Raw genomic sequence first — 288,358 nt, forward strand, 5'->3', positions numbered from 1 at the left:
AACCAATATTTCAGTGGGGGGTCTGCCTACAGGAATGAGGTGGAATGGCTAACAACCTGGTGTGAAACAACAACTTGCACCTGAGCTGGTAGAAAAGGCCCAGCAGAGACATTTCTTTTTTTTTTTTTTTTAAATCAGTGGAGCGTTGATTGGCCTACTTGTGTGGTATAGCAACTGTACTGTGCTGCAGAAGGTCATCACAACTGAGCAGAAGGTCATCACAACTGAACAGAAGATTGGCTGCTCTTTCATCAACTTGGAAGATTAATACTGTTCCTCGAGCTAGCCAATACAATTGCAAAGGACAATTTACACCCAAGCCATCAACTGTTACCTATCGACTACCATTGGGTGGACTGTACAAAACAAAAAAATCAAGAACCAGTAGTTTATATCCTACTACAAAAAACACAATGAATTCTGCTATAATGAACTCAGTGCTGTAATTAACCACTGATCATGCAATTTTTAGAAGTATAAATTTATGCTGAATACAGTGGAACCTTGGATTACAAGCATAATTTGTTCTGGAGGTGGGCTTGTATTTCAAAACACTCATAAACCAAAGTGAATTTTCCCATATGAAATAATGGAAACTCAAACTATTCATTCCACAGCCCCTAAAAATAAAACTAACCTGCAGTTTAACTTAAGAGGTAAAAATAAATCCCAACAGAAGTGTTTTGGTTTATGCATGCAGGTGCTGTGCCTTTGTGTGTGAAGCTAAAGTAAGAGGAGAGGAGAAATCAGCCCCTTCTCATCTTACACAGTAAACCTTTCTTCAGTTTCATGCACACATTAATAAAAGACTGTTTTATCGGAAAAATGAGCAAGGAACATCGCTAATGACACCTGCGTGAGGGCACACTAACGGAATTACTGCTGTAAAGTAAAACAAGTAAACCTGCACTTTACCTTTGAAAAGTATGGCTACAGAGCAGTATTTCTGTGTAGAGCAGAAAGGAGGAGGGGGTGGGGGGTGTAAAGGGGCACAGTATTGAATTAAGCGCGTGCACACATGACAGGCTGATACAGAGAGGGAGAAAATTGATCTTTAACTTCTCTAATGAGTCTTTCTTTTGCTTTACTGAACACGTGCGCACACGTGTGTTATAAGAAACAGCACACACGTGCTGTACATACAGGCTTGCAAACACAAAAAATGTTTTACGTGCACACACGTGGTCACAGTGTTATAGTAAACAGTACACATGTGCACTGACGTTGATTATACCAGTGAGAGATGCGCACTTAGACCAATCAGGGGAGACGATTACTCACAATTCTGCAGCGCAAGAGATTGAAAAAACATTGTCTCAGTTGTGATCACATGACGCTCGGCATCAAAACAAGAAGTGCATGCGTGATATATGATACTTAGTACTTGTAAACCAAGACTTGCTCGTTTTTCAAGTCAACATTTATTAAAAATCTTTGCTTGTCTTGCGGAACGCTCGCTAACCGTGTTACCACTGTACATGTTTTTATTAAAGGTTGACATTTATTTTGTGCTAAGGGATGGCACTTTAATTTAGTCGTACTTGTTAATGATGAAGACTATTCTATTCTGGAGACAGAGTCCCAAGTGATTGGAAGGCTTCTTAGTTGCACTTTAAGCACCAATACACTTAATGTTCAGTGGTTTTTGCATGCTGGAGATGCTTTACTGCTTATGTTTATAGAGAGTCCTTATGTAGTACCTCATAAAACCCTGAGTGTTTTAGCCATGTTTAGATTTTATTGTATAGGACTGTGCAGTATAAAGGGACATAGTTTTCAGCACAACCTAGGCAATATGATCAATTCAATTCAATTTTATGTGTATATCGCTTTTAACAATTGACATTGTCACAAAGCAGTTTTACACAATCAAAAAATTATTTAAGTTTGTATGAAATGTGTATGAATTAAAATTATATCATTGATTATATCAATGATTGGTAGTTTAATGACTAACCCTAACCCTGATGGCACCATTTCACTATTTATTGACAAATCTTCCTACTTATTCCCAGCAGGGTGTGGTAACTGGGATTAATTCCAAGCAACAAACAAACTTATTTTTTTTTACGAATTGCAACTCCTGTTTGTCTGGTCGAATTGCAACCACAGTGGGCTGGTTCCTTTAATCCACAGCAAAGTGGTCAAGTTGATTTTGTAGGCTACTTTTGGATGGGTTCTCAAAGGAGGTTTAATGTACATTAATCTTGAAAAGATGTCTCCTCCCACCCAAGTTTACTCAGGATTGCTCATGGTGATTTGGCTGACTTGCATACCAGAGCTTCTGGAGTCGCTGCTTGTGTTCAGCACAAAACATTTGTTACTGAGGGTACATTTAATTTTCTGTCTGTATCAAACTACATATGATATTCCTGATGGACCAGTGAGCCTTACTCCCTCTTCTTTATTGATCTGACATCCAGGTACCTTTAGTCCATTAATCACATGAAGACCATTAACTGCTGCTGAGCATGGAGCTATGGTTGTGTTACCCAAAGTGACGTTTCCTTTTGAGTTTGGTTTGTCATGTTGTCAAATTTGTTGCGTTATGAACACAATGAGTCCCTGTTATGGTAGGAGAAATGGATGTGATTTTTGATTATAAACTTCAAGTTTAGCTGCAAGTTCACATTGGCGTCTTCTGGCCATCGATGCATGCAGAGTTACTTTTATTGGAGCATAATTCCACATTGTAGCCTATGAATTGACCGTATTGACTTGTATGCATCTCGAGAACCCCTAAGGGGAATTATTTTGGCTCTCTCAGTAAGGGTTTCAACACTGGTTTATTTAATCCACACATTTTGAGTTTGGCACTGGTTTTACAGTGGATGCCCTTCCTAACACAACTCTCAGTAAAGTCCAGTGGCTAAGCAGGGATGTTGGCAGAAAAGATGTCTACCATTGAACTATTAATGCCCTTGCTTATACATGGTAGGGGATTTCTTGATCACAAGGACACAGAGACTGGACATTTAAAGACTGGGAAAATATCAGGCAGTTTTGCCATAATCTTCAGTGCCCTAAAATGCATAGCAAAACCTCAGGTGAAAAAAAAAAATCCTTACACTAAATCCTAATATTTCACTTACATTTTCAGGTGCTTTTAAAACTAATCTACTGACTCAATACCTTTCCAATTACACTTTAAAATTAAATGTGAATTGAATCTATTAATTTAAAATAGGCAATATTTTTCAACTTCCATTATTACCAAATTCAGATGAGACAGAGATATTACTTATTGGCCCAAAAACCAGCACACAACAGCTTTCACCATTCAGCCTGCATTTAGAAGGATGTACTGTTACTACTGGCTCGACAGTAAAAGACCTGGGTGTAATATTAGACAGTAATTTGTCCTTTGAAAACCATATTTCCAATATCACAAAAACAGCCTGTTTCCCATCTTAAAAATATTGGCAAGCTTAGTTGCATCTTACCAGCATCTGATGCAGAAAAGTTAGTTCATGCATTCATGACCTCCAGACTGGACTATTGTAATGCATTACTAGGTGGTTGTCCTGCATCCTCAATAAACAAGCTTCAGTTAGTCCAAAATGCAGTAGCCAGGGTTCTCACTACATCCAGAAAATATGATCATATAACCCCAGTATTATCATTCCTGCATTGGCTACCTGTTCAGTTTAGAATTAATTACAAAATAGTATTACTTACATACAAGGCTTTAAATGGTTTAGCTCCCACATACCTAACCAGTCTTCTGAAACGCTACAATCCACCACACTCCTTACGATCACAAAACTCTGGACTTCTTGTAATTCCCTGAATTTTAAAATCTACAAAAGGGGGTACAGCTTTTTCATATTTAGCGCCAAAGCTTTGGCATAGCCTTTCAGACAGTGTTCGGGGCTCAGACACAGTTTCCCAGTTTAAAAGTTCCTAAGGCATCCAGGGAAGGACCAGCTCCAGTTGGATTCAGCTTTATGATGGTTGGAGCTACACTTGCTGCTCCTGTGCTTCCGTTGATCCAGACCCCATCTGCCCTTTGCAGCTACTGACTCGTCCCTGTGCTGAACTGGACTTCATGTTAATTTAAAGAACTTTTGTTATATTGAACGTTCACCTGCATAACACACATGATGTTATATCATTTCTATCTGTTATCACCCAAATGAGGATGGGTTCCCTGTTGAGTCTGGTTCCTCTCAAGGTTTCTTCCTATTACCATCTCAGGGTAAAGTCCATATTTCCAATGCAAATTTATTGACATAAATTGTACATGCACTTTATTACATAGGAAAACAAAAGCAATTCTTTAAATTTCAACATAGGCATTGGTGGTGTCAACAAGTTTTTTCAAACGGCCGGGATGGAAAGCACAGTCTTTTAAAGGAAGTCATATGGCATATTGCAGAGAACCCCCTGAATCCGTGCCTCCAAGTCTTCCACTGTGCGAGGCTTTGTCCTATACACCTCCTCCTTTGCGTAGTCCCACAGGAAAAAAATTACATGGAGTGAGATCTGGAATTCTTGGAGGCCATTCATGAGGTCCGCGTTGTCCCAACCAACATCCTGGAGAATCCCAGTCTAACCACACATCCTGTGATGCCACATGGTTCATTGCCCTTAAAATATTGATAAGGTAATTTTCACCCACCCTGTAAATGAGGATAAGTTCCCTTTTGAGTCTAGTTCCTCTTAAGTTTACTTCCTTGTCACACTTGTCATGCTCATTAGCGATGGATATTATATATATCTATTAAATTAGATAGATAGATATGCATATATACAGTACATATATACAGAGGGACCCAAAAACGTTGTATACACACTTTATCAGTTATCTATCCATTTTTTTTAACTTGAATTGAATTATGGCAGCAATGTGTAATTTGTTGCCTCTAAAGATGTCACTAGTGGCACCATCATGTGACCTTCAGGGGAGAGACATACATTTATTTCGCCCATCTGGTTGCTTTGTGATAATATGCATTGTTAAGTGCCATGCAAATAAAAATCAAAGAGCATGAACCAAGTGTTCTATATTCTTCAAAACAAGCACAGTTTCTGTCTTATTTCTAACCCATGGGCCTACAACAATTGCTACACTTTAATTAAGCTGCAGGTACGTTTATTTTGTAGCTTGTAATAAACATTCTGTGTCAACCCAAAACATTGTGTTTTCTTACAATTGTACAAAGTGTACAATCAATGACTTTAATTATTCTTTTGTGTTACATTTGTTAACTTGCTTAACTAGGTCTTGTGACCTAGACAATTAAGACAATTAAGCTGTTTTCATGCAGGGTCCAATCAAATGCAAGGGCAAGCCTAATTAGTGACTCAACAGGCGTGGAAGATCATCAAACTATTTTAAAAGGTTTGAAGATGTGTTTTAGTCACTGCATAAATAGCAGGTGGTGTGCTAGGTCTGGTATGCTTGCCTGTTGACTACAATGGGGTTCAACTACGTGGGAGTTAGTGTGGTGCTGCTAGTTGGAGTTGGATTATCAACAGCACAAGTGCTGACACTGGGGCATTTTCAAGTTCCTGGAGGATTTCAACCTAATGCACCAGGGCAGGCTTCACCTCAAGTGAGTGTTGGTTTACCTTCTCAATTAATGCAGAGTGTTTCCCAAATTGGAAGCCCTGTAGGAGCCCCACTTGGACTGCAGCTTCAAACTCCTCTGGGCTCTCAACAACAGCAAGTCTTGCAGCATCTAGTGAAGAACCTGACTTGGCGTTATCCAACACCCCCAAAGATCCCCACTCCACCAACCTATGTGAACCCTCCAGGACAGGGTGATTCTATTCCTACCCAGGGTGTAACGGCAAGATGCAATGAGACTGCAGTGCATGTAGAAGTGAGCACAAGTGTGTTTGGAAGCAGTACAACCCTCAATGTTGCTGCGCTCACACTGGGAGGCTGTGCTGCCACAGGGATGGATGCTTCTTCTCGGTTCCTTATCTATGAAGCACCGTTGTATGGCTGCAACAGTGCTTTGACTGTAAGCCTCCCACTGCCGCATACCTTTATTTTTCCTTTTAAGCTTGTTAGACACTTGGATTTAACTTGTATTTTTCCCTTTCAGGTGACTGCAGATGAGCTGGTCTATATCTTCACTCTTGGTGTTGCTTCAGCCCCAATAAGTGGTACTCCCATTCTGAGGAATGCTGGAATTGGTGTCTTCATTGAGTGTCACTATCCAAGGTATTTCACCATACTGATAATTGTTTGGTAGGGGGTGCATGAGGATGTATTCCTTTTTGATGGGCTTGTCTTTGAATGCTTTCCAGATTCCACAATGTGAGTAGCAATGCTCTCCTGCCTGCTTGGATCCCATTTGCTTCTGCCCAAGCTGCTGAGGAGCTTCTTGTTTTCTCCTTGAGGCTCATGATGGGTTTGTATTATGGTTGAGCTGTAGCTTGATTGTGTGAAGCTTTTGTTTACATGTTTTGTTTCCCTTGTAGATGACTGGATCACTGAAAGGACATCCAACCAGTACTACCTGGGTCAGCTTATAAACATTAAGGCATCAGTTATGCAGTTCAACCACGTGCCCCTGCGTGTCCTTATAGATGGCTGCGTGGCAACTGCAGTCCCTGACCTCAGTGCAGTCCCCCGATATTCCTTCATTGAAAACCATGGGTAAGTGGGGTTCTTCTTAACCCTTTGTGTTTAAGCTGACCTGACTGTAGCTCTCCCCAGGTGCCTGATTGATACGAAGATTACACACTCTGGTTCCCGGTTCATGCCTCAAACTCAAGCAAATGAGCTAGGGTTTCAGCTGGAAGCCTTCACATTTCAACAATCGAACAGTAGCTTGGTAAGGAGTGATTGTACAGGGGGTGAGGTGGCAAGTTTTTAAGCCAGAATGTAAATTGGTAGGCCCAATGACATGACTGGTGCCATTGCTCTGATACTGCTGTTTTTATGGTGCTTGTCATAAATGGAGTGAGTGCCCTCCTGTTCAAAGGTGATGGCACAGGTGCTTCAGCCTGCGCATTGTTGCTTGCAAATATTTCTCCTTGTATGCAGGTCTACATTGCATGTGTTTTGAGGGCAACAGCTGCATCTGCCCCTGCTGATGCTGAGCACAAGGCTTGTTCTTTCTTTAACAATGGGTATGTTGCTATTATTTTGATGGCCTAATGCTGATGGGCTGCGACTCCTAACGACTACTCTTCTTCCTAGATGGACTGCTGCATATGGTCCTAACCAGGTATGCAGTTGTTGTGACAGCAGCTGTGGCATGAGAAAGGGACGTGACCTGTCCTCAGAGCAAGGTATCTGAGCACTTTTGGGTTTTTTTTTTTTTTTTTTTTTTTTTGGAAATGTGGCTTTGTATTCTGACCTTGCTCCCCACCCCCGTTGCATTTGCAGGCTTCCAGGTGGAGAAGGAAGTTCACCTTGGTCCAGTTATGATTCTGAAGTAATTGGTAGTCTAATGACTTGTTTGCTTAAATAAAATTTTAGAACTCCTCTCTTGTGCTGGCTTATTGTTCCCTTTTGGACAAAATGCAAACACCTGGTGTCTAGAACCAAGTTGTTTGCTTTGGTGGGTTTTCGACCCAATAGGCATTTGCTCTGGGTAGGGAACATCAACTGGTTGGCTAACCAAAAGATAATGGACAATATTGCTGTTACAAACCTGACTATGAACCATTTCCAAACAACCAATTACTAATACTTCTTACCTAGGAATCCTACACATTTGTCCTTAGTTATGATCGTGTTTTTAAAACTTGACAACCAATATTTCAGTGGGGGGGTCTGCCTACAGGAATGGCAAACAACCTGGTGTGAAACAACAACTTGCACCTAAGCTGGTAGAAAGGTCTCTCCTGGGCTTTTTTTTTTTTTTAAGTCAGTGGAGCATTGATTGGCATACTGCATGTGTGGTACAGCAACTGTACTGTACCCCAGAGAATGGCGCTGCAGAGGGTCATCACAACTGCACAGAAGATTGGCTGCTCTCTCATAAACTTGGAAGATTAATACTGTTCCTCCTGCTTCGAACTAGCCAATACAATTGCAAAGGACAATTTACACCCAAGCCATCAACTGTTTAATCTACCATTTGGTGGACTGTACAAAAATCAAGAACCGGTAGTTTACATCCTGCTACAAAAAACTCAATGAATCCTGCTATATAGAACTCAATGTGCCATAGTTGACCACTGATCATGCAATTTTTTAGAAGGATCAATTTATGCTGAATACAGTGGAACCTTGGATTACAAGCATAATTTGTTCTGGAAGTGGGCTTGTATTTCAAAACGCTCAAAAACCAAAGGGAATTTTCCCATATGAAATAATGGAAACTCAAACTATTCATTCCACAGCCCAAAAAAATAAATACAAAATATAAAGTAAATATAAATTAACCTGCACTTTACCTTTGAAAAGTATTGTGATGAAGCAGTATTTCTGTGTAAAGTAGAAAGATGATACATAGAGGGAGAAAATGGATCTTTAACCTCTCCAATGACTTTCTTTTGCTTTACATGTGTGTGATAAGAAACAGTACACGCATGCTGTACATACTTAAATGTTTTACGTGCACACAAGTGGTCAGTGTGTTAGTAAACGGTACACATGTGCAAGGTTGACATTTATTTTGTGCTAGGGGATGTCACTTTAATTTAGGCGCACGTGTTAACGATGACTATTCTATTTTGGAGACAGAGTCCCAAGTGATTGGAAGGATTCTTAGTTGCACTTCAAGCACCAACACACTTCAGGTTTTTGCATGCTGGAGATGCTTTACTGCTTATGTTTATAAAGAGTCCTTATGTAGTACCCCATAAAACCCTGAGTGTTTTAGCCATGTTTTGATTTTTTAATGTATAGGACTGTGCATTATAAAGTGACATAGTTTTCAGCACAACCTAGGCAATATGATCAATTCAATTCAACAATTGACATTGTCACAAAGCAATTTTACACAATCAAAAAAATTTTTGAAATGTGTATGAATCAAAATATTATATTAATAATTATATAATTATAATTAAAGTTATATAATAATTAAAATTATTATAATCATTAAATATATTAATGATTTTTAGTTTAATGATTAATCCGAACGTTGATGGCACCATTTTACTATTTATTGACAAATCTTCCTACTTATTCCCAGCAGGGTGTGGTAACTGGGATTAACTCTAAGCAATATACAAACTTATTTTACGAAGTGCAACTCCTGTTTGTCTGGTCGAAATGCAACCACAGTGGGCTGGTTCCTTTAATCCACAGCAAAGTGGTCAAGTTGATTTTGTAGGCTACTTTTGGATGGGTTCGCACAGGAGGTTTCATGTACATTAATCTTGGAAAGATGTCTCCTTCCACCCAAGTTTACTCAGGATTGCTTATGGTGATTTGACTGACTTGCATACCAGAGCTTCTGGAGTCCCTGCTTGTGTTCAGCACAAAACATTTGTTACTGAGGGTACATTTAATTTTCTGTCTGTATCAAACTACATATGATATTCCTGATGGACCAGTGAGCCTTACTCCCTCAACTTTATTGATCTGACGGATCCATCCTGGTACCTTTAGTCCATTAATCACATGAAGACCATTAACTGCTGCTCAGCATGGAGCTATGGTTGTATTACCCAAAGTGACGTTTTCATTGGGTTTGGTTTGTCATGTTGTCTTGGAAATTTGTTGCTCTATGAATACAACGAGTCCTGTTATGTTAGGAGAAATGGATGTGATTTTTGATCATAAACTCCAAGTTTAGCTGCAAGTTTACATTGGTGTCCCTTTTATAGCAGCATCATTCCATATTGTAGCCCCTGGATTGACTTATTTTGGCTCTCTCAGTAAGGATTTCAACAGTGGTTTATTTAATCCACACATTTTAAGTTTGGCACTGGTTTTACAGTGGATGCCCTTCCTGATACAACTCTCAGTGAGGTTTCCCTGCAAGTCCAGTGGCTAAGCAGGGATGTTGGGTAGTCTGCCTAGCAGAAAAGATGTCTACCATTGAGCTATTAATGCCCTTGCTTATACATGGTGGGGGCTTTCATGATCACAAGGACTCAGAAACTGGACATTTAAAGACTGGGAAAATATCAGGCAGTTTTGCCATAATCTTCAGTGCCCACAGCAAAACCTCAGCTGAAAAAAAAAATCCCCACATTAAACGCTAATATTCCACTTACATTTTCAGGTGCTTTTAAAACTAATCTACTTACTCAATACAATTTCAATTCCACTTTAAAATTAAATGTGAATTGAATCTATCAATTTGAAAGGTCCAAAAATTCTTTGATGAGTTTCCACAATAGGCAATATTTTTCAGGTTTCCATTAGGTGCTACATATGACCTTGGCGAACTCAATGACTGAGCAATGTGAAGCGCCATCTTGTTTCCTTTTATGCTTCCTGTTTTTGCGACCGTATTACTTCCGGGTCCTAGTGCCGGTCACGGAGCGAGTGTGTGTGGCAGTAGCCCCCTGTCCAGGACCAACTCCTGACGGTCCTGGGGTGGAGGATACCCGACGAGGATAGTCCCTGATAAGCTTGGGGTCTAGGATGAACCGGGCCGGAATCCAACATCGGAATCAAGGATCTGACGTACGGTGTAAGCAGGGCCACCGTCAATGATTCGGGGAAGAGGAGCTACCATAGGAGAGGTGGGAGGGGTTTCAGCTGCGAGGTGTGGGAAACCAGATGTATTCGGAGCGCCACAGGCAGCTGGAGCCGGTAGGTGACAGAATTAATTCGAAAGGTGATGCGATATGGTCCAATGTATCTGGGGCAAAGTTTTCGAGATTCAGTATGAAAATAGATTTTTTGTTGACAGCCACACCTTGTCACCTACATTGTACAATCGTGCCGGTGGGTGTCGACAGCGATGTTGGGTGATGTAGCAGCGGTTGGCTCATCTGATGGCAGCGTTGGCTCTGTTCCACAACCGTTAACACCTGCGAACCAACTGTTGGGCTGATGGTACGTCAACCTCCGTTTCTTGATGTTCGAACATTGGAGGTTGGAAACCATGGCACACCTCAAATTGGCTTAAGTTGGTGGCTGAGGTGTGGAGGTTATGCGAAAGTTCAGCCCAGATGAGGTAGCGAGCCCAGGAGCTTTGACGATCGGCGATGAAACATCATAAATAACGCTCCAGTTGTTGATTGGTTTGCTCCGTCTGACCGTTAGTCTTGGGATGGTATCCTGAAGAGAGACTACAGGTTGAATTGATCAGACGGCAGAGGGCCTTTCAGAACCGGGCAGTGAACTGTGGCCCCCTGTCCGAGACGATGTCTTTTAGGAACCCATGCAAGTGGACTACATGTTCTAGTATCAGCTCGGCTGTCATTCTAGCTGACGGGAGTCCGGCGAGAGCTACCAGGTGCACGACTCTACGATGGTGAGGATGGTGTCTTTTCCTTCTGAGACTGGCAGGCCCGTAATAAGATCTAAGGCAATGTGTGTCCAGGGCCTGCGGGGAATAGGAAGTGGTTGAAGGTCCCCAGGAGTTGGATGGTTGGTGTCTTTGGCCCTGGCACACACTGGGTACGCCTGAACGAACTCTTCAACGTCTCTTGTCATGGACGGCCACCAAAAGGCATGGCGGATGAACTGTTGGGTGCATTGATTCCCGGGATGTCCTGATAGGAGAGAGGAGTACTTCCGTTCTCATGGCGTGAGGAATGTAGAGCCGTCCGGGGCGGTTTCCTCGGCCTGTGCCTGGCGGACTCTTGTCTTCAGGTCCCAGTGGAGTGGTGCAATGATTTTTGAAAGTGGTAGGACAGGTCGTCTAGGGGGCGTCCAGGGGGCATCTTCTTCGTGTTGTCTGGAGAGAGCGTCCGCCTTGGTGTTCTTCGACCCCGGACGGTAGGAGAGATGGAAATCATTCTGTTAAAAAAACAGTGCCCACCGCGTCTGTCTGGAATTCAACTGTTTTAGATTGCGGATGGTGATCAGGTTCTGGTGGTCGGTCCAGACGATGGAGCCAGTGACACCATTCCTCCAAGGACCACTTTATGGCCAGCAGTTCGCGGCCCCCTACCCCGTATTGCGGCAAACTTCTTGGAGAAAAAATGACATGGATGTAGTTTTTGGTCTGGACCTCGTTGGGAGAGAACAGCCCACATCCGAGGCGTCCACCTCCACAACGAACGGCTTCTTGGCATTAGGGTGAAGAAGGATCGGAGCAGTGGTGAAGCGGCGACATAGCTCCTGGAAAGCAGAAATAGCAGAGGGGTTGAGTTGAAAAGTGTTGGAAGATGGTCCTGTCAGAGCGGTTAGTGGGGCTGCAACTGTACTGTAGCCCTGGATCCGGATCCAGCGACGGTAAAAGTTTGCAAAGCAGAGAAACCGTTGAAGTTGCTTGAGAGTCTTGGGTAGGGGCCAATGATGCACAACTTCCAGTTTCTGCGGGTCCATGGCCACACCCTGGGACGGGATGACAAAGCCCAGGAAATTGGTGGAGCGCAAGTGAAAAATGCACTTTTCGAACTTACAGTACAGCTGATGGGCAAGCAATCTCTTGAGAACTGCTCTGAAGTGGAGAATATGTTCTTCAGTGGTACGAGAGTAGATGAGTATGTCATCTAAGTAGGCAAATACCCAACGCCCGAACATGTCTCTTAGGCTGTCATTAATGAAGTGTTGGAAAGCAGCAGGGGCGTTGCAGAGTCCGAAAGGGATGACCAAACTTTCATAGTATATATGTATATCTTTCATTATAAGGTTAAGGTCTGTGTAAGGAGGTTAGGGTGTTGAGGTGCAGTCTGAGACATGGGTGGTATGACGGATGGCAGGGTTCGTGGGACTGGCTTGGGACGAGACAACAGGCGTTGGTCGATCCGGAGGGCTAGTTGAATGAGGCCCTCCAGTGTAGCGGGAAGTTCTCGTCCTGCTAGCTCATCCTTGATGCGGCTGGCTAATCCCTCGTAGTAAGTCATCCGTCTCCCCAAGTGGTTTGGATGGCCAAAGTTCTAAATTCGGCCATGTAGCAACTCACGGACAAACCTCCCTGCCGCAGGTGGTACAGTTTAGTGTCGGTTTCCACCTCACCAGCAGGATGTTCGAATGTAAGCTTAAGCTGGCGGGTGAATTCATTGTAGAAATGAGCCGTATCTGAATCTGAACGGAGGACTGCCGTGGCCCACTCTGCTGCCTGCCCTGATAGTCACGAGACAAGGAGAGCAATGCGCACCTGATCGGTGGAGTATTTGGTGGCATTAACCTCAAACACCAGATCTAATGCTGTTAGGAAAAAACTACATCTCCCGTTCATGCCATTCTATTTATCCGGTAAAGAAGGAAAAACATCGGGAGTTGGAGGGGGAGGGGACGGAGCCACGACCGCCGCAACGGGAGGCCGGTTAGCCGCGCTAGCAACAGCCTCGCGAAGATCCGCGTTCTCCCGCTGAAGCTACGCCACCTCCGGCGAAGAGAAGCGAGCTCTCCGTTTAGCTGGTTAATTAGCTTGGCGTGCCGATCTACCACTTCGCATAGGTGCGCGTAATCCGCTGGGATTTTGCACACTTAGCGGTTAACCCTTTGTAGCGTGGATGGTAAACCCAAACGCGGAAGCAAGCAAGTAGGCAGAAAACCATGTGATTTAGTCTAAGGACTCTCACAGAAGGGGAGCAAGGGAAAAACACAAATTTAACCCGCGTCCTATAAACACACACTCGAATCAGAAAGTAGACCCAAGAAAGTGAGTACTCACAAAATGGCAGATGGATGATCTGAACCGACATGGGCGAACTCAATGACTGAGCGATGTGAAGCGCCATCTTATTTCCTTTTATGCTTCCTGTTTTTGCGACCGTACTACTTCCGGGTCCTAGTGCCGGTCGCAGAGCAAGTGTGTGTGACAACATGATGGGTGAAAAGTAACTAAAGACATAAAAAAAAGGTAAAGTCCATATATCCAATGCAAATTTATTGACACAAATTGCACATGTACTTTATTACATAGGAAAAAAGAAAGCAATTCTTTAAATTTTAACATAGGCATTGGTGGTGTCAACCAGTTTCTTCAAACGGCCGGGATGGAATGCACAGTCTTCTAAAGGAAGTCATATGGCATATTGCAGAGAATTCGTGCCTCCAAGTCTTCCACTGTGCGAGGCTTTGTCTTATACACCTCCTCCTTTGCGTAGTCCCACAGGAAAAAAATGACATGGAGTGAGATCTGGACTTCTTGGAGGCCATTCATGAGGTCCGCGTTATCCCAGCCAACATCCTGGAGAATCCCAGTCTAACCACACACAGAAAGTGAGAGCTAAATGAGGTGGTGCTCCTGTGATACCACATGTTTCATAGCCCTTAAAGATTGCTTAGTTAATTTTCACCCACCCTTTAGATGAGGATGAGTTCCCTTTTGAATGTAGTTCCTCTTAAGGTTACTTCCTTGTCACCCTTGTCATGCTCATTAGCGATGAACTTTTATATATATATATATATATATATATATATATATATATATATATATATATATACAGTATATTAAATTAGATAGATAGATAGATATGCATATATACAGTACATAAATACAGAGGGACACAAAAATGTTGTATACACACTTCAACAGTTATCTATCTGTTTTTTTTAAACAAATTGAATTATGGCAGCAATGTGTAATTTGTTGCCTCTAAAGATGTCACTAGTGGCACCATCATGTGACCTTCAGGGGAGAGACATACATTTATTTGGCCCACCTGTTTATATATATATATATATATATATATATATATATATATATATATATATATATATACTGTGTATATATACTGTGTGTGAGAGACATACATTTATTTGGCCCACCTGTTTTTATATATATACTTAACAATGCACATTATCAGAAAGCAACATATAATATATATATATATATATATATATATATATATATATATATACGTTGCTTTCTGATAATGTGCATTGTTAAGTGCCATGCAAATAAAATCAAATAGCACGAACCAAGTGTTCTATATTCTTCAAAACAAGCACAGTTTGTGTCTTATTTCTAACCCATGGGCCTACAACAATTGCTACACTTTAATTAAGCTGCAGAGCTGCAGGTACGTTTATTTTGTAGCTTGTAATGAACATTCTGTGTCAACCCAAAACATTGTGTTTTCTTACAATTGTACAAAGTGTACAATCAATAACTTTAATTATTCTTTTGTGCTACATTTGTTAACTTGCTTAACTAGGTCTTGTGACCTAGACAATTAAGCTGTTTTCATGCAGGGTCCAATCAAATGCAAGGGCAAGCCCAATTAGTGACTCAACAGGCGAGGAAGATCATCAAACTATTTTAAAAGGTTTGAAGATGTGTTTTAGTCACTGCATAAATAGCAGGTGGTGTGCTAGGTCTGGTATGCTTGCCTGTTGACTACAATGGGGTTCAACTACGTGGGAGTTAGTGTGGTGCTGCTAGTTGCAGTTGGATTATCAACAGCACAAGTGCTGACACTGGGGCATTTTCAAGTTCCTGGAGGATTTCAACCTAATGCACCAGGGCAGGCTTCACCTCAAGTGAGTGTTGGTTTACCTTCTCAATTAATGCAGAGTGTTTCCCAAATTGGAAGCCCTGTAGGAGCCCCACTTGGACTGCAGCTTCAAACTCCTCTGGGCTCTCAACAACAGCAAGTCTTGCAGCATATAGTGAAGAACCTGACTTGGCGTTATCCAACACCCCCAAAGATCCCCACTCCACCAACCTATGTGAACCCTCCAGGACAGGGCGATTCTATTCCTACCCAGGGTGTAACGGCAAGATGCAATGAGACTGCAGTGCATGTAGAAGTAAGCACAAGTGTGTTTGGAAGCAGTACAACCCTCAATGTTGCTGCGCTCACACTGGGAGGCTGTGCTGCCACAGGGATGGATGCTTCTTCTCGGTTCCTTATCTATGAAGCACCGTTGTATGGCTGCAACAGTGCTTTGACTGTAAGCCTCCCACTGCCGCATACCTTTATTTTTCCTTTTAAGCTTGTTAGACACTTGGATTTAACTTGTATTTTTCCCTTTCAGGTGACTGCAGATGAGCTGGTCTATATCTTCACTCTTGGTGTTGCTTCAGCCCCAATAAGTGGTACTCCCATTCTGAGGAATGCTGGAATTGGTGTCTTCATTGAGTGTCACTATCCAAGGTATTTCACCATACCGATAATTGTTTGGTAGGGGGTGCATGAGGATGTATTCCTTTTTGATGGGCTTGTCTTTGAATGCTTTCCAGATTCCACAATGTGAGTAGCAATGCTCTCCTGCCTGCTTGGATCCCATTTGCTTCTGCCCAAGCTGCTGAGGAGCTTCTTGTTTTCTCCTTGAGGCTCATGATGGGTTTGTATTATGGTTGAGCTGTAGCTTGATTGTGTGAAGCTTTTGTTTACATGTTTTGTTTCCCTTGTAGATGACTGGATCACTGAAAGGACATCCAACCAGTACTACCTGGGTCAGCTTATAAACATTAAGGCATCAGTTATGCAGTTCAACCACGTGCCCCTGCGTGTCCTTATAGATGGCTGCGTGGCAACTGCAGTCCCTGACCTCAGTGCAGTCCCCCGATATTCCTTCATTGAAAACCATGGGTAAGTGGGGTTCTTCTTAACCCTTTGTGTTTAAGCTGACCTGACTGTAGCTCTCCCCAGGTGCCTGATTGATACGAAGATTACACACTCTGGTTCCCGGTTCATGCCTCAAACTCAAGCAAATGAGCTAGGGTTTCAGCTGGAAGCCTTCACATTTCAACAATCGAACAGTAGCTTGGTAAGGAGTGATTGTACAAGGGGTGAGGTGGCAAGTTTTTAAGCCAGAATGTAAATTGGTAGGCCCAATGACATGACTGGTGCCATTGCTCTGATACTGCTGTTTTTATGGTGCTTGTCATAAATGGAGTGAGGGCCCTCCTGTTCAAAGGTGATGGCACAGGTGCTTCAGCCTGCGCATTGTTGCTTGCAAATATTTCTCCTTGTATGCAGGTCTACATTGCATGTGTCTTGAGGGCAACAGCTGCATCTGCCCCTGCTGATGCTGAGCACAAGGCTTGTTCTTTCTTTAACAATGGGTATGTTGCTATTATTTTGATGGCCTAATGCTGATGGGCTGCGACTCCTAACGACTACTCTTCTTCCTAGATGGACTGCTGCATATGGTCCTAACCAGGTATGCAGTTGTTGTGACAGCAGCTGTGGCATGAGAAAGGGACGTGACCTGTCCTCAGAGCAAGGTATCTGAGCACTTTTGGGTTTTTTTTTTTTTTTTTTTTTTTTTTTTTGGGAAATGTGGCTTTGTATTCTGACCTTGCTCCCCACCCCCGTTGCATTTGCAGGCCTCCAGGTGGAGAAGGAAGTTCACCTTGGTCCAGTTATGATTCTGAAGTAATTGTTAGTCTAATGACTTGTTTGCTTAAATAAAATTTTAGAACTCCTCTCTTGTGCTGGCTTATTGTTCCCTTTTGGACAAAATGCAAACACCAGGGGCCTGATGTATATACGTTGCGTACGCCCAAAATGGGCATAGAAATGTGTACGCGTTTTTCCACACGCATATCTGAATTTATAAAAAAATAAACTTGACATAAATAAGTGCGCACCGTGAGGCTGCTCTTGACCGTGTGTATGCACTATTGGAGTATGTGGTTTGGCAACACCAAGTGGCAATAACTATTTTAAATGGAAAACTTCTAAATTATCCTATTACATCACCCAATAAATCAAATTGCATCAATCTGAATTCTCATTATCAGCATTCTTAACCAGGTGCAAATACTTTGAATTTATTTTATTATTATTTTTTTTTTAATGAATGGGCTATAAATAGGTATGTGAACATATAACATATCATAATGGATGCTCTAACGCTGTGAGAAGACCTTTCTAATGTAGCTCTACGGAGGGAGCGTGTTTTCAGAGACCATGAAGATTTCCTTGCTCATGATTGGCTCATGAGCCGATTTCAATTCTCAAGAGCCATCCTCTTGGAATTGTGTTCTGAATTACGGCCAGTATTGTAAAGACCCTCGCGGAGAAACCACGCACTGTGTGTACAAGTATTAAACACATTAGGACACCGGTACTTTCCAGCCAGAGTTGGCAGACCGATCATATATGTCGCAGTCATCCCTGAGCCGTGTCATGCCATATGTATGCGATACATCTGTTTTCCTTACAAGCAAGCTGAACAAGCCAACATCAAAATGCAATTTGCAGCAGTCGCCGGTTTTCCCAATATAATTGGTGCTATTGATTGCACTCGTGTTGCAAAAAAGGCACCATCTGAGAATGAATTTGCTTTTGTTAACCGAAAACATTTTCATTCTTTGAACGTGCAGATCATATGTGATGCGCATATGTCTCTGACAAATGTAGTTGCGAGATGGCCTGGGTCAACTCATGATTCCTACATTTTGTCCAACAGCAGTGTAGGGAACAGACTGCAAACAGGAGCTGTGCGTGATGGATGGCTTCTTGGTAAGTCGGCAGGAATGCGCATGTAATTGTAATTGAGTAATGATGCAAATGTGTTTAAAGCATACCTTTTAAAATATTTTTTTCTTTTAGGTATAATTATAATCTCCAATGATAAACAAACCCACACTTAAATATTTTTAATGCAAAATTTCACATCGATGCAAATTTTCAGAAAACAAAACATGTTTTATAGCATTTAAAAATTAAGTGAAATGTTATATCGAATCAATATTGCCCTGGAAAAAACAAAAAGCTATCTGGAGGCTATTTTACAAGCATGTACTTCCTTTAAAGTATTTTTATAATATTGTTTATAATTGTTACCTCTGCCTAGCACTTGAAATGTTATATTAATTGTCCCATTGTATTTACCATCATTGTTTTGTTATATTTTCTTTAAAAAAAAATTAAGTGTTTTACCTCTCAGGAGACAGTGGTTATCCCTTTGGATACGTGGCTGCTAACTCCACTAACTAGACCCCAAACCAAACAAGAACGGCGTTATAACGAGAAGCATTGCCGGACGCGTTCAGTGGTTGAACGCACTATTGGTCTGCTAAAAGGACGCTGGAGGTGCTTGGATACGTCTGGTGGCACAGTATTGTACAGCCCCACAAAGGTTTGCCGCATTGTGGTGGCTTGCGCAGTGTTGCACAACATTGCTCAAAAGAAAGGTATACCTGTTCCATCGAACGCCCATCCTGAAGATAATGAACCCGACCCTGGCCCTCCTAATGCAGTGCGTAATGCTATGGCAATACAGCGGCGTATAAATGTAATAAATGGAATGTAAAAAGGCAAGTGAATTCAAACTTTTTATTTTTAAGTTCTTTAAGTGAACCACTTATTTCTGACAAAATAGTTTTTATTTCTTTCAGTTCGGAACACACCGCATTAACAGCATGAACCATGTGACATTGGGTCTGCATGGCTTCTTCCGTCAGTACACGCCTTGAGTTACCAGCGCTCGGTGGTGGCACAAAGGATGATGATGATGATGATGATGATGATAATGCACTGGATTGCGCACAGGATGGGGTTGCTTGGGCGTTTGATGATGGCGACACACTGGTCGTTGGTGGAGGCACACAAGATGCCAGTGGTGGCACACAGGATGGTGGTGGAGGCACACAGGATGGCGGCGCGGGGGCACGTGGGATCTAAGCCTACATCCCTTGTCTAACCCACTTGGACCACTCACCGGGCTTGAAGGCATGCCAGGATTAACTTTTCCTTTAATCATTAAAAAACGTTTAATTAAAGGTTGTATTGCATACCTGTAAATGTGTGAAATAAAATGTGCACTTGATGACTTGCTTTTGTCTTTTTAAGTTACATTTTTTGCATATGAATAAACAGGAAAATCGACTATTTTAATATACGTATATCTTAAGGACAGCTGCATCTATTGCTAGATTTGTCACTTGGATATTTTAGGACTTTCCACTTCCGCGGAATTTAAATTGGTTGATTTAAATTATCCACAATAAAAAAAGCAGAATTTTTAACAGACAAAAACTTATATAATGTGTAGATAAATTACTTACCATCGTCACCGCAAATCACATCCGTATCACCTTGGAATTCTGAAAGAACTCTACTTAATCCTGTATCCCCTATAATCGCACCCACCCTTGTATCAAAGGCTGAGAGGTCAGTGATTCCTTGACTACCACCAGTTGTTACGACACTGCGCCTGTGTGCCCATATTCTTTTTTTAATGACCACTTTTAAGTCTGACCATTTTTTTTTGTCTCTTGGACTGTGCGAGGCACTGAGGTAACAGCATTGACTGCTTCTGTTACTTGCTCCCATTCTACCATCTTTTATTTGAAATGCCCGCAGAGAGCCCACCAAATAAAACTTTTTTTTTCGGCCCTCCACCTCAGACAGCAGTACCTCCATCTCACAGTCGGTGAAGTTTCTTTTTTTTTGCTTTTCGTTTCTGTTCTTCCATTTTTAGCCAAACAGATCAATGACAATTATCGGTTGTATTAATATGCAGGGAGATCATACATATTCAAAATAGGTGGTCTTAACCTCCAAATATGGTTATTTCGGGAGGAGACTGGGGTAAGCTATAAGCACGTGCACCTGCGCACAATATTCAGATAATTGTGATTTATAAAGCAAACTTTGCGCAGGTTCTGGCGTACGTATGGTTTTACAAATCTGAAAACCTTTGTGCGTATGCAAATTCTGCCTTATGTGCGTACGCACACTTTAAGGATAAAATCTACGCAAAGTTTTATACATGAGGCCCCTGGTGTCTAGAACCAAGTTGTTTGCTTTGCTGGGTTTCCGACCCAATAGGCGTTTGCTCTGGGTAGGGAACATCAACTGGTTGGTCAACCAAAAGATAATGGACATTATTGCTCTGTTACAAACCTGACTATGAACCATTTCCAAACAACCACTTACTAATACTCCTTACCTATGAATCCTACACATTTTTCTTTAGTTATGATGAACGCGTTTTTTTAAAACTTGACAATCAATATTTCAGTGGGGGGTCTGCCTACAGGAATGAGGTGGAATGGCTAACAACCTGGTGTGAAAAAAAAAAAAACTTGCACCTGAGCTGGTAGAAAAGGCCCAGCAGAATTTTTTTTTTTTAAATCAGTGGAGCATTGACTGGCATACTGCATGTGTGGTACAGCAACTGTACTGAGAATGGCACTGCAGAGGGTCATCACAACTGCACAGAAGATTGGCTGCTCTCTCATCAACTTGAAAGATTAATACTGTTCCTCCTGCCTCGAACTAGCCAATGTTGCCAGCATGTATGTAAATGGGTCAAATTAAGCGCGTGCACACATGACAGGCTGATACAGAGAGGGAGAAAATGGATCTTTAACCTCTCCAATGACTTTTTTTTGCTTTACATGTGCGCACATCATTACTCAAGAAACAGTACACGCATGCTGTACATACTTACAAAATGTTTTACGTGCACACAAGTGGTCAGTGTTATAGTAAACAGTACACATGTGCAAGGTTGACATTTATTGCGAAAGTTAAGCCCAGAAAGAAATAAACTATTTTGTCAGAAATAAGTGGTTCACTTAAAGAAAAGTTTTTTAAAGTTTAAAGTTTGAATTCACTTGTCTTTTTACATTCCATTTATTACATTTATACGCCGCTGGAGCCAGTGACACCATTCCTCCATAGACCACTTAGCTCGCGGCCTCCTACCCCGTATTGCTGCAAACTTCTTGGAGAAAAAACTACATGGATGTAGTTTTTGGTCTGGACCTCGTTGGGAGAGAACAGCCCCGGCGCCCACATCCGAGGCGTCCACCTCCACAACAAACGGCTTCTTGGCATCAGGGTGAAGAAGGATCGGAGCAGTGGTGAAGCGGCGACATAGCTCCTGGAAAGCAGAAATAGCAGAGGGGTTGAGTTGAAAAGGGTTGGAAGATGGTCCTGTCAGAGCGGTTAGTGGGGCTGCAACTGTACTGTAGCCCCGGATCCAGCAACGGTAGAAGTTCGCAAAGCCGAGAAACCGTTGAAGTTGCTTGAGAGTCTTTGGTAGGGGCCAATGACGCACAACTTCCAGTTTCCACGGGCCCATGGCCACACCCTGGGATGAGATGACAAAGCCCAGGAAATTGGAGGAGCGCTCGTGAAAAGTGCACTTTTCGAACTTACAGTACAGCTGATGGGCAAGCAATCTCTTGAGAACTGCTCTGAAGTGGAGAATATGTTCTTCGGTGGTACGAGAGTAGATGAGTATGTCGTCTAAGTAGGCAAATACCCAACGGCCTAACATGTCTCTTAGGCTGTCATTAATTAAGTGTTAGAAAGCAGCAGGGGCGTTGCAGAGTCCGAAAGGGATAACCAAAATTTCATAGTGTACTGTGGGGGTGATGAAGGCCGTCTTCCACTCATCGCCCTCTCTGATGCGCACCAAGTTGTAGGCGCTCCGAAGGTCCAACTTTGTAAAGATGGTGGCGCCAAAGTGGGCGTGCAGGGCAGAGATGGTGAGCGGCAATGGATGTCTATTTTTTATGGTGATGTTATTAAGCCCCCGATAGTCGACACATGGGCGAAGGTTGCCCCCTTTTTTCTTGATGAAAAAGAAACCCGCGAGGAGGAGGGTCTGATGGTACCCTGTCAAAGAGCGTTAGCGACGTACTCCTCCATAGCCTGGGTCTCGGCAGCTGACAAAGAGTAGAGATGGTGGGGCGGAACCCGGCTAAAGGTCTATCACCAGGTCGTAGGGGCGATGGGTTCCCTGGCTCTGGTGTTAACCACGGCGGAAGGTAGAGAACCGACATGTCCAGGGATGGAAGTGGTGATGGAGGGTCGTGCTTCAGAAACTGGGGTCTGTGTAAGGAGGTTAGGGTGTTGAGGTGCAGCCTGAGACATGGGTGGTATGACGGATGGCAGTGTTCGTGGGACTGGCTTGGGACGAGACAACAGGCGTTGGTCGATCCGGAGGGTTAGTTGGATGAGGCCCTCCAGTGTAGCGGGAAGTTCTCATCCTGCTAGCTCATCCTTGATTCGGCCGGCTAATTCCTCGTAGTAAGTCGTCCGTCTCCCCAAGTGGTTTGGACGGCCAAAGTTCTAAGTTCGGCCATGTAGCAACTCACGGACAAACCTCCCTGCCGCAGGTGGTACAGTTTAGTGTCGGTTTCCACCTCACCAGCAGGATGTTCGAATGTAAGCTTAAGCTGGCGGGTGAATTCATTGTAGAAATGAGCCGTATCTGAATCTGAACGGAGGACTGCCGTGGCCCACTCTGCTGCCTGCCCTGATAGCAACGAGACAAGGAGAGCAATGCGCACCTGATCGGTGGAGTATTTGGTGGCATTAACCTCAAACACCAGATTTAATGCTGTTAGGAAAACACTACATCTCCCGTTCGTGCCATTCTATTTATTCGGTAAAGAAGGAAAAACATCGGGAGTTGGAGGGGGAGGGCACTTTGCGCTAGCAACAGCCTTGCGAAGATCCATGTTCTCCCGCTGAAGCTACGCCACCTCACGGCGCAACGCCGCGACGTCTTGGACACTCCGGCGAAGAGTAGCGAGCTCTCCGTTTAGCTGGTTAATTAGCTCGGCGTGCTGGTCTACCACGTCGCATAGGTGCGCGTAATCCGCTGGGTTTACCGCTTGTGGCTCAGTCATTCTGTCACGAAATTAACGGGGATGATCAGAAGATTTTGCACACTTAGCGGTTAGCCCTTTGTAGGGTGGATGGTAAACCCAAATGCGGAAGCAAGCGAGTAGGCAGAAAACCATGTGATTTAGTCTAAGGACTCTCACAGAAGGGAAGCAGGGGAAAAACACAAATTTAACCCGCGTCCTATAAACACACACTCGAATCAGAAAGTAGACCCAAGAAATTGAGTACTCACGAAATGGCAGATGGATGATCTGAACCGACATGGGCGAAGTCAATGACTGAGCGATGTAAAGCGCTATCTTATTTCCTTTTATGCTTCCTGTTTTTGCGACCGTACTACTTCCGGGTCCTAGTGCCGGTTGCAGAGCAAGTGTGTGTGACAACATGATGGGTGAAAAGTAACTAAAGACATAAAAAAAGGTAAAGTCCATATATCCACAGGGCTTAAAGTATTCCGGCACCGTGCCGGATCTCCGGCGTGCGGCTGTGAGGGAAAAAAAGTATAATATTTTAGAGCCTGCGCATGCGGTTTAATATCTTCAAGCCAATTTATTTCACCTACCAATCATATGAGAGAAATGCAGCTTTAACTAACGTTATAAGCCTATCAGAAGCAGAGAAGGGCGGGGCCCTGAAACACGGTATGATTGACACCCATATGTCAATGTCACGTTAGCGTTGTCGAAAAAAAAAAAAAAGGAGCGCAAGTTTATAAAGCCTGGGGATGATGTCCTAGAAATAGATAAAGGACTCAAAAAAAAATCACGCTGGGCGTGGATTAAAGAAAGTAGAGATGGCGAGCCTTTTGGCAGTTGGTGCAAGAAACTGAGAGAGCCCGGGGCTTGTTTCTGCATGATTTGCTCGGGGAAGCTACTGTATGCCAGCAGCGGTAAGAAAGTGCTTGCTTGTCATGATTTAGACTCCGGTCATAGAGCCGCTGCCCGTGCACTCAAACTTACCACGCGTTGCCGGGAGCAACTGTTACAGCTGACACACCGTTGTCCAAGACTGACCGTGTCTGCGATTTAAAAATACTTTTGTGCACATTTATAGCAGAACATAATTTGTCATTCAGAATTTCGCATTCACTGGTCACCCTGTGTAAAAAACTGGCAGAAGACAAATAAGCGTTAACTAGCCTGTCGGTTTCAAATCAACATGCGAGTTACATGAACACTCATGCATTACAGTTCAAAAAATGTTTGTCTGAGAAACTGAGAAATAAAAAAATGCATGTTCTCACTTAATGTTGATGAAGCAACAACCTTGAATATGGATAAAATACTCAATGTGCTTGTTTGCTTTTTTGATAAAGAAAGCAACAGAGTAATAACACAACATCTGGCAAGCAGAAAAGTCAACATTGCAAATGCCCCAAACCTCATGCTGGAACTTAAAGATGTCATGCAGACTTATGGTCTTGAGTGGAGACAAGTTACCAGCATCCTCCTTGACAACTGTGCCCCACCCCCTAAAAAGTTCAGGCTCAGGATTTTTTTTTGCTTTAACCCCTGTATCCAAAGCAAATTTATTAACACAAATTGTACATGTACTTTATTACATAGGAAAAAAGAAAGCAAATCTTTAAATTTCAACATTGGCATTGGTGGTGTCAACCAGTTTCTTCAAACAGCCGGGATGGAATGCACAGTCTTCTAAAGGACGTCATATGGCATATTGCAGAGAACCCCCTGAATTCGTGCCTCCAAGTCTCCACTGTGCGAGGCTTTGTCTTATACACCTCCTCCTTTGCGTAGTCCCACAGGAAAAAAATGACATGGAGTGAGATCTGGACTTCTTGGAGGCCATTCATGAGGTCTGCGTTGTTCCAACCAACATCCTGGAGAATCCCAGTCTAACCACACACACAAAGTAACAGCCAAATGAGGTGGTGCTCCTGTGATACCACATGTTTCATAGCCCTTAAATATGGCTTAGGTAATTTTCTCCCACCCTTTAGATGAGGATGAGTTCCCTTTTGAATTTAGTTTCTCTTAAGGTTACTTCCTTGTCACCCTTGTCTTGCTCATTAGCGATGAACTTATATATATATATATATATATATATATATATATATATATATACAGTATATTAAATTAGATAGATAGATAGATATGAATATATACAGTACATAAATACAGAGGGACACAAAAACACACTTCAACAGTTATCTATCTGTTTTTTTTGTGACCTTCAGGGGAGAGACATACATTTATTTGGCCCACCTGTTTTTATATATATACTTATCAATGCACATTATCAGAAAGCAACGCATATATATATATATATATATATATATATATATATATATATATATATATATACGTTGCTTTCTGATAATGTACATTGTTAAGTACCATGCAAATAAAAATCAAATAGCACGAACCAAGTGTTCTATATTCTTCAAAACAAGCACAGTTTGTGTCTTATTTCTAACCCATGGGCCTACAACAATTGCTACACTTTAATTAAGCTGCAGGTACGTTTATTTTGTAGCTTGTAATAAACATTCTGTGTCAACCCAAAACACTGTGTTTTCTTACAATTGTACAAAGTGTACAATCAATGACTTTTATTATTCTTTTGTGCTACATTTGTTAACTTGCTTAACTAGGTCTTGTGACCTAGACAATTAAGACAATTAAGCTGTTTTCATGCAGGGTCCAATCAAATGCAAGGGCAAGCTCAATTAGTGACTCAACAGGCGTGGAAGACCATCAAACTATTGTAAAAGGTTTGAAGATGTGCTTTAGTCACTGCATAAATAGCAGGTGGTGTGCTAGGTCTGGTATGCTTGCCTGTTGACTACAATGGGGTTCAACTACGTGGGAGTTAGTGTGGTGCTGCTAGTTGCAGTTGGATTATCAACAGCACAAGTGCTGACACTGGGGCATTTTCAAGTTCCTGGAGGATTTCAACCTAATGCACCAGGGCAGGCTTCACCTCAAGTGAGTGTTGGTTTACCTTCTCAATTAATGCAGAGTGTTTCCCAAATTGGAAGCCCTGTAGGAGCCCCACTTGGACTGCAGCTTCAAACTCCTCTGGGCTCTCAACAACAGCAAGTCTTGCAGCATATAGTGAAGAACCTGACTTGGCGTTATCCAACACCCCCAAAGATCCCCACTCCACCAACCTATGTGAACCCTCCAGGACAGGGTGATTCTATTCCTACCCAGGGTGTAACGGCAAGATGCAATGAGACTGCAGTGCATGTAGAAGTGAGCACAAGTGTGTTTGGAAGCAGTACAACCCTCAATGTTGCTGCGCTCACACTGGGAGGCTGTGCTGCCACAGGGATGGATGCTTCTTCTCGGTTCCTTATCTATGAAGCACCGTTGTATGGCTGCAACAGTGCTTTGACTGTAAGCCTCCCACTGCCACATACCTTTATTTTTCCTTTTAAGCTTGTTAGACACTTGGATTTAACTTGTATTTTTCCCTTTCAGGTGACTGCAGATGAGCTGGTCTATATCTTCACTCTTGGTGTTGCTTCAGCCCCAATAAGTGGTACTCCCATTCTGAGGAATGCTGGAATTGGTGTCTTCATTGAGTGTCACTATCCAAGGTATTTCACCATACCGATAATTGTTTGGTGGGGGGTGCATGAGGATGTATTCCTTTTTGATGGGCTTGTCTTTGAATGCTTTCCAGATTCCACAATGTGAGTAGCAATGCTCTCCTGCCTGCTTGGATCCCATTTGCGTCTGCCCAAGCTGCTGAGGAGCTTCTTGTTTTCTCCTTGAGGCTCATGATGGGTTTGTATTATGGTTGAGCTGTAGCTTGATTGTGTGAAGCTTTTGTTTACATGTTTTGTTTCCCTTGTAGATGACTGGATCACTGAAAGGACATCCAACCAGTACTACCTGGGTCAGCTTATAAACATTAAGGCATCAGTTATGCAGTTCAACCACGTGCCCCTGCGTGTCCTTATAGATGGCTGTGTGGCAACTGCAGTCCCTGACCTCGCTGCAGTCCCCAGATATTCCTTCATTGAAAACCATGGGTAAGTGGGGTTCTTCTTAACCCTTTGTGTTTAAGCTGACCTGACTGTAGCTCTCCCCAGGTGCCTGATTGATACGAAGATTACACACTCTGGTTCCCGGTTCATGCCTCAAACTCAAGCAAATGAGCTAGGGTTTCAGCTGGAAGCCTTCACATTTCAACAATCGAACAGTAGCTTGGTAAGGAGTGATTGTACAGGGGGTGAGGTGGCAAGTTTTTAAGCCAGAATGTAAATTGGTAGGCCCAATGACATGACTGGTGCCATTGCTCTGATACTGCTGTTTTTATGGTGCTTGTCATAAATGGAGTGAGTGCCCTCCTGTTCAAAGGTGATGGCACAGGTGCTTCAGCCTGCGCATTGTTGCTTGCAAATATTTCTCCTTGTATGCAGGTCTACATTGCATGTGTTTTGAGGGCAACAGCTGCATCTGCCCCTGCTGATGCTGAGCACAAGGCTTGTTCTTTCTTTAACAATGGGTATGTTGCTATTATTTTGATGGCCTAATGCTGATGGGCTGCGACTCCTAACGACTACTCTTCTTCCTAGATGGACTGCTGCATATGGTCCTAACCAGGTATGCAGTTGTTGTGACAGCAGCTGTGGCATGAGAAAGGGACGTGACCTGTCCTCAGAGCAAGGTATCTGAGCACTTTTGGTCTTTTTGTATTTTTTTTTTTTTTTTGGAAATGTGGCTTTGTATTCTGACCTTGCTCCCCCGTTGCATTTGCAGGCTTCCAGGTGGAGAAGGAAGTTCACCTTGGTCCAGTTATGATTCTGAAGTAATTGGTAGTCTAATGACTTGTTTGCTTAAATAAAATTTTAGAACTCATCTCTTGTGCTGGCTTATTGTTCCCTTTTGGACAAAATGCAAACACCTGGTGTCTAGAACCAAGTTGTTTGCTTTGGTGCGTTTCCGACCCAATAGGTGTTTGCTCTGGGTAGGGAACATCAACTGGTTGGCTAACCAAAAGATAATTGTAGGTGCATGTTATTCACAAGTTCTGACGCGTGTCTTTAGTTACAGTGTCACTGACGACATCAGACGTTTCGTTGATTTCTTTGTCTCTTGTTTATTTCCAACATCAAAAACAACGGTTGTTACAGTTTCTTGCATAAATCCACTGTAGTCACGACAAGTCGCTTGCTGTGTTCTGTAGCTTCGATAGATTACAGTTACAACAACTTATTTTACTGTATTCCTTTTAGCTTACTGTCTCACGTTATCACGGTCAAAAGCTTGTGTGCTCCACACCTTTCTGTATCCTTCCGTGTCTTAACAACAACTACAACTAACGTGCGTGATAGACATGGAACTGCATAACTGTGGGATGATGTCACAGAACAACCCATGAAGTGATGTCACAATACAAATTATATTTATGATACTTAATGCTTAATGCTTAACTAATAAACTGAAATAAGATAAACATAACAACAAATCACAAGAATGAAATATGGCCCTTACATTTCCAGCCCCTAATTGACAGGCAGGAAGACTGACAATTACACACATTTTTTGTTTTGTTGTTTTTTTTTTTTTTACGATTGGATTAAAATTTGAATTAACTTTCTTAACACTTTAGAATTAACTTTCTTAACACTTTAAACATTTTTTAACGGTTTAACTTAAGATATTCATATTGCTGCGTACCAAATGAAAGGAACATGACTACTTTATAAGGTAATTAACAGTCCATTTCACATATCAGGCACAGCTTATCAATGGGTCTTTCCAGGGTACTGGTTTTAGTTTTGACCAGTACACGTCTCACAAGTCCTTTTTTATCAGGGAACACTTTCGTGATCCGTCCGATGACCCATGAATTTCTTGGAGAAGACTCATCAATTATTAGAACTACGTCTCCAATCGAGAGGTTTTTTCTCACCTGAGACCATTTTTGGCGCTCCTGAAGCAAGGGCAAGTATTCACGCACCCATCGCTTCCAGAATAGGTCGGCAAGGTACTGAATTTGCTTCCACTTGCGACGTGCGTAAGTGTCCTCTTTTTTGAAAAGACCAGGAGGCAAGTTTGGCTGTTTTTTCATCAGCAGCAGGTGGTTAGGTGTCAGGGGCTCCAGGTCTGTGGGATCGTTTGTAGCGGTGGTAAGGGGACGGTCATTTATTATAGCTTCCACTTCACACAGGAATGTGTGCAAGCTCTCATCGTTTAGTGTTTGTTCTTTTAGTACAGACCTCAAGATTTTTTTTACTGACCTTATCTGCCTTTCCCATATTCCACCGAAGTGAGACCCAGCAGGAGGATTAAATATCCATTGTATCCCCTTTTGCATGAGGACGCCTTCAATTTTTGACTGATTCCACTGTTGGATAGCTTTACGCAATTCAGTCTCAGCGCCTATGAAGTTTGTTTCATTATCACTTCTCATGACTGACACCTGGCCTCTTCTGCACATGAAGCGTCGAATAGCGTTTAAGCAGGAGTCTGTATCTAATGACTGCGCGACTTCAATATGCACGGCTCTTGTTGTCAGACAAGTAAACAATACGCCATATCTTTTAACATTACTTCTACCCCGTTTGACCTCGAAGGGTCCAAAATAGTCTACCCCTACGTTAGTGAACGGTGGGTGATCTGGTGTTATTCTATCGCGTGGCAGTTCTGACATTTTTTGTTCACTATTCTTCGCTCTGATCTTTCTACATGTCACACAACTGGACAGAAACTTTCTCACAAGGGAATTTGCTGTCGGAATCCAGTATTTCTGCCGCAATTTTGAAAGCATATAATTCCTTCCACAATGTCCGACCTGTTCGTGAGTGTTTCTTAAGATTAGGGTTGTAATGTGTGAGTCTTTGGGTATAATGACAGGGTGTTTTGCATGCTCAGGCATTGCAGACCTACCAAGACGTCCTCCTACTCTTAGCACTCCATCCTGCAGTACTGGATCTAGTTTGGAGAGACAACTGTTTCCTTTTACGGATGCATTACCCTTTTGTAACATGGAAATTTCGTCCTTGAATTTTTGGTTTTGAACAAACTTAATGACTTCGTTTTCTGCCCTTGTTAAGTCCTTAATTGTTAGAGACTTATGGTTTTCTGTTATTGAGTTGTTTGCCTGTCCCTTGATCCTTTTTGTTCTCTGTTTAAGCATATCTTTAACGCAAAGAATCCAGGCAACGGATCTTTTTAATTTATACCAGTCAGAGTGATAGTTAATCAGTTTACTCACGGCATCTGTGCTCTCTGTAGTTTTTACGAGATTCGCTAAGGCTGAGTGTTTAATCTCAATGTCTTCCTCTTTCGTCGACAGATCGTGAATGTTTTCAGGCCATTTACTCTCTGGTGTTTTAAGAAAGGGGGGACCATGGATCCAATTGTTGTTTTTCATGAATTTTTCACAGGAAACTCCTCTGGAAGCAGCGTCAGCTGGGTTTTTCGAAGTGTTGACGTACCTCCACTGCTGTGGCTTGGTTGACTCTCGTATGATGGAGATTCTGTTAGCGACAAAGGTTTTGAAGCGAAGTTTTTCATTAACAATGTATCTCAAAACAGTTGTGCTGTCGGTCCAAAACACAGAGTCCAGCAGTTCTATTTCCAGTTGACCTTTCAACATTTTGTCGTTGTTTACGGCGACCACTGCCGCTGTCAATTCCATTCGGGGAATAGTAGTTTGTTTCAAGGGCGCTACGCGAGAATTCCCCATCATGAATGCACAGTGTGTAAATCCATCAGCATTTACCAACCTAATATATGAGACAACTCCATATCCCATTTCACTTGCATCTGAGAAGTGGTGAAGTTGTGCTGTATTTGTGACTCCAAAGTCAACTGGTTTTACGCATCTTGCTACACTAAACTCAGACAATTGATGCAACTCGTGTAGCCAGGCCCTCCATCGTTTTATAAATTGTTCGGGAATGTCATCGTCCCAAGCGAGTCTCTCTTTACATAACTGCTGCATTAAAATCTTAGCTGGCAGTATGACTGGTGCAAGGAAGCCTAAGGGGTCATAAATTGAACTAGTGACTGACAAGATTCCTCTTCTAGTCACAGGCCGCTCTTTTAAACTAATCTTGAACTTGAGCGTGTCTGAATTAATACACCACAGCACCCCTAGAGCCCTCTCAACAGGGAGTACGTCTTTACTCAAATCTAAGTCCCTCATGTCTTTAATTCTCTCACCCTCAGGGATGGAAGCTAGCAATGTACGACTATTACTTGCCCACTTGGTGAGGTGAAACCCTCCACTTGCGCACAGTTTGGTGAGATTACTATATAGCGCAACTGCTTGACTATGACTAGAGACAGACTTCAAGCAGTCGTCTACATAAAAGTTTTTAAGTACTGTGTTGACTGCCTCGGCAGATGCATTGCTGCGGTTTTCTTCTGCTGTTTTCCTAAGGGCGAAGTTAGCTACACTTGGAGATGATTTTGCACCAAACAAATGAACAACCATTTTATACTCAACCAAGTCCTGACTCACGTCTCCGTTCGGCCACCACAGGAAACGCAACAAGTCTGTGTCCTTTTCCGGAACTCTGACCTGATAGTACATGGCTTCCACATCTGCCATCATGGCAACTTCTTCTTGTCTAAAGCGTGCGAGCACCCCAATGAGTGAGTTTGTCAGGTCGGGTCCCTGCAGGAGCTCGCTATTTAATGATATTCCCTGATAGCTGGCAGCACAGTCAAAGACTACCCTTAGCTTTTTCTTTTGAGGATGGTACACACCATGGTGAGGTATGTACCACACTTGCCCGTCTTGTCGACTAGGGTGGGGCGTGGGGACCTTGACTGCATGACCCTTTTCAAACATGTCGTTCATGAAGTTTAGATACTCTTTGTGAAAGGAGAGGTTATGCTTAAACTTCCGTTTGAGGTTCAGTGCGCGCTGCATGGCTGCGCTTCGGTTATTGGGCATTTTAATAGCTGCTTTCTTAAATGGGAGACCGATGTAGAAGTGATTATCGGTAAATTGCAGGGAGTTAGTTACAGAGTCTAAAAACTGATAGTCCTCTTGTGACAGCTCAGCTTTGTCATCACAGTTCCGTTCAGGAAAATCATGGTTGTACTGTTGTATCAGCATTTGTTCCACACTTTCGATGGAGACTCTGTTGACTGCAACGCTCACTTGCTCATTGTCACATGTGCCTTCCTCGACCGACTCTCGAAGAGGTCCATTTATGGTCCATCCAAGAGCAGTCTTTACTGCATATGGCCCATTGTGCCTGCTGTTAATTACTCGCCATGGTTCTAGGAGCCTGTGCTCTTTGTTACCTATGAGAATTTCAACTCCAGCATTAATGTAAGGCAGTTTTACTTCGCTGAGGTATGGCCACTTATCAATGTCGTGCTGTTGTGGAATATTTTCCACTGAGACTGGGATACTCTTTTGTGTGAACACTTTGGGGAGTTCAACAAAGGTGTTTTCTTCCAGACTGCTAACCTCTAGATCAGTAAGCACATAGCTTTTTACTTGTTTCTTCGCGTTCAGGGTGCTTAACATGATGTCAATTTTTTTACCTTGTACGTTTAATCGCCTTGCTAGTGACTCTGTACAAAATGTAGCAGAGCTACCTGGGTCCATAAAGGCGTATACTTTTACTGTCTTGTTGCCCTTTTTGGACTTTATTTTAACAGGTACTATGGAGAGAATACAGTCATCTCCAGCCCCGATACACGCACTCGTTTCGTGACTCGCTGTAACAGGCAATGTTTGAACTGGTTCGGTTTCGTCAGCCTTTGCGATCGCTTGAGCTGTGTCTTTTGCTGCAATGTGTAGCATGCGAGGATGTTTCTTTGAGCACAACTGACAGGTAATTTTCTTCGTGCAGTCTTTGCTTAAATGTCCTTTTACTAAACAGCCAAAGCAGAATCCATTCTTTTTTAGAAAGTCCAATTTGACCTTATATGTCTCATTGTTAAACTTGTGGCATTCGTCTAGGGTATGATCTTGCTCACAGGATGCACAAGGTTTAGTGAAGGCACTAATAACTAATGCACCACTACTCTTTACTGTGATTGAGTCTCTATGAACTTTACCAACCTGTTTTACGCCGGTCGCAAAGCTGCTGCCCCTCTTTTCTTCAGTTTTTTGCTTGAATCCTGGAGAGGATTTGCTGCTGTGTTTTTTACCACTAGTCGTTGTACCACTAGTCGAAACGTTCAGGTCTCCAAAGAGTGGGTTGGACATTACCTTTGCTTCTCGTTCTACGAATTTCATCAGCTGCACGAACTTAGCTCTTTCCTGATTGCGCTCCTCGTACTTATATACGTGGCTTCTCCATTTTTCACGCAATTTGTAGGGCAGTTTTGAGGCAACACCTCTCAAGTTGGTAGCATTGTCTAGCTCATCCATGTAATCGATGCTTGACATGGTATTGTAACATTCTACTAGGAACAGGGAGAAAGTTTTTAGCGACTTTCCGTCCTCTGACTTTATTTCCGGCCAGTTGAGTGCCTTTTGCATCAGCGTTGTAGCGATTATTTGTCTATTTCCGAAATTGTCATGTAACAGTTTCATAGCCTCTGCGTAGCCACAATGTTCTGGCATGAGCAGGCAGCTTCTCACTAGGTCCTTAGGCTGTCCTTCAGTATACTGCTCGAGATAGAACAGCCTATCATGATTGCTATCAGTGTTGGTTTCGATGGCATGTTTAAAAGCTCTTACGAAGGACGTGAACTTAAGAGGGTCACCATAGAATGGAGGAACGTTGCGCGGAGGTAAGGAATGTTGCCTCTGACTCTTTGCAAACGTTTCTGTAAGGTCTGCCTGAAGTGGCATCCTACCCTGAGGCTCCACTATGTCAGTGTTGTAAAGTGAGTGTTCGTTACCTTGGGTGGGCCGTTCCATTAGGGTGCTTGACATTATGGGTTGGGCACTCACTGGCATGCTTAAGTGGGTTGCTCGGAGGCGTGATGGCAGCTCGAGGTATTCCGTTGCCGAACTGTGGTTGCAGTGGTCGTTTTGCTCTGGTTCCGGGGGGCGTGCACCACTCGTTTCGACGACCACGCTCCGTCTGGCAGGATGTTGTTTTTTGCGGTTCTGGTAAGAATTTAGTTCAGCATCGGCCATTGCAAGCGCCGTTTCCATTTCCAGCCTTTCCTTTTGTGCCTTTAATTGTGCTTGTCTAGCCTTTAGTCGTGCTTTCAATTGCTCTTCCTCAATCTTTAATTGTGCTTCCTCCAGCTCCAGCGCCTGCCGATCTCTCAAAGTTGCTGCTTTAGCCAGCAAGGCTGCTCTGTTGGCTTCTGCCTTTTTTAGTCGAGTTTCGGATGCTGCTGACGTTAAGGACCTCTTGGATGCCGCCGACGTTACGCTTCCTTGCCTTTGGGGGGCGGGCGTCTTACGCTCTGCCATTGACACACTGTCGTTTGGCGAAACTCCATCGTCAACTGTTTGAGACAACTTAAAGCGATTACTAGTGTCCGCGATCCACGACTCCACTCTTACCATGAATTCTGAGCAGCGCGTTAATCTAGGGTAATACCAGTGGTGTTGATCAGTTTCACGCTCTTCAACCTTTGCGCACGATCGCACTGTTACATTACTTTCAATAAAGTCATTTAGCAGCGCTTTATATTGGCGGCGCTTGGCTTTAACGTCATGCAAATTACAAGCGTTGTCCATAAGCGCCTCCAGTTCATTGTATAATACAGTCAACTGACTCCACTTGCCTTCTCTGGCGCTCTTCAGTTCGTCGAGCACCATCACCTGCTCAGATTCGGCGATAGCGGCGTTGTCCTCGCCGTGTGACATGGTGAAGTTTAAGGCAGGCAAGTCCTCTTCTCGCTTTCGGTTTCGGTTGATGCGCGTTTTTGAAGTCGCACGCGCGCTCTTCACAATCTTAAATCACTTATCTTCATTTCTGCGGCGGAGCCAAGCTTTTGACTTTAATGTAGGTGCATGTTATTCACAAGTTCTGACGCGTGTCTTTAGTTACACAGTGTCACTGACGACATCAGACGTTTCGTTGATTTCTTTGTCTCTTGTTTATTTCCAACATCAAAAACAACGGTTGTTACAGTTTCTTGCATAAATCCACTGTAGTCACGACAAGTCGCTTGCTGTGTTCTGTAGCTTCGATAGATTACAGTTACAACAACTTATTTTACTGTATTCCTTTTAGCTTACTGTCTCACGTTATCACGGTCAAAAGCTTGTGTGCTCCACACCTTTCTGTATCCTTCCGTGTCTTAACAACAACTACAACTAACGTGCGTGATAGACATGGAACTGCATAACTGTGGGATGATGTCACAGAACAACCCATGAAGTGATGTCACAATACAAATTATATTTATGATACTTAATGCTTAATGCTTAACTAATAAACTGAAATAAGATAAACATAACAACAAATCACAAGAATGAAATATGGCCCTTACAATAATGGACATTATTGCTCTGTTACAAACCTGACTATGAACCATTTCCAAACAACTACTTACTAATACTTCTTACCTATGAATCCTACACATTTGTCTTTATGATGAATGTGTTTTTTTAAACTTGACAACCAATATTTCAGTGGGGGGGTCTGCCTACAGAAATGAGGTGGAATGGCTAACAACCTCGTGTGGGGTGGGGGGGAAAAAACTTGCACCTGAGCTGGTAAAGGCCCAGCAGAATTTTTTTTTTTTTTTTTTTTTTGATTGGTGGAGCATTGATTGGCATACTACATGTGTGGTACTGTACCCCAGAGAATGGCGCTGCAGAAGGTCATCACAACTGCACAGAAGATTGGCTGCTCTCTCATCAACTTGGAAGATTAATACTGTTCCTCCTGCTTCGAACTAGCCAATACAATTGCAAAGGACAATTTACACCCAAGCCATCAACTGTTACTTATCTAGTACCATTGGGCAGACTGTACAAAACAAATTTAAGAACCAGTAGTTTATATCCTACTACAAAAAACACAATGAATTCTGCTATAAAGAATTCTGTGCTGTAATTAACCACTGATCATGCAATTTTTAGAAGGATAAATTTATGCTGAATACAGTGGAACCTTGGATTACAAGCATAATTTGTTTTGGAAGTGGGCTCATATTTCATAACACTCATAAACCAAAGGTAATTTTTCCATACAAAATAATGGCAACTCAAACTATTCATTTCACAGCCCAAAAAATTAATATAAAGTAAAAATAAAACAAGAGATCAGCTCCTTCTCCTACACAGTAAACTTTTCTTCAGTTTCACACACATTAATGAAAGACTGTTTTATTGAAAAAATGAGCAAGGAACATCGCTAATGACACCTGCGTGAACACACACTAACGGAATTACTGCTGTAAAGTAAAACAAGTAAACCTGCACTTTACCTTTAAAAAGTATCGCGACAGAGCAGTATTTCTGTGTAGAGTAGAAAGGAGGAGGAGCTGGGGGGTGTAAAGGTGAGCGTGTATATAAAGGGGCACAGTGTCGAATTAAGCGCCTGCACACATGACAGGCTGATACAGAGAGGGAGAAAATGGATCTTTAACCTCTCTAATGAGTCTTTCTTTTGCTTTACACGTGCGCACACCTGTTATAAGAAACAGAACACGCGCGCTGTACATACAGGCTTACAAACACAAAAAATGTTTTACGTGCACACACGTGGTCAGTGTTGTAGTAAACAGTACACACGTGCACTGATGTTGATTATACCAGTGAGAGATGCGCACTTTGACCAAGCAGGGGAGAATTCCGCAGCGCCAGAGATTGAAAAAACATTGTCTCAGTTGTGATCATGTGACGCTCTGCGTCAAAATAAGAACGCATGCGTGATATATGATACTCGGTACTCATAAACCAACGCTTGCTCATTTTTCAAGTCAAAAATGATAAAAAATCTTTGCTTGTCTTGCGGAATGCTCGCAAACCATGTTACTACTGTATATGCTGTGTTTCTTCTTAAAGGTTGACATTTATTTTGTGCTAAGGGATGGCACTTTAATTTAGTCGTACTTGTTAATGATGAAGACTATTGTATTCTGGAGACAGAGTCCCAAGGGATTGGAAGGCTTCTTAGTTGCACTTCAAGCACCAACACACTTCAGGTTTTTGCATGCTGGAGATGCTTTACTGCTTATGTTTATAAAGAGTCCTTATTTAGTACCCCATAAAACCCTGAGTGTTTTAGCCATGTTTTGATTTTTTTTAAGGTATAGGACTGTGCAGTATAAAGTGACATAATTTTCGGCACAACCTAGGCAATACGATCAATTCAATTCAATTTAACAATTGACATTGTCACAAAGCAATTTAAAAAAAATTTTTAAGTTTGTATAAGATGTGTATAATTCAAAATTATAATAATTATTATTATAATTAAAATAATAATAATTATTTTATTATTATAATTATTGAAATTATTATAATCATTCATTATATCAATGATTGGTAGTTTAATGACTAATCCTAACTCTGATGGCACCATTTTACTATTTATTGACAAATCTTCCTACTTATTTCCAGCAGGGTGTGGTAACGGGGATTAACTCCAAGCAATAAACAAACTTATTTTACGAATTTGTACATGTACATTAATCTTGGAAAGATGTCTTCTTCCACCCAAGTTTACTCAGGATTGCTCATGGTGATTTGGCTGACTTGCATACCAGAGCTTCTGGAGTCCCTGCTTGTGTTCAGCACAAAACATTTGTTACTGAGGGTACATTTAATTTTCTGTCTGTATCAAACTACATATGATATTCCTGATGGACCAGTGAGCCTTACTCCCTCAACTTTATTGATCTGATGGATCCATCCAGGTACCTTTAGTCCATTGATCACATGAAAACCATTAACTGTCGCTGAGCATAGAGCTATGGTTGTGGTATTACCCAAAGTGACGTTTTCATTGAGTTTGGTTTGTCATGTTGTCTTGGAATTTTGTGCTCTATGAACCCAATGAGTCCCTGTTATGTTAGGAGAAATGGATGTGATTTTTAATCATAAACTCCAAGTTTAGCTGCAAGTTCACATTGGTGTCTTCTGGCCACCGATGCATGCAGAGTTACTTTTAAAGGAGCATAATTCCACATTGTAGCACCTGGATTGACCGTATTGATTTGTATGCATCTCAAGAACCCCTAAGGTTTTTTTGGGGTCTTTCAGTAGGTGTTTCAACAGTGGGTTATTTAATCCACACATTTTGAGTTTGCCACTGGTTTTACAGTGGATGCCCTTCCTGATACAACTCTCAAAAAGGTTTTCCTGCAAGTCCAGTGGCTAGGCAGGGAAGTTGCGTAGTCTGCCTAGTAGAAAAGATGTCTACCATTGAGTTATTAATGCCCTTGCTTAGCCTAGTTCGGGAAAGTCTGTGACCGTGATTGCTTTAAACCTCTGCTTTTGACTGACATGAGTGGAGCCATGCTTTCATTTGTAAAGAGTGCTTATTATATTTAAGTTACAACATACATCCTAGGAGCTTGAATCAATCTAGCCACTTTTCTCTGATATCTATCAACCACCTGAACAAAACTCCAAAAAACACAGTCTAAAGTTTGTCAAACAAACTTGTAGTGATAGTCCTAAACATATAGGGCACACATCTCTTCACACATCAGTACAGAATAAAAGTTTCAGAATTTCCTCACACTGGAAGGAGATTTCCAAAAGCTCAAATTTCAGTGCCCTAAAATGCATAGCAAAATCTCAGGTAAAAAAATAATCCTCGGATTAAACGTTAATGTTTCAGTTACATTTTCAGGTGCTTTTAAAACTAATTTACTTACTCAATACAATTCTAGTTCCACTTTAAAATTAAATGTGAATTGAGTCTACCAATTGGAAATGTCCAAAAATTCTTTGATGAGTTTCCACAATAGGCAATATTTTTCAGGTTTCCATTATGTGCTACATAGGACCTTGGTAACATGGGACCCTGGAAATATAAGACCCTTTGTTGTGCCCTTATTATGTACAGTATATGTAATTCAGGGGAGCATAGGACCCAGAGGAAAATAGCGATTACCCCTCATATTGTTGAGTTGCTCCTAAGCTCATCTGTTCCTGGATTAAAAATTGCATTTTACACTTTATTTTACACTTTACATTTAATTTATAATCACACTGTCCGGTTTCACTTACATGATGGGTGAAAAGTAGCTAAAGACATTAAAAAATCGTAATAAAGTCTATATTTCCAATACAAATTTATTGACACAAATTGTACATGTACTTTATTACATAGGAAAACGAAAGCAAATCTTTAAATTTCAACATAGGCGTTGGTGGTGTCAATCAGTTTCTTCAAACGGCCGGAATGAAATGCACAGTCTTCTAAAGGAAATCATATGGCATATTGAAGAGAACCTTGAGAATCCATACCTCCAAGTCCTCCAGTGTGCGTGGCTTTGTCCTGTACACCTCCTCCTTTGCGTAGTCCCACAGGAAAAAAATGACATGGAGTGAGATCTGGGGGGTATTCCAGGAAGCTCAGTTAACTTACCATTTGGTTAATCATAACCTCTGGGTATGTCGGTTCCAAAACTCCTGATAAAAGTAAGTTTAATCAACCTCCTACTGGTTACCCAGAGTGCACGGTGCATACATAAAGACATTTTCAGTGGATCGCCAATTTCACGAGTCAAAATGGAAAATCAAAGTGAAAAAAAGAGAGCGGCAAATGTGCAAATTTGACATCGCATCCCCTTTTATTATAATGCAAAAATAATTAAACACCCCTTCTGTGTCCTTTTGACTGTTAAATGAAAGCATTTACTTTTCCTGCCATTCATTTCTTTAGGTCAAAATAGCAATGTATACTGACTAGGAATTTATGGTTTCTTATTTAATAAGGTGTAATCCCTTACAGCCAGAAGCCAAGTGAAAATGAAACACAAAAACGTTTTGCAAAAAGGTAATATTTGATTACACGATCACTGAACTATTTATTAAACATGATTTAGTATATTCTTTCTGTCATATAGCTAATAGAAAGAAGGTTGAAGCCCGTCTAACTGGCGGGGGCCGACCACCACCTCCCCTCATCCCATCTGAGGAGCTGGCTCTGTCCCTTAAAAAAGGGCGACCAGTGACACTAACATGGTGAAATGTAAGTTTACCACTATAATTTGTTTTCATTATATGACTTATCTCTGTCACTTCAGGCTTTTGAACATGCTTATCGTTTTTATGCAGGCTTACTGTATTTAACTGCATATGATGTATAGGCTACTGTGATCTTAGTTGTATTACTTTGACATGTTTTTTCCTGCATTATTGTTTTTTTCTTTGATAATATTGAGAATTTTATGGGTTGTATTTTCTTATAGATACTGATAGAGGGATTGTTTTATTGGACCCTACAGAAGGAACACAGTCTGTCACAGTTGTAAGTGTTTTGTTGTCAGGTACATTGCTCATACATATACATATATACATAATACATAGCATATTGCTCTTAGGTATTTTTTTTTCTTTTTGCCAGATAATGTATACTTGCATATTTCCACTGAAGGATGAAGATGAAGAGACCACATCTGTGACAGAAGTGGACAATGCTGGTAGTTCCACGGAGCTAGGATGCATACTATTATAATGCAGCGCCCCCTTTTTACATTAGAGTAACAGACTGTCATTGTTCTTTCACAGTACATACCTGGGGATTTAACCACAGATGAAGGTCCTTCAACCTCAATGCACAATCTAAGCATTGTAAAAATTTGTGTGCAGTTGTCCATATTTAAATTTTATTGTCTGACAGAATCTCATTTATTTAATTATTTTTTAATAATATTTTCTAGTTTCCTTCCTAGTTGCCAGCAAAGGAGCTGTATAAGGTCCATCTTCAAAAACAACTAAGAAAAAGTGACATGGAGATGGACATTATACAGCTTCTAATGGAAAAGAAAAGGCTATCCATTAAAAAAGCAACACTAGAAATTGAATTACTGGAGCACCGCCTTAAGGTGAGAACTTGTGCGTATATTAATATGTCGCATGTTAAAAGTGTTGTGTATATAAAGCAATGTCATTTAAAAAAAAACACATTTTACTTTCATTGTTTTTCAGGAAATAAAGAAATGAACTGCGCAGCAGACCAGTGCAAACATTTTAATAAAAGTAATTTTAACAAATCCTGCCTCTCAAAAGTCTTCCATCTCTGTTGTTTGCAATAATCTGTAGAGGTTCCTCTGGGCCATCTTCTTCAATATAAGGAAGGTGGCGCTCTCCTCTTATAGTGGCAATGTGGTGAAGCACAACACAGGCCCTCTCTGGACTAACCCGGAGCCCACGCAGACACGGAAACCTAGACTTGAGGATCCCTATGGTCATCTCCACCTTAGCCCGTGTTCGGCTGTAAGCCAGGTTAAAGTGCGTCTGTGGTCCAGGATCAGGTTTAGGGTAGGATGTCATTAAATAGGGCAGACGGGGGTATCCTCTGTCCCCCAACAAGTAACCATTGTACTGTACTGTAATGATTTAAGTGTACAATACTAATATAGTATAAAGAAAAAAACATTGTATATAGAAAAACATACCCTGCTGAAATGTCTGGCATAATGATGACTCGTGGAGAATTCTGGCATGATGCACAGATCCTGGCCATTTTGCCCTATCATTAGTAATGATGTGGGTTGCCTCACATATTACCTATACTGTAGTTAGTGGAAAAAAATAATGAGTTTAATGATTTTAACAAGGCAAAAAATTAAGGACAAAATTAAGTTGTTACCTGTACATTGATACTATGAATAGATTTCCTATTAACATCGTCTCCCTCATTTATTGAAGAAGCTTTAATAGGAATGTGGGTGCCATCAATGCACCCAATTACATTTGGAAACCCTGAAATAGAAAGTCATAGGATCAAGTGTGTGTATGCAGGATGAACACATGTATATAAATAGTATGACTACATATTGGATATGCATCATCGATTTTACTACAAAGGACAAACCTGGCACTCTGTATAATTCCTCTAATAACATGCAGAGGTTTATGTCCAGGGAACTGTACACACGTGTATAAGAAGTGTTTAAGTGCAAGACGCAAAAAAACAAAGTGCCATGCACAGAAAGCGCAGACCCGCAGTTTGTGACATTTGCAATATGCGATTTCAAGAGATATGTTAAGTAAATTAACGATTCCACTGAAAACCAATAACGCTCTTTCAAATAATCATTAGGAAATGAAAAAACATCAATACGCAGTCTTATAACTCTCTCCTGGCGAAAAAAAACTCGTATGATTTGTGCCTCCACATCCACGGGATCTTCATCAAAAGTGCCGCCATGCTCAATACCCTTCTGAAACAAACTGACCCTGGAACATAACCTGCTACTAAGCAGGTTATCTTCAGAGAGTAAGTTGCTATGGTTACATACATACCCAGAAAGTTACCTCCGTTTTTGGAACCGAAAGTTGAGGTTATCCACTAACTTATACCCTCAAACTTACATGGGTATGTCACATAACCTGCTTTCTGGAATACCCCCTGGGCTTCTTGCAAGCCATTTATGAGGCCCGCGTTGTCCCAGCCAACATCCTGGGAAATGCTGGTCTAAACACACACAAAGTAAGAGCCAAATGAGGTGGTGCTTCTATGATACCACATGTTTTATAGCCCTTAAATATTGCCTAGTTCCTCCCAAGGTTTCTTCCTTGCCACTCTTGTCAAGAACTTAAATACTTATATATATATATATATATATATAATAAATTAGACAGATAGATATATATAAAAGTTGCTTTCTGATAATGTGCATTGTTAAGTTCCATGCAAATAGTTAGTGTTCTATATGCTTCGAAACAAGCACAGTTTCTGTCTTATTTCTAACCCATGGGCTTACAACAATTGCTACACTTTAATTAAGCTGCAGGTACGTTTATTTTGTAGCTTGTAAGAAACATTCTGTGTCAACCCAAGACATGTCATTTCTTACAATTGTACAAAGTGTGCAATCAAGGACTTTAATTATTCTTTTGTGCTACATTTGTTAACTTGCTTAACTAAGTCTTGTGACCTAGACAATTAAGACAATTAAGCACTTTTTACGTAGGGTCCAATCAAATGCAAGGGCAAGCCCAATTAGTAACTCAACAGGCGTGGAAGATCATCAAACTATTTTAAAAGGTTTGAAGATGTGCTTTAGTCACTGCATAAATAGCAGGTGGTGTGCTAGGTCTGGTATGCTTGCAATCAGCTGTTGACCGCAATGGGGTTCAACTATGTGGGAGTTAGTGTGGTGCTGCTAGTTGCAGTTGGACTGTCAACAGCACAAGTGTTGACACTGGGGCATTTTCAAGTTCCTGCAGGATTTCAACCTAATGCACCAGGGCAAGCTTCACCTCAAGTGAGTGTTGGTTTACCTTCTCAATTAATGCAGAGTGTTTCCCAAATTGGAAGCCCTGTAGGAGCCCCACTTGGACTGCAGCTTCAAACTCCTCTGGGCTCTCAACAACAGCAAGTCTTGCAGCATCTAGTGAAAAACCTGACTTGGCGTTATCCAACACCCCCAAAGATCCCCACTCCACCAACCTATGTGAACCCTCCAGGACAGGGTGATTCTATTCCTACCCAGGGTGTAACAGCAAGATGCAATGAGACTGCGGTGCATGTAGAAGTGAGCACAAGTGTGTTTGGAAGCAGTACAACCCTCAATGTTGCTGCGCTCACACTGGGAGGCTGTGCTGCCACGGGGATGGATGCTTCTTCTCGGTTCCTTATCTATGAAGCACCATTGTATGGCTGCAACAGTGCTTTGACTGTAAGCCTCCCACTGCCACATACCTCTATTTTTCCTTTTAAGCTAGTTAGACACTTGGATTTAACTTGTATTTTTCCCTTTCAGGTGACTGCAGATGAGCTGGTCTATATCTTCACTCTTGGTGTTGCTTCAGCCCCAATAAGTGGTACTCCCATTCTGAGGAATGCTGGAATTGGTGTCTTCATTGAGTGTCACTATCCAAGGTATTTTACCATACTGATTGTTTATTGGGGGGTGCATGAGAATGTACTCCTTTTTGATGGGCTTGTCTTTGAATGCTTTCCAGATTCCACAATGTGAGTAGCAATGCTCTCCTGCCTGCTTGGATCCCATTTGCTTCTGCCCAGGCTGCTGAGGAGCTTCTTGTTTTCTCCTTGAGACTCATGATGGGTTTGTATTTTGGTTGAGCTATAGGTTGATTGTGTGAAGCTTTTATTTACATGTTTTGTTTCCCTTGTAGATGACTGGATCACTGAAAGGACATCCAACCAGTACTACTTGGGTCAGCTTATAAACATTAGGGCATCAGTTATGCAGTTCAACCACGTGCCCCTGCGTGTCCTTATAGATGGCTGTGTGGCAACTGCAGTCCCTGACCTCAGTGCAGTCCCCCGATATTCCTTCATTGAAAACCATGGGTAAGTGGGGTTCTTCTTAACCCTTTGTGTTTGAGCTGATCTGACTGTAGCTCTCCCCAGGTGCCTGATTGATACGAAGATTACACACTCTGGTTCCCGGTTCATGCCTCAAACTCAAGCAAATGAGCTAGGGTTTCAGCTGGAAGCCTTCACATTTCAACAATCGAACAGTAGCTTGGTAAGGAGTGATTGTACAGGGGGTGAAGTAGCAAGTTTTTAAGCCAGAATGTAAATTGTTAGGCACAATGACATGACTGTCATCCCTCTGATAATTCTGTTTTAATGGTGCTTGTCATAAATGGAGTGAGTGCCCTCTTGTTCGGGCCGAAGCACCTGTGCCATCACCTTTGGTCATTGTTGTATGCAGGTCTACATTGCATGCGTCTTGAGGGCAACGGCCACATCTGCCCCTGCTGATGCTGAGCACAAGGCTTGTTCGTTCTCTAACAATGGGTATGTTGCAATTATTGTGATGGCCTAATTCTGATGAGATGTGACTCCTAACGTCCACTCTTCTCCCTAGATGGACTGCTGCATATGGTCCTAACCAGGTATGCAGTTGTTGTGACAGCAGCTGTGGCATGAGAAAGGGACGTGACCTGTCCTCAGAGCAAGGTATCCGAGGGCACTGTTGGCCTATTGTAGGGTGTCTGTTTTTTGGAATGTGGCTTTGTACTGATGTTTTTTATTTTATTTTTTTTTTTCCTCCCCCATTTGCAGGCTTCCAGATGGAGAAGGAAGTTCACCTTGGTCCAATAATGATTCTGAAATAATTGTTAGTCTAATGACTTCATTGCCTAAATAAAATTTTAGAACTCCTCTCTTGTGCTGGCTTATTTTTCCCTTTTGGACAAAAGGCAAACACTGGGTGTCTAGAACCAATTTGCTTGCTTTGGTGTGTTATTCACTGCCTCTTTCTGACCCAATTGGGGATTTGCTCTGGGTAGGGAATGCTAACTGGTGGGCTAACCAAAAGATAATGGACATTATCGCTCTGTTCCAATCCTGGCTATGAACTATTTCCAAACAACCGCTTACTAATACTCCTTGCCTATGAATCCTACACATTTATCTTTGTCTTTTAAACTCGACAACCAATATTTCAGTGGGGGGGGCGTGTGCCTACAGGAATGGGGTGTAATGGCTAACAGCCTGTTGTGGTGAAAACAACTTGCACCTGAGCTGGTAGAAAAGGCCCAGCAGAGACTTAAAATAAAATTGTAAAGGACCATTCACACCCAGACCATCACCTGGACTGTATAGTCGTGGCCAAAAGTTGATGACAAATATTAGTTTTCAAAGTTTGCTGCTAAACTGCTTTTAGATCTTTGTTTGTGATGTACTGAAATATAATTACAAGCACTTCATACGACTCAAAGGCTTTTATCAACAATTACATAATTTATGCAAAGAGTCAGTATTTGCAGTGGTGGCCCTTCTTTTTCAGGACCTCTGCAATTCGACTGGGTATGCTCTCAATCAACTTCTGGGCCAAATCCTTACTGATTAGCAACCCATTCTTTCATAATCACTTTTTGGAGTTTCTCAGAATTAGTGTTTTTGTTTGTCCATCCGCCTCTTGAGGATTGACCACAAATTCTTAATGGGATTAAGATTTGGGGAGTTTCCAGGCCATAGACCCAAAAGTTCAACATTTTTCATCCCAGAGCCACTTAGTTATCACTTTTGCCTTATGGCACTGTGCTACATCGTGCTGGAAAATGCATTTATTACCAAACTTTTGTTAGAAGTTGCTGTTGGGTGTTTTGGTACCATTCTTTATTCATGGCTGTGTTTTTGGGCAAAATTGATTGAGCCCTCTCCCTTGGATGAGAAGCAACCCCACACATGAATGGTCTCAGGATGCTTTACTGTTGGCATGACACGACTGATGGTAGCACTCACCTTTTCTTCTCTGGACAAGCCTTTTCCCAGATGCCCCAAACAATTGGAAAGAGGCTTCATCTGAGAATATGACTTTGCTCCAGTTCTCAGCAGTCCATTCACCATACTTTCTGCAGAAGATCAATCTGTCCCTGATGTTTTTTCTGAAGAGAAGTGGCTTCTTTGCTGCCCTTCTTGACACCAGGCCATCTTCCAAAAGTCTTTGCCTCACTGTTCATTCAGATGCGCTCACACCTGCCTGCTGCCATTCCTGAGAAAGCTCTGCACTGGTGGCACTCCGATCCCGCAGCTAAAATCCTCTTTAGGAGACGGTCCTGGCACTTGCTGGACTTAGACATTCTGAAGCCTTCTTAACAAGAATTGAACCTCTTTCCTTGAAGTTCTTGATGATCCTATAAATTGTTGATTTAGGTGCAATCTTAGTAGCCACAATATCCTTGCCTGTGAAGCCATTTTTATGCAATGCAATGATGGCTGCATGCGTTTCTTTGCAGGTCACCATGGTTAACAATGGAAGAACAATGATTTCAAGCATCACCCTCCCTTTAACATGTCAAGTCTGCCATTCAAACCCAATCAGCCTGACATAATGATCTCAAGACAAGAACTTTTGTCTTGTGCTCATCAACATTCTCACCTGAGTTAAAGTTAAAAGAGTTAAAGAGTTTGGGATTAAGTAAATTTTCATGACAAAGAAGCACTATGCAATATTTATGTAAAACTTTTGGCCACGACTGTACACCACAAAATCAAGAACCAGTAGATAAGTTTATATCCTGCAAAAACCACACTGACTGCTGCTATAAAGAACTCCAAATGTGCCATAATTAATGACTGTTGATCATGCAATTTTTAGAAGGATAAATTTATGCTGAATACAGTGGAACCCTTGATTATGAGCATACTTCATTCCGGTAGCGGGCTTATATTTGAAAACACTCATAATCCAAAGGACATTTTCCCATAAGAAATAATGGAAACTCAAACCATTAATTCCACTAACCACATACAGTGGAACCTCAGATTACGAGCATAATTTGTTCCGGAGGCAGGCTTGTATTCCAAAATGCTCGTAAATCAAAGCAAATTTTCCCATAAGAAATAAATTCAAATTATTCATTCCACAGCCCCAAAAAATAAATACATAAAAATACCACAAAATATAAAGTAAACCAAATTAACCTGCACTTTAAAAAAAGTTAAACTAAATCCCATCAGAAGTGTTTCTATTTATGCGCACAGGTGCTGTGTGTTTTGTGTTTTTCTTTCTCTTGCGCTGCAGTGTGTGTGTTATGTGTGCGTATGTAATTTGACACTGCACCGGTTCACACTCTCTTTTGCCTTTACTGTGTGTCAGTGTTTGAGTGTGTGTGTTGTGTTTTTTTTTCTCCACTGCACACATAACACACACTCTGCAGCGCAATAGAAAGAAAAACAAGCACACACACGGATGTTGATTATACCAGTAAGAGACGAGCACTAAGACCCAGCAGGGGAGATGATTACCCGCAGCGCAAGAGAGAGAAAAAACGTTAGCTCAGTTGTGATCACGTGACGCTCAGCATTAAATCAAGAAGCGCATGCGTGATACATGATACTCAGTGCTCGTAAGCCAAGATAGTGCTCGTTTCCAGGTCAAAATTTATTAAAATCTTTGCTTGTCTTGTGGAACACTTGCAAACCACGTTACTCGTAAAGTAAAAATAAAACAAATTAACCTGCACTTTACCTTTAAAAAAAGTCAAAATAAATCCCAACAGAAGTGTTTCCGTTTATGCGTGAGGCTTAAGTGAGAGAAGAGGAGTAATCATCACCTCCCGCCCTTCTCATCTTACACAGTAAACCTTTCTCCCCTTCTGCTCTCTTATTTAAGTTTCACACAAACACATTAACGAAAGTTTTATCGGACAAATTAGCAAGGAACATCGCTAGTGACACTCGCGTGAGCGCATACTAAAGGAATCACTGCTGTAAAGTAAAACAAACAAATTAACCTGCACTTTACCTTTAAAAAATCGCGACAGAGCAGTGTTTCTGTGTAGAGCAGAGAGAAAGAGTGTGTGTGAGAAATTGAGAGAAGAAGGGGGTGGGGGGTGAAAAGGCATGAGTGTGTGTGGGAAGGGGCATACTGTCAAATTACACACGCGCACACGTAACAGGCCGATACTGAGAGGAAGGAAATGTTTCTTTAACCTCTCTAATGAGACTTTCTTTTGCTTTACCAAGACTTGCTCATTTTTCAAATGTCAAAATTTATTAAACATTTTTGCTTGTCTTGTGGAATGCTCACAAACCGTGTTACTCGGAATCCGTGGTTCCACCGTATATGCTGTGTGGGTGGATGGATGTTTGTGTGTGTTTTTTGATAAAGGTTGACACTTATTTTGCGCAAAGGGATGGCACTTTAATTTAGTTGTACTTGTTAATGATGAAGACTAATCTATTCTGTAGACAGGGCCCAAGGTGATTGGAAGGCTTGCACTTTAATCACCAACTTGAAAGTTGCACTTTAATCACCAACATACTTCAGGTTCAGTGGTTTTTGGGTGCTGAAGATGCTTTACTGCTTATGTTTATAAAGAGTCCTCATCTAGTACCCCATAAAACTTTGAGTGTTTTAGCCATGTTTTGATTTTTTTTTATGTATAGGACTGTGCAGTATAAAGTGACATAGTTTGATCAATTAAATTATTTGTATATCGCTTTTAACAATTGAAATTGTCAAAGAGCAGTTTTGTGACATTGTCACGAAGCATTTTTACACAATCAAAAAATAATTTATGTTTGTATGAAATGTGTATGAATCAAAATTATATCATTGTCCCTAATTATCAAGCCAAGGACGACGGCGATGGAGGCAAGGAAAAACTCAGAGATGACAGTAGGAAAGAAAGAAGACTCAAGTAGATTGTAGGAAACTCCATTCCTGAACTATCGAGTGACCATAATACTCTACGTCCATGAGTCCCCCAGATCTGCTCCTTTACCTAAAGCAAACCTATTTACAAAAATGTGTGGCTAAATAAATAGGTTTTAGTCTAGACTTTAACACTGAGATTGTGTCTGAGTCCCGAACATTAATTGAAAGGCTGTTCCATAACTTTTGGGGTTGTAAAAAAAAAGCTCAGCCCTCAGCTTTAGTTTTCATAATATGAGGTACTGGCAAGCAGCCTGAATCCTTTGATTGAAGTAGGCGTGGCGGATCGTTAGACACTAGCAGTTCGCTCAGATACTGTGGCGCGAGACCATTTAATGCTTTATACGTCAACAGTAGTATTTTAAAATTAATGCAAAATTTCACAGGAAACCAATGCAGTGTAGATAAGATAGGGGTTATGTGCTCATATCTTCTGGATCTACTATCCAACTCAAGCTTGTTTATGCACCTAGTTGAACAATCAGACAGTAAGGTGTTACAATAGTCCAACCTAGAGGTGATAAAAGCATAAATTAGTTTTTCTGTATCGTTTAGTGACAATATATTCCTTATCTTGGCAATATTTCTGAGGTGAAAGGTGCTATTCTGGTAATATTATCTACATGTGCTTCAAATGAAAGGCTGGAATCTATAATCACACTGAGGTATTTTACTGCTGCACTTCATGGAACAGAAAGGCCATTTAAAGAAACAGTGTGATCAAAAACCTTGCTTCTAGCTGAATGCAGTCCTATGACTAGAACTTCTGTCTTATTAGGATTAAGCAGAAGGAAGTTAATTAGCATCCAGTCTCTTATATCCTTTATGCATTGCTCAAATTTAGTAAGCTGGTTTTTCTCATCTCGTTTTGCTGAGATGTATAACTGTGTGTCATCAGCATAACAATAAAAACTAATACCATGCCCACAAATTATGTTCCCCAGAGGAAGCAGGTAAAGAGAAAAAAGCAGTGGGCCTAAAACTGAACACTGTGGAACACCAAACTCCGCTTGAGAACATGGAGTCACCATTTAAATATACAAACTAATAACTATCAGTCAAAGGATCTGAGCCAGGAGAGGGCCGTTCCCCTAATTTCTACTACATTTTCTAATCTGTGAAGGAGAATACTATGATCAATAATGTCAAAAGCTGCACTGAGGTCGAGTAACACAAGTATAGTGACTCTATACTGAGACACGTGAAATTAGCCAGGCCTTTAGGGGCGCCAGCGGCAGTGGTTAGGTGTATCCCGGGAGCCAGAGCACCGGACATAGCAGAGAATCTTAGGGCTCTAGGACAGCACAGGTTCTCCAAGATAGTAGTACATGCTGGAGCTAACGATATACGCCTTCGTCAGTCAGAGGTTAGTAAGAATAACTTTATAGAGGTGTTTAAATTAGCGAAGGTGATGTCCAATGGAGTAGTATGCTCTGGTCCCATCCCAATGAGGCGTGGTGACATAACTTACAGCAGGTTATGTTCGCTGAACCGCTGGATGTCCAGGTGGTGCTCCGAAAACAACGTGGGCTTCATTGATAATTGGAAGACCTTTGAGGGCAAAGCTGGCCTGTTAGGGCGGGACAGTGTCCATCCCACTCGGGAAGGTGCTGCTCTCATTTCTTGCAGTATAGCTCATAGTCTCAGAAGAGGCCTAGTTAATCGGTGACAATCCAGAGCCCAGGCCAGGGAGCAGACAGACAGGCTAAACCAAGCGTCTGCTAGCTGCATAGAGTCGTCATTCAGGGTTTACTGTATTGAGACTGTGTCTGTTCCCCGAGCTAAAAACAAATTTAGAAAGACTCAGAAAGTCTGTTTTAGTAATTTAATTAACATAAAGACCACAAACTTGGATCAGACTGAATGCGCAGCCGGCACCTCTGATCTGAAGCTAGGACTGTTAAATATTAGATCTCTCGCATCTAAAGCAGTTATAGTTAATGATATTATCACGGATCAGGAGTTTGATATACTCTGTTTAACAGAAACCTGGATTAAACAGGACGAGTATGTAGCTCTAAATGAAGCTAGCCCTCCTGGATACAGCTACATACACCAGCCTCGGTTAACTGGTAGAGGAGGAGGCGTCGCAGTTATTCACAATGATAATTTGACTATTGTACAAAAACATGGACACAAATTTAATTCAATTGAAATTCTTTACAGTAACATAAGTGTATTTAACTATATTAAGTTAGCTCAGTCGATCCCGCTAATTGTCATTTACAGACCTCCAGGGCCGTACTCTGAATTTCTTAGTGAATTTGCAGATTTCCTCTTAAACCTAGTCGTTTCTGTAGACAAAGTGTTAATTGCTGGAGATTTTAATATTCATTTTGAAAACCCAGAAGACTCTCTGAGAACTGCATTTATGTCCATACTGGACTCGGTAGGAGTAAATCAGTGTGTAGTAGGACCCACTCATAAAGCAGGTCACACTTTAGATTTAATAATATTATTCGGATTAAGTATAAGAAATTTATTCACAATCCCACTATCTGAAGTTATCTCAGATCACTATCTTGTCTCAATTCAAGTGTGTCACAGTAATAACGTACGCACAGCGCCGCTCTACCGTATGAAACGTACATTCACATCAACTACCAAACAGAGTTTTATCAGTAATCTCCCAGAGTTCCCAACTTCGATTAGATCACCGTCTGACCCCACAGAACTCGATCAGGCGACATTTCGCTATACCTTAGATAATGTAGCTCCAGTTAAAAGAAAAATTATTAGAGATAAGAAACTTGCTCCCTGGTATAACGATCACACGCGCACTTTGAAACAGACCGCTCGGAAATTAGAACGTAAATGGCGTCAAACTAAATTGCTAGTATTTCAAATAGCATGGAAGGAGAGCATCCTGAACTATAGAAAAGCTCTTAGTGTAGCTAGATCAACATATCTCTCCACTCTTATAGAAAATAACAAAAATAATCCTAGATTCTTATTTAATGCTGTAGCCAAATTAACCAGAAATAAGACCCCTGCAGAAATCTCCACAACAACATCATGCAATAGTGAGGACTTCATGAACTTTTTTAATAATAAAATTGTAAATATTAGGCATAAAATTGAGGTTTTGAAACTGAACAATGTAATTGATGCAGATGTTAATCTAGCCATGTCAGATCAGAACCTAGAATACTTTACTCCCCTTGAAGAGAATGAACTAATTTCACTCATCTCTTCTGCAAATTCATCAACCTGTATATTAGATCCTGTACCGACACATTTTCTTAAACAGATAGTACCAGCAATAACAGAACCCCTGTTAAGAATAATTAATTCTTCACTCAGCATTGGTTATGTTCCAAAATCTTTTAAATTATCAGTTATCAAACCAATAATTAAGAAACCTGACCTCGACCCCGTCAGCTGTCCAGTTACAGGCCAATATCAAACCTCCCCTTTATCTCTAAGATTCTGGAAAAGATAGTAGCGGAGCAGCTATGCTCATATCTACATAGAAATGGCATACATGAACTGTATCAGTCAGGATTTAGGCCTCATCACAGTACAGAGACAGCACTCGTTAAAGTAGTAAATGACATTCTATTGGCCTCTGATCAGGGTTGTGTAACTATGCTTGTATTACTCGACATCAGTGCAGCTTTTGACACAGTTGATCACGCTATTCTTCTTCACAGATTAGAAAATGTAGTAGGAATTAAGGGTACAGCCCTCTCCTGGCTCAGATCCTATCTGACCCATCGTTATCAGTATGTAGACTTAAATGGTGATTATTCTGCATCTTCTCTAGTGGAGTTTGGCGTTCCGCAGGGTTCAGTTTTAGGTCCACTGCTTTTTTCCCTTTACATGCTTCCTCTGGGCAACATAATCCGTAAGCATGGTATTAGTTTTCATTGTTATGCTGACGATACACAGTTATATGTCTCAGCAAAACCTGATGAGAAAAAACAGCTTACTAAAATTGAGCAATGTGTGCAGGACATAAGAAATTGGATGCTAATTAACTTCCTTCTGCTAAATCCGGATAAGACAGAAGTTCTAGTCATAGGACCGCATACAGCTAGGAGTAAAATTTTAGATCACACCGTAACTTTAGATGGCCTTTCTGTTCCATCAAGTGCAACAGTAAAAGACCTTGGTGTGATTATTGATTCCAGCCTTTCATTTGAAGCTCATGTAGATAATATTACCAGGATAGCATTCTTTCACCTCAGAAATATTGCCAGGATAAGAAATTTATTGTCGCTAAACGATGCAGAAAAACTAGTTCATGCTTTTATCACCTCTAGGTTGGACTATTGTAATGCCGTACTGTCTGGTTGTTCAGCTAGATGCATAAATAAGCTTCAGCTAGTCCAGAATGCAGCAGCGAGAGTCCTCACTAGAACCAGAAGATATGAGCACATCACCCCTATCTTATCCTCACTGCATTGGCTCCCTGTGAAATTTCGCATTGATTTTAAAATACTACTATTGACATATAAAGCATTAAATGGTCTCGCGCCACAGTACCTGAGCGAACTGCTAGTGTCTTACGAACCGCCACGCCTACTTCGATCAAAGGATGCAGGCTGCTTGTCAGTACCGCGTATTATGAAAAATACCGCTGGGGGCAGAGCTTTTTCTTACAAAGCCCCCAAATTATGGAATAGTCTTCCAAATAGTATTCGGGACTCAGACACAGTCTCAGTGTTTAAGTCCAGGCTAAAAACCTATTTATTTAGCCAAGCATTTTTATAAATAGATTTGCCATAGGTAAAGAAGCAGATCTGGGGGACTCATGGACGTAGAGTATTATGGTGAACTGGTATGTTTGGATGCTGTCTTCCTCACTCTCATTGATCACTCAGGTTTGTTGATGGTGAGGTGATTGGTTGCTTTACATCTCAGGAAGCCCTCATGTCTGTGTTTCCTTCTGGCTCTCCCTTTTAGTTATGCTGTCATAGTTAGTTCTGCCGGAGTCTCTGCTTGCACTCTACAGTTAATATACATTCACATTATACATTGTGTGAATGTGACCATACCTAACTGCCATCTCTCCTCTTCTTCTCTTTCCCCCCCTCTTTCTCTTTCCTCTCTCCTCCTGTCTCCCCCTTTCACTCTTTCTCTCTCTCTGTCGAGCTACACATGTCGTTCCCGAGCTGCCAGTGATCCAGACTCCCTCTGCCCTCCGGACCTGTCTGACCCATCCTGGTGCCCCGCTTCTGGCTGAAGATCTCGTCACATGGATGCCCCGTGTGTCTCTCTGGGATGCGTCTGGTGTCTGGGGATGATTCTCTCTACCTAGAAAATGGTTCTGGCCTTGACTGGTGTTGGCAACTGTTTCTCTGGGGGCTTGACAGTTCGATAGTTCATGACTGGAACTTCTTACAAGTCTACCTGGGTCTTCAATAACTACCTGGACTCCATATTAATATCAATTAACATCAGCTATTATAGCTGAACTGCCTCCCACCCTACACACTGTATAAATGCAGATCATTTACTGCTTTCTGTTTCACCCAGATGAGGATGGGTTCCCTGTTGAGTCTGGTTCCTCTCAAGGTTTCTTCCTATTACCATCTCAGGAAGTTTTTCCTTGCCACTGTCGCCCTCGGCTTGCTCACCAGGGACAAACTGACCATTTTGATTCATACAAATTCACATTTCATACTAACTTAAATAATTCTTTTGACTGTGTAAAGCTGTTTCGCGGCAATGAAAATTGCTAAAAGCGCTATACAAATAAAATTGAATTGAATTGAATTGAAGTAACGAAGTACAAATACTTAAGTAGAAATTTTGGGTATCTACACTTTACTGGAGTAATTATTTTTCAGCTGACTTTTTACTTCTACTCCTTACATTTTCACACAATTATCTGTACTTTCTACTCATTTAAAAATACCCTCGTTAATCCTATTTTATTTCAGCTTGTCATTAAAAAAAACAAACAAACAAAAAAAACATCCGGATAAAGCGAATTTGATTGTGGTTGGATGAGAAGTATAAACACACCATTCCGACACCCTATTGGTTGGTACGCGATCCATCTCACCTGCACATGACATCATGTCACACACTCCAGCAAGGACGTTTGAATAAAATAGCATTTTCGGTTGATAAGGTTGTGATAAGTAGACGAAAATGTCCGTGATAGAGACTTCGAGCGAAATGTCACAACCAGGCACCAGCGAGGAAGGTAACAGCACCAGAAAGGGAACAGGAATTATATATATATATTATATTTACACACACACACACACACACACATATAATATTTTTTTTTATTAATCACTTGTATTAATCATTCATTCTGACAGCACTAATGTACATTTACATTCCAATAAAGGTTACCGATGACACGCCTCTGAAGTTAAAATACTTTTAGGCAACTAGTTATCATATTTTCTTCTCCATGAAACATGTTAATGCTCAGTAGTACACATATATGGTTCTTTAATGTATTTGCATTGTACTAAAATTATTTTTCAATTGCCATATACAGTATCCCAAATCACTATGGCCGTTAAAAAATACAACAAAAAAACAACACTTTTCCTTTTTGTTTATGAGGTGTTAGTGCAGTATATAGGCCAGTGGCACAGCCTAAGCTTTTATCCTTAATGCTTTTCCCCCCCTTAAGTTACTTTTACTTTTATACTTTAAGTAGTTTTGAAACCAGTACTTTTACACTTTTACTTGAGTAAAAAGTTTGAGTTGATACTTCAACTTCTAAAGAAGTCTTTTTAAACCCTAGTATCTATACTATCTTCTACTCAAGTAATGAATGTGAATACTTTTGATACCACTGCTCTGATCAGAGGCCAATAGGGGGTCATTTACTAGTTTAACGAGTGTTAACTGTAAATGTACAAATTTGTTTATGCTATTTCTATTTAGATATGAGCATAGCTGCTGCGCTACTACCTTTTCCAAAATCTTAGAAATAAAGGGGAGGTTTGATATTGGACTGTAATTGGACAGCTGACAGGGGGCGAGGTCGGGTTTCCTAATTAGAGCTTTAATAACTGCTCATTTAAAAGGTTTTGGAACATACCCAATGCTGAGTGAAGAGTTAATTATTTTCAACAGGGGTTCCGTTATTGCTTGTATTGATCTAATTCACAGGTTGATGATTTTTCTGAAGAGATAAGTGAAATTAGTTCATTCTCTTCAAGAGGAGTAAAGTATTCTAGGTTCTGATGTAGTGTGGTTAGTTTATCATCTATATCACTTAAATTGTCTGGTTTCCAAGACTAAATTTTTTGCCTTTTTTTTTTTTTTTTACGATTTTGTAATTAAAAAAGTTCATGAAATCCTGAATACTGTATGTTGTTGTTGTGGAGATTTCTGCAGTGACCTTGTTTCTAGTTAATTTTGCTACAGTATGAAATAAAAATCTAGGATTATTTTTGTTGTTTTCTATTAAAGTGGAGAGATACGTTGATCTAGCTACACTAAAAGCTTTTCTATAGTTCAGGATGCTCTCCTTCCATGCTATTTGAAATATCAACAATTTAGTTTGATGTCATTTACATTTTGATTTTCGAGCGGTTGTTATACCAGGGAGCGAGTTTCTTATCTCTAATCATTTTCCTTTTAACTGGAGCTACATTAACTAAGATTTAAAGAATGTTGACCCTAAATATTATCGAGTTCTGTGGAGTCAGATGGTGATCCAACCAAAGTTGATAACTCGGGGAGATTACTGATAAGGCTCGGTGTGGTATTTGATGTAAATCTATGTTTAAAGCAGTAGCGTGGTGCTGTGCGTACATTATCACTATGACACACTTTAATTGAAACAAGATAGTGATATTTCTTATACTCAATCTGAGGGATAATATTAAATCTAAAGTGTGACCTGCTTTATAAATGGGTCCTACTACACACTGATTCACTCCTACTGAGCCCAGTATGGCCATGTTCTCAGAGGGTCTTCTGGATTCTTAAAATGAATATTAAAGTCTACAGCAATTAACAATTTGTCTACAGAAACAACCAGGTTTGTAAGGAAATCAGCAAATTTATAGAGAAATTCAGAGTATCGCCCTGGAGGTCTGTAAATGATAATTAGTGAGATTGATTGAGCAGACTTCATATTTGTAGCTACACTTTTTGTTATAATATGTTTGTAGTCAGATTATCATTGTAAATAAGTGCAACGCCTCCTCCACTAGCAGTTAGCCGAGGCTGGTGTATGTAGAAGGACTAGCTTCATTTAGATCTACATATTCATTCACTTTAATCTAGTCTGCTCCCTGGCCTGGGCTCTGGGTAGTCACCGATTAACTAGGCCTCTTCAAAGACTATGTGTTATACTATACAAGAAATGAGAGCAGCACCTTCCCGAGTGGGATGGACACCGTTCTTCCCCAACAGGCCAGCTTTGCTCTCAAAGGTACTTCAATTATCTATAAAGCCCACATTATTTTTGGAGCACCACCTGGACCTTGGTACCCTCTGATTGACAAAGGTGTATATCATTAGCTCCAGCATGTACCACTATCTTAGAGAACCTATGCTGTCCTAAAGCCCTAAGATTACCTGCCATGTCTGGTGCTCTGGCTCCCGGGATACACGCACCACTAGGCGCACCAGCGGCCTAGCTAATTTCACGAGTCTCCTATAACCAGACCTCTTAGATTTCTCAGTGGGTGCATCACTAAGGAGAGCAAACCTGTTGGACACGTGAAGCACATAGGGGGTGTTCTCCATTGGGCTAGCCTAAGCCTTAGCTTTGGCTGAACAAGAATGCCTAATGCCGAAGTCGGGAGCTGGCTATCTTCGGCTGCGGCACCCAGACTTTACGCTACGGGAATTACGCTACTCTCTAACACACTTGAAAGCCTGGATGGGCTCCTCTAACCCTAATATCTTCTCTGTCAGAGTGCTCACGAATACACACATATCACAAATAAAGTTATTTCTAATGACAGAGGAAGAATGTCTAAACATCCTGCACTCTACACACTGAATGAGCAGAATATTGGACATGATAACGTACCTAAGGGGTCGGGGTAGCTCAGTGGTTAAGGCTTTGGACTACGGTTCAAAAGATCCTAGGTTCAAACCCCACAACTACCAAGTTGCCACTGTTGGACCCTTGAGCAAGGCCCTTAACACTCAACTGCTCAGATGTGTAATAAGATAAAAATGTAAGTTGCTCTGGATAAGAGCATCTGCCAATTGCCCAAATGTAATGATGGAATTGTTTATTTGTAAGGCAGAGTTTTAATTGTTTGGAGATGGATTCCGCTTATTGTTCTTAGACGAAGAGATGCGGGCATTCCCCGAAAAGTGCAAAAATGGAAAAAGGCAAAAGTCCAGTAGTATTAGAACGTAAAAACTAGTTACTATTATTATTTTGTACAAATGGAAAAAGCAGTAAAATTTAAACGCTGATACAAACAAGGAACTTTTGCGGTAACAATATAAAAACAGGGAGCTACGTCTGAACTGAACTAAATTTTATTTCATTTTCATTCACTATACAAACATGACCATGCGAAAAATTTAATAGGTTACATAGGCGAGGAAATAGCACAGATACACACGATTACATGTTTTTCTGGTTGTTTCTATGACAAAAAAAATCTTAACATGCTCATTTTGAAAGTTGTAAATTTTTTGCGACATCAGTCACATATTCCGGTAGTGGTAAAATTTACACAAAAGTGATAACTTTTGTTCTACCTTGACATATCCGAGAACTCAAGTGCACAAACCACCTCTTCATAAGCACACATTTTTAATCATCACTGACCTATACTGTATTGAGTGTGTGGTGACTTAGGTGGCTAAAGCTCTCGGTTGGTGATTTAAGAGTCTGGGTTCGAGCCCTGCCGTTGGTGGTTGCCACTCACCATACTACCTAGTGCCACCTGTGCCAAGTTGTGTGGTGCCAGGGGTAGCTCAGTGGTTAAGGCATTGGACTACGGTTTGGAAGATCCCAGGTTCAAACCCCACAACCACCAAGTTGCCACTGTTGGGCCCTTGAGCAAGGCCCTTAACCCTCAACTGCTCAAATGTATATAAAAAAAACGTAAGTCGCTTTGGATAAGAGCGTCTGCCAAATGCCTAAATGTGTGTGGATCAGATGGTCCACTGTGACCCCTTGATGAGAGCAGGTGAAAGGAAGTATTGACCTATGCTTGGGTTTTAAGTTACTATATGCTTCCTAGACACAGTCTATAACAACTATAAAGATGTTCAAGTAATGTTTGCTTAGGCCATAAGCTCTCTCTCTCTCGATACCATTCACAACCACATTATAGTACTTTGGAAAGTGAGTGTGGGTGAGCTTCTACATGGCCAAAACAACTTTCTACAAAAATATAATTTTAAACTAGATACAGTTCTTGGAGAAATTTTAAAGTAGGTGGACATGGGTGCATTGCTTTTCCTGGGTAAAAAATGTTGAACATGGCTTAATAGTAGGCCATAGGATCCTTGAGATTTGGCCATTCTCCTCTCCTGGAGGTGTATGTACAGTATGTATGTGTGAGAGAAGAGGTGTGGTTTAGCTCAATTGTTTTATGAAGGCCTGTGCCTGCATGTCTCACACTGAGGACACTCTAATTCAACATCAGAGTGTAAAATTAATGTGAACATTTTTTTAAAGGTCTCAAACAACCCTTGATAAGTTCCAAATGATTTGACCAATCTTTTTCATTGAAAGTTTAAACAAGACCGGAGACTGTCACCATTTTGATATGTTTTATGAGCGATTATGCAAAATTAAGCATGCATCAGTGGGAGAGAGATAAAAAGGAAGAAGCAGTTTTTTTTAGTTTGACATGAACTGATGTCTTGTCATATGTCTTGTTTTCCAATCATACAAAAGACAAGTAAGCTAGGAATGATGGGAGCAATGTGGTTTAGCATGGGTACAAAACACATCCTCATAGGTCAAATTCTGAAATCAAAAAATGATAATTTGGGAAATAAATGTGTGTCAAATTTCTTTGAAAAATAATAGTATATTATTTTGTAGATCATATTAAATGTTCTGTATCAAATTCCTTAAAATTTCCTTCTTAACCCAACTACAATCAAGGACTTTATTTTTTTTTTGTGCTGTGTTTATCAACTTGCTTAATGAGGTAATGTGTTCTAGACAAGATAATTACGCTCTTCACACATAAGGTCCAATCAAATGGAAGGGCCAATAAAATCCTAACTCCTGTCATCTGTTAGGAGGCCCAATTAGTAACTCAACAGGCGTGGAAGATCATCAAACTATTTAGAAAGGTTTGAAGACGTGTTTTTGTCACTGCATAAATAGCAGGTGGTGTGGTAGGTCTGGTATGCTTGCAATCGGCTATTGACTACAATGGGGTTCAACTATGTGGGAGTTAGTGTGGTGCTGCTAGTTGCAGTTGGACTGTCAACAGCACAAGTGCTGTCACTGGGGCATTTTCAAGTTCCTGCAGGATTTCAACCTAATGTACCAGGGCAGGCTTCACCTCAAGGGAGTGTTGGGTTACCTTCTCAATCAATGCAGAGTGTTTCCCAAATTGGAAGCCCTGTAGGAGCCCCACTTGGACTGCAGCTTCAAACTCCTCTGGGCTCTCAACAACAGCAAGTTTTGCAGCATCTAGTGAAGAACCTGACTTGGCGTTATCCAACACCCCCAAAGATCCCTACTCCACCAACCTATGTGAACCCTCCAGGACAGGGTGATTCTATTCCTACCCAGGGTGTAACAGCAAGATGCAATGAGACTGCGGTGCATGTAGAAGTGAGCACAGGTGTGTTTGGAAGCAGTACAACCCTCAATGTTGCTGCGCTCACACTGGGAGGCTGTGCTGCCACAGGGATGGATGCTTCGTCTCGGTTCCTTATCTATGAAGCACCATTGTATGGTTGCAACAGTGCTTTGACTGTAAGCCTTTCATGACCACACAACTCAATTTTCCTTTAAGATTGTTGGAAATCTAGGTTTTTTTTTTTTTTTTGGTTTTTTTTTCCCAGGTGACTGCAGATGAGCTGGTCTATATCTTCACTCTTGGTGTTGCTTCAGCCCCAATAAGTGGTACTCCCATTCTGAGGAATGCTGGAATTGGTGTCTTCATTGAGTGTCACTATCCAAGGTATTTTACCATACCGGTAATTGTTTGGTGGCTGGGGAACATGGTTTTTTTTTTTTTTTTTTTTTTTAAATCTTGTCTTTTGAATGCTTTCTAGATTCCACAATGTGAGTAGCAATGCTCTCCTGCCTGCTTGGATCCCATTTGCTTCTGCCCAAGCTGCTGAGGAGCTTCTTGTTTTCTCCTTGAGGCTTATGATGGGTTTGTATCTAGTTGAGCTGTAGCTTGATTGTGTTAAGCTTTTATTTACTATTTTCTTTTTTCTCTTTCCCTTGTAGATGACTGGATCACTGAAAGGACATCCAACCAGTACTACCTGGGTCAACTTATAAACATTAAGGCATCAGTTATGCAGTTCAACCATGTGCCCCTGCGTGTCCTTATAGATGGCTGTGTGGCAACTGCAGTCCCTGACCTCACTGCAGTCCCCCGATATTCCTTCATTGAAAACCATGGGTAAGTGGGGATCTTCTTAACCCCTTTGTGTTTGAGCTGACCTGACTGTAGCTCTCCCCAGGTGCCTGATTGATACGAAGATTACACACTCTGGTTCCCGGTTCATGCCTCAAACTCAAGCAAATGAGCTAGGGTTTCAGCTGGAAGCCTTCACATTTCAACAATCGAACAGTAGCTTGGTAAGGAGTGATTGTACAGGATGTGGTGGCAAGTTTTCAAGCCAGAAATTAACTTGTCTTCCTTGTATGCAGGTCTACATTGCATGCATCTTGAAGGCAACAGTTGCATCTGCCTCTGCTGATGCTGAGCACAAGGCTTGTTCGTTCTCCAACAATGGGTATGTTGCTATAATTGTAAAGGCCTAATGCTGAGATGTGACTCCTAATGACCACTCTTCTTCCTAGATGGACTGCTGCATATGGTCCTAACCAGGTATGCAATTGTTGTGACAGCAGCTGTGGCATGAGAAAGGGACGTGACCTGTCCTCAGAGCAAGGTATCTGAGGGCACTATTGGCCTTTTTGTAGGATGTTTTTTAGGTTGTGACTTTGTATGCTGACCTTGCTATTTGTATTTCCTGTTGCATTTGCAGAGTTCCAGGTGGAGAAGGAAGTCAGCCTTGGTCCAATCATGATTTTGAAATAATTCAGTCTAATGACTTGTTTGCCTAAATAAAATTTTAAAACATCTCTTGTAATTATTTTGCGTTTTGTTAACATTTGTCTAGAATGAAATTGTTTGCTTCTGAGGGTTCCCAGGCAGGGTTTGATCTATGCAGGGAATTTTGACCCAATACTAGAGGGCTAGCCAAAAGATAATGGCCAAGGTGCCCTGCTCTAAATTTGAGTAGGAACAATCCAGACAAATACTTGCCAGTGCTTCATGCCTCTGAATCCAATAGAGTTTGGTTTTAAGACTTGACAACCGCTATTTTAATGTGGATATGGAAGCCGGTATGATGGGAAGGTTTCTAATTTGCCATTCATGGTGTTTCAAGCATCAACACCCACTTCAGGTTTGGTAGTTTATGCATGCCGTAGAGGCTTTACTGCTTACGTTTAGTCCTTATGTAGTACCCCCATAAAACCCAGAGGATTTTTTTTTTTTTAATATATGTATGGGGCTTAGGATTGTGCAGTTTAGCATGACACCATTTTAATCAACTATGCAAAAAATTGAATCGGTTACATAGGAAAAATGGCTTTTTTTTTTTTCTCAATCAAAAACTTTATGCTCCATTGGGTTCTATATTTTGACATTCCCCTATACCAGTAGTGGTAAAATTTACATAAGTACCTTTTTACTCTACCTTGATCTCTAAAAACTCAAGTGCATACGTGATCTGTCCATAAGCTATTTTTTTTTTTTTTTTTTCAATAGTCATTGACCTATACTGTCTTGAGGGTGTGGTGGCTCAGGTGTCTATGGCAGTAGGTTGGTGGTTTGAGCCCCACCTTTAGTTGTTGCCACAGCCCATACTACCCAGCCACTGCATGCAGTGTTGACCAAGCTCGGTTAAAAAAATGAAAGGATTGCATCAGGATAAGTATTTGGCATAACTTTTTCCAAGTTTGTGTGGATCAGATGGTCTTCTGTAACCACTTGAGAGCAGCTGCAAGTATTGACCCATGCTTGGGTTTTAAGTTACTATATGCTCCCTGGGAACTTAAATCAATTTACCCATTTTCCTCTAACTTCTATAAATCACCAACAGAACTCATTGTTTCTTACATCAATCTGTTTAAAGTCTGGAGACTTTTCTCTCACAACAGTTTTTTAAATGTTAGTGAGCAGATCTCTTACACCAACCATGCTGTGATTGCAGTCGTAGGCAATGCACCTTCCCCCATTTTGTTTGTTTTGAACATTTACCTTGACAGGTGTGTGAAGTTGCCTAAACCATGAGCATAATTAAGAGTGAAATCCCTCTACCACAGTCTATAATAGCCATAAAGAAGTTCATTTGCTTAGGCTGTAAGCTACCTTTCAATACCATTCACAGCCACATTATACTGTATTACTCTGGAAAGTTAATGTGGGTAAGCTCCTACATGGCCAAAACAACTTCAATTTCTACAAAAAAAAGCTTTTAAACTAGATACAGTTCCTGGAGATATTGTGAAGTAGGCACACATGGATGCATTGCTTTTCTTGAGTAAAATGGTTAACATGGCTTATTTGTAGGCCATAGGATCCTTGAGATTTAGTCGTTTTTTTTTCCTGGAGGTGTGTGTATGTGGGCAGGAAAGGGTTTGGTTTGTCCCAGTTGTCTTTTAAATATCTGTGTTTTTTTGCTGAATCACTGTGTGTCCACTGTAGAAATCCCATTACAGTCTACAAAGTGTTGTTTGCAGTAATTTAGGGGTTAAGTATTTTTTATTAACATGAACTAATCGGTTGAACTGCATTTGGTCAAAGAGTTTTTGAGCCCTTTAATGTCAAATGTCTTGTTTTCCAATAATACAAAAAACAGGTACGCTAGGATTGAGGAGAGCATGTGGTTTGACATAGGTACAAAACAGACAGTGGTGTCAAAAGAATTCACATTCATTACTTGAGTAGAAGTATAGATACTAGGGTTTAAAAAGACATTTTTTAGGAGTTGAAGTATCAATTCAAGCTTTTTATTCAAGTAAAAGTGTAAAAGTACTGGTTTCAACACTACTTAAAGTATAAAAGTAAAAGTAACTGAAAGGGGGAAAAGCATTAAGGATAAAAGATTAGGCTGTGCCACGGGCCTATATACTGCACTAACACCTCATAAAAAAAGAAAAGTTTTTGTTGTTTTTTTTAATGGCCATAGTGACTTGGGATACTGTATATGGCAATTAAAAAAGAATGCATTTTAGTACAATGCAATACATTAATGAACCATATATGTGTACTTATGAGCATTAACATGTTTTATGGAGAAGAAGATATGATAACTATTTGCATATAAATATTTTAATTGTTCAAAAAGTCAAACTTTAAAAGTCAGCTGAAAAATAATTACTCCAGTAAAGTATAGATACCCCAAATTTCTACTTAAATAAGGTAACGAAGTACTTGTACTTCGTTACTTGACACCTCTGAAAACAGATCCTCATAACTCAAAAACATTGCAGCCATTGAGTTCTAAAATGAGAAAAAAGGTCATTTGGGGAAAATCATCTATCAGATTCCTTAGAAGAATATAATTTAATTTTTTTGTAGATAATAATAAACATTTAAGGCAATCCAAGACATTTAATTCATAACCCTTTCCTTTTTTTCACCCAACTGTACAAACAAGGACTTTAATTATTCTTCTGTGCTGTGGCAACTTGCTTAATGATGTCATGTGACCTAGACGAGATATTTACGCTCTTCACACATAAGGTCCAAACAAATGCAAGGACCAATAAAATCCTAATTCCTGTCATCTGTTAGAAAGTCCAATTAGTAACTCAACAGGCGTGGAAGATCATCAAACTACTTGGAAAGGTTTGAAGTCACTGCATAAATAGCAGGTGGTGTGGTAGTTCTTGTATGCTTGCAATCGGCGGGTGACTACAATGGGGTTCAACTATGTGGGAGTTAGTGTGGTGTTGCTAGTTGCGGTTGGGCTGTCAACAGCACAAGTGCTGTCACTGGGGCATTTTCAAGTTCCTGCAGGATTTCAACCTAATGCACCAGGGCAGGTTTCACCTCAAGGGAGTGTTGGGATACCTTCTCAATTAATGCAGAGTGTTTCCCAAATTGGAAGCCTTGTAGGAGCACCACTTGGACTGCAGCTTCAAACTCCTCTGGGCTCTCAACAACAGCAAGTCTTGCAGCATCTAGTGAAGAACCTGACTTGGCGTTATCCAACACCCCCAAAGATCCCTACTCCACCAACCTATGTGAACCCTCCAGGACAGGGTGATTCTATTCCTACCCAGGGTGTAACAGCAAGATGCAATGAGACTGCGGTGCATGTAGAAGTGAGCACAGGTGTGTTTGGAAGCAGTACAACCCTCAATGTTGCTGCGCTCACACTGGGAGGCTGTGCTGCCACAGGGATGGATGCTTCTTCTCGGTTCCTTATCTATGAAGCACCATTGTATGGCTGCAACAGTGCTTTGACTGTAAGCCTCCCACTGCCACATACCTTTATTTTTCCTTTTAAGCTTGTTAGACACTTGGATTTAACTTGTATTTTTCCCTTTCAGGTGACTGCAGATGAGCTGGTCTATATCTTCACTCTTGGTGTTGCTTCAGCCCCAATAAGTGGGACTCCCATTCTGAGGAATGCTGGAATTGGTGTCTTCATTGAGTGTCACTATCCAAGGTATTTCACCATACCAATAATTGTTTGGTGGTGGGGGAACATGTTTTTTTTTTTTTTTTTTTTTTTTTTTTTTTAAATCTTGTCTTTGAATGCTTTTCAGATTCCACAATGTGAGTAGCAATGCTCTCCTGCCTGCTTGGATCCCATTTGCTTCTGCCCAAGCTGCTGAGGAGCTTCTTGTTTTCTCCTTGAGGCTCATGATGGGTTTGTATCTAGTTAAGCTGTACCTTGATTGTGTGAATCCTCTATTTATTTATATATTCTTTTTTTTTTTCCCTTGTAGATGACTGGGTCACTGAAAGAACATCCAACCAGTATTACCTGGGTCAGCTTATAAACATTAAGGCATCAGTAATGCAGTTCAACCATGTGCCCCTGCGTGTCCTTATAGATGGCTGTGTGGCCACTGCAGTCCCTGACCTCAGTGCAGTCCCCAGATATTCCTTCATTGAAAACCATGGGTAAGTGGGGTTCTTCTTAACCCTTTGTGTTTTAGCTGACCTGACTGTAGCTCTCCCTAGGTGCCTGATTGATACGAAGATTACACACTCTGGTTCCCGGTTCATGCCTCAAACTCAAGCAAATGAGCTAGGGTTTCAGCTGGAAGCCTTTACATTTCAACAATCGAACAGTAGCTTGGTAAGGAGTGATTGTACAGAGGACAATGTGGCAAGTTTTCAAGCCAGAAAGTAACTTGTTTTCCGTGTTTTCAGGTGTATATTGCATGCATCTTAAAGGCAACCGCTGCATCTGCCTCTGCTGATGCTGAGCACAAGGCTTGTTCGTTCTCTAACAATGGGTATGTTGCTATTATTGTGATGGCCTTATGATGATGAGATGCAACTCCTAACGTCCACTTTTCTCCCTAGATGGACTGCTGCATATGGTTCTAACCAGGTATGCAGTTGTTGTGACAGCAGCTGTGCCATGAGAAAGGGGCGGGACTTGTCCGCAGAGCAAGGTACATGAGGAAGCACTGTTGGCCTTTTTGTAGACTGTCCATGTTTTGGAAATGTGGCTTTTTACTCTGACCTTGTAATTTGTTTTTCCTGTTGCATTTGCAGGCTTTCAGGTGGAGAAGGAAGTTAGCCTTGGTCCAATCATGATTCTGAGATAATTTGGTCTATTGACTCTTGTTTGCCTAAATAAAATTTAAAAATCTGAGGTTCCTTTGCATTTTGTTAAAACATTTGTCTAGAATGAAATTGTTTACTTTTGAGGGTTCTCACTGCCTCTTTCCAAACCAGACAGGGTTTGATCTATGCAGGGAGTTTTGATTATGATCCAATACTAGAGGGCTAGCCAAAAGATAATGGACATCAAGGTGGCCTGCTCCAAACCTGGAACAACGTTCAAACACTTGACAGTACTCCTTCCCTATGAATCTATTAGTTGGGTGTTCGGGGTTTTCTTGGGTCTTAAACAATTTCAATGTGGAGATGGAATCCCACGTGATAAGGTACAACTTGGAAGCCTCTGGTGTTTCAAGCATCAACACACACACTTCAGGTTTGGTGGTTTATGCATGCCGGAGAGGCTTTACTGCTTATGTTTAGTCCTTATGTAGTACCCTATAAAAGCCAGAATCTTTTTATTTATTTTTTTTTATTTTTTTTTTATATATATATAAATGTATGGGGCTTAGGATTGTGCAGTAATGCATGACATCCCATTCGGCACAACCTAGGCAATATATGCTAAACTTGATCAACTATATAAACATGACTATGCAAAAAAATTAATGGGTTACACAGGAAAAGAGCCACTTTTTTCTGGTCTTGATCAAAAACTTTATGCTCATTGGGTTCTGTATTTTGACATTCCCCTATTCCAGTAGTGGTAAAATTTACATAAGTACCTTTTACTCTACCTTGATCTCTGAAAACTCAAGTGCATACACCATCTGTCCATAAGCAAATTTATTAGTCATTGACCTATACTTAAGGGTGTGGTGGCTCAGCTGTCTATGGCACTAGTTTGGTGGTTTGAGCCCCACCTTTAGTTGTTGCCACACCCCATACTACCCAGCCACTGCATGCAGTGCTGGCCAAGCTAGGTTAGAAAAATGGGAGGATTACATGAGGTAAGGTATTTGGCATAAAACTTTTTCCAACTTGAGTGTTGGACCAGATGGTCTTCTGTAACCCCTTGAGAGCAGCCTAAAGGAAGTATTGACCCAAGCTTGGGTTTTAAGTTACTATATGCTCCCCTGGAACTTGAATCCATCTAGCCATTTTCCTGACATATCAACCACCAGCAGAACTCTTTTTTTCTTACATCAATCTGTTTAAAGTCTGTAGATTTTCATATCAACAGTTTCTTAAATGTTAGTAAGCTGATCTCTTACACCAACCATGCCATGGTTGCAGTCATAGGCGTTGCACTTTTCCCCCATTTTGTTTGTTTTGAACATTTACCTTGACAGGTGTGTGAAGTTGCCTATACCATGAGCAGACTTAAGAGTGAAATCCCTCTCCCACAGTCTATAATAACCATAAAGAAGTTCAGGTATTGTTTGCTTAGGCAGAGGTAGTATTTTGCTGAATCACTGTGTCCACTGTGGAAATCCCATTGTAGTCTACAGAGTGTTTGCAGTAATTCAGGGTTAAGTATTTTTGATTAAAATGAACTGATGGCTTGAACTGCATTTGGTCAAAGAGTTTTTGAGCCCTTCAACGTCAAATGTCTTGTTTTCCAATAATAGAAAAGACAAGTATGCTAAGATTGAGGGGAGCATGTGGTTTGGCATAGGTACAAAACAGATCCTCATACCTTAAAAACATTGTAGCCATTGAGTGCTAAAATCAGAAAAAAGATAATTTGGGGGAAATCATCTGCCAGATTCCTTAAAAGAATGGTATTTAATTTTTTTTTGTAGACCATATTAAACATTTGAGGCAACCCAAGACATTTCATTCATAACCATTTTCTTTTTAACCCAACTGTACAATCAAAGTTTTTAATTATTCTTCTGTGCTGTGGCAACTTGCTTAATGAGGTCATGTGACCTAGACTAGATAATTACGCTCTTCACACATAAGGTCCAATCAAATGCTAAGTCCAATAAAATCCTAATTCCTGTCATCTGTTAGGAAGTCCAATTAGTAACTCAACAGGCGTGTAAGATCATCAAACTACTTGGAAAGGTTTGAAGACACTGCATAAATAGCAAGTGGTGTGGTAGTTCCGGTATGCTTGCAATTGGCTGTTGACTACAATGGGGTTCAACTATGTGGGAGTTAGTGTGGTGCTGCTAGTTGTAGTTGGGCTGTCAACAGCACAAGTGCTGTCACTGGGGCATTTTCAAGTTCCTGCAGGATTTCAACCTAATGTACCAGGGCAGGCTTCACCTCAAGGGAGTGTTGGGTCACCTTCTCAATCAATGCAGAGTGTTTCCCAAATTGGAAGCCCTGTAGGAGCACCACTTGGACTGCAGCTTCAAACTCCTCTGGGCTCTCAACAACAGCAAGTCTTGCAGCATCTAGTGAAGAACCTGACTTGGCGTTATCCAACACCCCCAAAGATCCCTATGCCACCAACCTATGTGAACCCTCCAGGACAGGGTGATGCTGTTCCTACCCAGGGTGTAACGGCAAGATGCAATGAGACTGCAGTGCATGTAGAAGTGAGCACAGGTGTGTTTGGAAGCAGTACAACCCTCAATGTTGCTGCGCTCACACTGGGAGGCTGTGCTGCCACAGGGATGGATGCTTCTTCTCGGTTCCTTATCTATGAAGCACCATTGTATGGCTGCAACAGTGCTTTGACTGTAAGCCTTTCATGACAACACAATTCAATTTTCCTTTAAGATTGTTGGAAATCTAGATTTTTTTTTTCCCCCTCCCCAGGTGACTGCGGATGAGCTGGTCTATATCTTCACTCTTGGTGTTGCTTCAGCCCCAATAAGTGGGACTCCCATTCTGAGGAATGCTGGAATTGGTGTCTTCATTGAGTGTCACTATCCAAGGTATTTCACCATACCAATAATTGTTTGGTGGTGGGGGAACATGTCGGTGTTTTTTTTTTTTTTTTTTTTTTTTTTTATTTAAATTTTGTCCATGAATGCTTTCCAGATTCCACAATGTGAGTAGCAATGCTCTCCTGCCTGCTTGGATCCCATTTGCTTCTGCCCAAGCTGCTGAGGAGCTTCTTGTTTTCTCCTTGAGGCTCATGATGGGTTTGTATCTAGTTGAGCTGTAGCTTGATTTTGTGAATCTTTTATTTACTAACATGGTTTTGTCTTGTAGATGACTGGGTCACTGAAAGAACATCCAATCAGTACTACCTGGGTCAGCTTATAAACATTAAGGCATCAGTTTTGCAGTTCAACCATGTGCCCCTGCGTGTCCTTGTAGATGGCTGTGTGGCCACTGCAGTCCCTGACCTCAGTGCAGTCCCCAGATATTCCTTCATTGAAAACCATGGGTAAGTGGGGTTCTCTTGGCTTTTTTTTAGGGGTGATCTCGGTTTCTGACTAACTATTTCCCAGGTGCCTGATTGATACGAAGATTACACACTCTGGTTCCCGGTTCATGCCTCAAACTCAAGCAAATGAGCTAGGGTTTCAGCTGGAATCCTTTACATTTCAACAGTCGAACAGTAGCTTGGTAAGGAGTGATTGTAAAGGTGGTGAGGTGGCAAGTTTTCAAGCCAGAAAGAAACTTGTTTTTCGTGTTTGCAGGTCTACATTGCATGCGTCTTGAAGGCAACAGCTGCATCTGCCCCTGCTGATGCCGAGCACAAGACTTGTTCGTTCTTTAACAATGGGTATGTTGCTATAATTGTGATGGTAGAATGCTGATGAGCCATGATTTAACAAGACTGTTTTCTTTTAGCTGGACTGCTGCATATGGTCCTAACCAGGTATGCAGTTGTTGTGACAGTAGCTGTGCCATGAGGAAGGGCCGTGATCTGTCCTCAGAGCAAGGTATTTGAGAATCCCTTCAGTCTTTGCTGTAAGACCTGCCTTTTCGTTATTACTACTTTTTTTTTTTTTTTTTATTTATTAATGTGACTTTTTCTCCTCTTTGCAGGCTTCCATGTGGAGAAGAAAGTAAGCCTTGGTCCAATCAGGGTTCTAAAAAATGAATGGTAGTCAAATGACTCATTTTGTCTGAATAAATTTTAATACTTCTCATGTGATGCCTTATTACTTTACACTCTGACTGTCTCACTTTCTTTTATAAACTGGCTGTGGTCTAAAACAGTTATTGCTTGCTCTATGGGCCCTAAACACAATGGGTATTCTCTTGCTGCTTAAAACCAAAATGCATGTGGCCAGGGAATGTCAACTCGTTATAACCAAAAAAAAAACTGAAGGAAAAAATGTCTAAGGGGACAGTGTCAATGTCTAACAGTATACTGACTAGCTAGTGCCCATGAACCTTACATGGTCCCTTTTGTTGAATATTCCTAAAGAGTAAAACAGACTCCAAAATGACAAAGGCTTAATTTAATTCATGGCTGTTAAACTTATTTGCGTGTAGTGCCAACTTGAGTCTCAAGCAGCTTTTTTTTTTTTTTTTTTTTTAGGTTTTGCAAGCTTCTAAATGATTTAGTGACAACCTGTAATGTAGCCTCTCTTGGATGGCTGTTAAAGTTTTAGATGCCTTCTTTAGAATTCCAGCCATTAAGGCTTCACCTTCTTGCTAGCTGAATTTTTCTTTCTCTGAAGATCTGCTTAGTTGGCAGAAGCTTTTTTTCTTTTTTCTTTTTTTTTTTTTTCCGATCCAGATCTGACATGTAACCTGGAAACACTAGTCTTCCAGTTAAGTGAGGGCTTTATAAAAGTATGTTTCCTGGCTGTTCACATGGGCTGCATTAAGGCCACACAGGTGATTTGTTACCTCCTGTTATCATTAACCTATCAATTCTATATATATTCAGATGTACCTGAACTTTGTATTTGAGAGGAGGGTATGTGTACAGGGGAAAAACTTTGTAATTAGACATTGGCCATTATGGTGTGTTGGGTGTTTGGCAAAACTTTACTGTAATTATGGGAGAGGGACTAATTCTACTTGGGACTACAGGATCTAAATAATACATTAAATGAGGATGGGTGCACCATACAGTAGGTCCATAAAATGTTTTCAGACTCAATTTCTCTTTAATCAATTTAATCTTCAATTATGGTCAGTGTTCAAGTTATTCATATGTATTTAATACATTTGGGACAGGACCACTGAGTGACTGATCTTGTAAGTTAAATGAGGTTTATGGGGCCAAAATGTATCGTTGGATGTAATTTAAGTATCTTGCAATCACTGAATTTATAGTTTGGGACAAAATGCAGTTTTCAAAGAATTGATTTCCTGGTGGGCTTAAAAAAAAGCATAAATGTCCTTACAGATATTTAAGCTGTAACTGGTATGGCCTAGACAATGAAATGCATAACTCAATAGAATGCATACTAGTGTTACCCATGTTTAGGTGTAGATCTGTATATTATGGATGTTCAAGTCACATTTTTCAAAGAATCCCTTCAGTCTTTGCTGTAAGACCTGCTTTTTTTTTTTTTAATTAATGTGACTGACAATTTACAGAAGACTTCATGTACAGTATGGTAATAAGACTCAGCTGCAGTACATTTTAATGGTGCAAACATTTTAAAATCACACACTTTAAACAACCGCATACTTTTTTCTGAGCCCACTCCAGCCATTCCTGCAAACATTTAGCAAATGCTCCTTAAAAAAAATGACATAACTTGTGGGAACTATATACACTTTCACCACCACCACTGTCTCATTATAGCTCGGCTGGGAGTTATTGCCATGTCCCCCAACAGCCCTGACCTTGCTCCAAGGGATTTCCCTATGTTTGGGCATTTAAAGGAGTTCCTCGGAGGCCAGTGTTAAAGAGGTGAATCAAACAGGCAGTCTGATCATGGCTCGGGGCTACCGAGAAAATTTTTAACCTTGATTGTATCCAAGTAGGGATTATATAGAGAAATAAAGGTTGTTTTTACTCTCATAATGGTGTTATTCTGTGCAATCAATAGCCTGGTTTGACTTGAACACCCACTGTAATTTCCACCATAATGTTTTCGCAGCTTCAGCATATTATATAGATTTTTATAACTTAAAAAAAAATATGGTACAACTTCATTATAGACTGTGATTTGGGTATGGACACATCCTTGATTAGATTTCGTTTAGTCAATAACTTATGTACTGTACAAAGAAGGTCACAATTAATAAATATATGTGTATAAATAATAATTATAATTTTTATATATATATATATATATTAACTCTATGTTTAAATATTTTTCTCTATGATCTGTGCAATTTTGGGTCACTTGATCTTTTTATTTATAACTTATAACTTGTTAATGCTGCCATTCAACCAATTTTTTATTCTTTGATCAGCCTACTTGATGGACCAGGGCAAGCCAGTTAAGCTTTTGACCCAATCAGATGCCAGGAAGTTACTAATTACTAATTAGTGTCACCTGTGAGGCAGCACATTTAGAAGGACATCAAGGTAATTAAAAAGAGTGGTTGAAGTGCAGTATAAAACAAAACAGCTAGTCTAACCATTAATAGAACAATGGAATTAAAACAAGTTGGTGCTTCTGTTGTGCTATTTCTTGCACTTGTGCTGGCTGAAGCACTAGAACCAAGTGTGGGGAAAATTAAAGGTTTCGTAGAAACACCCTTGCTGCAGTATGAGTCTGTTTCCATCCACAGTGTAACTGCGGAATGCAACGAGACCTCAGTGTATGTAGAAGTGAAGAAAGATCTGTTGGGATTTTTGCTTGGTAACTCCATCAGCATTTCTGCTATCACCCTGGGAAGCTGTTCTGCTAAAAAGGATGATTTTTCATCACAAATCCTTATCTATGAAGCTGAACTGGATGGCTGTGACAGCAAGATGACCGTAAGCTTTTCTTTCCTGAAATCATTAGTTCTGTTCAAGGCTCATGGTCATCTTGTTTTACTTTTCTCTCAGGTGACTGAAGATGAACTGGTCTATGTCTTTACTCTCGGGATTACTTCAGAGCCTTCAACTAGTGATCCCATTTCAATTGAATGTCACTACCCAAGGTGGTACTTTCTTAACTTAAACATGTTTAAGTTTACTTGGACAATGTTTTACTCAGTTTCAAATACTTTCTAGATTTCGTGATCACAGAAGTTCTGTGGTTCCCAAGGATCCTTCGGAAGCTGCTGAGGAACCTTTTCTTTTCTCCTTGAGGCTTATGATGGGTTTGTATCATGGTTAAAATGTAACTTGTTGTCTTGAAAATTAGCTTCTAATGAGATTGTTTCTTGTAGATGATTGGATATCTGAAAGACCATCCAAGAAGTACTACCTGGGTGAGCTTATAAATATCGAGGCATCAGTACTGCCGTTCAACAGTGTCCCCCTGCGTGTCCTTGCAGATGGCTGTGTTGCCACTGCAGTCCCTGACCTCAATGCAGTCCCCAGATATTCCTTCATTGAAAATTATGGGTACGTACGGTTCTTTGGATCCTTTGTAACTGGACGTGAGTGTTCCTAATTGTGTAACACTTTTTAGGTGTTTGATTGATGCCAAGTTTACGCAGTCCAATTCCCACTTCATGCCCCAAATTGAAGCGGCAAAGCTGAGGCTTCAGCTGGATGCCTTCATGTTTCAAGAAGGGAATGGTAGCTTGGTAGGTAATTACAGTTTAAGCTACACTTGTTTAAACCGTTATGGCTGCTATTTAACTGTAACGTGCACACAATTTGCTAGGTCTATGTTACATGCTTCTTGAAGGCTAGAGCTGAATCTGCTTCTCCTGATGCTCTGCACAAGGCTTGCTCCTTCTCTGACGACAGGTGAGTTTGATATGACCTTGGGTGGTACAGTGCTAAAGAGCTGTGAATACTAAAGCATCATGACCTTTCCCTAGATGGACTGCTGTGTATGGTGCTGACCAGGTGTGTAGCTGCTGCGACAACAACTGCAGCTTGTGGAAGGAACCGGATCAATCGGGTACAGGGACATGTTTATTCTGTGACCCTTAAGCTGTTGTTGAGGCAAAGTTTTAACTTGTAACTGGGGGAAAAAAGCCAGTGTTAATTTTCTTTTTAGAGTGAAAATTTGGTGTAACTTGGGGTAGTCTTTCGAGCTACTAGCTCCTTTCTGCTTAAGTAACATCAAAACATGGCTGCTCATACAGTGTAAAGTATGCCTTTATGGTCTGTACTTTGGAATTGGCAATTTATTGCAATATTGGCTTTTTAATCAAGTTGCATGTAAAAGTTAGGGTTGGATAAAAATAAATGCTTGATGCTAATGTAGGCTGACTAGCTTGTTCCCAACGCTCCATGCTATTGTCACCTGGTTAGCTTGTTTGTGATCACTTGCTATGGTTTCGTGTTACTGTACTGCATCTTTCAGTTCAAAATGTTACTCTGTGGAGTAGAGCCGTTTGAGAGGTTACTTAGGTCTGTGAATGTATGGCTAAAGTAGCTGTCTAAGAGCTACATGCTTTTATGTTGGGGGTCTGTAGGTTGTTAATATGAATGCTAATAATTTTTTTCCTCTTCTTTCAGGACGGCAGCAGGCAACACAAGTAATGCTTGGCCCGATCATAGTTGAGAATGACTTTGACTTGTTTTGAAATAAAATGTTACAAAAGCTCTCTTTGTAGTTGTGAATTAAACAATGACCGAGCCAGCCATAGCCTTTTAATCCTTGTCTTTAAACTTGCAAATTTATTGCAAAATTACTTAATTTTGCTAAAGATTTGCTTCAGACCTGTGTGATCCGCTATGCAAAGTTACTTAATTTTGCATAGCAGATCACACAGGTCTGAAGCCATTTCTTTGGCTTGGTGGTTTTCTTTTGAGTGGTTTATAGGCTTAATTTTCCAAAGATGCAAGACTTGAGGCTTTATTTGAAAGGTGTTGACTTCCAAGAAATCAGTTTGATTGACTTTAAAAAAGCAATTAATTATGTTCATGTTTCCTAAATTTACTATAGGGCTCCCTCTGATTCACATGTGTAATGCAGTAAAGTTATTTCTGAAGTGCTTGTCTTGTATGCATGCCCTTCGCACTGATCCCTATTTAGAACTGTGGTAAGAGAGAGCCTAAGTTTTCCCCCACCCAAATTAAATTCCGTTTGCCAAAATATATTTTAATAGTTGCCATAAGTAAAGTCAACACAAAGTTAACATCCGATTCATTCCAAAAAGCTGTGTCCTGACCCCATTCCATCCTTAAGAACCCTTGTCTTTATGCAGCTAGGTTTGGAAATGGATTTGGGTCTTTTACTTCCACTGAAGGAGAAATCTTCAATTTTGAGAAGGATTTGGGGGAAAAAAAAACAAACAAAAAAAACATGCGCATGATCTGTTCCCAAATATTTGGCTAGTTAAGACTGACCACAATTCCTCAAAACAATGTGTGTAAATTTAAAATGTCTTCACAGTTAACCCCACCTTTTGCCATGAGTAAGGGAAGTGTACCTCAGCTAGTCACTAGAGGGCCATAGAGACATTTTGGCTTCACATTTAAACCCTTGTCAGGACATCCACCTACATGAAGCTTATCAGATGTACTAATGCAAAGTATTTGAGGATTCCAGTTAGCCATCTGACTAGTTTGGTTGTCACATCTATTGATGCCACTTAACATCTTGTATTTATTGTTAATAGCACTAAATTTGTGTGGGATCTCCAGCTGCCTCCTAAAAATTCTAAAGAAACCTCCCGGGGTTTGGTTAAAAGCTATGAATCAAAAGAAGCCACTATTTTTACTTTGCTTATAGAAGCTTTACAAATGAGCATCCATAACCAAAAAAAGCATTTGCTACACGTTGTACTGTTTCTCAATCACCATCTTAAAGCTTTCAAGGCAATTGTTGGCCTTGGTGTAAAAACTATTTGTATCCTTTGCAATCCAAAGGTGTCATGGATTCAAAGTGAATCTTTAATTTGATTTAAGTAGGACCATATGGAGACATCCTTAGACATGCTTTGCAATTGTTTAGGACTTCAAACCCAAGATTGCATCAGGCTAAATCAGGCAGATCTACAGTGTGTAGGGGAAATCTGGATCACTTTTATCTCAGCGGTAGCATGTAGACATGGATTTGGTACGTTTATATTGAATCCAGTGAGGAGAAAAAGTTTTCAGACAATTCCAAGTTTTCCCCCTTTTATTATGTTTCAAACTCGTCTTAAATGAATTTTAATCCTTTATTCTCTTCATTCTACACACGATACTCCAAATAATAAATAAATAAATAAATATATATATTTTAAATTAAACTTAAATATCCCATTTACATCAGTATCCAGACCCAACATTGGGTTAAAGCCATGACGGCCTTTGGCACCTTTGGCACCCATGACGGCCTCAAGTCTGCTTGTGAGTGATGCTACAATCTTGGCACAACTTTCTTTTGAACAATTCTTCTATTCTTCTTGCCAAAATTGTTCAAGCTCAACCAAGTTGGATGAGAACCTATGAATAGCCGTTTTAGGTCTCTCCCAAGATCTTAGCTATCACACAAGATCTCCAGTTGCCAAAGACAAACGTAACTTATGATCATATTGGAAATGTAGGGGACAGATATTGGTAATATTTTTGGGTGACTGGGGTGGATTATCTGCACTTATGTATTTTCCCATAGGAAATAATGTTTCACAATATGAAATTTCGCTTAAATAACTCGCCTCTGGGACTGCTGTACGTATGTACCCAGATTTTGAAAAAAAATGGAAAGGCTCAATGTTTTTCAGTCAGTTTTTTCTTTTGGGAGAGAGAAAGAGAGGGAAAATATTGGTGTGTAGTGTTAACACTTGTGTAATTTTTGTTGTGTTTTGTGTAGACCTCAGAAGGTTCCCTCCCTAAGTGGCTTTAAGCTGCATGGAAAAAAAAGGCCGCCTTTTTTAAAACGGGCGTGGCTTGTGGGCGGGGTTTAAACTAGACAACCAATAGAGGTGGACATCCTTTTGAATAATAAAGAGCTGGAAAGAAAAAGCACCCCTGCGCGGCTGAAAAGCGCTCAGGAGAAGGAAGGAAGCAAGCAAGCGGTGTGGGGCAAATCTGAGCACCTAAATAACCCCATCATCCTCAGTCCATGCCATAGAAGAGCGGGAAATCAAGTTAACCGAGAGCTACAGTGAACTCCTGTTTGTGTTTTTCATTGCAGCGCAGGAGGAGAAGGAGACACACAGATGGTGAGTATCTAACAATCCGGGAGGGGCCGTGTCTCTATCCGCGGCTTCCTCACTTTAAGAGCGCGCTCGACAGAACAGCATGCGAACAGCACCTAGTGCACTCCGTATCGCCCGTGCGCGTTATCTGGGCTGCGGCCCGCGCGTGTCCCGCGTGCGCGCGCGCGCGCTGCTGCTTCCTATTGTGATGGAAGCGTTATTCGTTATTTACGTTAAATACAGACAGTTTCTGCGCGTTTATTGTTGATTGTGATGATGATAATGATGATGAAGATGCAAGTAAGAAATGCATTACAGCGCGGTTTGTGTTTGTAACAACCTTCACATTTCCAAAGGTTTCATCCGAGCTTTGTGATTACAAAAAAAAAAAGATAATTAAATAACAATAACAAGTAATCGTAAGTAAATGCGGTATCTTAGCAACATAATGGAATGTAACATTGTAACATTTACTTCCGGTTTCATTCTCAGGATAAAAGTTGCAGTTTGACGATGATGGTGTTTTTTTTTTCTTCTTCTAATTGACTATTGAGCTAATTGACTTTATATTTTATTTTATCGCATATCATATGTTATTGGTTTTTATATAAAATGTGTGTGTGTGTGTGTGTGTGGTCAGTCCAAGAGAATGGACTGGAGATGAATGGAAATCAACTAATTATTCTTTTAATTTAATTGTGTAATGCACAAGTTATTTCTAAGCATATTCAGCTTTTTTAGATGTTTTAATGACTTCAAAATTGGAATTAACCCAAATATCTAAGAAACAGACAGGTCTTTTGTCGTCGCTTAACAATGACTGTTTTTTTTTTTTTTTTTAAATAATTCCTCCCCCCTTAAAATCACTAGTATTGAAAGTTAGTGAATTGTCCATGTGGGACAGTATGAGTAAAAAAAATAAAATAAAATATTATCACTATTGCAACTAATCAAACAAACAAATGATATAGTGTGTGTTTTTAAAAAATGGAAAATGGTTACTGTTTCTCCAGAACATTTATATAAAAAAAGCACTATATATAAAATATAAAAAGATGAAAATCAAATATTATGATGGAAACTAAAAACAAATCATCTTAATATAATCATTTAATTGGAATTTAAACCAACCTTCACATTTCCAAAGGTTTAATTTCGGTACTGTTACAGAACCAAAGGAAATTAAATAACAATAGCAAGTAATTATAAGTAAATGCGGTATCTTAGCAACACGAGAAAATGTCAAAGTTACTTCTGGTTTTAGTCCCACAATAAAAGTTGTATTTAGATGATAATATTGTTGGTTTCAGCTAATTGCTTTTTGTTTGTTTGTTTAATGGCTATAAAAAAATGTAAAAAATCAAGTGATCAATTTTTTAAACATCACATATGTTAAAATATCTGTGGGACAAAAAAAAGAGAAGGATAAATATATAGTTTAAATGACTGAATAAATGAATAAATAAATCAATAAATTAACCATCAAATGTTTTTATTAAACCATAAACACACTACGCAAAAATTTGCAAAACACTTCGCATAAACAACCAGTTTTAAACAATCTCTAGTTTATTTGCCGTTCATAAGAATGAATTACATTCTTAGGCCCATGTTGCTTTATTAACCTCAGCGTAGCTAAACAGCTCCTATCCACACTATACTTTCAGTTTGTACTTAATATGATAATCATAACCTCATAGACTTGTGTGAGAGAATGTGCTACTGTTATTGGAAACCTGATTTAAATGTCACATGAGTAACATCGGTGAAGATGAAAACGAAAAAGTCTAACGTGATCTGAAACTTCATGATCAACGTTTTTTCAGTGATCAAGCGTCAGATGAGAAAAATGGCAGCTGATAAAAGAAAAAGGGGAAAACAAACTGTGGATTTATGTGTTTGAAAATCAAATCATTGAAAAAGGATGTGTTTTTAAACTTTTTGTATTGTTGGTTTACTGTTACAGTTTACAGACACTAGACAAAATATAGATTTGGAGATTAGTTGGAGGCGACTGGGATGAGTGCGAGGATGATGTCACATCCTGGTTAATAAAACATAACCTCAGTAAGCACCTCTGTAGTTTCTCAGATCCTCAATTTTAGTTCATGTAGTCAATATACATTTAATGTATATTTAATGTATATTATACTAGTATATTAAACTAGCAGGTTAAATTAATGAAGCGAAATCTCAGCTCCAATATTACTTCCTTGCACCCAGTTTGGGTCGATCAATCGATTCGAATCTCTTCTTTACTCACAGCTGAGTTGAACGTAATAAAACAGACTACATGCTGCATATGCTGACGCACCCTTAGTAATGTGGTGTCAGGTCACCGGGGACGAAATAAAAACAAATGGCGTGTATGTAAATCTAATCCTGTGGTAATAGGGCTGAAGTCACCATAGCATAATTAGGGGGTTTTGTGAATTGCAAAATTTCTTTGCTTTTCAAGATTCCTCCATGTCCAGGACATGCTGAGGGTCGTAATTAAAAAAGAGAAGGAAAAAATTTTTTTTTTTTTTTGCTGTAATGAGTTTGACTAGAGACAGGAAGCAGGTCGGAGCGGGGTTTATCACGGCGTGACTGGGGCATTTAATAGCACGAGTACAAAGAGTTCTTTGCAGCTTTTCATGTCATTCAGAAGATATAAGAAGATATATCAATATGCCTCTTTGCTGCTTGGAGGGGTTATAAACACGACAGACGCCATCCTAAAGCCTGGATGTCAGGTTGATTTGTCTCGCCGGACGATTGGAGCAGATTCTTTCAGCCAGCTGTCTGCGCAAATTAGGCCAAGCGTCCTGTTTGATTCCAGCCTGGATGGGACTGACTTTATTTAACGCCTTGTTAAGATCTCTCTCTTTCTCTCTCTCTCTCTCTCTCTCTCTGACCGACTTTGTCATGTGAAGATTAAAAAATGAATATATCCGTTCAGGGCATTTTGAATCAGTGAAAACGTGCGCAAACAAATAGGGAGGATATTTGACTCCGTTTAGAGAGCTGTGTTTTTGTTGTAAGTGGGTGGATGAAGATGATTTGGATTTGGCGCATGAAAGCTGGGAAGCGAGCAGCCTTCAAGATCGTTTCTGTGCAGGACGAACATTTTATTTCTCTTGGAGATAAAAATCCAAGCGCCGTGCATGCACAAAGAAGTACTGAGTTTTTTTTTTTTTTTTTATTATTACATATTATTATTTACACAGTATATAATAATTTGGTTAAAAAATATTTCTGGTCATTTGTTTGCTTAGCGTGTCTATAGCTCTTTGCATATAGGGTGTTTTTTCTGGTGAAGCGTTCAGCGTGTCCCTGATTTTCATACCTACTATACTGTACTACACACGTGTCCGGTGTGTACGGCTGCATCATGACTTATATAACCGAGCATCTCAATCTACAGCCTTCTCTCTGTCGGCTATTCTTGGAGCTCCGTACTAATGAAATTATGCCAGCGAGGACTCTGGGGCGGCCAGTGCAGTCTGATAACACCATCGTTTTTTTTTTTTTTTTTTTCCCTCTTCCCCTTCTGCTCAAAATCCCCTTATATGGATGAAGAGTGAAGGATGACGCTCAGGCTGCACACACTTAAATAGAAAGTTCTGACTGTGCTGAATCACCAGGCTGAACCCTGTGGATTTTATTTATCCCGGACTCGTCAGATGGCTGCGAGATTTTAGGAACGTGGCACACTGAGTTTACATCTTCAGCCCGCGCCGTGGACGTGAAACGTTTCTGAAATGTTTGAACGACGCATCGTCATGAAATAATTGGGTTGCGATCATGGATTTGGGTTCATTCGGATATAAACGCTCGAGACGTTTTTGGCGTCTGATGTTCATTAACGGTGTAATTGGACCTTTTTATCTCTATTTAAACATATTTTGGAAAAATATTGCTTGCATAATGGGGTGTTATCCATTTTGTAAGATGACTCAATTTCCGCAAAACGATTTCAGATTTGAATTCTGATGTACTCGCTCAACCATTGCTTTAAAGGGGACCTTTAAAGGGGATAAAAATTTTGACATTTGAACATTCTTGACATTTTCACATTTTTGTATTGGTCAGCTCTTTAACAAGCAAATCAGCATGCAAAAAAAAAACCATCTGCCTATTGTGACCTCATATAGCAGTAGCCCCTCCCCCTCACAGCTCTGCCATTCTCTGGGTCCCATTTTAAGAGCTACCATAAACAAGGTGGGTTACTAGATTTCAACAGCCATTAAACAACAAAGAAGAAGGAGGCTAGGCTAGCAGGGAGCAGCTAACGTCTAATGGCTCACTTGACAAGTAGACCATCTTTAACATCTTATCACTAAATATTAAGGATTGTATTTTGTTCAAAACCCATTCCATATGTAGGGGACTTACTGTATAATTACATTTTATTACATTTAAAAAATAATAAGAACATCAGGACTATGTTCTTTCGAACAACAGTGGAGATGTGTAGCCTGCATCCACATCATCAAAAAAGAGGAGAAAAAAAACATGCCTCGTATTTTACTTTATTGAATGAGGATTAGAAGAAATATTTTATTGAAAGATTTTATTTAATTTTAAATATTGTACGTCCTGACTGACGTTTTTTTTTATTTTCTTCCTAATTAAAAAGGTCCTTCCTTAAAGTCTTATTTAAGCAAGACATCAAAAGCAAAATTATTTTATCTTCTGAAAAATTATCTGCAAAAACCGTGATACGATCTGAACCGTGAGGTTTGTTGCTTCCCTTTTGAAAAACATCAACAGTAGTTCCTGTTATCACACAGCAGCCACAAACAGCTGTTCTCTCACCAGCCACTACTTCTTTTTCTCTCTCTTTCTCTCCAACTTGAAGTTCAGAGACAAAAAAAAAAATGCAGCTTGTCTTGTAGCTGTGAAACATTCTACCTCGAATTCCTGAAGGTTTTCTCCAGGGCGAACAGATCCACCCTGAAAAGATGAGCTTTGTTGTTGTTTATTGCTACAGAAACACAAACTTATTTGAAGGAGCGTGTTCATTACTGCAATGGTAGAAAAAATGGAAGTTTAAGTACATCGAAATCGAGATGCTAGCAGCGCTAAAGGTTTACAGTTAACCTAGATATACCGCAGCACTCGTTATTAATCTGGTTCCTGTCCATATGGATCATTCAGTCCAAGGAGAAAAAGGTTCATCATGGGAATCGATTTAAACTTGAACAGGTTTGTTAACGTTCGATAGTCAGGACGAAATGTTCCATGTGCGATTCGAATGCTGAAAATATCACCCAGATCCAGGACCACGTACGTTATGTAACATTGCGAAATTCGAAATTGCCAGTCTATAAATATCGCACTTTTCTTTCAGTTGTAGCTCGTCTCCCGTGTTGGGCTCAGAAACGTTGCCAGGCCCTGAGGCGGCGTTTCTCGCAGGCACCCGCAATATAAATGGATGTGTTACATTCCACAGAAAGCCTCCAGACCAGATGAAACTTGTTGCCTTGGGTATGCGTGCACCGCACATAGCCTGATTGTGTAATCTTCTTCTTCTTCTTTTTCTTTTTTTTGGTGTTTGTGATAAGATCAGAAGTATATCTTTTGCTTCCAGCAGTTCTTCTGCGTACCGGCTGACTCGAGTTTCACCACCACGTTTCGACACATCCGAGGCTCTGTTTTCCTTCTCAGGGTTCGAATTTGCGTGCTCGCAGAAACACATCGGCGCTTGCTCAATCCATAGCCACGGGCCTGTATGTTGCTGACTTGACGGTCAGGTGGTTTAACCTACAGGCTGAAACGTCTAACGGCCACCACGGGCATGCAAAAACTCTTGCTCTGATTGAACGCCTGTGGTTGCATGCAATTTCTCTTGCATCAAGTTCTTGTAGGGTGTGGCTTCACGTTTAGGCTTTAGAGTGATGTCCTGTCTTTGCAAAGAGTTTTCGTTGATTTTGCTTCAGAATGAACTACACTAAACCAGATGAGAATCATTCAGGGAGAATTCATATGTAAGAAATAAAAAATAAATACAATTCTTGAGATGCTGTAAAGTTGGATTTAAACATGGTTTATTAGAGCTGTGCGATTTATTTGATTATGCAAAATGTTGGTCGATGCAGTCCTTTAAATTCAATTCAGCATGGATTCGCACAATTAACTACTAGGGAAATGCAGAAATTAAGTTAAATGGACTAAAAAAATGTAAACGTACTGCAGCTTTTGCAGAAAATACAAACGTGTCAAAGTCTGCTGCAAATTCTCTTGTTTTTTGTTGATTAGCCTTTCATCTTCTTTTGAGTTTATAGGCAGTTCATGCAATACCGCCATCAACTCAACTGGAGTGTAGAGCAGAAAACTGGACGATAAAAAAAAAAAGATTGTTTTGTATGAGAAGGGATATTAAGGCCGTTATCACATTAGGGCCCCCGGGATTGTTCACAGAAAACACTTGACCCCAAAATCCGGTTCATTTTGATCTGCGCGAACACGATCATTCCGCGCCGCGAATGGACGTCAGTCGTACCTGAGAACATTGGTCTCCTCTGAAATCTCCATGCGCTTGCTACGATGGCGTATGCAGCGTAAATGGCACGTGCCAATATCATCCTCCGACCTACACAACCCCAGCTGATAAAGTAGGAAGCTTGACATTTTTTTCCCTCAAGAACAGAGACCAAACATAATGTGAACGCTGGCCAGCGGCGGAGTTGGAAGGTGGGAGCAAAAGTTCCTGGGCATGGAACAAATCACTCACTCATCGCCTATACCGCTTTATCCTGTAGGAGGCACAAAGCGAGTACACCCTGGATGGGGTGCTGATCCATGGCAGGGCACACACCCGCAGGCAAACACAACATGCAATTTGGGAACGCCAAATAATTTGCATGTCTTTGGACTGTGGGAGGAAACCGGAGTACCTGGAGGAAACCCACCAAGCACGGGGAGAAGATGCAAACTCCAGTCACACAGACCCTGAAGCGGGAGTCGAACCCGGACCCTAAATGTGCGAGGCAACAGTGCTAACCTTTATACCACTGTGCCTAATGTAAAAATGCCCTTAAATGATCGACACAGTGTTTTAATGTTTATCAGATACTTTTTGTAGTTTTGTAATTTTTTTAAAACCTGTAAGAAACACGGCTGCTTGAGACAAATTAGACAATAAACATTAGTGCTGCTGAAAACACAATATAGTGTTCTCAAGTTTATTATTATTCTTATTAAGTTGGTATTTGAAATAGAAGAATGGAGATTTCTAGAGTAGCTCGTCATGTTGCTCCATGATTTCATTTCTTTTTTGCTTTTGACCCCCTCATTGATCTTCACACGTTTTCCAGTAATATTTCTTTTAGTTTTTAGTTTTTCAGGCTCATTTTTGCCTGGTTCTGTGCCCTGCTTTTGCAGTCCCGGAGATCTCTTAACGCCTCGAACAAGTGTTTAATTAGAAACGTATGCATAATTATATGCCATGTATGATTGAGAGCTTGAGCAGTCACTGGAAACGCCGTATTAAAGGTCAGCGTTTTTAATTTCAGCTTTAGTGTCATGAACCGCAGTATCCAAGTTGATCTGAAGAAACGGCACGAGACAACAAAAAGAAGAAGAAAAGAAAGTTGTTGTTAAGGCCCTGAAAAAAAGCCCAAAAACGGATGCATACGTACATGTGGTCCCACAGAGACTGAGAACAAAATGGCAGCCTTGACAACCATCGTTTTTGCTTTTTCACTAACTCTTTTGTTACTTGATACATTGGGAAAAAGACGGTGCTTTTATAGGAAAATAATAAAAGGTGTGATGGAGTCTGATATAAAGTGCCATGTCACTGTCCGCACCACAACATGGGTGCGCCATACTCATTTTTCCAATAGTACAAGACTTTACCTTTGATTGTTATAAAGCACTGACACAGGGGACTTCTTACAGGAACGGCCTTACAGGAAACCCGACCTTCTCATCTTCTCTCTGAATATGCATAATTTATGGCGTAATACAATTTTAAACTGATAAGGTCAATAAAAAAATCTCACCCCGTACAATTGTCAGGAAAGGGAAACCTAGCTATCAAAATGTTTTTTTTTGCGGGTGTGAACATATTTAGTTCTGTTGAAAAGTTCGACATTTTAACATTGAGGTCTTTGGGGATTGACTCACTTTTGGATCCTAGTGGTCATTCGAGGACCTGCATGTTTTGGCCTTTTCAGTTTGTTTTACAGCCTTTAACAGTTGTCCCTGTGCAAATGGGCCGTGCCTGAGAATCCACCAGGAGAAAATTTAATTCTCTACAGCGAGTTGTCTAATACAAATCAATCCAGCCTTCTGATTTGCAGACGGATGTAGATGCAACACATTAATTTGATATTTAGTTCGGACAGTTTTCTCGGTCTGTGGTGTTCATTCGTTTCACACTTGACCGGAATTTAATCAAAAACGTGACTCTGCGGCTTTAAGTTCTCCGACTCGGGGGGTCTTGATTGCTTCCTGTTTGTATGCTTCCTGAAGAAACTGTCCTTGTGTGAAGAGTCACCACCCCCCATGCTGGTGGACTAGATGGCACTCTTTTCGGGTGTCAGAGGGAGTGACCGTGTTGCCCCAGTCGCGCTCTCTGGGTCACATCTTGACCTTTTATTCTATTATCCTTTCTCACTGGCTTTAAAGAGAGCCTTTTGGGGGTGCAGATGATGGTCTGTATGGCTAATGGATCAGGGGATCTCCCCACCCCCCTCCAGCCTTGAAAATCAATACTCCTAGAGAGATGGTGAGGAAAGCATGCGTGAAAATCTTTCTTTGTATTTTACGGCACCTGCTATTCCCAGGGAGGCGGTGTTGGACCAGCCATGGACGTGGATAAAGAACCCTTTGGCTACGTTCACATTACAAGCCATGTTGCTCAAATTCTTGGTCTGATCAGATTTGTGATCAGGGTCAGGGGTAGCTCAGTGGTTAAGGCATTGGACCACGGTTCGGAAGATCCCAGGTTCAAACCCCACAACCACCAAGTTGCCACTGGTGGGCCCTTGAGCAAGGCCCTTAACCCTCAACTGCTCAGATGTGTAATGAGATAAAAATGTAAGTCGCTCTGGATAAGAGCGTCTGCCAAATGCCTAAATGTAAATGTAAATGTAATTTGTCTATTCTGCCGGTTCATGTTTACGCGTCTGTCCTCTAAAACATAGATATGTTTTTGCTCACGCCATCTGGGTTAAAACACGTCACATTTACGCGACCGCTTATTCATTTCAAACAATGGATGCGATTTGAGCAAAAAAATACATTTGGTGGTTTTGTTCTGGAGGATGACAGGGAGTTAGTTGGCTGTATTTGTTGGGGTGCAAAAAAAGGGAGAAAGCCTTGCCAGACGCCTTGTTTTAGCTGTGTTAGTGCTGCTATAAAATCCCCATGTCGTTGGTGGAGACTGACGTCAGCGAGCACGACGCGCATGTGCAGAGGCAAAACGATGCACAAATTCATAACCTTCTCATTCAGGACGCATGACCGCATATCGGATATATTTCTTTTTTCTGATTTAGGACCGCATATCCACTCGGGTACGGTCTAAATAAAAATCTGATGAGTGTATTCAGACAAATAAAAAATCTGATCTATGAACGTAACCTGTTAAACCTCGATCCAACACCTTGCGCATATAAAGTTTGACATCACGGTGTGCAATTAGTAACCTCGACAGATCCGAAGCATGCACAGGCGTCTGAACAGCTCTGTTCCACCTGCTTTCTCGCACACTCTCTCTCTCTCTCTCTCTCTCTCTCTCTCTCTCTCTCTGTCTCTGTCTCTTTAATCGAATTAGCGAGCGAGGCACCTCGTACAGCCTCTGAGCTCCGCTGTCCGGGATGATGTCATCCTTCCATGGTAGCCGGTCTGGGTTTCAAATGTTGCGGCCGAGCGAATATGAGAAACCAGACGCCAAGTTTGGTGTTGCGCCTGATTGAATCCAAACAGTTCTTAAAATAGCAGGGCTTAAAACACAAAGCTAGCACCCTGCAAAGACTCGCTAATTCCACTGCGTCGTTGCTTTAAAGGGACAGAGCGTTTTTAAGTGAAGCCTGCGCTTTTAGACACGTACAGTACGAGAGCTACAAGCCTAATGTGATCAACAAGGAGTGGAAGCAGAATATAATCACCAGTTCAGCGTCCTGTCCTGCTCCAGTGTTTAGTTCATTAAAAGAGTTTTTTTTTTTTTTTTAATCTGTGGTTTCTGACACCTTTTACCGTTATCAGAGCTACACTGTAACTTAGTTAACTGCGAACGGTCAGCATAGATGTCACACATAATAAATCTACAGGATAAGATGGTGAGAAACCACGTCTGCGAGCTCTGAGTCCAATTTTAAAATGACCCAGTTGTCTGAGAATGAAAAAAATAAAATAAAAACGTCCTTAACAATACGGAGTACTTAATGTGAAATCTTAATTAACTAAATGTATAACAGCGGCCTGTATAAACTGAATGAACTAGAGAGAGGGAGAAAGAGAGAGAAAGAGATGGACGTGACTCATTACACATTAAGTGCATTTTACAAAAGCAAGCTTCACACACAAGTGATTTCATCTACGAGCTCATTACTTAGTTTAAAAGTGTAACGCATAAAAAAGTGTGAATCTTAAAGAGTTGTGACGCCTAAAGTGTAATAACTGTGAAACAAATTAAGAATCGTGATGATTTGTGACGTCTTAAGAATCATGATTCCTAAAGCCTTTGTAGATTCGTAAAGAATCGTATCGTGACCCGACAAGAATTATGTGACCACTAAAGGATCATGGCTCCTAAAGAATTGTGATTTTATAAATATTATTGTGATCCCAAAGACTTGTATTTGTAAAGAGTCATGACGCCTGAAGAATCATAATTTGTAAGGAGTTGTGATGCCAAAATAATTGTGATCTCTAAAGTATGATGATTTGTAAAGAATTCTGACATCTGGAGGATCATGACCCCAATGCAATAGGTATTTATAAATAAGGGACCCCAAGGTACTGTGATTTGTTGTGAGTCGTGATGCCTAAAGAGACGTGGCGCTTTCTGACATTTAAAGAATATTTTTTTGGAAAGAAAGAGAGTTGACCATAAGGAATGGTGGGTTTTTGCACTAAGTTTTGCAGACCAGACTTAGACTCATCTTGGCTGATGAACTTAACATGGGGCATAAAGGAAAACATGCATACATGTAGTCATGGCCGAAATTGTTGGCAGATTTTTCCAGAAAATCACGTATTTCTCACAGAAAAGAATGGCATTAACACGTGTTTTGCTATACACGTTTATTTTCTTTGTGTGTATTGGAACATCCTATAATCTTCCTATAACCATCAATAAGCTTCTTAAACCTCTCACCCGGAATTTTGGACCACACAGTAGGATGATGTGCTTTACCAAAAAGCTCTATCTTGGTCTCATCTGTTCACAAGATGTTTTTTCCCAAAAGGATTTTGGCTCACTCAAGTACATTTTGGCAAGCTGTAGTCTTGCTTTTTTTTGTCTCTGTGTCAGCAGCGGGGTCCTCCTGGGTCTCCTGCCATAGCGTTTTATTTCATTTAAATGTCGACGGATAGTTCACCCTGACACTGATGCTCCCTGAGCCTGCAGGACAGCTTGAATTTCTTTGGAACTTGTTTGGTTGCTTATCCACCATCCAGACTATCCTGCGTTGGAACCTATCATCAATTTTTCTCTTCCGTCCACGCCCAGGAAGATTAGCTACAGTGCCATGGGTTGCAAACTTCTTGATAATGTTGCGCGATGTGGACAAAGGCAAATCTAGATCTCTGGAGATGGACTTGTAACCTTGAGATTGTTCATATTTTTTCCACAATTTTGGTTCTCAAGTCCTTACACAGTTCTCTTTTCCTCATTCTGTTGTCCATGCTTAGTGTGGCACACACAGACACACAATGCAAAGATTAAATGAACTTCTTTCCTTTTTATCTGCATTCAGGTGAGATTTTTTTTTATTATTATTTTAATTATTTTTTTATTTTGCCCACACCTGTTACTTGATACTTTATTTTGAAAGGGTGCCACTAATTTTGTTCAGCTCATTTTTGGATTTTTGTGTGACGTTATGTCAAATTAGCTTTTTTCCTCCTTTTTTTTTTTTTTTTTTTTTTGTTCCAATACACACAAAGGGAATAAACATGTGTATAGCAAAACATGTGTTATTATTAAACATGTGTAATTTTCTAGAATAGTTTCAGGGGTGCCAACAGTTTTGGCCATGACTGTGCCTGAGCTGTTTCTTTAAGGCCGGGTTGCTGCTCTTGCATCTGGGTAAAGTCCTACTCAGGGTGCTTTTTACACATTTCTGCTATTTTGACATATCGGTTGTGAAACGCGCATGAGGGTGTGCGAGTTAGCGGAACTGCTAATATGTTGCATCGATCTGCCGCGTGAGGCTTTAATAGAGGAGTGTACGCATTAGACTTTCGGTCATGTGACTGCTGGTTTCGGGGTCTCCAGGGATGACAGATGGGGCTCCGCTGTCATAAAGCGCACGGCAGGAAGAGTGACGCGACGTGGCGGCTTCCTGAATCTGCCTCCATGGTTGAGCAGTATCACTAACTGGTGTGTGTGTGTGTGTGTGTGTGTATGGCCACATTATGTACAAATAAGGCAAAAAAAAAAGGACAGATGGCACGAGACTAAATAGAGCCCTCCTTAAACGCCGAAGGCTCTTCCTCTCTTTACTCAAACGCTTAGTTTTGCTCTTTTTCAAAAGGTTTCAGTGTGATTAAAATCTTCCGTTGAGTTTCCTGTCTGGGTTTACTGCAGCAGACTGACGCCATAAAACGGTTCGAAAGTCCTTGGCGTATTTTTAAAGAGCCTTAAAATGCCCTTTTCCCCTTCGCCTTTTAGTGATTTGTTTATAAAAGAGGTACGCTAGATCTCCAGCGAATGAGAGAGAGGAAAGAAAACGCACTCGCTTTTGCGTGCTAAATGATTGCAGGTGTAGTTAGTGGATGCCTTGAGGGAGATTTGGAAAGAACAATGGCGTAAAAATCTATGCAAATTAGTTTTTTTTTTTTCTTTCTTTGAGGTAAGGAGTAAAACACCAAAGGGTGTGTTGATTTAGGAAAATAATCAACAGCCAGGCAGTTTTGATTTGTACGAACTGGGGGTTAAAAGTTATGGAAGGTGTTTTTGTCTTGGTCCTTCCCTGAGTGTTTTATTCCTCTTCTACCACAGCAAGTAGTTGCACTGAAATGCTGTGGAACATTATGTTCTACGAGTTACTTCCTGTTTTTCGCTCACCTCCGCCTCTTTTTTTTTTTTTTTTTTTCACTCTTGGTAGAGCTCGATAAGACAAAAGCTGCGGCTTGTCGCGTTACTGAGAAACTGGAACTCCTCCTCCTCCTGACCGCTTTACCTCTGACTGTTATGAATTGCTGTAGACTCCTTCCATAAATGTGTTAATATATATCAGACAACAGAAAACTTTATCGTATGGTCTGAGAGCTGTTACATTGAGAAAAGTTAAATTTTGCATGTCAAAGCCTCTGCAACTGAAAACGCATCAACGTCTTCAGACAGGTCGCGGTTTGTCGGGCTCTTCAATCAGTTTCTGCGAGTCCCTTCGTTTTTGGGGTTAAAGAGACGCCACATGTACGCTAAGCGGCAGCCTTGCGGTGCCAGTAAGGGACAGGAAGCGGCTTGAGCGATAGTGCGTTCACGTCCAGCGGTTGTATGCTGAGAACCCTGGGTGTGTTGTGAGAAACGAGTGCACGCAACACTTGCATGAAAAGATCTCTGTGCTGTGGAGTATTGGCGCGAACGTTTCCCTTCAAAACAAGGAAGTGGTTTGTCTGTGAGAGTCTGTGGCCGGTTACTAACTGACTGACAGGCGGTGTAGTAATGACTGAAACAAACACGAGGCAGTGTGTTCATTTTTTCTATAACTTTTTTTTTTTACTAAATCATTACTCAGCAATGACATTTCTTGGTTTTATTAAGCATTGCCTGCTACATGGCTAATGTGGCTAATAATTAATAAAAGTGTTTTCCCACCAATTACAAGTAAAAACTTTCCTCAAATGACAGAAGTTGACCTATCATATAATTTAGCTTGTAAATTAACTTTAGTTAGAAGTTTTTATCCAGTGACTCCAGGACATTTTACTTCCCCATCGTTTTTTACAAATACTTTTCTAAAACTACAAATTTAACCATTTTAACTAACTCTTTTATCTCCCTTCGATGCTAACTTGTCCATCCCATACATTACTTAAATTCATTATTATTATTATTTTTTTTTTCCCCTGATTTTCTCCCTAATTTATTCGTGGCCAATTCCTCCCCGTCACTAGGGGGCTCCCACATTAAGGCTACTACTACCACTCAGCCGGGAGGGCCGAAGACGATCATGGGTTTCTTCCGAACCACGTGACGCCAGCCGACTGCATCTTTTCGAACTGCTCGCACCATTGCGGGGCGTCGTAACACACTTGGAGGACAGCACTATCCGCTCCTTCCGCTCGAGTGAGCTCACAGACGCCACTGATTGGCTGTAGAGCCGTGATTAATGTGGGAGCACTAAATAACCTCTCATCCCTCCCCTCTGAGAGAGCTCGGCCAATCAGCTCTCTCTAGACCTCCGGCTGCGAGAGGTTACACGCAGTTGCTTCATAGTTCAGGACTGGAGTTTCCAATAGTCTACCTGAGCCTCCAGTAATTACCTGAACTCCTTATTAACTTTAATACATCATCTGTTATACTGACCTTCTAACCGCTTAACACAAAATATGACTGCACAACAACTCCTTTATCACCCAAATAAGGATGGGTTCCCTGTTGAGTCTGGTTCCTTAATGATGTCATCTCGGGAAGTTTTTCCCTGCCACCGTTGGCTTCGGCTCGCTCATCAGGGACAATCTGATCGTTTTGATTTATACATATTTTCCCACATTTACATAATTTTGACTTTGATTGGGTAAAGATGCTTTGCGACGATGCCCATTGTAAAAAGCGTTGTACAAATAAAATAGAATTGAATCTTAGCAACATTATTTATAGCGTTGCAAGGTTTTGCCCTAGCTACAACTTAACTATTGTTGCGTTGCTATTACTATACTTGGGTATTAATTCATTTAGTTGCGTAGTAGCTTCTTTTTGTCAGGTGGTGTGTCGCATCTACAGTGGCCTGGGCTTTGTTAACGTTGCGAGAAGGCAAGAAAGAGAAGCTGGGGAGGAACTGGCTGTTTATTATCTGCTTCATTGGGGCGAAAGCAGAAACGAACTTACATTAAACGTGATCATACCACATGGTCATCGATTTATTTTTCTGTAATAGCCCAGCTCTTTGCTGTATGACCGCATGCTGCTTGCTCTTCTGCACTCAGGAAATAATCCTAGGTGTGTGTGGGTAGACGAGGGACTGCCGGTAACTTGATACATCTTGTGATTGTGTGAATAGGATCCGTTTTCCTCATGAGGTGTTCTGTTGTCCCCTCTCTCGCTCCCTCTCTCTTTAGCGGGTCGAGTTACCCGTGTACATCCAGAGGAGAGAGAGAACTCTGCGCGTAGGGAAATGAGGCCCGGGTGTGTCCGAGTGTTTGTAGCTTTGTGGGTAGTGTGCAGGGAGGTGGTGCTACAGGACCTGGGCTGAGAAACAGGGCACTAAAACATGAGGGTGTGTCACATGTCATATATAATGCAGTGTAAATGCAATGTTCAATTTCCCATTCAGGTAAGAGTTAGGGTTAACATTGGAGCCGTCAGGATTCATTTAATACTGTTCTAGTTTTCATAATAGCATCTTTTTTTGTGTGTGTGTGTCCATGTGTCTCTATGTGTCTGTGTCTCCATGTGTCCGTATGTGTGTCCATGTGTTTGCGTGTGTCCAATATGTGCGTGTATGTGTCCAGGTGTGCTTAAGGGGGTCTACCTATTGGTATTTATGTTTATCTCAGTGTGTCTTTCTGCATTTCCTATCTGTCTGTCTGTCCGTGTGTGTGTGTGTGTGCGCGCACTGTATGTCTGTCTGGCGTGTTTGGAAAACAACCCTCTATCAATCTTGGAGGCACCAGGAAGTAGAGCAATCACTGGCTTTATGTAATTATTACGGTGTGTGTGTGCATACATGTACAGTATATAAAATGTGTGTGTGCGTGCATGCACTGTAAAACGATGCATACACAGATGGTGATGAGCGGAGCAGGAGAAAGCAAATTGTAACATGAGCAGGTTCTGTGTGTGCACTGCGCGGCCCCTGAGTGAGAGCGCTGCGATTATGGGATGCCATTGTTTTGATTTTTTTTTTGTTGCCAGGGGCAACCAGATAATTGACGCTTTACATTAATTCCCCATTTTTGTTTGTTTCCAGGACAACCTAAGCCCCTCAGACGAGAAGCCCGTCCAGCGCTCTAAGGTGTGTGTGTGTACAGACATTCACGTTTCTTCTTAATACCATATTTCTGCCGTGTCATCTATATCTGTTTCACTTCTGTTTGTTAAATGATGTGTCGTCTGCAGATCCTCACCATGTTGTGTGTGTGTGTGTGTGTTTCAGTCTTTGAGCTTTAAGCCGCAGAGGGAGACCTGCTCGTCATGTGAGAAGACGGTGTATCCGATGGAGAGACTGGTGGCCAACAACCTGATCTTCCATGCCAACTGCTTCTGCTGCAAGCACTGCAACACCAAGCTCAGGTTAGAGCCGAGTCCTGATTGAAATGGGACGCTATATATTGTACAGTACATGTGCGCGCTCTGACCTCTCTCTCTCTCTCTCTCTCTCTCTCTCTCTCCCTCTCTGTCTTGTCTCTGTGCAGTCTCGGCACGTACGCGGCGCTGCAGGGCGAGTTTTACTGCAAACCGCACTACCAGCAGCTGTTCAAGAGCAAAGGGAACTACGACGAGGGCTTCGGACGCAAGCAGCACAAAGAGCGCTGGGCCTCCAAAGACGCCGAGAGCATCACCAAATCGCCATGACGACGTCTCCGTCCTTTCCTGATCTCCAGCGCTTTCTCGCATCTCACCGACTGGATTTGATTCTCTGTCTCAAATCTGCCTGCGCACTCTCTTACACTCTCTCTCTCTCTCTCTCTCTCTCTCACACACACACTCGCACGCACATCAGTACACACTCTCACACGCACAAATCACGATAAGGCGGGCATCCCGCATCTTTTCTAGAGCATTTCTAACTCTTCAGCCCTTTCAGCCTTCAGTAAATGATAATATCTTTTAATTATTATTATTTTTATTTACCCTCGCTGATTTGTGACCAAAACCCCCGAATCAAAAGGCGAGATGTAATTTTGTCTTTTTATTTTCCTTCTTTTATTTTATTTTATTCATTTTAAAATAATTTCCATCCTGTGTCATTTCATCATTCTTTTGTCAGGTACACATGTTCGAACATACCAGGTCTTTTAGCCGAACCACTTACACAAGTCCAAAGTTTCAGGAGGTACACTCAGGTAACGATTCTGAGGTGTGTGTGCGCGTATGTGTGTGAGATTCATTCCTTCTACCTTTTGTCAAGCATTATGTCACGTTTAGTTTTGTCCGGAGAGGGTTAGGCAGCCACTTTGCCTTTTTTTTTCTATTTTATTTTTATATATTCATACACTCAGCAGGGTATTATATGTGTGAAAGTACAGGGTATACGGTACTGTATGCATCTCTGCTGAACCTCGCTCAAACGTTCCACACGCTCATTTTCTTTGTCATATGCGCACACGTTCAATAGTGATAATAAAGATTTTCTGTTGGAGAAAAACAAATATCTCCAGGAGTCCTAAAGGGTGCTTTCACGTCTGTGGAACGGATCGAAATCTGTACTTTTGGTTTGTTTTCCTGGAATATCTGAGTGCTGATGTGTTTAGGTAAAAACCTTAATCTGTACAGCTAAAATTTTATCCGTTCAATGGGCCGAGCGATATGAAGATCACAGTGCACATGCTCGTTACGTCCATCGTCTTCGTCAGTCAAATCTGAACTTTGTGGCTCAAGGCTTATAGGCTAGCTTGTTTAGCAGTTCTTGGCCCCGTCCACCATCGCTGTGTTTTTCACCTGCCAGAAGAAAAACAGAAGACGCACCAAGGTTGTGTTCAGTCAGACTAAACTAAAGCGGGTACTACCGTGAAAGAACTCTTAGAGACCTCTCCATTTATCACCTTGTTTATTTACTATAGCACTTGATAACTCCTGCTCTGACACTTATAGCTTCGGGGTTATAAACCCGCGCTGCGTTGTACTTCCATCATCACGTTTCTTTACCTTACGACTGAATCCCATCATGTTCTTGAGCCTGCAATGTTTTCATTGCTTTTAGAAGTTCTCCTTTGTTTTATTTATGAGAGCACCTGACCATCCAGGATTTTAAGGGTTTCCATTGTTAATGTTCCAGCTCCTGCGCAGTCATTGATCAGTACTGATGACTATGACTGTATTTCTTTACACGGTGAATGTACTGTAGTTTGCAGAAAAGCCGCTAAACGCCGAGGTTTGTGTTACGGACCCAGTGAACTTGCGAGTTAAGCGTCATCGCAGCTCGTCGCATCACTACTTTCCCCTCTCCGTCGCCACTTCCTGTCGTTGCACATTGTTCTGTCGGCTTCCTGTGAGCTGCTCTGTGGCTTCGACAGGATTCACCCTGGTCTTCTGTAGCACAAAGCTAGTGACTGCTCGGTGTCGCCCAGGATTGTGCACAGGTTTCAGTGATCAGACTGTTTTGCCACCCCCCCCCCCTTTTTTTTTGTAGTTTCCATGGTGTAACAAGGGTCACGTCAGCTCCACCTTCTTCCGCTCAGGAGGCTTTGACCTTTAGTGTATAGAAACCGTAATGGTGTTTAGTCAGTTAAAACGACATCCTTTTTTATGAATGTGGCTGAAAAGCTGAAATAGAAAGGCTAATGTCTGGTGTTTTTTTTTGCAGTCTGGTAAACACCTGAAATAAAAAACTTGTAGTTAATCTTGCCATGTGACATGTGTTTTACAAAACAATTGAGTCACCAATAACCGCTTTAAAGGGAATTTACAACATCTCCCACTACTATCTTGAGCTCATGGTCTTGGCATTTGAAAGGAATGACCTTAAGGAAATTTGCAACTTTGCCCATTACCATTTTTTGTTTAGGGCCTTGTAGAGGGGAATTTGCAATATGTCCCAGTACTATCTCAAGTTCAGGGTCTTCCCATTTTTAATGGGGATTCCAACAACAATCTTGTGTTCAGAGCTCTGTCATTTTGAGTTTCATTTAAGATATATCCCAGTACTATTAATTTATAGAGCGTTAACGTGGACAAAATTAACAGTATCTCCTAGGGGTATGTTTTATTCAGGTTTTAAACTTTGTAAATCATTTGCGACATCTACAAGTATGATCTTGTTTTTTTTTCTTTCTCCCCCAGTACCATCTTGTGTTGAGGGTTTTTTTGTGATTGGTGGTAATTTGCAACATCGTCCAGTACTTTATTCTATTCAGGGCCTTCCAGAGGCACGTAAAGGGAATTTACACTCCCGGTACTATCTTGTGTTTATAACTCTGGTGGTTAGAGGGAATTTGCAACATCTGTTGGTACGGTCTTATTTTTCCCTAACAGCGAAAATTAACAATCTTGTGTTCAGGTGTTTGTTATTCGGCAGTAATTTGCAACATCGCCAAGGTACCATCTTTTCTTTGGGTCCTTGTAGAGGCATGTAAAAGGAATTTGCAGCATTTCCAGTACTTTCCCATATTTCACCCCTCCCTGCATCATCCCAGTCCAGGTCCCTAGCATCATAGTAGCGCTGACAGAAAGCTCCATCTGGTGGTGGAAGAGCAAATGGCAAATCAGCTACAACAAAAGAACAGCAAGAAAATTAGCATTTTCTATTATTATTTTTTTCTCATTTTTTCAATATAATTTCAGTTTCTCATGTGTTTTGGCTTATCATCGGCTTTGATGTTTTGTAGTTGATCCAGTTGTTAAATCAGCTTTTTTTTCATTGTTAATCTTGGGAAGTAATCATAAAGCCATGGAGAGGTCGAGTTGATGCCTCTTACCAAGGAATTCCACAGAAACCCCTTTTTCTTGTTGCACATGTTTAAGATTACTGTGAAACTGAAGGCGCTGTGAGTTTTAAAACGTATCAAAAAGACAAAATAATATTTTCTTAAGTGTTAGGATAAGAATAAAAATAATAAAACGTATCCATTTCAGATCTTTACCCAAAGCTTCCTTCTTTGAGTGTTCAGATTTCTATCTGTATTTTTTTTTAACTCTAATGTTTATTTCTTTTGTAGAGTTCATATTTTCACAGGGCTATAAGGCACAAAACCACACCATATCAAAGTGTCTGTATCACAGTGTCCAGTTTACCTCTTTCTGTTTTCAGTGACTTATGGGATTGGGGAGGGGGTAGGGTACAAACATTGTTGTCTTTCTTGCCTGATTGTAGCTTGTCGTGTCTGTGGTTGTTACTTTAGATGTATGCCTTATTTAATGTAGTACTTAAAAGTCTAGATGATGGTCAGCATGTGGTTTCTGTGTGAGTGGAGATTTGCGTGGATTAAAAATGGAGTATTCTGTGTCTTAACTTCAGAATGGAGGACTGAACATGGTGGCCTTAAAATGGCAGAAAGTTATTATTACACTTTTTTTTTGTCTTTTCCCTACTTTTGCATTTATGTTTATTCCCCAAATTTCTGTTCGGGTCTTGATTCATTTTCTTTGCCTACTTTACAGCACACACACCTGAATTCTTGAAAACTTTTAATTTTTTAAAGCATTTTAAAATGTTGATTAAAAACTGTGAGGTCTTACTGCACCCCTCCCCGTCTCAATCGTGTTGTGCTCCCTCTCTTTCTCTTTTTTTAATTTCTCATTTTTGTACATGCTTTTAAAGAAAATAATAATTAAAACAAACATTCTGATGTTGATTTATTGTTTGCGTGTGATTTTATTATTATTATACCAATTGCTATTGTGTCTCCTATGAGTCTTTTCATATTGTTTACGCAAGTATTAAGGTTATTTGCCCCTAGAGCTACTTATCTGAGCAGTCAAAACGTATTATTGTTTGCTTTTTTATTTTAAGAAATACCCCAGAAACAGTTGTAAAGTCAGTGTCTGAGTCGCTTTTTTTGATAAGGAAATGACAGGAAAAGGAAGAACGGCAGAAGGCAGGAAGTACAGTTAACCACATATTTATAATATTGCAATACGCCCAACTCAGTGCACAATTTTATATTTGTCCACTAAGTGGCGCCAGTTCCTTAAAGTATATCTTTCTAACACTGACCCTTTTTTTTTTTATCTAGTTCATTTTGTACACCATTAATCCTTTACAGGCTCGTGGGATGCCTGGAGCCTAGCCCAGGACACTTTGGGGATAAGGCAGGGTACACCCTGGACAGGGTGCCAAATTAGGGCAATTTAGGAATGCCAATTACCCTGATCTGCATGTCTTTGGACTGAAGAGGAAATCCATCAAGCTTTATCAAGGATTTAAACCCTCGATCCTGGAGGTGTGAAGCCACAGTGCTAACCACTACGCCACCTTATTAAGTGTTTCGTAATTGGAATCCTATCTGTGACTTTGTTGTAAATAAGAACACGGTAATGTTCCCATCTGTCTAACCCCTTAGGATTAAAGCTGTTGTAAGAAATGTTAGCAGTTCTTTGGCCATAAGTAATGCACGCCCAGTAAGAGAAGGCTGAAGACTGCTGTTGTGACTTTTGTGAGCTACTGATCAGCTCTACATCTGGCTCTGGCTGGTGTCTTAATGCTCATTTTGACTAGCTATGTCACAGGCTCGCTAACAAACATAACTTGTACAGCATATAATACAAGCTTAAAAACAAGGCTGAAAACAAAAAAAGTACAGGTCATCAGGCTTGCTTAAAGATGACTAGTAATTCTGCTCAGACAGAAAGAGAAATTCTATTCCACCACCCGAGTGCCTGGACAAAGAAGAGTCTTGATCCCTTGTATTTTGAGGGATGGTGGCTTGAGTTCAGCTGAGATAAATGCTGGGGTTTACGGTTACTGCCTTCAGATACACTACATGGCCAAGGGTCTGTGGAACATCTGACCATCACTTTGCTCTTACAGTGTAATAACCTCTAGTATTCTGCAAAGTCTTCCCACTAATTTTGGTGGTGGTGGCTTTAAAGATGTTGTCTGTGACCATTCAGCTACAAGAGCATTACTGAGCTCAGAGGCTGATGTTGGGATCTCTACGAGGCCCCGGGTTCAGTTCATCCCAAAGACGTTCAGTGGGGTTACGGTCAGGATGCTGGGGTTTATGGTTACTGCCTTCAAATACACACAGTTCCAGTGAAGGAAATTGTAAAGCTACAGCATTACACTTTACTCAGGATGTGACGGATTTGACTGTCAGGCATCCAAGACATAGCGTTTATCGGCAGGGGGAGGAGGGGGCATTTTTGGCTATAAGGAAGCAGTGGAAGGAACATACAGTAGCAAGGGCATGATGGAGAACATGGAAAAAAAGGTGGAGAAGAATACTTTGTGAAAAAACAGGACCAGGGACAAAATAAAATCCATGAGGTGGAAAAAGTCACATTAACTATACTACTACTTATAATGATAATACAGGAAAAAGGACATTGTATGGACATCTAAGAGCATCATGCTAATAAAGGTTTTCCTTTTTGCTGTACAGAATACTTAAAGGCCTGTTAGAATGGTTGCCAGGTCGTGCAAATTTCCTGTTAAAATATAGCATTAGTTGGCTTTCAAGAATAATATTTTGTTTGCTTTGTCTGTTACATGATATGACATCATTTGTAAAGCAATATCAATGGTGTTAATATTAATTGAATTGTACGGAAACTTTTCCGTACAATACCATGAGTTGCTAGTTCTACACCGGGAAGTAAACTCCATACAGATTTGTAGCCTACTTTAAGGATATATACGTTAATGTGTACGGAAACAACTTGCTCGTAAACAAAGTCAAGCAACAGACACAATGCCCTAAAAGTGAGACTGTTGAACATGTATTGCTTGCATGCAGGAAATATATGCAAAAGAGGCTGCAGGTTGGCAGAGCTCCAAGAACTAGGGAGAGTAGAAGACAAGGTTAATAGTCTTTCAGTAAGGGGGAGTCGTTAGTGTTTAGAGAAGGAAGCATTATATGTTGTTTTTGAGTTAGATTGGACTGGATTTAAAGAGAGAGAGAGAGAGAGAGAGAGAGAAATCTCTGGTGGCGGTGATGCAACTTACAGAACTCCAGCTAAATGCTGAGTGGTACTGAGGGGGGAAACGTTTTAAGAAGAAAGAGTGTGTGTGGACGTACTGGACAAGAGGACAAGACAAGATCAGGGAAGCGTGCATTAGACGTTTTTAAGGAAGGCTGGTCTAAAGGATTGGTGGCGATAATGTAACCAACCTACGGTGGTACCTCGGCATACAAATTTATTCCGTTCCTGAGACGAGTTCTTAAGGCGAAATTTCCTATTGCGAAACGCATTTTCCTGAAGGAAGTAATGTAAATGCAGATAATCCATTCCAGCCACCCAAAAAACAGTTTTCATCATTGTAATTATAGATATTTTTGCATATAAAAACAATCAAAACAATAAGTTAAAAAATTTAATAGTCATTAAACCTCATTTAACCTTAATTTATTATTCCTTTTGGCGCAGTGGTAAAACGCTCGCCCTATCATCCGAAGATTGCTGGTTCGATCCCCGGGTGATGCTGTTACCTCTCACAGCCGGAGGCCTAGAGAGAGCTGATTGCCCGAGCTCTCTCAGGGGGGATGGATGAGAGGTACTCAGTCCCACATTAATGACAGCTCTACAAGCCAATCAGGGGCGTCTGTAAGCTCGCGCAGGTGGAGGGAGCGGATAGCGCTGTCCCACCGAGTGTGTTACGTCGCCCCCAACATTGCGTGAGCGAGCAGTTCGAAAAGATGGTCGGTGACGTGGGTGGTCTGAGGAAACACGTGGGTTGGTCTGCGGCCCTCCCAACTGATTGGCAGTAGAAGCTTAATGTTGGACATTGGACACGACTAAATTAGGGGAGAAAATTCGGAAAAAGGGGAATAAATCTTCTTGCTACCATCATTGCTAATGTTTTTGGGACCCGTGATGCTATCTCTTTAATAGATCTTGAAGAGATAGAATCACGGGCATCAAAATTGGAGCAAGAGTTTTCAACATCTCCTGGACATACAACTTGGCATTCGTGACTTGTTCGCTCGAACGACAAAGCAAATTAAGTGAAAATGTTCTGTTATTGGGTCGAAAATTTGTGAGGTGAGGGGCGTTCGAATGCTGAGGTACTGGGATCACGGTGCTCCAAGAAGGAAATGATATGATCGGTCGACGATTGGTTGTCACACCTTTAAACGTCAAGGATATCGTTTACTGAGACGCGTACAAAAATCAAGCGACAGACAGTTCATAAAGACATGACGTCACCGAGGTGAACGCGAAGCGCTCTAACGTTGGAAACTGAGATGTGTTGAAATGTCCTATCTGGCAACCCGACGAGGTAGTGTACAGCACGCGGATGGGAACACAGCCTCAGAGTGAGAGAGAGCGAGAACAAGAAAAGAGAGCCCCTGATTTCTACCCAGAGGGGTTGTTTCTCTCGCACCGCTGGATCCAGATGTCACGTTTAGACGACACGGATGTGAAGTTTATCACCCGTACGCGTTCCTGCTGGCCTGCACGGACCGTCAGACTCTGCTGAGGACGACCCACTTTTTTTTCGGGGATTCAAAAACTTTTCTTCGCGTTAAAAGGAAGCGAGCGCACGGGTTCCGGTGGCCGCCGAATTGCTGTTTTCTTCGTTTTCTTCTTTGCATTTCGTTGTTTGCAACCATGCTAGCGTGATTTTTCTTTTAAAGAAAAAAAAAATAAAAATCAACAATGCTCATAAACATTTTGTGGATTTGTTCGCTTTGAAGTGAAGCGCGCGCTGCAGGTCCCGAGCTTGGGTCTCGCGCTTGGAAACGTCGCGCGCGGCGCTTGTTTAAAAGTTTAAATAATAACGGAATTAACAGTCATTCCTCACGAGAGTCGTCATTTTTTTATTGTCGCCTAATAAAGTTGTGTATTAATCCATATTTCAACCTTTTTTAAACAAGTTAATCTGGAGCGCCTCGTTTTGGCATGAAAAGTGAAACCCAAGCGTCCGTTTCAAAGCACTGAAAAATCTGCCAAGTTAGCAGAAAAAAAGCAAAAAACGAGCCACGGAAATCGCCTTTCCTCCTCATCTTTTACGCTTTTAAATGGATTTTATAAAGGCGACTCGCTTACTCTTGCACCTTTTGGACTACACACGGAAATAAAAGTGAAATATATATATATATATTTTTTACATATATACATATTTTTTTATTGCAGTGAGAGTGGTTTACTGACACGGAGCCACCATGAAAAGACGCCGGAGGCTTCTCGTTGTTTTTCTGCAAACGTCAGAGAAATTCCATCACTGTCGCGTCACGATATGACAAACGAGATTTACCGACTTTCCTGACACCTGGGAGCTCTTAAACAATGGCAGCGTCAGCTTTTCTTTTCCCCGGTTAGCGGAGAGGCTGGACTGTCCCCTGTCAGTAACACTGAAATAACTGTAGCGTTTCTTCTCATTAAAGACTCCTTACGCAAATACTTTTGGTCTGCGCATGCGTGAGGGGAGGTCACGTGTTCAGCACGCGCGAGTTTCAGGTGAGAAATCTATATAAATAAATGAAAGGTTGTGTCTGTATGTTGCTCAGAACTCGCACTTTTAATAATAATTCTAGGTTTGACCTAAAACCAAACCTGAAACCAAAAAATCTGACTGTTTCTCTGTCCAGCTAGATTATGTCACAGCATCACACAAAGTTGTCTGGGCAGACTTTAATGAATCTTCTGCAGTATCCAGATCTCTGCCTGAAGTTTAATCTGCACCATAAGTCAAATCAAAATGTTGAGTAAAAGTGATGTTATGAACAGTTATGTGTCAGATTTGATCATCTAATTTAAAATAAGCTACTAATGCGCTGCTGTCTCAATGTAAACAAACATCTGCACCAGTAGATATTATTTAGAAAAAAACTAAACTGAATATTTTAACTGGGATTAGATTACATTTTTACGTTAGCTGAAATAACAACACTGAAGTAAATTTTAGCACGACAAGAAAAAACTTAAATCTACTTTTTCGACTTGTCTTCTGTGATTCACTCTCTGTAAACATAGATTTTCTCTATCCTGTCTTTCCCATTGTAATGGTAATAAGATAAAATGACAGTTAATTACAAAACTTGCCAGGAATTAGGTATATTTTGTACGTCTTTCAAAATATTTAGGCACCGATCCTGGGGAATCATATAATGTTGTAACACCAAACAAAAATTTGTAAAATTACAGTTTTAAAATTAAGGGGTCCGTCTTTGTTCATGTACATGGGCTTCAACTTGAAATAATGTTGTCACTAATTAAATTAAAGCTGATCAGGTTTTTTTTTTATCTTTAACATTTTAACTATTTTTAAAAAACTCTTTTCCCATCAACTTTTACCGCTTATATGCACTCGATATTAGTATATTATATGATATCTCTGAGGGAACATATATACACAGGGAAATGTGGTGTTTTTACCATTCGTGTTAATAATTCATATTAACAGAGCTTCTTTTTTTGCTTTCATAACAAAGTAATATTTGTTGTTATGAATTTGTTCTTACGGTCCTTACTTGTGTGTCACGAAAACCCTGTTCTGACGTATGTGTAGGAAAAAAGTGTGAAATACAGCATTTAGCTGGAGTTCTGAAATACAGTATGTATCACCATCCATCCATATTTCTTTTCCAAAACCGGGTTAGGCAGTTCCAGCAGGAAAGCCCAAACTTTCCTTTCGCCAGCCACTTAAACAAACTCTGACTGGGGAATCCCGAGACGTTCCCATGCCAGAGTGGAGATATAATCTCTCCAACTACTGCATGTATCTATCGCCATCGTGGTATAATCATGTATATAATCATGTATTGCCACACTACTTTATTTATACCCGAGATAAACTTGTTTTGCAGTATAAAGTGACATACATTCTTGACATCGATTTCCACAACATATAAAGCAAACTCCATCTTCATCCATCTAGGAACCCCTGTAATCCAACTAGAGACAGTGAAGGCCAATGGTGACCATTGTATTTATTCCTATTGGTCCCCCGTCCAGCAACACACACGATGGGCAACTTTGGAAACGCCAATTAGCCCAACTGTGGGACAAAACCAGAGAACCCAGAGAAAACCCCATATAGATTATATATCATAAATCTGATTATAAAAAATTATCTAAAGCACACAATTTATTTCTTTTTGTGTTTGTGTTTGTGTTTGGAGTAATGAAACATAGCCATTCGTCTGTAATCCCACAGAAGCCTGCTATACACTTTTCACACATTAACAGTCTGCACAGCATCACACATGGTATACAGTCAGAATTGTGTTTATAGTGATCTGTAAATGTTATTGGTTCTGATGGTTGTTTAACCCTATCCTGTATTAGTGTGTAAGGTTTTTCATAAAATGTTTTTACGGACATAACTGCTTTACATAAAGCTTGATAGGACATACTGTATCAGTGTTCGTTGGTGTCTCCAGAGAATATCCAAAGATGAGTCATGACCACCCACCTAATATTGAGTAGGTCTCCCCTTTGGTTGTCAAAACAGTGATGCGCTGTGTTTTGACACCATTCTCCAATATCAGCAATCTTCCTCCAGTATCTCTGACTCCTTCTTTAAAGTACTAAAATAATACTTACATATAAGAATGATTTGCAGTACTTGAAGGAAGAATCAGATACCCCTTTCCCACCAAGGCAGTTTCAGTAGCTAGTTTGGAGACAAGAAATCCGGTTCCCTGGCGGCACCGACACTTTGCTGGGCTAGAACAAAGAACCGCTTACGTCTGGATCTGAGGGTGGGATTACCGCAACCAACTAAACATTTGTGGCCGCAATCTTTAAAAAACGGACTTAATAATCAATGGGCAGCTTAAATGCTTCCAAGTAACGATAAAGCCAGAAGAACTGCTAGCAAAGCCACATTGTAGTTCACTATTGTTGTTATTGTGCTTGCTGCCAGTGCTAGCATTGCGGCTAACATTGCTGGGAAAGTAGAGACATACACAGATGCATACAGTGATGTGATGTAATGACATGATCACAACTTAAAGAGCATGGAAATATATGGTCAGTTTGCTACTGAACCTGCATTAGCACCAGACATGAACTAGCACCTGGTGGGAAAGATGCTAGAGATACTGGAGAACGATTGCTGATATTTGAACTCAACAACCAAACAAAAACACTCTTTCCTGTTCCTCTTTCATTATTATGTCTATGCATTGAGACTAACAGCTAGCGGACTGTGAGATGATGTTGGCTGAATTTGACAAAACGCATAATGAAGTAGAATCCTCCTTTAGACTCCTCCTTTGATTTGCTGTCTGTTTTAAGCTATTGTACAATATATAAATATTTGTGTAACGTTTCTTAAGCGCCAGTTGATAAACCCATCTGAATAACTTTTTTCACATGAACAATGCAGTTGTCTTTAAAGGTGAGCTGCCATTTTTAAGCTAATTATGTTAAGCGTCACGAATACACAGCACTTAAAATCTAATTATAGACAGTAATGAATCGATGCTGTTAGAAAAGTAACATATTTCAAATCCTAGTGTTTAATAGAGCTGTGCAAGTAAATCAATTGGTAACTTTTTTGATTCAGAATTGCTTCGCACCTTTCGTACCTTACAAACATGAAACGTTTGAAAAATTCCTTGAAAAGATTTGACAGCTTTTACAGAAAACACCAAATGACTTTTTTTCAGATTTGTTACAATTCTTTAATTAGTAAAATTCAATTAATTTACAATTAGAACGCACCACCTACAGGATTATAAAGGAACTACAACATTTTACCACCTCAAATGCAAACATGTATAAATCAAAAATAATAAAAACATTGGGAGTCACAAAAGAATCACGATTCATTAATGTTTTTTTTCCCCATATCAATGCAATTAAAGCCACCTACTGGCTTGGACTGTGGGTTTAGCATTTAAACAACCCACAACACAATGTACAAAACCTGCTACAGCTGTTTGAGGCAAATCAAACCATAAATATTAGTGCTATTAAATAAAAATGAATTTCACTCATCACAGTTAGCAACAAACTAGCCAGCTAAGCTAAATTGTAAGTGTAAGTTGGACGCAGCACTATTAAAAAAAAAACAAACAAAAAAAAAAAACGGAAAAATAGGAGTAAACTGTGGCGCATTTTCCGAATGCCAGATGAGTCTTTGGCCTTCAGAGATTGTTAAAAAGGCTGATTTTTCTTTTATTTGCAGCCAAAACAAACCGGACCAGGTGTGCACTCAGGGTACAAACAGGGAGCTCTCAGGAAGCAAGAAAAAAAAGAAAGAAAAAAAAGAACAAACCACATCTTCTAATGAAACCAAGTGATGTTCCTATATTTAGACAGTTAAACTATTTAGCAGAACACGGAGCATGACCGAATTATGGAGGAAAAAAAGGAAAAAAAACTCTTTGAAGGGGTCGCGGGTTTAGACGTGTTTACTCTTCTCTTAACTCGGCTCAGTGAGAGTTTGAAGTCACCACTTGCTTACCGATGTTGCTTGTATGAATTAAAAACGACGGTTCATTCAGTTCCAGACTGAATTCCTGAGACAGCCTGAAAGCCAAAGCTTTTAAGTAAAAAGCTAAAAAATAAACAGACCACGAAAAAACAGATCACATGATTACAGCCGCATTAATTCTGGACTGCCGCAGTTCATTTTCAAACCGGCTTGTGCGCTTATGACGGTGGGTCATTTTATGAAATATGAGCTATTTGTGAGTGTAGCGCATAAGTATACCACCTGGCGATCCCAACATGGCTTATTCAACAACAACAACAACAACAAAAAAAACCTCTGTGCTAGACCGTCCTGTTAACATTTCATGTTTTTTTCTGATGTGTGAACTCTGTAGTGTGTATCGTCTAGACAAGCAAAATTACTCACCCAAAGAGCAGAGAGTCTATAACAAGATTAAAGACTCTTCGTGCATTTTGGATGTTTTTGGGAGGGATGGTCGCCTTTGGCAACTGTTTAAATAAAACTAGTCTCTAAATAAAAATTTTGGCACACTGGCGACCATTTCAGTCACAGTCTGGAGCCCTGAGTTGGAACAATGATGGTCAGTGATTGGTGGTTGGGATGAGTGGTGATAAGTGATTAGTAGTTGGGGTTAGGGGTGGTAAGTGATTGGTGGTTGGGATCAGTGGTGATCAACGATCGGTGGTCGGATCAGCATTGATGAGTAATTGGTTGTTGGGATCAGTGGGGTCAGAGATTGGTGGTTGGAATCAGTGGTGGTGAGTGATTGGTGGTTGAGATTAGTGGTGGTAAGTGATTGGCTGTTGAAATCAGTGACAAAAATTGATTGGTGGTTGTGATCAATGGTGATCAGAAATTGGTGCTGGGATCAGTAGGGATCAGAGATAGGTGGTTGGATCAGTATGATAAGGGGTTGGTGATTGGGATCAGTGTTGATGAATAATTGGTGGCTGGGATCACTAGGGGTCAGAGATTGGTTGTTGGGATCAGTGGTGATCAGGGACGTTGGTTGAGATTGGTGGTGATTAGAGATCGGTGGTAGGAATCAGTGTTGAAGTTTGTATGGTGGTCAAGATCAGTGGTGATCAGTGATCAGTGGTTAGGATCAGTGGTGATGAGTGATCAGTCGTTGTGATCAGTGGTTATGAGTGATCAGTGGTTAGGATTAGTGGTGATGTGTGATCAGTGGTTGTGGTCAGTGGTAATGCGTGATCAGTGGTGATGCGTGATCAGTGGTTGTGGTCAGTGGTGATGAGTGATCAGTGGTTAGGATCAGTGGTGATGAGTGATCGGTGGTTGTGATCAGTGGTTATGAGTGATCAGTGGTTAGGAGCAGTGGTGATGAGTGATCAGTCGTTAGGATTAGTGGTGATGCGTGATCAGTGGTGATGAGTGATTAGTGGTTAGGATCAGTGGTGATGAGTAATCGGTGGTTGTGATTAGTGGTGATGAGTGATCGGTGGTTGTGATCAGTGGTGATGCGTGATCAGTGGTTAGGATCAGTGGTGATGCGTGATCAGTCGTTAGGGTTAGTGGTGATGCGTGATCAGTGGTTGTGGTCAGTGGTGATGCATGATCGGTGGTTAGGATTAGTGGTGATGCGTGATCAGTGGTTAGGATCAGTGGTGATGAGTGATCAGTGGTTAGGATCAGTGGTAATGAGTGATCGGTGGTTAGGATCAGTGGTGATGAGTGATCAGTGGTTAGGATCAGTGGTGATAAGTGATCGGTGGTTGTGATCAGTGGTGATGAGTGATCGGTGGTTGTGATCAGTGGTGATGAGTGATGGGTGGTTAGGATCAGTGGTGATGAGTGATCGGTGGTTGTGATCAGTGGTGATGAGTGATCAGTGGTTGTGATCAGTGGTGATGAGTGATCGGTGGTTAGGATCAGTGGTGATGAGTGATCAGTGGTTGTGATCAGTGGTTGTGATCAGTGGTAATGAGTAATCAGTGGTTGTGATCAGTGGTGATGAGTGATCAGTGGTTGTGATCAGTGGTGATGAGTGTTCGGTGGTTAGGATCAGTGGTGATGAGTGATCGGTGGTTGTAATCAGTGGTGATGAGTAATCAGTGTTTGTGATCAGTGGTAATGAGTGATCAGTGGTTGTGATCAGTGGTGATGAGTGATCAGTGGTTGTGATCATTGGTGATCAGTGGTTGTAATCAGTGGTGATGAGTAATCAGTGGTTGTAATCAGTGGTGATGAGTAATCAGTGTTTGTGATCAGTGGTAATGAGTGATCAGTGGTTGTGATCAGTGGTGATGAGTGATCAGTGGTTGTGATCAGTGGTGATGAGTGATCGGTGGTTGTGATCGGTGGTGATGTGTGATTGGAGTAACAATGGCAATCTCTCTCAGCTCTTATATTCAGTGTTTGTGACATAAACTGGAGAGACAAAATGAGTTTAGGGCAGTCCCCAAGACGGATAATTTTTCTAAACGAATTAAAAACAATTCTTACTCCCTGGCTGTGTAATTTGTAAATAACTGCCTGACTAGGCTGCATTGTCGTGCAGAGTGAGATGAGATGAGATAAAGACAGTCCCAATCAGAAGGGAACTGAGCACACATGTACTGCTTTCACAACAGAGTGTGACGTTTATCTCTTTACAGAACAACACATCTGTTTACTTCTGGGTAACTTGTCCTGTCAGCGCTGTTTTCCCCCTCCGTTTTGCTGTTTTGCTGGCACTTGAAACAAACAACAAATAAATTCTGTTATTGACTTTTATTTAACTTTTTCTTTTTGTGTGTGATGTGTACATCAATTCTAACAATTCTAATTTCGATAGTCAAATCATTGTATTTAATCAGATAATTGGACGCATGACGACAGAGTGCCACAGAAAAAAGCTGGGTCACTGTGACTCATATTTACACTCTGTGCTTGGAGTAAAATGGCAAAAGTGGAGATTTAATCTGTGTTTAGATCGAACCGCGGGAGATAAACTAGAGAGAGCAAGAGGACTATATGCACTAACGATCAGTGTTGAAGTTTGTATGGTGGTCGAGATCAGTGGTGATCAGTGATCAGTGGTTAGGATCAGTGGTGATGAGTGATCAGTCGTTGTGATCAGTGGTTATGAGTGATCAGTGGTTAGGATTAGTGATGATGTGTGATCAGTGGTTGTGGTCAGTGGTAATGCGTGATCAGTGGTGATGCGTGATCAGTGGTTGTGGTCAGTGGTGATGAGTGATCAGTGGTTAGGATCAGTGGTGATGAGTGATCGGTGGTTGTGATCAGTGGTTATGAGTGATCGGTGGTTGTGATCAGTGGTGATGAGTGATCAGTCGCTAGGATTAGTGGTGATGCGTGATCAGTGGTGATGAGTGATCAGTGGTTAGGATCAGTGGTGATGAGTAATCGGTGGTTGTGATTAGTAGTGATGAGTGATCGGTGGTTGTAATCAGTGGTGATGCGTGATCAGTGGTTAGGATCAGTGGTGATGCGTGATCAGTGGTTAGGATTAGTGGTGATGCGTGATCAGTGGTTGTGGTCAGTGGTGATGCATGATCGGTGGTTAGGATTAGTGGTGATGCGTGATCAGTGGTTAGGATTAGTGGTGATGCGTGATCAGTGGTTGTGATCAGTGGTGATGAGTGATCAGTGGTTAGGATCAGTGGTGATGCGTGATCAGTGGTTAGGATTAGTGGTGATGCGTGATCAGTGGTTGTGATCAGTGGTGATGAGTGATCGGTGGTTAGGATCAGTGGTGATGAGTGGTCGGTGGTTGTGATCAGTGGTGATGAGTGATCGGTGGTTAGAATCAGTGGTGATGAGCGATCAGTGGTTAGGATCAGTGGTGATGAGTGGTCAGTGGTTGTGATCAGTGGTGATGAGTGATCAGTGGTTAGGATCAGTGGTGATGAGTGATCAGTTGTTAGGATCAGTGGTGATGAGTGATCAGTGGTGATGAGTGATCAGTGGTTGTGATCAGTGGTTGTGATCAGTGGTGATGAGTAATCAGTGGTTGTGATCAGTGGTGATCAGTGGTTGTAATCAGTGGTGATGAGTAATCAGTGTTTGTGATCAGTGGTAATGAGTGATCAGTGGTTGTGATCAGTGGTGATGAGTGATCAGTGGTTGTGATCAGTGGTGATCAGTGGTTGTAATCAGTGGTGATGAGTAATCAGTGGTTGTAATCAGTGGTGATGAGTAATCAGTGTTTGTGATCAGTGGTAATGAGTGATCAGTGGTTGTGATCAGTGGTGATGAGTGATCAGTGGTGATGAGTGATCGGTGGTTGTGATCGGTGGTGATGTGTGATTGGAGTAACAATGGCAATCTCTCTCAGCTCTTATATTCAGTGTTTGTGACATAAACTGGAGAGACAAAATGAGTTTAGGGCAGTCCCCAAGACGGATAATTTTTCTAAACGAATTAAAAACAATTCTTACTCCCTGGCTGTGTAATTTGTAAATAACTGCCTGACTAGGCTGCATTGTCGTGCAGAGTGAGATGAGATGAGATAAAGACAGTCCCAATCAGAAGGGAACTGAGCACACATGTACTGCTTTCACAACAGAGTGTGACGTTTATCTCTTTACAGAACAACACATCTGTTTACTTCTGGGTAACTTGTCCTGTCAGCGCTGTTTTCCCCCTCCGTTTTGCTGTTTTGCTGGCACTTGAAACAAACAACAAATAAATTCTGTTATTGACTTTTATTTAACTTTTTCTTTTTGTGTGTAATGTGTACATCAATTCTAACAATTCTAATTTCGATAGTCAAATCATTGTATTTAATCAGATAATTGGATGCATGACGACAGAGTGCCACAGAAAAAAGCTGGGTCACTGTGACTCATATTTACACTCTGTGCTTGGAGTAAAATGGCAAAAGTGGAGATTTAATCTGTGTTTAGATCGAACCGCGGGAGATAAACTAGCCAGAGCAAGAGGACTATATGCACTAACGATGTGGCTTTGTGTGTAGCGGACAAGAACGTTGTAATCGAAACCTTTACAACTTTCATACACTTAATGAATTTAGTATTTTAAATGTAGAAAAACCTGTTAAATGTAAATATAAATGTAACATGACAGTTTTAAGTAAAAAAACTGAAGAATCAAGGATTAATAAGAGTCAAGATAAACTTAAACGACAAACAAAAAAAAAAAAAACTCAGACGTATGATTAACGCAAAGTGTTCCCGTAGCAACGTAAATAATTTCGATTCAGGGGATACCCCAGGAAAATTTGCACTCATATGTCATATGCCAGCTCAGGGTCTGATATATCAATAGTAATCACACCTCAGCCACAAGTATGACTATAAGGTGAAAGAGGTGCAGAGTAAAATCGGTCAGGATTGAGAGGGTAAAGAACAAACGGAGTGTAGAGTGGAGCCGAAGAAAAGGTAAAAGCCGTTAATTTGTTTTCTATTTCGGAGAGAGCGAATCAACTGCTCTATGTACAACGTGAATTATTATTTTTTATCCTTAATCAGTTACAAGGATCTGAGGTAGTTTGTGGTTTACAGCTGGGTCAAATCCTGACAAGCCGTCGTATCTTCAGGTCAAAACTGTTATAGTGTACAGCTAACCTACTGGACATCATAGCCTACGTTAGCGTACAGTTGAGCAAATTCAATTTCGATTCGAATTTCATTTGGGATTTAGTAAAAGTGAAAACTGTTTTTATATTATAAAATCATCGCTCCAAAGCTGAGCTTACTCATAGTGACAACCCACCATCAACTGGAAATAAGGGGGAAAGAGAAATAGATTCAGTTATGAATTGTGAATCTTCTGTGTGCTGCATTACTGACTTCAGAATTGATTTTTGAAAATTTTGCACACTTTGTTTGTGGGGTGAGCTGAGGTTTGAGTGGTAAAATGTTGCAGTTCTTATATAGTCCTACAGGTGGTGCTCTCTAAACTATTCACACATTGGCAGGCAGTGCGGCATCTTGTGTGGGAAGTTTGTTCAGACTTGTAACAAAATCTAAGAAAAAATTATATCATAAAGGCATATTTATAAAATCGTGATATTTATAGAATCGCTTTCGGACAAAACGCAGTATTGGTGCTGACTTAATTATTATTTTCTTGATGTTATACATACAATACAGAAAATGTGTGGCCAAAGAAGCTGCTTCTGAACTTTATGCAACATGGAAGTCATCTCTTGCTTCCATAAAAATTTAAGCTCAGCTTTGAAGAGATAATTTTATATGAACCCCAAAAATGGCCATTTTCAGCAAGGCAAGTTTATTTGTATAGCACATTTCATACACAATGATAATTCAAAGTGCTTTACATAAAAGAGAAAAAAAAAATATCGTAAGAAGAAATAGAAAATAATAGCATTAAGTCTTTTTAAATTATTTAAATTTGATTTAAAATAAAAAATCTAAACAGTTTGTAGTGGCACTTTTAAAAACTACTTAAAAAAAACTACAGCTACAGTTATACTGTCTCGCTTCAAACAATTATTATTTAAAATGCAAATTATTAATATTTCTTAATAAGTATTGGTACGAAAGTTGGTGTAGGCTTCTAGAAGCATGTGACCTTTAAGAATCTTAATGTCTGTTTATCATAAATAATCTTAATCTTAATGTCTGTTTATGTGAAATCTAAATTGGCCAGCGTCATGAATGACAATTAAAAAAGTTACGGACACTACGGACATAAAATGCCATGAAATTGTGTTTAGCAAATGTGTTTCTTTTTATCTGATAAAAATATAAATGTGTATGTATATTTACACAAAACAAAGCATGAATCGGATGAAAAGTGATGTTATGTGATCTTATTTTAAAAAGTTATTTTTTCACGACCTTTTAGCACCGATACCACGTTTTATCCAAATACGAACAGAATCGGCACCTAGGTATCGTGATAATATCGTATCGGATGCTCCCTGGTGATCCCCAGACTAAGAAACATGGCTGACCGCTGTGCCTACAGAGAGATGATTTTAACACCGATGTCGTGTAGCATTCAGAAGGTTCTGGGGTTTTGTTTGTTTTTCAGGGGCCTGAAATATTCTTTTTTTTATCTTTCTAAAACGTGTAACACATTATCTTGATAAAAGTGATAAAAAATGGGAAACAGTTGGGATCGGTATAACTGGTTATTAAAGATAATTTAAAAGATGAGCTTAAAATGTTAAACCAAGCAAACCAATAAAAAAAAATCCATTTAAAGAGTACTCTACTCTCGCAAGTTGTCACTCTTTCAACAATTAGGGAAATACACTGTGCGTTTCTGCAGCCCTGTTGCAACCGATGACCACACTGCATTTGAAAAAGAAAAAAAAAAACAGAAAAACATGATTATTGATCAGTCACCACCATCCAAGTCTCAAAGTTCTGATCAAGCACAATACATGACCAAGCCATGGACCTTCATAGTGTCTTTGAGACGACAACTCTCCAACATTCCGGTCCTTAACTCTGACCTCTCCATTCCTCTCCGCTTTGTAAAGCCCCTGCCAAGTGACTACATGTGACACGAATGCCTTTTTTTGCTTGTCCAGCATTCTTAAGATGAATTCCAACACGAGCCAGAACTGGATGAAAGGCCCGAATGGTTTCTCTCAGACGGTAACGGCAGGAACAAATCAGACGTGCTGCTTGTGTTTGTGGTCTGCGGTCGGACCAGAGAGGAGAAAATATGCAGCTAAGAAGAAAAAAAAAAAAAAAAAAGACACAGGAATCAAAGGAAGAAGTCTGAGGAAGTAATGTAACGAGTGTTTCAGAAAAGAACAGAGCAGTGATAATGAGATACTTGTGTGTTTGTAGATCTGCCCACAGAGACAAAACACACTTTGGTCAAGGTCTCATGTCGTCACTGTCGAGGGAAAGTCCGGAGATCTGCTGCTTTTTGGTGCTTGTATGTTTCAGGGAAGAAGATGCTCTTTTCCTTAATATTTTCCATCTCTAATATGAGTCTAATTGGGTGGTGCAGTTAAAAAAACAACAACCCAAAAAACTGGTACCCTGGATGTCAGTGTGCAACCTGTTCACCAATTCAACAGCGACCTCCCAGTCCCTATCTTCTGCTGAAAGTATAAACACCCCCGATTAGCCATAACTTGTCGACACGTCAAGGCATGGACTCCACAAGTCCTCTGAAGGTGCGCTGTGGGATCTGGCACCAAGAAGTTAGCAGTAGATCCTCCTTCAAGAATCACGTAGCACTTATCTGAAGTGTTTCGCTAAATGTAACGTCATCTGTTATTTCTTCATGCCTCTGAGAGCTTGAGAGCTGGATGGGAAGGTGTTTGCATTATCAAGAGAGCCTGCAATCGATTACCGTGTCGCGTGATGCTCCTTGAAACCAAAGTGTTTTCAAACAGCTTAACTGAACTTACCTTTCTTAGTGAATCTGAGTCTGTCTCGTTTCCCCATTTTTTGCAAAGTGGTACAAAAGATTACATTAAATAAAACGGTTCGTTTGCGAACAAAACCCGTCAGACTGCTAAGCTAAGAAATTGCCACCGATTTTTGCTCTATTGGCTCTTTTTCCTGCTTGTATAACAGGATGCTAATAGACTTTAGTGAAATTTTTCTTTGGAACTAAGCACAGCCTAGTAAGTTTGGGCTTTTAGGGAGGGTCTTATCGCTGATTTATAACACAAAATTAAAACGTTGTGTTTCACAATAATAGTTTCATCTTATACGTTGTTTTTATGCCAGTGAAGCTGACTCCTAACCGTGATGACATATATATACATATATACCGTGTGTGTCACCAGAAGATTCAGAAGAGTTTTTCATGGCGATAATCGAGGAACTTAATTTCCATGTCAGTGTTTAGATAGATCCAGAGAGATAAATCATACAGGTAGTGATAATTGCAGAACTTCTACGCGAAACTCCTGTTTGCTGTGTCCTGAACAGCTTAGATAAAATTTTTGAACTGGAACTGAAACCTTGGGATCAGTGCCTGAGCTCACCAATGCTCCTGTGGGATTCTGGTCCTGCAGCGGTAATCCGGTGTCATTCCGGATCAGCGCGACACTGTTTGGATCTACTGTATACTTTTCTACTCCTTCTTACTCCTTTCTACTCCTTTATGCTTTACAGCTGCAGAGGTTCTGAAACTAGACAGCTTCTCTAAATGGCAAACATTTCCCACATATTTTTCTCTGGGTGGATGAACCGTACCACACTTCCTCCGTGCCAGCGAAAGCTCACGTTTCAACTATTTTTTTCTTTTCTTTTTTTCGTTTCCACTCCAGATGCGTATATAACCCTGACACGCACGCACGCTTTTCTCACGACACCGCTATGCTCGGGCACAGACGTGGAAAACTGAACACATGCACGCAAAATGTTGTCCTGCTTTTTTCTTCCCGTTTCTATGTTCTGCATGTGTTCTGGCCTTAAGACTTTCGCCAGGGGTTTCATAACTATTTCACAACCCACTACAACAGATGTGTGCGACTGGTACGGGCCGAGGTGGGTTGGCAGGCGATCCTTCTGGAAAACTCGCCATGCTGACTCATAAGTCTCACAATGGACGAGACTCGGGCCAAGAGTCGGCCCGCGGTTTGGCTTAATAGAGGTTTGTTACGTTGGATATCTGAAAATCAGGGCGCATGGCTACAGGATTGTCTGAGTCGAGCCTTTTGATCACGATTGCAATAATGATGAAGTACCTTCCAGGCAGTGACCTGTTTTTAATTTTTGAAAACAGCTGCACTTTACTGCTGTGGTCTTTTAGCCCTTTAGTGTTGTTGCTGTTTTAGCGCAAATTAGGAGTAGTGCAGATTGTCACATTGTGAAAGCTTAACGTAAAAAAGGGCATATTGTATTGTACTATTGTACTGTATTAATCAATCAAGGAAACAGCACACCCAAGGATGATGAATCAAAACCAACTTTCGCTAAGACCAATGGTTTAAATAATGGCTAAGACTATACAAATCTGAATGTTTAGGGTTCAAGCCCCCTTCCATCCCTAACTCCAAGCTGGCTCCCTTGAGCATGGCCCTTAGCCGTTTCCATTCCAGGTGCTGTATCTTGACTGACCCTATACTCTAACCTTCAGCTTCCTAACAAACCTGGGTGGTGTAAAGACAGGAATTTCACCCTGCTGTAAAGTTACAAGCCAGTGGTGAGAATAAAAAGAAAAATTTATTATGGTCTCCAATTAAAGGTCATGTGCATTCGTCTTGTTAAAATGCGTGCATGTTACCATTATAAACTTAAAATGGGGGTTGCTTCAAGCAAAAATGGCAGACTGGACCGGAATTAGGCATTTGACTTGTTTAGATCAGTTGTCATAAAGCAGCGATACAGAAAATAAAAATTCTGGATATAAATTTTAAATCTATAAAAGTTATCCCTAATGAGCAAGCCCGAGGCAAGGAAAAACTCCCTGAGAAGTCATGAGAACGAAACCTTACGAGGAACCTGGCTCAAAAGGGAACCTGTACTCCTTCTGGTGATACTAGATATTGTGGCCATAAATCATTTTTTTGCTTCTATAACTGTCAAAACCTGCCGTTCTGCAACTCATTACAATTTTTACATGAACTCTATTTTGATTATGTTGAATCTGGTAACTGTTTAACTGCAACCGTAATGCATCACAGCAAAACTGTTCAAGTCTGTATCAAATTTGTTGCCAAGTCATCTTCATGGTTTTTAAGTGAAACCGTCCTCTGCAGTCAGATGTACTGTATCTTAAGTTTGTCCATATGCAGGCCGTCTTCAGCATCAGGGACAGATGTCCATGTGACGAGAACTCTAAACCAGAAAACAGAATTGAACGGTTCTTCTAATGAGTCTCCTAGTCCGAGTCATTCGTTCTTTTGTCACGTGACTCCCATAGACGCCATGCAGTGCAGTAGATTTAAAAGAACGAACGGCTCGGACTAGGAGACTAGTATCAGATTAGAGGCGTCTCCCGTCCCTACACGATGCCGATTCGATTTGTTTCACGATTTTGTAAATATCCAGATTTAATATGAAACGTTTTTCAGGTTTTGTTATAATTCTTATATTTTTTTATATTATAAGTTTTATATAAACAAATTTAAGCAAATAATTTGCTCCTGTCGTATAGGATGCCGTGCTGCCTGTCAGGGTGTGAATAGAGCATTAGAGCATCACGGAGGAACAGCACATTTTTTCCACCTCAAGTGCAAACATATTTTATTTAAAATGTATTTTAAATAAATCAGCAAAACATGAATGAATCGCAACATGAAGGAACAACTTTTTTTCATACCAGACAGAAATCTTGACAGACGTGAAAGTGTTTCCCTTTTCCCTTAAACAGTCCATATGGCGCATCAGCCGGACTCGCGCGGCGGCTAGACGGATTCCCAATTTAAACACAGCTTATATTTATTTGTACTCATGCTGTAAATATTTCCCTTGTACCCCAGCCAGTTCTCTAGTGATGACACTCAGACGTCCTGATGTTGTTTAGGTCATGCTTAAACACGAGCAAAACCTCAGATCTATCCAAAACCACTATCTCTCTGAGTCGTTGTGCAACTAATGATGAGTTTGTAAGTTCAAATGATTTAATGTAATATGTTTGTTTGGATCCGAAACGAAGTTATGACGCAGATCACGATCCTAAAAGCTGTGTGTTTTTATTCCCAGGTTGTTAATGGATGGTGTCAAAAGACTGAGTGTGTGAGTGAAGACTCCGTATCTGAACACAGAAGAGGACACACACATACGTATACATCGCAAAAATGAGTAAGTGATCATTACTGTACTTGTTTAACGAACCTAAGGTAAGGCCGAGTTAATGTTCAGCCATAGGGTACTGGATGACGTAACGGCGACAGTTACGTGACCTTCTGGAGTTTCTGCGAAAAAATATGCAGTTTTCCAGTGCAGTTCACCTTTACTAGACTTAACGAAGCCTTAAAACATAGACAGTGCTGAGATCTCACACACACACAACACACACACACACACATATACAGACTTGTCATGTTTCCTGCAAAGTGTGCGCTGGTCCAAGCCGCAGGTTTGCACATGGTAGAGGAGGCTCCTCCGGATCTCTCTCTCTCTCTCTCTCTCTCTCTCTCTGTGGAGGTGTGTGAAGTCGGTCCAAGCTACACACTGAGACTATTTTCCTTCTCCGAGCGAGTAAAGCCAAGACAGCTCAGTCTCACACTTCAAACACGAGAACCGAGATCTCGAAAAACACGGATCAAACATCCCTGTCCTGCCCTAAAGAGTCTGTTATATTGACATGACTTATGACTGTGTGTGTGTGTGTTTGTCTGTATGCTTGCTTACAAGACCCCAACTTACAAATGAAAAGGGAAAGATTCTAATTGTTTATACTTAATTAAACTTAATTGTGACAAGGACAAGCAATAACCTTGTCAGAAGGTTGTCCAAGAATATGAAAAGGGAGCGGAAAGGTTCAAGAGCGCCTCTCGGCTTGAGATGAATCGCTCCGGATAATTTCGACCAGAATCCTGGCGAAGATCATTTTCTGTAACAGCAGATCTGACAATAGCGCAGCTGCAGATCACGGATATATATGGTGCCGCTTGATCCATTCGTCCTGCCTTGAATTTAGACATCTGTCTGAATTTTCTCCCCAAACGACGACCAAACGCACAGAGGAGCTAAAAGGGTGGTTCAGCCCCGTCTGTCTCTGTTCAGGATCCAGCAAAACTCTTAATTCTGTAACTCAGTGGCATTTGTTAGTCCAACAAATGATCTAGATGCCTCTGGGAATTTCTGACCCGTCGTCCTGTGGACAGCCTCTGATCTAACACTCTGATCTCGCCATATCTGGTCATGGGACGTGCAACTTTGACGTCCGTTGGACATGAATTGCTTACTAAGTAGATTAGGTACTTCATAACGTTCAGTACGTTGTCCAACATCTTCAGAACAGAGGAGGCACAACGTTGTCTTATAAACGGAATAAGCAAGATCGCGTGAAAAACTAATTGGTTCCACAACAAGAAATGTAACATTAAGTGGATAAAATGTACATTATGTTGTTAGCCTTTCGTCTGCTCCCGTCGAGGGGTTGCCACAGTGGACCAAATGATCCGCACAATAGGTTGGCACAACTTTTACAGGGTTCCTGGAGCAACCCTAGCATTTTATCCCTGCTTGGGATCGCCACCGCATCCAGTGGATGATGTTTAAAGTTTGCGATCGAGTCTAGATTTACCCGGAGTTGGGACCAGCACTGCATCCAGAAATTTGCGTTTGGGAATCGAACCTGGGGCTTCCGCATGGTAGGCGAGAAACCTACCACTGATCATGCTTTTGGTTAAAAGAGAGTCCTTGTATTCTGAAATCCTTTGAAGTGTGATTTCAGTTCAAAGTGTTCTTAAACTTTTATTACGGTTAAAGGTCCCATATTTTACATGTTCTTTAACAAGACAAATCATGAGTGGCGCAGTGGTAAAGCACTCGCTCTATCATCCGAAGATCTCTAGATTGATTCCCGGGTGATGCTGTATTGCTGATTGATTTGCAGTCGGTCGCCTGGAGAGAGCTGATTGGCTGAGCTCTCTCAGAGGGGAGCGGAGAGCACTGTCCTCAGAGTGTGTTACGCCGTTCCCAAAGGTGTGTAAGCGAGTAGTTTGAAATGCGGCTGGTTTGGAGGAAACACGTGAGAGTCTTCGGCCCTCCTTGACTGGTAATAGTAGCCTTGATGGGGGAACGCACCAGTAACGGGTGGGAATTAGACTAAATTAGGTGGGAAAATTACAACAAGACAACAAATACAAGAAGACAACAAAACAAGACAAATGCTCCAGCTGAAATGCCCTGAGATGATTCTGGTAAAATTTTTGCATAACAGAAAACATAAGAAATACGAGAAGACACAAACACACAAACGGCTCCTTTGACTCCTGCCCGAAGTCAAAGTAGCTAACCGGGACATTAGTCATTATAACAACAGCTCTCCTGCATGTAAAAACTCTCTCTCTGTGTAGATGAAAGGCAGGCTCTCCACTCCATCATGAAGGACCTGGTGGCGCTGCAGATGACCAGGCGGCAGCCCGTGCCAGCCTTCGACATGGCCAAAGCCAAGCCTGCAAACACTGCCAGCACGGCTAACAGACAGGTAACATCTACACACACAAACACACACACACTCAGAAAGAGCTGTGTGTGTACTCACACGGCTCTCTTGTTTGTTTTCTTCAGGACGACGTCAGGATCAAGTTCGAGTTCAACGGGGAGAGAAGGTAAGCGTGAGTAAAAGAACCAAGAACTAGGACATGAGTAAGGGGTGTATTTTATTATTCATGCACACACAAATATACAGAGGAGTACTGATGACCCCTGGAAGTATACACACACACACACACACACACTCAGACATTCCCTAGCTCAGCTCTCAGACTGGAATTTGAGCGGAAAAGGAAAAGACTGTGGTTTGTTTATAGGTGCCAGGAGAAACCACAGCTATGCTAGGTGTGCAATTCTGCGGCAGCTCCTGAGCAAGTGCGTGTGTGCATGTGTGTGTGTGTGTGTGAGAGCAGGATACTGATGTTCATTCGGCCAGTGCAGTTTGAGGAAGTCCAGCAAAAGGTCAAGACTGTCTTCGGCCAGCAGCTCGGCCTGCACTATATGAACAACGAGGTACCGATCCAGTCTCACACACTCACTCTGAGTTTAAAGACAGAGTTTAAAGATTTAGATAAACGCATCGTTTTTCTGTTTGTTTGTTTGTTTGTTTGTTTGTTTTTTGCTCATGTAGATGTCCATTCCACTGCACGGCCAGGATGACTTAGACAAGGCTATCGACCTGCTGGATCGCAGCTCTAACATGAAGAGCATAAAGATCCTGCTGCTAACAGAAGAACACAGCAACGTGAGTTACACACGAACGCGAAGGCGGAGCGTAGAGCGTGTTAACAGAGCGCGTAAAACTGAGCATTGTGTTTTCTACAGGTCTCGTCCCTGACCTATCACTCAGGGGGCAAGCAGGTTCGAATCAAAGCCTCGCAGTCCATGGGGGACGTGAGCACGGCGTATCAGTCCTCTGAGCCCAGGGGACGTCACCCATCCACCAGTGAGCACGCACGCACACACACACACACACACACACACACAAACACATCGTGGCATGTTTAAATTACAATTGATAACAAATGTTAAGCGTGCATGTGCTTTATATACAGTACTGTTTAAAAGTCTTAGGCACTTTATTATCCTTAGCACCAGTTTTGATATTGAAGTTTATCATCTCTGCGTTATTTTTACTGCTTAAAAAATTCATACATAAATGACATTACAGAAGGATATATTACAGTAGGCTTACATATAAAAACTTACTTAAGTTACATAAAATTACATAAAACGTACAGAAAGTTACATATAAAAGTATATAGAGACATATATTTTCCAGCACACTCAGTAAAACCTACCAGCTGTTTTACTTACGGGACTGTGCAAACAACTTGGGAACATACAAAAAAACAAACATATGTAACGATGCCTATATTAAAAAATTCTATATCAAAGAAGCTTTTATAAAGGCACTAAAGTTTAATTGAATAAACACAGTCAATATTTGGTGTGAAAACTCTGCTTGACAATAATCAGTAGTGTTAGATACAGATGTGTGCAGTTTTATAGGTAAAACATGCTGGTAGGTTTTACTGAGCGTGCTGGAGAATACGCCAGAGTTATTCTGATAACTTTGTCACACTTGCTGTTCTCTATTTTCATGCAAAACCCAGGAGTCCACATACAGTACATTTTTTTTTACTGTTTTCATTTGAACACTTAGTTTGTCATGTAATATGTTGCTTTCTTATAATAAATAATAATGTGTTTTTCATAGACTGTGAGTCAAAATAAGGTTCAAACAAAAAAACAAGTGATGAGAACCTATAATTTATTTGTATTTTATAAGCATCCTGATCTGTGTATTCAAGCAGCAATGGATCAAAAATTCCAGAAAGAAGCAAAAAGCTAAACTAAACTGAATCTGTTTAGATGATTGCGTGATGCGCGTAGGATTTAGTGATGTATCGGACCATAGTTGAAACATGCAAACGCAGTTTAAGCTCAAATACAGTTTTAGGTTTCATTACAAGGTTTGGCAGGAGAACAAATGGTATTCGAGTGAGCAAATATTCTCTTTTCCATTTAGACTGGGTTGCCAGATCAGACTGGCATAATCCCACCTAGGCACTATTACAAACCAGTTCGATAAGAAAAAAAAAACAAAAACAGGCCAAATACTGAGCTAGAGCTCATACTGGAGCTCTCTTCCATTGAACAAATGTGAAAATGTGTATTTAATTTTAAGTTTTTATTTTAAAAATTGAACAACTTAAATGTTGTTTTCAATTAAAGGTCCCCCATACAGTATGTTAGTGTTTCTTTAAAAAGGTAACCCAGGTATAAGAGCTCCGCTAAGGTGTGTGTGTGTGTGTGTGTGTGTGTGTGTTTGCCCCTGCTGAAATAACCCTTAGATAATACACATTTTTTTATTCTCTTTGTTTCTTTATTCCACTCCTCATCCAAATACGCCATTTAAGGGTGTATGTTAATGAGCTGCTGCTGAAACACGCTTCTCCTTAACACAGCAGAGCTCTTAATTTCAGTGAGAAAAAAAATCCTAAAAAGCAATTAAATACCCAAAGGCAAAGATTAGAAATTTAAATTGTTAGACCTTTTTTTCTTGTAATTATTCCCTAAATAATCCATCTACCAAGTAATTACATAGCATTGACTAATGCTGTGCAATTTAATTAATGATGCAATTTTTGATTCAGAATCGATTTAACTTGCTTAGGTAAACATACAGAGGTTAAATGATCTAAAATGAACAAATTCCTTAAAAACATACCACAGCTGTAGTAAAAAAAATAGCAAACGCTTGCATGTTCTGCAAATACTCTGATTTTACAAGAGTATTGCTGAGTTTTGAGCAGTTGGTGCAATACCACCACCTACTCTACTGGGGGAAAAGATTATTGCTCTGTACGAGACGTGACATTTATACAATCAGCACAACATTTTAGTGTTCATTAGATACTTTTAGTTGAGGGTTTAATCGAATCAGTAGTCTAGCTATGATTCACCATGCTAGCATTTACAATGTACAGTGAAACCTTGGATTATAAGTAACGCGGTTTACAATTTTTTATAAATTTTTACTTGAAAAAACAGCAAATCTTGGTCTACGAGTATCATGTATCACGCATGCACTTATTGTTTTGCCGCCAAAAGTCACGTGATCACAACTGAGCCAGCGTTTTTTCTGCAGAAGTGGGTAATCGTCTCCCCTGCTGGGTCCGAGTGGCGTCTCTTACTGCTATAATCAACATCTGTGCACACATTTTCTCCTTCAGCCTATCGTTATGTGTGCGCGCGCGTTATGTGTGAGCAGCAGTTAGGCGCTGTGTGTGTGTGTGTGTGTGTTTGTGAACCGGCACGTTGTGTCAAATTTTGCGCGCGCACACATAACGACAGACCTAAACACACACACAGCGACTGCGCACTTAAACGGAAACACATATCTGTCATTATTTATTTTAACTTAAAGCGCATGTTGATTTGTTTTATTTTTACTTTATATTCTGTATTAATTATTTTTATGTATTTATTTTTTTGGGCTATGTAACAAATAATTTGAGTTTCAATTATTTCTTATGGAAAAATTACATTTAGTTTACAAGTGTTTTGGAATTCAAGCCCACTTCGGAACAAATTATGCTCGTAATCTAAGGTTCCACTTTATTATGTATTATACATAATATAGAGATAGAGATGATTTAAAGTATGCAAGTTACAGTACAGTATGTGAAAATACTTCAACCATTTTATATAATGGACTCGAGCATTTGTGGTGATTGGTGTCCTCAGGATCTCTTGTAACAAATACCAACCAGATCCCAAGAGCCAACTGTACGGTATAAGTGCTATTACTTCTCACGTAAATATCCATTTCATACATTAGTTCATTTCTGCCATGTAAGTAAGTGTAGGCATTGATACGACTTTGTCTTCATTACACCTTTGCTCTAAAATGCAGAATATATATTGTTTGATTAGGCGACTCAGACTTAGTGAAAGTGATTAAAGAAAGTAGACGTGAGTATTACATAAGCCATGGATTTATGAAACAACTTAAGTTTACACCTCTATTATTAAAGGCTTAAACTTTGTCGCCTTGCACCTTTAGGTCCTTGGTTTGATTCCCATCCTGGGTTTGTGTGCATGGAGCTTGCATTGTCTCTGCATGCTTAGTGGGTTTCCTCTGGGTTCTCCGGTTTCCTCCCACAGTCCAAAGACATAAAGATTAGGCTAATCGGGGTTTCCAAATTGCCCGTAGTGTGTGAATTAGCAAGTGAATGTACTGGAGTTCCTACTATGGTTGTACAACATGGGAATAAATACAGTGGTCACCATTGGCCTCAATGGACTCTAGTTGTACTACAGAGGTTCCTAGATGGATGGATGGATGGATGGATGGATGGATGGATGGATGGAAACTTACAGTATGTGAAAAAAATGTATGGTGCTAGAAGGTAAATCTAGATCTATTTTGAGAGGTTTGACTAGAACACCCTGAGAATTTGACAGTGTGAATCAAGTCTTGCTTCACGTAATCCGTCTACGGTATGTTGACCTGTAACAAAGGCATGCTAGCATATCTAGGATTGCATTATTGTGTATTTATAGTTTTTTTTTTTTTTAATAAGAATTGTTAGAATGGTTTCGATCTAATAAAAACACTTTGGTGTGGAAGTGCAGCATCACGTGTACAGGGTAGCGGCTCATGTTTACAGCAGAGCTCACGTACGCAGGCAGCTCACCACAAAGAGCAAAGACTAACGAGGAATTAGTGGAACAGGAAGATGCTCGAGCGCTGCCTTGCATTACTCTCGGATATTGCGTCACGTCTCTCTCTCTCTCTCTCTCTCTCTCTCTCTCTCTCTCTCTCTCTATCCAAAGCTTGTACTCGCTCTCTTTAGTGTTGTACCCTTTTTTGGTCGTCTGTTTCCTTTATTCTCTTTCTTAGAATCTCTCTTTCTCTCTCTCTTTTTTTTCTCCTGCTCTCACTCTCTGTTGTTTCTTTGACTTCCTCCGTGAGCACTGGGTCTTCATCCTTTTCCTGTTCACCCTCACTAGCTGCTGCACAATAGCTCGCTGGCATCCGGCCAATCAGATTGTCAGACACTATTAAGCGACCAAGCCAGTGGCTCTGGTTTTGTGTGTGTGCGTGTGTGTTTGCGAAGAAGGGAAGGGGGTTTCTTTCAGCTTGTGAGGCGCGCAGAGAGGCAGGACTTCTTCGAGATTTCGCATCTGGAGGAGTTTGTTTATGTCTGCCTTCAGTCTAATGATTCAGAGACTCTGGCAGCTTCGTTCCACTCTGATCCCCATCCCATCCCATCCCAATAGGTTTCTTGTAGAGGGAGGGTATTTTCACACCGATGTAGACGGCTCTTGCACCGAGCTCAGGATTATTACATCATGCTATTTGGCTAGCATTTTAAACAAGGCCTTCAAGGTCAATACACCGAGACAGCACTCGTACAGAGTGGCTTTTGTGTAGAGAAAGTGCTGCCTGGATTGCTTTTAGAGGACGACCTAAAAAAAAAAAAAAAAGCTTAAAAAAAATAGGTTTACAGAATTACAAACACACAAACAGTTTCAAAGCAAAACAAGATAAAAGCGCTTTAATTCATTTTTTTAGTCATTCTATGTGCACACACGCATGGTTTTCTAAAACAAAAATAATTTTTTTTTTTTTTTAATTATTTCTTATTTTCTTCTTTTGAAAGCTTTGAATCTGCACTAGCACTGGTTTTACTTCATTTAGGAGCCATGAATATAAACGTAATATTTCTGAAAAACAAAAATGAAGGAGAGAAAGATAACGATAAACATTTAGGAGATGTGTGTCGACTTGTTGCCTCGGGTTGCCTGGTTATACGGACGTGCCCCGATTTTCAATCAGGATGTCTAAACTTTATATTATCATAACCTTATGGGACCACAGACATACGGGATATTAGCGGAAAAAGCCATCCAGTTGTGTACCGTGATTCTTTTCAATGGCGATTCATGTTTAGCTACACTGAATCAAAAATTTTATTTTATTACTGTTTTTTAATTACTAATTTATATATACTGTACACACTCACTCGCATTTGAGGTGGTTAAAATGCTGCTGTTTCTACATTCTCCTGTAGGTGGCGCACTGTAAACTGTTCACACACTGGTTTGGTACAAGCTAGTAATTTGTTAAGAATTACAGAATCGTAATGCAATTCGAATCGGCACCCTGGGATCATGATAACGTCGTATCCGCTGGTCCCTGGTAAATCCCGTCCCTACTGTATATGCAGTTACTGTATTTGATGTCGGACCTTATACACCACATTCCTGTACTATGATAAGATGAATAGATCGTTGTTTTATTGATCCAGGAGGAAATTCCAGAAGAAAGAAAATTCCTGGAATGGCTCATTTAGTCCCTTGGCCGAGGCTCTAAGCATTGTTCGAGGCGATGTCATAATAAACTAAAGTGAAACTAAAAGTGGTAGAGGCGGAGGCTGATGATTAAACTAAAGTTTTCATATTGGTTTTAATATTTCTTATGATTTTTAACAAACTTGGTAGTTTTTTTCTGCAACTTTTCTTTTCTACTTTGTTCCAAATTGTGACTGTCTGTAAACAAATAAATCTTTTAAAGCATCAGTTTGCTATTTTCTAAAGTCTATTATTACGTACTGTATGATTGATATTGAATATACTATAACATGTTTATATTTCCACAAACACAACTGCAGGCTGGTTTGGTCATTTAGCTTAAAACTGTGGGAGTTATAGCGTTTTGCATATAAAAATCACTCCGATTTAACCAAAACAATTTTGACAATTGATCTTTGCAATTTGTGCTTTTTAACACCCTTGTGAAGTAAAGGAACACAGAGGACGTTGTGCTGCCTGCCAAAATGTGACTGATGTTTTACTTAAGTTTGTTCGGACCGCTTTAAACACACACTGAGATTGTTTTGTAATGCATTTCCAAACCGTCCCCCCGTCTCCAGGTTCTCAGAACACTGGGCGGAGCTCTCCGCCTCCCGGCTACGTCCCGGAGCGGCAGCAGCGAATCGCTCGCCAAGGATCCTACACCAGCATTAACAGTGAGGGAGAGTTCATACCCGAGACCAGCGACCAGTGTGTGAGTGGCCAGTCGTATACAGTACACACACACACACATTTCAGACACAAGACAATCCATGATTTCTAATTTTATTATTCATTATATACTCAGCTGCTTTGCATATCAGATTCTACCTCACTGTTGTCCAGGTTTATGTTAATTTAAAAGTAATTTATGTCTAACTGATGTAAAAGTAAACTGAAATTATAATTTTTTTTTTTGTCAAATTTGATTTAGTTTTTATATACCGTAAGAGAACTGCTCGACATTTTTAAATCATGTCCTCGTGATCATAGTAAATCAAAGGGTCTTCATCAAGAATTTGGTCAGAATTTGTTTAAAAAAAATGTAAATACATTTTTTTTTCAGTTCTTTGAAAGTGGATTGTAGATTGCTCGTAGTCTCTCTAGGCGATCGGTGACTCTACGTAATGGATCAAGAGTTCAAAAAATACGCCAAATTCCTAAGCTTTGAGCTATCACTACTGGAGATCTAAATAGTAGACTGATACTAAAACCAAGGCTTAATCCCACCCTGAGTACTAAACTACTATATCGTGCTCTCTAATCTGTGTAAATAAAATAAAGTTTGTGTCTGTACGGTGGTCAGAAATCAGTCTTTCAATGATATCTTTAAATTTCTTACATTAAAGGACCTGAAACCAGTTTTAGAAAATCTTCTGTATGTCTGTATGTCTGTCCAGCCAGATTACGTCACAGCATCACACAAAACTGGCTGGACAGAATTTAATGTTAAAATTTTAAAAGTAACAGCGGTATTATGAACATTTATGTCCTGGATTAGATAATCTACTTTAAAATAAGATACTAATGCACCAGTAATGGATATTTTTCCTGGGATTAGATCATATTTGAACTTTGGCTGAAATAACAGCGCTGACGTGGTATAAGTAAATTTTAACGCGTTGAAGTCGTTTTAAGATAAACGACTTTTCATCTTTATCCCATCTACATTTTCCGATTTCTCGTCCGTGATTCACTCTCCGATTACAGAACAGGGAGTGTATTTGTCTGACCACGAAAGAAGTGTAAACAAGACATAAGATACTCAACCTTACGGAACTTGATTTCTTTGTATTAATAAGTTAGACAGAGAGTTCTGCCGTACAGAAAGACAGACACACAGACATGGACATGGGCTTCAACCTGATCTAACAATCAGATTAGTTTTAGCTTTAACCTTTTAACTTTTTCTACACACTCTTTACTCGCATATTTACGCTAGTAGTTACTAAATCCATGGCTAAACCCAAGCCTGAGCACTAAACTACTAAATAGTTAAGTTAGGCTTAAATGGTTTGCATCGTACCCGTGAACGTGAGCAGGTTTTAGCATTTCATACGTACCGTGGTTTAATTCCAGGTGCTGGACCCTTGGAGCAGTGCGGAAAACTCCATATCCGGGAGCTGCCAGTCGCTCGACAGCAACTCGGAAAGGTCAGATCCTCCGCCACGATCTCATACGCGCCATCAGAGGAGAAACACCATCCTGTTATATTTATATCAGAAAGGGCTTACGGTTGGTTCTGTTGTCGTTGTTGTTATCGCTATTTACCGTTTTGTTTTATCTTTCCCCTCGCAGCCCGTCACTCCGGAAGTCCCGCATGCACAGGGCCCGGAGTTATCCTGATAACAGACAGGATTGTGCAGGTCTGTCTAAAGAAACGTCTAACGGCTTCCTTTAAAGGGAAGTTTCTCCGTATCAGAATGCTCTGTAGCTCCGCCCCCATCGCCCCAAACTCTACCCCCCTCACATTTATTAGTGTTTAAAGTGTTTGGAGCTGACGTGGTGTTTGTTGTGACGTCTCAGACAGGGAGAATCACGTGTATGATAAGATTATAGCCAAAGGAGGGACGTACCCACGGAGGTACCCGGTCTCTCCGCATCACAAAGACCTCAGCGAGGGTGAGTCGTATAGAAACGTGTATATCCGTATATAAGGTGTCGCGGTTCTTGTTTTTTTTTTTTGCTAAAACTCGGATCTGCGCTCAGGTCGGCGGACGTTTCCACGGATACGACGTCCCCAGGGTAACCTGTTCACGCTGGTGCCGTCACGCCGCTCCCTCAACGGCAGCGAGGAGAGTCTCGGAAGCTGGCAGCTGCTCGACGCGCACTCCCGGCTCCGCCCCAAAGACCGCCCCCTGCCTCACAAGTGTAAGACTCTGTCACGCATACGTAATAATGCACCTTTTTTTTTTTTCATATTTATATAACAGTCAACAAATTCAGGACCACACTTTAGGCTGGTACTAATTAGTGGAACTGGTTGCCATGGTTACAGTAAGCATAGTCGTGGAGTGTTGCAGTGAGCGGACCTTATAATATTTACAGTATAAATGAATAATATTGTTGTCCTAGTCGATGTTATTCCAAGCCGCATGGTTTCACTGAGTAACAGTCAGTGATTTGTGTGTGTGTGTGTGTTCAGCCCCCACGGCTCCTGTGACATGGAGACGAGGGAAACTGCTAGGCCAAGGTGCATTCGGACGCGTGTATCTCTGCTATGACGTGGACACCGGACGGGAACTGGCGGCTAAACAGGTCCAGTTTGACCCAGCCAGTCCGGAGACCAGCAAGGTACCCCTGTCCTCGTCCCAACACACTCACACACACACACACACTCAAGCTTTTCTGCTAGACCGAAGCCTAGAATGCATTGTTTTCGCTTTTCTGCCCCCATGAGGCCACTGTTCTGGCAGTTTTATTCGCCATAAAGGGGGAAGTGAGAGGAACAGAGCACTTCAGACATTTCAGTGAGAGTTTAGCAAGAGTTTAACTCTTTAAAGAGTCTACAATGTGTGTGTGTGTGTGTGTGTTGAGGGTGCGTTTCGGTTTTGTTCTTTGTTCGGTCATGCCATCGCTCTGCTTGTTCCCCCAAACACACACACACACACACACACACACTTACACACACACACACACACACACACACACACACACACAGTCTTAAATGTTTTCCTGTCTGCCCCTGCAAAAACATGCAGTGTCACTTCCTGTATCTGTGTGTGTGTGTGTGTGAGAGAGAGAGAGAGTGGAGGGGTTAAGACAGGGAGTCAGGGGAGGTAGGTGTGCGCTCTAAGATTTAATTTAACTTACAAGCATAAATATTGTTTCTGCACTTTGTTCCGTTTCTCTTCATCTCATCACTCGGTGATCTCGCGCTGTCTTACCACGAATAAAAAAAAAAAAAGGAAGTTTCTGTTCTCTAAATACGTAACCGCGCGTTCTAAGAAAGGCTCTCGTGAGAACTTTCTCATGCCGTTTTTGTTTTTTTGCTTTCCGCCGCAGGAGGTCAGCACCCTGGAGTGCGAGATCCAGCTACTGAAAAATCTGCACCACGAGCGCATCGTGCAGTACTACGGCTGCCTCCGCGACCACAACGAGAAGACCCTGACCATCTTCATGGAGTACATGCCAGGGGTGGGTGCTGTATGAGTGAAGGGCTATCGGGAAAGGGGTATCATACACACTGGTTACAACCTTCAGGGACGTCACGCGATAGCCGTCAATATCATTTCCGTTTCCTCAGGGCTCGGTGAAAGACCAGCTGAAGGCCTACGGGGCGCTAACGGAGAACGTGACCCGGAAGTACACCAGGCAGATCCTGGAGGGCATGTCCTACCTGCACGGCAACATGATCGTCCACAGGGACATTAAAGGTACCTACAAGTGACAGCGGTACCGCGGTGGCTACGGAGACCGGTTCTTAAGGCGAGATTTGGTATTGCGAAACGCTTTTTTTTTTTTTTCGCAGATAATCCCCTAAAAATATTACCAGTTTCCAACACTATAATCATATTTTTTACAAATTAAGACATTTAGTAGACATTAAACATCAGTTTATGATTCCTCTTGGGACCGGCTGCCAAACTGCAGCGTCTCCTTTTTCCTTCTTGCCAACGTTATCAGGACCCATGATGCCATGTCTTCACTAAATGCAAAAAAAAAATAATAATATGGTCACTCGATTCTCTTGGCTTTACACTAATGCAAAAAAAAGTTTTGAACGGCTCTCAGGGTATATGCGTGACTTAGCCACTGTTCGGTACGGTTTGGCGAAATTGCTTCTCATGCCAGGATGAACTTTAGGCGGGGCATCGTATGCCGCGGTACCACTGTACTTATAAATATTACGAAGTTTAACTACTGTACACTCATCATGAGCGTTAATTTCATGTCAATATTGTACTTGGAATGATTTTTTTTATTGCCTTTTTTATTTAACGTTCATCTTTAATATAAGAAATCCTTTAGAATTTGGTGATATTGAGCATAACAGCACTGGGATGTTAAAATATATGTTGCCACAAGTGCTTTAAAAATTGTTAATTACAGTAAGTGTAAAGCATGGGTGAAAGTAAGAAGAAAGTCTCTACGGTGCACAGTACTGGAAAAAGCGGAGAGTAGCTGCCTGCCAAAAATGATCTGTGGATAATAGATGGTTGTTTGTGGAACTGTTGTATAAAAGCAGTATCGCATTTGAGGTCATACCGTTGTACTGAATATCAGCACAGCTGTGATGCCTTCAGCGCTCTGGCTGTGATTCAGTCACTTGTTAATCATTGCTAATCCTGATACGGAGTGCTGATATTCAGCACAGCAGCACTCGCTCTCGTGTGATATTAAGTGTAATTATGCATCATTCGTATACTGTAGATATGACAGTATATACCGTGGCTAAGGTATTGTTTCTGAAACATGTCCAGGTGCCAACATCCTGCGGGATTCTGCAGGGAACGTGAAGCTCGGAGACTTCGGGGCCAGCAAGCGCCTGCAGACCATCTGCTTGTCCGGTACGGGCGTGCGCTCGGTCACCGGGACGCCGTATTGGATGAGCCCGGAGGTCATCAGCGGAGACGGTTACGGACGCAAAGCGGATGTGTGGTAAAGCCAGAGATCATTATACGATTAGAGTTTAGAGACAACATTTACAGTTACCCTTCTGGGCAGTATGTAGGTAGTTGACTTGGAAAAGTCACCAAAGCAAACATACACTCAGAGCAAGAAACGTAATGGGTAGGAGGAATGTTTACGGAGTTTTTAAAAAAAGAAACATTAAATATTTATCAAGATAAATATCAGCAGTTAAAGGAGAAATCTAGGGCACAGAGCTATTTTTACTGCCAGGAACCGAACACATACTTTGCTCAAAGAGGAGGAGTCCACCTGATGTCGAGGGATTTCTCCGCGCGCGGTCTGATTGGACCCCGGCTCATCAGGAGAGAGCCGTGATTGGCCCGAGAGCTAGCAAGTCAGATCGGAGCAGTGACCTAGAATGGTCTGAGCGTTCGGAGCCCCTAGAGTCATTTTCAGGAATCTCAAAAGAGTCTCTCTTTTTCTCGTTTTTTTTTTTTTTCCTGACACACACGTATGCACCCACAAACAGAAATACAAATACACTCACTCGTGCTATCAGTGTCCGGGCCGGCGGCCAAGAAAAACACGGCTTAATTGTCAACAGCTCTGCCAGGGAAAGTTTCCACCAAAACATTTCTGCACAGCCTCTGCCCGGGAATAAGTCCCAGTTTGACAGCGTGATGTATGTGAGCGCCATTGTACTGCTACGGTGCAATAAAGCCAGCGCCATATATCCCGTTAAAGGAAGGAGTAAAACCGTCGGACATTCAGCGAGTGGAACGCCTGATCCGTGAAAATTAACAGACACATCTTAGTGTGTGTGGGAACTGTACACCCAACCATTCACCAAGACCACTCACAAATTATCCCACATCCCACGTACAGTCCTGACCTCGCTCCAAGCCATTCCCACATGTTTGGGCCGTTAAAGGAGTTTACATTTAGGCATTTTTAAAAAATTGAGGGTTAAGGGCCGTGCTAAAGGGGCCAACAGGGACAACCTGGTGGTTTTGAGATTTAAACCTAGTACCTTCTTAACCATAGTCCGATTCCTCAACCACAGAGCTAACCCTGACCCCTGGGTTCCTGGGAGGCCAGCGTTTTAGACGTGACATGATGTCTGATCATGGCTCATGAATCTGTCTCCAGTGTAACGCCGGCCCCCCAGGAACACCTGTAATGGCTCAAACATGTGGGAATGGCTTAAAGCGAGGTCAGGACTGTAGGCGGGGGATGTGGCGATAACTCCCAGCCGAGTTCCTGTAATATGGGAGTGGTTTTGGTGAATGGTTATGTGTACAGTTCACACACACACACACACACACACACAGAGATGCATCTGTTGATTTTTAAGGATCACTCACTAAACAGTCAACGGTTTTACTCCTTCATTCACTAGAAATTTCATCACAAGGTTTCCTGGTTTGACTTGAACGCCCTTTTTATGTGTTTAAGGATATAAAAGGCATGTTCAATAAGGTCTGACATTATTTGAGCCATTGTTTAACGGTTATCTAGATAATTACAGAACTTTGGCCTAAAATTAAACGATTCAGATTTATTTTATCTAATTTGGGTGTAATTTGTGTGTTTTTTCATGTTAAGGAGTCTCGGCTGCACCGTAGTAGAGATGCTGACCGAGAAGCCACCGTGGGCCGAATACGAAGCCATGGCCGCCATCTTTAAAATAGCCACCCAGCCCACGAACCCCATGCTGCCGTCCTACATCTCCGAGCAGACCAAAGACTTCATCCGGCGCATCTTCGTCGAGGCCAAACACAGGCCGAGCGCAGAAGAGCTGCTCAGACACCCGTTCTCCCAGATCTTCTGCTGAGCGAGATGCAGAGATATAGCTGAAAGCTGTAATTATGACACGGAGCAGACCAAAGCACCACACACAGCTGGGAATCACACATTCGAGAGCGGTTAGATTTAGGCCTTCAATTAGTCCGTGCTGCATTGCTGCGTGCATACCAGCAGGGGGCAGCTCAAGACAGCCGAGTGCTATCGATGGCACCGTCTGTCTGGACTCAGTAGTAGAGCTGCACAATAGAAGTAAACATAATGAGCATAGTGTGATTGCTTTGCTCTATCCTGAGATCACAGTAGGACAAAGCAAACTGCTCAACCTGTGAGTCTAAGCTCTGTACAGGTCAGTGCGGGTCATGTGGGTTGCAGGTTCCTGACTTGTTCCTTGTTGTGTACCTGGTCTTGCCAGGGTTTATATCATGTTCCCTAAAGGTCAATCATTCAGGTCAAACATATTAGCGTGGAGTTAGTGGTCAGTGGGAAAGCTGCAGGCTGTGTTTCAGCGATTAAACCGGGTGTGTAGATGCCTGATGCTTTCTTCCAACCGTCATGACAGGTTTTGAGGCAACACTAACTGTAAATGAAATGTTCGAAATCAGTTTTAAATCTCAGATCATCATTTTGTGACCATGTTGAGTCGTCAAGCTGTTTGCTGTCATCCAAAACAAACAAACAAACAAAACAAATCCCGAAAATCTTGCCATCTCTTGGTTTTATTAGAAAAGTGAGTTGGAAAACCGCTATGTTACATAACAAGATAGTTAACTAGCATCAATTAGCGTAATCGGTTAGTTAAACAAAGAGCTAATATATTTTCTGGACTATAAGATGCACTACTTTCGGTTCTAATTAAGTATATATATATATTAGAAATTTTAATATTTCATAATATACCGTGTTAGCCGTTAGCTTATTGTTGTCTGCTTGATTTCTGTAACATATACAGTATATGTACCATATCTACAGTATACACATGTACACAAGGAGACATTACAGATAAACTTTAAATCAGATCTTTAGGACTGTATTAAGATTTTGTATCTAAAAGGTAGTGGTGTGTTTGTAGTCCAGGAAATATGGTAGCTAGTAAAAGGTTACAGAACAAGAAACAAGACTATTAGTCTTGAACAATTATATATATAGTGCGTTCAGAAGGTCTCTTCGCAGCAGCGTTTTTAAAGCTGGTGATAAAAAAAGGGATGTACTTCGTGGGAAGTTTCATGCACCTTTTCCGGAGACAAGCATTACACATCGCGGCACTGTGCGAGATTTAATACATAAATACAATTAATCAATCGATCAATCAATAATTTTTTATATAGCACTTATTAAGTATTTCAAGTTGACCAAAGTGCTTTATATAACAAATAAAGAAGACAAAGAATAATAAATAATTAAATCAGTACAAGCAAGACACGTAAAATTAAGAAATTGAGAAAATTAAGAGCTGGATAGAAATTAAAACAGAAAATAAAAAATGATAATACTATAGCTTAACAACATAGGTTAAAAACAGAACATTTAGAAAAAAAAAAAACAGAATGTTATTAGAAATAAAAAAAAAAACACTATCTAAGTGCTATATAAGTGCTTTTTTTAACTTGGATTTAAAAGAGATTACACCCGCAACAGATCGTATTTCAAGTGGTAAGGAATTCCGTAATATTCCAAATATAAATTTGTATATCATCTGCGTTACAGTGGAAAGATTGTACTGTACTCCCCGGAGGGAGCATATAAAGCATAAAGAGGAGAGGGCCAAGAATAGAACCCTGTGGCACCCCACAAAGCAGAGAAGCACAGGAAGAGGATAAATCGCCAATCAGGACTGAAAACCTTTTATTGGCTAATACATGAGTAAGAATGATAATGAGTTTCAGTATTAAACAACTATTTTCCCATAACCTACTCTACACGGAGGGACTTTTTTAATGCACATTTTTAACAGACCTGCTAACATCTACGCAGATGTAGCTGAAATAAACGTAGGAGTACGCGAGGACGTGTTATCATATCAAAATGTGCCAGAAGAAACCCTAACTATGGATGCTGTGTTATAATAAAATGTAGCTGATGTTCATTGTCAGGACGGCGCTAGAATGACTTGGATAAAATTGAAACACAATGTTGCAAATACAACCTCAAAACGACAGAATCTTTTGAACCTTTATTTGTAACGTCCATTTGCCCAATCTCAGAGCGCATCACGGTCCGGTAAATATTCTAAAAGGGTTTAGATTTCCAAACTGAGATTGGGCAGGAACGTGATAGCATCACGCACACACAGCGAGTGTGTCTCATGTCACGCATCTCTTAGTGTCGTAATGTTCTTTCACAGAACACACCTTAAACTTTATAAAGCAAATTTTTTGCTTCTACCCTTTTGGCTGCTTTCCAATATAATACTTCAGTAAGTTGCCGTTTTGGAGATGATTTGTGGTACTCATTGTTTAACACCATGAACACCATGCCCTCCTGTGGTCCAGTTGGTAAGCACACAGTGCCCTCACTGCACTAACTTGATCAGTTTGGTATAAAAATAGGTTTTTACCGTTTTTGAGACATTCTGTTGTCAAAAGCATTCGTTCAACGTCATCCCATTGTCATGTAGTCCGCTTTGTTCCGCTGTCATTTCATCAGTCAATCTAACTTTCAAACAGAACCACGATATCAATGCAGTCCTAATGTGAGTAATGCTGCCAAATTAACGCTCTGACAACCAAACATTTCGATTCCCTTTTTTCCTTAAAACCAAAAAGGTGCCTGTCTTCCTGTCTCGGCTGATCATAACACTTTTTTTTTTTTTTTACTTTAATTATAAATCAAGTAAGACAAAAAAAGTATATTGCACAATCCTTGATGTAAATATTTAGAAACAGCTGTTGATGGATGTTTTTTGAACAAAACAGATCTGAGGTCACTCTGGGTTTCAGTTCCTTTTACAGTTCACAGCGCTGCCTCGAACCTGCAATGCAAGCAAGGTATCATGTGTTTTACTTATGAACGTCTGTTTTCATATTTACTCAGAGCTGGTGTTTGCTCTTCTAAATAAAGATACGCCAAAGAACATTCGCCAAATTTCTCAATCGGCAGAGGAGTTTAAAAAGCACGTTTTGTTAAACCCAGGTGAAGGAAGTGGTGCCTTAAGCTCTGTGCAGAAGTGTTTTTTTATTTTTATTTTTATTATTATTAATATTTTTAAATGCACTTTTGTAAAAATGAATGTTTGTTATATTTACCACATTTTCATGTTTTTTTTTCCATAATGTGAAATCTGTTTCACTTTTATTTATATCCCAGTGCTCAGCTGCCTCTTTTATTTTTTATTTTTTTGCATACACAAATATTCATTTATAATTATATTTTTATATCGATTTTTCTATATGGAGATGTCTTACGAAATACGAAACCTGAAACCTGAGACGAGACGGGTGTTGGAAACCCCGGGGAAAAAACAAAAAGAGAAACGATGTTAGCAGCTGGTTTTGCAAAGACATTTTGTGCATCTCTGAGTGGAAAAGGCGCTCCGGTTGTTCAACCCAAGGCAGGAACACAGAGTGTGTGTTTTTGTGTGTATGGTGTGTATGTGATTGTGTGTGAGTGCATGCGTGGCCAGGGACAAGAGAACGTTGAGGTTGTTTCTACAGGATGGCTTAAAGATGTGTGTTATAATCAACATTGACGTACACATAAGCACACACACATAAACAGTGCCATTTAGATAGATAATTAGCATAGAAAGTGTTGGATAATGTAGTATGTCGAGAGGCAGGTAACAGTATGTGCGTTTACGTTCCGACCCTCAGTCGGACCTGATCGGAATGAGATTGATCATTAAATGATCAATGAGGATGAGCAGAACGGTGTAAACCTTTGATGATCTTTTCAATACCTAAATATTAACCATGTAGACACTTCTGATCTCTCTTACTGGAGTTTCACGTCCTCTTTCTGTTTAACATTACCTCACCTGAGTTTCTAGGAACAAAATTTCTCACTGAGAACAAACAACGTCTCTGCGTCTCTGGAAGTGAAAAGAGCTCTGATTGGCTCACATTTTATTACTTAGTAAAGCGTCTAACCAATTATCAATGAGACTGATATGATTGGTTCTTGTAACCAGTCATAAGGCAAGGGGCGGGATTTATCAGAAAATATGGAAAGCCCGATCTAAACCCGGAGAAAAATACTAATTTTTTTTTGACTGGCTTTGGAAAGTGAGCCAGCTAGAGAAAAAAAACTGAAATTAGTACAGTATTATCAGGCTTTGTCTGAAATTTTTTCGATTTATGCTTATGTAGTAATCACTAAATACAGAAGAAGAAAAAAACAGACATTTAGAGCCTGTTAACGTCACATGACTTTACATTTGAGACACAAGCTTTTTAATGACATCTGCGTCCTGTACAACATTGTGAAAAAGCGCTATCCGCCCTCTTTCTCATACATGATTCGGCAGATGGCTCTGATTGGCTTGTGACACAGCCCGATTCGTTTCTCTTTGCTCACCTCTATTAGATGGATGTGGCACCAGTGAGGGTGGTACTTGCTCTCTCATGCGATATTGTAACATGTCTTGTCCTGGAAATTTCCTTTTTTTTTTTATCCTAGCCGGTAATATTTTCTTTAGATGTTAACACTAGCTTTCTCTACTGTACTGTACTGTTAATGTTTTGTCGTTTTATTCCATATGAAAACGACTTCCTTTTCCTCCTTTTTCTCAACTTTCAGACTGAACCTTGTAATGACGTGTGAACGTGAACGAAAGACGTGGGTGATGAACGTGTTAAGACGCAGGTGGACACCAGAGCGCCCGGTTCCACTCAGCTCGACGGCTTTGTTTAGCTCAGGGTTCGAGTGACACGTGCCCACGATGAGGGCACACAAATTTGCCTGACCGATCACTGTTAGTGTCCCGATTTACTTCGGTGATCTATCGTTTCAGTTTTGGCTGCTATTGTGGAGGTTTTTTTTTTTCTTTGGCAGCTAGTTATCAGTATTGTACCGATGTTAAACGCGCACTCCTTCGAGTGATTTGTTCGCTAGTGTTGGGAATCGTGAGAACCCTGAGGTAAGCAAAAGACTATAAAGCAATAAATGAAATATATAATGATGATGTATCATGACATAGGACTTGCAGTGCAAAGTCTAATGTATTAAAGTCATTTACAATAAAATAACTGTATGCTCTTAACTGTCTCTTTGTCTTCAAGTAATATATAATTATTTCCAGTGTTTCTGATACACATCAGGTAAAATATATTTAAAGGCAAAAATTCCACTTTTAAATGGGTAAGATCACAGTCATTTTCAGGTTGAATACGAGGTTAAATAAGTTCTGAGAGTTAAAAACTCCATTTATGTCTATTTATAATTCCCTGCTACACTAAAGCACTTATCCCCGTGTTTCACTAATGCTCGGACAAAATCAAGGTACAGTAAAAAGTTTTTTCAGTACATCAAACCCATGATTGTCTGCCTGCTTTATGTCTGAAACGCCGGCCTTCCAGGAACTCCTTTAATGACCGAAACACGTTGAAATGGTTTGTAGTGAGGTCAGGACTGTACGGATGGATGTGGCGATAACTCCCAGCCCAGTTGCTGTAACAAGCAAGTGGTGTTGGTGAATGATTGTGTGTATAGTTCCCAAAGACAGATTCGTCTCTTCCGCAGGTTGGTGCAAAGTTTTAGGTTGATTTTCAAGGATCAGGTGTTTCACCCACTGAATGATCGCTGGAACGACTGTGGGCTCTGAGTCACCTCTGACGGGATCGTCATTCATGAACGTACAGCTTTCTTTAAAATGTTTGCACCATTCAAATGTTTTACTGCAGAAAAGAGTCTCATCACCGTACTGTGTTGTGTCAATCAGCTTTTATGCTTTTATTCACCAGCCAGAAAATTCATTACAAGTCCGGTTTGACTTGAACACTACCTTGTAGATTTCTAAGTTTCAATGTTTTAAGTAAGTAACTGTCATAAAAAGGACTTGTGATCATATATAGTAAATAGAAAAATAAAACATTTTGTTTTAAATCTGACAACCCTTACAGCAATGGGGGATGAATTTTCCACATAAAAAGATGTCAGACCAAACTGTAATGAAAAAAAAAAAAACACCTAATGGATGCGACAACGCATGTGAAAGATCTGCGTTTTGTTCTGCTTTTGTTTACTTTAACTCTGCATTGATATACACTGACACTACTCAAAATTGATGAATTATAAAGGAAAAGTTATTCATTTATTTATTAATTTATTTTAAGCTTTGGTTACACACACACTGTGGTGTCTGTTTCACTTGTGAAAATGGTTCCTCATGCACCCAGAAACACTCTTTTCCAATTTAATTGCCATTATAGAAGAAAAACTCCATAGATGTGATAACCTGGTGATTCAGTACATTCAGGTCGTCAGCTGACTTCATTTTATTGCCACATAACGTTGCTGAGTCTAGACCTGAGTAACTGATCAACCCCAGATCATAACACTGTCTCCAGAGGCTTGTACAGTGGACACTATGCATGATGGGAGCATCGCTTCATGAGCTTCCCTTCTTACCTTGATGCGCTGTTACGATATTGGGTTTATTTGTTTTGTGTGTCTGGTGATGCTTGCTTTGTCTCTGTCTCTGCTGGTGGTGGAATTGGGGTCTCTTCCTTGTTTTTGCAGATGCCGCCCACTTCTGCCATTGCCAGAAATCTGGCCTGTCCTTTGTTGGTCCCGCCTCCTCCCAGATGATTGGTCCTACAGTCAACCCTACTTAAGGCCTTCAGCCCACCATGCTACAGACCTTGTTTTTGCTTACTGTTTATTCAATACTTAATCCTGAATGTTATTCGGTGTATGACCCCTTTGCTACGTTCTGACTACTCTTGGACTTTCCCCTTTTGATAGTTGCTTGGTTTTTGTTCGCCTATTCCGTGTATGACCCTTTTGCTTGTTTTGACTACGCTTTTGTGTTTGCCCTCTTTGTTTTGTTTGTTTAGTTTGTAAATACTTTTGTATATATTTGTACTTAATTCTTTATTGAGTGGCTTAGTAATGAGTCGATGCCATTTTGTTTGCCCCTTGTTTTTTCTTGGTTTGTGGTTAGTTAGGGAGTAAGGGAAGAACTTTGTATTTCTGTTTCTTTGTTTTTGGTGAAGGTTAGTTGTTTCACTTTGGTACTAGGTAGAGGGAATTTTGTTTATTGTTTTGGCCTTGTCGGCTTCTGAAGCTTACAGCCACATTTTGGGAATTTGCTTATTTCACCTTGTTGTAAAATAAACGCACTTTTGGTCTCACCCCTTTTTTTTTTTCTTTTCACTCCTGTTACACTCCTGTTACACTCCTGTTACGGCCCGACCTAGACCGGGGCGCCCATCACTCTGGAATAGGATCAGTCTGGAATCATCAGGTCACATGACCCCTTTTTCATCTCTCCAAAGTCTAGTCTTTATACTCCCTAGCAAACTGAAGTGTTGGTTTTTTGACATGTCTCACTAACAAGTGGGTTTCTTATGGGTTTCAATTTTTTTTTTTTTACAATACAACTTCATTAAGTCATTTATGATTTTTTAGTTTTCATTCACGTTTCTGTTAAATGTAGCCTGTGATTGACAGTTCAGCTTTATCTTTCAAGGTTTTAATGATGTGTTGGACAGTTCTTTACCCAATTCCCGTCATTTTAATTTTTTCTTTGCTGGGTAATAATTTGACTATTATAATAATATATACTATTATAATATATAATATATACTAATATATATTATTAACCGTAATAATTTGATATTCCCAAGCGTATGCCAGGGGTAGCTCAGTGGTTAAGGCATTGGACTACAGTCCGGAAGATCCAGGTTCAAACCCCACAACCACCAAGTTGCCACTGTTGGGCCCTTGAGCAAGGCCCTTAACCCTCAACTGCTCAGATGTGTAATGAGATTAAAAAAAAAAAAATTAATTTGCTCTGGATAAGAGCGTCTCCTAAATGTATGCCTTATCTCTTGTCCATATATTAGTGTTTTGGGAGTAAAATTATTTTCCCTGCTTACATTTTCCTATTAGCACTGTTGTCGCTAAAAGGTACTGTATATATGAAACATTGCAGTGTCTGTCAATGTCCTTCTCATAATAATTTTTCTACAATGTGTACATGTACAGTACAGTAGTGTTCATGTCCTGTGATATCAGTATTGCAATGCTTTAACCAAATAATATATTGTAAAGCCATCTTCTCTATATTACCCAGAACACGTACATTTTCCACTCAGGAATACTGCCATGTCAGGCAGAGCCAGTGTGTGTCTGTGTGTGAGAATATGTGCGAGCTGACAGCATGTTGCCGAGCTCCTTTGGCACCGGCGTCTCTGTCTGTGTTCATGCAGAGCGGGTCCGAGGCGCTAAATAACCCGCTGACTTTATGAATAGACTCTATTGTAGCATCTGTAAAGAAGCTGCTCGATTGATGCCTTTTCTGTCTGAACTAAAAGAGAAGATGGAGTGAGAGAGAGATGCACAATAGAGCCGGATGGAATGAGACCTTCACAAAGGTTCCTTTACGTGATTGGTGTAAACGCATATTGGCTTTAGGGTTGCTTCTTTATAGCGCTGTTTTTCTCCATGTAGGGACAGTTAGCACTGAGGACAGACCTGAAAAAAAAAACAGTCTGTTACACAAATAATATAAAGTGCTACACAAAGAGAAGAAAGGACCATACAAATAATATGGAGTACTATACAAATAATATAGAGTATTATACAAATAATATAGAGTATTATACAAATAATATAGAGTACTATACAAATAATATGGAGTACTATACAAATAATATAGAGTACTATACAAATAATATAGAGTACTATACAAATAATATAGAGTACTATACAAATAATATAGAGTATTATACAAATAATATAGAGTACTATACAAATAATATAGAGTATTATACAAATAATATGGAGTACTATACAAATAATATGGAGTATTATACAAATAATATGGAGTATTATACAAATAATATAGAGTACTATACAAATAATATGGAGTATTATACAAATAATATAGAGTACTATACAAATAATATGGAGTACTATACAAATAATATAGAGTACTATACAAATAATATAGAGTACTATACAAATAATATGGAGTACTATACAAATAATATAGAGTACTATACAAATAATATAGAGTACTATACAAATAATATAGAGGATTATACAAATAATATGGAGTACTATACAAATAATATAGAGTATTATACAAATAATATGGAGTACTATACAAATAATATAGAGTACTATACAAATAATATGGAGTACTATACAAATAATATAGAGTACTATACAAATAATATGGAGTACTATACAAATAATATAGAGTACTATACAAATAATATAGAGTACTATACAAATAATATGGAGTATTATACAAATAATATAGAGTACTATACAAATAATATAGAGTATTATACAAATAATATAGAGTACTATACAAATAATATAGAGTACTATACAAATAATATAGAGTACTATACAAATAATATAGAGTACTATACAAATAATATAGAGTACTATACAAATAATATAGAGTATTATACAAATAATATAGAGTACTATACAAATAATATAGAGTATTATACAAATAATATAGAGTACTATACAAATAATATAGAGTATTATACAAATAATATAGAGTACTATACAAATAATATACAGTACTATACAAATAATATACAGTACTATACAAATAATATACAGTACTATATAAATGCTTTTATCACGTCTAGGTTGGATTATTGTAACGCCTTACTGTCTGGTTGTTCAACTAGGTGCTTAAACAAGCTTCAATTAGTCCAGAATGCAGCAGCGAGAGTCCTCACTCGAACCAGAAGATATGAGCACATCACCCCTATCTTATCTTCACTCCATTGGCTCCCTGTGAAATTTCGCATTGATTTTAAAATACTACTCTTGACGTATAAAGCATTAAATGGTCTCGCGCCGCAGTATCTGAGTGAACTGCTAGTGTCTTACGATCCGCCACGCCTACTTCGATCAAAGGATGCAGGCTGCTTGTCAGTACCGCGTATTATTAAAACTACAGCAGGGGGCAGAGCTTTTTCTTACAAAGCCCCAAAGTTATGGAATAGTCTTCCAAATAGTGTTCGGGACTCAGACACAGTCTCAGTGTTTAAGTCCAGGCTAAAAACCTATTTATTTAGCCAAGCATTTTTATAAATAGATTAGCCTTAGGTAAAGGAGCAGATCTGGGGGACTCATGGACGTAGAGTATTATGGTGAACTGGTATGTTTGGATGCTGTCTTCCCCACTCTCATTGATCACTCAGGTTTGTTGACGGTGAGGTGATTGTTTGCCTTACATCTCTGGAAGCCCTCATGTTTGTGTTTCCTTCTGGCTCTCCCTTTTTAGTTATGCTGTCATAGTTAGTCCTGCCCGAGTCTCTGCTTGCACTCTGCACTAAATATACATTCACTTTTTACATTGTTCGACTGTGACCGTACCTAACTGTTATTTCTCCATCTCTTTGCTCTCTCCTTTTCTGCTCTCTCCTCTCTCTCTCTCCCTCTCTCCTTTTTCCTCTACCTATCTCTCTGTCGAGCTATACATGTCGCTCCTGAGCTGCCAGTGATCCAGACCCCCTCTGCCCGCTGGACCTCTCTAACTCATCCTGGAGTCCTGCTTCTGGTTGGAGATCTTATCACATGGATGCCTCCGTGTGGTCTGCCTGGAATGCGTGTGGTGACTGGGGTTGGTTCCACTTTTCCATGAAGGTGGTCCTGTCCTCGACTGATGCAGACAGCTGTTCTCTGAGGACCTGTGACTTCAGTCGCTCAATAGTTCAGGACTGAAATTTTTCACAGTCTACCTGAGCCTCCAGGAACAAACTGGACTTTAATCTTACACATCTCCTCTTATATTGAACTTCCAGTCTCGCATATTATTATGCACATCAATCCCTGCTATCTGTTTTCACCCAGATGAGGATGGGTTCCCTGTTGAGTCTGGTTCCTCTCAAGGTTTCTTCCTATTACCATCTCAGGGAGTTTTTCCTTGCCACTGTCGCTGTCGTCCTAGGCTTGCTCATCAGGGACAATCAGGGACAATCATATCATTTTAATTCATACACATTCACATTTCATACAAACTTAGTTCTTTTGATTGTGTAAAGCTGCTTTGTGATGATGTAAATCGTTAAAAGCGCTATACAAATAAAATTGAATTGAATTGAATTAAATAATATAAAGTAGTATACAAATAATATAGAGTACTATACAAATAATATAGAGTATTATACAAATAATATAAAGTACTATACAAATAATATAGAGTATTATACAAATAATATAGAGTACTATACAAATAATATAGAGTACTATACAAATAATATAGAGTACTATACAAATAATATAGAGTATTATACAAATAATATAGAGTACTATACAAATTCAATTCAATTCAATTCAATTTTATTTGTATAGCGCTTTTAGCAATTTTCATTGCCGCAAAGCAGCTTTACATAGTCAAAAGAATTATTTAGGTTTGTATAAAATGTGAATTTGTATGAATCAAAATGGTCAGTTTGTCCCTGGTGAGCAAGCCGAGGGCGACAGTGGCAAGGAAAAACTCCCTGAGATGGTAAGAGGAAGAAACCTTGAGAGGAACCAGACTCAACAGGGAACCCATCCTCATTTGGGTGAAACAAAAAGCAGTAAATGATCTGCATTTATACAGTGTGTAGGGTGGGAGGCAGTTCAGCTATAATAGCTGATGTTAATTGATGTTAATATGGAGTCCAGGTAGTTATTGAAGACCCAGGTAGACTTGTAAGAAGTTCCAGTCATGAACTATCGAACTGTCAAGTCCCCAGAGAAACAGTTGCCAACACCAGTCAAGGCCAGAACCATTTTCTAGGTAGAGAGAATCATTCCCAGACACCAGACGCATCCCAGAGAGACACACGGGGCATCCATGTGACGAGATCTTCAGCCAGAAGCGGGGCACCAGGATGGGTCAGACAGGTCCGGAGGGCAGAGGGAGTCTGGATCACTGGCAGCTCAGGAACGACATGTGTAGCTCGACAGAGAGAGAGAGAAAGAGTGAAAGGGGGGGACAGGAGGAGAGAGGAAAAAGAAAGAGGTGGGGAAAGAGAAGAAGAGGAGAGATGGCAGTTAGGTATGGTCACAGTCACACAATGTATAATGTGAATGTATATTAACTGTAGCGTGCAAGCAGAGACTCCGGCAGGACTAACTATGACAGCATAACTAAAAGGGAGGAGCCAGAAGGAAACACAAACATGAGGGCTTCCTGACATGTAAAGCAAACAATCACCTCACCGTCAGCAAACCTGAGTGATCAATGAGAGTGAGGAAGACAGCATCCAAACATACCAGTTTACCATAATACTCTACGTCCATGAGTCCCCCAGATCTGCTCCTTTACCTATGGCAAATCTATTTATAAAAATGCTCGGCTAAATAAATAGGTTTTTAGCCTGGACTTAAACACTGAGACTGTGTCTGAGTCCCGAACACTATTTGGAAGACTATTCCATAACTTTGGGGCTTTGTAAGAAAAAGCTCTGCCCCCAGCTGTATTTTTCATAATACGCGGTACTGACAAGCAGCCTGCATCCTTTGATCGAAGTAGGCGTGGCGGATCGTAAGACACTAGCAGTTCGCTCAGGTACTGCGGCGCGAGACCATTTAATGCTTTATATGTCAAGAGTAGTATTTTAAAATCAATGCGAAATTTCACAGGGAGCCAATGGAGTGAAGATAAGATAGGGGTGATGTGCTCATATCTTCTGGTTCTGGTGAGGACTCTCGCTGCTGCATTTTGGACTAGCTGAAGCTTATTTATGCATCTAGCTGAACAACCAGACAGTAAGGCATTACAATAGTCCAACCTAGAGGTGATAAAAGCATGAACTAGTTTTTCTGCGTCGTTTAGCGACAATAAATTTCTTATTCTGGCAATATTTCTGAGGTGAAAGAATGCTATCCTGGTAATATTATCTACATGTGCTTCAAATGAAAGGCTGGAATCAATAATCACACCAAGGTCTTTCACTGTTGCATTTGATGGAACAGAAAGGCCATCTAAAGTTACGGTATGATCTAAAATTTTACTCCTAGCTGTATGCGGTCCTATGACTAGAACTTCTGTCTTATCCGGATTTAGCAGAAGGAAGTTAGTTAGCATCCAATTTCTTATGTCCTGCACACATTGCTCAATTTTAGTAAGCTGTTTTTTCTCATCAGGTTTTGCTGAGACATATAACTGTGTATCATCAGCATAACAATGAAAACTAATACCATGCTTACGGATTATGTTGCCCAGAGGAAGCATGTAAAGGGAAAAAAGCAGTGGACCAAAAACTGAACCCTGCGGAACGCCAAACTCCACTAGAGAACATGCAGAATAATCACCATTTAAGTCTACATACTGATAACGATGGGTCAGATAGGATCTGAGCCAGGAGAGGGCTGTACCCTTAATTCCCACTACATTTTCTAATCTGTGAAGAAGAATAGCGTGATCAACAGTGTCAAAAGCTGCACTGAGGTCAAGTAATACAAGCATAGTTACACAACCCTGATCAGAGGCCAATAGAATGTCATTTACTACTTTAACGAGCGCCGTCTCTGTACTGTGATGAGGCCTAAATCCTGACTGATACAGTTCATGTATGCCATTCCTATGTATATATGAGCATAGCTGCTCCGCTACTATCTTTTCCAGGATCTTAGAGATAAAGGGGAGGTTTGATATTGGTCTGTAACTGGACAGCTGACAGGGGTCGAGGTCAGGTTTCTTAATTATTGGTTTGATAACTGCTAATTTAAAAGATTTTGGAACATATCCAATGCTGAGTGAAGAATTAATTATTCTCAACAGGGGTTCTATTATTGCTGGTACTATCTGTTTAAGAAAATGTGTCGGTACAGGATCTAATGTACAGGTTGATGAATTTGAAGAAGAGATGAGTGAAATTAGTTCATTCTCTTCAAGGGGAGTAAAGTATTCTAGGTTCTGGTCTGACATGGCTAGATTAACATCTGCATCAATTACATTGTTCGGTTTCAAAACCTCAATTTTATGCCTAATATTTACAATTTTATTATTAAAAAAGTTCATGAAGTCCTCACTATTGCATGATGTTGTTGTGGAGATTTCTGCAGTGGTCTTATTTCTGGTTAATTTGGCTACAGCATTAAATAAGAATCTAGGATTATTTTTATTTTCTTCTATAAGAGTGGAGAGATATGTTGATCTAGCTACACTAAGAGCTTTTCTATAGTTCAGGATGCTCTCCTTCCATGCTATTTGAAATACTAGTAATTTAGTTTGACGCCATTTACGTTCTAATTTCCGAGCGGTCTGTTTTAAAGTGCGCGTGTGATCGTTATACCAGGGAGCAAGTTTTTTATCTCTAATAATTTTTCTTTTGCCTGGAGCTACATTATCTAGGGTATAGCGAAATGTCGACTCTAAATATTCAGTCGCCTGATCGAGTTCTGTGGGGTCAGACGGTGATCTAATCGAAGTTGGGAACTCTGGGAGATTACTGATAAAACTCTGTTTGGTAGTTGATGTGAATGTACGTTTCATACGGTAGCGCGGCGCTGTGTGTACATTATTATTGTGACACACTTGCAATGAGACAAGATAGTGATCTGAGATAACTTCAGATAGTGGTATTGTGAATAAATTTCTTATACTTAATCCAAATAATATTATTAAATCTAAAGTGTGACCTGCTTTATGAGTGGGTCCTACTACACACTGATTTACTCCTACCGAGTCCAGTATAGACATAAATGCAGTTCTCAGAGGGTCTTCTGGGTTTTCAAAATGAATATTAAAATCTCCAGCAATTAACACTTTGTCTACAGAAATGACTAGGTTTGAGAGGAAATCTGCAAATTCACTAAGAAATTCCGAGTACGGCCCTGGAGGTCTGTAAATGACAATTAGCGGGATCGACTGAGCTGACTTAATATAGTTAAATACACTTATGTTACTATAAAGAATTTCAAATGAGACAAATTTTCAAATGTTCGAATGACAAATAATATAGAGTACTATACAAATAATATAAAGGAGTATACAAATAATATAGAGTACTATACAAATAATATAAAGTACTATACAAATAATATAGAGTATTATACAAATAATATAAAGGAGTATACAAATAATATAAAGTACTATACAAATAATATAGAGTACTATACAAATAATATAAAGGAGTATACAAATAATATAAAGTACTATACAAATAATATAGAGTATTATACAAATAATATAAAGTACTATACAAATAATATAGAGTATTATACAAATAATATAGAGTACTATACAAATAATATAGAGTACTATACAAATAATATAGAGTATTATACAAATAATATAGAGTACTATACAAATAATATAGAGTACTATACAAATAATATAGAGTACTATACAAATAATATAAAGTACTATACAAATAATATAGAGTACTATACACATAATATAAAGTACTATACAAATAATATAGAGTACTATACAAATAATATAAAGTACTATACAAATAATATAGAGTACTATACAAATAATATAAAGGAGTATACAAATAATATGGAGTACTATACAAATAATATAAAGTACTACACAAATAATATAGAGTATTATACAAATAATATAAAGTACTATACAAATAATATAGAGTACTATACAAATAATATAAAGTACTACACAAATAATATAGAGTACTATACACATAATATAAAGTACTATACAGATAATTTAAAGGAGTACTATACAAATAATATAAAGTACTATACAGATAATTTAAAGGAGTATAGAAATATTTTAACATCACGAGCAATACGTGTCTCTTTAACATTTATAAACCTTCCAAGTAGTCTCTGTGTTACAGATCAACATGACAACGTGCTGGAGGTTCCTTCCACATTTACAAGGGCTGTTCGAGTCAAACTGGGGCTTTTGTGCAGAATACAGTTATGAAAGGTAAAACTCCCTTTATTTCTATATAATCCCCTGCTACACTAATGTACTTATCCCCGTGTTGTACTAGTGGGTAGCTACCTTTAAGGTAGAACATTTTCTCAATACCACAGAGCCAAGATCGGACTGCCTATCTAATTTATAAATCAGACAGTGGTAGTGGCAGTAGTACTGTAGCTTAGAGGGCTAAGGCACTGAGTTACTGACCAGAAGGTTGATGGTTAGATCCCCAGCTCTCCCAAGTTGCCATTGTTGGGCCCTTGAGCAAGGCCCCTAACTCTAACTGCTCCAGGTGCACTGCTCATGGCTGACCCTGCGCTCTGACCTCAGTTACGCTTGGATATGCAAAGAACGAATTTCACTGTGCTGTAATTTATATGTGACAAATAAGGGCTTAACTTAACTTATTAACATCTGAAACGCCGGCCTCCCAGGAACTCTTTTAATAGCCCTAACATGTAAAAATAGTTTGGAATGAGGTTAGGCTTCATTCACCAGAAATGTCATCACGAGTCCCGGTTTGACTCGAGCGCAGCTTGCATGTTAAATAAACATTTCCTTACAGACAAATTCACTACTCAAGTGTAACATATCACAACGAAGCGAACACCTGATGACCAATCAAAAGCGAGCAGTCATTTAGTATAACGCGTGGTAATGTTTGTGTGTTGGTGCTGGGCTGAGAAGAATAACTCAGATGTAGATGTGTTCATGGCTTCCCTCATGGCTAATCTCAGCCACCGAGGCTGACATTGTGTGTGTGCATCAGGGCTGCCATCTCTCCCATTGTGAACAGAGCAGGGTTTAGACGATCTGCTGCTGACTCACGTCATTCCCGCCATCGCTGCTTTTATTCACTGGTGCTTCACAATACACAACAGCTGAGCTTGGGGGTACATGCTTATTTTTAGAGGGTTTATGACTTGTTAGTGGAGTCATGATGTACAGGAATGATGACATGGCAAGACGAGTAAGGAACAAAACACTTTTCATTGGGAAATGATGAAAAAATTATAAAAATTATAAAATCAAATACAAAAAAAATCCATAAGAAACATGAAAATTTTGTTGAAATTATTTTCTTGTATATTAAGTTTTCTTTCTATTTAAGTTCCTTTTGTTATTAAAAGAAAAAAAAACATTTTGATTGTTACATAATAAATGCACTGTCAGTCCTTATAATATAAAAGTAGGGGTGTGCAAACTTTTGCACACAACTATATCTGTTCATTCCAGGTCTTTAGGCTTTATCCGCTTATGTAAGACCTAAAAATCAATGTTATGAGGAATAACTAAATCTCTAAATCTGTTTAATAAGAACACACACACACACACTTGGTCTGCCAGGGAAGTCTGGCTAGGGATTTGCCTTGTCTAGCGATCAGTCCATGAGCAGCTCATTAGCATTTATATGTTGTTCTCAATCACTGCTACACACTCACTCACTCACTCACTCACTTACACACACACACATGAATCTTTGGTTATTTCTCTTACATAAAAGACTGAAGAAGTCTATCTGAGAAAGAAGAATCTGTAAAGAGTCTGCTTTGGAAAATGCTAACAGACTCGTTTGCCTTGGGGTTTTAAACTTTTGAACTCTTTTCTCTTTCTCCCTAAATGTTTACTGTCTGAAAGGTCTTCGCTCAGTTACGGCGTCTGAGGCAACCACGCTTACTCCCTTAGCAATCCACTCTGCTCTCTTATTAATGACGCCACTGCTCTAATCCTAAAGCACAAATTAGCTGAGGACGCGCGCTGGAGACGCTCCAACACGCTAACCGCGCTGTTAGCATTCACGCTGTAGCTCTCTTTTCACACACATGGCTCTTACTAAGTCATACCTGTCAGCCATTTATCCTTTTCTCCACCTGTAAGCCATTTGGCTGCTCTTATATCAAGGCAAAACAATAGCAAAGTAGTAGTAGTAGTAGCCCAAGCTTTACAATGGAATGTATTTAGGCTTGTAGCTTTGAGCTCTATAATGGAGGTCTTTGGACACAAAAAAAAAAAAGTGTCAGATTTTATTCTTTGTTAAGTCAACCAAATACACACATTCTCAGTTAGCGTGAGCGTCTATCCCTAACATTTCCGCGACAAAAAAAGAAACAACAACAAACCGCTCAGATGTACCTCGGCATACGAATTTAATCTGTTTTGGAGGTGAGTTCTACAGGTGAATTTTCATATTGCAAAATTTAGGCATTTTCCCATAGGAAATAATGTAAATGCAGATAATTCGGTTCCAGCCACCCAGTATTACCCATTTCCAACACTGAAATCAGTTTTTGCTAATTAAAACAATAAAAAAATTAAAACAATCATACATTGTAAAACGAATTGCAAATTAAGTAAAACATTAAATAAATAGATAATAATAAAATGCACCTCACTTAACCTTAATTTATGATTCCTCTCGCCATCTGTCTTAAAAACCAAACTAAAAACTAAAAGTGGCTCTTTTTTCTTTTTGCTACCGTCCTTGCTAACATTCTCGGGACCCATGGTGCTACGTCTTCACTAAATCGTGCACAAAATGCATTAAAATAAAAAAGTTTTGAATGGCTCCTGGAGGTACCCGCAAATAAGCCGGCATTTGAGTCGACTTGGTTTGTTTACTTGCTGAAAATGCTTCATATGCTGAGGCAAATTTGTTGCAAAATTTTAGGCCTGGGAGTCCGTATGCCGAGGTGCCGTTGTATTTAGAGTCAAGTTAAATGCCCAGAGTAACAATTTAATACAGAAAGTATAGTCGGTATCCAGACCTTAGATGTAACTTAAGGACCACCAAGGTAGAAGATGTAGAATGGACTGACTATGTTATTGCATTCTTTTTGCAAGTGCAATTGTGAGGTATGGGATAGCTAATCACAATGACCCATGCCATATTATACTCTTTTAAAATCAATTAGTACAGTAGCTATCTTTGATTTACAGCGAAAGAGAAGGTGGCTGCAGAAAACAGGCTTTGGAGCTCTGTTTCTGGATAAAGGATTCCCCATGGCTGTCCCCATTCTGTTTTTGAACTTCATCATTTGCCAAGAAATGAAGCTTTTGGCCAACCGTATTTCAGGAGCTGATGATGGTTGGATGAATGGATGGATGGGTTTTCCTAATGCCGCAACATTTATATTTTTATCAAACATTATACATAATCAAGGAAGGCCCTTATGCTGTGCAACTGCACCATCTCTATCATTTAACTTTATGCCCTGGACCTTCAAAGATCAACCATAAGTTGATTTTTTTATACTATTTTTATACTATTTTATGTATATTGTTTTGCTCCTAGTTTTGCAGTGTATCAAAATGTTTTAGATTAACAAGGTGATGACCAACAACACACGTCCAAATCAACACCAAAATGGGTTGCAAAATTTTGGCCATGGTACGCCAGCCTTTTGATCTAAACTCTGTGGAGTGAACTGAAGAGGGAAGTCCATTTGAACAAAAGGAGCTCCAGAAGGTCTGCCTGAAGGAGCGTCCAGGATTCCTCTCCAAGTGGAACGGACTGTATGGCAAAGATGAGACAGCAGTTTAGCAATTCAACAAGTTTTTGTGTGTGTGTTTGTGTGTGTGATGTTTCCAGGATTAGCACAATGGAGGAGACAGACTCACACTCAGCAGATTATGCAATCACACCAGTGCTCTTTTAAAAATGCCCACACACAGAGTGAGACGTGGAGTTATACCAACAATTACACACAAGACTGTTTCATTTCACTCTCACATCTCTCACTTTCTTTCTGTCGCCATGGCTTTTTTTTTTTTTTTGCTTTCCTTGAGGGATGAATAGAATTTTTGTGTCTCCATGTGGCCCCACCGTTCATCACACACATGCACATGCACACACACACACACACACACACATTAAATAATGAAAAAGAAAGATGTTTGTCACTGACTGGACAGGCATAAACAATTCCTGCACAAAGAGTAAGAGTGACACACAACTTCTGCTCCCCCACTTTCTCCCCTCCTTTCTCCTCTCCCCCTCTTTCTACCCCTGTCTCTCTATAAAAGCCTTCTCTCCACTCACTCACGGCCCCATTTAACCCTCATCATGGATAGCCAGCGTGTCCTCTCGTCTTACCGTAAGCGTTTTGGGACTCAGAGCAGCCCCTCGGCCCCGCTCATCACCAGGAGCCTCGGGCGTCTGTCCCTGCACAGCACCCCACGCCACACGGTCCTGTCCAGCCCCAGCGTTTCCCGTCTGTCCCTGGGAACCGAGAGGCTCGACTTCTCTACGGACTCGCTGCTGAAGGCTCAGTACCGTGAGACGCGCACCAATGAGAAGGTGGAGATGATGGGCCTGAATGACCGCTTCGCCAGCTATATCGAGAAAGTGCGTTTCCTGGAACAGCAGAACAAGGTACTGGTGGCTGAACTGAATCAGCTACGTGGGAAGGAGCCGAGCCGGCTTGGGGACATCTACCAAGAGGAACTGAGGGAGCTGCGCAGACAGGTGGATGGCTTGAACAATGCCAAGGCACGGCTGGAGATTGAGAGGGACAACCTGGCGGCTGATTTGGGCACACTGAAGCAAAGGTAAAGCAGGATGGATGGATAGATGGATAAATTAATAAATAAATGGATGGATGATAAATGGGTAGATGGGTAGACTAGATATGGGATGGATAGGTGGATCTACATGTGGATTGAGGGATGTCAGGATGGATTGGTGGAGGGATAGGTGGATTGATAAATAGCTGGATAAATTGGTAGAGAAAGAGATGGATTGTACGATTGATGGGTTTAAGCTTGGGAGAGATTGATCAGTAGTTGCATGGATTGGTGGAGGGATGAATATATTAGAATCGATTGTTTGGCAATTGGGGAGACTGGATGAGGAATATGGTTGATGGATGATGAAAAGTTGAAGACATGGATGGATTTGATAAAGAGATCAATCAGTGTACCAATACAGTCAAAGAAAAATGCAAGAAAAAAAAAGATGCCTTACTGTATAGATTTTTACTGTATAGTAAAAATGGATGGCTTTTTTACTTTTGATTTTTACTTAAAAAAAAGTTTCGTTCTAAAGTTCGGCAAACAGAACTTAATGAATGAAGTTTGGTGTGAGTGGGAGTGTCAGACTAGTGCATGCCAGAAGACAAAGCACTGAGGGAATGTAAAAAACAGCAGATGGGTCCCCAACAAAAAAATATATATACACCCTCAGATCATCAACCCTGCTGAGATGCATCCAGTCAATCTGTCCTCACTGACCAGTAACAAGCAGACAAGGATAACTGAGCCAGATTTTGAATGTGATAGCCCTGAAAGTGTTGTATAGTGATAACACTACATGAGCATTCGCTCACACTTTCGCCTAGCTGCCTGTTTTAAAGCCTGATACTTTAACAAGACGGGTCCCTGGAGCTGGTGGGGTTTGGGGGCAGGGAAGGGAGGACCAGGCTCACAATTGAACAGAGAAACAAGTGAATGAATGAAATGTGCAGAGGGGCATTGTGGCCTTCACAAAGAGCCTAAAGCCGGAGGGGGATGGCCTGCTGCCCCAGCAACAATTCACTTTTTTTCTCAGCTATGCTGGTGTTAAACATCTGCACGTCTACGTATAAAGATCTCTGCTCAAACTCTTGCAGTTATCATTATAACATCATTATATATCACATTATCACCTGAACCTCAATTTTTGTTTTTAAGTAAGAGAGTAATAAAGTGATGGAGAATTGAATTTGAGGTATTGACTTTGATTAGGTTAAAAACAACTTTGCTCTTCATTCATCCTTTCATTTATTCGTTTAATTTATAACCAAAAACTTGTCATGTGTAAAGACTGACTTTAAGAGTGTTGGTTTGAACTTCAAAAAAAAAAAAAAAAAAGCCATTTCTAACCATCACTTACTTGGTGGTTATGTCCTTTCCTGGAATGTTTCCCTTTATAGAGTCTGAATACTGGCCAAAGGTATGTGGACACCTGACTGTTACACCCATATGTGGTTCCTTGCCAAACTAAAGAACATCTCTGTATGCTGTAAAATTTCATGTTACCTTCACTAGAACTTAAGCACAAACCTGTTGTCGTAGAAGCCAGCTTCAAAGTTTATTTCGACATTAGAATCTCCAAGCGTTTTCGTCTAACATTTTCCAAACTTTGGTAAATTCAATGCTCCTGCACAGAACCATGATAGAACTTAACCCAACTGAACACCAACTGGGAACTGGAGCCTCCTAAACATCCCAACATTAACACCTGACCTCCCTAATTCTCCTATACGGTTCGTACACTAAACCAAAATCCAGTCAAAAGCCTTCCCAGTGGAGTGAGGGCGATAATCCTGAGTTAAGGGGAACGACTCAGGTGTTTAATGTTCAAATCGAGTTGTTCTATATACAGTAGGTAACATGACTACAATGAACAAAACTTATAATTGGAAGAGTGAAATAGAACATGAATTACTTAAGAGTTTAAGAAGGCATGTCCTGTGGTACTTCGGACTGATTCATTGCTCTAGTGCTACTGTATGACTCTACTGCTTTTATTGAGGTCCTAATAAAAGAAATGAAGTCACTGCAACTTTCCTTCCTGTAGAGGTCTACTTTATATTGCTCTCCAGGGATTCTGAAAGGAATCTGCTCTCACTCGGCTGAGCCTTGGTTTACATGAACAATGCTCAGTTTTACTGTGTCTTTTCGGCTGATTTATTGGGTTTGCAGATTTTGGTTCATAGCACCTTTATAACCTTTATGAATTCTCGATTATCATAAAATATGGTTTGGTTAAACAATTGTTTTAATATCCTTTGTCATATTTCATTTCATAAGGCAGTTGTACAGTAGATCAGAGGGTTATGGCTCTCGGTTACTGATCTGATGCCGGTTGTCCAAGCTCCAGCTCCAACAAGTTGCCACTATTGGGCCCTTGTTCAAGGCCCTTAACCCTATCTCCTCCAGGCATGGCAGGTCATGACTGACCCTGCACACTGACTTCAGGTTCCTAGTAAGCTGGGATAGGCGAAGAAAAGAACTTCACTGTGCAGTAATGTCTATGTGACAAATAAAGACTTAACTTTACAGCGGCGCAAAAGATGTAGGATCTGGCGCCCCATCTCAGATAATCTTATTTATCTGTCAACATTTTCATACTCTGAGTTCCTGTGCTTAGTAAGCCTTCATCCATTTCTTCTACTTTTTCTTCTACTGCTTCTGCTTTCTTCGGCTGGTCACCACACATTCGATTTAAAATCTGATGCACTTCCTATCACATTCCTCCAGCACTGATGGTGCGACAGCACTGACTTGTGCACTCCTTTGGCATGGGAAATTAAACCCTGTTCTTCCGCAAGACAACCAGAGATACCCCACGGTCCTAGGCCTACTAAAGACCTACTTGAAACTTAATGGCAAAATATGGTTTAAGTACAATAAAGCTGCAGAGAAAATGTATATACAATGGACCTTCAAGTCAAACCAAGACTTTTTGCTGAGTGAAGCCGTAAAAGTGATTGAGATTTACAGAAGACTTCAAGCATAGTACCGTGATTAGACCTACGCAGTATAACATGTGAATGATGCAAACATTTTAAAGAAGGCCATACTTTTACGTCCGTGAATATCGATCCTGGCCGAGGTGGCTCAGAGCACACTGCAGTCGTTCCTGTGAATATTTGGTGAGTGGAACACCTAATCCTGGAAAATTGCAGAAAAGGTGCATCTGCCTGTCGGAACATCACACACGATCATTCTCCAACACCACTTGCACATTATAGGAACTTTGCTAGGAGCTATTGCTACATCCCCCATGCAGTCCTCACCTCGTTTCAAGCCATTTCCACATTAAAGGAGTTCCTGGGAGGCCAGCGTTTCTGTGTTTTTTTGAAGCAGACGATACGATTATGGCCCCGACCTACTGAGAGAACTTTCTGGTATCCAAGCACTAATGAAATGTTGGAATCTTAGTTTTTACTCTTAGAACTGTGTTCTGTTATTCTGCACAATTAAAGGTGTTGCCGCTTCTGGATGTTTTTGCGTGAGTGTGTAATTTGCGTTGGATGTTCTGTATGTTCATCTCCGAAATCTGACTTTGTTGCAGACTTCAGGATGAAACAACGCTGAGACAAGATGCAGAAAACAGCCTGAATGCATTCAGACAGGCGAGTAACCTAAGTGCTGCTCCAACACACACACACACACACACACACACACACACACTACGTAACCACAACTTAAGGTGACATGAAGTGATGAACAACTTTTAAAACTCCCTCACCAGCAGGTCTCTGTTTTACCTCGACTTTTACCTTCAGCTTTACGTCTGTCTGTTCCAGAGCACTGACACTGGAGACTCCTTCCCCAAATATTAAACAAACACCTCACAGAAAACTTCATGTCTCCAATTACGCAGGGTTTTTAATTGTTGTGATTGAATGTGATGAATTCATTATACAAGTCCATGTGTAACTTAATGTTGACCTGATAATGTGTTAGACAGTGTCGTAATATAGCCGTCTCTCTCTCTCTCTCTCTGTCTCTCTCTCTCTCTGTCTCTCTCTCTGTCTCTCTCTCTCTCTGTCTGTCTCTCTCTCTCTCTCTCCGTTACAGGATGTGGACGAGGCGGCTCTGAACAGGGTGCAGCTGGAGCGGAAGATCGAAGCTCTCCAGGACGAGATCAATTTCCTGAAGAAAGTCCACGAGGAGGTGAACTGTCTCTCATCGTGTCTTCTGCTCTACACCGAAGGCCTGAGCTAGTCTCACAGCAAGACAGGAAAGACTTCTCAACTCTCTCTCTCTCTCTGTCTCTCTCTGTAGGAGATGCGGGAGCTGCAGGACCAGTTGAACGCCCAGCAGGTCCACGTGGATCTGGACGTGTCTAAACCGGACCTGACTGCGGCACTAAGGGAGATCCGGGTTCAGTACGAGGCCATGGCGACCTCCAACATGCAGGAGACTGAGGAGTGGTACCGCTCCAAGGTTAATCACACACACACGCACACACACACACATATATGTGCAGTAGGGTAAAAAAGTATTTATTTAGCCACCAATTGTGTAAGTTCTCCCACGTAAGGAGATGAGAGAGGCCTGTAATTTTCATCATAGGTACACCTCAACTATGAGAGACAAAATAAGAAAAAAAAAAATCCAGAATTACGTTGTAGGATTTTTAAATAATTTATTTGCAAATTATGGTGGAAAAAAAGTATTTGGTCAATAACAAAATTTCATCTCAATACTTTGTTATATACCCTATGTTGGCACAACAACATCCTCTCATGCTGGTGTGTGTATCGCGTGTCCCAGTTTGCGGATCTGACCGAAGCGGCCAATCGGAACGCAGAGGCTCTGCGGCAGGCGAAGCAGGAGGCCAACGATTACCGCAGACAGATTCAGGCCCTGACGTGTGACCTGGAGTCTCTGCGTGGAACCGTGAGTCACACTCGCACACTCTCACACTCTCACACTCTCACACACACTCCTCATAGACAGATTGAAGTTGTTGTTGTTGTTGTTGTTTTTTTTGCGATTACTTACACTTATTACTTATCACAAAATGTCACAAAACACATAACCTAGCGTAACTTTTTCAAAACCACACACACTTTCTCTCTCTCTCTTTGTGCTAGAATGACTCTCTGGAGCGACAGCTGCGTGAGATCGAGGAGCGTTTCTCCACGGACACGGCGGCCTACCAGGACACGGTGGCGCGCCTTGAGGACGAGATCCAGGGTCTGAAGGAGGAGATGGCGCGACACCTGCAGGAGTACCAGGACCTCCTCAACGTCAAACTGGCACTGGACATCGAGATTGCCACCTACAGGAAGCTGCTGGAGGGAGAGGAGAGCCGGTGAGGACACGGGGACACGCGGGGTTTAAATGTTAATGACTGAAACACAGGCAGATCTTTAATGTGTGTGTGTGTGTGTGTGTGTGTGTGTGTGTGTGTGTGTGTGTGTGTGTGCTGTCAGGATCACTGTTCCTGTGCAGAGTTTCGCCAACATTCAGTTCAGAGGTGAGAGAGAGGACTGTGAGACCTGGTGAGGTCATGTGACCGACAACATGGAGACAGATTCAGTGATATTTATGATTCATTTCTTCTCTTCTTGTTCTCTCCCTCTCTCTCTCTCTCTCTCTCTCTCTCTCTCTCTGTCTCTCTGCTGTAATAAATGTCCTTTGTTTATTCCTCATTTAATCAGAGACCAGCATTGACACTAAAACCCCTCCTGAGAGTCTCACTAAGAGGAGCATCATCGTACGAACTGTGGAGACGCGTGATGGAGAGGTACGTCTGTCTCTTCCTTCGTCCCTCCTTCCCTCCCTCTCTAACCCTGCCTTGCTATTCATTCTTCATTTTTTTTGTTCTTATCTTCTGTGATAGATCAAACAGTTGATTAATTATTTTATCAGTTAATTAATTATTTGGTTATTTGATTAATTCCACAATAAATATTCTTTCCTTTCTTCTGTGCTTCTTTTATTATTTTGTATTTTTCTTTCTTTATTTCTTTCTTTCGTTTTTTCTTTCTTTTTTCCTCTTCTTCTTTTTTTCTTACTTGTTACTTAATTCTATTTTCCATACCATTATTTATTTATTTGTTTGTTTGTTAGTTTCTTTTTTTCTTCCATTGTATTATTTTGTAATTGTGCCTTCTCTTCCATTCTTTCTTAAATTTTCTATTACTTTTATCCAAACTTTTTCTTTCTTTCCTTTCTGGATTCATCCCACAGTTGGTTAATTGATCAATCATTTTATTGATTATTTTATTAATTTCACAATTTTACTTTTTTAAATTCTTTTTTTCTTTTTTTTCTTCTATTTTTTTTAAACATTATTTATTTGTCTGTTTGTTGATTTTGCTCTTCTCCTCCATTTTTTTTAAATGCAAAATGCATTTCTTTCACCTAAACTTTCTCTCTTTTTAACTCCTTCCTTCCTTCCTTTCTTCCTTCCTTTGTGATTCCTTCAATACCTTTCTTGCTGTTCATTCCTTCTTTTCTTTTGTTCATTTATTCTGCGATACATTCCACAGTTGATTAATTAAGCAACCAATGAATCAATTAATTAACTAATTAATTGCTACATTTATGAATTCTGTTTTCTTGCAATTCTTTCTTTCTTTTCCAACACTTCTTTTCAAACTCTTTCTTTTATCATTCTTACGTCTCCTGTTGTTTGTCAGTCCCTGTGTAAGTCCATGTAACCCATCCTGTACAGCCTGTACTTACACTGAGTCAGCAGCAGAGGGCAGGGTGCGAATACTTTTGCATGCAAAACTGAGCGGCATCTGTTCTGCTTGTGCTGCCGGATGAAACCTCTCGACCCGGCTCGTCCTCACCGGGTCCCTCTCTGTCTTTCAGATCATAAAGGAGTCGACCTCGGAGCGAAAGGAGCTGCCGTAAGGGCGTGGCCGCGTCGAGTGTGGAGCGAGCGGCCTGAACCGCTACACACACACACACACACACATGAGGAATACACACTGAGCGCTGAGATAACACTCATAAACAACATCAATAAGTGTTATAGTACAACAATTAACACAATTAACAAAACAATATATTTTGCAAGTTTTAAGCCTTTAATCTTAAATAGTCGTTTAATCTCTTAGTCATTTACTAACATCTGTCAGTCAAACTGAGTGTTTAACAAAGAAGGAAATTCTTTCTCTGATTAACGTAGGTAGGCTGTTAGAGAAAGGGTTCAAAGTGACGTCGGATTGGATCTAATTAAAGAGATTGTGTTTAATTCCTGCTCAAGTAGACCAAGTGCTGCCTCCGCGTGACGTCAGAATCTCTGTAATTTAGGGTAAACTGCATGGTTTCAATGACTGGTGCTGTGGAAAATTTATTTTCCTAAATATTACTTACTTCTGTCATCATGACGCCAAAGACATAATTAGTCATGGATGTTTAAAATTTTTAAAATAGAAAAAAAAAAAATGTTCAGACACAACAATAAAAAGTGTTCGGAGATACAAAACAGCAAAACTGGCGTACTCTAAACGTGGGCGGGACATACTGTCTCTCTCTCCTGTCAATCACAGTGAAGCTATACATGTGGAAAAGAGCAAAAAACGTTGTCCTCTAATTTCGAAAAGATGCTAGCTTGCTAGCTTTATACGTTATACTTCTTAGCCTTCACCTACAGTTGCTACAGGTGTCACATGATTCGGCTGAAGTAAAGACCATGTGAAAACGTGCAGCACAAAAAAAAAAAAAGGAAATAATAAAAAACGTTAATATCAAAATAGATACCGAGCTAGCGAAGTACCCTAGCGATAGCTTCATATTAGAAACAATAGGAAGACAGGACACATCCGATGTTCATGTGAAGGCAGCACTGAGCAGGTAGATGATGTAGTGGTAATGTAGCGTCGTAGCATCGTTCAGTAGTATATGTCTTATTGTCAATTAAACCTTTCAGTTATGTTTTTTTTTTTTCTTTTAGAGAGGATGATTGTTGTCTAGATTTGAGTAGGTGTGGAACAGACAGCGAGATGTAGCTTCATGTCGAAGTGGTCTGCACAGACGTACAGAATCCGGCGGGTTTTAGGACATTTTGGGAATTTGAAAAGTCTTTTAGAAGCGTCTTAGCGAGGGGGATTTATCAGAGGTGCTACGTGAATGGATTTCTATTTTTTTATTTTAAACTTTGTCTGTCCTGTTTTTAAATTTTTTCATGCTTTACTGTTAACGCGTTTACGTGACGTCTCTTGTTTAACTCACGTTCCTGATCTAAATAAAGCAGTTTTGCTACAGTTGTTGTTGTTGTTCGACAGTTTGAATGTGGTAATGGTGAATTAAGCGATATCACACTCAAGGTCGTGCTGTTGTCCTGAGTATCAGCAGGACTGTGATGTGGTCATGCGCCAGAGTAATGAAGATATTATAGATGTGCTGATATTCGGTACAACAGCATGACCTTGAGAGTGATATTGCTTTTATACAACAGTTCCACTTGTTATCAACAGATTATGATTTGCTTGTTTGTTTAGCACTGTCGCCTTGCACCTCCGGGGTCTGGGTTCGATTCTCGTCTCTATGTGTGTGGAGTTTGCATGTTCTCCCCGTGCTTGGTGGTTTCCTCCCACAGTCCAAAGATATGCAGGTTAGGCTAATCGGCGTTCCCAAATTGCCCATAGTGTCTGAATGAGCATGTGTGTGTGTGTGTGTGTGTGTATGTGTGTGTGCCCTGCGATGGATTGGCACCCTGTCCAGGGTGTACCCCGCCTCTTGCCCTAAGTCTCCTGGGATAGGCTCCAGGTCCCCCCGGCCCTGAATACAGGATAAAGCCGTATAGACAATGAGTGAGTGAGTCGCTATCACACATTGTCGCTATCACACATTGTTCCACGACTGGCAGAACTAACTAACCGTGACTATTATCACCCCTCCGGGATGCCTCTTGTCCAATCAGATTACTCAGTTGGATCTAACTGTTGTATAATTATTCTTATTTACAATATGAAGATTATTGTAATTGGAGCTTAATCATAGCTATAATGTCTTGTAAACATACACACTTTAATCTTTCCATCTATAGATGGGTTTCGGTCTATTTTAGGAAAATAAGTTGTACATCACCTCTAAACCCCAGATATTAAGAGAGGCAGAATCACTGCTAGTGTTCAGAATAGAGAAAATTAACTAGGCAATATTTAATGGCTTTTTAATACATTTTTTTATGTCAAAATGGCATGAATGGCATAAATCCAAATCCAGCCTTTAGGATTTAGTTTTTCTCTGATATCCATCCCACCATTTTTTGGCTGCTTGTACTGATCCTGCATGTTGGATCAGGGCCATTTTTTTGTTTCTGGTGGTAAAATGACTGTGAGGTCACTAGTCTAACAAGAGCCCTTAATTGTGCAGAATAACAGAACACAGTTCTGAGAGTAAAAATTCCCTTTATTTCTCTATATAATATCCTGCTACACTGATGCACCTATCCCAGTGTTTCATTAGTGCTTGAACACCGTTAAGGTAGAAAATCTTCTGAGCATGCCGGAGCCATGATCAAACTGCCTGCTTCACATCTTAAACGCTGGCCTCCCAGGAACTCCTTTAATGGCACAAACATGTGGAAATGACTTGGAATGAGGACAGGACGGTATTGTGGCAGTAACTTCCAGCCAGAGGAATGATGAGGAACATCAAGAAACGCAGGAAAAAGAACTGCCATGATGTGTTGCTTTTTGTGGTCTTTTAGCGTGCTTCTCTTTCTCAGACAGGTTATATTTAAGCGATTTCTTGAAATTTAACTCAGCTTTCCAAAAATTGTGGTTAATTACAGTCATTCCTGATTTAGTAGCAAGGGGGCAATTACTTTTTTACATAGGGTTGGGCAAGTTTGGACAGCTTTTTTATTTTTTTAAATGATAAGTAATCATTAAAGAGATATTTCAGTATAATAACAATAACAACAACAACAACAATAATAATAATAATAATAATAATTATTATTATTATTATTATTATTATTATTATTATACATAATTAATTGCTTTAAGCACCTCTGCAGCAGTTGTGTGTTTGATACAGAAAAAACTCATTTGTTTGGAAAGCAGACAGTGACCGTAATAAGGGCTGACAGTGTGTCGTCTGACAGTCACGGATCAAACGAGAGCAGTACATGTGTGATGTGTGTGTGTGTGTGTGTGTGAGAGACCCAAGCTTGGTTTGAGGGACCGAGACAAACTGTCTCTGACTGACTGCAGATTGCTGGAGACGTCCATGGATGAGATACAACACATTACAGCTGCTCGAGCGTTTTTTAATCACTAGACAGATACAGTATTCCGGTATTCAGATACAGATACTATCCCAGGAACACTGGGCATGAGCCGGGAATTCACCCAGGAAGACAGCCAGTCCATCACACGGCACTATGTACACACATATTCACACACTCGATCACACCTAGAGGCAATTTACTTTAATAGTCAACAACCCATCAAACCATGTTTTGGGAGGTGCAGAGTAAAGTGATCAATTAACACCCATAGTGAAAAAATTACCTCTCTACAGTTGGATGCAAATGAACTCAAATCTTAAATGAACCCTGTGATTTTACTGTATGGGACAACCTTGGAGAAACCACCAGCCCCAGTATCCCTGAGGGGCAGTAGTAAGGGGTAGAAAGGAAGTGTTCTCCAAGGGGGAGACCCATGAGCACCATCCCCAAAGATCTTCTAACACTGCAAATCCAGGGCCCGAAATGAACTGGTTTAAACCTCACCCCCCCACCACCACCCTTTACCTGCTCATGGGATAACATATTAATGTCGAGTCGAGGACAACCAGGGTTGGCATACACTGGACGCTGAACTATTTAAAAAATTCCGTAGGGTCCAGATTGACTCTCAGACGTTGGGAGCCATCTGTAGGCAAGTTAATTTAAGGGCTCTGATAACTGCACATCATTCGCACCAGTAAAGGTATCAGGGTCAAAGACAAAGACAAGGCAAAAGACCCAGCCAAGTCTACGCAAGAAGCCGGAGCGAGAGCGGCACAACAACTGTCAAGTCAAGTGTCAAGCATAAAAGCACATAAGATCACACATAATTCCTCAGTAGGGGAAAACGCCCCGAGAGGATCAAGAGTTTTAGTTTTGGTTTACAGACCCCCTTCAGGTCTTAAGGAAATTGTGGAGCTTCCTTATTGTTTTTTTTTTTAGTTTATGTTTTTAGTTGTTTTTTTTGGTGTGGCTCTTTAAAGCACACCATGTAACAAGATAAAAATCTGAGCTCATGATCAAACCGACAAAAAATGTTGTGCTGAAGTTAAAAAGCTTAACAAAGGTAATAATAATAGACCCATATATGTATGAGGTACAAGTCAAATTGCTTAAAATTGCTGGTGACCCGAGATGTAAAGCTGATTGACATTTATGGAAGGCTTCAAACCCAGTATGGCGATGAGACTCTTACCTGAAGTAAAACATAAAGAATGCTGTACGTCCGTGAATAATGATCCCGGCTGGGGTGGCTCAGAGCTCCCTGCAGTCATAATCTGCCTAATCTTTGAAAATTGATGGATAACTTGACGCTTACTTACAGAAAAGACGCATCTGTCTGAGAATTCCTTATACAATCCTGACCTTGCTCCAAGCCATTTCCACATACAGTGGAACCTCAGATTGCGAGTAACGCGGTTTGCGAGTGTTCCGCAAGACAAGCAAAAATTTTTTATAATTTTGACTTGAAAAACGAGCATTGTCTTGGTTTACGAGTACCGAGTATCACGTATCATGCATGCGCCTCTGAACTGAGCCAATGTTTTCTTTCTTGTGCTGCAGAATTGCGGGTAATCGTCTCCCCCGCTGGGACCCGCACACGCTGTGTGTTAGTGCGCGTCACTTACTGGGCTAATCAACATCCGTGCACGCGTGTACTGTTTACTATAACATTGTGACCAAGTGTGTGTGCTTAAAACACAATTTATTTTGTATTTGTATGCGTGTGTGTACAGCGCGCGTGTATTGTTTATTATAACACATACATGTGCGTGCGTGTAAAGCAAAGGAAAGTCTCATTAGAAGGTTAAAGATCTATTTTCTCTCTCTCTCTGTATCAGCCTTTCATTATTGGACGCTGTGTCCCTTTACACACACACTCATTCTCCTCTCGCGTTAACACACACACACACACACACACACACACACACCTCCTGCAAGGTAAAGTGCAGATTAATTTGTTTATCTTTACTTAACAGCAGTGATTCTGTTAGCGTGCACTCGTGCAAGTGTTATTAGCGATGTTCTTTGTACATTTTCCGATAAAATTCTTTTAATGTGTGTGTGTGTGTGTGTGTGTGTGTGTGTGGAATTTAAATAATAGAGAAGGGTTTACTGTGTAAGATGAGAAGAGAGAGAGAGGAGAGAGTCTGATTCCTCCTCTTTTCTTACTTTAGCTTCACATACACAAACTTATACACATACAAACACACAGCGCCTGCGTGAAAGAACGGAAACACTTGTCTGTCTAGATTTATTTTTCACTTTTTTTCGTCGAATTATGCTCGTAATCCAAGATTCCACTGTACTTGGGCCATTAAAGGACTTTCATCCTTTTATCTGGCGTTTCAGAAAAAAAACTTTATAATAAGTGCATTAGTGTAGCCTATTCGGGCCGGCTGGCAATAATTAACGTTAATAGGATCTCGGGCTTGCTCCGCATTATAAAACCAAGGCGCGGAGATTAGTCCGGGGTCCGGGAAGTACGTGATGCGGTGGAGCAAGAGAGAATGGCATGCGCCCCAGGGACTTTAAAAAGGACACTGGAATTCCGCCCTTTGATCTCTGCGCTGGAGACAGCAAGGGAAACAACTGCGCGAACTCCCGCGGCACGTTCACTCCCGCACTGAGCCCACCTTTACAGCCCCACCGCCGAAGGAGTAAAGGCTGCGAGGAGGTTTGCGTTAGGGCCCCCAATCCTAGCCGGGAAAGCCGACAGACGTCAGCGAGGACTCCCGCGGAGTAACGGAGAGAGCTGGGAGGGACCAGGCCAGCCATCGACAGTGGGAGAAGCGCGTCATGGTACCTGTATGTGCAGGACCTGTACGTGCACTTCCTTCCTTCCCCTTTCTTTTCGTCCTTCCTTCTTTAATAATTTTCTTCCCTATTTTTCCTAAATCAATGACCTTTTTTCCCGTAAGACCTTGCCTTGTATCCGTGCTTTATGGTGCTGCCTGTGCACATAGGGTCGAACCCATTACACAGGGGATTATCTAAAGAAATAAAAGGAGTTTTTACTCTCATACAGTAACTGTGTTTGTTATTCTGCACAAGTAAAAGTCCTAGTGAAATAATTTTTTCTTGCACTGTCAAGGGTCAAGGGCCCAACAGTGGCAGACAGTGTGTGGGAGCTGGATCAGTAATCCAGAGCCTTAACAGTTTGAGCACTCTCAAAAGATCTCTTGACACAGTTGATCTTTAACATGTTATGCTGTAATGCCACTGGATGCTCGATTGGTCCAATGGTGTTCATTAATTTTCTTTAACTTTTATAAAAAAAAAAATAATTTGAAATTCTTTCAAAGAAACTAACAAAGCTTAATCCATCCATCCATCTAGGAACCTCTGCAGTCCAACTAGGGACCATGGAATCCAACGGTGATCCAATGGATCATTGTATTAATTGCCATTTTATGACAGTGGTAGGCCCTCTGGTCAACTTTCACCCACACACTTTGGGCAATTTGGTAACACCAATCTTACTCTGCATGTCGTTGGACTGAGGGAGGAAACCGGAGCACCCGGAGGAAACTCACCAAGCATGCCGCCATGCAAACTTCATGCACACAGACCCTGAGGTGTGAATCGAACCCGACCCTGGATGGGCATGGCGACAGTGCTAACCAGTAAGGCACCATGCCACCATAATGGAGCTTAATGGATGAAGATATTTGTCCATCTGGATTGATCAACTCATCAAAAGTTGACCTAATGTGTGGTCTTTTTTGTGGCCTTTGAACAAAGAGATCGTATCATGTACAGTGAGCATGCCATGTACTGTACATACTGTACGCAGACCGGACACACCCCTGACCCAAGGCTTCATTAACAAATTGAGCTCTTGAGTACAGGATGATTTGCATCTGATAATCTTTGCACCCAAGCTGAACCGCTCCTCTTCCTGTTCGGCACATTCCACGCGAAGTGCTTCTGCTCTATCATGGGTGAGGGAAAAGTCTTATCTGAAGTCAGGGACAGAGAGAGAGAGAGAGAAAGAGTGAAATAGGGAGGCTTGACATCTTATGCGTGCAGATCAGAGAGACTTAGAGCTTTAAGGACAGGAGTTTACTGGAAGAGAAAAGGGAGCTCTTCAGATCAGTAATCAGACATCTCTTCATATTTAACCCTGGTGTGATCCTGCAGCGCTGCTTACACACACACACACACACACACACACACACACCACTCTAGCACTTCAGTACTGTCACGCTGAATTAAGCGTTTTTCTGCCTACTGTGTCTTTTACAAACAAGTCACGAGTCAGCTCGAGTTGATTCATTTTCTTATATGAATGTTGAGAGATGATTTACTCACACAAGTCTCCGCTTTTTCCCTTCTTCTTCTTTCATACAGTAGATGTACAGTAGGCGATCACTTTTGCTGTCGACCAAACATGGTATTAGTCCTAAAAAAGTGTCTCACCTGGGTGAAAAAGTGAATTTTCAGATCAGATCGTCATTTTTTTCGTAAATGTTCATATGATGCAGTAGACATTCAGATTAAACTTGATCAATTTAGATTTTACATAGAGACATAAACCTGAAAAAAGTGTATTATTCTAAAATGCTTAATTGTTAAGAAATTGCAACATGAGTTTGACATGGTTACGGACACTACACTATGACTTTTTTTTTTTACTTTTTAAACTTTTGCCGAAAAAACTTCCATGTTGCATACATTTCAGAAGTAGCTTCTTTGGCGCACACACACTTCTGTATTATATGTATAAGATAAAAACGTAATCAGCACCGACACTGTGATTTGGCCGAGTGCATTAAAAAAAAATGCTTTCAATGTAAAAAATAAGTGCTTTGTGTATTTTAATTCAATTAAATACAACTTTTGTTTCTGTTCATCTGTCCAAACAGCACATGAGTTGAAGGTGTAACTAAGGCAAAGCTTATGGTTCGGCAGCGTAACCATGGAGACCCTTTTAATATTTTGCAGATAGTTTATCCGGACACTTGCGGTGTGTGTTTGTGCTCGCAGGACGTGTTGTGACTGTACTTCTTTTTTTATGTAGAGTATGCCCCCCTCCTCCACACTCTTATCCTGCGAGCATGTGTGTGTGTGTGTGTGTGTGTGTGTGTGTGCATGTTTCTAGAATAAAGAGTTATCAGTACCAGAGCTACGGTGCAGGTCTGTGCAGCTTGAGGTATGTGGAACAGATAAAACCGTCCTCTCGTCAGACAGAAGAGCGGAGGACGGCTGGGGACGAAGGATTTCCACTCCGCTCTCACACTCAAATTACAGTTTACATTTGTTCATTCAGTAGATGAGTTTATTCAAAGCGGCTTAAGCTAAATTAAGTGAAGTACTCACAGCACTCACAGCAATTAAAGGCGTAAAAAAATATAATGATACTGGTTAAGATGGTAATGTTTAAGTGCTTCTAACAAAGAGAAGAATCTATCCCACCAAATCTTTTTTTTATAATCTCAGGGTTAAATCTTTATGGCTCTTCTTTGAATGCGTCCTCTAACGTCAGTAATCTAATACTGTAGAACAACTGTGCAAATACGGGAAGGCGAACCGGGACTTGTGATGAAATTTCTGGTGAATGAAGGCATAAAACTGATTGACGTTTACAGAAGACTTCAAGCACAGCACGGTGATGAGACTCTTAGCCGCAGTAAAACATTTGAATGGTCAAAAGTTTCAAAGAAGGCTGTGAATGACGAGCCCAGGCTCAGAGCCCACTGCAGTCGTTCCAGTGGACGTTTAGAGAGTGGAAAAACTGGCGGTTAACTTAGTGGAAACATGCGGAAGAGACGAGTCTGTCTGTGTCTGTCTTCACCAACACCACCTGCACAGGGACAGGAACTCGGCTGGGAGGTATCGCCACATCCCCTTTACCAAGCCATTTCCACATGTCGTTACAGGAGTTCCTGGGAGGCCGGCGTTTCAAACGTGAATGAAGCAGGCGTCCTGAGAAGGCTTTCTACTTTGATGGTATCCAAGCACAGGGATAAATGCATTAGTGTAGCAGGAGATTATATAGAGTATAGGGAAGTTTTTTACTCTCATGACTGTCTTCATATTGGCATTCTTGGGTTTTAAAAAACCTCTGGATTTTTGGTGCATAAAGTCGAATTAAGGTTGGACTGGCATAACTTGACTGTCCTGCACAGAGCCTTGATTGACCTCGACCTCACCGAACGTCAGCTGGAACTGCAGGCCCCTTGACATCCCAACGTCTGATCCCAATAATGCTCTCATAGCTAAACAAACGCAAGCCATGCTATTAAATTTAGCCTTCCTGGAAAAAAAGCACAGTTGAAGTGGTATATTTATGAAACGGTTTAATCATCAAGTATATATGAGTATGATGGCCTGGTGTTCACATACTTTTGATCATATACCTTAGTACACAAGTTTTCAGTGAGCTACAATACCCTTGAAGCTAAAATTTCTCATTCGCTGGCAGTAAAACTTTCTATAAAGGAAAGCATGATTCAAGCTCAGTTCTCTCGTCTGACTCGAGCAATCCAAACATAGCAAACGTCCCCTTCCGTCTTACTCACAGGCTGTCTCTGTGCCCAGGGGAGACGCACCGCGGACGGTTAAGTTTAGCTCCCGATCTCATCAAGCCCACTGAGATAAAACATTGAACACGCCCTGTAACATTGCTCACACACTTACACACACACACAGATCCTTATCCTCACTCTCACTCATTCTTAATTTAATGGTCGTGGGAGGCCTGGAGCCCATCCCAGGATACACCATGGTGGGGGGGGGCAGTCCATCGCAGGGAACAACCATGCACACACTCACTCACAGGCAATTTGGATGAGAGTTAGCCTGATCATTTGGATTTCTTTGGACTGTGGGAGGAAACCCACCAAGCTTGGGGAGAACATGCAAATTCCATGCACGCTGGCTTGAAGGCTGAATTCAAACTCTCAATTCTGCAGAAGCGAGGTCACGGTGCAAACCACTTCGCCACCGTGCTGCCTATCGATGCCTACATAATGATGTCATAACATTACTCTTATAAGCATTGTGTCCAAATGTTTTACTTACATTTGTTAGTCATGAGCACCTGATTGATCAGAAGGTGTTGATTAATTTTCTGACAGTAATTTTAGATGCAATCAGCCTAAACATGGCATCGGTGCTGAAAAGTGTCTCACCAAAGTGAAAAAGTTAATTTTCCGATATCATATAACACCATTTTTTCAAAACACTTAATGCTTTTTTATCTCTTTGTAAATGCATACATATTTATATTTTTATCAGATAAAAAGTAACACATTTGCCAAAAACAATTTATTCATGTAGTGTCTGTAACTTTTTTCGATTTCAAATCTTTCAATGATCTCAATTGTCATTCAGATGAAACTTTAGATTTCACATGAAAAGACATAAAGATATAAACCTAGTGTATTATTCTAATGTGCACAATTGTTAAAATATTGCAACATGTTCGATTCCCGGGTGATCCTGTAACAGAAATATTAGTAATTTGCATTGTAACTCATTATTGTTTGAAGTGAGACAGTATAACGCTGAAACATGGCCATTTTTGGGCCACATATAAAATCATCTCTCCAAAACGACTGAAGTTAGCAACTTGGAATTTTTAGGGACACCTACATGTTGCATAAACTTTAAAAGTAGCTATAGATACTGTATATAACATAAAAAAATAATAAAGTCAGCACCAATACTGTGTTTTTGCCGAGTGCTCATTCAAATACACTAACATAACAGGAAGTAGTTTATATAATGTAAGGTTATGTTTTTCGATAATTAAGAATTTACATTAGTGTCCTGAGTTTTCAAATAATCCTAATCAAAAAAATCATCCACAAGGGAGTTCTTTATTTCTGACCTTTCTTGTATAATGATGTCATTCCACAAATGTCAGAATAATTAATTAATCTGTCCTGACCTTTCTTTGTTTTATTTTCCTGAGATTAATCTAATTTGGACGGCACAGTGTGTTGCACATCCACAAGGTCTTCAGTTCAACCTTGAAAATGATTGTGATCATTACTATTGACTCCCATCATCATCATCATCATCATCATTTACCTACTTCTTTTTTCTCTCTCAAAGTAACATTTTCCATCTTTTACTTTCTGGTATAATAAACTGTTATCATTCTACCATTTTACCATTCTCCTGATTTTGTCTTTCTGAGCTCATGTGCTCTGAGCATGTCTTTTTTCTTTTTTTTAAGTGTCCTTACCCTCTTCCTCTCCTCTATCGTTCTCTTTATTCAGGGCAATTCTCGCTTTTGCTTCCTCAGAGACATCCTGCTTTCTAGGTTAGCACAAGAAATGCCTTAATACTGTAAAAATATATACAAGACTTTAATATTGCAACTGATCTTATTTGAGAGGAAAATAATTACTGTATGATAAAAAAATATATAAGTGATAAAATATCATATGAAATGGAAAATTTTAATGTGGCACGAGAAAAAACACGAGACTGTATAGACAGTAGTCCTAGATCCTCCAGAACACCAGGTGGCGCTCTCAGATTGAAAACTAAAAGCTGGATCTAAGTTCAGTGATTAAATCAAAAGCAATAAAACCAATGAATTCGGGTACAGGATCAGGTACTAGGGCGAGGGAAGGACTTGACTTGAGGCCAGATGCAAAGATTTGATAGCAGAAGCAATTAGAGAGACTGCATCAGGGGTTGAAACCGATATGCAGTGTAGACCGGGGCTTAAGCAGGCTGACCAGGTGCTGAGACTGACGTTTGGGTAGATCTGTTGCATGTGAAGTATCTGGATCGGTTCCAGAAAGACTTTTGGGTCCTTAGAAAGAACATGTGACAAAGGTTACTGGTCCTGACTGGTTGGACTGGGAACAAGGTGGCAGTGGAGCAGGAGTGGCTGATGGAATAATTAAAAATAAAATTCTTGAAGGTCTACTGATTTTAAATAAGGAAGCCACTCTTATGTCTTCTTTAAGCCTTCGATAATATTTACATTTGGCAGACACACCTACTGTATCCATAGCAGCTTACAATCTATTTATCTCGTTGCATACATGAGCAGTTAAGGGCTTTGCTCAGACACCCAACAACAGCAAAGCGGCAGTGCTGGGTTTTGAACCCGGGACCTTCCGATCAGTAGTCTAACCCCTTAACCACTGAGCTAACCCCGTCTGAGCAATCTTAACCACCAGACGTTGTGGCAGAGCCAGGTGGAGACATTATGTGTAATCGTCCAACAGTTATAGTCCTAATAAGTCCTAATAATGTTAAGAGGGACATGGGTAATGAAGGAAGACCTGCAGTCACATGTCTTCATTGAGTATCATCATGCTGGAACAGATTTGGAACAGGTTGAAGGCACACATACGGGGATATGATGATCAAGTGTTCATGCAGTAGTCTACCTTTTTGAACTAGGCGATGTGTATTGTACTGAACTTTGTGAGAAGCAGATTCTGATGGACGATGCCAAACCGTTTTTTCTTTGTAAAATCTGATGTGTATAACTTTTCTACATTTAATTGCTTGTGCTGGGAAAAGTATTGAATCCTGCTTAATATTATCATAATATTTGCACAACAAATTGAAGTTGAAAGAGCCTCATACATGCTTGATATGTTTTTCCTAATGGTTACGAAATGCCACTTTGCATAATGATCATGGTTCCTGTGGTTCGGTGGGAACTCAAACTAGGGAGTGGTCCCGGAACTCTGGAAACTGGCTTTAGTTTTTAATGCAATTGCTATCAAATGTTCTATAATGTTAATGTCACTTAACTTGTTTGCACAGTAATTACTGACATACACAAACACACACACACATATACTGTACACAGACTAATACATTCTTAGCCTCAAAAGGTGGTGATGTGTAAATGCTCAATCAAATAATAATTTTAAAAAAGCAGAATATCATTTAAAAAAAACCCTCAAAAATCATCTTCACTCACGAGATGGCTTGTGACATTTAAGCCTTTGTGACACCGTTATGCCACTTTTAACACAAAAGCATGGAGGGGTGAATTCAGAAAGAGTGAGAGAAAGAGAGAGAGAGAGAAAGAAAACGAGAGAGAGAAAGAGTCCCTAACTAACTACAATATAACACTATTAGAACACCATAGCTATTGTTCAAATAGTTACCTAAAATTTGTTGTTATTGTTGTTAACATTGATTTTTTTTTGCTGTTGTTGCTATTTTTTTATTGTTTACCTACTATGTTTTTTCTTTCATATTTAATATGTTAATAAATGAAGAGTGATGGTTTTTATAATGTACATTAAGCAATATTCTATTATTACTTTGGCAACAATGTAACTTTTCGTGCCAATAAAGTCCTTCTGAACTGAACTGAGAGAGAGCGAGAGAGCAATAGAGATAAAAGCTAGTGGGAGAGAAAGGAGATAAAAGAAGAGAGAAAAAGAGAGTGAGAGAAAAACAAAAGAGAAAAGTATCACCATTGTTCAGTTAGTTACCTAATAGTTTTTGTTGTTTGTTGTTAATATTGATGTTTTTTGTTATTGTTTACCTAATATGTTTAACATGTTCATAAAAGCAGAGTGATGTTATTTATAATGTAATTAATATTTCATAATTGCTTTGGCAACAATGTATTTTTTTTTTCTATTTTGTTTTGGAAATACAGCACATGCTCATAAGACTTTACTGAACTGAACAGAGAGAGAAAAGGAGAAATAAAGAGGAGGGGGGTGGTGAGAGGGAGAAAGAGAGAGATGAAAAAGAGAGAAAATGAGAAAGAGAGACAAAACATTTAGAGAGAGAAAAAAAAGAAGAGAGAGATATTGTAAAAGATAGTCAGAGAGAGAGAGAGAGAGAGAGAGATGCTGAGGTGGAGAGCGCGCGCACACATCTGGATTGTGTCAGAGAGTGACAGCTGTGCCGCGCGGACACTCCGCAGTCTAAATGTGGTGAAGGAGAGATTAAACCTGGAGCGTGTGTATGTGTATGTGTGTGTGTGTGTGTGTTTGGGTTTTATATTGTTTTGTTTTATTTGTATTTTTTGGGGCTGAAACATGTTGTCCTGTTTGTTTGTTTTTTCTTGAAGCGCGTTGTTTCGTCGTTTTTCTTGTTATCAGAGCGGGTTCCGGCTACACCTTTATTAATAGACAAGAATTCATCAGGAAACAGCGAGAAAGTTCTCAGTGATCCTAAAAAAAAAAAAAAAAAAAAGAATCGAGAGCGCGCTTTTTTTTTTTAATCTCCTTGGCAACCGCCGGAACTCGGTGACATTACCCTGACGCGCGCGACAACTCCCGTGCGCGCTCGCTCGCTCGCTCGCACTCCCTCTCGCGCGCGCTCTCTCTCCCCCTCTCTCTCCGTCTCTCTCTGTGTGTTATTATGCGCTCTCACACCATCATCACACGTCCCTCCGTCCCCCTGGCCGGTTTGCTGTAGCCGAAGCGGACCCGCAGCCCCGGGTCTCGGGACATTTCGTTTGCTTTCCGTCTTCCTGTTCGGCTCTCTGAGTGTTAAAATGCCCGTGCGGCGGGGACACGTCGCTCTCCAGAACACGTATCTGGACACCATCATCCGCAAATTCGACGGTCAGAGTAAGTACAGCACACGCACACACACACCTTCATCCTGTAACATTAGTTCTTAAAAAAAAAAAAAAAACATAAAAAAAAGTTGCAAGCAATGACGCAAAGTAACGCAACTTCACCATCTACACCAGGCTTTACGCGTACTACTGTACTACTGTACTAACTAGTACGTTACCATGGTTACCACTTTAACAGCTCTTACATTGTCTCTACCTAATTCAGGTCATTTCAATGAGCCTGATATTAACCATTCTCAGAATAAATATATACAGATATAAAGCTGATATTATTAATATTTTTATTATTTAAACCAACTCCATATGCATCTAAAAATGTATCATCTTTCTAATAAATTAAAAGTGCAATTAATTATAGTTGCTAAAATATTTTAAATTGCACTCATATTTGAACTGTAGCCTGAATTTGTTTTGCAAATGACTTTAGATAATAATAATATAAAGAGATGCAAATGATAAGTCCGCATGAGGGAGATCGAAATCTATTGTGTGTGTGTGCGTGTGTGTGACGATTGTTTTATATTTGTGTGTGTGTGCGTGTCTTTTGAATTATTCACCCCTTTTATAAAAAAGTCTTTTAGGTCAAAATGCGCTATGCGTACAGGGATCTGAAGTGTGTGTGTGTGTGTGTGTGTAGGTGTATGCACTCCAAACTCCAAAGTAAAGTCAATCAACCGAACATTTACATATCGAGTATTTACTTTTATTATGTATTGTTTGGCCAGGTGCATGTTTTGTGTCTAAAGTTTTCAGAATATAGGCACTAAGGACGTGCATGCGATGGTGTGTTTCCCTGTGCAACCAAGATCCTCTGACGGTAGATCTGACATAAAAGTGGATAAAATTATGACTAACAGTCAGTTCCGACCATGTAATCTGATTTTAAGATGAACACGTATTCAATGAATGGTGATAATAGAGCATAACCGTAGTGGGTTGTTTAACTATATGTTTTACTCGATATTCTACAATCAGTTATTACACTGTTGAACTGTTGGTCGCAGCGTGGATGAAAGTAGGTCGGTACGTAGCGCAGTACTGGAAAGAGGAGAGAACAGCTGCCTGCCAAAACCCACATTTAAAACCAGTCACAGAGGAACTTTCAGCAAGAACACAAATCTGATAACGTTATGTCATCTTAAACAGCACGCGGTCTCCTTAGCAATCGCTTCTACAGTAAGTCATTCTTAATAGTCTTGCAAATCGATGCAAAGCTAACGAACACAAAGCTGAATCCCTAAACACTCCCTAAATAGTACCTGAATAAGGGCACTACTTGGTTTGGGGAACAAGGGGTTGTACACCCTACATAGCACACTAGCTTTCTATTTAACATCATTTAGGATTCAACCCCAGAATCTGCAAGTTAATGGAGCTGATATTCTAAAGTGTAATAAGTAGAAATATAAATATAAAGTTTCAGGACTGTCCACCACCTCAATGGTTTGTTCATTATTTTATTTATTACAGTATTAAGAATTTAAAACTACTTTCACTTCAGTTAATTACACTAACTGTCAGGCGCCAGCTCCGCCATTTACGGCTGGTTAAATCCGCCGGTTAATAAAGGATATGTGTTTTCGGGGCAAAATATCCAGTTAAATAAACAAATAGGTCATTATAATCTGTTGATAATAAATGGTGTTTGTGGATCTGTTGTATAAAAGCCAAATATTACACTTGAGGTTGTGCTGTTATACTGAATATCGACATGGGATATCTGGGATATCTTCAGTGCTGATATTCAGTACAACAGCACGAACCCTAGTGTGATATTGCTTATTTGTGCTTGAATGCTCAATCAGCTCAGAATGCATACAGTATATTATTATGCATGGCATAAACACAGGTCCCAGCTTGCATGCTTTATTCGTGGCTGTCTTGTGTGTTTTATCTCAGGCGTTCACTGCATGCCTTTTTTCAGCTGGTGAGTTTTAGACGTGTGTCATTACAGCACTCGAGGTCTGAGAAAACAGAAGTCATGTAGCAGTAAATTGGCCACCACTGAGTGTGTTTACTTCATGTTTTCTAGGACCGGCTAGTCTTTTTTACGATTTACATCAGCAAAACGGGTCGAGAAATTGTACAATTAAAGATAAAACATCCATTTTTAGAGGTGAGCTATCAGTTCGTAAGTCATACATTTGACTGTTCACACCAGCAACAATAAAAGTTAAAGTTGAGTACCCTTTTTCAAAGTGTGTATATCTATGTATAGCTTTGTGGGTGTGTGTGAGAGGTGAAGGAAATTAAGCATAACACATTCTCTCTCTCTCACACACACACACACACTCAGACAACCTTTCACCAATTCACTTTTCTTTCTTTCTTTCTTTCTTACTTTCTCTCTCTCTCTCTTTCTCTCTCTCTCTCTCTCTCTCTCTCTCTCTCTCTCAGCCTGTCATACTGCTCTGTCATGCTCTCTCTCTCTCGTTCACTCTTCTGCTATCTTTTCCACCGCTGTGGGAGGCTGCCTGATGTGTGAACCACAGGCCCAGTGTTATATATAGCTCTTTCCGACACTAGTTAGTGCTAGATCAGGGTAATGAACTAATCTGTTGCCAACCCGTCACGGCTCAGGCTACGGAGGACACAAATGAAATGGGGACAGTCCAGTAAATTTACTGTCATCTTGTATATATTTGTCTACGTACAGATGTCTCTGTAGATGATGGATAGAGGCGAGAAGATACACAAGTTCAAACCATCAGACTTTATGTTTTATATATAATGTTGCAAACACTTTTATGTCTTTATGCATAATGCGGACATAAATCAGAGTTAATGCTATGGGCATGGAAATCAAAATCACTTAGCAACAATGAAAACTGGAACAGTTTATGCAGAATCTATAAAGAAAATAATGATTCAAATTCCAGCAAATCATTAATTACCACCATGTCTTCAAATGGCAAGTGTCTCTCTCCCAGTGGAGAGTGAAAAAAGTGTGGCTTTGTGTGAAGGAGGTGTGGCCTTTCGGTCTTTAGTTCCAGTGAAGGAGGTGTGTCCTCTGTGTCTTTCATTCCAGTGAAGGAGGTGTGGCATTTAGGTCTTTAGTTCCAGTAAAGGAGGTGTGGCCTTTTGTCTTTAGTTCCAGTAAAGGAGGTGTGGCCTTTCAGTCTTTAGTTCCAGTAAAGGAGGTGTGTCCTCTGTGTCTTTCATTCCAGTGAAGGAGGTGTGGCATTTAGGTCTTTAGTTCCAGTAAAGGAGGTGTGGCCTTTTGTCTTTAGTTCCAGTGAAGTAGGTGTGGCCTTTAGGTCTTTAGTTCCAGTTCAGTAGGTGTGGCCTTTTGATCTTTAGTTCCAGTGAAGGAGGTGTGTCCTCTGTGTCTTTTATTCCAGTAAAGTAGGTGTGGCCTTTTGGTCTTTAGTTCCAGTAAAGGAGGTGTGGCCTTTAGGTCTTTAGTTTCAGTAAAGGAGGTGTGGCCTTTAGGTCTTTAGTTCCAGTAAAGGAGGTGTGGCCTTTAGGTCTTTAGTTCCAGTAAAGGAGGTGTGGCCTTTAGGTCTTTAGTTCCAGTAAAGGAGGTGTGGCCTTTAGGTCTTTAGTTCCAGTAAAGGAGGTGTGGCCTTTAGGTCTTTAGTTCCAGTAAAGGAGGTGTGGCCTTTAGGTCTTTAGTTCCAGTAAAGGAGGTGTGGCCTTTCGGTCTTTAGTTCCAGTTCAGTAGGTGTGGCCTTTTGGTCTTTAGTTCCAGTGAAGGAGGTGTGTCTTCTGTGTCTTCCATTCCAGTGAAGGAGGTGTGGCGTTTAGGTCTTTAGTTCCAGTAAAGTAGGTGTGGCCTTTTGGTCTTTAGTTCCAGTTCAGTAGGTGTGGCCTTTCGGTCTTTAGTTCCAGTGAAAGCAGTGCGGTCTTTTGGTCATTAGTTCTTGTAAAGTAGGTGTGGCCTTTTGTCTTTAGTTCCAGTGAAGTAGGTGTGGCCTTTCGGTCTTCCATTCCAGTGAAGGAGGTGTGGCAATTTGGTCTTTCGTTCCCATAAAGGAAGTTTGGCCTTTGTGTATTTAGTTCCAGTTAGGGAGGTGTGGCCTTTAGGTCTTTAGTTCCAGTGAAGTGGGTGTGGTTATAAGTTAAAGCACTGTGCTAACATATATATGATGCAGACACAGTGTAATTTTTAAACCCATGTTGGTCTATTTTGTGCTTCTGCCTCTGGAATAAAAAATAAAAAAGCAAACTCAAAATATCAATACCAGGATGTTCCATAAATGCATTGAAACATGATAACATTAAAATAAGAACAGCAATAAAACTACCAAATCATTCTGATGAGAACACACACTGAAAAGTTGGCGGGTGCTGCTAACAGAGCAGCCGCGCACCCATGATGGTGTGAAGCTCAATCGATATCTCGTGTACACTCACACTTAACAGGAGCAGCTCAGAACAGACTCACTGCAGAACGTCCAGTTAGGGCCAAATCAACAAACTAACACCATTTAAAATGATTGTTTTTGTACTTGAGCTACTCACAGTTGAGATCCCTGGAATGTCCTGTCATATCTTTTTAACATCTCTCACTACAGATGACATGGTCTTTAGTAAAAAATGCTTATATTGATAAAAGGATTTCTAGTTAATCAATGCACTTACCATAAACATGTGAATGTGACTTATGTAAGGATCGGCCATGATGTAATAGGAAAATGATCAACAACAACAGGGTGGAGTGATGTGGTCTGAAGTTAAGCAGGGTTTTTGAATATTTTCCTGCAACCATGTTCAAGAGAGATTTCTGTTTTACACCACAGCAAAGTGCACACTTAAAAATAAAAATCAACCATGCTTTAAAAATAAAAAAAATTCCATAGAGTTTGTGCGGGTGATATATTTAGTGACGACGCTTTCATGAAGCCGCCACATTGCTAATCGAGCGAAAGTGAAAGGTCAGATCATTAGGGCTTAAAACCCGTCCTGCCAGGGACGTACTGTGTGGTGATCACTCTGACACAATAAGAAATATTTCCTGATGTGATGAATCCAAACCCTTTCACGGAGCCACGATTGGATTTCCTGCTTCATTCACGTCTGAAACCCCGGCCTCCCAGGAACTCCTTTAATGGCCCAAACATGTGGAAATGTAACTCAGTTTTATGGCTTCGCTCACCAGAAAGACTTTGATGCCCCTCGACCGAGTCAGATGTAGCAGTTCACTTTGGCGCATCTACAAAGCCAAACTTGTTCCTCTTATCTCCAAGGCTGTATAGTCATTCCATCACTTTCTTTTGAAATTGAGAAAAGGTTACCGAGAAAACACAAAGTCCCCTGTCTCTGGTGCAAAACATAAAGTTAGAGCTTAGATGGTTACAAAGCACTGACACTGGAGACTCCTTCCATAAATATTACATAACATATACACTTCTCTTTACCATTTCCTTGTTGGGTCTGGTTCCTTTCAAGGTTCCTTCCTTTTGTCATCTTAGGGAGTTTTTTATTTTTGTTTGTTTTTTGGCTTGCTCATCTGATCATTTACATATATACATAGTTTCTCACAGATTTCTTACTAATTTCCCAAACTTTCTTTTTGATTCGGTAAAGGTGCTTTGTGACAATGAGCGTTGTTAAAAGTTCCACACACATAAAATTGAATAGAATTGAAATTACGCAAAGATTATGCAGACCTTTCCTCCTACTAATCCATGCGAGCGAGTTACTATAGAAACGATAAACTAAAATTAAATCTGTCACTTGTCTTAACACTATTGTCAGATCTGCTTTTACAGAAAACTAATCAACACTTCTGTCCGGCTTCAGTTGCTCTGGTGTGTATTCCCTTCGTGCACACGGGGTTTATTAAGCTTCATCGTATCAGTGCTTTAGAAATAATGAGGAAACCTCCTCGTGTGTAATTTACTCAGCATTATACCGCACACAGGATGTAAGGCAGGATGTGTGAGCTTCCGTCCCTCGATTCCAACCCGTAAGTGCGCTTTGTTTGCTGCTAGGCAACCGTCAAGCGCGTTACGTTCTGCAGAAGCATTAAAGTGTGATAACGAGCATACAGCCGAAGTTCTCTTCACCCAAAAACCAATTAACACCGCGCCTGTTAGAAAGGTCGGGGAAGAACGCAAGAACAAAAGGAAAGAAGAAGAAGAAACAGAAAACAAAAGACAGAGGAACAGAAGGCTGAGACGTGGTCGAGTCCTCCGTGACGTGCCAGGAGGAAAAACTGTCGACCGCAGACCCTCGCATGCTGTGTGAGATGTCACGCTCCGTCCAGGAGCTCGCTGAGGGGCAGATGGAGGGACGGGTTGAGGGTTGCAGGGGTTGTGTGCTTGTGTTTGCAGTAGCAGGCCTGCTGGGGTGCCAAGGCAGAAAATAGCTCCCACAATCACTGGATCTGGACGGAAACACAGTTATGAGTGTACGAGTATACAGATGACGACGGAGCGCGTCTGGGTTATAACAGATAGTTAATAACGATCCGGGGTGTTTATACCTGGGCTGAACTTTATCAGGCCTGATTCTGTGTTAACTAGCGCTATACTCAAGACCACCATTATCATCTCCAGGATCAGGACTAGCTAAGATGGAATCTCAAAGGGGTCAAAATCAAAATACTCCATCCCCCTAAACACCATTAAAAACTTTTTTATTTTTTTTTATTTTTTATTTTTTTATTATTTTATTTTTATCTTCCCGGTAGCTACTTAGCCTAATCTGCGTCAAGGAGCATCATTTTGGTGGATAAAAAAAAAAAGACAAAGGCGAAAAAATATTTGCTTAAACCCTCAGTTGAGGCTCGACCCATATTTAGCAAGACCGATCTCCACCACTGAGATAAGACCAAGGACAACTGCCAGGGTCAATACTTTAGTTGGAAGAGGTCTCGCGTCCAAGAATGCTCTCGACTCCTACAGCCTAAATTGTATCATTTCGCGTAAACAAAACAACAGACTGTTAAAAAAAAAACACAAAACTCCAGTGTATATTCACTGACACTGCCTTCTATATGATAAAAAAAAAAAAAGTTAAGAGAAGATTTAGTCCTGTTTTGACTTAGCTGGCCCTCGGAAGTCAAACCAAATTAAAAATGTTTTTTTTTATTTTTTTTTATACAGCTTTACTCTGCTAATTTTCACAGAGTGCGTCGTGGCTAACGTGCACAGTACGATATACGAAATTGGCCCCCTGTTCAGGGTCTACCCCAAATCATGCATGAAGTCTCCAGGCCTCCTGTGACCCTGTGCAATTGGCAATACTTTGCAATAAACAATAAAAACATAATGGTGTAAGTAAACGAATGGACGCAGCACAGCTGAACACAGTCCAGTTAGAGACGGTAAATAAAATCACAAGAGGAAATAATACATTTAAGCAGAAATCACAAACTAGTTAAACAATCCCAGTTCTTCCTATTTCTCACTTTTGTATTCAAGCATGCTTCATTTGAATATTAGGCCACGCCCCAATGTTCTCACATTGTCCTGTGAGAATTATACAGTATTGTCCACTTTCGTTTTTGTTTTTCTTTAATTAGTTCTTATTATAACATACATACGGCAGCACGGTGACTAAGTGGTTAGCACTGTGGTTAGCGCCTCCAGGATCTGGGTTCGATTCCCACCTGTGTGCATGAGGTTTGCTTGTTCTCCCTGTTTCTTGGTGGGTTTCCTCCAGGTACTCTGGTTTCCTTCCACAGTCCAAAGACATTCAGATCGGTCTAATTTGGCGTTCCCAAATCGCCTGTAGTGTGTGTGTCCTGTGATGGATCGGCCCCCTGTTCAGGGTGTAACCTGATGTCTCCCGGCCTCCTGGAATGACGAATGGACGAATGAATTATATTTATGTTTTTGTCCATTTTAGCCACCTCCTCGTCCTCTCATCTCATTCTCAGGTGTCTTTATCTTTTCTCCTTCATCTCGTCTCCTTACATCTCTTCGATACATTTCTGTGCATTTCCTCAGAGACGTGCTCTTCACACCGACAGGCGTTTTTGTTCTTGTCAAAGCCGGCCATGCTTTTATTTCATCAGCGATTATTTGGAATTGTTCACCTGCTTTCAGTTTGTTTAACTGCAATTAGTCAGGTTCAAACCTCCCCCCATCTCTCTCTTTTTCTCTCTAACTCTCTCTCTCTCTCTCTCTCACACACACACACACACACACACACACACACACACACACACACACACACACACACACGACCTAGAGTAACGCACCTTTTACCGGAATAGATTTTGTTGGCTCGCACTTTCCTGTTAGATTTATTTTTATTCCTGGTTTATAGTTCATTTTAATGTGTGGACCAAAGCGTCTCTCCAAGTCTTAGAGTCAAATATAAAATAAGTCGTATTTCCTACGAGTTACAGAGACACTGCGAGACCCCAGAAAGACATGAGAAATCTTCCCTTGGTTTGATTTGGACTTGTTTTATTGTTAACTAGTGTTAGTACTCATTGTTGACAGGAAAAGAGTTTGTAGAAATTTTATAACTAATAATAATCTGATGATCTTTAATGTAATCAGTGATGTTATTATTATTCCAGGTCGAAGCCCACGTACATGTCCGTCTGTGTGTCTTTCTGTACGTCAGAACTCTCTGTCTAACTTATTAATACAAAGAAATCACATTCTGTAAGGTTGATTATTTTACGCCTTGTTTACACTGAGTTCTACTTCTTTCATCGTCACACAAGTACACGCCCTGTTCGGTGATCGGAGAGTGACTTACAGATGAGAAATGGAAAAGCAGATCGGATAAAGATGAAGTTTTGTCTTAAAACCACTCCAGCGTGTTAGAATTCACCACTTCAGCGCTGTTATTTCAGCCAAAGTGAAAATATGACCCAATCCCAGGAAAAATATTCACTTTAAGTAATTTTTCTATTTAATATCTATTGGTGCAGGTGTTTGTTTACATTCAGCGAGTATCGCATTAGTCATTTATTTCAATGTAGATTATTAAATCCGGCACATAACTGTTGATAACATCGCTGTTACCAAACACTTTGATTTTACTTCTGGTGCAGGTTAAACTACAGACAGATATTCAGGTACTGCAAAAGTTTCAGTGAATTCTGTCCATCAGTCGATTTAAGACTCTTTTAAAACTTGCGGTTTATAATCTGTCACATGACCGCTCATAACTTCACTTCTACTTACCATTTCGATTTCATTTATGGCTCAGGTTTAACTTCAGGCAAATGTAGAAGGACTGGTTCAGCCAGATTTACAGAAATAAAAAAAATCGAAATATTCTAAGACAGGTTTCGGCTCCTTCGGTGTATCGAGATCATTGAAAAAGCGAGTTCTGACCAACATACAGACACAACCTTATATATATATATATATATAGTAGTTTTATTTTAATGCACATTAACAAACATAATACGTCTAAATGCTTTTGTTTTTCATCTATAGTTATATATTTCCCCTGTTTTTAATAATAATTAACTAGGATAGAAATTAAACGTAAAATTGTATGTATAAACACCTGACAAATCAATCTCAAAACAGTTATCAATCAATCAAGAGATAGAAAATAATTTTCATCCAACTATCTATGATTACTGACTGATACACTAAGTGTATATATTAGTATATATTAAATATTAATGTTAATAAGCTTATGTAAGATTTGATGTACTATTATAAGAGTTTTATTATTATTATTATTATTATTATTATGAGCTCTTTTTTCCTCTGTCTGCCTCTCAGACCGCAAGTTCCTGATCGCCAACGCCCAGATGAAGAACTGCAGCATCATCTACTGCAACGAGGGGTTCTGCCAGATGTTCGGCTTCTCGCGGGCCGAGATCATGCAGCAGCCGTGCACGTGTCACTTCCTGGCAGGACCGGGCACCATGAAGAGCGCGCTGGCTCAGCTGGCACAGGCCCTGCTCGGCTCCGAGGAGCGCAAGGTGGAGATCCTGTACTACTCCAAAGAAGGTACGCGGAGGGAACGAGGAATGAGAGGGGAAACTAGAACTACACGTATATACTGTATATATGTTGTTTATTATACGCCACGTCTGTTCAAACTGTCACGGCAGCGTCATAGCGCCGTCCGCCCTCTTCTACATACATGAGCTCACAGCACGATTTCGATTGGCTGGTGTGACTCTGATTGACAGGAGACGAGCGTTTTTTTCTTGACACACACACACACACACACACACACACATACAGAGTTGTGTTTTGGTCAGTTTTTCATGACAGAAGTGAAGTGACTACCTCCTTGCGTGTGTGTGTGTGTGTGTACAGGGTACAGATGGGGTCTATATTTAGAGTACTTGGTGACCGATTGAAGTGTGTGTGGTGGTGGGGTGTGTGTGTGTGGTTGGGGGGGTTGTAGCTGAGAGGCTAATCACGCTGTTGCATCTGTTTTTTTCCTCCCTTTCACTGCCACTCGTTTCTCCTCTGTTGCCGCCTCCCTCTTTGATCTCCATCCTCCTCTCATACACTTCCAGTTTTATATTTTTAGCAATAATCTGTCCATCTTTCTATTTTCCTCACTTTTTATATCCAGAAATGCCCCCACCCCCTCGCCATTCCTCTTTTTTCGATCCATTTGTCTCTCTCTCTCTCTCTCTCTCTCTCACATCACTGCTTCTTTTTTCCATCTCAGTCTCTCGCTCCATCTCGGCGTACATTCCTCCCTCTGAGTTAAACCAGGTTTCTCGCGGAAATCTGACAGGTTATGCTCTTTTTCACGGAAAGTAGACAAAATGTTCCATAATATGTTTTTTCTTTTAAAACTGCATCACCGAAAGTCTGCGCAGATCACATCTCGCGCTTTAGGACCTTTTCACACCAAAGCGTGTTTAATTGATTGATAAAAAAAAAAAAAACAAGCAAAAAAGTGTCAGTTGTGTGTTTTTTTCCAGCACAGAAATATGAGAACCTGATATTGTCATATTATTGTTATTATTATTATTATTATTATTATTTATTTATTTATTTTACACTTTTCTAGCCACAAGTTTCAGTTTTCATTCCCTCTTTCTTCGCCAAAAATCCAAACAAGTGAAACGCGACAGGGCTCTCAGTGCGGGACGACCGGATTAAAGAAACCTCGCTGCCACTGCGTCGCGTCTTTAAAAGTTATTAGAGTCTTGTTTGAAACAGTGGCGAGGAAGCGTGGCGGGCCTTTCGCAATGTCAAACAGACTCTTCCTCTGAGAAGTACCAGACTCTCGAGCGAAAGCTAGACGTCTGGCTCACGAGGCCGACCCACGATACAGGACGCAGCACGAATTTCTCTTGTTGTGACCGGTGTGCTAACTGCCTGAGTGTGTGTGTGTTTCGGTGCTTGCGTTTTTTATTTGTCCGTCTGTTCCGCGCAGTGGTGACGTTTCTAAGCATGCTCACGTGTTTGCAGCTTTCTGTGGTTTAAATATTTATTTGAGATAGACGCCCGGTACGTTTTTATCAACACTGTGGCTCTAGCGCAGGACGGAAGATGCAGAGTTCAGACACTGAGTGTGTCCTGGGTGACTAGGCCTGGAGCCTATCACAGGAGACTTAGGGCACGAGGTGGGGTACATCCTGGACACACACATACCCACAACTACACGCTCATTCACACGTTATGGCCAATTTGGGAACATGAATAAGCCTAATCTGCACGTCTTTGGACGTGGAGATTAAACCAGATTTCTCCAGCTCCAGGTTTATTTCTCTCGCTGCTCTTAACGTGTCATGTAACCTGGAAAGTGTAAAGTTCCTCCTGAAGCCTGTTCATAGCAGTGACACTGAAGACTCCTTACACAACTGTTAAATAAACATCTCCTCTTCAAACAGAAAACATCATGAACTGTATCAGCAGTTTATACATCTCTAAAACTTTTTTAAACTTGATTTTCTTTTTTCATTACGTGGTGCCCCCACAGTGCAGGTTCTGATGAGGTGAGATCATGAGCCTCTCATCTCTGGATGAGATGTAACACCTGTCAGAGCTGTAAATCAAATACAATGGTTTACTAATCACTCTATCGCGCTTTCTCTCTCTCTCTCTCTCTCTCTCTCTTTTGTCTCTCTCAGGGACGTGTCGGCCATGTTTGATAGACGTGATTCCGGTGAAGAATGAAGAACGCGTGGTCATCATGTTCATCCTGAACTTCGAGGAACTGCTTGATCCTTCGCTAAAAATGGGCTTCAGTCAGCGAGTCACCCAGGGCTGGATACGCTCAGGTGTGTGTGTGTGTGTGTGTGTGTGTGTTTTACTGTGTGTTTTGTTTATTCTATCATGAGTAAGCCGTTTAACATCCCAGATATAAGTGCTTCAGTATTTCAGTTTAGGTATGGGTTTGTGTTTGTGTGTGTGTGTGTGTGTGTGTGTGGCAAGTTTCTCATAAAATAAGGATATGAAATATAGTGCATGGATTATGTCAGGTTTTATTTTACTCGAGGAAATGTGTGTGTGTGTGTGTGTGTGTGTGTGTGTGTGTGTGTGTGTGTGTGCATGCTTAAGCATGACTTTGAGTGTGCATGTATTGTTTAAATCTCTGTCTGGAACTTTATTCTATCAGTATCTCCTGCGGGTCATGAATAGGTGTAATTTTCTGTAATTTTTGAGTAAGTGTCATTAATGGCACTAAATGTTTTACTGAAGATTAATTACAGTTGAAGAATTCGGAATATAGTTTGAAGTCTGAGAAGATCAAACAATGACGTTGCCATAGCAATATTATAGAGAGAGAGAGAGAGAGAGAGAGATGATATCAGTCTGGCTCTCAAAATAAATCTAATGTGCTCATGATTATACTGTCAGACTCTATTAACACCAAATACGGTTAAATTAGTAGTTTTTCTGTTTATTTTAAAAAGATCTTGGCCGTGACAGTGTCATTTCCTCTTTGACCACCATGAAGGATTTTAATTTCAGACTAATGATTTAACTACTATTTTAATGAGATTTACATATTTAAAGCAGTGCACCATATGCACACACACACACACACACACACACACACATAGTGATTCAGTGCTGTTGTGTGTGAACGCAGCACTCGAGAACGATCTAAACAATTAGACGAAACAACAAAAAGTATACCGATATAGAAGCGATAACTAGCATTATCTAAAAGACTAAAAGGAAAACTTTACCTATTCCATGCTTATGGAATAAACAACGAATTCTGATTGTTTAATTGTGTTTAAAGTGTTTATAGCAGGATGTTTTGAGACATGATCTGTTACCTGTCGATTTTGCCATATTGATAAAGCTCTGTTAATAAAACCTGGCATAGTTCACAAGCTGGTACGTCGAAATCCGTACGCTCAGTGTCTGGTTTACAATCAGAATTCTGATCATGTTTCTCAGATGGAAATCAATAAACTAAGTAAGCGATCACGCAGACTAGGCTTCGTTTAACGGCATCTTCAAAATGCTCTCCGTATGAGGACTTTAGGAAATCAGCCCTTAATACGGCTTCGGTGTTTTTCGGGCTTTTTGCAGGGTTTTAAAGATCTCTAGTCCTGAAGGCATCCCGCAGTCCTGTCTGATCTAATCCCATTTTACATGTGTGATATGAGGGGAGGGGGTTGGTTTAGTCAAGCTGTAGTAGAGGCACAAAAAATGTGTGATCGAGCGAGGTGTGAAATTTGCCTTGTAAGTGGGTTCTCATTTGTCTCTGTGGAAACCAGTGGACTAGGGGTTTAACCAGCATTACCAACGTGTGCTCCATGCACAGTGATGTAAGGCTCTGTGTTACTAATTGGAAGCTGGGGGGTTCAAACTCTAGCTCCACCAGGGTGCCGCTACTCTTTTTGCTTCAGGGATGCTGTATCGTGCACTCTACGCCCAGCCCGAAACCTGGTGGCTCAAACGGGTCTGGGTTACTGATTGGAAGGTTGCAGGTTCGGGTCGAAGCACTGTCATACTGCTACTGTTAAGCCTCTGAGCAAGGCCCTTTACCCTATCCCCTCCAGGGGCGCTTTATCCTGGCTGACCCCGCACTCTGTTTTCCAGACTGCAAAACAAAAAATAATTTCTCTGTGCTGTAGGGTACATGTGACAAATTATTGAATCTTAATCTTAATATGTGAAGAAGGGATTCCACTGTACAGTAATGTACATGTGACAGACACTTGACTAAATGTCTCAAAGTATGTTTTTCAAATTCAGTTGAATTGTCTGAGGGTTGGCCTTGATACCTTGCACCTTCATATTCCGGGGTCGATTCCTTCCCCCAGCTTGGTTGGTTTACTCCGGGTACTCCAGTTTCCTCCCACAGTCTGAAGGCATTTAATGGATTGGCACCGTGTTCAGGGTTTACCCCACCTTGTGCCCCCAGTCTCCTGGGATATGCTCCAGGCCCCATGCGACCCTGTATACAGGATAAAGTGGTATAGACAATGAGAATTTGAGTAAGTGAATTGGCTGAGGGTTGGCATGGTGGCTTTGTGGTTAGCCTTGTTACCTTGCACCTCCACATTCTGGGTTCGATTCCCTCCTCTGGGTCTGTATGCATGGAGTTTGCATGTTCTCCCACTGCTTGGTTGGTTTCCATAATGTGTGTGCGTATGTGTGTGTGAAAAGCCATGAGCTGCGATGGAATGGCACCCTGTCCAGGGTGTACCCCACATCATGCCCTAAATCTCCTGGGATGGGCTCCAGGCCCCCCACGACTCTGTGTACTGGATAAAGTGGTATAGACGATTAGTGAGTGAGTGAGAATATGCTGAGACTTTGAACCTGAACCCACCCCAATATTATACACCCATTAGCCACAAAACTAAAACCACCATCAAGTGAGTTGAATAACATTTATTACCAATTATATCCTAATGACAGGGTCATGTGCACCCGGGCCCATCTGGCTTGATCCCATAGAAAAGCCAATGTGGTACAAATTGCATTGTCAATGCTGGGCATGAAAGAAAGGTATTAGAACACTTAGTTCATCATGGCCCCATGTGCAAAGCGTTTAAGGTTGTTGTTCCCAATCCGATCGAGTAATCATGGAATAAGCTGGTCAAAAATGTCCCAGTGACAGATACCACAACACTCCCCAGAGGTGTTGTTGAGTCATGGGCTAAGGGGCCAGAGATTCCCCGGTGACACAAGGGGAACCTACATGTTTTGTGTTTTCATGACTGATAGGCATGAATATGCAAAACCAAAAGAACCTGTTCATGTAGAGCGACTCTGTGATGATGTTTGGGAAACACACATGGGTCGTACACCTCTTATAAAGTTTTCGTAGTGTGGCCTTAAGAAAACAAGCTGTCTTGACTGACTGCATGACTAAAGGAATTTTATCAAAAGCAGGCATGTGAAGGCATGTAGGTCACAAACATAAACCGGTTACCAATTAAGAACGAAAGTGAAACAGATTTACATACTAATAAAGAAACGTTCACAAAACAGCAAAAGTGGTTTGTTTAAAACGACTGTAGGATTTTTTTTCTTAAATGATTGATGTTAAAAGATCTTTATCATATATGTTATGCTCAGAGAATTACAAAGATTTAAGGGTTTAAAAAAAAGAAGTACTGGGCAGGTTTAACCTAGCATCATCTGCTGTGTCTATTGTGCAGCTCAGAAACGTAAGCTGAGGCTGAGAATGCCGTCTTTACGAGTCACACGGCAACCTGCTTATCCCAAAGATCAGTTCGAAGGAGTCGTTGTGGACTATCTACAGGTACATACGCAGTTCTATATTTTCAGATATTACAAACTGCATTAATAAACCTAATCAATCAATCAATTAATCAATCTCTTTCTGTCACTTTCTCTTTCTCTGTCTCCTCTGTAGCCACCTGATAAGGATGTGCCCTTGAAGAGTTTCCCTACGCCATGTAAAGAGAGCTCCTTGCAGTGTGAAACGCAAGCACTCATCCATCAGGAGCACTCATTCACCTTGCCATCCTCCACCCTGGAGCCTGTTGTTCCCCAGGTCCCACACACACACTCGCGTACACACTCCAGAGAGAGCGTGCACAGCCTGCGGCGCGCCTCATCGCTGCACGACATCGACGCCATCAGGGACCAGTGCAGCGGTCAGTTGTACCTTTTGTGTGTGTGTGTGTGTGTGTTTGCTCTGCAGCTTTGGTTCGTTTTTTCATAGGCTTGCTCTGCCTGATCAGATCTGTACGAAACTGAAATGCCGTCAGCGTTGGAGTATGTAAACACTCCAGAGGACCAGAGTTCACACATGGACCAGTTATTCATTCACTCGTCTCGCTTAGAGTGGATTCAGAGACTACCTAGTGGATTTGGGGCAGGAATACACAAGGGATGCGACAGAATGGCAGTTCACCCTCACACTTTCATACCTCGGAGTCCCTGGTATATGTAAAGGCGGCACGGTAGTGTCATGGTTAGCTCTGTAGTCTTGCACCTCCAGGGTCTGGATTCGATTCCCGCCTTGGGGTCTGTGTGAGTAGAGTTGACATATTTCCCCTGCACTCCGGTTTCCTCCCACAGTCCAAAGGCGTTCAGGTTAGGCTAATTGGCGTTCCCAAATTGATTGGCATGTGTTAATGTTGACCTGGGGTCCTAGCACGGTTGTAGAAATGGGAATAAATGCAAATGTCCATTGGCTTAGACCAGGGGTAGTCAAGTTCGGTCCTAGAGAGACGCAATCTTGCAGAGTTCAGTTCCAACCCAATCAAACACATCTAAGCAAGCCAATTAAGGTATCCAGCATTAGCCTACAAAATTAAGGCTACAGGCAGGGGAGGGTTTTTTTCTGAGTTGTAAAATATGAAATCTGCAGCATTGCTGCTTTCTAGGACTGAACTTACCTACCCCTGGCCTTGACGGTCCCTAGTCCGAGTTCCTAAAAGGACGACTGGATGGATAGAGTATATGTAGAGGTATGCTTTTGGGATGAATGAGGAGCTATGAGAACCTACAAATACATCTCGAGGGAATGTGGAGACCTAAACTAGGGGTACTGGAGCTTTGCGGCAGCAACCCTTCTTGATCGATCACCATCAGTAACATTTTTTACCAGAATCACTAAAGCTAAGGTATCAGTTTTAAGATTATTATTACCAATAACTTTATAGAATAAGAAATATATTACGGCTTTCTAGAACCCAACCCAATGGCGCAGTACAATTTTAGAAAGACAAATCATACAGACTGTTTTTGAAAGGAACATGACCTTATGAGTAGATGTTTCAGGAAAAAACTCCAACGCTTTCATGTCATAACTTGAATATTTCCGACAATTCCCGAAGGCAGCATCAGGGTAGAGGTGCAGCTTGCTGATGATGAGCAGGCTGATCAGGGAGAACCATGATACAGCGTTGACCTCCCAGACTCCTGCAGCTCTACAAAGCAGTCTGGGATGAAAGGCGTTCATTAAGGCTGATTAGGGGTTTCTCACCAGCTCAGATGCCGTCTGATCGTCGCTACATCACAGAGAACAACAGAAATCTCATTACCGCAGAGAAGCGTGAATTGTTTTTCTGGATGTGCAACATGCAGCGCAATCACTTAAGGTTCTGCATTTTGAGTGACTATCCATAGTGTAGGTTAGTCATGTGTTGCAATGTGAAGAACTGCTCCATAAGGAACAATAAGGAACAGTAAGGAGCATGGCTTACTGAACTCTGGGCAGGTGATGCAATCAGGACCTTTGTATGCCAATGATTACTTCTAGACTTCGCAATCGAGACTACTGAAGACTGTGGAGAATGTGTGTGCGTTTGAGTGTGAGTATGTGTATTTATCCAAGTAAGAGAAGGGCAGTGGGTTTAAGTTGGCACATCTGTCAATATATTTAAGCGTATGTCTCATATAAACTCTGATAGGAGTTAAATATTTATCTGCATACCATATGCTTTTGCTTGTGTGCTATTTGCTATGCTAAATGTAGAAGTAGACAGAACGGCACTGTTTCCAGAGAAACAAAAAGCAGTAGGTCTATTAAGTGTGTCAGAAGTGTGGGTGGGTAAAATTGCCAAAAAAAAAGAAGAATAGATTGCAGTACTTGAAGTTTTCATGATACAAGTGCATAATATCATTGAGGTTTGCCGTTATAGTCAGGGTTATAAAAGTACTGACAGTATCCGCGGTATCTCAGGCAAGCGTATACGTTCTTTATCCTGTTGGTGTTATATTGTCACTACTTTATCTTAGTTTATCCTAGTTTTATACTGTATGAGATCTACGAGGCAACATTTCTGATTTGATATTCACCCACAGACGCCTTGAAGCCCAATAACGTGAACTCCACGTCGGATTCGGATCTGATGCGGCATCGCGCCATTGGACGGATCCCCCAGGTCACGCTGTCGTTCGGGGCGGAGCGGGTCAGACCGCCCTCACCAACCGAGATTGAGATTATTGCCCCTAGCAAGATTAAGGACCGTACGCAGAACGTTTCTGAGAAGGTCACCCAGGTCACCCAGGTAACACACACACACACACACACACACACATGTAGGATTGTCGCCTTGAAACTCTAGGGTCTGGGTCCACTTCCGGCCTCAGGTCAGTGTGCATGAAGTTTGCATATTTTTCTCGTACTTGGTGGGTTTCCTCCAAGAACTCTGGTTTCCTCCCACAGTCTAAAGACATGTAAATTTGGTTAAAGTTTCCAAATTGCCTGTAGTGTGTGAATGTGTGGTGTGTGCTTTGTGGCCTGCGATTGATTGGCATCCTTTCAAGGGTGTTCCCTGGCTTGTGCAAAAGTTTCCTGAGAGGCAGCAGGCCTCCCATGACCCTGTTTATAGGATAAGCAGTTAAGAAAATGAATGAATAAATGATTGTTTAAGTTCTATTTAGCAAACCTTAGTATAAAACAATTTTTTGGGATAATTCCGTGATTTTCTGTGAGGTCACAGCCACACCCCTGACATACACTCAAATATAATTTTAAGCAACATTTTATTGTTTAACAACTTTAAAGCACCGGTCTCTACTGTACAGTGCTCTAGGAACGCAGCAGTACACATGCTCCTGACAACTCAGACAGTTATTTGCAAAACAAATAACGTTATGGCTTTCAAGCTTCTTCAGTCTCCTTGGCTTTGTGGTCTTGGCTTGGCTTCTACAGCAAAGAGATCAAGATGGAAAAAAGTGAGAATGGAAGAGGGAGAGAGGAAGAGAGAGAGAGTACATAAATATACATGGCCCAGCAGGGCTCAGGTGTGCCATCTTAGTCATTACCCCTCTAGTTCGTCCCCAAACACTTTGATCCCAATGCAGACCCTCGCTAAACCACACCTCCTCCTACATATGTTTATAATGTTTATTAATATTTATCTAAAAATCAGCAGCCTCAGGATGTCTTGATGTATTATAATATGATATTTTAAGATTAGGATTTGTAGGGTATGAATGAGTGATTTGGTAAATGTGCGATGGACGAGTCATGGAGTAAATTAAAATGTGATGGATGATGAATGGCTGATTGGTGAACAGATGATGGGTAACTGTTGGATTGGTGAATAAATAATAGGGTAATTGATGTTTGGGTGAATGTATGCTTGGGTAATTAATATATTGGTAAATGGCTCATGAAGGGCTCATTTTGTATATTAATGAATAGATAGTAGAGTAATTAGGGAATAAATGGTTATTAATTGGTGGATTGGAAATTGTTTGATGGGACAGTTGTCCCATGGATGATGGGTAACTAGTCAAAGGATGTTAGAATAATTTGAGGATTGATAAATACGTGGATTCAGGATCTGGGTCACTGGTAGGTTTGTGAATGGATGATGTGGGAACTGGTAGAGTATAAACTGGTGTATACTGGTGGATTGGCAAATGGATGATTAGGTAGCCTTTGGATTAATAAATGGATTATGGAATAACTGGTAGATTGGTGAATGGATAACTGTTGAAAGGTAACTTGTGAATGGCTAAATCGATTACTCACTCACTCGTGAGGCCTGGAGCCTATCCCAGGAGACTTTTGTAGACTTTGGACTGTGGAAGGAAACCGACGTATACACACCAAACACGTAGAGAACATGCAAAGTCCGCGCACACAGAGACGGCAATCGAACCTGGCCGGGAATCGAACCCAGACCCTGAAGGTGCAAGGTGACACTGCTAACCACTACACCACCATAAAAAGGAATTGGTGGATTATATGAATGGACAATGGGGTAGATGGATTTAGTGAATGGATGAAAGGTTAAATTGCTGCTAATTGGTGGATCAGAACGTTTAACGAATAAAACAGATGCCAGTTGGTGGATCATATGAATGAATAATGGGGTCAAAATGGTGGCAAGCTTGGCCTCCGTGAAAACGAGTGCTGGAAAGGTCAACAACAACATTATCTCTCAGTAGCTCAAACGTCATCACTAAAAAGCAGCCAGTGCCCTATACACAGCAATGCACATGGATGCAGTCAGTATTGAATGTGTGTGTATGTGTGTGTGTTTGTTTATGTTCACACTAATGACCTCAGACCCATCCTGCCAGGCCTGCCAGAGCGATCTGTACATATTGGGTTGAGAGTATACGGGTCAATATTTTATAGCCGCTAAATTAAATTTGCTTGGGTCAGGCACGGTGTTGGAGAACGAGGCCACTGTGACATATCTGTGCTCTTATTGCTGGAATATTAGTTTATGATTTGTACGGTTTTGTGCTTTTATCTAGCTTTTTGTGTTATGGCTGAAATAGTGTGACGGAGAAAGAAGAATGTAATAGATTGAGGAAGTAAAGAGAGGATGTATTTGTGACTCTCTCAATTGAAGGCACACAGAAGTCAGTTTGTCATCCTGCCAGTGGAAAAATCTATCGATCCAGCAAACCTCAGCTCATTCAATGCTTTTGAATCCTAAACCTAGTGTGTGTACAGTGTTGTCGCAGTAAAAAAAATGGCCATCCCACACTTGTAAACATTACGTCTATAGAGAAAGCATGGGTACCGTTATTATGTCTTGCAGTGGGTCTCTGTTAGTGCTTGTTGTCAAGCCCGTATTTAACCATTACATGCAGTAATAACTCTGTTGGGTTTAATTAAGCGGTGAGTATGCTGGCGCATGATGTCCAGAAATGAGCAAATGAATGGAACATTTTTCTTATATTTGTCAGATTCATCAATCTTTAAAATTGTGGATCTTTCAAGATTAAAAGTGTGTTTCAGTGACATTTAAAATGTATAGAATTATAAATAATTAAGTTCTGCCCCATCTCATAGCAGATTAGGGATAGGATGATGGGAAAACTGGTAGATTGGTGAATGGAGAATGGGGTAACTGGTAGATTTGAGAATGGAAAATGGTGTAATTGGTAGATTGTTGAAGGGGTAATGGGGTAACTGGTTGATTGGTGAAGGGGTAATGGGGTAACTGGTATATTTTGAATGGGTAATGGGGTAACCGATAGATTGATGAATGGAGAATGGGGTAACTGGTTGAGTGGTAAAGGGGTAATGGGGTAACTGGTTGATTGGTAAAGGGGTAACTGGTTGATTGGTAAAGGGGTAATGGGGTAACTGGTTGATTGGTAAAGGGGTAATGGGGTAACTGGTTGATGGGAGAAGGAGTAATGGGGTAACTGGTAGATATGTGGATGGGATATGGTGTAATTGGTAGATTGTTGAAGGGGTAATGGGGTAACTGATAGATTGGTGAATGGATGAAGTAATTGGTGGAGTGTTGAATGGAGAATGGGGTAACTGGTTGATTGGTAAAGGGGTAATGGGGTAACTGGTATATTTTTGAATGGTTAATGGGGTAACTGATAGATTGGTGAATGGATGAAGTAATTGGTGGAGTGTTGAATGGAGAATGGGGTAACTGGTTGATTGGTAAAGGGGTAATAGGGTAACTGGTATATTTTTCAATGGTCAATGGGGTAACTGATAGATTGTTGAATGGATAAGGTAATTGGTAGAGTGTTGAATGGAGAATGTGGTAACTACAACATTGGTGAATAATCGTCCAGGTAACTTGTGGATGGATGAATTGATCATGGGGAACGTGGTAGAAAGTAATTGACATGGAAAAAAAGTATGATGAATCTTTAAAATTGTAGGTCCTTCAAGATTGAAAGAGTGTTTTAAAATTTAAAATGTACAGGATTATAAATAGTTAGGCTCTGCCCCATCTGCCAATGTGCCACTATGGATGTTTGACAGTTTAGCGTTAAAATTCGTCCTGACATCCGAAATATATAAACCCGATTACAGAAATGAATTCAGTGAGTTTGTTCCAAACTACTCCTGCTATAAATAGATCATGCGCTCTTTACCGTCCCAATTTCATCCGTGAATATAAATGATGCAGAGCACCAGGGCCACTTTTTCCTGCACTTTTGCAGTAAGGCTCCGTTTACTGTAATGACCTGTAAATACCTAGACGTGAATCACTGCATGTGGTAGTGCAGCGTCGGAAATACGGAGCTGTGACAGAAACTCACAGTGTCCACTTTTTTCTTTCTTTCTTTATTGTTACAAATTAATAATACAACTGGAACTGTTATCGCATTCATATAAGCCACATATAAAGAAATACAAGGACACTTTATTTTATTTTTCACAATCCTAAAGAGTTCACTCTCAAATCTGCAGAAGAGTCAGTTTTGTGTTCCACTCTCTTTATGATGGATACAAGACATGCAGGTGAGCGTGTGAAAGATGAATGCACGTGTGTGCGTGTGAGACAGATACGCCGTGTCCTGCCGCTGATGGACGTAACTCATTGTTTGATAATTGGACTTCGATTCGGCATGGTGTGAAAAGAACGCCATTGATGCCTGCTGTCATTGATCCGTCTGTATGTGTGTGTGTGTGTGTGTGTGTGTGTGTGTGTGGAGCTTGGTTATCTGCTCAGGAAGAGCTGGGTTTTCAGTGCAAGTTGGTGACGTGTACTGCATGTCAAGGTTATATTAAATCAAAGATAAATTATTGTCAATACTACATTTTTAAAAAATAATAATTTTATTGTTTTCTGCTTTTCGAAGGAGTCTGGTGTAAATACTGTAGGAAAATAATCAACGACAGGACGAAGTGATGCCACCTGAGTCTCTTTTTCAGATTTATATACGGTATAACAAACAAAAACTGCAGAAATGCACTGCTGAGTTAGTCTGTTTGACGTGGGTATGCATGCATGTGTGTGTGTGTGTGTGTGTGTACATAAAAGGTTTCCGTTAGCGGAAACGCAGGTGTGTGCTACATCACGTCTTCCCCTGTATGAGCGTGCTGAGGGTATGGTGGGCGGAGTAACTGTTCTTCTGTTATTCTTTGTGAACTTTTCACTTTGACTTGCGAGTGCACATACACACATAAGAGTGTGTGAGTTTTTGTTAGAGGGAGAGAGATCGAGAGTGACAGAGAGAGGTTGTGTTGCTGTTGTCGTCTCACTCTGGTCTCACAGCGCTGCTGTCAAAAATGCCACCATGAGCCTGAAACAAACACTTCGTCCCGTAAGTAGAAACATGTGATGTCGATTTTTTTTCTTGATCTACAAATTTGTAGTGATCCTTGCTGTTTTTTTTTTTTTTGTTTTTTTAAAGATACTCACTGTGCGTGTGTCTTGATTTGGTTGTGAAATAAGTACCGGACCAGACTTTGACGTGGTGTAACAAAATGCTGCGGTGTTCATGCAGGGGTCACATCCGAGTTATGAAAATAGGAAGTGCTTCTATGTTTCCTGTTTCGAGGGAACACATCTCAGAACACAAAAACTCAAATATAACACAACACACAACACGATGTATTAATACACCAAATACGGGAAGAACAAAGAAAAGAAAGAAAACACAAATCTGCGTAAATATGTCAACAGTTGTCGCATTATAAAGTCAAAGAAAAAAATTATAACCCAATCTTCACTTAAAATGTCTTATCAAAAAGAAAATATTTATAAAGTACTGTTTAAAAGTGTTGGCCCCCTCAATTCTTCATACTAAGAGACGAACTTTCTTGTAATTGTAACGTAGTCTTACTGGGAAACAGTTAGGAACAGTTCTCCAGGCTTCCTGAAGGACTTTACCGTCTCTCGTTTTCAGTCCAGTCTCTGTACCTGAGCAGTTTCGGAGGAATGTTTTTTGTTTGTTAAACCACGCAGTGACCTACAGTGGGATGCATTCACACACAAAAACATATAACTTTAGGCATAAACCAGTGAGTAACAGGTGCAGAATATTTTAATGCTGAATGCTGAGATGTTGGAACAGACGAGAGGGGAAACGAGGTTGCTGCTGAGGTTGTTAGGTTAAGTTTTTAAATTGTAACTTTATATATGTTAGATGTGCCCGCAAATTTACTTGTGGAACTTAATTGCACACTCTCATAAGTGCGTTTTCAAAAATGTCTAACACCATCTGTAAAATTTTGGAATGAACTAAAAATTTTACGTGTTACCATGAAGTGAGTGGAACGAAGGCGAGAGATTGTGTGTATTGTACTATAATGTAGTAAAATGTCTGAGTGTTGCCGTGTTGAAACTGAAATATAACAAAAGCTTAGAAAACCTAGATGTCCTTGTAGGGTAATTTTTTTTCCATTTGGGAAAAAACTTCCTTTTGAAGTAGCAGGCGTTCGCAGAGCACCTCTTCACCTCGGACCTTTTGATCTGGACGAGCCGTTCTGTTACACACAGCGTGCCGTCTTTCCTGACCGAATACCTCTCACAGAACTTTGATGTGGGTTTATTTATTTTTTCGAAAAATCAAACACTTCTCAGAAACCTGACTTGCCCAGCGTGTATGATGTCGCTCCTCTCAGCCAGGATCGTGACGCGAATGCTATGAGAAATCCTGTTCAGGTATCATGTTCCGACTGTAATAATTTAATACATTAACAGTATAACAGAAATGTTCTGGTTGGGCGGCACGGTCAAGGGGTTCGAGTCGCAAGTGAAGAGTCCCGGTTATGAAAGCGCCAAAGAAACAAAACAAATAATATTAAGATGTGAAACGTGAGCGAAGAACCTGAAATTAGCACTAACACACGACAGCAACAGATGCTGGACACACTGCAGAACGGAACCTGGATAACTGTTGCTTAAAACAAAAAATAAATAAATGATGGTACTGTGGACAAGCCAAGTCAAGTCAAGTAGGCTTTTATTAATTTATAAGCGCTTCCATGACAGTTGCATCAAAATGAAAGATTTTTTAATATATATTTTTTTGCTGTCCCTCCACTCCAGAACATCTGGCTTTATTATATTATCACTACATGTTTGATGCACCTTAGTAAAACTTTGATGTCCTATCAGACCTGGGTTGTGGAATATTGATGGTGTCATGGCAGTCTTCCATAGAGATCGGAAAAAACTAAATTCAATTACATTAAAAGTTAAGTTATTATTATTATTATTATTATTTTATTCATTATTTATATATGTTTGCATTTGAGGAGATATAATATTGCAGTTCCTCCATAATCCTCTATAATCCTACAAGTGGTGCGCTTTAAATTATTCATACACTTGCAGGCAGCACAGCATCCTGTGTGATAGGAGATAATTGTGAAACTAAAATGTAGTATTGAATCGGGGTGTTTATGAAATCATAATACTTACAGAATGGCAATACAAATGGAACTTTGTAACACGTTACACCCAACACTGGTAAGAAATAACACAGAGAAAAACATAAACCTTAAAATCGAATGAAAATGTGAAAACGGCACAAAATAGCTTTGAGTCTTTAAGTCGAAGTAGAGGAAACACAGGAAACAGGAAGAACAACAGGAAGAACAACAGGAAAACCATGACAGATATCATAATAAACAGTGTTTATCATTAAAAGAAATCAATTACAAACAGACTCGAATCATCTGATGGGCTTAAGATGTTTACCTTAATATTGATTTAAAGTTTTTACTTTTAATTCCTGGTTTTCAATGTTAAATATTATCTACTTATAATATTTTTTGTTATTTTAGACATTCAGGTGGGTCTCCAGTGGGTGGGTACCTAAAAAACCCTTTTTAAAAAAAAATTTTAAATAAAATTTCTTTTATTTTCTGTTGCTTAAACAAGCCAGTTAGACTTTTCCCCTATTATGACCTCATATAGCTTGTTGCTCAGCTTTGTATTGCTCTGGAGGGGCGTGGCTCAACAGTACCTACCTTATTTACATAAACACTGAAACAGTCTGTTTGGGGAAGGAGTGAAATAAAGGGAGTTTGAAGCATGACATATACATATTGTTTATGATAGAAATATGTTGGAGAGTCATGATAAGGTCTATTGTAATATTTCCTGACCTGTTTCTAATATGGATTCTTCATTTCAGGCTTGTATTGCCATGTTTTCAGATTACATATATCAGGCATCACTGAATGGTGGACTGCTGTGGTTTCTTCCACAAAAGGAAAAGTACACTATGAAAACCGAACCTTTAGATAAATATGTTTTTTATTTTTGCAAGAAGTTTAAAACCAGTTTGTCTCATATGTTCCAAAACCGTGGCGATAATATAAAGCAGTAATGTAAAGTCCTTTCACATTCATTTACAGCCCAGCAGCGTGCAATTAAAGAGTCACTAATAATTGTTATTTGTATTCAGTTCTGTTTAATGTAGTTACCTGAAAGTTAACTTAAAAATATAATTGAAACGCAATGGAAATGTTAAACTGTTTATTTTATCTAAATAATGACTGTATATTTAATGATTTAAATCCTGACACAAACATGAAATTCGGACCACAGCTCGAAGAAAGTTTTATCGATCGCACCTTCTTCGATTTTAATTCACTTCGCCTGACATGCAGTTTAGGCTCCTCCCCCAGCTGGACCTTAAACTTTTAATAATGATAATATTATTAGCGTTCCACTTCTGTCGCAGGTGAAAACAGTAACAATGAAACTTTTTTTTTTTATAGCTAATGGAGCTGCGTTTAGATTTGACTAAAATAAACTTTGTTAACAACAGTTATCTCTACCGTGCAAAAGCTTCTGACTAGTCAGTGACAAGTCGCTTGTAGTATTTATGTACTTAAGTCTGATTTATATGCAAAGCTTCAGAGTAGCTTCATTGGCAAATCAGGAAAGCATGCTAACTGGACGATTAATGATCTTTGCTACTGTTCAGTTTTAAAGTTGCGTAATTGAATAAGCGAGTCGCTCGGTCTGTCCGCTGTGCTCCGATAAGCTTTTCTGGCGCCAGGAAAGACTCAGTCAAACGCACAAACACGCTGTCTGACAGAATTGTCTCTGTTTATTAACAGCAAAAGACAGAGTTTTAATATGTTTGACCAAACGCTTGTGCCATCGACATCTGTTACTACAAAGAACATAAACCATTGTAAAATGTCCTGGTTAAATCCTGAAGAACAAAAGAGTGGAGGTTGGACAGATGTTCGTCCAGATACGAACCAGGAGGTGTTGGCTCGAGTTAGAGGGACAGGGGAAAAGAGAGAGAGAGAGGGAGAGAGAGAGAGAGAGAGAATGGGAAGGTGAGCGTGGGAACGTTAGCACCTTTAAGAACAGATGCAAGAGGAGACAGGAAGTTAGCAGCTTGGAAGATTCAACACAGTAATATCAGATCTACGAGGCGGAGAGGACGAGAGTAGAATTACCTTCTTTTATAGTAAATAATTCCCTTACAGCTACTTTCTTCCAAGCTGTTTTTTTTTTCTTTGTCTCTATATACACGTAACGAGAGGTTTTAGATGATGAAAATATCATGAAACCGTCAATGGGAACAAATTGAAGATACAAACTAAAAGTTGATGGAGGAAATGGTGAACCACAAAGATGTGACTTGAATTTATTTGTATGTGAAATCCTCACGTCCAGAACCAAGGACTGTGCTGCTTTACCTGGACAGCGTAAATGGGAGATCCATCTTTATTATGTCCACCTTTGCAGTAGTGCTCAGTAAAATCGCCAGTGTTCATCTTCAGGAGGGTTCACAGGAGACCTTTTGCACCTGAAATTACAACGTCTATCCACCATGGACAACAAAAGGGACGTTACATACCGGATGCCAGCGCCAAAACCCTCAAAACCAGTCATGATAGTCAACGTTGGCATCTTAAACAACACTTTCTCTCCTTAATAATTGCTTCGTATTTGTTCTGTATCGCCTCTGAGCCGTCCGTGTTGTGTTTCACTGCTAGTACAGGCTACAACGAACTATCTTCTAACACAAGGCTGAATCCCAAATCCCTCTCTAACCCCTGATCACTTAGTGTGTGGAACAAGGGATGGTACACTATACTGTACATAGCACACTAGCTTTTCATTTAACACTATTCGAAATTCAACCCCGGAACAGTTAGTTATTTATTAATTAGGAATTCTGAAATGTGAGTATTAGTTAACGGTACATGCACTTTGTTTTATGAAGTGTAAAGCGCAGCGTGTTCCACAGCATCGGCACTGGCAAATGCTATTAGTCTCATTTTCGTGCGGTAATCGCGTCATGGTAACAGATCAATCTCCTGCCAATTAATATCCTTATTACATTCTTCATGCAATGTTCACACTCTTTTGAATAAGAAAACACTGCATATGAAACTAATCATCAGAACAGAAGCTAGCGAATGTTACGTTACTCTTTAATCTGTGTGTCAAAAACATCAAGCAATCCATTAGATAATCAGGTAATAGTGCAGTTATTTTATTTCTGGCTCCGAAACACACCTCGAAGATAATTATAAATGAAAATAACGCACATGGTGGCCAAGCGTCCGTTAACAGTGCTTCTGCTTTCTGACATCATTTCAGTCTGGCACGAGTTCAAGACTAGTTAACACTTTATTTCTGCGTTTATCTGCAAGGTTTGCGTCTAAATTTGGGTCTGAGCCAGTTTAAAGTCAGGTGAATGTATTTCCTCCCTGACATTCTCAGTGTTATTTTTAGTAAAGTGTTAAACCGTTGTGTTGTCTTACACACAGATGCGTTGCTCAGTGTGTGTGTGTGTGTGTGTGTGTATGAGGTGTCACTAGTACAGAACATGTTGCTCTTAGCTGCTTTTCCCAGTCAGCGTGCTCACATCATTTGACACTTTAAATGGTGTGGTGACACGGTGTGTCTCAGTCGCGCCAAAGCCAAGCCTTATTTCAGAAATACACAGATAAGATCTGAGGAAAGTCGACACCACTTCTGTCAACACACGAGCGCATTGTGTTACAGAATACAGTTACGGGAACCTGCAGGAACGTTGACCTTCAATAAGCAAATATGTTGGTTTTGGTGATAACCAGTGTTACATAAAAAGAGAACGGCTTATAATTATAAACTAGCGTACAGTACAGTAAGTACGCCTCGCTGATGGTTAAGGAGTTTGTAGAAATAGTAGAAAGGTTAAAGCTATAAATAATCTGATGAGCTTTAATGTAATCAGTAATATTATTATTTTAGGTTGAAGCCCACATACAGTACATGTCTCTGTCTAACTTATTAATGAGTAAGGTTGAGTATCTTACTGTTACTGTTACGTGGTGCGAGTTAGGGAGAACCTGCACCACAGGATGTAATAATACTCATAAGAGCCCTTATGCAGGGCTTCTGAGGGCGTTAACAAAATAGGAGTGTGGGAGAGAGCTTATGATATACACTGGGAGACCTTCTCTGTTGGACATAGCGTGGGATTATTAATTAAGGAACTAAAAAGGGAACAAAAAGAAAACTGAAAGCACAAAATAAACAGAGCTCTGTCGTCTCCTCGAGACCGAACGGGGATCTGGAAATTAAAAATAAACTCTTGTGCACTCCGGACGAGTCAGCCCTTTCACTGAGGGCTTATGTCCAATTTTATGGGCTTTTATGAACTTTGACTCTGGCCGTCCAGGTGTCTGCCACTTCCGAGCCCTGTGGCTTATCCACCTCCGGATCTGCCCGTTCTATACAGTGCCGGGTATTTTCTTGCCACAAGACCCACGTCGTTACACTTACATCTTGTTTCCGCTTGTTGTACTACTTTCGCCATCAACCAAATACACTCCCTGTTCTGAATTACAGATGAGAAATGGAAAAAGTCGATCGGATAAAGATGAAGTTTTGGCGTAAAATGACTCCTGCGTGTTAAAACTCACTTATACCATTTCATCGCTGTTATTTCAGCCAGAGTGAAAATATAAACTAATCCAGTTTAGCTTTTCTATTGGTTCTATCTATTGGTGCAGGTGTTTGTTTACATTGAGACTGTAGCGCATTAGTAGCTTATTTTAAATTAGATTATCGAATCTGACATATAACTGTTCATAACATCACTTTCACTCAACATTTTGATTTGACTTATGGTGCAGATTAAACTTCAGGCAGAGATCTAAGTACTGCAGAAGATTTATTAACTTCTGTCCAGTGGTCAGTTTAAGACGCGCCCACTAAACACCATAAACTGGCACATAACTGCTCATACGGTTACTTCACTTCTACTCAACATTTTGATTTCATTATGATGCAGTTTATTATTTAACTTCAGGCAAATACTGCCGAAGGACTGCCAAAGTTTCATTAAATTCTGTCCAGCCTGGACAGACATACAGACATGCAGACAGTATGACTTCAGTGTATGAAACCTAAAGATATCATTGAAAGAGCAAGTTCTGACCAATGTACAGACACAACCTTTCTTGTTAGAGAGCGAGAGAGACAGCAGAGTAAGTTATCATTCTTGCATAAATGAAATAAGTAAGGAATAAAAAAAACTCTTGTGTGACTTCGTGATGTGACACAACATGAAGTGAAGCGTCGCTACCGTAACCACCACCGTGCTGATTATTTTCCACTCACAGCATGACCTCCAAGTGTTTTTTCCCACCTCTAAGATCACAGCATTTTGCCCACAGAGACATTTTCTCTTTGCACGTTTCATCTTATCCATTTATAGTTACATTTATTGTTGTAAAAACGCGATAATTACTGTTATCACTTACGTAATAGCAGCTTTAAACAGTTCTTTCCTCACCAAAGTGTTTTTTTTTCTCTTTATCTTGAGGTTAATAAGACAAAAAATATGCAGATCTTGTGTTAGCAAGAAACCACAAAGCTCAGCTTGATGCCTTATGAGGAGTTGGTGACATTTAGGGTACATCGTTCATACTTACAGGAATCAAGAGTGCGCAGGATTTTTAGAGAGCAGGACAATCTTATCATTTTAAGTCATACACGTTCACATTTCATAAAGACGTCAATAATTCTCATGATTGTGTAAAGCTGCTTCGCGACAATGTCAACTGTTAAAAGCGCTATACAAATAAAATTGAATTAACAAATTACTCTCTCTCTCTCTCTCTCTCTTTCTTTCTCTCTCTCTATTTATCTATCTATCCGTCCATCCACCCATCCATCTTAACAAAACTGACATTACTTTCACTGCTGTTATAACCAGGAGTACATTTTACTCTACTTGAGATGAAGTGCGTTGTTTTTTTCTTATCAACACTTTTTGGACCACTTTTACACGCCACTGAATGAGACTCAACTGGACTGTAGAGAGAGAAAGAGAGGTTAAATGTAAAGTCTTGCCCACTACGAACAGTGATAGACCGCGCGGTGGCTTAGTGGTTAGCATTGTGGATATCACCTCCAGGGTCGATGGTTCGATTCCCACCTCAGGGTCTGAGTGCATGGAGTTTTTCATGTTCCCCCGCTTGGTGGGTTTCCTCCCACAGTATAAGGGTGACTGGTGTTTCTAAATTGCACATAGTGTGGGTGTGCACCCTGTCCAGAGTGTACCCAGCCTCGTGCCCAGAGTCTCCTGGGATAGGCTCCAGCCATCCTGTGTGACCCTGTATACAGGATCATTGGTATAGAAGATGAATCAGCATGTGCAAACTCTCTTTATTACTCTCTCTCTCTCTGTCTGTCCCGCTCCTTCTCAACTCTATCCAATGATGAAAACTACAAAGCACTTTGGTAAGTCACCGAGGATAAGGGTGTCTGCCAAATACCTAAATATAAATGTAAAACATGTGAGATTTCCAGGATATCGTATATATACGTTCTTTAATTGCAATATGCTTTATTCAATTCACCTAAAAATTAACGTGTACATGCACAACACTCTTCCCGTGTTGCCAGAGCTACCAGAAGTAAGTCAGATCGAAGCAGGGAGGAAACACTGTGATTATTTCCCTGTGAGTGACCTTTGAACAGGATTAGATTAAAAAAATAAACTAAAATAGCCCGTCATGTAGGCATGGCGGGGGAGGCGGGTTCCGTTGGCACGGCTGCCCATCATGCTTGTACTATTATAGAGGAAACACTGCACCAGATCCAAACTGAGTCTAGGTACACGATATGGCTAGAAGTTTGTGAACATCTGACTACACCATTTTTATGTGGTTTTTAAACTGCCTCTCTAAATGAACAGCATTGTCAGGGGGGTGCACATACTTTTGAGCATGTTATACATACAAATTAGTATCAGTTAGGAGTGTTTCTTTTGTAGATGATATCACTTTTAAAATCTGTTTGTTCCCTTTTATAATGGTCTGTTCGCTTTTTTTTTTTTTTGGTTAACAATGAGGATGTTCAATACAGCCGTTTAAACGCCAGCTGTTGTTATTAGTAGCCGGTTTGTCGTCTGCGTTATGCAAAGCAGCATGCAAAGCACTTCTCGTTTTTCCTGCGGACAGCGTGTTTGTCTCGCTCAGCTCTAATTTACCCTCACTTTTATTTAAATACGCTACACGGGCCTGTTTAACGACCTTCTGACCTACTCACACTTCTGTCCCTATCAGTTTGTTCAGCCAGGTGTCCGTAAGGAGACTTCTAGCCGTACGTCTACAAGTGCCCATAGCTGAAGGCTGTTTAATTACCAGGAGTAAGTCTCCGTCCCACGAAGGACAGGCATCGGCAGGCTCTGTTGCAGCTTGGCGTTCACGGCGTCTGCAGGCTTCGGAGCGCTCCGTGACGCGGGGTTGGGTTTAGGTTTGGGCGAGTCCCTTCGTCCCACAGCGCCAAAGTTTGGCACACACGTGATGTCGCCAGATCGATTCGTGGTTGCCATGGTAACCAGTAGTTGCTATGGTCCCCTGAGACCCGCATGATCCTGGTTTGCTAATGGAACATTAGAGCAGCACGCCGGCCGAGTGATCGCTGAAAGATTTACTGATACAGGCTTTACAGGCAACGAGATGATGCACCACTCACAAATCCAGCTCGAAGACAATCCGTCTCCTTCTCACTCTCTCTCCCATTGCATCACGTCTGTTTTTCTTTCTGTCCCTCTCACTTTGTCTCTCTCTATGCATCATACTTCTTTTTCCTTGCTGTTTTGCTGTCTGTCTGTCTCATCACGTCTGTTTTTCTTTTTGTCTCTCTCACTTTGTCTCTTTCTCTCTCTATATGCATTATCTTTGTTATTGTCCTGCTGTCTTCTGTCTTTCTCTCTTTCTATGCATCATGTCTTGATTTCTCTCCTTCTCCTTCTTCACTGCGATCTCTCTTCCTCCCATTCCATCATGAATGTTTTGTCTATCTTTTTTACTTTGTCTCTCTCTATGCATCATATTTAATTCTGTCTCCTCTAAGAATCAGGCCTAAAATTCTTTCTTTCTCTTCTTCTAATTCACTTTCTGTCATTGCATCATGTTTTCTCCCTCTTTCTGTCTCTTTCTCTCATTCTATGTATCATACCTCCTTGTCTTTCTGTCTTTCTTTTTCTCTGGCTCTCTTTTTATAAATACTTCCTCAATTTCTCTCTTTTTTCCTCCCTTTCTCTTCATCATATTTGTCTTTCTTTCTGTCACCATATTCACTTTTTCTTTTCGTTCTTTTATATGTATGCATTATGTTTTCTTCTTTCTTTTTTTCCTCTCATTGTGTTTTTTCCGCTCCTTCTGGCTGCATTTTAATCTCTCTCTCTCTCTCTCGCGCTGTTTTTTTTCCTCTTTATTTTCTGTATGTCCGCCTGTCTCTGCTTCTCTTAGTGCTTCCGTGTTTCTTTGTTTTTCTCTCTCTTTCTATCACACTCCCTGTGCATCAGATCAGTGAGACTGAAGTTGATGAGACACCCTCACTAGCCGCGTATCGCCTCAACGCTCTGTATGTTCCGTGCCGTTACTGTATACAGTAATCCGTGACTGTAGTCCATCTGTTGCTATGCAGCGTCTCAGTCCCTCAGCAGTATTTCCTCGGAAAGGCAGCAGCGTGGGATCAGAGCCGAGCAGACATTATTTGGGTGGTGTTTTCATTCTCAGCACAGCAGTGACACTGACACGGTAGTGGCACGCTAGTGGGTGTTTGGGTGTTATTTCAGACACAGCAGCTTTGCTCGGGCTCTTAACTGCGATATGCGCTGCCGTATGATTTCACTACGAGCTGTAATTGTGGATAATATATGGTGCAACCTGGACATTATACGTACAGTATACTGATATCTACAGTACACAACTATATTGTGTATTCACGCTTACATAGTCAAGTCAGGTCCATAAGTATTTGGACAGGGACACGACTGTCTTGTTTTTGTCCTCTATAGGGGATTTGAAATTAAGCTATCAAGATTGTAGGCTTTCAGCTTTAGTTCAAAGGCTTTAACGAAAATGTTGGCCCAAACATTTAAGAATTACAGTCATTGTATGCTCTTCTTTACTCATTACTGGTAATTGGACAAGCTAATACTGTATACTCATCTCATCTCATCGTCTATACGCTTAATTCTGTATACTGGGTCGCCATGGGGGGCCTGGAGCTTATCCCAGGAGACTTTGGGCATGAGGCAGGGTACACTTTGGACAGGGTGCCAATCCATCGCAGGACACACACATTCTGGGCAATTTGGGAACGCCTTTTAGCCTAATCTGCATGTCTTTGGAGTGTGGGAGGAAACCCAACAAGCACAGGGAGAACATGCAAACTCCAGGCACACGGGGCGGGAATCAAGCCTGGTCGGGAATTGAACCCGGACCCTGGAGGTGCAAAGCAACCACTACGCCAACGTGCCACCTAATGTAATGTAATTTGGCAGGTAATGATGTTCTGAGACGGTGGTGTAGTGGTCAGCACTCTGGCCTTGCACTGTGGCCTTGAACCTCCAGGGTTGAGGGTTCAATTCTTGCTTCTCTCTGTGCCTATTGGGTTTTACATTTACATTTAGGCATTCGGCAGACGCTCTTATCCAGAGAGACTTATGAAAAGTACCTTAAAGTTTTTGTTACTGGATACATACTTACACTGGGTTACTAGGTTTTCTCCGGGTGCTCAGGTTTCCTCCCTCGGTCCTAAGACATGCTTATCATAGGCTAATCCGTGTTCCAACGTAAGAAATTGTCTCTTACATGCAGGAGAGATAGAGGGAGACGGAGTGGAAAAGAAGCATGTGCACACTGAGACATCCTGTCCTCTGTGATAGGCTCCAGGCTTCCTGTGACCCTGTATGAAATATTGGTATAGAAAATATATGACTGCCTGGAGTTTGGACCCCATGAACATCACCAAATTCTGCATTTTCTCACTTAAGCTGTTTCTGAAAAGCAAATTCATTGGGTTAAGGTCATGTGACTGATTCGGCCCTTTGAGAACATTCCATTTATTTGCTCTGGGTTGCTTTCACTGTACTTTTTGCATCATGATCAATCTATACTCCAAAGCATTGTGCTGTCAGTTTTGCAGCGTTCGTCAGAATCTGAGCAGGAAGTAGAGCTCTATGGACTACAGAATTTATTCTAAGACTTTTATCAGCAGCCACATCATTAATAAACTCCAGTAAGATAGTAACACTGACAGCTGTGCATGCTCGTTCCATAACACTGCCTCCAAGATGGATGGTGATGTGGGCCATGTCAGGTTATTGACTGGAAGGGTCCAGGTTCTAACCACAGCACCACCAAGTTGTCACTGTTGGGCCCTTGAGCAAGGCTCTCGACTGCTCGGATGTGTAATGTAATAAAATGTAATTCGCTCTGGGGATATTTCTGCCAAATGCCGTTAATGTGGTACGCTTTGGATTACAAGCCCCTCCTTTTTTCTATGGAGTCTCGTACAGGTTAATCTTTCATGAGATCTGGGCATGCTTTATTTTTTGTAACAAAGTTTAATCTGCTCTTTCTGATTTTGAGCATTACTGCTAGTTTGAGGCGTCTTGATATAGACCCTTTGTAGAATTTGACAATGATACAGTATATGCGTCCCTTATCTAGAACGCTATAGAATGAATTCTATAATCATCCACTTATTAAATCTTAATTTTACCCTAAAAGTAGATGAGCAGTAATGCCACATTTGGCTCATCATCTGTCTTTACTGGTTAGCTACCATAATGTAGTATTTCCTGAGCAAACGTAAGAAAATATAGACACCAAATGGCTCGTTAAGTGTAAAGTGAAAGACAGTACAGTTCATTAATGTTAAGTAAGACATATAAAATAAATAATTTGTGAATGAAAATAGTTCTTCATAATAAGCCTTTCTACATATAATGACCTTTGTTTGTTTCAGGTGCTGTCTCTGGGAGCCGACGTGCTGCCCGAGTACAAGCTCCAGGCGCCGCGCATCCACAAGTGGACGATCCTGCACTACAGCCCGTTCAAGGCCGTATGGGACTGGCTGATCCTACTGCTCGTGCTCTACACAGCCGTGTTCACACCATATAGCGCCGCCTTCCTGCTCAGCGAGCATCAGGAAGAAGGCAGAGGCGACTGCGGCTACACCTGCAACCCGCTCAACGTGGTGGACCTGGTGGTGGACGTCATGTTCATCATCGACATCATTATTAACTTCAGGACAACCTACGTCAATCGGAACGATGAAGTGGTGAGCCACCCGGGCCGCATCGCGCAGCACTACTTCAAGGGGTGGTTCCTAATCGACATTGTCGCGGCTATCCCCTTCGACTTGCTCATCTTCAGATCGGGCCCAGACGAGGTGAGTGGAAAGGGAAGAGAATGAGAATGAAAAAGAGAGTGATTCAGACTGAGAGCGAAGTACTGTAGAAATAAAAACAGAGTAATACGAAGGATAAACTAAAATGGAATTCAATTATGTCCTTTGGTTTTATGTTAGGTACTGTCTGTGTGCTGGCATAATGGATCGCATACTTTGGCTTTGCAGCTCCAGGGTCAAGGGTTTAAGGTCCACCTCCGGTCTGTGTGTGTGGAGTTTGTATGTTCTTGCCATGCTTGGTGGGTTTCCTCAGGGTTCTTCAGTTTCCACCTACAGTTCAAAGACATGCAAATTGACATTTCCAAATTCTCCATGTGCCCAGCAATGGACTGCCAGCCTGTCCAGGGTGTACCCTATCTCGTGTCCTGCGTCCCCTGGGATAGGCTCCAAGTTTCCCGTGACCCTGAACAACTCAGTCAGGGAAAAAAATCAAGGCCTATTTATTTCTATATTTTGCTGTATTGTAGTTTTATATTCTGTCCTAATTTTTCTCCCCAGCCCCAAACCACCACTCTGATTGGCCTGCTGAAGACGGCACGGCTGCTGCGTTTGGTACGCGTCGCGCGCAAGCTGGACCGATACTCGGAATGCGGTGCCGCGGTCCTCTTCCTGCTCATGTGCACCTTCGCACTCATTGCCCACTGGCTAGCCTGCATCTGGTACGCCATCGGCAACGTGGAGCGCACAGGCTCAGCTCGTGGAGGTTCCTTAAGGATCGGATGGCTCGACAACCTTGCCGATCAGATCGGCAAAAGCTATAATGAAAGCGACGCCTTATCCGGACCCAGCATCAAGGACAAGTATGTCACTGCTCTGTATTTCACCTTCAGCAGCCTTACCAGCGTCGGCTTCGGCAATGTCTCTCCAAACACCAACCCCGAGAAGATCTTCTCCATCTGCGTCATGCTCATCGGATGTGAGTAGAAGTTTGAGGAGATTAGTGAGCGGTTTTTTTTAAACTTAGGTGTAGGGAAACAATTAGAATTAAGTGTGATCAAGCAGAGTTACTGTTGCCTCGCTGATTATGCTCTAACCCTCTAGAAGCCCAGGAATACGTCCCCGCTGTGGTCAAAGATAAAGTGATTATTATTTCTCATGTTCAGGAGCAATGTGGCAGCTATTAGATGTTTTTTTTTTTTTTTTTTCAGTTTTTTTTCCATTCATAGTTGCATTTAAGGTGGCACTGTAGTCTTGCACGTCCAGGGTTCATGGCTTTATGTCCAGCCTCGGATTTTTTTAGTTTGCATGCTCTCTTCGCACTTGGTGGGTTTCCTCTGGGTACTCTGGTTTCCTCTTACAGTCCAAAGACATGCAGATTAGTTTATTTGCCATTTCCAGATTGCCTATAGACATCCTGGATTGGCACCCCATCCAGGTTGACCCTGTCTAGTGCCCCTGGGACAGGCTCCAGGCCTTCCGTGACCCTGTACAAGATAAGTGGTACAGAGTGTGAGTAAGAACTATGTTTCTACATTGTGGAATAGCCATGAACCACCCTCCTGTTATGCCACCAGCCTTTCATTTTTCCCTCTCTTGAGTTAATAAGACAAACAGGTCATGATTAATGAAAAACCGCAAAGCTTCATTTAAAAGAGATCAAACATCACCATATCAACGAATACATGTCTTCATTTGGTAAATAATTAATGTTTAATTTTTATTATGGGGCATTAGTGGCTCAGTAGTAAGCTTCAGATTTCTGGGTTCCATTCCCAGCCACTGGATGCAGGGCAACCTTAGTGCTGGTCTCAAATGAGGATAAAAATACGAGGGTTGCATCAGGATACAAACCTGTGCCAAAGCAAATGCATGAATTAGATGGTCGGCTGTGGCAACCCCTTAACCCCACACTTATTATCAGTCTCACCTCGTGTGATAGAAAATGACTCTCCCCTTTAACCCTATCAGTGCCAGGTCAGACTTATCTCACACCCTATACTGTCTGTGATATTAAGCAGATTTCTCTCTCTCTCTCTCTCTCTCTCTCTCACCACAGCCTTGATGTACGCCAGTATCTTCGGCAACGTGTCCGCCATAATCCAGCGTCTGTACTCGGGCACAGCGCGCTACCACACACAGATGCTGAGGGTGAAGGAGTTTATCCGTTTTCATCAGATACCTGGAGGCCTCAGGCAGAGGCTGGAGGAGTATTTTCAACATGCCTGGTCCTACACCAACGGCATCGACATGAACGCGGTGAGGGGACCACTCCATCATACACACGTATAAACACACACTCACACACACACACAAGCACATACTGTACATATCTCTTATTGTGGATATTCTTTTCAGATAAATACATCTGTTTATTAATAAAATTATTTTTCTCTTTCTGTTTTGTCTGTCTCTATCCCTCCATCAATTCCTGTTTCTCTTCTTTTTTTATCCTTCTGCCTCTACTTTTAATATTTAACCCCTTTTTGTCTTTTTCATGTCCTTTTTTTGTTTTTTGTCTCTGACTCTTTGATTTTCATTTTCCACTTATTTCTCTCTTTTCCTTCATCTGTACATTCACTCCTCTTATTTGTTTTACTTCGTCTGTCAATTTTTACATTCGTTTTTTTACTCCCATTTATTGCCATGTTGTCTTGTCTTCCCCCCCATGGTCTGTCTCTGTGATCGCTCCGTGTGTCCAGGTGCTGAAGGGTTTCCCTGAGTGTCTGCAGGCTGATATCTGTCTGCATCTGAACCGCACTCTGCTGCAGAACTGCAAGGCGTTCCGCGGGGCGAGTAAGGGCTGTTTGCGAGCTCTGGCCATGCGCTTTAAAACCACCCACGCTCCCCCAGGAGACACGCTTTTGCACAACGGAGACGTGCTCACTGCGCTATACTTCATTTCCCGCGGCTCCATCGAGATCCTGCGAGACGACATGGTCATGGCCATCTTAGGTACCGGACCTTCTGCCACATCGCTCTGTCTCTGTTTCACATCAAATTGCTCTTTCACATCTCTTTGTTTATCTCTGTTCTTCATCCCTATTTATTTATTTTTTTAACACTACAGTGCCTTGCAAAAGTATTTGCACCCCTTGAACTTCCACTTTTTGTCACATTACAACCACAAATGTAAATGCATTTTTTTGGGATTTCATGTGATAGACCAACACAAAGTGGCACATAATTGTAAGTGAAAGGATAATGATTAATGATTTAAATTCTTTACCAAATAAATACCTGAAAAGTGTGGCATGCATTTGTATTAATGAGTCTTAATACTTTTAGAACCACCCTTCACTGCAATTACAGCTGCAAGCTTTTTGGGGTACTGTACATCTCTACCAGCTTTACACATCTAGCTTATGAAATTTTTTCCCATTCTTCTTTGCGGTTCAAGTTGAGTCAGATTGGATGGAGAACGTCTGTGAACAGCAGTTTTCAAGTCCTGCCACAGATTCTCAACCGGATTCAGGTCTGGACTTTGTCTGTGCCATTCGAACACATGAATATGCTTTGATCTAAACAATTCCATTGTAGCTCTGGCTGTACGTTAGGAGTCGTTACCTGCTGGATAGTGAACCTCTGCCCCAGTCTCAAGTCTTTTCTAGACTATAACAGGATTTCTTCTAAGATCGCCCTGTATTTGGATCCAACGATTTTCTCATCAACTCTGTCCAGCTTCCCTGCCCCGGCTGAAGAAAAGCATCCCCACAACATGATGCTTCCACCACCATGTTTCACGGTGGGGATTGTGTGTTCAGGGTGATGTGCATGTGATTTTAGATTTAGGCCAAAAAGTTTAACTTTGGTCTCATCATCTCGTTTGCTGTGTCCCCCACGTGACTTGTCACAAGCTGCAAATGGGACTTCTTATGGCTTTCTTTCAACAATGGCTTTCTTCTTGTCACTCTTCCATGAAGGCCAGATTTGTGGAGTGTATGACCAATAGTGTCTGTGGACAGAATTTCCCACCTGAGCTGTGGATGTCTACAGCTCCTCCAGAGTTACAATGGGCCTCTTGACTGCGTCTCTGATTAATGATCTCCTTGCCTGGTCTGTCAGTTTAGGTGGCTAGCCATGTCTTGGTTGATGATGGATTGAACAGTGCTCCATGAGATGTTCAGTGCTTGGGATAGTTTTTATAACCATACCCTGCTTTAAACTTCTTCATAACTTTACACTTTAAACCTCTGAGGGCTTCACAGAACAGCAGTGGACTCTTCTAAAGGCATTTGGTTTCGCTGGATTTTAGGTAGGGGTATCAAAAGAAAAAAAGGAAACCAATGATTATTTTCCTTCCTCTAAACAATTATGTGCCACTTTGTGTTGGTTTATCACATAAAACCACGATAAAATACATTTACGTTTTTCAAGGGCCTGTAAAGGTCCTTATTTTTACCAATTTCATACTTTTATAAACCTGCATCACATTTTTTTTCTTTTTTTCTTCACTTTGAACATTCTTTCCATTTCTTTCTATTTTATTCATTAAATCCTTTTTTCTTTTTTCTTAAAATCCTTTCAACTTCTATCACTCCCTTTTTATTTTCCTTTTCTTTTCTATTTTTCGTGTTTAAATTTACATTTCTGTTTCATGTTTAGCATTTATTTGATATTCCTTTCATTCATTTAACATAAATACAATATTTTCTTTTCTTTTTATATTTATATTTTTATTTTTTCATTTCCTGCACCATCCAGGTCACTTTCTCCCTTATTCTTTTTTCCCTTCCTCAATATTTATCTAAATAAAAAAATTTATTATTGCATACATTTTACAATTTTCATCATTATGCAAATAATTCTTTTTTTTTTTACTTCATGACTCACATATACAGTCTAGTTCAGAAGTAAATAACATAAACATAACTTCTAACATAAATCTAATGCATATTGTTTCGCCAGTGAAACAGTGAAATCCATACTGACAGCCCTAATCTTCTCTCATGTAGTTCTTGGTTTGTTCCATCTCTGCGCTGTCCAAATGATCCACAGTGACGTCATGTGCTTCTGCCTTATCGATCATGCGATATCGATTATCTCTAGGCCGAACGTTCAGACGGGTCACGCCGTCAGCGCCATCTATAGATTGAAAACCCATTTAGTTCTGTCTCGTGTTTACTCGCTTGTTACGTCTGAAATAAAAACCTTTCATTGAGAATGAGCTCCTTTTTTCCCTCCACTCAGGCAAGAACGACATCTTCGGCGAGCCCATCAGTCTCTACGGGAGGCCTGGGAAATCGAACGCAGACGTCAGGGCCCTGACCTACTGTGACCTGCACAAGATCCTGAGGGACGATCTGCTCGAGGTGCTCGACATGTACCCCGATTTTTCCGACAGCTTCTGGACCAACCTGGAGATCACGTTTAACCTCAGAGATGTAAGGGCTTAGAATTTTCTCAAGCTGTGTGGAAGTGGTTGGCTCATCTTGATAAAAATCAGGATGCAGAGATGTGTGTGCTTGTGAGTGTGTATGTGTAAGTGAGTGTGGTTGTGTAAGTTACTGAAGCTTGTTTGTATCAGGCAGACAGAATTACACAGCTAAACCCCAGCGAGGAGTCAGACTGCGGGTACAGACGAGTACATCGTGGGAGAAACTCCCTCCATCGCAACAGACCAGGTACAAATGTGTGTGTGTGTGTGTGTGTGTGTGTCCGTTCTACAAGCCCAACAAATAAGCACATGCACAGCACCATAATGACCTTTTAAATGATTAACCTTTATGGTCGGCCTAATATAACACACTCACAACTCTTAGAGAGTTCTGATGAACCCCGGCCCTGTATACCTTTATAGTGCAATAGTATAAATAATAATAATAATAATAATAATAATAATAATATATACATTTACATGTCTATATACAGTACATGTTTGATCTCTGTGCTTTTGTTCGCTTCAGACGGCACGGATAAAGAAGAGTCATATCCACAGCAGTCATGTGACTCTGTAGGGAACCACAGAGGGGTGCTGTTGCACTCACACTGGGACGAGCTGTGCAGCAGCGTGAGCGCTGCCTCTTTGTCCAGCGAGGATGAGATGAAACACTCAGGGCCTGGACGGGGAGACGTGTTCCCTCCTGAAGTCCGGGAATACGTTCCCACTGTGGTCAACCTAAAACCTCCAAGCAGTGGGGAAAGAGAAACTTCAGGTACAGAGACAGGAGGATACAGTGTGTTAGTAAACAATCATGATTGATCTTAAACGTTTGATGTTTAAAAAATATTCTGGCCATGCCTACTCCACCAAATCTGACGTGCACTCAGGCCACACCCCTTCACTGAATCAGATATGCACTTAGGCCACACCCCTTCACTGAATCTGACATGCACTCAGGCCACACCCCCTTCACTAAATCTGACATGCACTCAGGCCACACCCCTTCACTAAATCTGACATGCACTCAGGTCACACCCCCTTCACTAAATCTGACATGCACTCAGGCCACACCCCTTCACTAAACCTGACATGCAATCAGGCCACACCCCCTTTACTGAATCTGACATGCACTCAGGCCACACCCCCTTCACTAAATCTGCCATGCACTCAGGCCACACCCCCTTCACTAAATCTGCCATGCACTCAGGCCACACCCCCTTCACTGAATCTGACATGCACTCAGGCCACACCTCCTTCACTGAATCTGACATGCACTCAGGCCACACCTCCTTTACTGAATCTGACATGCACTCAGGCCACACCTCCTTCACTGAATCTGACATGCACTCAGGCCACACCTCCTTTACTGAATCTGACATGCACTCAGGCCACACCCCCTTCACTGAATCTGACATGCACTCAGGCCACACCTCCTTTACTGAATCTGACATGCACTCAGGCCACACACCCTTCACTGAGTCAGATATGCACTTAGGCCACACCCCTTCACTGAATCTGACATGCACTCAGGCCACACCCTCTTCACTGAATCTGACATGCACTCAGGCCACACCCCCTTCACTAAATCTGATATGCACTCAGGCTACACCCCCTTCACTGAATCCGACATGCACTCAGGCCACACCCCCTTCACTGAGTCAGATATGCACTTAGGCCACACCCCTTTACTGAATCTGACATGCACTCAGGCCACACCCCCTTCACTAAATCTGACATGCACTCAGGCCACACCCCTTCACTAAATCTGACATGCACTCAGGTCACACCCCCTTCACTAAATCTGACATGCACTCAGGCCACACCCCTTCACTAAACCTGACATGCAATCAGGCCACACCCCCTTTACTGAATCTGACATGCACTCAGGCCACACCCCCTTCACTAAATCTGCCATGCACTCAGGCCACACCCCCTTCACTGAATCTGACATGCACTCAGGCCACACCTCCTTCACTGAATCTGACATGCACTCAGGCCACACCTCCTTCACTAAATCTGACATGCACTCAGGCCACACCTCCTTTACTGAATCTGACATGCACTCAGGCCACACCCCCTTCACTGAATCTGACATGCACTCAGGTCACACCCCCTTCACTAAATCTGACATGCACTCAGGCCACACACCCCTTCACTAAACCTGACATGCAATCAGGCCACACCCCCTTTACTGAATCTGACATGCACTCAGGCCACACCCCCTTCACTAAATCTGACATGCACTCAGGCCACACCCCCTTCACTGAATCTGACATGCACTCAGGCCACACCTCCTTCACTGAATCTGACATGCACTCAGGCCACACCTCCTTTACTGAATCTGACATGCACTCAGGCCACACCTCCTTCACTGAATCTGACATGCACTCAGGCCACACCTCCTTTACTGAATCTGACATGCACTCAGGCCACACCCCCTACACTGAATCTGACATGCACTCAGGCCACACCTCCTTTACTGAATCTGACATGCACTCAGGCCACACACCCTTCACTGAGTCAGATATGCACTTAGGCCACACCCCTTCACTGAATCTGACATGCACTCAGGCCACACCCCCTTCACTGAATCTGACATGCACTCAGGCCACACCCCCTTCACTAAATCTGACATGCACTCAGGCCACACCCCCTTCATGGAGAGTGGCGTGCACTCAGACCACACCTCCTTTGCTGAATCTGACATGCACTCAGGCCACACTTTCTGATTGATAGGTACAGAGGCTACACCCCATTACTTGTTTTATCAGTAAATAAAATATAATTCGTTTTTATTTTCTGATGTGTCACTGACTGTGTACACTGACCACATCAGGCTCTCTGAATGTCTCTGGGCTGTACGGCTGCTGTACCGAGCGCAGGCCAAGTCAGTACCACGAGAGTCCCAGAGTCCCAGATGCATCAACACGCACCTGCTATCATCTATACCAGCGCAGAGCGAATACAGAGGAGAGACCAAACGATCTTCAGTCCCGCCTTGAACTACTGCAGTCTCAGCTGAACCGGTCCGAGCACACACACATTTGCTTTATCATCACCTCATGTAGTTTTCTGCATGTGTTCTTATCTGCTTTCTTCAGCTTGTGGTTTCCTTGCTGCTCATGCTGTTTCTTTTTCTGTTCCTGCTTTCTATTTCTCTCTTGTTACTCTTTTCCTCTCTCATTCTCTCGGCCTATAGACTGGAGACCCGGATGACGGCCGACATCAACGTGATCCTGCAGCTGCTTCAGCGACAGATGGCCCAAGTGCCACCTGATTACAGCTCTGTGTCTCCGTCCCCAGCGGTCCATCACACCGCATCTCCTCCTGACTTGTATGGGGCTCCGGTTTTTCATGCTACAACACCTATTACTCCTACTGTACACACCAGAAAGCCAATACACACCTCCACCAGCAACGTAAGTGATAGCAAAGAAGTTCCTATGTGCTTAGAGTGTAGAGAAGCAACAGGGACTGGAGTGCATGTGTGCACCTTGTGTTGTAGTCGATCAGTGGTATCTTTAAATATTAGATTGTTGTCTTAAGAATTTAAATAGACAACTTTCCAGGATAGCACCTCTATGGCAGAAAACTACATCCAACCTGGCGGTCAATGGGTCCATGAGTTCAAGAGTTGAGCGGCGGGGAAATGCACTTAATGCCCCTAGTGGATATAAAGCTGATGAGGTGCCAAAATGGCCACCAAATGGCCACCAATGGTCAATTTGTTCAAACAGACTCGCTAATGAGTCAATTATGTGCCCAAAAACAATCATTAATGGATTTCTTTTTATATATTAAGGTGCCTTAGTGGTTAGCACTTTAGTCCAAATTTATTCAAATGTTACTCTTGGGTGTTTTTCCTTTGGGTAAACTGGTTTTCTTCAACAATCCAAAGACATGCCTGGTAGGTTGTGTCCTAAGTTCCCTGAGAAAGGCTCAACGCTCTCTCTGACCCTATACAGGATAAGCTCCATAGATAATTTATATATTATGCTTACTTCCACTAGGGACACTAAACTGCATCATGCTGATCTGCTATAACTTTAAAACCAACCTAGGTTTTAGGTTCTCCTTGTGCCACCAGGCCAGCTCTGGCTTCTCAATACCGCTAATGGTGTATCGTGGTGTCTGGCACCAGGAAATTAGCAGCAGATCCTTTGGGTACTGTGAGATATGGGGCGGGGGGCCTCTGTCCTTCAGGCTTGTTGGATTGATTTGCTTAAAGAATTATAATTAAAATTGAGTTGTACAGTTATGGTCGAAAGTTTTGAAGATGATTCAAATCTTAATGTTCTCAAAGTCTGCTGCCTCAGTGTTTTTATAGCTTTTTGTCAGATGTTACTCTGGTATACTGAAATATAATTACAAGCAATTTATGAGTGCTAAAGGCTTTTATTGACAATTACATTAAGTTTACGCAAAGAGTGAATATTTTGCAGTGTTGACCCTTATCTTTCAAGACCTCTACACTTCACCCTGGCATGCTGTCAATCAATTTCGGGGCCACATCCCAACTGATAGCAGCCCATTCTTACATAATCAATACTTGAAGTTTGTCAGAATTTGTGGGGTTTTGTTTGTCCACCCTCCTCTTGAGAATTGACCACAAGTTCTTAAGGGGATTAAGGTCTGCGGAGTTTTCTGGCCATGGACTGAAGATTTTTTATGTTTTGTACTCCGAGACACTTTTGCCTTATGGTAAGGTCCTCCGTCATGCTGGAAAAGGCAGTGTTCATTACCAGACTGTTCTTGGATGGTTGGGAGTAGTTGCTATTGGAGGATGTTTTTGTATCATTCTTGGTTGTTCCTAGGCAAAATTATGAGTGAGTCGACTCCCTTGCCTGTAAAGCAACCCCACAGATGAATGGTTTCAGGATGCTTTATTGTTGCCATGACACTGGTCTGATGGTATCGCTCACCTTCACACATTTCAACAAGGGCAGCAAAGAAGCCACTTCTGGCCAGAAAAAAAAAACACCATGGACAGACTGATATTCTGCAAAAGGTACAGGGATTGCTGAGGACTGGGGTGAAGTCATTTTCTCTGATGAATCCCCTTTCCAATTGTTTGGAGCATCCGGGAAAAAAGCTTATCCGGAGAAGAAAAAATGAGCGCTTTAAAATGCCGGGTTGAATTGCAGAGGTCTTGAAAAAGTAGTGTCAAAACTCCAAATGTAATTGTCGATAAGATCCTTTGACACATATGCCGTAGTAACATGTGACAAAACATTTAAAAATACTGAAGCAGCAGACTTTTTATTAAAATTCATATTTGTGTCATTTTCAAAACTTTTGGTCAAGCCTGTAGTAAATTCATTCATATTGTCAAATATATAAAATATATATAAAATCGTAGAATATTACAGTAGATCAGTATATTGATTTGTGCCTTTTAAATCAAAAGCCTATTGTATAAAACCTGAGGTTTAATTAATAGTAGGCATAAACACGAAGTACTACAGGAAAGGAAAAGGAAATCATTTTTATGAATTTCACTAAGTTTTACTACTCGAATCCTCTCTCCGTGTATCACAGACTCCTGAGTCGGACAGCCCCAACCCAGAGTCTCAGACGTCTCTCTCCAGCGGCATCCACCTCACCGTAACTACTGACGACACAACTCCCGTGTCTCCGGAGACAGAGACCAAACTGGCTGTCCCTGCAAATCTGAACATCGCTGAAAACCCACATCTTTACCTCAGCCTGCGTTTCCCTTCTCTCCCTGAACACCTGGAGAGCCCGAGCAGCCTGGAGGGCACGTCACAGATCCAAAGGCACCTGTCTGATCCTGGGCCACCAGGCAGCTAACTCCCAAGCGGGCCATGCTCTATTCTCATCCCCCCGCTGGACCACATGTGTCCAACACTAGCAGGATAGATCGGACAGGACAGAGCCGTGTCTCCTCCTCCTACTCCTCTTCTTCCTTTCACGTCCTGCTCTTGTACTTCACAAACCATTTGGAGACAGTGAGCTTCAAGTGAACTGTATGCTGCTGCTCGTGGACATGGGTTAATCCACACTGAGTGGAGACGACCCGGTTAGAGTTCACTCACACACACACACAAACACATACAAAGCACACGTGTGTATCCCAGATTCTATGTAGAACAAAGAACAAATTGAACACTGACCAATTTTAGCTCTGCAGCAATCTGACGCTCCTGGTCATGGACAGAAGGGACATTCAAGACAGTATCTATATTTTTAACTCCAGCGCTGTTTAACTTAAACATCTGTGGATGAGAGACTAAAGAGAGACGGCTTTTTCCGACAGCTCAAACAACAAACAGCTTTAAACACTAATTTTTAAACCATACGGCAAACAACACACGAGCCTGGAGATGTCTTTTGGTTATGAAGTTTATCGTGGAATCAAAAAAAGGAATAAGGATTATTAAGGATTTTACAGGATACAAAAAAGAAAGATTAAATATAACACAAGGTTTTTATCAGTCAGGTTTTGCTAAATCTCCTAAAAACAAAAGACCAACTGCTTCTTTTTTCACTCACTATTTTGAGTCGACATTCAACATCAGGTTCATGTCAAATCTCGTGGAGGAGTAGTGAAGACATCAGAGCGATGGGATCTGGGACTCATTGTATCAGAATGCACTGCAGCAACATGAATTTTTTTTTTTTTTTGGCATTAACGAAAATTGAAGCTTTGGAAGTTTGAGAAGAGTGTACGGACGATAAGGTGTGAGAGCTGACTGATAGACTGAAGCGTTAAAGTGCCGCTGCATCACTCCTCATGAAGTAGGGACTCATTCTGGACAGCATTGTGGGTCTTGAAGGAAACGGTTAAGTGATGAAAGAATGATGAAAGAAGAATGAACTAATACAGTCACCTTAGAACATCATTACAGTGGTACCTCAGCATATGAACGCCCCACCTTAAAAAACGGGCTTAAACGCCTCACCTTAAAAACTAAAACTTACATGCATACAAAGTATTTTTGGCATACAAGCAACCGAGTCGAAAATCAGAACTTGCTTTTAATCCATTTACATGCCTTTCCTAAATGCTTTGATTGTTTTTATATGCAAAAATATGACTATGGTGTTAGAAATTCATAATATTTAAAAGTTGGTTGGAAATAATATTTTTGAGTGACTGGAACGGATTATCTGCATTTACATTATTTCCTATGGGAAAATGCGTTTTGCAATACAAAATTTCACCTTAAGAACTGGCCTCCGGATCGGATCGAATTTATATGCCGAGGTACCACCGTATTTAAATATGGTTGTCTTACACACTGATGAAGATCACATGTTGGGTATAAGGATGAATCTGAAAGTATCTCTGTCCTTGGAGTAAACACGCTGCAACTTATTCACACTTCTGAATCGACATCCTCGCTAGTCATTTCATCACACAGCAGGAAAACTGGTCTGTGTCAATTTGTACGAGTAGAATTCTGCTTGAATTACCATTTCCCATCAGTGGCCCAAATCTGTTCCAGCATCTAAAGGAACACAGATCTCCACAGCCACACCCCAACATCTAGTGGAACCCTTCCTAGATTAGTGCTGTGGATTATAAGAGCAAAAAAATCTGCAACAGGATATTCAACAAGCATCTGAATGTGACGAGCAGGCATGCACAAACTTTTGTTCCTGTAGCGTATAATGTACAGTACTGTGAAAAAAAGGCTTGTGAAGAAATACAGTAAAGCAAAGACGATCATATACATTTGTAGATAATTATAAATTTTTTAGATAAAAAAAAACCTTTTTTATTTAAAGGCAACCTCTTGTGCAAAATACACTTTTTAGTCATTTTTAGGCATTCAGGTGGGTCTCGAGTCTACAAACCTGTTTATTACCCGCAACACTTTTTTTTTTGTTGTTGTACTGAACACCATTTAAACAAATCAATTAGGATACCTCCGTAATGTGACCTCATGTAACAAGAGGCTTAATGTTCAGATCAGTTCTCATGGGCGTGGGTTGGCAGTGGTTCATTTACCGTTTGCACCGTTCACACTGAAATGGTGTTAACACACACACACACACACACACACACTTGGGGGGATTGCTGAAAACTGTGTTAAATTCTTATAGAAAATAATAACAGCAACCACTTAGTGCATTTTATATACAAAAATATTAAATTCTGGGCAGATGAGCATCATGAAGAATCTAACAAGTTTCATTGAGACTTTGATTTACTTTCTCTGATTTTCAGGGTTGAACCTGTCAGACTGCATTATATTTACTTTTATTTAAAAACAAATTGGTCCCTCTTGTGTATACGTTTGTACTAAAAACGTCAAATACTTTTGCACACTACTATAAGTGTCTTAGGTTTGCCATCCAGGAATAAGCTTTTGCTAAATGAACTCAACCCTGAGATCCACCCCATAGATACACATCCATGTTGTTTGTGTGTCTGTTTAGGTGAAAGCAGAGTGTGTTTATCCCTACAGGTGGGATAAGTCCAAGTGCCAAAATATGCAGTTCCTCGAATGACCACTAGTAGGCTGGCTCCAAAAGTGAGTCAATCCCTATAGAGGCTCATGTTAAAAAAGCCCAACTTTGCACAAAAATAAACAAGGTTTCAGTCTCCATAGCTAGATTTCCCATTCATGATAAATGTTCTGGGAATGTAGAAAAAAAAAAGATAAATTAAGCCATAAAATTATGCATGAACAGTTTGAATGACCTCTCTAATGCAGGTATTAAACCGCTCGTACTCTGCTATGCGTCACTTTTGCTAACCAGCTAACTGGAATCATGATAGTGTGACTTACGACAAGAAGTGTAGGAATTGACACGGGACGACGTGTAGGTGTGGATGACCCACAGCGTCTACAGCATTGGTTGATAGAGTTCAACCAAATGCAACCAAAATTAACGTTAGCATACACATTTACCTTAGCTACCTTAGCAAAGCCGGCCTGTGAGCTTAACCTAAATTTGGGGTAAATAGCAGCTTTACAGAGTCACTGTGGCTTAGTGGTTAGCACTGTCGCCCTGCACCTTTCGAACACCGTTTGATGCCTGCCTCGGGTGTCTGTGCATGGAGTTTGCGTGTTTTCCCGTGCTTGGTGGGTTTCATCCAGGTAATCCGGTTTCCTCCCACAGTCCAAAGACATGTTAGGTTGATTGGCGTTGACCAATTGCCTGTGAACAAGCATGTGTGTGTGTGTGTGTGTGTGTGTGTATGTTTGTGTGCCCTGCGATAAATTGGCACCCCATCTAGGGTGTACCCCACCTCATGCCCCAAGTCTGCTGGGATAGACTCCAGGCCCCGTGTGACCCTGTATTGAGGATAAAGTGGTATAGACGGAGAGTGAGTAAGTGAGATTGTCCCTGATGAGCAAGTCGATGGCAACTGCGGCATAACTCAATGTTATTACGGCATGTTTTCCTGGAGTCAGTCACTGTAAAATAAATTACATACACAGTCTCTGAGTACACATTTAGTTTATAAAAATGACCATTTAACCTTTAAAATATGAAGCACATTATTATTATTATTATTATTATTATTATTATTATTATCTCTGTTTATTAAAAGCACTATTCTTTTTTCAATAAGGTCAATGAGATTCAGTTTAAACTGTTTGAAATGAAACAACCAGGTAACTTCAACTCTTTGTTTGGTCTGAAACAGAGTCATCAGTATTTAGTACAACTTTTTCATTTAAAAAAGTTCCATGCAGAGCACAATAGACCTAAGAATTATAAATCTATACTTTATTCTACTGTTAACTAACCTACTGTTTATTAGCGCCTGAGATTAAGGTTTAGATTTCCAACTGAATCTCATCGTGACCACACGGATATGTATGTGTGGCTAGTCCCGGTTTGACCTGAACGCCCCTCATATGTGTATATAAGGTTGTTCAAAGTCAAACCCGGACTCAGTGTCCCTTTCTTCTTTTTTTTTGAGTACCGTCTCTACCACGGCTCTCCAAAAACCTTTTCAAAGATGAATTTAAAACACAACGACTTGTGAATTCAGCAGCTGGGTTTTCATATCTTGTAGGTCATTTAAAAGTTACAGTCCCGACGAGGTCTTATTGCACAAATATAATAGCACATTTATTTTATTTTATTATTACATGTCCACACACGTCCTTACCTCTAAGCTTTTTTCTTTCCTTGTAAATTATTTTTGAATGTAAATTTTTATTTCGTTTCCTTTTAGGGATTCAGATTCCCGAGCTAAGAAACACACACAAATCTTCTCTTTCTCTCCAGGAGCTTCAGCGAACAGGCTCTTTTCTAGCTCACGTTGAGATTTTACGTTCCGTTTGTGCTTTCGCTTCTCATCTCAAGAGGTTTTCTGGGTCTTTCCTGAGAAGCCCGACACCTCTGTACCCCGTCTCAGATCCGCTGGACGCTTTATTTTATTTCTCCCTGACCGCAAATCGACACTGTAAGAAAGTATCTCGGGCATTTTTGAACTGTATGTGTCTCATGTATCGGTTTACTGAACCACAGAAATGTATTTTCAGTGTATAGACGTGGAATTGTTCGGTTTTCTTCTGGTTATATTCTAGAGATTTAAACATTACGTGAGTCAACACATCAGCCACGACAGAACAAGGAATTCAATCGATAAACTGTGGTATAGGTAACCCATGCCAAAGTGTGTGTGTGTGTGTGCGTGTGTGTGAGAAAGAGAGATGATGATGATGTGTTATTAAGATGATGATGTTATTAAATGACGGACATATGAAGGATGTGAATGTACATCAGATTCACCTGAGAACCTTTACTGGACTGTTAAAGGTTTACGACAAGCACAAAACTGCTGTTTTTATTTTAGATTAAAGATTATTTATAACACCGCACCATCCTGTATGTGGAATTATTTCCTACATTTTATCCTGCATTTTTGACTTTTTTACATTTAAACAGTAAATGTTTAAAACCCCGCAGCCAGTGTTAATAAAAGCTCCCTATCGTTCACGTCAAACCGGGACTTGTACATAAGACTTGCAGAAGAGATGCATTTGTGTGTGTGTGTGTGTGAACTGTACACACACTCATTCACCAACACCACATGTACATTACAGGAACTCGGCTGGGAGTTATATATACCGTCCTGATCCCGATCCCGCTCATGTTTGGGGCCATAAAAGAAGTTCCTGGGAGGCCGGGGTTTCTGATGTGAAGCAGGCAGTCCCATCATGACTCCGGCGTACTGAGAAGAGTTTCTAGCTCGATGGTTAACAAGCACTAGTGACACACTGGGATAAGTGCATTAGTGTAGTGTATAGAGAATTAAAGGGTTTTTTACTCTCATAAGTGTGTTGTTATTCTGTGCAATCAAAAGTCCTGGTTTGACTTGAACACCCCTTAATAAAAATTTAAAAAATATTCAAACCTAATTATCATGCAGTTGGTCTTTTCATAAAGACAATTTTTTAAAAAAATGTGCAAGGTTGTTAATGATGTCATTTCATGGTCAGTCAAGTGAAGTACTATTTTTCAGTGTACAGACGTGTATAATATTATATTATATTATATATTTCACTGTGTAAAATATGATTTCCAATTAAGATTTAAAGATTTATTGTCCTTCAATTTACTACAACTGAAAAAGACCAAAACAGCTCTAAAACTAGACCCAGTATCAAACAGATCTTCTCTAATGTCTTAAATTATTATACTTGACATTACCTGATACATACATTTATATATATATATATATATATAGGCCTATATATTTATCAGGTAATGTCAAGTATAATAATTATATATATATATATATATATATAAATAAAAGTCAAACCCCCGAAATGCTTGTTTTGCGTTCTTAAAGCACCCCTGAATTATGAAAAAACTCATTTTAGATGTGGTCAAAAAAATCTATTTTTATAGTTTAAACACTAAATATGGTCCCAAAACACTTTAATTTAATTTCAAACTCAGCTTAATACATTACCCTTAAAAATTAAATAAATAAATGTAAATAAAAGAATGTAAAGGTAAACTCTTCTACTGTACCGCTGTGTCTCCCGCACTGCTGGAATGTAAAATACAGATGTTGTTCCTCTACATGTTCTGTAATTCATGCAAGTGTGTTTTCCTTGGTATCAGTACTGTCGGGTAAATACGGTAATAATTCCCCGTCTCAGGCCGCGTTTTCCTCTACAGTCGCTTTATGTTCTCTTCAAGGTACTGAAACACTTATACAGTATTATATGTTATACAGAAATTACATTAATTTTTATGTTACAAACTTAGTAAACTACATTGTTTGTAAAAAATTGTATTGCCACCAAAAAATAAAAAAAAATAAAAAATAAAAAATTGCAGAGGATATTTCCACAAACATTGCTGGGATTTCTGCAAACAATTATTAGTCAGGTCTAAAGAAGAATTAGAGAAGAACTGGGGTCGACTGTATGTGACTGATGTTCAAAAAAAGTTCGGATTTAAATAAGTGAACATCTGGCCGAATTGTTAAGTGAAGTTAAATGATCAGGATAAAAGTAAAAGAATAAAAGGAGCTGTGTGTAATAGTGAAACCAAGAGTTAAGTTCTAACTCTAAGTGCTAAGTTGAGTTCGTTAAGGAGCTAAAGTTTGGACTTTGGGAGCGATGGAAAAGGTCATGTGACCTGATGAGTCTATTGCAGAGTGCAGAGTGATGGGCGTGTCAGGGTGAGAAGGGAAGCTCATGACGCGATGCCCCCATCATGCATGGTGTCCACTGTCCAAGCCTCCGGAGACAGTGTTATGACCTGGAGTTGCTTCAGTCGCTCAGGTGGTGATAAAGTTGATTCTTATCAGACAAAAGACTCAGACGAGGCCGGCGTGGAAGAACAATGCGAGTTTATTAATAGAAAAAACATTGCAGTTGGGCACAAAGATGTAATCACACACGCGCTCTTTCAGAGAAGACTCGACAGTTCGTCCTGAAACAGCGAGCGCACCGGCACGATGAACTTGCATCACAGCTGAACATGTTCACGGGCAGACCGCAGATATCGGCGAATCCGTACGGCAAAATCAACCAAATAATAATAATAAAAAAAAAAGTACAACATGACTGCTTGCCCCTAGCTTATTTATAATCTTTATATATGTATGTACATCTCTCACATCGAGCACAAACATGCTGAAAAAAAAAAAAAACAGGGAGTGAACTTGTGTATGAATGGGTAAAAAAAAAAAAAAAAAAAGGAAAGAGGGTCCAACTTGTGCGAATACGTCGTTAAGCAAATATGAACGGTTACCCCTTTCCCCCATGCCAACACTGGATTATGCTCGCGTTGCTATGGCAACAAACTGACCGAGCTCACTTCAGCAATCGGCGTTTAAATAAGATGAGATCAGTAATGAGAACGAAGTGACCATGTCCCGTCCAGGCTGCGTGTCGGATCTGACGTTTCATTAAGTGGAAAAAAAAAAATGTCTTTGTTTGAGCACCGGCACCACGTTGGACAAAACATAGTAATAATAAAATAAACATTTTTTTAAAAAAGAACAACACCTTAGCAGCGGTCCTTACAGTCATGGCGTGTGCTTGCGTGTCACGTTTCATCATCGAGGAACCTCAAACGAACATGATGCTTCTTTTAAAACATTTTTTTCCGTCGTCTGATTTGAGGCTAACTGAAGAAAACGTCGCTCTGAGCGAACGCCAGTCCTGCTGCTTGGTAACTAGTCTTGATTATCTACTTGAAATACAGGAAATACGCAACATATTTATTTTTTATCTCCAAAAAAAAACAAAAAAAAAAACAAATGGATGAATAAACCCTCTGGTCTGTAAATGCGGAAATATCTACACAAGCCGTCGCAGAACAACTACACTGCAAACCAAAAAGAGAGGATCTGTACGGCTCTAACACACACAGATCAACACTTCAAGACGTACACATGAACACACACATACACACACTTGCTTGCTCACTCGTTCATATACGCACCTATAAACGCATTCTCTCGAACACACACACTCGCGTATGAACACAACCCCAGGATCCTGTCCATTAGCCGAGTCCTCCTGCCATCTCCACTCCTTTGCAGCAGCACAGAAACCAGACCCCCGCCCCCGCCCCGGGTCCGGCTCCCGCTGCGGCTCCGTTATCGTGGCTCTCGCTGGGACTGGCCGCGCCCTCCGTGGTGGTGGTGGTGGTGGTGGTGTTGGTGGGAGAGCACGGGTCAGTGGCAGCGGCGGCCTCGGCGGCGCTGTTAAACACGCAGGATCTCCAGGCAGTTGTTGTAGCAGATGGCGATCCAGTCGGGCTGAGTGGACGCCCACTGCACGTTATTGATCTCGCCCTCGGCGGTGTAGGCCAGGATCGGGTCCTCGATGGCGCGCGGCATCTGCTGGATGTCCCAAATCAGGGCCTGGTGATCGTCCGCTACGTAGAGAAGAGAAAAAGGGAACGAGAGGGACAGAAGGACAGAGGTGAGGACGTGTGCGGAGGCACTCGCAAGTCTCACGTCTCTGGTAGCACGTTGTTCAGTACAGCGTGTCTCAGTTGTACCTCTAGTGCTGGACTCACCCCCCCCCATTCGTTTCTTTATATTTTGCGTCCTGTATCTTTAATGTGGTTGTTAAGAATAGTACTCCAGGCTTCTTGAAGGACCTTTTCTTTGTCTCAGTCCTGCCCCTGTACCTGAGCAGATTGTTCCGAGGATTGTTTTTTTTTTTCCTTTTTGGTTAAACCACATAGCGATTAAGGAATTAATAACATATAACAATAAAAAAACATCTAACTTAAGGCATGAACCAGTGCGAAACAGGTGCAGATGATGACAGATGATCAGGTCCGTGATTAGTGATGCTGAATACTGAGTGTGTGGAACAGACGAGAGGGGAAATGAGGTCGCTGTTGAGGCTGCTACATAAACAACTGATCTTTTAATTAATAATCTTTAGGCACTTTGCAGATTTATTTTATATAAATCAACATCATTTGATTCCATTTATGCATGAGTAAATGAGGGGGCTCAATACTTTTGCAGTTTTCTGTTCTGAACTGTTTATGCGTTTATACGAATAATTTTTATACACTGTGTGTGTGTGTGTGTGTGTGTGTGTGTGTGTTACCTGCAGTACAGATGTGGCAGGAGGAGTGAGGGGCCCAGGCGATGCCGTTCACACACGCGCGGTGGTTGTTGAGCCGAGCCACAGGCGTGCACGGTACGCGCACGTCCAGGATGACCACCTGACAACACACACACACGGTCACGGTGTTAACGCTGTCCACACACACACACCCAGTACCCGTCCCTTAACCCCCCACCCCAAACATGACGTTACCTCCATGCCGTCCATCGCCATGGTAGCCAGGTAGTTGGGGTCCTGCTTGTTCCAGCAGAGGCGGAGCAGCGGGTGGTGCTGAGGATCCTCGTAGATGATGGTGCTGTGCTCCAGGTGACGGAGGTCAAACATGCGCACCGAGCCGTCCGCTCCGACCGACGCAAACATGTCGCGGCCTCCGCCCGCACGGCTGAACGCGATGTCGTACACCTGCACACGTCAAACACACGGAATTCTAGACGTATACGCGAATGACTATACAGTACCAGCCGAGGAGTCACCACATCCCGAGCGCGTCTCACCTCTTTGTCATGGGCGATGAGCTGGGTCTTGACGTGTCCCGACACCTGGTTGACTCTCCCCAGCACCTGTCCCGTCTCCAAGCCCCAGATAGTGCAGGTGGTGTCGATGCTAGACGTGCCTAAAGGAACATAAAGACACGTGATTCGACTAAGAGAGGGGAAAAACAGCGAGCGGGGGTCCACTCACCACCTGAGAAAAACAATGTCACTGTTGAAGCATGTCTGTCTCTCCGTGTTGCTTTTAGAACGTTTATATACAGTCATTGTTGGGGGACGTTACTTTTTAAAGTAACTAATTACATTACAAAATTACGGTCATTAAAAAGTGATCAGTTACATTACAGCGTTACTTTCTGATCAAAGTAACAAGTTCGAGTACTTTTCCGTTGCTGAAAATGAAAAGTCTTTTGTGATTCCTCATGCATGTTGTTTTAGTCAAGACCTTTATAATTATTCTACCGTCATCGCTCAGCCAAGTTTGGCCCATAATCTGTTAACTACTAATACCCCTATCTCACCTACGCGGTTTCGCGCAGTGGCCATAAGTACGGTTCATCATGGATCATTAGGTTTCCATCTTTCCGCGCGTCGGTCCTAGCATAGTCAAACCGCATAGGTGAGATAGGGGTATAACAGCAGGAAGAACAGATGGGGGGGAGGGGACAGATTATCGGGGGCGGGGCTTGTTGGACGACTTTCACACACTAAGGGATTGGGATTGACTGCTGTCTGGTTTACGGATGACCTAAATTGTCTGAACAACGGATTACATTTTTGAAAACATAATTAAATAACTACTTAAATTGTGGTTATATGTATCTCATATATCAAATGTGGCTCATATATCAAAAAAGTAATCCAAGTACTGCGCATGCTTTTTACAAATACTCTCTCCATACACTGACGAAATTCAACACTTATTATTTTTTTAAATAGTACATTTTATACTTCTATTTTTTAAATACTATTTAAAAATGCATTTGACAAAAGTGTAGACATGCAGACTTTTGTTCACTCTTCGGAAATACAGTACCGGGCAAAAGTTTGTGCACCCCTTCTAATTCCATGGTCATTCCTGATTTGTATTCCTTCCTACATTAAACATAAAGCAATCCTGAAGGCGTTAATCCAGAATATACAATAATTTCCTCCAAACACTTGATGTTGAGATGTTTATCTGCTACTTCTGCTCTTTAAAGCTTCATAACGGCTCTAATCTGCGGTGCTGTTTGTTAATTGGTGATTTCTAAGGCTGGTGGCTCTAAATGAACTTCTCCTTGATGCACGGTCCGAACAGAGCCTCACCGAGAAGGTTCGGATCCACCTCGTTCCAGTCGAAAGAGGTCAGAGGGGCGCAGAAGTCGGAGTTCTTGTTGTTGTTCAGGAGGCACTCGAGACGCGTCTCTGTCTCGTTCACCTGAGACGGAGAGAGAGAGAAAGACACACAGAGTGAGAATAAAAAAAAAAAAAAAGACAATGAGAGAGAGAGAGATAAAGCGGTGCAGGCTACAGACCCTCCAGATGCGAAGGTAGTCTCCGCTGGTGGCCAGCAGGTCCGGGTAGACGCCCTTGGTGTCTGGGATCCACATGATCTTGGTGGTGGGGTAGGGGTGATCGAACGTGTTCCTGCACACAAACTCGCTGCTCTCCTCGTCCAGACCCACGAGCTGCACCTACACACACACACACACACACACAAACACACTTATTATGATTTAAACATCAGATACATAACAGTAATAAAGGATATGATATAATCACGGCACCTCTTGTAACAATTTGTATTGCAATTCTGTAAATATCACAATTTTATAAATATCTTGATTATCATTTCAAAACAATTCTAAACAAACTCCGTAAATACTTTTCTCCCGAGCCACAGGACGCTGTGCAGCCTGACGGTGTGCGAACTGTATAGGATTAGAGAGGAACTGTAACATTTCATTATCTTAAATGCACATATACAGTATACAGTATACACCAAAATATTCAGTACTTTAACTCGCATATGTTGGACTTGCATGAGTGTTTGTCGACGGGGTGTACAGTATCTCCAGTCGCACTAGTGAGAAGGAAGTTGTGTCGTGCAGTTGTTGTTGGAAACGGTCTCTCAATAGAGGAAAGAGTATTCACAGTGGAGTATTACCATTGAGAAGCGGTTGTGATTGGAGTTTAATAAAGGTGACAGAGCGATTCCTTCATCATTTCTTTTTTTTTCACACGCCTCCTCAATGATACACATCTCACACGTGGACAGCAAGAAGATGAGCAGAGCCGACACGGCTTTCTAGCAGGTGGTACCTTTTACATCCCGGATGTGTCGGGTGTGGTGCTAAATATTTAAAGCGATTATAAAGTATAAAGTCTTAAGTAACCCTTTCCAACTGCAGCTCCTATTTCCCTTTGTTAATTCAGTTAATGTTCTTTCTCCTCCTGACACTGATTTCCTGGACAGCGTCTACACTCGAGGTTTAATCTCTGATCCCTCACATGAAGCGTGTAACATCCAGAGCGGACTCACCGATACACACTACAAGACTAAACACGCCATAAAGTAACATGCTGTAAAGTGACGCGTCTTAATCACAAATGTGTTTCAATTAATGTTATTGATTATTGACCAAAATTGCCTTTTATAATTTGTTTGGTTTAATGAGAAACTAAGCAAATAAGTATTTTTAAACAATTGGTATGAGAAAAAAAAATATTAGATTAGAATTGTTTTAAGAAATAGTTATACAGACCTGTGAGACTTTAATTTATACATTTAATGAATAAATATTTGACACTTATTTATATGTTAGTATTAAATATTTAAATAAAATCTATAAAATATTTTAGTAAAGACCGACAGATAGACAGAACAAAATTAATAAATTATAATTTATAATTCATTTTCATCATATTCATTATTTATTCATTTAGCCATTTACTTATTTATTTCATATTTATTCCTAGTGTTGATCAATAAGTATTATTAAATAAACTCATTATAATAAAAGTTAATAACTGTGAACATATTTATTTTCATATTTATTTTAGAATTATTAATATATGTATAATTGTACAATATTATAAATATGAATGTTGGAGTTAAGTTGTTTACCATTATTTATTTATTTATTTTTGCATTATCTTCAAATTGTCAAACAGATTATTTAAATATTTAAGTACATAAATGATTTAGTACCCTTCACATTTAATTTAAATATATATATATATATATTTTTTTTTTTAAATGAATATTTCATATTCTGACTCCTTTTTAAAATACAATAAAAAAGTTTTTATAAATAAATATTTGACAATTCAAACATAAATAATTGTTTTTATAAATAGTCTCAAGATTCTGACCCTTTATATGCTTTATTTGTTTTTTAATAAATAAGCAAATATTTTATACTGTATGTATGTTTTTATTTTGAATTTTAATAATTTAATAAACAAACAAAACAAATAAGTATTTATTTACAGCAGTTTATCTATAATAGAGGTTTAGCATCATTGACACGACATTTTTAATTAACAGTTTTGTTACTTTTCTGTTTTTTAAATATATAATGAATTTTATTTTATATTATAATTTACATACATATATAATTACATTTATATACTTTATAATTATATTTTGTAGTTATGTTATACCAACAATAACTAAAATATTTCTATAAATAAGTAAACAATTTTCGATCCACAAAGAAGCTGCTATTTATTACAGGTAATATACGCACATTAAGGAATTTATGTAGAGTTTGTTAATTAAGTGATTTGATTTTTTTTATTTAATGAGATCATTTGTCAAATTATTCGCTGTTAGTCTGGATAAAAAAAAACATGTGGTAGTCACATGTTGTAGTTTAATAAATCGCTAATAAAGTGTGTGCAAATAATTGCGATGTGATTTTTGATATTAAATCATGCCGACCTTGAGCTCTGACACTGTAACCCTCATTACCAGAGGTGGGGAAAGCCTCCAATCTGCCTTTTTCTTCAAACTCAGTGAGTGAATTAGTCTCAACCCCACTGATTACACATACTTACAACAGTCTCAAAACACCGCGAGCGCTAATTAGACTAATAAGGTGTGTGTTAGAAGCTCGGTATGCCCGCATTAGAAGCTGCACGCACATGCTGCATGCTTGCAGCCACCTAACCCGCGCGCTCACTGTCGAGGTGCCTTCAGAGACTTTGATGGCATTTGAGGCAGGAAAACATCGCAGTTAAATGCAGATAATCCGTTCCAGTCACCCAAAAATATTACCAATATATTTCCACAACTAAACAGTAAGTCTTCTACATATGGAATGAGTTCCATTTCGAGAGCTTGTTTGTAAGTCCAATTTGTTCATAAGTACAACAACCATTGCCTAGGGACTAGGATACTAACACAATTGGCTACACACAGTATAAAACTAACATCTCCCATGATCTTGTCCTTGTTCTTTAGGAACAATGGTAAAACGATTCATGTTAGAAGAATGAGCAATGTCTGCTATCTTTTCACCTCGCTCCATTCTCTCAATTATTTTCTCTTTTGTCTCCATCATTATTGCTTGGTGCCATTTAGTGGTACCAGCTTCATCGCTACTTTTTTACGCTTGCTTCTGGACATCCTGGGATACCCGCTGTATGCTAACTTCCATGATCGAGCCTACACGAACGCATGTTCTTATGCAGGGGACTTACTGTATATGCAAAAATATGGTTATAATGTTGAAAATTGGTAATATTGGTATGATTTTTTTGGGTGGCTGGAACAAATATTCTCAATTTACATTATTTCCTATGTGAAAATGCGTTTTCCAATCCGCATTAAATTCATATTGATGAGGTACCACTGTATTGAAAATTAGTTTGTATTGTTTAAATGGTGCCCTTGCTTTTTAAGTGAGAAAACTAATGTTACATTTAATTAACCAGTAAACGTTTTTTAAAGGTTTAAAATTGAGGGGTGGAAATGTAATATTCAATCAGGATATTTATAAAAATCGTGAATCGCAAGATTACAGTAATTGAATCGGTAAACAGAGTGGCTCAAAACCAACAGCTGCTGCAGCAATGATTTGTAGTAAAGCACATATTAAATAAGGCTAATAATAAAGCTTAATGCTCACCTTTGTGTTGCACCACCCACTGAAGTTTCTGAGTGGAGCAACAAAAACGCATTTCTATGGGGTTGCATTATCAAAAATCTTTGCGTTAAATCCTCCGTTCTGCCTTTTTTTTTTTCAAATTCTGTAAGAATGGGAATTAGTGTCAAAACCTGCTTAGCGAGCGATAATTAGTGTAAAATGATGTGCATCACAAGCCTCAATCCGGGCATTCACTGTCAAGTTGAGTTTTGAAACTTTGGAGGCTTTTGGGGAAGTAAAACATGGCACACTCAATTTTATTTTATCCTGCTTGGTAGGAGTGAATTATTTGCTAAGTTTACAGCGGACGGCAGAGATACACGCTGCTCAGTAAAAATTTTTAATTGGGCTGTATTGTTTAAATGTTGCGCTTGTTTTTTTAAGGGGCAAAAGTAATGTTATAAGAAACGGCCGGCAGTTAGTTACTTATTAAACTTTCTTTAACGATAAAAAAAAATGTCAGGCTATTTATTAAAAAAAAAAAAATCGGAATCGCATTATTTTTCCCCGCCGAATCGGTACCGAGGTATCGCGGTAATATCGTATCGGTGGGTGACTGCTGATTCCCGTCTCTACTGAACACAGAAACAGAGCTAAAAACAAAAAACCAATCAGCGGCTGCAACCAGCCATGACGCGCGTGTTTAATAAAGTAGCATTACATCAAAGCTTATAAATGATAAAAGAGTTGAATGAGGCTGAAATTGTTACTTTGTTGTTGTATTCCTCCACGAAGCTGCCGAGCGCGAGGCGGAAGCGCTTGTCGGGCCGCACGCTCCAGTTCATGGCGTAAACCGTCCAGGGCGCCTCGTACTTATAGATCTCCTTCCTCTTACCGTGCAGAGACATCTCTCCCCTCAGATTAGACACAGATTGTAGAGAAACAACCGCCGTGTGTGAGAGCTCTGTGTTAAGGCCGGGAGCCGTTCACACACACACACACCAGAATGTCCCACACTGCTTCTGCTGCTGCTGTTTTTCTCTCTAGACAAAGGAGACTGTCATGGAGAAACACACACCACACACACACCGACCCGCAACGCAGCTAAACACCCGGGTTACTCTCCGCGGAGTCACTGCTCAACACCAACTCATGCACAACTTCCCAATCCTGGCCTGGTTTACATCAATCATGCGCTAAATCTTCTGCGTTAAAAAAAAAAACAGCCTCCCGTGTGTGTTTTTTTCGGGTCAGCAGAAGAGACAGAGGATTTCTCATCTAGAATGTCTTTCAGAATAAAAGTCGCCACCTGAAGCAGACGAGATTCAAATCCTAATTTTATGTCTCACACACAAGCATGCACTGCACTGTAAGATGCATGAAGCTTGCAATAAAATGCTTATCAAGCAAGACTTAAAGTAGAAAGACGATGCTGCAGTGAATGCTGCAATACTGCACTAGAGACACATTATGAACTAGATGTCTGTACACTACACTGACACTACTGTTAGTTCTTTACACTACACTTCCAAAAGCTAGAATAAATAGACTTTGAACTAGAAATACACAATGAATGATACTAGGAAGATATGAGAAGTACACTATGAAAGACACCATAAAAGACACCATGAATGACACTAGGAAGTCATGAAAAATTTACTATGAACACTTAGTATACACTTTGAGAGACACTAGAAATACAGTACATCATGAATGACACTAGAAAGACACTATGAAATACACCATAAAATACACTGGAAAGACAATATGAACTAGAATAAATACACTAGAATTCTGTATACTGCAAATAGATCTAAGATAGCTAGAAATACATTAGAAATACATCATGGAAGTCACTAAAAAAGACTGTACTAGAAATACACTACAGAAACAATATGAACTATAAATATACTATGAACTAGAATTCTACACTACACTTAAAATAAATACATTATGACAGAAAAAATACACTAGAAATACATTATACATACATTATGGAAGTAATGTATTTATAATGCATACACTCGAAAGACAATATGAACTAGGTTAAATACACTATGAACTACACGTTCATAAACTAGAAATACAGTCTGAATGCTGCAATATTAGAGAGAACACAAGAGGTTACAATTAAACTATTTGCAATAAATTTAAAAATTCAAGCTGGAAATTAAGCTGATTCATTCATCTTCTATACACTTATACAACCTATCACATCATGAAAGACACTAGAAAGACACTATAAAATACACCATGAATGACACTAGGACGTCATGAGAAATGCACTATAAAAAACACTATAAAAGACATTCGAAAGACACTAGAAAGACTTTTCTTACACTAGAAAGACTAGATATAAATAGTAATAATAATATAAACTAGAATAAATCCACTAAGAACTAGACAAAAATGCACGTCACATACACAGCAGCCAACTTGGGAAAACGGAGTATTCAGAAAACCCACCAAGCATGGGGAGAACATGCAAACAGACCCAAGGTAGGAATCAAACTCTCGACCCTGGATGTGCAAGGCCCCAGCGCAAACCACTAAGCAACCATGCCACTTGGAAATTTAATTACAAAATTAAGAAAGATTTGAAACCATACAGGAACATAAATTCCATATTTTCCATAAACTTTTTATCCCAAACTAGTTTGTGGTGCTTCTAGTCAGGTACTCTCTATGGAGCAGAAGTAAAAGTTTGTTAACTCATTGGAAGGAGTATCAATAATGTGTTTCTCTTTTATTGTATATTCTCCCTTTATTAATAATAATATTATTATTAATAGTATGATCATTACACTGATAGTGCTGATGCTGATGACAGTTTTTCTTCTTCTTCTTCCTCTTATTATTATTACAATTATGGTGCTGCTGATTCTTCTTTTTAATCTTTCTTTCTTTTTGGTTTTCATCACTAATGTTTCCTTTTATCACTGCAAAGTTGTATAATATATAATGTAAATATAACTGTGGAAGAATCAGTCCTCTGAGTAAGTGCTTAAGGTAACAGAAAAAGTCAGAACATCAAAAGGAGGTTGATGTTATTTGTGCTGAAAATAGTGAAAATCATGGTGTCTTTAAAAAGATCAATTAGAGTTTATGGTTGATGATGAAATAAGAAAATTAACTAAGAAATACAAGACAGCAGGGCATGCTGTTATAGGAAAATAATCAACAATGAGGTGGAGTGTTAACAATAATTGAATGTTTTAAAGTGTTACATTTCTTGAATATAACAGCAATTTGTCATTGATTGCATTTACAAAACCCATTTAAAGACCATCTAGTTTTTAAAAACTTCTTTGTAAAAATAATAATAGTAATGAAATAAAAAAGTTACAGCCTTAACAATGCCTGATATAAAGCACTGAGACTGGAGACTCCTTTTCAAAATGCTTAGTACAATTCCCTGTGACAGTTTTTCACTATGAAAATAATGATCTATAATAATGATCTACATTTTATAATATTTTTTTTTTAAAGTTTGAAAATACTTTAAAACTATAAACTGATTACTCTTAGCCGTGGTTTAAATATAGTCAAACTCTTCTTGTGGGATATTTTTAAACCGTTCTGCACACACCATGCCAGGGTCCTGAAATATAGGTGTGCGCATGCGCGAAAATGGTGTATCGTCATCGATAAAGGAGTCGGTTCATTGAGTCAACTCTGTAAGAATGAGGAGTCGTTTTACTTTCAGACATAAGAAGTAAATATATATCTATATTACCGGCATTGATATAACAAAAAAATTATAATACTGAATACTAAAATGTCATTGCATATTACAATGCAATCACATTACATGGGTATTGTAAAAAGGAGAAGAAGAAGAAAGGAGTGAATTAATGAGTTGCCAAAATGTCGATTCTTTTTGGCGAGTCCAGTCAAATGAATTGATTCACTAATGCGCATGCGCAGTGAAAATCTGCTTCATGACAGAACCTGGGAGTCTCACAAGAACCTGCTAACTGAAACCGCAGGGCCAGGCTTTAAATATATATATTTTTTTATATTAAAGGAGGAAATATCACAGGTAAATAAATACACTGTAAAGCATTGCTGTTATTTGTGGTAAAAATAGTTTAAACGTGAGTGTTTCTTCGATATTTGTCGCGTTTATGTGCTTTAAGTACGTGCTAAGATAGCTAGCATAAAAACCGTTTTCTCTCGTGCGTTGCTCGAGCGTCATGTTATAATGCTAATTGAATAATAAAACAGTTTCTGACACGGATTAAAACGCAAGTCTTTACACACGCTGTAAAACAGGTTTGTGTGCATGTATTTTGTGTAACATTTGCAAGAGACAGCTTGTAAAACTGCTAATGCTAACTAATAAGTTACCTCATCAAATAAGCGCACGCGACGCGGATTTAACGCTAGTTTATTAGCGTTTGCTAAAATGTGTATTTAAATTAATTTAGTAATTAAACATGTTAGATAAACTAACATGTTTAAGTTTTTTTCAGGGACTAGGTTCGTCAGCTAAAGCTGAAGGGAGTCATGGTAAAGTGAGAAAGCTAATCTGCTAGTCTGGTATTAAAGAGGTTTATAAGTAACATTTGGTAATTAGTCAAAGATGATTAATTCGCCAATGCTTCAAAATGTAAAATTTTACCCTCCCTACCAAGTTAGGTTTTTATAATACAGTGTGTCCTGATTTTTTCCCCCCTTAAACAGTCAAGTGAAGGTTAGAACAGGAATCATTAGCACAATAGGAAATTGATTGAGCAATAACATGAAGAATGTATCAACATAGAAGGAGCAATACCTCTGGGCCTGAATGAACAGTATACCTTCACCTGAAGGTCAAAAGACACATTTTGGAAAGAGAGGACAGGGGTAAAAGAAACCATCTACGTGCAAGTGAAAATTCCTTTTCTCAACAGCCGTCTGCTATTTTTTATGTTGCGTTTTCATCCATCCCTATAAATATCAAGACCTCTTTATATGTCCAAATGTAATACCCAAAGAACACAGCATAAATTTTTAGACAGAGGAGAATCTTTTGACCTTGGAGGATTCAAATAAGAGGACCAACTTCCCTCAGACTGAAGAAGCTACTTGCATGGATGTGTAGTGAAACCAAACAAGAAAGAAGTCCAGTATTGCCATGACTCAACTCCCAGTTCTTCAGTGAAAACTTTAATCCTGATCAGGGTCTAATGGGATCTGGAGACAAGCCTAGGAATGCCGGGAACACATCCTGGACAATGGTTTATCACTGGGTATATCAGATAGCTTTGTATTCCTGCATCGAATAAAAGTTAAAGCTTAAGAAAAAAAGACTTTGTCATTAAAAGTAATACTATGGAATTTTTTTGGTGGCTTTCAGAAACTAGCAGTAGTAAAGAGAACGTAAGGATAAGACAAAAATAGATAATTATACTAAAAATATAGCTATATCCATGTATACAATTGAATATATATGTGGTGGGACTCGGATGGTGCAAATGGGAATTGTCAATAAGAAGAAGGTATTGTACAAATTATATTATTTATATTTGCAATTATATTAATTTGGATGTAAAGTGTTCATGCAAATCTGTATATAATTAAAACTCTACTTGGAGTTAGGACTGAAAAACTGAGCTGGGAGATACTGTTTGTTTATGTAATAACAGAAGGAGAATGGGGGATAAGGGTGTTTTAACCGAATAATCCTCAATGCTAATCCGGTTGTTTGAATCTTAAGCAGAGTAGATGTACGCGTTTAAAACGTTTAGATTTACAGCTAACTCTTGCCCATGTCCCAGGCCTTGGAAACATATCTAACCTAGCATTACCCCTGCTATAATTTCTGCATGTACATTGGTTTTGTTTCTGTGCTTCCAGGCTGAGTAAGTGATGAGGCGCTGTCTCTTGCTACTCCCTGCGCTTCTGCTCCTGCTGGCTCTGCCGGATACCAGGGGGCGCTACAATGACGACTTCGACGACGGCGAGGACCTGGCCGAGTTTGATGACAACGACTTCGCAGAGTTTGAGGATGTCTCGGAGGACCCGGCAGTAGAGGCAGAGAAAGAGCCTCCAACCAGACAGGTTCCTTCATTTGCACCCGAAGAGGAGGATGAAGACGAAGCCACTGTGGAGAACGAGGATGGGCAGGACGAGTTTGATGATGGAGATGGACAGGTAAACTTGATGCACTTTTACAGCTGAGGTGTAAGCCAAGGATAAGGTTCTTGTCTTCAGTTGTGCCTCCCTCTACAGATATGGAGGAGAAGGTTAAAAACTATGTTTTTTTTTCAACTTTCTCTGATAATACAATTCCAGAGCCCAAATGCAAAGAAATCAATTTGCTCATAAAGAAAGAACATGGGATGTGAAAGACACATTTTCTGGTTGTCTAAAGTTTTACTTAAAATTTAGCCAGCTACTAGGGCTGAGCCATATTATACCTTTCACGGTAATACCGGTACAATGTTAGGCAATGATAAGAAAATGAAATATCGCGATAGAATATGGGTAAAACACGCATGCGCAGTGCCTTTGTTTTCATACGCTTATACGCACATGGCAAAAAAAGCATGGCGGCGGCGGAGAATGAGAAGGGGGCGAAAGCGGATCGTTGAATGAAACAGATGAACCAGAATTGGTTTGTAAAAATGGTGCAACTTCAGTGGTGTGGAACTGGTTTGGTTTTTGCTCGTCAGATACCCAACAAAGCACAATTTTTTTTGTAGCACATGCAAGTGGGTCGTCGTGGCGAAAGAAGGACTTTTTTTTTTTTTCTGACAAAGAATCTTAAAACTTCAAATGTAGAAAACCTCCATGAGTAGTAGCATAATTCATCCATGGTTTTTTGTTTGCTTGTTTTGTTTTTACTTAAGAGTTTGTGCAATTGTATTTGATTTTTTTATTTGGCACACTGCAGTTTTATGTTGACCCACTGAAAATGCCTTTTGGGTAAATTGTCAGCAAGGAATTTGCATTTGCACTGTTAAAATTTTATATAGCTTTAATGCACATACAAACAGCTGCTTGTTTAATTTTTTTTTTTTTTTTGCACTAGTAAAGTTTTGGAATTGTAAAGTATTTTGTCTCGTGTCAATCATATCGTCAGTTATATCGTTATAGCAAATTTTCAAATGTATATCGTGATAAATATTTTTGGCCATATTGCCCTGCCCTACCAGCTACTTTATTTTTAAAAACTTCAGAAAGGCCTAAGGTCATTCAGACATTGAAAAAGATATATATTTTTTTTATACTTTTATTAGTCACTGGTTAAGGATTTCCTTGGCGTTTTTTATATAAGCGTTTTTTTTTTTTTTTTTACAGGATCAGGACATTTATACCATTTATGACAACGAGGAGTTTGAGGGCCAAGTCACAACCAGCCCGTCCAACAAGGACACGCTCACCTACCAAGAGGTAAAAATCTTGACACTCTAGCTCTGCCGGACCACATTTACACATGGATACTTCGAATGACAGACGACCCTGTATGTTGTATGTGTGTCTTAGGTCCCAGCACATCTGCAGAACAGCTGGGAGAGCTATTATATGGAGATTCTGATGGTGACCGGTCTCCTGGCTTACATCATGAATTACATCATCGGCAAGAACAAGAACAGCAGGCTGGCTCAGGCTTGGTTTAATTCCCACAGAGAGCTTCTGGAGAGCAACTTTGCCCTCGTTGGTGAGTGTCTCTACTTCTCATAACCGTACTCCGCTCTGAATTTTTAAAAACCTTTTTTCCCCTCATTGACCTTCGTTTGAAACATTTCTGGGCAGTATTAGGTAACTGGTTATGTAAAACATTGTTCTCTTTATTGTTGAGATTAATCCCTTTGCTGTTTTTTGTATGACGTGCAGGTGATGATGGGACGAGTAAGGAGCCCACCAGCACAGGGAAGCTGAACCAGGAGAATGAGCACATCTATAACCTGTGGTGCTCAGGACGTGTCTGCTGCGAGGGCATGCTCATTCAGCTCAAGGTAGAGCTGTTGAAACTTTTCAGTCAAAAATAAAAGCAACAAAATAGTTTTTATTTTGTAATGGTGTTTTAGGATTAATGCCTCTAATAAGTATTTAAGCTTATGACATGATGCAAAATGCATATCTAAAACCATCATAAATGCCGTGTAACAAATATTTGTACAAAAAGAGAACATAGTTACTACAGAGTGCTTAAATATACACCCAGCACATCTCGTTAATGGTTACTCATTAACATTCTTATTAAAATAGACAAATTAGAAAAATAATAAAGGTGATAGAAGAAGATATGATGCATCACAATGCAAAAAAATTGACAAGCATTGCAGATATGTACGATATTAGCATTCTGTTAATTAGGCATGTAAAGCAGTTACAATGTAAAACATTACATCTATGGAGTTAGAGAGTATGCTGGGCACATGATTGCATCTGGGTGGTAACGCTCAAACATTTCTTTATAATCTTTATACGGTTGCATGACCTAGGACTGGGCAATTAATCAAAACTAAATTTGTAAAACCAACAATCAGAACTTTTAATTTTGCCCATACTAGATGTTTATTTATTTTAAAAATGCTTTTAATACTTTTCCCACTGCATGTTCATGTGCTGTCCCTTTGAAAATGTACAACTGCATGTGTAACATGGAGAATCCTTTCCATTTTATAACTGTTGAAGCTTAAGGCAACCCAGTGTCTGTATGCCTGGTGGAGCCTTGTCTTTGTGAATGCTCTTAAGCAGTGTAATAATATAGGATATTAAATGCAGCTTGTTTTTTTTTTTTTTTAGTTTCTTAAAAGGCAGGATCTGCTGAACGTGCTTGCCAGGATGATGAGGCCTGTTTGTGATCAAGTGGTAAGGGAATATTTATATGTACACTCTATTAACTTTGTAGATTTATTTAAAAAGCTAGAGTGGTAATTTTTTTTTTGTTCCTCACTTTTTCTCAGCAAATCAAAGTAACCCTGAACGATGAGGACATGGACACGTTTGTGTTTGCAGTGGGAAACCGGAAAGCCATGGCACGCATGCAGAAGGAGTTGCAGGACCTGGTGAGGACACACTTTCTATCCTTTGTAACAAACAGGAGCTCTCTGTCGCCCAACTATTATTAATTATAATAATTTTTTTTAAAACCTCTTTTGTGTTCCCGCCTGTCTTGTTCTTCAGAGTGAGTTCTGCGGGGACAAGCCCAAGTCGGGGGCAAAGTACGGCCTCCCTGACTCTCTGGCCATCTTATCAGAGATGGGCGAGGTCACGGATGGAGTGATGGACAATAAGGTGAGGTGTAGGAAGCTAACGCTGCAGTCTGGCCTACCAAAAATTCTCTACATTCTAGTATTGCATGTTTGTGGTTAATAAATAATTTTGGTGTCCTGTCGTCTCTTAGATGGTACATTACATTACCAACCACGCCGACAAAATAGAGTCCATCCATTTCTCGGACCAATTTTCTGGTCCAAAAGTTATGCAAGAGTAAGTCGTTTATTTATTTATGCATACTCGTGTGATGTGTATTTTTTTTATGTGTATGAGCCCCTGAGTTAAAGGATGCTTTCAACTTTAAACTAATTAACTTGCAAAGAGTCAGGTCGCCTGCATAAGACATATTCTAAAATAAGCATGCAATATGTTCCAAATTGACCCTGAATGAACTGTGACCACAAACTTACTTTTAAAGTTCTAGATTAAATTCAGGTCTACATTTAAACGGTTTACACTGATCAGCCTAGCATTTAGCCACCTGGCTAAAATCGTGTGGATTACCCTTGAAATCTTGCAAATCTTCTCCGCAATTTCTTTTATGGCTTTTTTTTGTGGCAATACATAATTTTTTTTTTTTATAATAAACTATTAAGAACTATATAATTTACAATTTTTATAACACAAATATAAATGTAAATGCAGCTAAATGTCTATATAAAATATGATCATGTCTACATTTTTTAGTACTGTAGAGAGAACACAATCACAAAGCAACCATAGAGGAAAACACAGCTTTTATTACTGTATTTACCCTACAGTACTTACAACCAAAAAAAACTTGCTTGCTTGAATTATAGTAGATATAAGGGTAATGGTATAGCTATCAGTAACAACATTGTAGCACTGCAGGAGACATAGCAGTACTGCACAGAACAATGTACGGGATGTAATGTGTTAAACTGAGTTTGAAATGAAGTTGAAGTGTTTTGGGAGCGTATTTAGGGCATCAACTATAACTACAGGCAGTTATAGGCTTTTTTTTTTGGACCAGATCATCCAGAATCTTGGGTTTTCACATGGCGAAATTCAGGAGTCGACTGAACGAAAACAAAATAGTAGATTTCTCTTATGAGCTCATTTGTAAATCTAAACATATAAATACTATTTTATCAGTTTTATGAAAGTGACAAGAGTATTAAGGAGATTACATCTTGTTGTATGTGTTATCTGTAAAACCCACACAGAATTTATTAAAGTGGAATTTGAACATACCCCTTGACATTTGTGTGTTTCAGGGAGGGTCAGCCCTTAAAGCTCCCTGAGACCAAGAAAACGCTGCTGTTTACATTTAACGGTGAGAGATGTCAAAACACAGAGGACACACTGTCTACTTTTGTAATGTTTTTATAATTCTGTACCTGGACAGTTTGCTGTCTGGGTTTAATGTTAAATACTGGACTGAGTAAAAAAAAGTGTGTATCTGTGATTCCAGTGCCTGGAATGGGTAACACTTATCCCAAAGACATGGACAGCCTTCTGCCACTCATGAACATGGTGATCTACAGTATCGACAAAGTCAAGAAGTTACGCCTCAACAGAGAGGTGAGCACTCACGCTTGTGCACACACTCACAATGAAGTACCTTATAACAGATTCCTTTAAAAAGTGTGTGTGTCTGTGTAGGGAAAGATGAAGGCAGATCGTAACCGTGCTCGTGTCGAGGAGAACTTTCTAAAGCAGACTCACGCCCAAAGGCAGGAAGCTGCGCAGACACGCCGGGAGGAGAAGAAGAGAGCGGAGAAAGAGAGGATCATGAATGAGGAGGACCCTGAGAGACAGCGCCGCCTTGAGGTAGGAGAAGAGAAAATGCAGAGTCTCCAAAACGGTCAAGCCAACAGATTAGAATAGTATTTGTGAAGAGTGATCAGTCGAGTGTAAAGTGACCATGATGATATTCATATGCTGTGATTTGACATTATGCCAGATGCCTTAACCAGACTTTTTTTTTTTTTTTTTTTTAATGTTGTACGAAACAGAACTTTCTGTATCAGTTCTATAAATTTTGCATTGTTTTAGACTTTATTAGTATCGCTCAAATTTGATGATGCAACCTCTTCCATGATAAATTCCTGTATGTAACATCTAGTTTTTTTCTTTCTTCTTTTTCTTCCTTACAGGAGGCTGCTCAGCGTCGAGAGCAGAAGAAGATGGAGAAGAAGCAGATGAAGATGAAGCAAATTAAAGTGAAAGCCATGTAAAACACACACAAACACACACATACATGCATACAAATTACACTTCTTCCATAGCTGCTGGCATCTAAGAATGTATCCACTGCTTCCACTGATGGCTAAAATCCAAACCTGTACCAGTTCAACAGCTCTTCGATATCAGGACTTTTTTTTTTTTTTTTTTTTTTAAAGAAACTGTTTCCACTTTAATTCCCTCCTCCGCCACTGTCCAGTCGTCACCCTGTGGGTCACTGGGTTATTAATGATGTGTGTGAATTGTTTTCAGTTAATTAAAACTTCTAGTCCTCGGGTTATCACTTTCTCCCAATAAAGGTGTGGTGTAGCTGTAAACGCCGCATCCTCCTAATTGTTAAAAGTCCCACGTTTATTTGAAACCTGAATCTCATGCTGCTCGTGATTGGATGGAATAAAAGCTGGTTTTGAATTTTGCCAAATATTGATCTACAGTCCGAAACAAGAATTTCACACTCGAGTGTTTGCGATTTAAAGTTTTCCATATGCTAAGGGCATTTAAGTTAAACCGGGATTTTTTTATGAGTGTACAAACTTCCATTATTTTTCTATGTAAATGGCTTGGAGTGAGGGCAGAACTGTATGGGGGATGTAACTGATGCTTCGAGACACGTCAGTCCTTCTTTAAAATGTTTGAACAAGAGCCTCATTGGCCATAAGCCTTATTGTGCTTAAAGGCTTCTAAAAATGGGGTTGTATGCCTTCATTCATAAGAAATTTCAAAAGTCCTGGTTTGACTTTTAATGCCTCTCGTAGTAGTAGTAATAAAATAAAGTTTTTATTTTAATTTACAATTTTATATTTGCTTTCTAACTACTGTAAGGTCAGGTTAACATTGTCCAGGCAAAAGCAGTCTCACATTTTTGCAAATAAATTCTTTGTATTTTGATTTTAAGCCTTTAATCACACACCATCGAGTGTGAAGTTCAGCTTCAGAATTTACATCTTGCATTACAAACCACCAAGTTTCCTAATCCGATTCTAGCTGCTATGATCCCCCTCTTCTGGCTGCTACTGTTTTAGGTCATCACATGTTCTACTCCAAATTTTTAATTTTATTACATTAAAAAAACCTACAAAACACTCCTGGTTTAGTAGCAGCATCTGTGCCACCTTTAGTTAGTACACAGTAAACAGTGGGAGATCCATGTGAAATCAAAGACACTACCTTTAATCTAGTTCATGAAGAGAGAGGTTTTTTTTTTTTTATTAGTCAGCTAAATTTTAACAGCAGTGTGTATGTTTTGCGTTTGTCCCAATGATGTGATAGTAATAGGAAAACTTTTAAAGCTACTAAACTGCCAGGATGCAATGATTAGGTTTAGCATAGAAATACAGTCCCCCATCCCCTTGATCCTAATACAATTTATCACGGAGTGTAAAGACACAAAGTTTCATAATAATTTATAATGGTATGTAAATTCTATTGTACCCGGATTAAACAAGATTACTAATAATCACTTTTAAATGTCTGGTTTGTAAGGTTTAAAATTATAAAAAATTATAGAATTGTTCGAACTCTATAAACACAGATGGATTAGACAAAAAAACAAGCACTGGATCTGGTTGATTCATGTCAGGCTTCTGTTGAAACATTTGTAGCCCTGATTTTTTCCAGCTTTGCCTCATTTTTTTGGGGGGGTATTTTAACCTCCTTAATCTGGCTTGTTTTTTTTCATGTAAATTACAGTCCACATTACAGACTGCGCAGATGAATGTGTCTGTTCCTTTTTTTATTTGGAGATGTAGAACAACTGCTTCCCCAGGCCAGTTCTCTCCTGTAGGTCAGTACAGAACTTCCATGTCACGCCAATGCTTCCCTTGATTCTGCTGTGCAGTGTGTAAGGGTTCTTCCATATCAGAGGGTGGTGCTGCTGCTGTAATGCCACAACTCAACTGTCTTGTTTCGATCTTCGAACCTTTGCGTCAAAACTGTAGTTGTCCTGCTTTCACCAGCTGTTTTTTTTTTTTTAAGTGAAACTGGGTGAGTAAGAAAGTACATGGCATGTTTTCTTATACTGTGCTTATGCAAATTAGTCAACTGTTTTGTTTAAAAAAAAAATCCTTTTTTTTAAAAACTTAATTAGAAAGGGCTCAGCAATCTGTGTCATCGTTGACCCACTACAATCACTTTATGTATTTAATTATTTTTTAAAAATTTATCTTGTACGTGTGTGGAGTTTTTTGGTGATGCGCATAAGAAGCGCTTAACTTCAGCTTGTTTCTGTTCTAGTTGTGTTTGTGCCGAAAGAGACACTGAGCAAAACTAAATAAAACATGCACTGAACAATTTAACTTAAATTAAATGTTTTGATTAATTTTATTTAATAACTGTTTATTTTTTGATTGCTCAGACACATTTCATGAAATTATGCTCCATTTGCCAAAACCACACACAATTTCCACAATCTTTGTTTCATGTCAAAACCACAACTCCCATAATACATCTAAATCAAGCTTTGCCTTCAAACACCACGCAATTTACTCACTCATTTTAAAGCACTACAGTAAAAAAAATTTAGTGAGGTAAGTAATGGCATGCATGGTTATCCCACAAAATGACCTTGATACATGATGCACATGATATGAAAAGACATGTACCCTTCCTAGCTTAAAAAAAAAAAAGAAGGTCTAAGTAGGTCTTCCATGATCTCTCGGATGATTGAGGAAACCCAGACGAAACAAGTTGTTTTATGGGCCGAGGGTGGCATTGAGTGTGTTGGACCCCTTGTTGGCTGAGGGCATCCCACATAGTCACATTCCCTCTTTAATAGCTAGTGACTTTTACAGTGGACTGATGGCAAGTTGTATCACACTGCCGCCTTCTCCTTTTGGTGACATTAAATCCTGCTTCATCAACAAAGATATTTACATGAGTTTCTCTGGCTTCGATTTCAAAGATTCTCCACAAAAAGATGAAACAGTACAGTAGATGATTTCTTTGAAACACATTGATGGAGTACAGAATAAAAATAAGCCATTATACAGCCTGTATGGGTTTAATACATAACTGTACACAAATACATTATACAGAATGTAAAGTTATACATGGACATGTTTTAATTGCTGTTATTTTGACTTTGAAGAATTTGGCCAGGTGGTGTGGTGCTGACTGCATCAATGACGTGGAAGATTACCTCATCCTGAATAACTGTCCTTTCTCATTTATCGCATTCAAGTGAATGATCTTGCTGGCTTTGACCATATTGCAAACGACAACGACGAGTGCTTTATTTGTAACATGATTTACAAAGCAGGTGTAAAATATTTTATTTGCATCAGGTAGTTAGGAAGCCATGGATGATTTCCATTTTTTGCTCTTTTGAAAACAGCCATCTTCTGGTGTTCAGGTCATAGTCTGGTTGTTCTACAAAAAGACAAGTACTGGTGGAATGAAGGTAAACCATCCATTTATAAAATAGGATCATATAGTAACTATTTTATATAAAATGCTGTAACTGTACATATGGCACAAAATACAAAGCATTTCAAAGAGCCTATGGTACAGTAGAGCAGACATTTACAGTACATGTATCTACAGCACTATAAAGTTACACTAGACATCCGTATGTAAATTACCTACCTATTCTCATCTTTGGAGGTCTGGATTACAAGGTTGCTCTGAAGTCTGGCCATTGGAATTGTGAAAAAGGAAACTATCAATGAATGAATGGTAGGTTTGTAGTCATGATTAGACACCCAGTTTACATAAACTGTACAGGAATATTACAGGCATCGCAACCTCAGAAAACTTAGGCAGAAACAAAAGCACTGAGCCCTCAGAACACTGAAACCTATCCCCATCATTGGGTGCTATGTAAGGGTAGACTTCAAAGCACATTCTGGGAATGTAGTACAGCAGCAACATCACCAGGATGCCCAGAGTGATCCGGAAGGCTTTTCTCTTGGCCGGGTTGAGGGTTTGTCCACCATTTTCAGGACCGCTGGACAACAGGGCTCTCAACGTGGCAATGTTGAAGAACATACTGGGAAGAATGGCATTATAGAATAACAAAGTGTAGACCAGTTGAAAAATGTTGATTTCGTATACGATAATGGCTACAGTTATGGCCAAGGCGTAGAGCCAGCCAACAGTAATGACCAGCCACTCCCAGTGGCGCCAGGTTTTGACGGTCAAGTAGGTCACTGGATGAACGATGGCCAAGTAAAAGATCCCACAGATGCCAAGTAAGAAGATGTTCCTTGCTGTTAAGGTATGACTGAAGAAAACAAGGTAAAGGATATTGGAGAAGATACTGGCCTGTACGAATTCCAGAAAAAGCAGCAAATTAAAGATGAACAGGCTCACGTTAGTTAAGTTGATTTGTAGGAGTAAGATTTCAGCTGACGAGAAGCTTTTTGCTTTATATATTCTGATCAGAAGTTTTATAATAACAACAAATGTGGCAGGAAAACTGAAGAAAAGAAGGATAGCATTCATCACTGAGTGAACTGTGTCCATAGAATCATTACAGTAGACGAACGTTGCATTTTGGTTTAGGGTCAGGTTATCCATTTTGAAATCTTTTTTTCTTGTTTGATCCAAGTAGTCCTTTATATTCCTTCACAGAACATTAATCCTGACAAATGCATACAACCAGACAAACCCAGGCTTGAAACGTTCATACCATGACCCGCACAAATCCCCACCCCACTCGCCCAGTAAAATATTAATGCAAAAACAGCAAAAAAGTGATGAAAGTGTCATTACCACTCATTTATGACCACTGGTTTGATTTATTTGAATAAAACAAACACATAATCTAGAAATCCAAATCCAAAGGGTTGCATGTGCAAACAACAATTTAAATAATGTTCGACTGGTCTTTCAGCCATGTGGTTAGTTTTTTCCTCAGGTTCTTAAGTGACATGGCTTTTTTTTTTTCCTATATAAAATGAATTAATGCCCAGTGTAAGAGATCTAGTGTTAGACAATTGCATTGATGACAAGAGCATTAATGATAATTAAATCACCTGCTAAAATATTGTAACCCAATGCATTTACATACCCTTACTTTAAAATAATTGAAAATATGAATTCACATTAGAATTTTCTGGTCTTACTTGCATTACATAAGGACCAGCAGCAGTGTATGTTAGTAAAGTTATACAGAATTGAGTGTTTGTATTCAACACATTTCTAAACACTTTTTATTTATCTTATTTACATAGATAAATTTTTGTTTTGGTAGTCACTATTTAAAAAATATTTTCAGTTTTAAGGCACCACAGAGAAGAACAGTACCAGGCAAAAATTTGAATTCACTTTCTACATTTTACAACAATACTGGAATTCTAGAATTTTTTTTTTCAAAACGATAAAATAATATATAGCATTAGGTAATTAGGTAACAACAGTCAATCTTTATTCTCCAAATCAGTCATTAGTTAAAATAAGTTGACTAAAGTCAGCTGGGATATAAAATTAAGCTTGCTAATCATGGTAACCGCTATCTAAAATACTTCTATTAAAATACTTCTATTTTAATGACAAAAATAATAATAAAATAAAAGTTTTGAAATTTTGTGTATATTATATTTGGGTATATTAAAAAGTGATACAAAACTGTAGCTCTTCTGTTTCTCCAAATTAAATTGAGACCCTGAGGTGATATCACAGTCACAAGTGATCGACAAAATGAGGCATGTTTAAAGCCTTAGTGCAAGAACTAGTTCTGCTTCCCTCATAGTTTAGAGTTAGACTGTCCAAATTCAAATTTTATTTAATCTTTGTATTAATTTTCTCTTTATTAGACCTTTGTGCTCTGCATTTTTTAAAATGTTTTTAAAAAAAAATCTGACCACATTTGTACATTAAAATATAGCTACAAAAACACCAGATTGAAAAAGAAGCTGTACTGAACGTATGCTACAATACATACTGCAGAAACTTAATTAATTAGTGACTGAATTAGTGATTTTTGGTTTAACCTCCTCTTTAATGGTGGGTGTCATGTTAATGGTATGTGGTGTGGTTGATTTGATTAAAGGTGAGCATATCATGTAACTTCACATTTTGGGTTTGGATTTCATGTGCAAACAATAACAACGTGTAAATTTATGTGATATCTATCTGATTTGTTAGCCATAAGCATGATACTGGGTTTCTTGGGGTTAACCTGTTATAGATTCTCACATTACATTGGACATCATTTGAATAGGGAAAATGTAATACTCTCTAGCAAAACAAAAGAGGCTCACACAAAAACACAGATGACCTGGCAAAAATATTTTAACCTAACGAATTTATATTCCACTATATATTTATTAGGTTTTGTATTGCTAAAATCATTAAATACCCTCTAGGTTTTAAATACCTACTCTCATTATTCCATCCATCCATCTAGGATCCTTTGTTGTCCAGCTAAGGAGACCAGTGTTGTTTATCGTTGTATTTATTCCCAATAAAATTTCATTTTTAAATTACCATGGTACGACCTCCGGTCAACATTCACACTAGCAGTCACACACTATGGGCAATCTGGGAACACCAGTTAGCCGCAGCAGAGGGATACATCAGCTAGAGCACCTCAGGGCCCGGCAACCGACCCCTGTGGTAGATCCACGTTTATATCAACATCACTGAACTTCAAGAACACTGGGAGGTGGCACTTACTTGGCCAAAAACTGCCTTCATCACCTCCAATGGCCACTGGCAAAATTGTTTCTTTTCCTTTGGGCTCTATGGAGGGCCAGCAAACACTCCAGTGATGAATCATGTACACTCCAACATGTGGGAAAACCATCTTCCTCACCTGAGAGACAGTTTATGGGGGTGCTCCTTTGAGCCACCTGGGGTTCATCCAGGCAGAGTACCTATGGTACCATATCAGATGAGGCCAGGGGAAAATTGTAAAGGCCATCAGGGACTATCAACTACCATGCGACCAATTTTTTTTTTTTTTTTTTTTTTGTGGCTGGTGGGTTATTACGGAAAATTTCATTCCCAATTTGGATCAAAACGGTTGAGTATGCGTTTCAGCAGCCTCTGGAATCACCCAACCAATGGTATCTAGCTATTAAAAGGGATGCTCTGGCCATGAAATGCAACATAAAAGAAATACTGTACTACTTTGTGACATGGATCTTCACACTGGTAACATATAACACACCCTTACAATGAAGGGTGAAAACCAAAGACACTAATGTATGAATATATTACTGGTTTTCTCCATTTAGGATTTCAGCTCCAGGTCCAACGCACCAACTGGGTGTGATGGGCAACCATGGTGCAGGCTGCGCTAATTGCATATTGTTTATTACACAACCACCACTGGGGACCAGCACAGATGAATTCCCTGGTGAGGCCAGGTTTGTTGTGCAGGTAAAGCTAAACCATGCCATTTTGTTTCCAATAGACACAGAGGTTGTCTCTCCATTTGCCAGCAATCCTAGATGTGTCAACTCTTAACAAACAAAGCCCTTAAATAAGGGAGCAAAACATTTTTCCTAACACCTGTCTCATAACACCCTCTGCTGCAGCGAGTGAGCACACTTAGTAAAATATCTTATTTATTTAGAGTATGGTTTTCAATATGTCATTCAGTGATGGGAATTGTGACCACATCTTTGAAAAGAGCCAGGTCATTTGGCCCAGCTTAGCAATAAGAGACGACTCTTTCGACTACCAAACGCTTCTTCCTCTTGTACTACTTCTTTAAAATCTTTTATAATTCTTTCATAATTTAGCAAGCTTTTAACCTATTATTGGTATGTGTGTACCAATATTATTTAAATAAATCTGTGTAATTATAGCAAATCTTAAATTACAGTATACCATCATTTTACATTTTTCATTCATTCACTCATTTATTCATTTACTATCCCGCTTTTCAAGAAGCCTGGAGCCTATCCCAGGAAACTTTGGGCACACAGTGCAGTACATACTGGAGAGGGTGCCAGTCCTTTACAGGGGACACGTGTGCACAACACTCATTTACATACTATGGGCAATTTGGGAAAGCCAGTTATCCTAATCTGCATGTCTTTGGACTGCGGAGGAAATCAGAGTACCTGGAGGAAACCCGGCACTGCATCTAGTGGCTGAGGTTTGGACATTGGCTGGGAATCGAACCCGGGTTTTCCGCATGGCAGTCAAAAACCTAACAATGCCGCAACACTTATACTACCATATTACAGATAGTATTTGAGTGAGGCGCACACACTCACTCACACTACAGGCAATTTGGGAACACCAATTAGTCTAATCTGCATGTATTTGAACCGTGGGAGGAAAGCGGAGTACCCAGAGGAAACTCACCAAGCACGGGGAGAACATGCAAACTCCATGCACACAGAGACGGGAATCGAGCCTGGCCGAGAATCAAACCCGGACCCAGGACGTGCAAGGCGACAGTGCTAACTACTACAATGAACAGAATTTGATTAAACTTTTGCAGTATTTAGGCTACATTTACACTGCAGGTCTCGATGCCCAATTTTGATTTGTTGCCTATATCTGATTTTTTTGACCGTCTGTTTATACGTTCTTTCAACTATGACTCATATCCGATACACTTGCCATACCATCTGAAAGGGTACTTAAAGGGAGGTTCTGGTGCTACACACTAGCCAAGATAGACGAAGGTGAAGTATGCTTGACGCTCTGCGATATATGCAAAGTTCACGAAACGTCACCATGGTTTTAAAACGGAGGAGGAGAAATTGCAGCCTGGGCATATGCTTTATTCACCAAATACTGATTTCTTAATATTATTTAGCCCAAATAAGCATAAGGGGGGGTTTCCTTTTCCCTGTCACCTGCGATGTTGTAATTCCACACGCGCTTCCACCGGAGAATAACATTACGTCATTAAACCGCAAAAAAGTCGCAGTTTTATTGACGTACAGAACACAATGCCTCAGGAAATCTGATCTGTCTGTTTACACGACAATCACATTAGCACATGTCTGATTTATATCTGATTTATTTCCACATATGAAGGAGGCCTGAAACTGATCTCGAAATATTGGAAAGCATGCGTTTTTTTCCCTGTTTACACGGACATGGAACATATCCGATATGTGTCACATATGAGCAAAAAATCGGAATTGGGTCACATTTACCTGACAGTGTAAACGAAGCCTTAGATATCTGCCTAAAGTTTAACCTGCACCATAAGTGAAATCAAAATGTTGAAAAAATTTGTTGCATTTAATAACCTATTTTTAAAATAAACTGCACATGAGCTACTTGCTTATTGTAAACAAACACCTGCACCAATAGATAATAAATGGAAAAGCTAAACTGAATATTTATATACTTTATACTGGGATTTCCTAAATTTTTCAGTCATTTTAAGACAAAAATTTATCTTTATCCGATCACTCTTCGATTACCGAACAGGGAGTGTTTTTGGCTGATAACGAAAGGAGTACAACTTAGCGTAAACAAGGCGTAAATTAAATTTTTTTTATATCGTCTCTTTGCTATTGATTGTAATAAGATGAATTGCCGTGAATTAGGTACATTTTGTACCATTTCCCAATATTTAGCCACCAATTTAGTGGAAACCAATACCATATATTGTCACACCAAACAAAAAAATTGTGAAATTACAGTAAAAACAAAAACATGGTTTTCTTGATCCTGCGTTAAGCTGTGCGTTGTGGAAGGGTTCTTCCATAGAAGAAGGTGAAAGTGCTGTTAAAGTGAACGTATACATCTCAGCTGTCTGTTCTTGAGTTTTTCAATAACAGCACATTCAAGAACTGATTTCTTGTATACTGCAGCAATTTTACTACGATATTTTATTAGGATATTAATCAAGCACATGGTATCCAGTATATGAAACAGTCATAATCTAAAGATTTTCCAGAATTATAGCAAATAAATAATAATAGTAAAATAAAAGTTAACTTTAAACTTCGATGCCATTCCTGACCCGTGGCCAATGAAACTAGGCAAAAAAAAAACAAAACATTAAAATAGATAAATAAAAACATAAATAGACCGAAAAGTAAATTTTCAACAAACATAATATAAATATAGTAAACATATTTCACTTAGCTCCATATAATTCACTTATCATGTGCCTTCCTCCAAAAGGAGTGTCATAAGATCTTGTGCATTGTTACGACAGATTGTGAATGCTTACTTTATTGGTAGCATGCGTTAATATCTTATTCTAAAAGGTGTACAGGAAAATATTTCAAATGGCAAAGGTATGGTTGGCATATTGTATAGAATTTAATTTTTAGATCCCTGCTATTTGACTATATTCCCAAGGTTCGACAGGTCGATCTGTCTTGTTGGCTAGACACTGAAGAGGGGAAGACTGATTCTTAAGTTAAAAAAAATTTCACATGGGCCCGGGCATTATGAAGCACAATGAGGTGACATCATTTACTAGTCGGGGCAGGGTAGGTTGTTCTTAGAAAGCATTATAGAGTTGGAAGTGTAATAAGGGTAATGAACAATTGATTAAAGTGTACTGTATACAGAGGAAGGGAGGGCCGGAAAAAACATAATTAGGCTTTGAGCAAACACCACCGTGTATCAGGGAAATTAAGCCAATAAAGTATTTATTAGAGTCAAGTTTTATTGTGGCAAGAAAATGGTAGCATACACTAGTACCAAGTTAAACATTATAGCAGCTATAAAAGTCATTCCTTCACCTGACTGTTTTTCTTCCTTTCTTGAAGCTAATAGTAAGAATGCAGCTTGTCTTTTTATTTGGATAAGCCCTTTTTTTGAAAAAGCTCTTTGTCATCAGGACTTTCCATGTTGGACATCAAAGCAATGATGATGATACTCCTTCCAGAAATGAGCCATATCAATAAATTAACTTCCTAAATTAGACAGCTAGTTTTTGTAAACTGTACAGGAATATTACAGGCATCGCAACCTCAGAAAACTTAGGCAGGAACAAAAGCACTGAGCCCTCAGAACACTGAAATCTCTCCCCATCATTGGGTGCTATGTAAGGGTAAACTACAAAGCACATTCTGGGAATGTAGTACACCAGCAACATCACCAGGATGCCCAGAGTGATCCGGAAGGCTTTTCTTTTGGCCGGGTTGAGGGTTTGTCTACCATTTTCTGGACCGCTGGACAGCAGGGCTCTCAACGTGGCAATGTTGAAGAACATACTGGGAAGAATGGCATTATAGAACAACAAACTGTAGACCAGTTGAAAAATGTTGATTTCGTATACGATAATGGCTACATTTATGGCCAAGGCGTAGAGCCAGCCAACAGTAATGACCAGCCACTCCCAGTGGCGCCAGGTTTTGGCAGTCATGTAGGTCACTGGATGAACGATGGCCAAGTAGAAAATGCCGCAGATGCCGAGCAAGAAGCTGTTCCTTGCTGTTAAGGTATGACTGAAGAACACATCATAAAGGCTATCGGAGAAGATACTGGCCTGTACGAATTCCAGAAAAAGCAGCAGGTTAAAGATGAACAGGCTCACGTTAGCAAGGTTGATTTGTAGAAGGAAGATTTCAGCTGACGAGAAGCTTTTTGCTTTATATATTCTAATCAGAAGTTTTATAATAACAACAAATGTGGCAGGAAAACTGAAGAAAAGAAGGATAGCATTCATCACTGAGTGAACTGTGTCCATAGAATTAGTGCAGGAGGTAAAAGTTGCATTTTGCTGTTGGTTTAAGGTCAGGTTATCCATTTTGTCTTTTATCTGGTTTGATCCAAGTAGTCCTTTATATTCCTTCACAGAATGTTACAAATGACAAATGCATACAACCAGTCAGACCCAGGCTTGAAAAGTTTATACCATAACACCTACAAATCCCCACCCCTCTCGTCCAATAAAATATCAATGCAAAAACAGCAGACGAAAGGAAGAAACATTGGTTAAAACTGTCATTATCTCTCATATCAACAGCACAGTTCTGTCTCATTGTTGCTGTGGACCATTAATGACCACTGGTTTGATTCATTTGAATAAAATCGAACACATTTAGAAACCCCATGGATTTGGATTTCAAACAACAATTTAAATAATGTTCGACAGTTTCAGCCGCACGGTTAGATTTTCACATGCTCTTAAGTGACATGGATTTTTGGTTTATGTGCCCAGTGTAAAAGATCCAGTCTTAGACAAATACACTGATGACAAGAGCATTGATAATAATTAAATCTCCTGCTAAAAAAATGTAACTCAATGCATTTTTATACCCTAACTTTAAAATAATTAAAGATTTAATGCACATTAGAAATGTTACATCTCCCTCCTTTAATGTATATTAGTCAAATTATATAAAAATGTTTATTTCACATGTCTATAAACATTTATTAATGATCCTATAAACATAGCTTAACATTTTGTCCTGGTTATCACCATTTTAAAATATTTACAGTTTTAAGGCACCCGTGAGTTATTACTGTAGCAGTCAAAAGTTTGGACGAAAGTGAAAAGTCAGTTACTATTTTATCCTACAGTCCTCACAGACATGAACATAAAAATTTTTTTTTTGAATTTGTAGGAAAAATATTTCGGGTGATGAGAATCTCCTTGTATAATATATTCTGTTCTAATTCTATCTAGATATTGGTGCATGGTGCAAAGCAATGACAATGGAGAAAACTCCATCAAAAATGTTACATAAATGTTTTCTTACAAAACACTTCACCGGGCCAATGAGTATATTTTTGGCTTTATTAAATGTCAATTTCATCCATTCATTCATTCATTCATTCTTTATAGCGCTTATCCTGTACAGGGTCACGGGAAGCATGCAGAGCCTATCCTAGGAGACTTCAGGCACAAGGCAGGGTACCAATCCATCACAAGGCACACACGCACTACAGGCAAATTGAGAATACCAGTTAGCTTCATTTTTATGTCTTTGGACTGTGCGAGGAAACCGAAATATCCCACCAAGCACAGGAAGAACATGCAAATTGCCCGTGCACAGACCCGAGGCAGGAATCGAACCATTGATCCTGGAGGTGCTAACCAGTATGCCACCATGCCACCCTGCTATGTGTTTATGTATTCATTAATTGCTCAAGAACTGGCCTGTGAGCTTGCAGCCCCCGCCAGAAGCTGTTGAGCAGACATGAGTCAAGTGGGACTGTGGGCATCCCGTTCCCTGATCACTGTCGCGATCACTCATCACCTCATTCCCAAGCTCATTGCTAAGATCACAGTAAGACTTTTCTTCACACCTTAAAGAACACAAATTCTCAGTGTTGAATTAACACACTGATGCTGCACTGACTGGTGGGATCAGACCAGACAGGCTGGCCTTAGATCTCTGCAGTCATGGGTGAGCCTTAGGTGGCCCAAATCCTGTCACCTGTTTGCTGGTGTATAGTTGGTGATGAGTACAACTCACTTAACCTGTTAGAAGTTATTATGGCTGATTAATCTAAATTCTTTTCTGATAAATGTTTCTTATTTTTTCTTGAATTTATTTAGATCATGTTGCACTTTTAGATCTAAAACAATGCTTTTGTAAGATGGGGAAAGGGGGGGGTGGACTTTTTGACATATGGCCAGGCAGGTTTGAACAGCGTTTTTCACTTGATAAATGAAAACTGTATTTTGTATTTACTTGGGTTATCCTTGTGCAATATTAAATTTTTTTGACAATATGAATCTTTTAGGTGTGAAAAATACTGTATGCAAATTGTAAAAAAAAAAAAAAAAAATCAGGAAGGCGCAAATGCTTTTTCACTGCACTGTAGCTTCTAAGAAGTATAAAATCTGTCTTTGGAATCTGTTTAAAAAGTGTATTGCAACATATTATAAGGAAACTGCAACAGTGTAATAAGGCCAATATGGGATTTACAAAAAGTTGGAAGAGGAGGGATAGGAATTTCCATGTTTAAAACTCACACATTGCAAGTTTTAGGTCAAAATTTTCAGGAAAAAAAAACTCAGACTATTGGTGTTGAATAATTATGAATAACATTTAATCATTTTCATTCACAATGATAAATTACTGAGCTGCTGTTAAAAGAAATAAATTAACACCTTCTGACCACCCAGATTAAATAATTTAATTAAGCTGTGCCATTGGACAATTTATCTCCATGGCATCAAAAGAAATATGTGGCAAGTTACATCAAGAGATCTGTCAAGAACAAAGACAAAGCTAAACAAAGCACTGTTGCTCAAATGCAATCAGATCCAGTCTAGATGGCATTGCATTCAAGTCTAACTACAGGAATTTTATGTAGATTGTTTTTAGATGATTTATGTAGATATTTACTCGAACTCATTGCAGTGCAACAAAAAGATCACGAGGATGATCAGAATAATCAATTTTCTTGGTCAGTTTGAGGGTTTGTCCACCATTTTCAGGATCGCTGGGAGTCAGGGCTCTCAGATGGGTGATGTTGAACAACATTCTTGAAGAGAGGTGTTATAGAACAACTAAGTGTAAACCAGCTAAAAAAAAGTGACTAGCCACTCCCAATGTCAAGCATGTCGGTCACCGGATGGCTAAATATAGATGACTTGCTTTAATTTGAATTGTAGGAGGAAGTTTTTAGCTTGAAAAGAAACTCCATGTTTTATACATTCTGTTTAGAAGTTTCAAAATGACAATAAAGCTTGTTGAAAAGGAAGACTTGTCTACCATGAGCACGTGAACCGTGTCCATAGAATTGTTTCAGAAGACGAAAGTCCCATTTTTCTATAGGCGTTAGGTTGTCCATTTTGAACTCTTATCACATTTGATCCATGTAATCCTTTATATTCATTTTAAAATTCTCATCATTGAACATTTATACAGCCAGGCAAACCAGGCACATAAACTATAAATGCAAAATCAGCCAATGAAGTAGCTTCATTTGTTAGAACTATCATTATCAGTAACATCAACATCACTGTCCTGTCTCTGTCCTGTGGCATGTTAATGACCTGCGACTTAACTTTAAATAAAAATATATATATAGGCTGGCAACCTTATGGATTAGGGCTTCATGTGCAAACAAGAATTTAAATAATGTCTGTTTTCTTATAGTCACATTTTCACATGTCCTTATGGTACATGGCATTGTATTTGATTATGGAAAATGAATAAATGCTCAGCCAGATAAAATTCAGTCAAACACAAATACACTAATGAGGATTAATGTCAATATTTCCAATATATATATATATATATATATATATATATATATATATATATATATATATATATATATATTTTTTTTTTTTTTTTTTCAGTTATGGTGGTGTGAGACCATTTATTGCTTAACAGGTCAATAATAGTATATTAAAATTAATATGAAATTTCACTGAGCCAAGTTAAGTTTCCCAGCGAAAATAAAAGAGACATAGTCATGTGCAGTGATATCACATGGATTGTAATATTTATTAATGTATAATATTTAATGTTTTATACAATATTTAACAACAACAACAACAACAACAACAACAATAATAATAATAATAATAATAATAATAATAATAATAAGGCATTTTATGTATATAGGTGCCCTTTCTATTTAAAAAGGTCACTATCCAAAATTCAAACAAGCAATAAACAAGTAACAGCAAGTAGTTAATATAAGGAAAACAAAGTTAAATAAAAATATGTATTATAGTTATTAACTAAAAACATCAAGATTTGAGTAAAGCCTTGGAACACATGAAATAAGAGTTAAGTAACAAGTGCTTTTAATAGGAAACCAGTTGTTGAAGGGAATTCTGGTTAAGTTGAAGATTATGGAGGAGGTTTTGAGGTAGAAAAGTTGAAAGTGAGTTACAGTAGTCAGTGCAGGAGGTGACCAGTGCATTGTGGTAAGAGTGGCAATGCTTTGGATAAGAAATGTTACTATCGCTAGAAGAAACATGATCTTCAGACACTGTCAATATGGGACTTGAGTGAAAGAGTGCTGTTAAGGTTGACCCCTCTTCTTCTTAAAATTATATATTTTTCCTTATTCCCTAATAAATAATAGCCCCCCCCCCCCAAAAAAAAAAAAAAAAAAAAATACAATAAAATAAAAATGATAAAAAACATGCAATATTGAGAAGCACTAGCCACAAGCTGCTTGGCTTACAAGAGTGATAAAACATATTACTTTTCATTACAGTGATCAGCATGGTCAGAGTTATAGATTCAACCATGTACAATGTATGTATATGAAACTATATAACTATGTTCACAGTACGTGTTGAGTTGTAAAGGAACTGGATGTAGATATAACAGAAATGTGGCTCAGTGTGTTAAGGTTCTGAGTTATGGATCGGAAGATCTGCGGTTCGAGCCCCAGCTCTACCAGGTTGCTGTTGTTGGGCCCTTGAGCAAGGCCCTTAATCCTGTCTGCTCCAGAGGCGCCGTAAAATGGCTGACCCTGCGCTCTGACCCCTGCCTACTAACAAGTAGCTGGGAAATGCCGAAGAATAAAGAATTTCACTGGGCAGTAATGTATGTGTGATGAATTATAGCTGAACTAAAATTGAACTTAATTTTTAAAATAAAATGAACATCAATATACGTAAAATAACATAAAATTTTAGTTTTCACCAGATGAAATATATCTATATCAAAGATTAGGCATGATAAATATTTAAACATATACATTTACATTCAAAGAACTACTTACTTTTTTCGCTAACAGCTAATTCTAAATAATTTTCTCATGAGAGTCCTCATACTGTATATCACAGCAATTTCATCACATCACAATCACATTTTTAACCACCTAAAATTAGACTTCATGTTGTTAACATTACAACAATAATAGTCAAACTTCACTATAGCAATTTGTATAAGTTTGATAAATAACATTTATTTATTATAAGCCTTTATATATTCCTTATACTGTATATCAAGTCTTCTTAAAGAAAATTCATATTAAAACAACGATTTGTACAGTAACTGGACTATTGTCCAAGTGCAAGTTAAGGGAAATTATCCAGCATTGTTTAAGCATGATTAGTCTACTTCGAGTTTACGAACACTGTACAGGAATATAACAGGCATTACAACCTCAGAAAATTTAGGCAGGTACATAATCACTGGGCCTGCAACGCACATAAACCTCCCCACGTACGCCGGTGGTGCTACGTAAGGATAGGTGTAGTAAAACACTCTAGGAAAGTAGTACACCAGCAACATCACCAGGATGCCCGTAATGATCCGCAAGGCTTTTTTCTTGGCCGGGTTGAGGGGTTGTCCACTATTTTCAGGACCGCTGGAAGACAGAGCTTTCAGAGTGGCGATGTTAAAGAACATGCTGGGAAGAAGGGTGTTATAGAAAAACAAAATGTAGATTATTGAAAAAATGTTAATTTTATAAACAATAACGGCTACATTTATGCCCAAGGCGTAGAGCCAGGCAAGCGTGATGACCAGCCACTCCCAATGGCGCCAGGTTTTGGCAGTTAAGTAGGTCACTGGATGAACGATGGCCACATAGAAGATCCCACAGAGGAAGAACAGGAAGATGGGCCTTGCTGTTAAGGTTGGGCTGTAGAATACCGTGAAAAGTGTCATAGATAAGTTAATAACCCGCACCATATCCAGAAAACGCAGCAAATTAACCATGAAGAGGCACACATTAGCTAAGTTAATTTGTAGGAGGAAGATTTCAGCCGACGAGAAGCTCCTTGCTTTATGTATTCTTCTCAGAAGTTTCACAATAACAACAAAGGTGGTGGGAATGCTGAAGAACAGGATGAAAGTATTTACTACTTTGTGGATGGTGTCCGTAACATCGCTGCAGGAGCTCGAAGTTTTATTCTGCTGTTGGTTTAGCGTCAGGTTATCCATTTTGAAGTCAGTCTTCTATCTCGCTCAGTCCGCGTAGTCTTTTTTATTCATTCATAGAATGTTTGTCTTCATATGTGCAGACGAACAGATAAACCCGTCACTGAAAAATTGTTTCAGAAATCCACAGTCGTCTTGTTTAATTAAGTATAGAGGGAAAAATAGCAAATGAAAGAAGTTGCATTCAATAGAACTGTCATTATCAGTGATATCATCATCACTGTTCTGTTTCTCCTCTGCTTTGGCATATTAATGACCTGCAGCTTGATTTATTTGAATAAAAAATGAATAAATAGTCTAGACAGATGTATTTGTATTTGATATGGAAACAACAATTCAAATAACGTCTGACTGGTCTGGTCTGTCAGTCATGTACGTGCTTCAGGTTGTGTTGTGGTTACATTTTCACAGGTTCTTAAGTTACATGGCATTTTTTTTGATTACTGGAAATGCCCAGTGACCAGAGATTCAGTCATAAAATACTCAGATGTTAAGAGCACTAGTGTTAAAACATTTAACCCAATGCAACACAACTGGAATTCAAATGATAAAGCATTTAATTAAAAATAAAATTATTAGTATCACAAACTAATATTGTCAAGGTATGTTAAGAAAATTATATACAACTAAAAAAAAAGTATTTTTACACCACATGTCTCTAAGCACTTCTCAATTATCCTATTTGTCTTAATCATTTAATTTATTATTAAGGAAAACATAGATGTAGAAGTAAGCGTCAGGCTCATAGTACACCAGCAAAACCACCAGCATGCTCATTATTGAAGCAGAAGGGTTTTGCTTGGGCAGGTTGAGTGTATGCTTACGGTTTTGCTATAAGACAGGACCTTTAGCTTAGGGATGTTGAGGATTGATTGATGAGGAACAACAAAATGTGAAAAAAGTCAGATTTGTACAATATTAGTAGCTACATTTATGACCAAACCATGGCTATACACAATTCACTCCAGCTCAAAGGTTTGGGATCACTTGAAAATTTATTTTATTTTTTTTGTTTAGTGATTTATTTTTCACATTTTACAACAGTACTGGAGATTTCAAAACTCGTAAATAACACCTATGGAGTTAGGTAATTATGTAACACCATTGAGTTAGTTGTTGTTTTAAGACACGGAGGTCAGCCTTGCAGGAACATTATTGTCAAGTGCGTTTGCGAAACCCATCAAGCACCATGATGAAACTGGCTTTAATGGAGACCTTCTCAGGAAAGCAAGACCAAAACTTACCTCTGCTGCGGAGGAGAAGTTCATTTAGAGTCACCAGCATCAGAAGTCACTAATTAACAACCAGCACCTCAGATTAGAGCCGTTATGAAGGATTTAGAGATCAACAAAGTGTGAGATACATCAGTAGCAGATACATCTCAATATCAACTGTTCAAATGAGATCATTCTGTATTTTGGACGCCTTCAGTAATGTTTTACAGTGTAGAAAGAAATAAAAATCAGCAACGAGCATGGGGTTGGAAATTGAACCCAAACTTTTGAGCGATAACATCAACTGTAATGTGGGTTTCTTAAAATAGTGAGTTCTATGGTTGGTGTTATAGTTTTAAACAAGGATTCTGCTTTGCTGAATGAGTTTTTTATTTATTTATTTATTTATTATACTTGAATTATGTGGAACATACTGTACGTCATACAAGTTCCCATGTTATTTCTTACAAAAATAAAACAAAATAATTATTGTAAAACTGTAATTTCTAGCTAGATTACTGTACAAGCTGCTGTTAAAGAAAATGAATCTTCTTACCATCAGATTAGAGAATTCAGTCATGCTGTGGTATAATAAAATCTACCTCCTATGTGTTGATGCAAATACTCAGGTCTACTATATTCAGGTCCTGGATGTTAGCATGACTAATTCCAATTTCAGCCAATTTGCTATCTATGCTTTTATTGACTGACAACCACTTATTTACAAACCGACTCAGCTGTAGTCTACTGGCAGCTTGTGTAAGATTACACACTTAGTTTACGTAAACTGTACAGGAATATGACGGGCATTGCAATCTCAGAAACCTTAGGCAGGAACATTATCACTCCGCCCTCAGAACAAATAAACCTTGGTATGTCCATTGGTTCTATGTAAGGATAGATGAGGTAATAGACTCTGGGAATGTAGTACAGCAGTAACATCATCAGGATGCCCAGAATGATCCGAAAGGCTTTTCTCTTGGCCGGGTTGAGGGTTTGTCCAGAATTTTTAGGACCGCTGGAAGACAGGGCTCTCAGTGTGGCGATGTTAAAGAACATGCTGGGAAGAATGGTGTTATAGAAAAACAGAGTGAATAGTCGTCGAAAAATGTCAACTTTATAAAATATAATGGTTACATTTACGGCCAAGGCGTAGAGCCAGCCGAATGTGATGACCAGCCACTCCCAGTGGCGGCAGGTTTTGGCAGTCAGGTAGGTCACTGGATGAACGATGGCTATGTAGAAGATCCCACAGATGCCGAGTAAAAAGATGGGCCTTGCTGTTAAAGTTGGGCTGAAGAAAAGCATGAAAAGTGTCGAAGATATTTTGACCCGTACAACGTTCAAAAAAAGCAGCAAATCAAAGACGAACAGGCTCACGTTAGCAAAGTTGATCTGTAGGAGAAAGATTTCAGCTGATGAGTAGTTTTTTGCATTATATATTCTGATCAGAAGTTTCACAATAACAACAAAGGTGGCAGGAAAACTGAAGAAAAGAAGGATAGTGTTCATCACTTTATGAACAGTCAGCACATCGTCGCAGGATACTCCATTTGATGATTGGTTTAGTGTTTGGTTATCCATTTTGATCCGAGACTTTTATCTCAGTTAATTCTTGCAGTCCTGATTGGTCACTCACACACTGTTCAACTGTTCACAAATGCATACAACCAGACAATCCAGGGGCAAATTTTTTATTTAATGACCCCACAAATCCCCACCCCGTTTGTCCAGTAAAATGCAGATGCAAAAACAGCTGATAAAAGAAGTTAAATTTGTTAGAATTGTCATTTTTGCTGATTTCATCATCACTGTCCCATCTCTACTTTGCTGCGGCACCTTAATGACCCGTGGCTTTATTAATTTAAATAAAAACAATGAATTTACAGCATAAAAACCTCAAGGATTTGGATTTATTGTGCAAACAACTATTTAAATAATATCTGACTGGGTTGTCAGCCTTGTATGTGGTTACATTTTTTGCAGATTCTCAAATTACAGAGCATTTTATTTGATTATGGGAAATGAACAAACTTCAGCCCTACACAAATATGGATTACAAAAGCATTAATGATAATCAGATTCCTTTGGGCAGGTAGAGGTCCTCTGGCAGACAGGACCTTCAGCATGGTGTAGGAAGGTTGAAGGTGACAAGGACAAGGTGAGAGTGAGTCCAAGGACAAGGTGAGAAAAGTCATATTTGAAATTTATAAAAGTTGGGTGATGCAACAGGTCAACGACCCAAAACACCGGAGAAAGTCCACAATAAAATGGCTTCAGAAAAACTAAATTTTCCAAATCCCAGACCTCAACCCAATAGAGATGGTGTAGAATGACTTGAAGAGAGTCATACACATGAGACGTCCGAAGCATATTACAGAGCTAAAGCAGATCCTACAGACATGAAAGATCAGATTTTTTTGTGTTATTATTTTAGGCACATTATTTGTCAATATTTTTGACTTGAGATGAAGATCAGATCACATTTTATGACAATATGATGCAAAAAAATCAAACATTTATTTCCAAAATGCTTACTTTTTTTCTTGCTTTATATGTCAAGAAAAACAGTGCATGTTCATGTTGCATGATTTATGTTGATAATAAATTCCTTGTTTTTATCAAGTGTTGGTGAAACCCAAAGAGATCTGCAGTACTGTTTATTACAAAATAAATGAAAGAAATAAAGTCTAGTGATTTTAAACCTTTCATCTTTACAAAAGCATGTGACCAGATATACTGTGTGCCACAAGTTTCATTTCATGGCTTTGAAAACCCCACAATACTTGCTTATTAAAATCTAAATACAAATAAAATGTTGTATTAAAAGCATGCTACTCTACATGCAGTAGAACTATCATCCATTAATCACTGAAAACTAAATCTTTGGTTTAATCCATTCTTTACTGTGTCGTATTAACACATTGTTGCTTGATTGATTTGAATTAAGATAAACATACAGTGTCAAATTGTCACGGTCAGGGTTTTGATTTCATGCGCAAACAATGACAGGTGTGTAAAATTTACATGACGTCCATTTGTCAGCCAAATGCATATTAGTTTTTCCTTGGGTTTGAGTGAAGCAGATCCTCAAATTACATAGCACCTCATTTGATTATGGGACTACTTCCCATTAAATTTTCCCATTAAAAAAAAAAAAACCCCACAAAAATACACACGTGACAAGAGCAGCGATGTTACAAAGATGACCAGGTGCGATATTTTAACACAATGTGCTGCAGTTGAAATTAATAAAATAAAGTGCACTAGGTTGAATTTGTAGTAAAACTATTGGATGGACTTTTTAGTTTGCAGATTTACTTACATCGTTATATTTGATTTAGATAACAACAAAAGTCAAGTAGTGCATCAAGCTCAGTTGCATGATTGTGGACTTTTCTTGCACTTGTCTTTTAAGGTTTTCATCATCTATTTCAGATTTCTATGGTACAGCCATGGTTTTGAGAATGACACAAATTTTAATTTTTAAAAGGTCTGCTGCTTCGGTAATTTTTTAGCTCTTAGTATAAGATGTCATTATGGCATACCGAAGTATAATTACAAACATTTCAAAAGTGTCAGAGCCTTTTATTGACAATTACAATATGTTTATTCAAAGAGTCAATACTTGCATTGTTGACCCTTCTTTTCAAAGCCTCTACAATTCGGCCTGGCATGCTGTCAATCAACCTCTGGCTGGTCACATCCTGACTGATGGCAGCTCATTTTTACATGATTTTGTGATTATGATCATAAACTTGGGGTTTGTCAGAATGTGTGGGTTTTTGTTTGGCCATCCACCTCTTGAGAATTGACCACAAGTTCTCAGTAGTAAGAAGACTGGTCTTGCTGTTAAGCTCGGGCTGAAGAAACCATCGAGAAGTGACCAACATGTACAAAATCAGGTGATAAAGGTGATTTGCAGAAGGAATATTTTAGCTGATGAGAAGCTCCTTGTTTCATATAATTCGGTCAAAAGTTTCACAATAACAATAATGGTCATGTTGAAAAATGGAATAGTATTCACCAAACAAAAGGTTTGTAAGGTGGATAAAAAGTATCGCAGGAACATAGAGCCAAACTTCGCTGTTGGTTTAGCATTAGATTATCCATTTTAAAGTCTGTGATTTTTTTTAAGTAGTACTGTTGATTGTTCATAGGTCTTTCTTCTTCTGTGCAACCAAACAAACCAGTGCCAGTAGTTTCGTTTCAAAAACTCCACCTTCCTAGTCATTAAAACATAAGTGCAAAATGTCACCAGTCACTATTTTCAACATGACTGGTTTTCCACTTTAAATGAATGACTACTTATGGCTCATTTACAGTGGTTCCTCTTTCATAACCTGAAATTTCATAACACTTAGGAAATAATGTAAATAATCCGTTTCAGCCACCCAAAAAAATTACCAATATTTCAAAATCAAAACATTTAAAAAAGACAGATAAATGAAGTAAAATATGAAATGTATAGACATTAAACATCACTTAATATTAATTCATGATTCCTCTTGGCAGCGGCCAGTTGTGTTTTGGTTCTCCAAATCCCGAGGGGAATACTAGTGACTCTATATGTCAGCTGACATTTTTAAAGAGAAGCTTCAAATTCCCTGACAGGCCAATGCTCCATTGTTGTTCTATGTGCATTTGACCAATCGCCTTTTTTTTAAAAGTCAATCCTTCCTTTCCGGATACATAAAAATTACTCACCATTCGGACAGCACTAGATTAACTCATAAACCCGATGAGGCAGATACAATACTCCTGCACCGCCACACACACACACACTCACACAGTATAGACTCTACCTACAACCCTATACTGTACTATACTGGGACTATACTGTACATTTAAATAGCCGTATTTTGTGCACTGCTGTGTCTGTTTTGTATAATACACATTTGGGTTTGGTATATTAAGTGTTGTTTTTGTGTCTTTCGTGTTCTTGGGTTTTTCTAACACCAGCAGTCTGGATAAAAGCCCTGTGTTTGTGTAATCTTGGTTAACCAATTATTATGAGTGTTACAAGCATTTTTGGGACCCATGATGAAATGTTTTTACTGAAAAATATACAAAATGCAAAAAAATTAAAAATAAAGTATGCTACCGGAAGTTCGTGAAACCAGATGTACACACAACTGGAAATACGTTCAGATGCTGAAAATGCTTTACATGCTAAGACAAATTTCTTGTAAAATTTTTGCTTTTAAGATAAAAATTAACAAGACAGGTTCATATGCCGTGGTACTACTGTATGTAGTGTAAGATGTGTAAGATTTACACAATGCTGTCTGTTCTCTAAACTGTGTGTAATGTTTGTCTCTTTATTGGTTAAATGCAGCAGTTTCTCAAATTACACATCATTTACACATGCATTTATTTGATTGCAGGAAACAACACATGAAAATGCCCCAAAAAATATATAAAAGGACACACACAAATATAATGATGCCAGGAGAATGAATTTTGTATTTAAATAAGAAAAGTAAAATATAAGTCAAACCATGACCATCATACATTTTCGATGTTAAATGTTTAATTTCCCTCTCAGGTGCCCATTTGCTTCACTGTCTGTACCATGGCATGCCTTTTTATCACCAGTCATGTCTATGCCACCATCGTGTGGTTGGTTCGGGCACAGCAAGTTCTCACGTATAGTTCTCACAGCAAGTTCTCAAATATATAGGAAAATATACCGCAAGTTTCTTCCAGTGAGGTCTTTATTGTTCGCTAAACCTAACCGTGCCATGTCTATTTATCTTTAGTCTTACCCACTTAGTTGAGAAACATCAAGCTCTTTGAGTTTTAAGTTCTCATTCAAAGAAATGTATTAATCCCAGAGTGAATGTATTAATCCCTTTCCCCTTACAGCCTGTCAGGAGGGGAGCCACGACCCCTTAATTTTTCCAGCTAGTCTTTTGGTCATCCAGAGCCAACCTACTGTAAAAATGGAAGTGTAGTTGTCTATTGTAGTAAGCTAGAATTTATGTAATGTGTTGGATGACTGTTTTTATCCACTACGTAACTACAGTCTATATTTCATGCAAAAATCAAAGAAAAAAAAAACAAGAAGAATGATAGCGTAATGCACGTGGACGTAGTGGTTAGCACTGTTGCCTTGCACCTTAAGGTTCTAGGTTTGATTCCCACCACGGGTCTGTGTGCATGTTCTCCCTGTGCTTTGTGGGTTTCCTTTCTCAGCCCAAAGATATGGTGACCATCGTATTTATTCCTATTTCTACTGTACCATGGTAGAACCTCTGGTCAACATTCACACACTACAGGCAATTTGGAAATGTCAATTAGACTAATCTGCATGTCTTTGGAGGAAACCCACCAAGCACGGGGAGAACATGCAAATTCAGCACACAGACCTTGAGGTGGAAATCGAACCCAGACCCTGAAGGCACAAAGCCACAGTGCTAACCACTAAGCGGCTGTGCCGCCATCCATTTGACCAAGGCAGTTTCAACCCATTTCTCATGTATTGGTACATTCATTATAGAGAACCAGAATGTTTTGGAATGTGGAAGATGGCACTCTGATTCCAGAAACAAGTTTAAAATGGTTAAATACCTTTGTGTAAAAAACTCAAAATGTGTGGAAATGTTTCCTAAATGTCTTTAGAAATGTCTTTAACAGCATTTTATTAAAGAGTGGGACTACTGTCAGGACAAAAAGCAACTTAAAAAAATGCAAACACATGGGACTGTTATAATTGGTTGTTCCACAGATATATTTCGAAAGAAGATGATATAGAATAAGAGAATGGTCATAACATACAGTATAATACATTTACTGTAAGTAAATATATTTAAGGGTAAGATAATCAAGGAAAATATTTAGGTGTAAAAGAATATATATATATTTAATTTAAACATCAAGATTCACATATAAACATTATTAAGTAAGGAATCATTTTACACAGAGGTTGATAACATTTTAATAAGAGCACATGCATAACTGCGTGGTTCCTCAACCAACCATCCACCAAGTTATATCACCCATTTAAGCATTTTAAGTTTAGTGTAGTTTTGTGAACTATCACTCATGTTATTGCAGCTATAAACGTCATTCCCTCACCAGCCTCTCTTTTCTTCTGCACTTGAAGTTACAGTACAAAAAAATAACATGCAGCTTCTGATATTACCAAGAAACAGAAAAAGTCCTCTGTCCTTGGAGTTGATGTTAAAAAAAATTAATCAACACCTTTTGACCAACCAGATGAGATCATTCAATGGATAATTTGAGGTCCTATAATAAGATATGTCAAAAACAAAAGACGAAAATAAAAAATGTTCATTAGTCTATGTTGTCAATTTAGCGCTGCTCAATTCAGGTCTGGATGTTACAGTAATTATTTCAAATTAAAGCCGATTTGCTTTAGATGCTTTTTTAGAGGTTGACTATAACCCAGTGTAAAAAACGACAAATTAATATAATTAAACATCTAAATGAGATTAGACACTTAGTTTACGTACACTGTACAGGAATATTACAGGCATCGCAAACTCAGAAAACTGAGCTACTGATATCATCAGTCCACCTTCATAACACAAAAACTTCAGCTGGTTTGTTGGTATTTTGCTGGTATAGATGAGGTAATACACTCTGGAAATGTAATATAACAGCAACATCACCAAGATTCCCAGAATGATCCGGAAGGCATTTCTCTTGGCTGGGTTTAGGGTTTGTCCACTATTCCCGGGACCGGTGGAAGCTAGGGCTCTCAGGGTGGCGATGTTGAAGAACATGCTTGGAAGATTAGTGGTATAGAAAAAAAGAGTGAACATTGTTTGAAAAATGTTGATTTCACAAATGGTCATGGCTACGTTTACAGCCAAGGCGTAGAGCCAGCCGAGTGTGATGACCAGCCACTCCCAATGGTGCCAGGTTTTCGCGGTCAGGTAGGTCACCGGATGAACAATGGCAAAATAGAAGATCCCACAGATGCCGAGTAAGAAGATGGGCCTTGCTGTTAAGGTTGGGTTAAAAAAAACCATATAAAGATTCAACGAGGACTTATAAACATTCATGACATCCAAAAAAAGTAGTAAATCAAAGAAGAAGAGGCTCGCGTTAGTGAAGTTGATCTGTAGAAGTAAGATTTCGGCTGACGAGAAGCTCCGTGTTTTGTAGATTTTTCTCAGAAGCTTCACGATAACAAAAAAGGTTGCAGGAAAACTGAAGAAAAGGAGGACAGTATTAAGCATTACATGAACGGTATCCGCAGAACTAAGGCAGTTGCCAAAAGTTTCATTTGGCCGTTGGTTTGACCTCAGCTTTTCCATTTTGAAGTCTGTCTTTTGTCTTGCTTGGTCCATGTAATTGTTTTTATTCTTTCGTAGAATAAATCATCCTCTCAAATGCGGACAACCAGACGAACTGGGTGCTCAAAAGTTTATATCATGACCCCATAAACTCTTGTCCAATGGAAGAAAAATGCAAAAGCAGTTAAAGAAAGAAGATACAGTCATCATTTCCACTCATATCACTTTCACTGTCCGGTCTCTTCTCTGTTGTGACACCTTGATAACCCATGGCTTGATTAATTTGAATGAAAACATGAATCTATAGTCTTGAAACATTATGGCTTTGCATTTTGTGCGCACACAACAATTTAAATAATCTGACTGGTCCGTCAGCCATTTGTGTGTTGTGGTTACCGTTTTTTACAGGTTCTTAAGTTACATGACACTTTACACCAGTGACAAAGGCGTGAATGTTAAACGAACAATCTTCTAAAACATTGGAAATAATACCCAGTAACCCCTCATAATTAGAATTCATACTACGTCTGAGTGCAAAAGATGATTTTTTTTTTTTTTTTTTTTTTTTTTTTTCATAAGACATTTTGTCCCCACCCCTCTTTTCCCTTAAAAATGTACACACTGTTAGAGATGAAGGTGTAGGAGGATGCAAAAGTGTATAAGATTACATTTAGGCATTTGGCAGACGTTTTTATCCAGAGCGACCTTACATTTTTATCTCATCATACATCTGAGCAGTTGAGGGTTAAGGGCCTTGCTCAAGGGCCCAACAGTGGCAACTTGGTGGTTGTGGGGTTTGAACCTGGGATCTTCCGAACCGTAGTCCAATGCCTTAACCACTAAGCTACCCTTGGCCTTAGATCGGAGGTTTAATGCCAAGCAAAGAAATCCAAAACAGTATTCCAAAGGCAAAGTGAAAAACAGACAAGGTCAGGTGATGTACAAACAACAATGGTAAGGTTGGTAATGGCAAAACTCAAAGTTGGTCAAAAGCCAAACATCAAAGTCTTGGTAAATTTTGACAGGAGGTTGCTAAATAATACTGTGCCCTCCTGCCTTCGGCCCTCCCTGACTGACTGGTAGTAGTAGCCTTAATGTGGGGGCCCCCTAGTGATGGGGAGGAATTGGAAACAGCTAAATTAGGAAGAAAATCAGAGGGGGGAAAAAGAACATGACCGTGTGCGTGCATGTTGGGTGTTCCTGGCGCCCATGTTTGTGTTCTTTGATGGTCAAAGGAAACAGAGTTCTGTTTTTTGTCACCTTTTATTGAGTATTACCACTAACCCCTTACACATACCTTACACACACAAACAGCATGTAAAATCTGTTGTAATCAAGACATATTACTTTACATACTATAGGACCATCATTCACCCATCACTGAAACAAGTCATTTTTGGTCTAATCGCTGCTTTACAATGTCATGTCAATAGACTTGAGTTGTTTTTATTTTTATTTGAATAGAGATAGGTGTACATTTACATGTTGTCTATATGCATTATATGTTCACTGAGGGTTAAAAGTGCAATCTCACATTACATAGCACTTCATTTGATTATGGAAAATGAAAAACTGGCAAGTAAAGTTATACATATGACCTGGTAAAATATTTTAACCAACTGGGGCATTTTAGAGCTAACACCACCTGGTCAGTAGCGTACTGTATGTAGTGAGCATAATAACGTCAATGGATACATTTGTTACATGGACCACAAAAAAGCAGTTGATTCAACATCATCAGCCTAATCGACCAAAAACCCAGCCGAAAGGAAAACATGATGAAGCCTATGTTGCGCTTGGATTCATGGTGGGGATGGTGGGGCAGAAGAGAGACCCGTGTGTGTTTTGTGTCTTAAACCGCTGGCAGCAGACAGCATGAGACCCAACAAAGTAGGAAGACACTTATAACAATTGCACGCATATTTTATCTGTTTTGAACTTGGTGTTATTTGATTTTATCGGTTTAGAAATTGATATTTCAATAAATAGTACACTTCGCCGTTTTCGTTATCATTTTGTTGACAAGTGGGGCTTGAAAATTCGCCCACCCCCTTAAGTGGGGAACGACAGAAAATGTTTGAGAACCACTGTCCTAAACTAATGATTGTGAATTTTTTTGGTTATAGTTTCTATTTTTTTTTTTATTCAGTGTATTTCTGAGCGATGGTGTTCACTGACAGCTTTAGATAAAAAATTGAGGCACATTCCTATAACATTGGCAACACTAAAAAAAACAACAAAAATATCCTAATCAGGACGCTGAAAGCTTCGCCAGTCCCTGTTTACTTTGAGTACAAGGGGCATTACAATCATTCCTGGTCTATGAAGGTGTAAAACCGATTGACATTTACAGAAAACCTCAAGCACAGTACGATGATGAGACTCTTAGTGGCATACTGAGAAAACTTTCTCTCCTGATGGTGTCCAAGCACTAGTGAAAGGCTGGGATAAGTGCATTAAATTCAAATTCAAAATCTAATTTTATCTGTTAAATACACAGTCATACACAGTACGATATGCAGTGAAATGCTTGTACGACCGCCAGTGACCTTAAAAAGAAAATAAAAACTATATATAAGGAATAAATATTAATAAAAAGAAATACGAAAAAAAATAAATTTAACTAGTAAAATAAACAAACTGTACATATAAGGGCACAATAAAAATATTACAAAATATAGAAATATAGGAATATGGGGGGGGGAGTATATATAATTTTTTTTAAAAGTGTTTTAAAGTGGCAATGGCTGTGCAAATATGCATGAAAAGTGACTTATGAAAGTGTCATGTGCAATGGTTCCAGATATACTGTATAAACATGTATTGTATTAGTATAGCAGAGCATTATATAGGGACATAAAGGGAGTTTTTACTCTGTAAATTCTCAACAATCAAGAGTACGAGTTTGACTTGAACAACCTTTGTAAAAAAACAAACAAAAAAAAAACAAACAGTGATTTGCCTCATGACCGTGCACTGGATCTCATTTGTTTCATGGAAGGCTTTTGTTTAAGCATTTCTGTCTCTTTTCCCATTTTCTTATATTTCTGTCTTAAAAGCCTCTTCTTAATAAAGAGATCAAGAAGGCTTGGTGTTTTCATTTCAATTATTTGGAGAAGGCTTATAAAACATTGGGAAGCACACGGCTTCCTCATGTTCTACTAATACTGCGAGGTTTCAATGCTCATCCATTCAGCTGTTTCATAGACACAGGACAATCAATGTGACATGGCATCTGTTCATTTCACTGCATGAGGTCACATACAATATTAATATTGTATGTGACCTCACAATGAAGTAACTGGAAGCATTATTTGATTATCAAGCTGACAAAACACATAACTGCATGCATGAGATCTTACCATCACATTTACATACAGACAGTCGATTAATGTTTGGGGCAATGCTGGCTACACTCGAAAAACTGCAGCCGCTGAGTCACTATTGGACAGAACATGCGCTGGGTTGTTTTGACCCAAGTTCTGGGATTCACCATTTAACCCAGAATTCTGGGTTGTTCATTTGACCCAACCAGTGGGTAAAATTGACACTTTAGCTGGCTGACGATCACACACAAGTCCATTAATGTTCTAGATAGATAGATAGATAGATGGATAGATATAGTAGATTATTCATCATGAGAAAATTTTTAAACTTCCAGTATAAAATAATAGGCTTGTAGTTAAAATTGCATCATGTACAGCACACAGGCAAAAACCTGCATAGTGCATATGTGGGAGATGACCACATGTAATATTGTGTAGGTGCCCTTTAGCCCCAAAACAGCCCTGTTCCATTGCGGCCTGCACTCTACAAGACCTCTTATTGTGTTCTCTGGCATCTGGCACCAAACTGTCAGTAGCAGTTCCAGTAGGTTGTGCAGGTTGTGAGGTGGGGCCTCCATGGATCGGACAAATGTAGAAAAAAAATTACTTAGTGACAATATTTAAGAAGGAGATTATACAAATAGTTTATTAAAAAAAAAAATTTAATTCTTTTTTTGTTTTATGATTAAACAGACTTAAACCTAATGTGCTTTGATTAGATCATTTATTATGTAGAATAGTAAAGAACTAGAGACGTCCATTTTCTGAGGAAAATGTGAGTGGTGCTTGCCGTGGCAAAACTTGGGCCTCTGGGCCTTTTATAATGACAGTCTATGGGATCAGTTGCTATAGTGAGGTGCTCTATAGTGGTTGCTTGAGCGTACTGTAGCTTGATAGCTTCACAATGATCCTGTGACACCGATTGGTTGCCTGAGTAAAATAAGTCCACCCCCATGTCTCTTTGACAATGGGATCCATAGTTAGGTTTAGTTTCTAAGTTCCTATGGAGGAACAGTGAGGACTTCCTGTTTCTCATGGGGAGTGCATTTAACACAATATGGGAGTACCTTTACCACAATATGTCAATGCAGAAAATTTGGGCACCTCTTGCATCCCCAGGATTGCACCCCTCTTGCAGGGTATATTCTGACACAGCTTACTAGCCTCTTTAAATATGGAAAATTTAATATTTCTACAAAATTCTTGCTCTGTGCTAGAATCCATCAAAGTTGGTCTCAATGTTACAGTAAGTCACCCCATTCCCGAATAAGCCGCATGATTTGACACCTCTATCTTCGGTCTACAACAAATGGTATGAGACTAGTTTTGTGCCAAAGTTTGTTCAGAAAAAGTATAAAAAAATAAAAATAAAAATAATAAGCCTGCAAGATAATACAAGTGATGCTTTGCTTTGCAAGCGCCACCAATAAGAAAATGGTCATAAGAAGAAATTCCCAACAGTCCCCGACTTACAAACATGTTCCGTTCCGGGAGCACGTTCAGCTGACCTTGTTTAAAGGGAACCAGGGAAGGTGTCAGAAGGACATCGGACGGACAATTTGTCTATTTTTTTGTACAATACATGTGAGCTACTTACTAGATTTGTTCGTATCTACAAATGTCTGGAGTTCCATGTCCTATTTGTAACAGGAAATTGTTCTTGAATGTTCGTAAGTTGGGGACTTAATATACATATAGTAGAAACGTACAATTAGAACTGATGTATAATATTTAAGCAATTAGATTCACATTGAAACATTAATAAGTAAGAAATCGTTTCACACAAAAGTTGATTATATTTCAATAAGAGCACATGCAACACTGTTTGGTTTATGAATTACCACAGCAATTTGCCAACAATTCAATTTAAGTGTGGCTTAATTTAGTAAATTATTACTCATGTTATTTCAAGTCATTCCCTCATGAGTTAACGGCAAAGGAAATGAATCAACACATTTTGACCAACCAGATTAAAGAATTCATTGAAATTTATATCCAAGGTAATTACAGCCAACTTGCTTTAGATCTTTTTTAGAGGTTGACTATAAATTAATGCAGACTTGTATAAAAAAAAACTGAAAAATGTTTATGCTTAAACAGGTATCTAAAAGACATTAGACACTTAGTTTACGTACACTGTACAGGAATATTACAGGCATTGCAAACTCAGAAAACTGAGCTACCAATATCATCAGTCCACCTTCGTAACATAAAAACCTTTGCTGGTCTTTTGGTGCTGAGTGAGGATAGCTGATGTCATACACTCCGGGAATGTAGTACAGCAGCAAAACCACCAGGATGCTCAGAATGATCCAGAAGGCTTTTCTCTTCTGCGGGTTTAGGGTTTGTCCACCTTTTCCGGGACCGCTGGAAGACAGGGCTCTCAGAGTGGCCATGTTGAGGAACATACTGGGAAGATTGCTGTTATAGAAAAACACACTAAATAGTTGTTGAAAAATGTTAATTTCATAAATGCCAATGGCTACATTTATGGCCAAGGCGTAGAGCCAGCCGAGTGTGATGACCAGCCACTCCCAATGGTGCCAAGTTTTGGCAGTCATGTAGGTCACCGGATGAGCGATGGCTAAATAGAAGATCCCACAGATAGAGAGTAAGAAGATCGGCCTTGCTGTTAAGGTTGGGCTGAAGAGAACCATGTACAGTACCAATGAGAAGTTATGGACATTCATGACATCCAGAAAAAGCAAAAAATTAAAGATGAAGAGGCTCACGTTAGTGAAGTTCGTATGTAGGAGGAAGATTTCAGCTGACGAGAAGCTCCTTGTTTTGTAGATTTTTTTCAGAAGCTTCTCAATAACAATAAAGGTGGCAGGAAAGCTAAAGAAAAGAAGGACAGTATTTAACACTACATGAATGGTTTCCACGGAATTGATGCAGGAGTCAGAAGTTCCATTCTGCTGTAGGTCTAACCTCAGCTTTTCCATTTTGCCGTCAGTCTTGTATCTTGCTTGGTCCATGCAATTGTTTTTTCATTCATTCATAGAATAAATTGTCCTTCCAAATGCAGGCAACCAGACAATCCAGGTGCTGAAAATTTTATATTATGACCTCACAAATCCCCACCCCTTTCCCTCAAATGGAAAACAGAAAAAACAGCGGAAGAAACAAGTTACGATCGTCATTACCACTCATATATATTGTCACATATACAATACCCTGTCTCTAATCTGCTTTAACATCTTCATAAACTGTGGCTTGATTAGTTTGAATAAATACAATAATCTGTATTTTTAAACCATTTGCATTTTGTTTTGGCTTTGCATTTTGTATGCAAACAACAATTTAAATAGTATGACTGGTTTCTAAGCCATTGGTGTGTTGTGGTTACCTTTTTACAGATCCTCAAGTTACAGCACATGACACTTTACATCAGTGACACATACAATCTGCTAAAACATGGAACCTAATGATGAATGAATACTTTTGATGCTCCCTTTTATTCTGCTTGGTGTCCCTGCTTGCACAAAACATACATTAACCCTATACATTATATGACTGTTGGCATATTTGGTTGTTCTCTCTCTCTCTCTTTCTCTCTCTCTCTCTCTCTCTCTCTCTGGCCTCTGTGGTAGGCAGTCCAATGATGTCTGATGCTTCCAGAATGACTTGTTCACAATTTGAGCGAGATAAAACCTGACATTGCCATTTTAGAACATACCCGATTAATCAGGGAGGAAGAAATTTATTGATACAAAAACCAAGTAGCTTTTGTTTTCAGTTTTATTTAATGAGGTCACAAAACCCCAGCCCTCTTTCCCTTAAAATTTACACACACAGCAGATAAAATTAGTTGTACTCAAGACATCTTACTCTACATACTAGAGAACTATAATTTACCTATCACTGAAAACAAACTAGGGTGGCTTGGTGGTGTTGTGTTTAGTACTGTTGTCTTGCTCTTCCAGGGTTCGTGTTCGATTCCCAGCCAGGTTCGATTCTCGTCTCTGTGTGCATGGAGTTTGCATGTTCTCCATGTCCAAAGACATGCAGATTAGTCTAATTGGTGTTCCCAAATTGCCCATAGTGTGTGATTGTGTGTATGTGTCTGTGTCCTGTGATGGATTGGCACCCTGTCCAGGTTGTACCCCGGCTTGTGCCCTAAGTCTCCTGGCATAGGCTTCAGGCCCTCCGCAACCCTGAATACAGGATAAAGGGGTATAGGTAATGAATGAGAGTGAGTGAGTGAGTGAGTGAGAACATTTATTTTTGGTTTAATCACTTCTTTACAATTTCACATCAATGGACTGTGGCTTTTTGATTTAAATAGAGATAAGTGCACAAATGTGTCTGTCTGTTCTATCACCTATATGAACTATATTGTGGCGTGGGCGGGGTTTTGATTGGCTACCATCATGCTTTGCGGGAGGGATTGTTTTGTGTTCACCCTGTTGGGAAAAGGTGTTTGGGTTAGTGGCTTCGGCCAGGGGTGTGTGTGTGTGTTAGATGTGTGTTTTAGGAAGGTTGGATGTGCTATTACTGTTATTTCGTGCTGTTACAAAATAAACTACTCCCAGCCATTTGCATTGGGCAGCAAGAAAGCTCACTCGTCTCTCCAAGTGCCTGCTTAGCGGTGAAAAACGCTACAATATGTTTTCTGGGGGTTTTCTAGTGCAATCTCACATTACATGGTGTTCATGAGTGCTGAGGTCAGAGCTTTCTGCAGGACACACAAGTTCTCCAACTCCAACCCTGAATCATGTCTTTGTGCACAGGGGCACTGCCATGCTAGAACAAGTTTTGGATTCTTAGCTCTAGTAAAAGGATAGTGTAACGCTATAGCATGCAAGACATTCTAGATAATTATGTGCTTTAAACTTTGTGGCAACAGTTTGGGGCAGAAACACGTACGGTATACAGTATATGAGATGGTACATTAGGGTACTTGGCTCGATTTTTATTTTATTTATTAAAGATTTTTTACTCAATGTATTTCTAACTGATGGTTTTACAAATAGCTTTATCTAAAATATCCAGGAATATTGGGGACTTTGCACATTCATAAAACCTTGGCAACATCCTAAACAATATTCCAATCAGGCACTAGGTGAAGTAATGAGCTTAAGGTACAGAGTGTATCAGCAGGGCCACCAGGGTGCTTAGAATGTCTTCAGTGTTTGTCTGCTTTTAACAGGACCAATGGAAGACAGGGTCCGTAACACGAAGATGCTGACGAACATGATGAACAGTCCTCATTGTTTTTATTTCAATTGAGTATCTCCAATTTACCTTTTAATGAGTACTTCTACTAATCTATTACAGTAAGCACAAGGGGCGTTTAAACTAAACCTTGTGATGAAATTTCTGGTGAATTAGGTTCTGCACAATCCAAAGTACTAGTTTGACTTGAACATCCCTTCTAAAGAAAATAATGATAAGTATGATGAAGTATTTGCGTCATGACCCTCTACTGGATCTGGTCTAGTTGTTTCATGTAAGGCTTCTTTTTCCAGTCTTTTGCTGTAGGTCACTAGGCAACATCCTCATCCCCCAAATGCTTCCCTTGGCCCTGCACTCAGCTGTTCGGTTTGTAAAGGTTCTTCCAAATCAGAGGGCGGTGCTGCTGTAACACCCCACCTGTCTTGTCTCAATTTCCAAACCTTAGTACCAGAGCTGTAGTTAT

The 288,358-nt window shown here is 40.1% G+C and overlaps 14 protein-coding genes across 19 annotated transcripts; 13 read left to right on the top strand and 1 right to left on the bottom strand.

Annotated features, from left to right (window-relative positions):
- Nucleotides 1-5,420: 5,420 nt before the first annotated feature.
- On the top strand, nt 5,421-7,446 carry LOC128544570 (zona pellucida sperm-binding protein 3-like). Of its 2 annotated transcripts, XM_053514777.1 has the most exons (8): nt 5,421-5,972; nt 6,057-6,175; nt 6,262-6,365; nt 6,436-6,613; nt 6,674-6,791; nt 7,004-7,089; nt 7,160-7,251; nt 7,349-7,446. In XM_053514777.1, the coding sequence occupies exons 1-8, from the start codon at nt 5,421-5,423 to the stop codon at nt 7,399-7,401; spliced, it is 1,302 nt and encodes a 433-aa protein (XP_053370752.1). In that variant the 3' UTR covers nt 7,402-7,446. The 2 variants fall into 2 exon arrangements, with proteins under 2 accessions (XP_053370752.1, XP_053370751.1); XM_053514776.1 differs by having other exon boundaries at nt 5,421-6,175.
- Nucleotides 7,447-15,299: 7,853 nt separating this feature from the next.
- Nucleotides 15,300-17,368, top strand: LOC128544583 (zona pellucida sperm-binding protein 3-like). 2 transcript variants are annotated; one of them, XM_053514799.1, is made up of 8 exons: nt 15,300-15,889; nt 15,974-16,092; nt 16,179-16,282; nt 16,353-16,530; nt 16,591-16,708; nt 16,921-17,006; nt 17,077-17,168; nt 17,271-17,368. In XM_053514799.1, exons 1-8 carry the CDS (start codon nt 15,338-15,340, stop codon nt 17,321-17,323), a joined length of 1,302 nt encoding a protein of 433 aa, XP_053370774.1. In that variant the 5' UTR covers nt 15,300-15,337; the 3' UTR covers nt 17,324-17,368. The 2 variants fall into 2 exon arrangements, with proteins under 2 accessions (XP_053370774.1, XP_053370773.1); XM_053514798.1 differs by having other exon boundaries at nt 15,300-16,092.
- Nucleotides 17,369-26,315: 8,947 nt separating this feature from the next.
- On the top strand, nt 26,316-28,373 carry LOC128544585 (zona pellucida sperm-binding protein 3-like). Of its 2 annotated transcripts, XM_053514802.1 has the most exons (8): nt 26,316-26,903; nt 26,988-27,106; nt 27,193-27,296; nt 27,367-27,544; nt 27,605-27,722; nt 27,935-28,020; nt 28,091-28,182; nt 28,275-28,373. In XM_053514802.1, exons 1-8 carry the CDS (start codon nt 26,352-26,354, stop codon nt 28,325-28,327), a joined length of 1,302 nt encoding a protein of 433 aa, XP_053370777.1. In that variant the 5' UTR covers nt 26,316-26,351; the 3' UTR covers nt 28,328-28,373. The 2 variants fall into 2 exon arrangements, with proteins under 2 accessions (XP_053370777.1, XP_053370776.1); XM_053514801.1 differs by having other exon boundaries at nt 26,316-27,106.
- Nucleotides 28,374-43,630: 15,257 nt separating this feature from the next.
- LOC128544561 (zona pellucida sperm-binding protein 3-like) lies at nt 43,631-45,672 on the top strand. Of its 2 annotated transcripts, XM_053514764.1 has the most exons (8): nt 43,632-44,216; nt 44,301-44,419; nt 44,503-44,606; nt 44,677-44,854; nt 44,915-45,032; nt 45,222-45,307; nt 45,378-45,469; nt 45,575-45,672. In XM_053514764.1, the coding sequence occupies exons 1-8, from the start codon at nt 43,665-43,667 to the stop codon at nt 45,625-45,627; spliced, it is 1,302 nt and encodes a 433-aa protein (XP_053370739.1). In that variant the 5' UTR covers nt 43,632-43,664; the 3' UTR covers nt 45,628-45,672. The 2 variants fall into 2 exon arrangements, with proteins under 2 accessions (XP_053370738.1, XP_053370739.1); XM_053514763.1 differs by having other exon boundaries at nt 43,631-44,419.
- A 15,267-nt stretch (nt 45,673-60,939) lies between these two features.
- LOC128544555 (zona pellucida sperm-binding protein 3-like) lies at nt 60,940-62,871 on the top strand. Its single transcript, XM_053514754.1, has 8 exons — nt 60,940-61,521; nt 61,611-61,729; nt 61,824-61,927; nt 62,005-62,182; nt 62,244-62,361; nt 62,434-62,519; nt 62,587-62,678; nt 62,775-62,871. Exons 1-8 carry the CDS (start codon nt 60,970-60,972, stop codon nt 62,825-62,827), a joined length of 1,302 nt encoding a protein of 433 aa, XP_053370729.1. The 5' UTR covers nt 60,940-60,969; the 3' UTR covers nt 62,828-62,871.
- A 2,845-nt stretch (nt 62,872-65,716) lies between these two features.
- LOC128544587 (zona pellucida sperm-binding protein 3-like) lies at nt 65,717-67,637 on the top strand. Of its 2 annotated transcripts, XM_053514805.1 has the most exons (8): nt 65,717-66,270; nt 66,355-66,473; nt 66,574-66,677; nt 66,757-66,934; nt 66,995-67,112; nt 67,187-67,272; nt 67,343-67,434; nt 67,538-67,637. In XM_053514805.1, exons 1-8 carry the CDS (start codon nt 65,719-65,721, stop codon nt 67,588-67,590), a joined length of 1,302 nt encoding a protein of 433 aa, XP_053370780.1. In that variant the 5' UTR covers nt 65,717-65,718; the 3' UTR covers nt 67,591-67,637. The 2 variants fall into 2 exon arrangements, with proteins under 2 accessions (XP_053370780.1, XP_053370779.1); XM_053514804.1 differs by having other exon boundaries at nt 65,717-66,473.
- A 2,021-nt stretch (nt 67,638-69,658) lies between these two features.
- On the top strand, nt 69,659-71,610 carry LOC128544588 (zona pellucida sperm-binding protein 3-like). Its single transcript, XM_053514806.1, has 8 exons — nt 69,659-70,242; nt 70,322-70,440; nt 70,547-70,650; nt 70,721-70,898; nt 70,963-71,080; nt 71,155-71,240; nt 71,309-71,400; nt 71,507-71,610. The coding sequence occupies exons 1-8, from the start codon at nt 69,691-69,693 to the stop codon at nt 71,566-71,568; spliced, it is 1,311 nt and encodes a 436-aa protein (XP_053370781.1). The 5' UTR covers nt 69,659-69,690; the 3' UTR covers nt 71,569-71,610.
- Nucleotides 71,611-73,987: 2,377 nt separating this feature from the next.
- LOC128544589 (zona pellucida sperm-binding protein 3-like) lies at nt 73,988-76,090 on the top strand. Its single transcript, XM_053514807.1, has 8 exons — nt 73,988-74,357; nt 74,430-74,524; nt 74,598-74,686; nt 74,756-74,933; nt 75,001-75,118; nt 75,199-75,284; nt 75,359-75,441; nt 76,005-76,090. Exons 1-8 carry the CDS (start codon nt 74,028-74,030, stop codon nt 76,070-76,072), a joined length of 1,047 nt encoding a protein of 348 aa, XP_053370782.1. The 5' UTR covers nt 73,988-74,027; the 3' UTR covers nt 76,073-76,090.
- A 2,361-nt stretch (nt 76,091-78,451) lies between these two features.
- limd2 (LIM domain containing 2) lies at nt 78,452-99,454 on the top strand. Its single transcript, XM_053514977.1, has 4 exons — nt 78,452-78,640; nt 94,912-94,956; nt 95,098-95,234; nt 95,357-99,454. The coding sequence occupies exons 1-4, from the start codon at nt 78,638-78,640 to the stop codon at nt 95,514-95,516; spliced, it is 345 nt and encodes a 114-aa protein (XP_053370952.1). The 5' UTR covers nt 78,452-78,637; the 3' UTR covers nt 95,517-99,454.
- A 3,951-nt stretch (nt 99,455-103,405) lies between these two features.
- Nucleotides 103,406-141,153, top strand: map3k3 (mitogen-activated protein kinase kinase kinase 3). Its single transcript, XM_053514372.1, has 17 exons — nt 103,406-104,222; nt 119,748-119,846; nt 122,072-122,202; nt 122,286-122,326; nt 122,624-122,723; nt 122,842-122,955; nt 123,036-123,156; nt 129,158-129,291; nt 130,656-130,729; nt 130,875-130,942; nt 131,103-131,198; nt 131,286-131,447; nt 131,722-131,870; nt 132,582-132,713; nt 132,823-132,952; nt 134,000-134,177; nt 135,756-141,153. Exons 2-17 carry the CDS (start codon nt 119,843-119,845, stop codon nt 135,982-135,984), a joined length of 1,863 nt encoding a protein of 620 aa, XP_053370347.1. The 5' UTR covers nt 103,406-104,222; nt 119,748-119,842; the 3' UTR covers nt 135,985-141,153.
- A 14,890-nt stretch (nt 141,154-156,043) lies between these two features.
- gfap (glial fibrillary acidic protein) lies at nt 156,044-164,686 on the top strand. The gene is made up of 9 exons (XM_053515350.1): nt 156,044-156,528; nt 160,037-160,097; nt 160,546-160,641; nt 160,753-160,914; nt 161,245-161,370; nt 161,568-161,788; nt 161,910-161,953; nt 162,138-162,223; nt 163,300-164,686. The coding sequence occupies exons 1-9, from the start codon at nt 156,044-156,046 to the stop codon at nt 163,339-163,341; spliced, it is 1,323 nt and encodes a 440-aa protein (XP_053371325.1). The 3' UTR covers nt 163,342-164,686.
- Nucleotides 164,687-177,822: 13,136 nt separating this feature from the next.
- kcnh6a (potassium voltage-gated channel, subfamily H (eag-related), member 6a) lies at nt 177,823-226,402 on the top strand. Its single transcript, XM_053515121.1, has 16 exons — nt 177,823-178,197; nt 187,859-188,089; nt 190,183-190,332; nt 193,684-193,787; nt 193,902-194,145; nt 196,304-196,509; nt 214,417-214,842; nt 215,359-215,776; nt 216,857-217,056; nt 217,500-217,752; nt 219,988-220,181; nt 220,325-220,421; nt 220,704-220,952; nt 223,017-223,206; nt 223,380-223,599; nt 225,719-226,402. Exons 1-16 carry the CDS (start codon nt 178,122-178,124, stop codon nt 225,989-225,991), a joined length of 3,531 nt encoding a protein of 1,176 aa, XP_053371096.1. The 5' UTR covers nt 177,823-178,121; the 3' UTR covers nt 225,992-226,402.
- Nucleotides 226,403-232,962: 6,560 nt separating this feature from the next.
- dcaf7 (ddb1 and cul4 associated factor 7) lies at nt 232,963-242,071 on the bottom strand. Its single transcript, XM_053514402.1, has 7 exons — nt 241,567-242,071; nt 237,239-237,397; nt 237,030-237,141; nt 235,725-235,843; nt 235,423-235,632; nt 235,210-235,327; nt 232,963-234,517 (listed from the first exon to the last, which is right to left on the bottom strand). Exons 1-7 carry the CDS (start codon nt 241,702-241,704, stop codon nt 234,345-234,347), a joined length of 1,029 nt encoding a protein of 342 aa, XP_053370377.1. The 5' UTR covers nt 241,705-242,071; the 3' UTR covers nt 232,963-234,344.
- A 2,655-nt stretch (nt 242,072-244,726) lies between these two features.
- Nucleotides 244,727-252,632, top strand: ccdc47 (coiled-coil domain containing 47). Its single transcript, XM_053514401.1, has 13 exons — nt 244,727-244,838; nt 246,638-246,934; nt 248,084-248,176; nt 248,270-248,444; nt 248,621-248,742; nt 249,536-249,601; nt 249,697-249,798; nt 249,917-250,027; nt 250,137-250,222; nt 251,248-251,306; nt 251,445-251,554; nt 251,636-251,803; nt 252,130-252,632. The coding sequence occupies exons 2-13, from the start codon at nt 246,650-246,652 to the stop codon at nt 252,208-252,210; spliced, it is 1,458 nt and encodes a 485-aa protein (XP_053370376.1). The 5' UTR covers nt 244,727-244,838; nt 246,638-246,649; the 3' UTR covers nt 252,211-252,632.
- The last annotated feature ends 35,726 nt before the right edge of the window (nt 252,633-288,358 follow it).

Source organism: Clarias gariepinus, chromosome 16, assembly GCF_024256425.1.
Source record: "Clarias gariepinus isolate MV-2021 ecotype Netherlands chromosome 16, CGAR_prim_01v2, whole genome shotgun sequence".
NCBI classification, from domain to species: domain Eukaryota; kingdom Metazoa; phylum Chordata; class Actinopteri; order Siluriformes; family Clariidae; genus Clarias; species Clarias gariepinus.

Coding starts and splice junctions, on each gene's coding strand:
- map3k3 (XM_053514372.1), top strand. Junction 123,157..129,157: donor GGGACGTCACCCATCCACCA/GTGAGCACGCAC, acceptor CCCCGTCTCCAG/GTTCTCAGAACACTGGGCGG. Junction 130,943..131,102: donor TAACAGACAGGATTGTGCAG/GTCTGTCTAAAG, acceptor GTGACGTCTCAG/ACAGGGAGAATCACGTGTAT.
- ccdc47 (XM_053514401.1), top strand. CDS start 246,650: ATGAGGCGCTGTCTCTTGCTACTCCCTGCGCTTCTGCTCCTGCTGGCT. Junction 248,743..249,535: donor GCATGCTCATTCAGCTCAAG/GTAGAGCTGTTG, acceptor TTTTTTTTTTAG/TTTCTTAAAAGGCAGGATCT. Junction 250,223..251,247: donor GGTCCAAAAGTTATGCAAGA/GTAAGTCGTTTA, acceptor TGTGTGTTTCAG/GGAGGGTCAGCCCTTAAAGC.
- dcaf7 (XM_053514402.1), bottom strand. CDS start 241,704: ATGTCTCTGCACGGTAAGAGGAAGGAGATCTATAAGTACGAGGCGCCC. Junction 237,142..237,238: donor ACTACCTTCGCATCTGGAGG/GTCTGTAGCCTG, acceptor TCTCCGTCTCAG/GTGAACGAGACAGAGACGCG. Junction 235,328..235,422: donor TGGCGATGGACGGCATGGAG/GTAACGTCATGT, acceptor GTGTGTTGTCAG/GTGGTCATCCTGGACGTGCG.
- LOC128544589 (XM_053514807.1), top strand. CDS start 74,028: ATGGAATTAAAACAAGTTGGTGCTTCTGTTGTGCTATTTCTTGCACTT. Junction 74,525..74,597: donor ATTGAATGTCACTACCCAAG/GTGGTACTTTCT, acceptor AATACTTTCTAG/ATTTCGTGATCACAGAAGTT. Junction 74,687..74,755: donor CTCCTTGAGGCTTATGATGG/GTTTGTATCATG, acceptor TGTTTCTTGTAG/ATGATTGGATATCTGAAAGA.
- gfap (XM_053515350.1), top strand. CDS start 156,044: ATGGATAGCCAGCGTGTCCTCTCGTCTTACCGTAAGCGTTTTGGGACT. Junction 156,529..160,036: donor TTGGGCACACTGAAGCAAAG/GTAAAGCAGGAT, acceptor ACTTTGTTGCAG/ACTTCAGGATGAAACAACGC. Junction 160,642..160,752: donor TGAAGAAAGTCCACGAGGAG/GTGAACTGTCTC, acceptor CTCTCTCTGTAG/GAGATGCGGGAGCTGCAGGA.
- LOC128544588 (XM_053514806.1), top strand. CDS start 69,691: ATGGGGTTCAACTATGTGGGAGTTAGTGTGGTGCTGCTAGTTGTAGTT. Junction 70,651..70,720: donor CTCCTTGAGGCTCATGATGG/GTTTGTATCTAG, acceptor TTTGTCTTGTAG/ATGACTGGGTCACTGAAAGA. Junction 70,899..70,962: donor TCCTTCATTGAAAACCATGG/GTAAGTGGGGTT, acceptor ACTATTTCCCAG/GTGCCTGATTGATACGAAGA.
- limd2 (XM_053514977.1), top strand. Junction 94,957..95,097: donor AGCCCGTCCAGCGCTCTAAG/GTGTGTGTGTGT, acceptor TGTGTGTTTCAG/TCTTTGAGCTTTAAGCCGCA. Junction 95,235..95,356: donor CACTGCAACACCAAGCTCAG/GTTAGAGCCGAG, acceptor GTCTCTGTGCAG/TCTCGGCACGTACGCGGCGC.
- LOC128544583 (XM_053514798.1), top strand. CDS start 15,338: ATGGGGTTCAACTACGTGGGAGTTAGTGTGGTGCTGCTAGTTGCAGTT. Junction 16,093..16,178: donor ATTGAGTGTCACTATCCAAG/GTATTTCACCAT, acceptor AATGCTTTCCAG/ATTCCACAATGTGAGTAGCA. Junction 16,709..16,920: donor AACAATCGAACAGTAGCTTG/GTAAGGAGTGAT, acceptor CCTTGTATGCAG/GTCTACATTGCATGTGTCTT.
- LOC128544585 (XM_053514801.1), top strand. CDS start 26,352: ATGGGGTTCAACTACGTGGGAGTTAGTGTGGTGCTGCTAGTTGCAGTT. Junction 27,545..27,604: donor TCCTTCATTGAAAACCATGG/GTAAGTGGGGTT, acceptor AGCTCTCCCCAG/GTGCCTGATTGATACGAAGA. Junction 28,183..28,274: donor TGACCTGTCCTCAGAGCAAG/GTATCTGAGCAC, acceptor TTGCATTTGCAG/GCTTCCAGGTGGAGAAGGAA.
- LOC128544570 (XM_053514776.1), top strand. CDS start 5,421: ATGGGGTTCAACTACGTGGGAGTTAGTGTGGTGCTGCTAGTTGGAGTT. Junction 6,614..6,673: donor TCCTTCATTGAAAACCATGG/GTAAGTGGGGTT, acceptor AGCTCTCCCCAG/GTGCCTGATTGATACGAAGA. Junction 7,090..7,159: donor TGTTCTTTCTTTAACAATGG/GTATGTTGCTAT, acceptor TCTTCTTCCTAG/ATGGACTGCTGCATATGGTC.
- LOC128544555 (XM_053514754.1), top strand. CDS start 60,970: ATGGGGTTCAACTATGTGGGAGTTAGTGTGGTGCTGCTAGTTGCAGTT. Junction 61,522..61,610: donor GTTGCAACAGTGCTTTGACT/GTAAGCCTTTCA, acceptor TTTTTTTCCCAG/GTGACTGCAGATGAGCTGGT. Junction 62,183..62,243: donor TCCTTCATTGAAAACCATGG/GTAAGTGGGGAT, acceptor AGCTCTCCCCAG/GTGCCTGATTGATACGAAGA.
- kcnh6a (XM_053515121.1), top strand. CDS start 178,122: ATGCCCGTGCGGCGGGGACACGTCGCTCTCCAGAACACGTATCTGGAC. Junction 215,777..216,856: donor CTGCGTCATGCTCATCGGAT/GTGAGTAGAAGT, acceptor CTCTCACCACAG/CCTTGATGTACGCCAGTATC. Junction 217,753..219,987: donor CATGGTCATGGCCATCTTAG/GTACCGGACCTT, acceptor CCCTCCACTCAG/GCAAGAACGACATCTTCGGC.
- LOC128544561 (XM_053514763.1), top strand. CDS start 43,665: ATGGGGTTCAACTATGTGGGAGTTAGTGTGGTGCTGCTAGTTGCAGTT. Junction 44,607..44,676: donor CTCCTTGAGACTCATGATGG/GTTTGTATTTTG, acceptor TTTCCCTTGTAG/ATGACTGGATCACTGAAAGG. Junction 45,033..45,221: donor AACAATCGAACAGTAGCTTG/GTAAGGAGTGAT, acceptor TGTTGTATGCAG/GTCTACATTGCATGCGTCTT.
- LOC128544587 (XM_053514804.1), top strand. CDS start 65,719: ATGGGGTTCAACTATGTGGGAGTTAGTGTGGTGTTGCTAGTTGCGGTT. Junction 67,113..67,186: donor AACAATCGAACAGTAGCTTG/GTAAGGAGTGAT, acceptor CCGTGTTTTCAG/GTGTATATTGCATGCATCTT. Junction 67,273..67,342: donor TGTTCGTTCTCTAACAATGG/GTATGTTGCTAT, acceptor TTTTCTCCCTAG/ATGGACTGCTGCATATGGTT.